This window comes from Chlamydotis macqueenii, chromosome 3 (genome assembly GCF_036417535.1).
Source record: "Chlamydotis macqueenii isolate bChlMac1 chromosome 3, bChlMac1.mat, whole genome shotgun sequence".
NCBI classification, from domain to species: domain Eukaryota; kingdom Metazoa; phylum Chordata; class Aves; order Otidiformes; family Otididae; genus Chlamydotis; species Chlamydotis macqueenii.
Genome location: NC_141558.1, coordinates 77,591,310 through 77,816,547, shown reverse-complemented (window position 1 = coordinate 77,816,547; position 225,238 = coordinate 77,591,310). Strand labels below are relative to the sequence as shown.

Below are 225,238 nucleotides of genomic sequence, written 5' to 3'. Positions count from 1 at the left end.
AATGTGGGCATGTGATATTTTCTCCTTTCAAAGAGTACTTGTTTAGTGGAACAACTTGTTTTATGGACCGCCAGGCATAATTTATTTCATCTTAAGCTGATGTCAACCTGGTTAAAAGCCTCAAAGAATAACTGAAACTTAAATTCTTCTATGTTCAACTGCCTTGACGTTATCATGATAAAATCATGATTGCAAAAGCATAGAAGAATTGCTGATACAAATCGTGCATAAAGTGGTTTAAGGTAACCAGTGCTGTCTTTACCTGAGACACTTGCTGAACTAAACATTCAAAGAACTGAGCTCTTGTTTTGAGCCAGCAAGCTATACCTCTGAATTAACTTTCCTTCTAAAGGATTTACAGAAACTCTGTATTCCATGTTTTATAATCAAATTAAGCCTTTTGAGATATTATTCACAAATCCTATGTATATATGTAAATCCCACCTTACATATCTTGCAGGTTTTTTCCATGCAGATGACACTGCTTACTGATGTCTTGTCTCTGTCCTCAGCGTTTACCCTCTAATTGCCAAGAGGGATTTGGGAATGACCATGGCAGTTTGTGATGGTACTATTTCCAGTAGTTGTTACTGCTGCTTTGTTGGAAGTTATGCCCCTCGCTGCTCAGCTATGAGCAATCAGCCAGTTTAATTTAACAGCAGTTTGAGAGTGTCTTGAGCTAACCTGGCTTGGCAAAAGTGCAGAGGCACTCCCAGGATCTGTACAGGCGCATGGTCAGCAAACCTTGGCAAGCATTTCTTCTGGTAGTAGCACTGAGTTAAGAATCCCTTGGGGAAGTAAACTACAAAGAAACCCCAAAATGTAATTGCCTTAGTTCCTTGACTCAGTAGCTAGTTATACTGAAACCATTGAGGAGACAGAAGTGAGGGTATGTGGACAGCCTTGCCACTGAGGGGACCGTTCCGTCAAACTCTTTCTGGATGTGTAGAGTTGGTAGCTTCTTGTCGGTCAGGGAGTGCTGAAGTCTTCCTTTGGCACCATTGTTTCTGCAGCCATTGACCATGGCGAAAATCTCCTGGATGGTCCTTTGAGTGTCCATACCACCCTGTATGCTGACCTACAGAGGTTAATGAAAAGCACACTATTGTGGCACTGAAAAATGTTCTAGGTGCTATCTGTATGTGGCATGTAATTTCTTAACAAGTTTTGTTTAGAAATAGACACTTTCCAGCCTGCAATTTGCAAAAGCATTTCATAGCTGGCTAGAGGTGTCACCACATTCAAGGGATTACATGTAGGCCTTCCAGCCAGAATGCCTCTTAAGGTCAAATATTAAGATTCTTTCGTAGCCAATACTGGTTTGACAGTAAATGGGAAATAGTGCTCATCTTCGGGTCCGTTACAATCAAATTTCATTCTTTCCCTCCTGAAGCTGACCTAAACAGTTTTGCAAGTGAGGGGAAATTATCACCCTCTGTTTCTCTACACTCTGTTGATAAAACAGAACCCAATGGCTTGTATTTTTTCCTCTCTCTCGTTTGTGTATGGCCCAGTCTACAATAAATAAAATACATTCTGCTACTGTACAGTGTCATAGAATCATAGAACGGTTAGGGTTGGAAGGGACCTTCAAAGGTCATCTAGTTCAACCCCCCTGCAAGGAGCAGGGACATCCCTGACTAGGTCAGGTTGCTCAGAGCCTCATCCAGCCTGGCCTTGAACGTTTCCAGAGATGGGGCCTCCACCACCTTTCTGGGCAACCTGTTCCAGTGTTCTATAACTCGCATCGTAAAAATTTTTTTCCTAATATCTAATCTAAATCTACCCCCCTGTATTTTAAAACCATTACCTCTTGTCCTATTGCAACAGGCGCTACTAAACAGCCTATCCCCATCTTTCTTGTAGGCCCCCTTGAGGTACTGGAAGACCGCTATCAGGTCTCCCTGGAGCCTCCTCTTGTCCAGGCTGAACAGCCCCAACTCTCTCAGCCTGTCCTCATAAGAGAGGTGCTCCAGCCCTTTTATCATCTTCGTGGCCCTCCTCTGGACCCTTTCCAACTGGTCCATGTCCTTCTTGTGCTGGGGGCTCCAGAACTGGACACAGTACTCCAGGTGGGGTCTCACCAGGGCAGAGTAGAGGGGGAGAATCACCTCCCTCGACCTGCTGGCCACGCTTCTCTTGATGCAGCCCAGGATGCGGTTGGCCTTCTGGGCCGCAAGGGCGCATTGCCTGCTCATGTTAAGCTTCTCATCCACCAGCACTCCCAAGTCCTTCTCCTCAGGGCTGCTCTCAATCCATTCCCCGCCCAGCCTGTATTTGTGCCTGGGATTGCCATGACCCAGGTGCAGGACCTTGCACTTGGCCTGGTTGAACTTCATGAGGCTGGCACGGGACCACCTCTCCAGCCTGTCAAGGTCCCTCTGGATGGCATCCCTCCCTTCCAGCGTGTCGACGAGGGTGCACTCTATCCCACTGTCCCTGTCGCCGACAAAGATGTTGAACAGGGCCGGGCCCAGCACGGACCCCTGAGGGACGCCACTTGTGACCGGTCTCCACCTGGACATTGAGCCGTTGACCACCACTCTCTGAGTGTGGCCATCCAGCCAACTCCTTATCCACTGAGTGGTCCGTCCATCAAACCCATGTCTCTCTAGTTTAGAGAGAAGGATGTCGTGCGGGACAGTGTCAAAAGCTTTGCACAAGTCCAGGTAGATGATGTCAGTTGCTCGTCCCTTGTCCACCGATGCCGTCACCCCGTCATAGAAGGCCACCAAATTGGTCAGGCACGATCTGCCCTTGGTGAAGCCATGTTGGCTGTCACCAACCACCTCCTTGCTCTCCATGTGCCTTAGCATTGTTTCCAGGAGAATCTGCTCCATGACCTTGCCAGGCACAGAGGTGAGGCTGACCGGCCTGTAGTTACCTGGGTCTTCCTTATTCCCCTTTTTAAAAATTGGGGTCCACGTGTCATCTTTCAGAGAACAGTTTTGACCATAACAAAGTGCTCTATCTGCACTGCACAAAATGCCAAATAAGATGGAAGGCAAGGAAGAGGAGAAAGCAAACATGAAGGAGCCCATATGAAATTTCTTTTAAAATAACTTAAGAAGAAACATCTTATGTCAATTTTTTCATAGAAATGCACACTATGATCCTAGGACAATGTGAACCGAGAACAGCAGAAGCAAAATTATAGTCAAGGATTACCTTTCATTTTAAGCCTCTAACTGTATTTTTTTTAATCAGAATAAGTAACTTTCCATCTTAATTTGAGCATCATGGAAAAATTCCAGGGACTAAAAGTACAGCTAGATCACAACAGGAAGACACATTACTCAAGGCTTGTTCAACTAGACATAGACTTAAAGACCAGAAAGGATTACGTATAATGAAGTCCAAATACCCTGTCTTAATAATTTCAAGATGGTTTCTTTAACTCTGTTCAAGCTACAGCAGTTCATCTTTTTGAAGTTGTTCAGTCTTGATTTAAGGGCTTCAAGTGGTAACAGGTCCGTTACAGTTGTACATAAATTATTCTAGAGGTGAAACACAGTGAAAAGATTCTGACTGAATTACATTTTGCATTTGTTTAGCTTTGCCTTTCACCTGTTAGCTCAGATTATTCACTTTTTGATCTGGGCTAAAGATATTTCTACTACTCTAGATCTTTTATCCAATATGTAGGAAGTCCAGAAATGAGACTGAACCACCTCTTGATCTCTTTCATGAGCTAAATAGATTGCCTGTACAAAATACAAAATATTTCTCGGGCATGAGTAAAACAGCTAGGGAAGTGTTTAATTCCTTCACATTAAGGTGCCACAGTAGTAGCACCACTCATATTAACACAAAACCACTCTGTGTCTTTCAGTCACCTCAAGGACTCAGCTTTATAATTTACTTCTCCCCTCTTTTCTAAAGAAGAATTGTTAGTTAACGAATGTGTCATCAACCATCCACTTCTATACCATGTCTGGAATTTTTTATTTGGGCCATAAATTATGTAATTCCCTGGTTGCCTCGTAAGTGTGCTCTCACATTGTATTGTGAGCACGACAGAGGAGGAGACGGACACAAACCCAAAAAGCAAAGACTAAGCTGACCTAGTAGAGCCAATCATTCTTACATCGACTTACCCATCCATAACTGTGACAAAGTGTCAGTATACTCTTATTTGGTTGGGATTTTATCCTTCTAGTTGTAACATCATTGTGATAAAAATCTCAGCTTATTGTTCTATTCCTGTCCTTGCAAAAGGTGTTAGCGTATCCAAAAAACAAACTAATAATAGTCCGTGGGGCTGTAAAGCCAGTTACTCTGTGTGCTACAGGGACAGCAAAGTAGGCTGTGTTGACAGGAGTTTAGCAGATATTGTCGGAGTGTATTACTGAATTATTCAGTGTCACCGTTATTTTTGTTCTGCTAATTTTCGTGGATTTACTGATGGAGGAAGTGACTGTGTGTACTGTGAGATCAAGAGATCCATTGGATTCTTGAAACAACATGACTGACATAAGTGCAATGAGCCCTGGTTTGCTTGAATAGGCTCTGATTTGCTGTGGGTAGTTGACAGCAAGGTGGTTATGCGAAAATTGGAAACGTTACATCATAAGAAATCAGGTGTTTGTACACAGGCAATTATTTTAAGAAGCAGGACTGGAGAGATATAGAGGAAACTGACATTTGCAGAAGTAAGCAGGGGAAAAATAATCAACATAAGAATAAAACAAAAAGAACAAGGTATACATTGCATAAGAGATGCAACCGACAGGAGAAACTGAACCTCACACACTTGTTATGTACTTAGAAGAAAGAGTAGGCTTAGGAGGCCCACATTGTGCCTTTGTATCAATATACTTTAGTTTTTTTCCCTCTGTGCAATGCTTGCCAATTCACTCTGATGAAGAGAGGATGTGAGTTTGACCGCTGTTCCTGCTCCCTCTGTGTGCGGGCACTCTTCTTCCAGAATAGGGAGCACCTGGTCTGATCGAATCTAATCTGCTCTGGGAAAGGAGTCAGTTTTGACAGAGCATTGAGATCAGCCAGAAGAAATTCAGAATAAGTCTGTTTTTGCGGAGGGTTATTCAGAAATGGCTACTCTGAAGTAACAGCTCTGCAGTAACTCCACCGTGTAGGCGATCCTTCAAGAAAGTGATGCGAGACTGCTGGGTGAGTGGTATTACATAAAACCAAGGATACCCTCAAGCATGAAGGCAGCAGAAAAACTTTTCTACATGAAAATTAATTTCTTAGTTTTCTTGTCTCGGCACCCCCAGCCATGTCAAGCAGAAAAGAGTGACACTGAGAACAGCTCCAGCGGTGCGTAACACAGCCTGTGGTTTGGCTGTTGACATGCTGCTGCCCGTCCATGGCTGAAGGAGCTGCTGCTGCTGCTGCCTGGTGGCAGAGCCCTCACCTTCCTGTCGGGTGAGAAAAACTTTTTTTTTGTAAAAAAATTGTGCTGCTCCGCTTTCCCACTGTAGGCAGGCCCACAGTGACAGGGGGTATTTCCCGCAGTCACCGCATCCCTGGCCTCAGCGAGTCTCTCCAGCTGTGCCTGCGTCCACGTGGCTCCGCTGGTGTCACCGTGGCCCCGCATCGCCCATGCCATCTCCCACCACCTTCTGTCCCCGTCGCCGCACCACAGCCCCTCAGGAAGAGCCTGTGGGTCCCCTGCTGAGCCCACGCAGTCAAAGTGCTCAGAAAAGCCTGTTCTGGTTGCGTTTTCATCTGTACCCAGCAGGGACACCACCTTGGGGCGACCCCTACCAAACAACATGTGTGCAGCCTCCTCTGTCATTTTCTCCCTGGGAGGCGGAGAAGAGTGAGTTTTAAATACAATGCTGCGAGTTCAACGCTGCTAAGCAGAGCTCGTCTGATTGCAGATGCAGCTGGAGCTCCCAGCTTAGTCCCAGCACAAGCGAGTAAAGGACAAAAGGTCTTCATTGCTCTTACGCAAAGAGACAATTTCTATGGCAGCTGAGGGCAGCATTAGTATTCATGCCTTGGCTGCTCTGGCAGCAAGGCGGCTAACTTGATATGAACTGTGGCCCAATGGCTGGTTTTTATGGCGCTTTTCTTAATATATATCACAGGTAGCCAACCAAGTGGCTCTTTATCCTAATTTCCTTGGGGTACTCGCTCTCCTACCTGCTCAAGCAATGGGGCTTGAGTTTTTCTTGCCATGGTGATGGTTTTATTAAGAGCTGCGGGCAGGTTCTCTGCCTGGCTCGTGTGTTGTCATGTTGTAATCTTGTATTGGTTTATTTTTCAGCTGACCAAAGTTCCTCTTAAACCCAAGACATCTGTGTTTACAAATACTTTATTGTGTAATACACTAAGGCTTTTGCCCAGTGTTTGAGTGGGACCATAGATTTGCAGCTGAGACATTTCCACATTATATGCATTAGAAATGTGTTACCCTAAATGACTAATGGAAATTATTTCTGCTCCAGGAAGCAAAATGATGCTGAGTAAAAGAGAGAAGAGGGTTTATGTGGAAACAAGAGTATATTCCCCTTTGCCTGGGCCCGCCGAAATGCTCCCTCCCCTTCCCTCTCATAGTGTGTCTCACCACAGCACGAGGGTGTGCCAGAACATGTTCCCACAACCTTTCAACCCATTCAGCACAGCCTGCAACTTTCCTGGCTATTTTTGTGTATTCCACTCAATGATTAAGTGCCAAGTACTGTGATAATACATCCTTTCACCAACAGCGCCCAGCAGAACGCAGTCTCAGCTGCTCACAGACTGCTTTTCCAGTTACTCTTCCTAAAAACTGGATTATCCATAGACTATCCTTCCGATCATATGGGCGTAAACTTCAGGATGTGTTGTTCCTGGAGCCAGGAGTCCAGCTCTTAGTAATCAAGTATTCTTGTTGACAATATGATTTCTGCACCTAACCAAAGCCCTTTGCAGACTGCCTTTGCCTATTATAAAAAAAGCGCCTCATCTGCTGCTGAAGATTAACCACCGCTGAGTTGAGACAGAGCAGCGATTTAATTATACGAAGCTGGAGCGCACAGTGGTTTCCTGAGCACCTCTGGTTGTACAGGAGTATCTTAGGTTAGCTTCGACTTCTTAGTCTATTTACCAAATATGCTATAACACTGCTAATTATTTATCCTTTGTAGCAAACCTCTTTCTGCTCTGACATCTGCCAGTTTTTCCACTGCTCAGCAACACTTGTGTGCTGCAAACCCCACTATCATAGCAAGATTAATTCAATCTCGCATTGACCAGGTGTAAGAGTTACCATCAAAACACTGTGGCTCACCAAACTTTCCAACACCAGAACAATCTCCCATTTTAGGTGGAGGCACTGTGATACAGCACAAATAAACCACCACAATTGTTCCTGCGATGTCAACTGACAACGACCAGGGCACAACACACCCATCGTGACTGACGGGCAGCTCACTGACAGCTCACAACCCAGATCGCCTCTGTTTCACACTGCATCCTGGTGAACTAAAAAAAGCCCCCAAAAAACCCCAAATGATAGCGTTCCCATTGAACAGAGTAGGGGAGCATCAGCCACAGCAATGTGGACAAGATGTGACAGGATCAGAAATCAGCGCTTTTGGTTCCCACCTTCCCACTGTTCTTCAGGAGTGCTTGAATCCTTGAGGAGCCTTCATCCCCTGCAGTTCCAAGCAGGCTCCGCAGTGACCTTTGAAAGCAGGAGATTGCCTTCCAAGGACCTTTGGCACCAGTGAACATTTCAACATTAAGGCCTACGTCACTAAATAGAGCAGGGGTAATTGTAGGGAGCCAAAATTGGGATCTGGCCCTGCACAGACCTGTGGAGACAAGTGATTTTTCATGCCAAAGTAAGTGACCTGATAGGAACAGGGTCACCCTGATGGGGCAGCTCTGGGTCTGGGAGACGTATCTGCTGGGTCCCACAGGGCACTCAGGGGGAAGTCTCTATCCAGGAGCAGAAAATGAGACTGTTTGGGGACCATCTATGGCTTATGTGAGTTGCACAGACGAAGGGCCAGACTCCTGCAAATATAAATAAGCCAGGCTCCACCAACACTGCAGCTCTGCTTGTTTACACTAATGGAAGGTGTTGTGAACCATATTTCAGGTGTTAGATTCTAATTTATATTTGCTCTCTATCCCACTGTAATGTAAATCACAGTCATTGGCAGGCTCTTGGCTGAAGAGGGCATTGCGTTATGATGTCTCTGATATAGTTTTAAAAAGTAAAAGCAAAACTTTAACTTAGTCCTTCCAAATTGTGGTATGAAAATGCATGCCAAAACTGTGCTGTAAAAATATTTGGAATGCTAAAAATAGATTGGCATTTGAATAGCTGTTGAAAGGGGAAGCACTCTAACCAAACCTGGCACGACTAAAGCTGTTTATTTTCTATACACTTATTTCCAAACAGGTTCAGCACACGGAGCGTTCATTTCCTCACAAGGGCTTTGTACCACTGATGGCAGTTCCTAGTGTCACTGTAGCTGGGTTTCCACTGCTGTCACCTGCCTTCCTGCCCCTTCCTGGGCATTGTCGTCATCAAACTGGAAACTTTTTTCACCAAACTATGGAAACTATGAAAGTTGAGTTAATAAGAACAAAAATCTCAACTGAGAAAAGACTAATATCTTCAAATTGAAGCCTCTGATACTCCTCTGTATTATTTTAAAAGCAGACCTTACTGATTTATTGAATCGTCAGGCAGATCAATGCATGAATTTTCTGCTCTCTCGGTGCCTTGTGCTGATGCACTCACACATTGCTCATTTTTCACCACTGAAGTTATGCTGTGGTAAATCAAACACTAATATGTAAGTCTCTGCAGCATCCTATCATGGCAAAATAATGATACCTTAGAAGCATTTTTTCCCAGCTCAACTGTAAGTACCAATGTATTTTTTTATACCTCTACAATACAATTATAAAATCATAGAATCATAGAATAGTTTGGGTTGGAAGGGACCTTTAAAGGTCATCTAGTCCAACCTCCCTCCCTGCAAGGACCAGGGACGTCTTCAACTAAATCAGGTTGCTCAGACCCCATCCAACCTGGCCTTGAATGTTTCCAGGGATGAGGCACCCACCACCTCTCTGGGCAACCTGTTCCAGTGTTCCACCACCCTCAGTGTAAAACATTTTTTCCTTATGTCCAGTTTGAATCCACCTCCCTCTATTTTGAAACCATTACCCTTTGTCCTGTCACTACCTGCCCTTGTCAAAAGTCCCTCTCCATCTTTCCTGTAGGCCCCCTTGAGGTACTGGAAGGCTGCTATGAGGTCTCCCAAGAGCCTTCTCTTCTCTGGGCTGAATGGCCCCAACTCTCTGAGAGAGACCTACAGCACTTCTCATGAAAGCATTTCAAAAGGCCAGAGCGTAGGGGAAGCAGAAGGCTCATGTTATGGAGGGGAACTGATGCCAAGAGGAGTGATGAAGACAGTGTTGTGTGAACCCAATGGAAAGGCAGAAAAGCACTAGATAAATTTTCTTATATTATTCTTGTCTGATTTAAGCCTCAAGCCATTTGTGGCACATCATTAGCAAGAAAGAGATCTGCTGCCAGTACAGTTTGAATGTCTTCTGTGGTATTTTACATGGCCATGTTTGTGTGCGTGTTTCTAAATAAAATCTTTGTGGCAAACTGCAACAGTCGGCTTCCCACTTTTCCAAGGCAAAAAACTTCACCTTTGTTCTTTCTTGCCAGTATGCCTCACTTAAATTGAGCCTGGCTTTTTGATGACTGCCCGAGGTGATTTCTCCATGTGCTAGGAGAATCATTTCAAAAGGCTTACTTGTTCTAAAGTGCACCAGAGGAATGTGGGGAAGTGCACTGGCAAGGGAAAAGATAAACAGCGCAAACAAAAAGAGCAGTTTAATCTTGCTCAGCTGTATCTCAGCTGCAATTCTACTTTCTCTGGGCAGCTTTGACAAAATCACGATGCAAGCAGCCAGCTAGAAAGTGCAGTTTGCAGTAGCACCCCGCCCCATCTTAAAACAGAAAGAGTGAAACACCCACAGAAAAAGAAAAGATTGGCTCACTGGGCCATAGTATATAACAAATTTTTCCCCTACCATGGTTGCAATTTGTTGGTAGCCTCTTACATTTTTCTATTTATCCTGTATAGCAGGAAGCTATGGTCTGTGTTCAGACTTATCACAGACAAATTATTTTTGCTTAGCAAGCCTGCAGATGAGTCACTAGATCCACCAGCTCGAGCATTGTGTGCTGCTTCATGCCAGGCACACCCCGAGGAGCCAAGGCAGCAGGGTGACCTGCAGATGCCCACAGGACAAGAGGCTTGAGATAAACCCTGTTCTTGCTGGTGCTGCGGAGGTTATTTTACGTTTTCGTCCTTCTTTCTCCTCCTTTGTAATGAGGCTATTCCTGTCATTGTCACCTAATGCTGGTGGCATCTGCCACTTCCAAAACAGTTTAAAATCATTACATAGAGGGCCATCTATGGAGATAAACTTCACAGCTTCAGGGTAACTGGTGGAATGAGGAGAAAGCATATTGCCCCCCAAATCCAAAGGGCTAATGTAACCACAGGCTTCCTGTCTTAGCTAGGGATGCCAAAAAAAAAAAAAAAAAATTATTCACAGTGAACTCTCCTTCTTTCTGGCATCTCACTGTGGGTGAGGGGAGGGGAAACCCAGGGAAGGATCACTACAGTAGCGCCTTTAAATAATATTTCATCCAATCAACATCTTAAGGCGATAAAAAGGAGTTTGCTTCACAGTTTGGTTTCTTTATGGTAGACATTTTATCATACTGGTTCAGGTTTGCTGAAGCTACCCAGAAAAAGTTATATCATCCAAATAAACAGGTGCTTAATCAGTAAAAAACCCTTCTGCTCTTTGGATGTTCTTGCGGTGCTGCCACAAGTCACCCAAAAAAAGCAGGCTTGGGCCAGAGAATCCCAGCCCTCGTCCACAGCGAATCCTGCCCCGGCATTCCAAGGAGGCCGTCTAGCTCCGATGGGGTCCCTGCAGGTTGCTGAGCAGAGGTGGGAGCACTGCTGTGGCTGCGCTTTGGCCTTTGCTTTTATTCTCACTGCTATTGCCAGAACCTACACTTTGACCAAAATAGGGGGTTTCCTTCCTCCAGCGCAGCGGCTTGGAGAAGCACAGACTTATTTCAGATAAAGCCCAGGGAGGTGGGTGATTGGAGGTGCGTCACAGCTGATTAACAAAAATCCTTAAGTAAGAATCAGCTTCCCCTTCGAGCTGCTTTGAAAAAACCTTCAGCACAAATGTCTCTCAAGGCTCAGGATATCCAAATGCAAAGCAGACGGGTCCCAAGGGCTCACTCCCCTGCTCTCTTACACCTCCTCTGCATCTTTTTATCGTGATGCATTTGCATTTAAAACTAAGAAAGGGAGAAAAATTACACCTTGTGGGAAGTTTAGCTCTGTTCACACGAGCTGCTTTCTTTTTTTAGCGTGGTGCTTCTTGTATGCTCGGGGAGGTCAGTTGGTCTTTCTGGTAAAGTACATTCCCAGCGGAGAGAGGCACGCAGGAGAGAAGGGAGTGCAGGAATGGGCAGTTTCTGTACAAGTTGCTAAGCAGCCCCTGCCAGCACAAGAGGAGACATGGATTCAAAGGGAAGATTTTTTTTCATGCAGAAATCCTCCTTCCTTCTCGCCCCCTGAGAAGCTGGCAGAGCAAGCACATCTCTCACCGCAAAACCCTGTCTCAGAGATGCAGCTGTTGATTTCAAGCATAAGGGTGAAGGGAAGGTTGCAGCCTCCTTGGCCTGCCACCTTCACCTGTAATGGCTTTGCTGGAGAAAGCAGCACTTTGGGCCAGCTCTCCCCACCCTTTTTTGGAGGCCCAGAGCAGGTAGTGCCCTGCTGGACCCAGAGGCACCCAGGGGATGGGGGAAAAGAAACACTGGGGAGCAACAGATCCCTGCTTCGTGCCCCGTGTGCTGTTTGGGTTTGGTAGCCTTTTGTGACAACTCTGGATTCAGATGGAAGAGCAGAGGATGTCCCTCCTCCTTCCTTCCCCCAGCACCACTGGGTGCATTTCAGCTCCTCGGTGTGCAGATCGGGCTGGGAGCTGCTCTTGCTGAGGAGGCCTCCTGCCCATGCTGCCGGCAGCGGCCGCGGTCATTCTTTCCGTGTGATAAATATGGTAACAGAGTTTGCACAAGGTCAGAGCTGGGAATAAATTCCATTGCTCAAATAGGAGAGAGCTAAGTTTCATTCACTCGCCGCTGTTCCAGCTCCGTGTCAACACCGTTTGTTAAGAGTGACCTATTACGGGTGGCCTAGAGGCTGTCCTGGAAACTAAATTCTCTTACTATCTCTCCTGCAAGCTTGCAAAAGCACTTTGGGTACAGCCAGTGCCTGAGCATGCCGGCCATGTTTGCTCCTGGACGGGCTCGTGGTACTTGCACAGGCTACACACGTTCAGGCAGCAACGAGGGCAGAAAGCAGGAGACCGGGCACAGCACGCTTAGGAGCTATAGGAGAGCTGCCTGCAGGCGGTGGCATGGACCCCACCGAGGTGGCATGGCGCTAGACTCAGCTGCCTTTTCTGCATCCAGAGGTCTACCGCTTGCCGCCGGCACTGCTCTCCCAGGCGGAGCGAAGCCGGGAGCCCGGCACCGTCACGCAGTGGTGGTGAAGCCCCAGCAGCACGTGCCCCATTGCCACAAGGCTCTTCTTGGCTTGAGTGGGAAAATCCCTTTCCATGCACCTGGAAGTTGCAAATAGGTCCAACTGCTTGCCAAAAACTAGCAGTTGAAAACTGTGCTAATAGATGCACAAAGAGACAGAATTATGCATTACAGGCAGGTTTTTAAAAATCTGGCATTTCAACAGCCCTGAGCCTTTGTGACTTAAAAAAAAGAGAGTAAAAGGACATTAAATACTCTATGTGTGGTGTATGGTAAATATGGCAATAGCAGATTGAAGACCATTAATCTCTCTCCTCTATGCATTTTTCCAAGATCACACAGAAAAGACTTATCTTGGAATATGTTAAATATGCAAGTGTTGTCCAGGTTAATAAATTAAGGGCAAATCAACTGCCCATATGTATAACAACTGTTTGGTGAACACGGGAGAGGAAAAAATCTCATCTGACCATAGCTGATGGCCTTTACACAGTTCTGAGTTGGAGGTTACCTAACAAATGCACATTTTATTTGAATGATGAATTTGCCTCACATCCGTGCACCAGTGCTTGAGATCTGCTCAGATTCACCCTGCACTTGAAGTTAAATTAGTATTTATAGACACTTATCTCTGGTTGAACAGCCAAGAGTGTCATTTCAGGTAACGATGTTTTGACTAGGGTGAATACACCGTGGAATAATAAAACAGCTTTCTGTGCTGTTGGGCAATAGATCACATTGGATTATGTGAATTCAAAATCTTAAAGCTGTATCAAGTGAAGGTGAATTAGGCTGCTTCATCCTCGTGCTGGTTTGGATACTCAAGAAAGCCATTATCCGTCTTTGCTGCCAAGAAGCTGGACTAAGTGAAACTTAGGTCGCTCCTTCCTAAACCATTCCTATTCATCACTTTAATTTTGAGAATTCAGAGAATAATGTCATTCTTATGCGTTGATATATGGACGCGGAGGGAGAATGTGTTTTCAGGATGGAAGATGGTGTAATTTACATGAGGAAACTCTAACACTGAAAACTGACCTCTGAAATCTTATAGCTTGCCACTGTACAAACATAGAGCTACTGTAGTCCAAGTCTGCAGAAGCAAGTTTTAAGACCCTTCAGAAAAACAAATTACAGTCATTTCCAGTTCTCCTCACATACATTACTACATTTTAAATTGTTTTCCATAGATGCACCACAACCAAAGATAATTCCTGCCCTAAGGAATTGTCAAATCTAGTTCAAGACTGATGAAAGTATAATATAAGTAAGCCACTTTCATATTTTAAAAGTATCCAATTAGACTTGAAAACATACCTCCAGAATCATCTGGTACCTTGTATTTATACAGATATGACTTCTATAATTGAGTTAGGCAAGAATATGTATGCCCAGTGCACATCAGCGATGCTTGCTAATAGTTTTGCACTGTATTCCTTCAGTATCTCTCTGGGGGCCCTAAGGCCAATTTGAAATCTGTACACTGTTTATTTTCATTTTAGGCTCCCTCAGCGACCACATCATTTGTTCACTGACAGCGCACTTGAGAGGCTCTGTCGTTCCCGTTTGCTTTTACTTACAGGCTATCCAAGATCTTTTTGGACACCAAGATGATAAACATCACAGCAGGCTTGTAAAGCAGGCTAGCAGGGCTCACCTCTGATGAAGGTGGTGAGAGAGGAGGTGGTAAGGCTAGCTTGGGAGAGCATAAACGATGTTTTCTTCACAAGGAGTAAAGGTCCATCTCCTGACATGGAAGAAGGGTGGGAATTATGGTTGAACTAACTTGCTCTGTTTGCATCGCTACAGACTTAATGTGTTTGTAGAATGAGTTTAAAGAGACATTCGGATGTTTACAAAGATCTTTCTGCTGTTTTCTGTTCCAAATACATTCTCCTTTGAAATACTGAGCCTTGAGCCAAACGCTTAAGTCTTTAATGAGAATTTTGCCCAAGTAATAAAATGAATAATGACTTCAGGTTTTGGCCCTGGATAAAAACAAACGTTCTTCCTGTGACAGAGAAAAATAATCCATTGATATGAAGTATCTAAGTGGTCACTGATGCAATAAATCATTTCATAAATCCCCAACCACTGATCTTTCAAATGCTTTGTAGTCTGAAATGGATATAACGCATGCTTTAGAAAGTCCTTAATTATGTCATTTTTTCCAATACAAATATTCTAACCTCTCACGCGACTAACACTTGCTTTTAAGACAAAGCCTTGAGAGGAGATGAGGTTAGCTGGTCTACAGCGTGGTGGCTGTCTCCAGGCAAATGTGCTGGAAGAGCAAAGGGCACTTCTGACATGTCCGTCCACAGGCAGCAACAGCTTGACTCTCCTCTTTGGGTAACAGCACAAAAATATTCCTGTCGCATCGTTTACTTCAATAAATCATGCTCTCCCTCATGACATATTGGGTGATATTACTGTGTTTATATAATGACTAATCGATGCTGCTGACTCAAACAGTTCCCAGTTTGCTGCAGCAGAAGGATATCCTTACAGTTATCAGGCCTTGGCCCATGCACGTTATTGAAAGTTAAATACCAAGATGCTAGAGAAGTACTACATTGCAACTTCTGTCAGTGGCTGCTCCTAGTGAATTATCATGCCAATGTTCTCTTTCAGAAACCTCTTCGGTTTTTTTCTCCTCCTGGATGCTGTATACCTACACAAATACAAGTGATCAGCAGAAGAAATCCCAGAGTAAAAAAAAAACCCAGAATCATCTACTGAATTTGATTGCTTTGAGTTTGATATTTCCACTTCCAACTTGCTTTAGCATCTCTGTATAATACCAGAATTGCTTCCTCTGCGTGGGTGACATAGAACAAGTACCTAAACATTTCCTAAAGTATATGGGGCAAGATGCGTCCTCAAGCTGCACAGTAAGAGACAAGTCCATGAATCTCCTGGATATTTTTGTGTTTGGCAGCTCAGTGGTGCATCATCTGGCCAGGAGTGTGTGCGCTCTTTCAGGAACATGTATGAACTGATGGGAAACACAAACAGGACAATGCATCAGGACTGGCCAAGTTATGCAATACACTTCCCTCACTCAGATATTCAGACAGAGTCCAGTGGGTGTTGTCAAGGAAGACAATAAAACATTTAAAAAATCTAAAATCTACTCTTTTTTTTTTCCACATTATTGAAGGAGAAGACAGATCAGAGCATACTTCCCTAGAGCTAGGCTTGGGTCAGTAAACTTGATGTATTCTTAAGGATGAGCTTTTAAAAGATCAGTACCTCCTGTCTCTGTGCAAGGTCTAGAATTTCAGTAACAAGGCATTGTTCTGACCAGGAAAACCAAGCTGATTTTTAAAGAGAACTGAAATAATTTTTTTCTTAAATACACTGGAGGAAAAAAAAAAAGGTGGGTAGTTATATTTGTGTAAAGTTTGGAAAACTAATTATTTTTAATTGCCCCATTTGTTCACACAGATGTTTCTCTCTCCCCCATGTATTTTGTAGAGGAACAAAGCTCTTATCTTAGATGTTTAAAATCTCACAAACCCAGCAACAATGCAGTGCTCGGCCTTGTGACGTCTAAATTTCCTGCATGGCTCAAACTCCTCATTAGTGAGATATCCTTTATTACAGAGCAGACACTTTTGAAGTCACAAGAAATCCCTGTAAGCTGATGGGATACTTTTTTACATCACTACTGAAATCTGTCATTCTAACCTCCATCCCAAGGCAAACTGTGAGACATATGTATGGGACTGGCTATATCTCTGCTTGTGAGGTGCAGCACTAGTGTCCCTGCAACCATGAGGGTTTCTGCAGCAGAACTGAAGCATGATTTTGTTGCGTCAAGGAAGAAGCCTGATAAAGCCGTTAAAAAGAAGGACCAAAAAAGTATGCATTATTTTTCCTTTTATGCTGGTGACCGCAGCTTTGTGCAAGAGCGTAAGGAAGGAAGTGAAGAAAGTGGGTCATTGTGCTCTCTCACAGCAACAACTTTCTGCAGCTCCTCAGGGCAGTGAGAAGGGGATCTTCTGAAATGTGCTATGGTAGGTAAGCACAACCCTGGGTGTATCAAGGATATTGAGGACAATATTAACCATAACCCAGGGTATCTCTTTGTCTTTCTAGTTCAGACCCTATATGCAAACATCAGACATATCAACAAATAAATACGTTTCATATCAGTGCCATGACTATGCTTGCAAATGGGACAAAGTAGGATAGGGCTTTGCTGAGTAGCTGCCCAAAGTTATGTTTGTTTTATGAACTAGATTTAGCTGCACACAACTCACACTGATATAAGACTTACCTACTGTGTGCCACAGCTAAATTCATCGCTCATACTTACCAACTAAGTAGTTTGCAGTTCTTTTTCTCCTGACTTAACACACAATTATAGTCAGAGAGGAGCTGATGCACGGATGGCATTTTCTTCATCAGTGTTTCTGTTCCTCGAAGGAAAAGTAGTCTGTGGATTTTTTAAAAAGAAATCCTACTGTTACCTGGTTTTCCCCAGTAATGGAGTACATCTCTCTGCAGCCTTTCCACACACTTTTATGTCTCTGGGACAGGTGTCTCTTCATCAGACGTTGCACAGCTAAACCCTTCCTGCAGGCAAGTGCCTCCCTTTCCGTAAAGAGATTAAATTCCATCCTAAAAATTAATCATGCACGGGCTTCCAATTAAACATTCAAGCTTCTGTCTTGAAAAGTTTTCACCTTGCGCTGCAAATCCCACTTTTCCACGCTGCCAGCGCTGCTAGTCCCAGTTCAGCGCCTGCCAGCTTCCTGGTGGTCCTGACAGGGAAGAAAGAAATGGGGAGAGGGTTGTGAGTGTCCCCCCAGCACTGGGTGCATTTTGGCTGTTCCCATTTTAAGTTCAAAGCCTTCTACATGGCAGCTGAATGGGAGGCTTTCCAAAATCCACAGGAGGCTGGGAAGGAATCCAGCATCACAAGGAGTATCCTGATGGAAACAGAAGAACTGGCAAATAAGCATATGTGAAACGTACTCCTTTTTGTCACAACCAGAGGCACTGTTTTCCCAACAAACACCCTACCCATTTGGAAAAGAACGGTTGCTACCTGTCTCTGTGGATATAAGCCTTACTGCCCAGCCAAAGAGAGCTTAGAGCAAGCAAGCCCTCCTCACTATGCGTTACACTGCTCCTACCTTTTGTTCCCTTTGCAGTGCTGCTACCCCTTTTTTAACAGATGGTATTTTTCTAACATCCCAGGCCTACAAACTATAGTAGTGTCATGCAAATGGGTTTATTTGCAGGGATAAAGGCTCGTCACAAGCATGAGTTTTATAGAATTGGGCCTTATAGTTCTCCTTGAAGTCCTTGCAACAATTTCTCTCCTGCCAAATCCCTTTCTGTCTAGATCCTGCTCTTACATTCAGACTCTATTTCCTGTGGCTTTGGTTTGGCTGGGGTTTGCGCTCTTTTTTCCTTCTTAATCCCTCAACTTTCTTTTGCTGTATTTTTTTTGCCTCTCAAGCTCGTAATAGCATTTCTGTAATCAGACTTCTACTGCACAGCACTGAAATGGCAACACGTCAGGTCTGTTTCAGAGCTTTAGTTTGCAAGCATGGGAAGAGGCAGAGAAAAACGCTCTGTGTCTAAACCCTACCATTTAAATGATTAGAATGGGCTGTGTTTGCACAAAGTCCTTTAAATTTATTATTTTTTTTTAGAATTATGATATCTCAAATGTCATATACATTGCAGGCGCAGACTTCTCAAGTCACAGATTCTCACTAAAATCAGCACCTCCTGAACCGTCTTCATACGCAGAGAGCCTAACTCTTTCCTGGTCTGCCCTTCCCTTTCTCCAGTGGCTGCAATCATACCAGAAGTGATTCAGACAAGTAAGAGGCTCCTGCTTTGTATATATCAGTGAAAAGCCCAAGGACAGAGGGAGCCAGTGTTTCTGGCAGCACAGCCACACGATAATTAAACAGCCCTGGTTACATATCCGTCGGTGCAGGAATGGCATACTTTCCTGGTGAGTTGGCAGGGGCAGGTAATAAAGCTTGCATGCTTGCACGTCCATTATGAACAGACCTATTAAGAGCCTCTCCTCCCAAAGGAATGCTGTAGTATACATGGAAATGAGTCTGTGGTCACCCAGCATTTCACAGGTATCCAGCTGCACGCTCAGCAGACACCGAGCGTGCAAAGCCGTATCGCACCTCCCGGGCAGAATCCAAATATTCTTGCTTACAGAAGCAAGATCCTTCTCGTGTGAGCAAACAGAGGGTCCATTTGCTTTTAGCAGTATTTGGGCCACGGAACAAAGCCATTTCTCACTCTCTTCAAAAAAAGATGGTTGTACATATATGTACAACCCCCAAGGTTTTTTTTCTCTGTCTAAAATCCTCCCGATTACTTCACAAGTTTCTTAGCCAATATCTCATTGATTACTGCTGCTGCAACTCCTCCTAAACAGATAAAGTATTTCAAGTGCTCCAGAGAAAACTATGTCCCTTCTCTGCACTGACGTGTGTAGAAATACCTCTCATACTTTCTGGATCTAGCTTATCTTTCCCAAGGGCTGAGGCATGACAATCCTTCGCTATTCTTTTCCCTAGTATTCAGGACAGTGCTTCTGCCTTTCTCAAAGGGTGAGGGAGGTCAGGATCTTCCCCCATGCATTTTGCTGAAGTTACAGTATTTCAGACAGGTTATTAATGTTACATTTATTAATTGTTTTGGAACATATTTTTACTGCCTTATAATATTTATGGACTTTATTGTGAATCATCTAACTACTCCCTTCAGGCATACATCCTTTGAAGTAAGGGGTACAATGTAAATGCTTGAAATCTCAGGAGCTGCTAGGGTTTAGGATGCATATGATGATGATCAGTATTTCCTTCAGGAACTTCATGCTTCTGGGATATTCTTAACACTGAACTCTCGCATCCCCCGGACAATCAAAACTCCCAGGGGATCTAGGCAAGTTACAGTCCAGCCAAGTCCACTTATTCCCACAGTTCGCTTTCCACACCTCATTAAAAAAGTGATCTAGGATTTCTCTTAAAAGCTTCAGCAGCCCTGCACATTAAGAAGAAACCTTTCAGAAACAAACCAGCATACACTGTTAAGTGCATACAGTACTCTGAGAGGGAATATGTGGCAATAAGGAAATACTTCTGTGCAAAAACCAAAACAGAAAAATATTTTTTAAAAGTAATGCAATACAAATGAGACGAGTAGCTCTGCCTGACTCCAAACAAGGTTCCAAGGCCTTCAAAGATTCATCTGTGCTTACAAGTTCTGCTACTTTAATTATGCTAACACAAAGCAGCATAATGTGTTTCTGGCATAGAAGCAATTATACTGGTATGGCTTAGCCCAGTTACACACAGCAAAACAGAGTGTACTAGCACACATTTTTTTATAGCTCTGTATGCAGAGTGCAGTTTTTACTGGCAATATATACATCAACAGAAAATTCATATTCTTGTTAATAAAACCTCAGTGTCAACTAGGTATAAGTCACCTTTACTTGAACCTGCTTATTTCACTATCACTTCCCCCAGGATTTTTATTTCCGGATCTTTTTATCACAAACCTTCTTTGCCTTCTCTCCTGTGCTTCTGTGTGTGGTTCCACAGCTTCCCCATGTCTTTCCAGGTTTGATTCCTGGCTGGATTCCTCCGAATCCTCCTGCAACACTTTCAGATCAAACTGATGGGTTTGATGATCTAAATACCGGTTTCCCTTCCAACAGTGGCTTCCTCTTCTTTTCTAGGAGATGGGTTAACAAACCAGCTGCAGCAGAAGTTCAACACAAGCCAAGTTATTCCAGCAGGACAAGTGGGTGTTTAGCAATACTGTTACCTGCTTATTCCTGCATTTTCCTTTAGGAAGATAGGGAATGAATACAATTTGAGAGAGGTATAATTTTTGTTCTTACCATCAGAGTGCCTCACCAGCCTATTTTCCATTGCAAAGAGGTTTCCCTAAGTACAGACCTTATTTTTCCCCACACAATTTTTGTCTGAGGCTCTGGCACATTTAGATTTATCAGATATTTTAATTAGAAATTAACAGCCACACCACAAAACTGGATAAGGTACCTACATGTGTACACCTATCTTCTCTGCTGCTTCTCTAGTAGGAGCAACATAATTACTCCCAAGCACAGCAGATCACTACTGGAACATCTCCTCTGCGCTTCCTGAACGGCGTCACCACCCCCTCAGCCCCCGTACGCACATTAACACGTCCTTCTCTGAGGCAATCACAAGCTGGAGGCAAAAAGGAAGAGAATTTTCCATCTGAAGTGAAGACTGCCATCACCTCTGAGTGTATGTCTTCATTCCACAGTTGGCACCAGTGGTTTGAAGCGAGGTCTGAGCGCCCAGGCTCGCCTACTAAAAATGAGTATGAAGAACTGTCTGTTTATGTTACTACAGTCTGACCGTGCAGGGAGATCTCCTGCAACTCTTTAGACTGGCAAACTTGAGGATTATTTCTCCGCTGGCTGTGTCAGCTGCGGGAGCAGCTGGATTTTCAGAGAGGAGGTGTGAAAAGGGTATTGGGGAGCTGCCTGCACTTCACTGATGTCCTCCCTGCAGATGAGGTAGGTACCAGGCTGCTGTACATCACTCAGGGAACTAATCTGCAACTCCAGCCAAGAAAACTCACTTTTGCATGAAAGACTTTCAAGCTTTTATCTCTGGGAGCTCGTGAAACAAAGGGCTGCACAGTGCTGAGCACAGCGGGATTTTGATCCCCAATTACTTCACGCCTCTCATTTAAACAACCTAGCGACAAACCAAGGAAAGAACCTAACTGGCATGACTATTAAAGAAAAAAAAAAGCCAAGATTCAAAATCTGACTGCCTTCATATTTTCTCGACTCGAGTGAGAACAGACAGACTGCAAAGCACACAGCGGTAGGAGCAGGAAACTGAAGCCCTGTATTGACTCAAACATTAGCCCGAATCCTGCGATGACCCAGATCACAAAGATTAAAAGCACCACAATCCCTGAACTAATGAGGTAGGTAAGTGGCTAGGACTTAATGATGGTGTGATACTTGGGTTACAGTTTGTGTACATATTGCAATAAAGACAAACTCTTTGACTAGCTGATGAATTTATTTTTCCCCCTTGTCTCAGCCTGTCTGGAACCAGCACTTACACTCTCGTAGCATCTTGATCCTGCCAACAATTCTGAGAGGGACGCTAAATGCTAGTAGCGTCAGAAATGTAGTAGTACAGAAATGGCTTAACTTTCTCCCATTTACACTGTAAGCTGTTTAACTAGGGCAGGGACAACTTATTTTTATGGATTTGCATGCTGGATTCAAACCACAGCTCCTCTATTTCACTGGGACCATTAGCTGTTGCTATTAAAAAAAAAAGTAAAATAAAAAATCATACAGGCATGTGCAGTGAGAAAGTCTAATGGTTACTGAAAAAACCCACACATAGAAAAGGCAGTAGTCCAATGATAAGTGACATCTACTACAGTTATGTGACAGTGACAGAGACAGCAAACAAGGCACTAACAGCACTTGTTATCGAAGGAACAATTACAGCACTAGCAGTTGTGGGTGAATGTGAAATCTCTGTAGAAAAGCCTGTACCTCTACCACGCTGCTTTGATAGCAAAGGCAAACAAGACACTGAGCTACTAAACTGCTGCATAAAGAAGGAAGATGATACAAGCAAGTCAAGCATTGTTGCAAGTCACTTCAAAATTCAGATAGCCCCAAAATACACCACATTTTCTAAACTTGGCAAGCGTGAGCAGTTAGAGCTTGTGGCAATAATTTTGTGAGGTATTCAGATATCACAGTGATGGCTGCCACAGACATACGCATGCTTAGAAAATATTTCATAGATGGTTGCCACTGTGAAACTCTTTTTCAATTTTCAGATGAATGGGACTACACTGCAAGGGACATCATGCAGTGGGACAGACTGCTTGTCAAAAATAGAGACCATTAAAGGAACAGGAAAGGGGATGGCGGGTTTTTTAACTTTTGTTTAGGAAGAGATAAATCATGGAATATGATGCATTACAGCAGGGCTGTCCAACCCCTGGGAGACAGGATGGCAGTTTTGGAGCACTTCTGTGGGCCAGCTCTGACTCCTCCTGAGACCTGTGAGGGCAGAAGCCGGCAGGGCTCAGGGTCCATCCATGCACAGGGATGGACCTAGGAGGCCTTGGGCAACAGCTTCATGGTTGGATATCCCTGTATTACTAACTGCATCTCTTCTAACTCTTCTTATAGACTAAAGACTTGGAGGATCCCTCTAAACACTGCAGGAAGGTACATCATCCTAGGCATTAATATGCCTGCTGGCCTTGTACCTACTGGTGTTTTGTAATCAAAGGAGTGAAGACTGCAATTAGTCGCTCATCTTTCAAGCATTTATTTTGAAGAAGGTAACACTCCCAGCTACAACTGAAATGATTAAGACAGCAGAAACTGCAGAGCAGATGAGTAAATAATAACCATCTGACTCATTTCCTAACTCAGAGATGTCTGGAAACTGAAATTAGCAAGTCACAGAGGAAAAGGCTTAATCTTTCAGCAATTTCACCTTTTTGTTTTATTGTACATGAAGAAATAAAAGTCTGCAGTGAATGGGCCTTGCAATAGTGTCTTGCTAAGGCGATTTAGGGAGGAACCTCCACTTGGTGATATTTACAGACATATCATGCCTTAAGGCATAGTACACGGCCAGGGGGTCTGCAATGCACCTTCATAAGCCGTTTTTACCATGGGGCTCTCTATTTCTGGGCCCTTCTTGCTCTCCAGCCGCAGGTCGACAGTGATTCAGGTTGGGATTTACGATAATGGTCAGACGGCTCAGGACTGATTTTAAAACAAAATGTCCTTGATGCAAGGAAGGCTGAGCTTTGACGAGTAGCTAGAGTCTGAATCAGAAGAAACCACAAACTAAGAGAACTCTGCTTATGTTCATGAGTGAACTTACTGCCCAAAGGTAGCTGGTCTCTACCAGCCACTGCTGACACCAGCCTGCTTTTTGTTGATTGACAACTGGACCTCAAGGACACAGGAACTAAATCCACCACTCTTTGCAAATCCTACCTATCCATTAAGCTGCAAAGAAGCCTAATTTTGAGGGTTTAAGTAGCACATAAGTGCTATATAGGGTTTGTGCTCACCCCTGAGCAACGGAAATTTTATTAGAATATTTCACATAACCTGGCATTCTGCAGGAAAGCCTTACTTTGGATGTACCCACAGATATTCATTACAAGAGTAAATACATGACACAGAAACGATTCACCTCACCTTGACAACTTGCTATCTGGATTTAGAGGTTAAGAGGCAAAATGTTAAGGCAGATATGAAAACTACTTCATCTGAATGTAATTTGAATGTCCAACAGAATGTCACTGTAGTCCCAAGTCATCCAAATAAACGACTGCTCAGAAATGAGACTCAGGGAACATTATGCAGAGTTTCAAATTAAGGAATATAAAAATTGGAGACAGCCTACATTATTCATAAAGGCTGGTTCAGTGAAAGACCCAAAGAGTCTGAGCTTTTAGAAAGTTCAGCCAATGATGATCCCCTGTCTAAATCCATTGGACCCCATAGATCACTCAGCCACAGTGGACTTGAACACCCACAGCAGAGAAGCCGAGGTAAAAGGAGGACATATTTAAGAATACAAAAAATAAATAACAGTCCTGAGTAGCAGAAGATAACTTCCAAATCCATGAATCAGTTGCTTCTTTCTTATGCTTACATAGCACTCATTTGTTCTGAAGAGTTCATTAAAAACAGCATCCTTTCAAATTTGAGTAGAACAAACCGTAACAAAACCATAACTAAAATATATGGTCTATCTACAATTTGGCAATTATCAAGTGTGCTACTTTGAATTAATACAATTATTAGCAAAGGTCTTGCAAACATTTTGGATGCTCCAGTAATTCAAAACAGGCATGATTCATATTTGCTCGTATTTGCAGTAGAAGCAAAGACGTGTTGGCATCCTGCTGGCCTCCATGATAGTGCTCTAGAGCTGCTCACCTGCCCCAGCAACCTCACAGGTGGGCTGAGGTGCAGTGCCTGTACAACAAGCTTTAGCCTCCCCAGCTGCCCCACCAGTCCCAGCACAAGCAGCAATGGGAGGCTTCCTGCCCTCATGTCCTCACCCTCTGGCTTCAGAATTGAGACCTGCTTTTTATCTTTCTATACTGTCCCAAACTGGCCATCCTGTTGGCTCTTCCTCTCTTCTGCTGCCACAGGCTGTCTTCCCATCCCCATTACCCAGCTGCTTTCCACCCATTTTTCAGTTACAACCAGTCAAACCCAGGAGAAAGCAGCCACAAAAAGAGAATTTTTAGCTCAAATGTGACATGAGCTGAACAACCTAGACCACATCTTTGTCTGGTATATAATCTTTTCCTTTGCCTTCATCTCATAATGATTCTAGTGGGCCTCTCATACAATCATGCCCACATTTGTCCTAACTATATTGCTTCTCACCTAGTTTTCCGATGAAATTCCTGGTTGCCATTAGCATGACTGTGCATACACAGCCTGCTCAATGCAAGCACCATAGCCTTTTACCCAAGGTGACACAGTCACCTTTCTCTCTCCCTTTCTACTGCATCTTTCAGAGGTGGAAAATTTAACTCTATTTAACTGCAAACATTTGAGCCTCTTAAGCATCAATGACTCATCATCCCCTGCTCACTGAGAGGCTGCAAGAATGCAACTTCAGGCCATCTATCAACTGCCTCTCTCCGCTGACTGTAGAGGGAGCATAGATCCCTAATTCAGACACCTTACTTATGTGCCCAAGATTAGTTTGCATGAATCCATGCAGTCATGTGTGTTAATCCATATGAGTATGGGGGTCTGATACATATATCTTATTTGGAGTAGTCACTGTGTTTCTGTGGGCTTATCCAGCACCCAGGGGAGTGGGCCTGGAGCTGTTCTGGAATACAGATAAAAACAACCATGTGCAGTTGTATGGCTTGTATAGAAGTGCAGATCCTCAAGCCCTTGTAGAAAACCTGCCCCAGGCAAGGGGTCCTTGGCAGCCTCAGGCAAGTTCTGCATCTCAGAAGCCCACTGTTGGATGCAGGCTCCATGAAAAACAAATATGCCAGGTCTTTAAAATGGGACAATTTGGATCCTAAATTCTACCTGAGCCAACACACAAGTGAGCACTCAGTTAGGAGTGTTTTCTACATGCCATTATCAATAGTGAGATTTCAGCATTCAACATTATGGAACACTACAGGTAGGTACCCAACACTATAGGTAGGTACCTTCATCTGTATTTCACCTGGGTCCTGTAATCACATCTGTTTTTTTTTTCCTGTACAGTTATTGTACACTAAGACAGTGAGCACAGCCCAAGGATTTTGTTCTGTTTATTTAAAATCTGCTTGCAGTCATGAGATTTTGAAATTCATACTTATTTTCAGCTGCTAAAGCAACACTCTGGGATGACATATCACAAAAGCAAGGCCAACTGCTTTCCAGAAGAAGATATATAATGAAATAAAATTAATTTCAAAGAAAAATGGGCCACAGTGAAAGCAAAATGAAAATAGTGGAAGGTGATAAGCATAAGCAATCAAAAAACAAGCAAAAAAAATATGTACAAGAGCTCGCACCACTCTTTCAGTCCATAAAAATACTCAAATAAGGGCAGTAATATTCAGTGGAAACTACACAACAGCACCATTGTCCAGCTGCTTTATTCTTCTCTTATAAAAGTGGATCTAATATTAAACACTGCAGCTCCTTGTTAGAACATGAGGGACTAATGCTTGCCACACACTATGAATCATGGTGAGTTTCTACCTGCATTTAAATTTTCTGGACTTTGAACAAACTGACCTAACAGCTAAAAATACAACCCAGTTCCCATTTCTAAAATCCCATTTCTGCCCATCCTAGCAGTTCATAGCCAGTGATGGTTTGCTGTGAAGGTACCAGAGATATGATGCAAGCTCTTACTGATTGGTGTGGATTGGTATTCAAGCAGACAGTTTCTCTGAGCTATCAGTTCTTAACTTCTGTGTTGCCCATACATGACGACAAGAATCTAAAAGTTAATTACCTTGCAATTTTCCTTGCTTAAAAATATTTTATAAGACTGACTTCTGGCTCCTGTTGTAAGACTGTGGGAACATTACTACTGTGTTTGGTCCTGAATGGCACTGGTAGTAGTAAGGAGCAAAAGATGTATCTTCTCACTGGCCATAGAGATAAACCAGGAAAAAGGAAAAAAAAAAAGAGGTGGATTTTAACATCAAAATTACCACATATATTACAGCTTCTATAAAAATATAAAGATCCACACTGTCCACTCTGACTTAACAAAAGTATCATTCAAAATAAACTGATAATTATGAATAAGTGGCTGCATCAAATTTTGCATAGGTGGCTGTATAACACTATGGAGACGAGGCTGATTAGACTTGAAGATGTTTCTATGGAACATGTAGACCAAGCCCTTACAACAGGGAACTGAGGTTTTCTGTCCTGCATAAAGCATCCATATTCCATAACTCAGTTTGGAATTGGGAATAGTAATGATTCTCATGTAGTCATGTAACTACATAATTTAGAAACTTCACCAGATACTGCTAGTCTCACAACACATTTGGCAATGCTGTATAGTGGAAATAAAGCAATTCCAAAAACCAAGGTTATTTGTGGTATCCAGCATATGTATCTTGCTAAATCAGCTCCATTTATTTAAAATAACTAGCAGGTCTGACCTAAAAGCATACATTCCTTGAAAGCAAAACAAGTCTTCTCTTCAGAGGAGTGGTGGCTCTTTACTTGTGTGAAAGGTATAATCCCATTTAGCTGGCAATTTCATGTTGACAAGAAGCATGTGCAATTATATTTTTACAATTCTTTGACCATGAGAACAAAAGAGCCTTACTAGCTCATTAAAAACAAATCATGCTAGAGAAGATTTCTGTAAAAATCATGGTGATAATAAAATTGTGTTTATTATAAATTGAACACTTTACCTGATAAATAAGAGTCACAGGAATTTGTAACGAGTGAAAGAGCTCCTATGGTAAATTTGAAAAACCTATTTGTTAACTGATAGATTAAATTAACTAATTACTAATGTAAATAAAGCAGCAAGCTTTGTAAGTTTATTTTTCAAACAAAACTTTTTTTTTTCCCCATACAAGATGCATTGTGGGTATGTCATGCTCATTTTCTTCTATCCTCAGACCAGAAACAGCACTACAGGAAAGTAGCCAAATTATGACCCACCATTAGTAATTCCTTTTAATTTTGAAATCCATGACCCTATGCCATCCTGGAGCAGAGAGTCATTGTGCTCCACAGAGTGGGTGACCAAATCTGGGACTACCCCTGAAAGTCAGGGTATCGTTACAGCTGAGAAGTCAGTATCTCTTGGGTACACAGTAAAGATTATCCACATCTGACTAATGACCTCTCCTGGGCCCCATGGAAGAGTTTGAGGGGTAGACAAGGAGTGTTACAGAAGCTGGAAGAACTGGCAGCTGCCCCTTATGTGACCCTGGAGATGCAAGGGAGCCATGGGGGTAGATCCTGTGCAAGCTGAGGGACAGGACCCATGGAGCTCCTTGGCTCAAGGGCAGTCATGGTGGCCTGGTCTTGCACACTTGAAGGACCATGGAGCTCATTGGTTCAAGAGAGGTCATAGTGGCTAGAGCTGGGCATGAGTGAAGTGTAGCTTAGGCCAGGGTTGAGTCCTGTGGGGCTGACTGTGGCAGCGAAGGCCAGCTCTGCTCCAGCCAGTCTCCCAGGCTGCCACCTCCAGCTTCACACTGACTGATGTGCTAGTACGTAAAATGGCGGTCACATTATTACTCCCAGAGAAATCTGATGGCAGCTACATCTTTGCCTGTTTTCTTAAGGAAATGTGACTTACACAATCACACCGTCTGTTAGTATGTCCGTCAGATGTACCCCTACAACAAATACTGGGTCTGTTGGCCAATTTTAACCACATCTGACAGAAAGGCAGGGGTCTTAAAGATAAAAGCTCTTCCAAATGTCATGCAAATCAGTACGTGAGTTGTGGTGGGGAGACCACAGCAGTTACTCCATCATGAGAAGAGATCAGTATGAGGGCTCAACAGTCATGGGGTTTTTGGCCGGTTAACGTGCAGCAGACCTCAGAGCCAGCCATGGCACTGTCTGCATCCTGCCCACAAGAGCACTGGGGCACCAAGGAGGCCATAAGGACTCACAGAGTGATTAGTAAGGTTCTGTAGGACATTGGACACCTGTCATAGGAAACCAGGCTCCATTAGTTCTGCTGCACAGCTTGTTGTTCCTTTCTTTAAATTAACCTACAGAAGAAAGATTCTTGTTAAAGGTCACAACAAAGATCAAGTTTGCAGTAAAGTGTTGTCAAGAAGCCAATACTTTAATGTCTGACATTATAGCATGACAACATTATACAACTCTAAAATAACTCCTGATGCTCACATAATCTGTAGATTACAATTCTGAAGCTCTCGTTAAAAAAAAAATCCTACTGCCTTATTGTTATTTGGAATTTTATGTTGAACTAGACCTTTATAAGCCTCTAACTCACATGCAGCAATGAATGAAAACTGAAGAGTGTAAGTAGTTTTGCAGTGTTTTCTCTTGTGAAGATGAACAAGCATCTTAGGAAGCCATTAATCCTTAGCACTGAAGGAAGCAGTAAGAGAAATCTGGTGGGCATACTAGTACCAGTTTGCAGTCAGTTGACAATGTCATCTTCTAACTCTGAAAGCACCATAATGTGTATTTCCTTGCCTTCCGAATCCCCATCAGCATCTTCTGCAGAGAACTACCCTAATCACCAGGAAAGCAGCATACCTTATGGTACCAACCACAGAAGGAGGTGGCCTGTGTGCTTCGGAAAGCCCAGGCTCACCAATTCCTGCCAGACTGGTTAAGGATGAAGGGAGATGGAAAGTTTCAGAATCTGGATGGCAACCATGAGAATAGCATGCTGCTTCTTTTAACCATTTGCTAACTAGAATTGGGAATGTTTTTTTTTTTATTTTCTGTAGAAGAAGATATTGGGACCAATATTACTTTGTTCAGTTCTGTTTATAAAGAAGGAAAAAAGTCCTGTGTCTTTGAATTGAAAAGGAATCAAGCAGCAGGAGAGACAGGCTTTGCTCACAAACCCAATCCCCTTTATAGCTAGCACTCTTCCTAAAGGTCCTCTTATTAAAAAAAAAAAAAAAAAAATTAACATTGTCAGACTATTGGTACTTCGGTGGCTGGGGCCACCACTTCTTACAGCCCCGTCTCAGTTTCTCTGTTTTTTCTGCCCTTCCTCCCACAAACCTTTACCAAATAGCGCTCAGTAAAACCTCTTTACCTGCATATGCCTGTGCATTGGAAAATGGCTTCCTACTGTTTCAGTTATCTGATCCATAAAAGGTCCCTTTTCTTACCAAATTATTACAAGTTACCTAAACTTATTAAAGCTACTTACTCCTCTGAAGGTGTAATTAATGTTTAGACACAGTAAAATAATAGCAGCATGCAATCTGATTAAAGACACTCAGCATGATATGACCTACAAAAGTAATACAAAGAATTTAAACTCTGGTCTGCAGAACTAAAAGCAACACTAAATCATATAGTGCTACAATTCCTACAGTGACAGATTGTTTGCAGTTAAAAGGGATCAGCGGTCAGTGAAAACAGCAAAATGTAATACAATAAATATTGGGGGGGGGAGGAGGGAGAAGTAGAAAAAAAGAAACTTATTAAGAAAAGACTGAAGAAATTGCCAGATCGTCAACTAATGTAAATCAGTATATCTACAGTGAAGGTGATGAACTTATTTAACGTAATGGAGCTAAGCAAATGGCCCAAAAAAATTACTAGAAATTAGGATGGTCATAAAAGAACAAAGAGGGAAAACAAATAAATTAATGAAGGCTAGTTTCACTTTGCAGTATCTAGCAAAATAAAAATACTTTAAATAACATGCTTATTATTACTTAGATGAACAGAACATTCTAATTTTCTAGTTATAAACCCAGTAACCACACTCCTCCAAGTGCTGCTGGCAGTCTCCTTTTGTCATCTGTGCAGACTTCTAAGTTTCTTCAGACCCACCATACTACTCGTGGAAAGCATAAAGCAGCTGGGGTGTGGCACCCACTTTCTAAGGTGTGAGAAACAAAGAGCCAGTGCCTGGGAAGCATCCCTTCCTAAAGGGAGAACAGTTGGACAGAGGGAAGAAAAGCACATACAGGTTTTGCAGTTTGGGATAACACAGTGACTTGGCCATGGCGTAACTGCAGGCTGTGCAAACATATAATGCAAATGAGCGTGAGGTGATTTCCAAGCGTTTCAAAGATGAAATACACTTCCATTCTGATGGATTAAACTTTTTTTTATAACAAGATCTTGGCATTAAGAAAACACTCCTAACCTCAAAACCAGGGCTCTGCTTGTGCATGGCATACTGGGACTTGGGAAGGTCAGCCTGGGCCAGGCACTGCTCCAGTAACATAGTGATTGAGAAGGGAGAGTCCTACCATCCCGGAACAGGCCCTGCATTGTTTAATTTACTTGTATAGTCATAGTCTCAGGTTCTCGATGATCTTCATGAATCCTTTTCTATAGCTCCAGCTTTGTAGGTGTTTTGGTCTTTAGAAGTCAAAGGCCTGGTCAAGTCATACCCAGCACCTATATAGGTTGATGGTCATGGTAAGCTACTTCTGTAGGCAGTATAGAGAGACAGGTGGTCTCCAGAGAGCAATTCAGCCCACCTGAGATATTACTTTCCACTACATAGTGTGTAGCTCGCTCCACTGACTAGAGAAGCCTTGGTTAGCAGGCTTAACATTTAGGTGCTGCAGGTAAGTGCCTGCAGCTGGGTAGGATCAGGCTGTGGGTAACCCTCTGGGTGTCTGTGCAAAGCAGAGTTCATAGCCACACAGACTTTGTACTGAAATCTAAAACAAGTGACTTTGCACTTAGCTCACAAAAGAAATACACAATCATGCACAGAATAATAAACTTCAAAAGTATTTTTCAAGCCTTGGTTTCCACAGCATTATTTGGCAATATGTCAGACATTCTCTAGCATATATACAATCTTCTTGCATCTCACTGCTTCTCCTCAAAATCAAGGTTCCTTTCTTTGACGTTGTAGGGTCTCATATTCAAATCACATCTCTTTTCTCCTGCTTCAGAACTTTGCCTTTCTTTTCCATTCAAAGCCTTTGAAGGACTTCATAAATCTTCCCCTTTGTTCACTGTAAGTCCCTCTGGAACCACCATTCTCTGAATTTCTGTTCCCTCTTCCTGTTTGAGAACTTTCCACTTTATCTGGTACAGCCATTAAAGTTAATGGCTCTTCATCTCACTGTGACAAATATGTGGTATAGACCCAGTCAGCAAACCATCTGTTCCACATTAAAAATACAACATTCATAATAACGTTGTCCAAAATTCATAAGATGTGTAGAACATGCTGGCCACCCCATATGCCTGGGATCAAATAGAGTTTAAATGTTGTTTAAAAGGGATGCCTTAGGAGTTTTTCTAAGACAGAGTGCAGGACTGAGCGTACTTTAAACTCATGAAGAGCAGCTGACCAGCCAAGTCAATTAACACAGATATTTAAGTGAGACTTTGGTAACAACAACTTTGAAATTTCACACTTTTTTTTTCCTACAAAAAAAGGCTGTCAACAGTCATAATAAAACTGCAGAAACAAATGTGAGTTCTTGAAATCCCCACTGCCCTGTTGGATAGGGCAAACAAACACTAAAGACATTTAAGTGAAATACATTTTTGTAGTGTTTAGTAATTACATGTATAGACAGTAGTGCATTCAACACTGGACTACAGTGAAGACACTTTGTAAATAAAAAGCCAATAACTTATACATCCTCTGAAACCTCTGTGGTAAAAATTGCGGACGGCAGAAAACAATTTTTGATCTAGGACATATATTCGGAGATACGAATGGGTCATTTCCAACCACAGAAATCAAATATATATATCAATTTGTCTACATTATTTTGGAAATGTAGTGAATATTAAGAGAAGTTGACGTAAGAAGTGAACCCATCTTCTATCCGTTAGAGCAATCTAGAAAAATAGTCCGCTATGCCTGCACTGAATAAAATTGGAAGACTTCTTTTAACTATACTCCCCTCTTTTTCTGCACACCTCAATCTGCACAGTGGAAAAGCAGGCATAGGTTTCACAGCACAACACCTGACACATGGCCCAGTATGGCCATGTTGACACAGACAGAATAAAAACATACTGCACAAGAAATTCAGGGCACAGCAACAGTACTTAAAAAAAACTCTCTTCTCAGCTAGCAAACTTACTAGTGATACTTCTTAACAGCCATAAAAATCCAAGAGTCTATTTTTTGAAGTCTTACTGTTGAAATCCGTAACAGCATTGAGTATTTTGGGATCAGTGAAGATCCTGTTTTACCAAGGCTTACGTTGAAAGAACACCTAACATTTTTCTGCCTTATTTTTCGCATATTGTTTACCAAGTATCAGCTCAGGTGCATTGAGGCTATCTCATGATAGACACATGTTAAATGTCTTTAATCTACAAAGCAGTCCATGTCCAAACTCAATTATGTTTTTCCTTGATTGCATTAATTTATCAGCCATGAAATGCTATCCTACTTCATCAATTTCTAAGCTGCTTCTAAGACATGCCCTCAGTGGTGGCTCCCCAGAAGACAAGCTTCCAGAAGCAGTGAGCAGGCAGTGCATACCGTCACAGCATGATGCATTCTATGGAAAAGGTAATTGCATTTATTTTTCTTCTGAAAGCCCTCTCAATCATTATTATTTTAAGACAAGCAGAGTAGACCCAGGTACAGTGCTACACTTTGTTGCACTGGTTCCCAACTAATGGCTGCCTGTAACACAGGTGAGGTGTGGAGCGGGCTGATAAATTCTGCAGGACTTGTGCCAGCTCTAGGCAGAAAAAGTTCAGGAGAGACTCGTGAATTTTTCAGCTGGGGCCAGAAATCATCCTGGCTGCAGCCAGAGGAAGTGGTGGGAGAGCAAGACACCACCTGAGTGAAAACGGGAGAGGAGACAGCAGCAGCAGCCCCACAGACAAGAAGAAGCACAAAGATACTGAAGGCAATCGGGAGGAAGGATGCAGTGTGTGCGGTCCAGCAAGGCACAGTGTGAGGAGGGAGCATCCACGGGTGCTACAGAAAGGCTGGGAATGGGTGCTTTGTGTGATACTCTGCTCACGGAGGGACAGAATCCTTACAGATAATTTCATTAACTTGCAGAAGGATGCAGCAAATGCGTGTCTCTGCCGGGTATTTTTGGTGTTAAGGATTTCATGGATCTGGGAGACCTGACACCAAACTGTGCAATTATTAGGCAGATAACCCTGTGAAGAGCTGCTGACCTGATACAGCACAGAGAAATATTGTAGGCCCTTTTATTCTGTCAAATCAAGGGACTGTCTTGATCTCAATTTAATCTTAACAGAATAATTGGAATAGAACATACAGTATAAATTAAGTACAAATTTGTCATTTAACATAATACAGTGGTAGGACACCAGAAGCAATCTGACAGGCAGTAGCAATGGAGATGGATGGTAGTCAGCAAGATGTCTAACCCAGACCAACAGAGTACTGAAAGAGATAGAGTTGTCCTGGTCCGAAGTACACATATTTCAGAATATATACATATATATATATATACATACCAAATAGATATAGTTAAGATTGTATATATGTATAGTCTTAGTCCAGTCCTATTCCACTATATATTCAATATTTTTAACTGTGGCAAGGAGATTAGGATCACGAGTTGCCTTTAAAGCAGTCCTCTTAGAGTAGCATTGATCTTTACTTACAGATCAGCTCGTACTTATGCTGCCTACCTGTTCTGTAAGAAAATGGTCTGTTTTATGTTTCAACTTGTTAATCAGTAAGAAATAATCTAGAAAGAAATTACAGCAGGTGCTTGGTTATTCTGTAATTATTCTGCTCCACCTCAGACAGTTCTGAGGTCTTTTAAGACAGAAAATAGTCTGAATTTTTTCTTTCCTTAAAAGCTGGCAGCTTTTAAACGAAGAGGTGGATTGGCGTAGCATGTGTAGCCATTGCAATCTGTTCTGATCAGTACTGGCTAATTAAGGCTTTAGCTAATTTAATTTTGAAAGATGGTTTGAGTTAGAACCTGAAAACTCTTGTTTAGTAACACAAACAAGAACTGAAAACATATGTTACAACTGAGAATGAAACAGCACTTGTATGGCTCATCTTAATGGAGGCTGTAGGTGTCACTGACAGCAGTTCATTTCACAGTAACAATTTTGACTTTAATCTTTTTAAAGTGTGAAATAATCTCCTGCTAAACTCCAATGTTTGAAAATGGACACTAAAAATGAGAAGGTGGAAGTAATAAGTGGTGGTCTTGAGTGCAAAACCTTCAAAAAAGGCTTTATTCTCTGTAAACCATCTTTTCCAAGGATTCAGTTTTGTTTCATTTGAAAAAAAGGCAATGCGAATTTCTATTAGTTTGATTAGCTATGTGGAATATTTTTCCCAACACCTTGAACTGTCTCTCCTAAGACATCAGCAGGACAACAAGTCCTGCCATCGCTTCTTGTCATTTTCCTGGGATAAGCAGGACTGGTAGGACTTGTGCATGGGCAGCTTGTATAGCATGGCTACTCCATGTCGCAGTGTGCTTCGAGCCAGAATAGTACTAGAGATCATTTACATCATCAGTGTTGAATTACCTAAGTGTCGTCCAGTATGCTCGTTCCCCAGTATAGACGAGGTTTTTAAGAAATGCAGTCAGGCTTTGGTAGTAAGACCAGCCTCATCCCCATCCACCTGCTTCACTTCTCCAGGGGAGAGTGGATTAATCATAGAGTAGTTTGGGTTGGAAGGGACCTTTAAAGGCTATCTAGTCCAACCCCCCTGCAAGGAGCAGGGACATCTCCAACCAGATCAGGTTGCTCAGAGCCCACTCCAACCTGGCCTTGAACGTTTCCAGGGATGGGGCATCCACCACCTCTCTGGGCAACCTGTGCCAGTATTCTACCACCCTCATTGTCAAAATTTTTTTCCTAATATCTAACCTGAATCTACCTCCCTCAGTTTTAAAACCATTACCCCTTGGTCCTTCAGGTTTGTGACTTCTGAGGCCGGTTTGCACTGAAGCCAGGGTACCTTGTAATGACATGATAAACCCCAACAACTTCAGAACATATATTTAATGGGATTCAGCATAAAACTGGTATCTTTTTATGCTTTTACAAGACTGGGTAAAGATGTCTACAGCAAAATTTCAGGTTGGAGTCCATTATACTTACTGTGATCAACTCATTTTATACTGTTAAAAATGTTATATATTAAAAAAAATATGGTTGGCTCATCTTTTAAGGATACTCAAACATATTTAATATCCCTGACATTTGGCTACCTGTTTGCGTTCACAAAGCTCTTTCTTGAAAGTGAAAATACAGCACTATTTTCTTAGCAATGATTAACTTTCTGCTTCTTAAATAATAAAGCAATACTGCTATTTAGATTGCAAGAACAGCAAGAAGAACATTTGCTCTGTTTAAATCTTCATTCCTGAAAACATGATTTGTTTATTTATTTATAATATGTGGAAGAGCACTTGAAAAAAAAAAGTAGAAAAAAATAATAAAAGTAACAAACCAGAATTATGAACTGAAACTACTATAACAGTATGAAAAGGCAAATATTCAGAGGTTAAAAACATGCTATGCTGATAATTGGTAATTCAGGATGGAATTCATCTCTTCCAAAAATGGCAAGGTCGCATACTGTCTAATCATATTCATACTACATGAGGTTTTATTTCTCTCAAAATCTTTGTCTTTTTAGTTGGTGTTGATCTAAGATGTTAGAAATGATTGCAGTCTATAGTAACAAGGGGAAAAAAATCAGATGTTAAACATGTCTGACTCTTGGAGATAATTCAAATGGAAAAAAAATCCAGGTCATCGGCCTTTTTAAATAGACCCCCGGCAATATTTACTCCTCCATAAATAGCACAGTCACATGAAATAAAACTGTGTTCAGTAAAGCCTGCAAAACAAAAGAACAATTTACAGACTGAAACGCAAACTGTGGCTCATGTGTTCGCTGGGTAGGATTAAGTGAGCTTGCTGCACGGTCTGTGCTTACTGACTGTGGTGTCAGATCCGCTGGAAGGAGAGCAAGTCAGGTCACCGAAGGTGCTCCATCCTTCAGCACAAGCAGGGAAACACTGCGATCCTGCTCTAGATAGCGACCTATGAGAGACAGCTTTGGTTATAATGTCATGTTTCACTTCAGCAGAAACAAGCGCCGCTGCCTTTACCAATCATGACTAAGAGCACATCTACATAAGGAAAACCACCGGCATTTCTATGCTTCTTTAATTTGACCACTATGGCTCTTTCACTATAGGAAAGGCAGTACATTTCCCCAAGGTAGACAAGCCCTAACATGGAGGTACATACTTCTGAAATCTCAGTTATACCATTTATTTAATCTGCTGGCAAAAAAATAAATATTTTTGGATGTTAGAGACAAAAAGACAAATGACTAAATTACTATAAGCATTATTTACATCCCTCTAAAGCTCACGTCAATCTCTTCTGTGTGCTTACCCATGCTTATCACTTTATCTCAAGTTTTACTTCTTTTTTTTCCTCCCGAAAGATCCAGCCCTGGGAATCATGTTATTACATAAGAACCACAGCTGTCTCTTTTAAGTCTCTTTTGCAGCTCCCAAAACAGTTGAGAAAAACTTGAAAACATGAAACAACTGCACACAAAAGCTGTGTAACCTATATGACAAATTAATAGCATCCACAAGTGCATGTGACTTGATATCATTCATTAACAAGGGAGTGGAAGGATTTATTATAATTAATTAAGACTCCTTCTTACTGGTAGCACTCATTCTGCTTTTGCATAAGTGTAAAAAGTGCCCCTGAAAGGGTATAGTTTGAAATTCAGCATTGTTTGAGAGCGCAGATTTGCCAACGATGGGTACCAGCTCACTTGCTAGCAGGCTGTGGAAAACTGGCTTATTTGGCAGCCTTGGCTCTTTGTTTCCAGTTACTAAATCACAGCAGAGACAGATTAAAATATAAAAATACTTTTCTGCTATTATTCCCCAAGGAAAATAGAATTACAAGGGAATAGAATTACAATTTAAGATGCAAAACTAATTCCTTACAGAAAGTATTCTACACTGTGAAAGTGCTCGGAAACCCTGGTACAGCAAACCCTTTCCACCTTGGATTTACAGAGCGATTTCCCCGTCCTCTTAATTTCTCTCTGCTACAGCCTGGTTTACATCTCTTGGCCACGTTTTGTACTTTTCTGGCTGCCACAGTCATTAAGTTTCCAAGAGCAGCTGATTCTTAGCATGCAGTAATTCTTGTTAGCCTGCTGAGAAGCTGACAGAATAAACCTTGCTGTTTGTTTGTTTAATTCCCTTCACTGAGCATTAGGAATTATTTCTGAAAGAACTCAAGCTTCCAGGTGTTCACTTTTACACGCAAGCATTCCATAACAGAAATCGTTCCCTTTTATTTTCTAAATGTTGTGTTGAACAATCTTTGCAGAAGACACTAAAGCTGAGGACAGTGCTCGCTGGCATTTGCAGAAGTCTGGTTTGCCACAGACAAAAGCATTTAGAAAGTAGTAGTGGAAAGGCTACAGTGTTTGGTGGCGGTGGCGGTTGGGTGTTGGCGGTTTATTTTCGCATTTCAGTAAATACAGGTGCCAGTTATTACGTTTAAAAATACTATGAATCTGCTCTTCTTGCTGAAGATCTTTCCCTATTTTATCTAGAAAATGCAAACAAATCTTCAGCACAGAGAACAGATTAATAAATACATATATCCTTATGTTCTGTAAATTTTTGCTAAGGAAACGTCATTATGGCAAAGATACTAACTGACTTTGAAAGCTTAGTTGTAAACCTATATCCCTGAGGGATGCTTTGCATCTTATTGAGCCAGAAAGACTGCTGCTGAGTTCTCAGACAGCACTATTTCCACCCAAAATGATAGTTCAAGACAGAGGCAGAATTAAGGAGTTAAATTGGGATACATTTGCATTGGACTATCAGTTATGATGAGCAGTGTACGTGTGCGTGTCTGTGTGTACGAACTTCTTAAAATACATTTTTTTATTTGCACTGCAATCACCCTGGATTGTCTGACAGAAGACTTAATTAAAAGGTTTTTAAAATAACAACATGAATCACAGCTAGTTTTAACAATCCATTGCCTGCACATACCCATACACATAGTTTTGCCTGGAAAGATTGTAATGACGTGTTCATAGGTATGCCGAATGAAATCGAACTCAGGGCACTTACAAAAAAGGTCTCGCCAACTAATCTCCAAATTCCAATCCCAGAATTTCAAATCCTGCTCTTGGAGGAAGGTGACAGATGGTCCCTGAGACAATCATTTCTATATTATTTAAAGATTTATCAAGCAGAAGACTTGGGAACGCTCCTGCTAGACAGCGACTAGCCAGTGCAGACCACAGAACATATAAACATACAGTTTAACCCAAAGTATGTGAATAGCTCACTTGGTTTTACTGGGACAGTCCAAGCGCTTAAACTTAATTCCACACATGCTTGAAAGAGCACAGCCTTAGCCCTGGAAGTATTTTAAGTTAGTTGAAATACTCTGATGGAGTAAACATAAACATAAACTGTAGTAAACAGAAGCACAGCTTTTCTGTAAAGATTTTCATTTTTAGAAGGAAATAAAAGTAAGTTTCCATAATCTTTCTCTACAAACCTTCCTGGCTGAGGGTTCACCCACTTAGGGCATCCTCTTTACTAAAATATTCCTCCTACTGTCTCTGAGAAGAGCTAGATTTCTTGTAGCTTGCCTCTAAGCATCTGTACAGAAGAATGGGAGAGCAAAGCTATAGTTAACTCCTCATCTGCTGGCAACCAGACAACTCCCTGTAGCAAAAACTCAAAGCGCTCCCAACCCAAGTTGGTCAGGATTCCAAAAGTCGATACATCACGTTCTCATTCACCTTTCCAAAGGTCTTGCTCCTGAGTAAAGACATGCTATGGAGGAAATAAATCTCCATGATTGAATGAAAAGAACTGCAAATGTACTTCTAGTTAAATCTGTTCCAGAATGTTGCTTCTCTGTTTTGAATAATGATAATGAATGATGATGAGCTTTCTTCCAAGTCAAGTTAGACACATGCGCGGAGTTTTGCAGAATCAATGTTTCAGTGCATATTGAGGGCTCTGATTTAACAGTGGGAAAAGCCTGGCACAAAATTACTATTCACAACATTCTCTGTGGACACCTCAGACTTTTATGAATCGGATTTTGAGCCAGCAGCTTATAACCTGGCATCGTTGCTGTATGCCTTTAAACGCATTCTAAAAACCAGAGGGTTCAGAAGCTGACTCAGAGCAGCTCCGACAGCTGTGTAGGAAGCAGTATGTGCAGAAAGCGGGGAAGGGCAATATTCAGCCTTCTCAAACGCAGCTCGTTCAGATTGCCAGTCAGAGCTCTCGCTTTCCTTTTTTTTTCTCCGAATACCCCAGTCCCACAGGCCTGTATGTTTCACGGATTTCATACATCCATGTAATTCCACTGACTTCAAGGGTACATTAATTCAAACCATTACCATTTCAGTTTGGGAAACTGCAGCTGGTCTGCGGAGCCACTGCTGACTCTTTTCCTAAACAGAAGAGTTATATTAAAAAGACAGAAGGAAACTCAAGACCTAAAAATAATTCTCATTTATTTGAGAGAATAAAACAGTTTCTTCTTGTTCGGCTGACTCAGATTTCAGCAATGTCTCTTTTATAAGTGATACGTGAAGATACGGTCTGAAAATATCTTCCACTGCAATTGATATGAAAATCCCATCATTGCAAGACTACACCTATTATTTACTGAAGTATTTCTGTCATGAATTTCAACTGCCAACAGATTTTTACAACATAGTTTTAAACAGCACGGCAGCCATTCCAAAGTCTAGTAACCACAAAAAAAAAAAAATTTAAATTTCAGAAAAATATTTTATGTCACTTAGAACTTACCTAAGGCTTTTCATTAACAAATTCCAAAATATTTAATTGATAAAAATTTAAGGTAGACTCTTTTACACCGGGAACAGGCAGCAAGGCTTGAGTTGCCAATAAAAAGTATACAGGACACACTGGGCAGTGTCACTTTCTAAAAATGGGTGCAGAAGAAAGTGACAGCTGTTGGAGGGAGGCAGGAACAGAGGAACACACCAGTAGAGGGTCTGGGCCTTAGCGCTCTCTCAATAGGAGCTGAGGGCCATGAAGTGAAATGCACATTAACCAGGTAAGGAATGCAAGTATTTCTCCTCTACTGCAATGAACACGAGTTGACAGTTTAAAGGACAGCTTAAAGACTGCCGTTTTGTCTGTAAAATGAATTTTGTAATATATATTAAAAAATGAAATGAAATGTCTACACACCTACAAGGAAGATAACAGTACGTTACAGTTGCCCCCGATCATTTCTTGATATGCTGTATCCAGAATAGAATCTAAAGTATACAGAAAAGAACGCTCTTAGTGTACTCTCCATCTATTTCCAAACACCAAATATTATTTCACCACCAAAGATTATTTCACCAAAAACAAAAAAGACGGGAAGTACACAAGTAATCATACAATTAAGTTAGCATAGATTGTGCTGACAAAGGAAAACGGAAAGAGTGATAGAAGGAAACACAGACAATAGCTTCTATTGAACATGCTTCCACAGTCTTAGTCATATTTTATGTTTGCATAAAGCTATAATCTACACTTGTTTTTTGATTTATAATTTACACACACAAAGATTAACTCATTAAAGCATTTAACAAATAGGTATGATTACCTTTATGTAATGCATTTACGTCCTACTCCAGCTACTGAAACTTGAGTGTGGATTTAGAATACTACAAATACTCATTAGCTGAATTGGTAGATAAGACTATATAGCAAGAAGAAATGTGCTGATGTGCATAAAACTTATCTCTACGTGAATGACTACAAGCTAAGGCATCCCACGTTTGCAATTCAAAAAGGGGGCTGTGCGTATATGGAAATGGCACTGGGCAAAAGTCAGACTTTAATGCAGCCATGTACTGCACGCACAATCATGATTTTTGTATGCTGCAGCAGCCACAATTCCCATAGCCTAACTTCAGCCTGAACCATACAAATTGTACAAAATAAAAGAACTAGTAACTCCATAAGTATTAGCTCCTTGAAAGTTAGGCACGTGCTTGTTTGAGGCAATTTTGTGCTTTCAGCCTGCAAAATGAGACTGTGACTCAGTGTGAGAAAGTAAACACCATGGTAACATAGACTCCCAAGAGCCAAGTTCATCCCGAGCTGTAAAAAAGACGGAAAACGTTGAGGTGCCAGGAGGGGGGGAGGGGGTCAGAAGCACTTAGAAGATGGCATAAAACGCACTCGCAAGCTGCCGTGACTCCCAGTGCGCGCCGCTCACGGTCAAACTCCCCTTCAGCAGTTTCCCCGGTGAGGGGCACCTCCAGCGTGCAGAAGGCACCGAGCGCGACTGCCGTGTCCTCCGCAGCTCCAGAACTGCCAGGCAAAGCCTGCCCTGCCTCGCAGCCCTCACACCGCTGGGGACACCGGAGCTGGGACCTCCTGCTCGCTCAGCGCGCCCGCAGCCCGGCCCCACGGGCAGGGGCACCCCTCGGGCCGCGGGGGAGGCCCCAGCTGGGATAGGCGCCCTCCCTCCACCCACCCCCTCCTTCTTTCGTGCACTTTATCAGCCAGAGCTGCGCTGAAAGCCTACAGAACCCCCAGCCCAAACCCGGGCGGGGCAGTGCGCCGCGGCGGAAAGAGTGCCAAGCCCAGCTTGCACGTCCTCCCCCCCGGTCCCCGTGACGGCTCGCATCTCCACAGAAGCGACAGCCAGCGGGCTCAGCCTCCGCAAGGATAAAAAGGCCTTCGCCGCCTGCGACGGCTCAGTAACGGCTTCCTCCCGCGCCCAACGGCACCACTCCACCGATTCCCTCTCCCGGCCCCGCAGCCGCCCCCTCAGCACGGATTGGCTAGGATCCACCCCACCCACCTTTTCCCCTTCCCTCGCGTTTTACGTCGGCCAGGAAAACCGCACCCACCTCCCCTCCCCTCCCCTCCCCTCCTCTCCTCTCCTCTCCTCTCGGTTGGAGAAACCTGTCGTCAATCACGCCGTCCCCGAGGCGCGCTCCGGCTCCCGCGTCCTCCCCAGGCCCCTGCGCGAGGAGGGCGGGGAGGTGTTCTGCGATCCTCTCTTTTCATTGGCTGCTCGGCGCCGTCCATCATCCAGCGCCGCCAGCAACGGCCGCTCCTCTCGCCCCTTCGTGCCCCTTTTGGCGGTCGCCCACGCCCCGCCCCCTTCCCCTCCTTCTTCCCCTCAACTCCACTTGCTCTAAGTTGCGCGGACCGGTGGCTCGCCCGCTGGCTCTGGGGCTTTGGCGGCGCGGCTGCGGCGGGCGGAGACACTCGTGGCGGCTCCCGGTGGAGCGGGAGGGGGCAGGATGACGGCGGAGGCGCGGGGAGCAGCCGGCGGCGGTTGAAGACGGAGAAAGGAGCGTGTGGAAGCGAGCGACTGGGGAGCGGGGAGTGGAAGCTGCCTCCCTGGCGAGCTCAGCCCAGGGGCGAGTCTGGCCGATGACAGCGGACTGGGCCCGGGCGAGCCCGGCTGAGGGGGACGCGGAGCGAACGAGGCGGGAGCGGGGCAGCGGCACCGCCGAGCCCGGCCCGCGGCGGCCCGCGTCGCGCCGGTCCTGAGGAGAACGGGAGCCCGGTCGTGTGTCCCCCCTCCGCCCCTCGCCGCGGGAAAGTTTGGCGCCCGCCCACCCCGCCGGGCAAAGTTGTCGCTGGGTTTGTTTGTTTGTTTTTGCCTTTTCTCCTCCCCTCCCCCCACCCCTTTCCGCTCCCCCGCCGGTCGCCGCTCTCCCCCGCCTCCCCGGCAGCCGGCTCCGCGCGGGGAGGAAGCTGCGAGGAAGCAGGAACTGAGGAGCGAGGCGGCAGCCCGGACCCAGGAGCCTCGCCAGCGCCCGGCAGCCAGCACCCCGCGCCGGCACCGCCGCCGCCCCGCTCGCCGTTCGGACGGCAGCCCTCTCCTCCCCTCTTCCCGTCGGTGTGGTGTGCGCGGGCAGGGAGGACTCGTTTTGGTGGATTGTTGTTTTTTTTTTTTTTTTTTTTCTTTTTTTAAGCCCTTTTTTTTGCCCGCCCGCTTCTCCCTCCGCTTTAATATATGCTTCTGGAGAGCGACGTCCCCCCGCGCCGCCTCACCGCCCAGCCATGTCGGCGGCCATCTCTGCCGCGGAGAAAGTGGATGGCTTCACACGGAAATCGGTGCGCAAGGCTCAGAGGCAGAAGCGCTCGCAGGGCTCCTCGCAGTTCCGCAGCCAGAGCAGCCAGGTGGAGCTCTCGCCGCTGCCCCAGCTCAAAGGTACCCGTCCGTCCTTCCCCCCCCCGCGACGCCCTGCCCCAACTGCACACCCCAGCCCTCCGGCTACAGTTCCCGGTGCCCTCGGCCGTCCCGAGGTGCCTCTTCTGACACCGCTTTGCCTGGCCTTGTCGCCGCCTGTCCTGGCTTGTTCCCATTCCCCGCACCCTCTGCCCTTTGGCCGTGACCTCCTCCACTCCCGGTGCTTTCCAGGTAGGGACCCCGCAGGAGTCATCCTGCGTGCGGGTGGGTTCGCTTCCTCCACTCTTATAAAGAAGCGGCGCACAGGTCGGTTCTCGTTTACTGCCCCGGGGACTGACTCGGTTCACTTCTGGGTAATTTAGGAGTAAAGCGTTGGGAGGGCGGGTGTGCTTTTTTGAGGGCTTACTGCGAAAAATGCAGACGGTAAGTTGAGTTTAGGAGTGCAGGGAATTGAGCACTAAAACCGAGGAACGAGTGGTGGCTCCTCCCACGGGGGGATTTTGCAAAGAGGAACTCTGCCTGTGGCATAATATCCTGAGTTACCGGGGAGAGTTTGCGTTTGGCTTACTGGTTCCTTCCCATCAGTTTTGAACGGAGTGTGAATGACGTTTTGCCTGTCTTGTTTTAATGGCCAGGAGTTGCCTCAGAGATCTTCTCCTGTGCTGTATGCGAAGGCTCACAAGTGAATGAAAATTGCAGATGCTGGCATTGCTGACATTAAAATAGATAGTGAAGGTTTTATCTTTTGCACTGAAGACTCAGTTTGCTAGATTGCAAAAATGAAACAAAGGTTAATTGCAACTTTCCACACCTTTGAATGTCGAAATAAACTTCTGTGTATTTCTTCTTTTAAAAATGACAAGAATAGTTATTAGGCAGAGAATATAAACTTATTCTTAAAGTATTTGACAGGAACCTGAAAAATAAGGGGGAGAGATTACTTTGCTATGACCCAGCATATTATTTTTACTTCCAGTAGTGTTGAAGTCTTAGAATTTTGAAGCTGCAACATGTGATGGTGGAAAAAAATCTCTGATTATTTGCAGCAAATATCCAAAATCTGAATGAAATATAGCAAGCTTAACAATATTCCTGAATACTATGTAATTCTATTTCATGTCTGTAGTACTTCAAGACAATTTTTTTCTCCTACTCTTGAGTGACAGATGTGCATGAACCAGAAAACTAGCAGAAATGTTGTTAAATGCAGATAAGCTTGGGGAGGAGAGTAACAAGGGGAGGTAGGGTTTTTTAGCATGTTGTTGCAGCAGCTTTGGATGTTACTTCTGAAAACAGCAGGGGTGTTCTTGCTGCTTGTTTGGGGCTTTCTTTTCTCTGAAATTGTGTCCTCTCCTGGTACGCTAGTTTGATTTGAGAGATTTATAACCAGAATAATTGTTTGAAATAACAATTTAGTTTTGCTATTCATATGCTGTTTAGACAGTATATTTTCCTCAGAGATCGTTTTTATAAAATCACAGTTGAGACCTTGTAAGAGCACTTGGTAAATATCGCACATAGGTGGCAGACTTCAGAAAGTTTGAGTCCTGATCCAGCAAACAGTTAAACATACATACTTTATGCAGGGAGTAGTAATTCCAGCTTAAATCAGCAAAATATCCAAGTTTACATTCTTTGCTGAGTTGGGACTTAATATTGAAATTTTAACTCCGTATTATTCAATCTTGAAGTTTTGTGTGTGTGGTTTTATAGCTTTTTACTTATAACACAGAGAAGTTTTGCATGGCATCAGCAGCTCAGATGTTTGGAAATTTGTGGCCATAAACTATCAGAGGAATTTCTTCAGTTATGCAGAGTTCTGTAGTAGTTTGAGTTGCCTTAAATTCTTAAAGGAAAATAGCATCTGTCTTTATGCTTATGATTTACATTTAAAGACATGCCCTCTACACTTGCTTTGGAAGATAAATTATGGGCAAAATATACTTTTGTGAGTTATAGTATCCCAACTAGCCAGTTAGCAGGAAGTTGGGCAGCACTATTCTGCTTGTTTTCTCCCTTAGGTTTTGATGTTAGGTTTGTCCTGAGTATAGCTAGGATGGTTTCTCTCTGTCTGCTTGAAGCTGCCTCACTCCCTTCCTCTCTTGATCCTCCCTTGCCTCCCAAACTAAAAGAGCATCTAGAAAGAGTTTGCTGTCTGTAAATGTATTGTTTTGTAAAACTTAAAATCATGGAAGAGTTTGGGTTGGAAGGGACCTTTAAAGGCCATCTAGTCCAACCCCCCCTGCAAGGAGCAGGGACATCTCCAACCAGATCAGGTTGCTCAGAGCCTCATCCAACCTGGCCTGGAATGTTTCCAGGGATGGGGCATCCACCACCTCTCTGGGCAACCTGTTCCAGTGTTCCATCACCCTCGGTGTAAAAAAACTTTTTTTCCTTATATCTACTCTGAATCTGCCTCCCTCTGTTTTAAAGCCATTACCCCTCATCCCGTCACAACAGGCCCTGCTAAAGAGTTTCTACCTGTCTTTCTTATAAGTCCCCTTTAAGTACAGGAAGACTGCTATAAGGTCTCCCTGGAGCCTCCTCTTCTCCAGGCTGAACAGCCCCAGCTCTCTCAGCCTGTCCTCACAGGAGAAGTGCTCCAGCCCCTCTGATCATCTTTGTGGCCCTCCTCTGGACCCTCTCCAACAGGTTCACGTCCTTCTTATGCTGGGGGCTCCAGAGCTGGGGTACTCCAAGTGGGGTCTCATGAGAGCAGAGTAAAAGGGCAGAATCACCTCCCTCGTCCTGCTGGCCACACTCTTTTTTTATGCAGCCCAGGATGGCTTTCTGGGCTGCAAAGACACACTGAACTTGTTCTCATTGCATAGGTCTTGGGAAGATGAAACTTTGCTTTAGTCTTTAAAGCCAATACAGAATTCCGTAATAGTTGTGGTGCTGTAGTATCATTTATGGAGTAGTAGCCAGTGTTCCCAGGAAGGGGCTGAAAAAGGAACGACAGTCATACTGATGCCTAAAGATGCTCAGAATACACTTACAAAATTAGATTAAGACTTTTTTGCTTTTCCAGATATCTTCAAATAAGTAGTTAAACATGGGGTGTTTGCAGCCTGTATTGTGAGAAAGGTAGCATTTTGTAGATCAAAAAGCAGTTTGGTATTATACTGCTTTAAAATATTTCATCTTGTTTATAGTTTCTGTCTTGTTTTATCATTTTTAAGAAAAAATATTCCAAACCAAGTATAAACAGTATTCTAAAACTCCCCAATAGGTTTCTCAGATTGTCCTAAAATACTTGCATCTATTTTACTGGAAGGAGATATGTTCCAGAAGAAAGTTAAAATTATCCATCCGCTTTAAAAAGTACCTTCTTGCATAGATAGTGTTGCGGGTTTTTTTCCTATCTAAGGACTGTTGTTTGTTTGCCACTGAAATGGCCAGATCAGATTGTGTAACACACTTTCATAGTTGTGTTGTTTGAAAGCCTGTAGACAGATAATCTTAAAAGTACCTATTTTTGGAGCTAGTTGTACTGCTGCCATCTATTACCAAAATTCCTTAATTTGGCTGCATATTGTATCACTGCTAGGAGAAGAAACAGATCTGTAACTAGTAGGTAACAGTCCCAAATAGTAGGTACTCTTCCCTTTGGAGGTTTTGCTGGGGGAATGAGATTGAGAGGAGGGACAGCAAGATTGTGTATTGCTATTAATGTTCAGTTTATTTTTCTGTGTGGTGATATCTATCACTTTTAGATAAAAGCTCAGCAAAACCTGACTGATATCAGGATACATAAATTAGTAACGTGTTCTTCCGTTAACTTAGCTGGTTTCCTATGTGTTTGTTATCCAAGAGAGTGTCCATTTTACTGTATTATCTAAAAGCTGAATAAGAAATACTGAAGACCCAGTGACTGTATTTAGAAGAAAAAGGAAAAAAAAAAAAGCTTGTAAAATCTGTTGGAAGTTGAAGTTATTTCCCCCCCCATCTCCTTTTCATTTTGTTACTTTATAGTTTACATAATACAAATCCTTTGAAAAATCTGCAGCCAAAATAATGTGCTGGTTAACAGCAGGATTTTATAACTTCATGGACAGTTCTGAGAGTGTTGAGTTTAAAGAAATCTAGCAAAGGAAGTGTTATTTTTAACATCTTAAGAAGTGGTATTTTGTCTCAATAGCAAGTCATTTTAAAAGACTGCAATAGCACACGCAGTTACCTTTATTTTTGAAAGAAGAAACACAACCTGACCTTTGAACCTGTTTTGACTAATTACAGTAAAAGTACATGTACTTGTTTCTGTCATTTTTTGTTGAAGAAGCATGTAAAAATACGGGTGGTAAATGGTGAATAGAAAACACAATTCATTGCTTTTATTTAGCACAGTTAATGTGGTCTGTCAGGTTGTAAAGCAAATACACCTTTTTTTTTTTTTTTTTTTTCCTGTGTACCAAACATGTCAAGTGCAGCTGGAGTGAATAAATGTTTCCTGATGCCTTTCTGTGATCTTTTCAGTAGTGAATATCCTTTTGGGAAGATGCATGTCACTGTAGGCTTATTTTTTAAGTCATGCTCAGAGAAAAAATATATGAAAAGAAACTAATAGTATTCACTTCTAAATTAAACTCTTCCCCACAAGGGGAACTCTGGCCCTTACAGCAGAAGAACTGGAAAGTGGTCCAAAAATCTTTCGGCCATAGGCTAGTGGTGGTTATAACAATCTCTGTGGGGTTGAGAGTTACGGTGGTGAAGTATACCGGAACAAGACATTTTTAAGATGACCTTCCAGTGTGTAGTTTCAGTGGGGTTTAAGATAGGTGTTAATAGTATTTTCTTTACTTAAACCCTTGAGAGAGAGCTTGGATTTGGCTGGAAACCAGGTGCTGTCTTCAAGCTAAGCTTTTGTGTAAGCATTACAGGAAGACCTAATAGGCTGCTTATGGGTAAAAATTTAATGTTGTTAAATCTGTCAGGGTCAGTTCAAACCTTAGACTTTGAATGTTTCGAGTCATATAGTGCTTACTTGGGATTAAAAAAAAAAAGTTGAGTTAAAAACAACTGGGAGGAATTATCTTCTCATATTAAGTTACCTTTGCTCCCCAAAGGAAAATGTCCTTCACAATTTTAGAATGGTTTACTTTTACTACAGCCTTAATAAAGATTTGTAAGTGAAATGACAGTTTTCTGTCTCAGATTTGCACCTTTTTTAGTATCCCTCATGATTCATTGTTATTTCCTCTTCTGTGGTTCCTCATCCTCTGTGTTCAACATCCCTTGCAAGTGCAGTCTTCTTGGGTGAATTCTTCCTTGAGAGATAATATTTATTTCAGATGAAGAATAAGGATATTCTGTGAAGTATTTAGATAATCTCAGCAGGGCATACTATAAAGTAGTCAAAACTTCTGTTTAGTGAAGTTAAATCTTGAGAAACGGAGAACCTAAAATAGCTTAAAAAAGCTTTAAGAATTTTTTAATATTCTAATGTAGTTCCATGAAAAATGGGCTGTTTAGTTTTTCTTTTCTACAGTAAGGAACTGTTCCTAGTTCACGGAGTGGAACATTTAGTCTTTAATTCTTAACAAATTGACCTTTTTTTATCCTTAGACTTGAATTTTTGGTCTTAGAATATACTTCCATCAAGAACAACTCCTAAATATAGAGCCTATTGACAGTCTTCACATGAACTTTTCTATTTAAATCTTTCACATCTTCTGTATGCCAGCTTAGTATCGGATTTCTTTTTCCATATTCGTTGCTTTCTAGTTTAGTCAGATATTAGTTTTGCGGGTACTAAATTTAATGTTAGTTGCTGTTGGAAATACAAATGGAATTACTTATTGTTTCAGTCTATCTGATCAAAAGTAGATTACTATAATCTCCAGGGTTGTTTTTTTTTTTTTTTTTTAAATATCTATCTATCTTAAAATTATTCATTTCTTTTGAAAAGGTGTCATACCAGCAGTTTTGGACAGATTAATATTCTATTTAAGCGTATATACATATATACACACAAACGTTGTGTTCTTATGAAAAAAATAAACTTTCATTGGGAAGAGTATAAAGTGCATCTTCTATGCCATTGTAGTCTCGACTCCTGCTTTAATCTAGCAGGCTAAAATTATATTCATAGTTTCATAACAGCATGTGGATTTTGAAGGTTGGAACCACAGCCGAACTAGATAAATAGGTAGTAAATAATATCTGTTTTGTAAGACTTTTTGGCAAAATGCTCTACTAGAAACTGGACCCACAGTGAGACCTTCTTTCTAATGTCTGAATCCTTGATTTTTATTAGAGATTCACTGAACTAGTTTCTGTTAAGTTTTGCTGAGTTCATGGCCAATGAAGTATGTTGTCTGCATGATGCGTATTTTGTTGTATACTTCTGACTTAAAGGCAGAGCTCATCATAGTTAAGTTTGCCTATAATTTTTCTTCACAAGACCTTATTCTCAGCTGCTTACAGCACTGCTAAACTGTTTGGAGTGAAGTTTTCCATGCCAAGTATGGACAGTTTTACTTGGAACTGTTCCTCAGGCTAATTTTCTTAGTTTCAGCAAAACCAGTTCAAACTGCTTCTAAGACTAGAGGAAAAATAACTTGTATAGTGTCAATATTAAAAAAAAAAAATAAATTAACTGTCTTGAGGTTTAATGTTTGCTGTACTTCGGAGCTTAGCACATAGTTCTTAATGAAAATGGATCTAATTTGGTCTAAATTCTAAGGCATGCTCAGTAGCAAAACTGATGATTCAGTATCTACTGTGCTATTCTGTATAGATACTTCAGCATCTACTATGTTACTCATCTGTTGCACTCTGTGAGGCTACTATGCATGGCTTTTACTTAGTTTTCTTGTCTGTAGTGCTGCTAGCCATGGCAACTAAGCGTATGGAAAACTTGTAATGTTTTTTTTTCTGCAAGCAAGAACCCAGAAGTATATTACAAGTGAGGGGATAGTATGGAAGTGGTGGGCAGATTAGAGAAGCTTAAGTGGGAAGAGAGGACAGAAGCTAGTTCCTCCAGAAGCTGCAGTAAGCTCAGTATTTAGAATCTCAACACTCCTGTTGGCTGTGAAACTTTCCGGAAATGTTTCTTATCATACTCTTTTCTACTTTCTTCATAGTTTTTCATTGCAGCCATTGTTTTTGAACTTCCCATGATTTTTCTGAAACTTTATGGGCTTATGGTTTTTGTTCTGTGTGTCAAGAATTGATTGCAGATGAGTTGGTTCATCAAATGAGTCTTTACCTGAGAATTTTAAAATGAGGAGAACATAACTGCAGTGACCATGATTAGAGCATGAAATTAACTTTGTCACTGTGTTTAGTAGCTCTGCTTCTGGCTACTGTACATTTAGGGCAGTGGGGAGGAAGTGAAGCTGAGGAAGGCTGGTGAAATGTAGATGCAGGATACTAGGCCTTAGTATTTTAAGGGTATGGAGGCTATGGGAAGAGACAGCAGTCTGATCAGAATTGCAGAAGCCTGCTAAAGTAGTAGCATGTATTGCTGCTATGAAGATGGTGAAGGGAAAAGGCTATAGATTAAAAAAAAAAAAAAATCATGCTGTTGTATTGCCTGGCCACCATTGGGAAAATATTTCTATCTTGTTCTCATCTCAAGTTTCTTCTCTTTGCCATTGTTTCTCACTATCTTAGCAAGAAAAGCTTTGGTTAAGTTGGTAGTTTTTGTCAGCTTCGTTGATATGATAGAGTTCAGAAGAGAAATACAAATTTTGCTGTGGACCTGGGAGGTCAAGGTGTGAGTAACAACAAAAATTATATTTGCACTTGTATATTCAAGAATAATGCTGCAAAAGAAAGATGTTCTAGTAAGTGACTTCTAAACCCTCGTGAATTAAAGGCATTAAAGCTACTTGCTCCCGTAACAGGAAAACTTTCAACACATTATACAAGTTTACTTTGTCAAATTACTGATTAAAAATTATATCTGAGACCATCATGTGCTTGGAGAGTTGACAAGCTGTGAATAACAGAGGTGAATGCAGCATGGTAGATTTTCTCAGAGGAACTGAAAGAGGAGTTGGAGTGAATGAGTTTTGAGAACGACAGTATAGGATGGGCTGGGGAGGCTGATCTGAAGAAGAGTGAGAATAAAAGGTCACAGCAATTTTTCTGAATATGAAGAGGCAAACAGTTCTATTTCTGCTGTTGTATTTCAGACTTATCAGGATGCACAAACAGGTGAACTTCTAGAAGTGATTTAACAGGTTGCTGTGTTTCTGTAGATGGTTGGTCCTTTGAAAAATAAAAGCACAGCTTTTACTTTATTAATTTATTCACAAGTAAAATTCTGTAGGAAAGTGTATGGGAATAAACATGAACTTTTTTTAAAAATTAAATTCCAATTTAGTGTAGTTGGGTAAAGCTTTCGAGAAGTGTATGTTTTTTGTTATAAATTCTGTGCTTACTTAAAATATGGCATACGTGTGAGAAGTCTTACTAAGCAGCATAAATTCTGCTTTCACATGCATGTAACAGCAGCATATTATGAGAATTGCCTTTAGGTTTTGAATTATATATGTGAAATAAATCTATGCATTGCAGGATTGTTGGATTCTGTAGGAAAACAGTCATCATTATTTTGAGATGAAAAGTTAAAGTGCAGATGTCAGAAACCCCTGGAGAGGCATCAGCTGGGTCCCACAGTACAGTCAGGAAGGACAAGGTTTGGTAATTCATATTTCTGTGTATTTTCCCTTAAGAGTAGGAAGCAGGAGCAAAATAAACTCAGTACACCAAAATGGTGTAAATTGAGTTTAAAAATAGCCAAGAGACGTTGCCAAATGGGAATATACTTAAGTGTAGGATCCCTCATTACTGAACACTTTACAGTTTTTGATAGAAAGAATGTACTGTTGGACTGTGGTTAAAACTGATGGAAAACGTAGCTCAACCTTTTATTTATGAGGCTAAATGCTTAAGTGAAGTGAGTAAAGAGATCCTGCAAGTGCTTGAAAACTAATCTGCTCAGGATGATATGTTCCCACTGAGGTCAGTGGGAGTTAGTTCACTGAAAGCAGCAGAACCAGGATTTCACCTGTGTTTCCAGTGTAATTTAATCTTAGTTCTTCCTACTGTAACACTTAGTGTTATAATGTGTCTCATTATCTTATTTGTCTGAGAAAACTTTGAAAATTAAGAAATACTGGTTTAGCCAATTTGTTAAGTATATATTTATCCGAGGAATTAATCCAATACCTGTAACTTCCATCGAGATTTACACAGGGATTCAAGGGAAGAGGAGGTTTTTCCTTGGCTTTTGAAAAGCTAGACTGCATTTTTCCTCTGGAACAGTTTTCCTATTAAATTACTCCACTGTACATTCCCTTCACAAATTTAAAATAGCTAAGTGCTAAATGAACTGCAAAATGAGTTGCTGTACTTCTGTGAAGTAATGTTAAACAGCTAACCCTTGGTTTCAAATAAAAGGTATTTTTATATTGCACTCAGCAGGAATTTTATCATGTGAAAACAACGTGAGTGTTTGTTTCATTTCTGGGAAAATATAAACAAACTTGATTTGTAGTGTTGACTTGCATTTTCTAGTGTGATGTCAAACTGAAGCAACTTCAGCATCTTCAAAATTAGTTTTGTACTTAGATAAGGTGGGGAAATGATTGTGGAAGAGTACAAGTTAACAGACTGAAAAAAAACCAACAACAAGAACAACAACAACAAAAAAAAAACCAAAAGACCACCAACAAAAAAAAACCACACCTGATCCACTTATGGCATACTTCATTATCAACTCTTGCTAGTTATAAAATACCGTAATTTCAGTCAGACAGGAGTTTTGCAGTTAACTTGATAAAAAGGGAACTTAAATTGTAAATACAGTTTCTGTTCTTTCAAGCTTAGAAAGTGCAAATCAGCTTGTTCTGGTCTTCGGTCAAGCAAAGCGTTTATGTTCCTATGAATGGGGAATGTTTTTAATGCAGTACTGTATAATGGGTTTTGCTGAAGTTTTTACTGAGTCTTTATGGCACACAAATTTGTCACCTGCTTTTCAGCTGTCTTTGTGCCCTGGTAATCTACGTACAGAGTACTACAGCTGTTGGGGGGATAAAATAGGGAGCAGAGCTGTTCAGATTATTCTTGTGCTTGGGGAAAGTATAATTAACAGTTTGTGTGTCAGGAGCAAGCAGCATCATACTGATTGTCTCTTCTGATCTTTTTGATTCGGCAATTCTGGAAGCTCGGGCTGTAGTCTCTTTCCCTTTCTGTAGAGTCTCTTGGGTCTTGCTGGTGGTTAATTTTCCTGGCACGTGAGTGGGTTACCAGGAGTAACAAGTTGTTGTGTGCCAGCCTCTCTGTGGGTGCTTTCAATTTGTGGTTAACGCAGTGTAACCTGAGTTAGACTTTAAAGAGAGGACCTGCTTATATACCCAGGACTTTACCTTGACCTTTATTTGCCCTCTTATTGGGAGGGCTAATTGAAAGCATGTATGCTTTACATAACAAAAACCTTTGTTGCATTTCAGTATAGCAAAAGCTATTTAGAAGTCATATTTTCTGTTTTGGGAAAGCAGTTTTAGTTCTCAGGCCTTTGTATCCGCGTTTGTAATTTTAAGTTAAAGGTTGTCGTGTATCCCATATTCACATCTTCAGAGGAAAAAATTCCCATTCTATAAATCAATTACTCTCCCCTCTTTCCCTGTTTAATAACCCGGCTGTGCATGTTAATTCTGTGGTAGGATTTGTCACCCTTAAATTTAGCACTGTCTTCCTTAAAGAGGCAGGGTTCCTATTTTAAATTATTTTAAGATCATTGTTACTTAATAATCACGAACTCTTACACCTTCATCAAGCCAGTGAAACCATTATTTGGGCTAGTGTCCTGCACACAGGAGAGAATGTTAACCTCTTAGAGCCTCTGGTTATATTCAAGATAGGGCCAACCTGGTGTATGATCAGTCATTACAACTGTTTGATGGTTTTTAAATGAAGACAGCAAATACAGTAGCAATGTGTGCCAAAACCATAAATGAATGCATTGGGGAACATAATAGTTGGCTGACTGGTGGAAGAAAGCTTGTTTCAAATAGAAGAATAGTAGCATAATTGTTTTTTTTAAAACATACACTTCAGCTGTGTTAAGAAGTGAAACTTCTTTGCATTTTCTAATAAATGTAGTATGATATGTAAATTGCTCAACTTCTCAGTACTTTAAAAAGCAGCATTGATTCAACTGTGTCAGGTCATTGGACAACATTTTATTTTTCTGGGTTTTTTTGTTGTTGTTACATGGAGCTGAATTTCAGTTAAATTCTGAACTGATGGTATGCTCTTGAAGAAACCTTTGTATTGTTCAAGTTGTATATTTTGTTAAGGACTACTTCAGGCTTCAGGGTGTCTTATGTTCACATTCCAGTGGTTGGTATGTTTGAGTTTTTTTCCTTAAAGAATCAATGGTGCTTTAATTTTCCTTTTTGAGAAAGTGTAGTAGAAATGAAGTGAATTGTAGCAGAGTTACTAGAGTCTTACTATTTAACTTTTTGAGGACCAAGAGAATAATTTCTATTACTCTTTACATCTGACTGCATGTTGTCTTCTGTAATTAGACAGTAGGAAATAGGGCTATTAATATGAAAGCACTTCAGCAGGGTACTTTGTTACTGTCTGAAGTGTCTTGGTTGACTCAGATCTTCACTAAAATCAAGGAATTTAGTGTGGTTGTAGCTGGAGACTCTTAACTATATGAATTTACAAGAAAGCTTGGAAGATAGTAGAAACAATCTAGATAAGACACTTGAAAGTTTACCATCACTGCAAGGAGTCTTGTCACAGAATTTGTGACAGGTGTTGTTGGATCAGCATAGGCTTTTCAGATTTTCTGGACTGATTTGTTAAGGTCAACTGCTGGCCACATGGAGTGGCAGATAAGGCTTTGTGAAAAAAACAATATCTGTTACTGGATGGAAGATGGCTTTCCAGGAGTACTCTTAGTAAATGACTTGAAAATTATCTATAGCCTAGACTTTTTAACTAACTTGGGAAACCACAATGCTATGGGTGAATAAAAGTCATTGATTGTTATCCTTGTATAGTTTTACTCCTAATGTGTGCTGGTTTTTGTTGTTTTTTTTTTTTTTTTTTCTTTTCTTCACTGGCACGTATCACAGAATTAATCTTTTAAATCCAGAATATTCAAATGTTCAAAACTTGTGATTTCTTAACTATTTCAAAAAGAAATGGAGATTTACTTGGATGGCGGTATGATTTTTAGCAGGTTGGTTGGTTTTGGCAGTTTTAATTTGACTTTGCACAACTGGTTGGAGAAAGGTGTATATTAGCTTTGGGTAAAACACATGGTTATAGAGACAGTTGAGCAAGAAGAGTGTCACAGTGTATTTTTGAGGTATTGTTCATGTGAATCTGGTACTTATTCCTGAGGGTGGCAAAGTTTTTCTATGGGGAAGACCTGAAAATGCTTATACAAGATTTGTTGAATACTTGAAGTGCTGCATGAGTGCTCATCTGAGTAGCCCCACCAGTTTCAGTTGAGCTGTTAAGCTACCAAAAGCTGAAATTGTGGGAACTTCTCTTACGAATGTACAGAGTTACTGGAGTTATAGAACACTGGAACAGGTTGCTCAGAAAGGTGGTGGAGGCCCCACCCCTGGAAACGTTCAAGGCCAGGCTGGATGAGGCTCTGAGCAACCTGATCTGGTTGGAGATGTCCCTGCTCCTTGCAGGGGGTTTGGACTAGATGACCCTTGAAGGTCCCTTCCAACCCTAACCATTCTATGATTCTATGGAGTATGTTATAGACTACCAGTATAGCCAAGTATAAAGTGAGATTTTATACAGGGGCTACATTTTTATTTAAAAAGGAGCCTAAAGTGATTGAAAAAAACCAAAACAACAACACTCAAAACAAACAGGAAAAAAAACCAAAACAAAACAAAAAACCAAAATGTATTATTCAAAAAAGTAGTTTTTTGTAGGTAGGATTTTTCAGTTATTTCATACCTCATGATATTTTTCCAAATGAGAGAGTGAACAAACTTAACAGCTCATTACAGCTGAAAGAAGAGTTTCTACTCTCATCACTAATTTTGTGCCAGAGCTGATGCACATCAGGCCCTTGCAGAAGCCATTTAACCTCGCTAATACTGCCATGTTATTGAGTTAAAGCAGCTCACAGAAGAGCCTGACAAGTTCCAGAGCCAGTGTTGAGGGATGGATGTGACTGGGAGCAGAGGAGGTGAAGGGAGGAATAAATGGCAGGGGGGTAGTGGGGAGGAAGACCTCTCTCCTTTTCATTGTCAGCCAACTACTTTGCCTGTTGAGCTGTAGATGTAGACTTCTGAGAACCTGGAAGCATACTCTGTCTGTCCCCTGATGCAAAGTTAATTGCATCCAAACTCCATTTCTTAATGAGGCTTTACCATGCCTGTAACATAAACACTGACACTTGGATGCTACAAGAGATCACAACAATAATGCACACAAGAACTCCCCAGGACAAAAGTAAATTTTAAATTGAGGTTAAACAGGACTCCCTATGCTTGATTTATGTAGGCTAGGGCAGAGTTTACCAGACTAATCCCTGTCCAGACTAATGGTATCTCTGAAAAGAGCAGGCTGTACAGCAGTGTTGATAATTTGCAGATGTGAAGAAATAAATAAAAAAGCAAACACAACCAAACACTTGATGTCTCGTAGTGCATGTGCTTCTCTTTCCATGTTAGTATTAGGGCTTGATTCTACTGTAGCAGATTCTTCCAGCGAGTGCAGCTGCATGTAGCACAGAAAATGTAACTGGGCAACAGAGACTAAATGCTAAATGTCACACTGTGGAATATGGCATAACTACGGCACAATCCTTGTCATGAATCAATCTCTGTATTTCTGTTTGTCAGGGAATTATGTAGAAGTGTAGGGTTGCCCACAAAGCTCAACTTGCTGTAAGGAGCGATGCAGTACTTTATTCCCCAATATCACTGTCCTCTAAGTGTTTGAAAGGGCTGTATGTGAACTGCTTTTAAGAAGCTTTCAGAGGAAAACGTCATGGTTGTTTCTCTGGCTTCTGCATCTTCCTGGGCCAACTTTTTCATGAAAAACTAGAAATATTTAGAGATATTAAAAAAAGACTGGAAAATTTTTGCAAATGTTTGAGAGGGTTTATTTTGTATTGACAGGGAAAGTACACTTTTTGAGTTTCCAGTTTGTGTCCTTGAGAGAATTTTTGTGGACTTAGACTTTGGTTCCTGCTACTGAAGCAACAATTATGTTATGTCCTTCTGGCTTTGTACAGAAGGTCTTGGGTAAACAATTCTGTTAGGAAAGGAGAAGTATCTATCTTTGCCTTCCATGAGAAGGGCTTGTAAACATATGAGATAAATATACTGTGGGAAGCCATCCTCCAGCTAGTGATCTGGTGATGTTTATGTATCCAGTTATACACTAGTGAGGTAGCTCTGTGATTGTGAACTCTTTCCCTATCTATATTTTGTTTAGGACCTCCCTGAAAAAGTTAATCTTTTAGCTCAATATTCCATGCTTAGACTTGGATTGATGACCTTATAAATTTGAAAGCATTCGATTTAGAGACAAATCTGTACAATCATGCTGTTTTAATGTTTAAGTTCTGCTCAGGAGGAACTTCCAAGTCAACTTGTTTGTAACTTTTTATCCTTTGATTGTGGCTACTGTATGTAATGATTGTGTTTTTGTTTTTTGGTTTTTTTTTTTTTTTGTAAATAGTAGAAATAGTCTGACCACTTCAGTGTTATGAAGTATGATGATTAAATGAACTATTTTGGTTGGTTACAAACATTTTACCATCTATTGTGGAAATGACCAGAGGCAATGAATATCCTTAGAAAGAGTCGTGGTTGAAGTGGGTCATAATTTACAGTCATTCTTTTGGTGTTGAATGGAAATTTTTATCATTAGGATTCCCTACCATAATACCTGATAAAGAATCATTCTTTTGTTGCTGCGCAAAATCTCATTGCTATGTTCCCAAGGACTTCAGATCAACTTATAACCAACCTTTCAAGGAATGTAACAGTGGATTTAAAGAATTTCCTGAATCGCATTTCTGTTGAGCAGCCTCTAGAAAATGAAGTTTAGGCAATTGCATTTTGATAATGTTGATGAGATGGGGCATAGACTATTTTCTGGGGTATGGTTTAATGTATGTATCTTGACACTCTTCTAAATAAGATTAAATTAAATGCCTTTCCTCCTTTTTTTTTTCCTGCTTTAGGCTTCCTCATGTTTTGTTTCCTTCCCTATTTTTTTTTTTTTTTTTTTTCTCAAATCATATTTTCCAACAACATGCAGCAGTTCAGGGACAGGCTGGTAATAGAATTCAGGTTTCACTTTTTATCCTCCCCCTTCAAAATACAGCCTGTCAACAGGGTCATTTTATTGAGGGATCCACTATCTACTTTGAACCTACATTGTCTTCTGTAGTCCTTATGGTATTCAGGGTGTTTGAAGAAAAGCAATTATCTTGAACTTCAGATGTATGGTGTGATAAATATTAAATTGAAATTGGTTTTAAAAGCATGCCACAGGTTAAGCTGCTAAAGCTAAAAGCTTCAGTGTTGATGCAATTATGGTTGCACAGTTTATTCATAGAACTGGAATGAACAATTGCAATATGATTCTACTGTGGTATAGAGTTGTCTACTTTCTGTTGTACTGGGATACTTAAAGACGGGGCTTAAAAAAGTTAAGAACACTATCGGACAAACAAATTTTCCCGAATCACTTGGTGGTTCCCTTAGTACCTCTCATAACATTCCTAGGATAAATGTGCTGTGTATCAAGCAGGAATCGAGTGCATGAAGACAGGTAGTGCTGATACAACAGAACTGGCTTTCTTGTTACCTTATTTAATACTATGGTTGCACATAACTTTCATCTCTTGCAGTTATCTTTATTTTATGATTCCCCTTATAAGTATGGAAAATGGATGTATGAATAGAAAAAAATCTTCTGGTTTTGCTTTAAATGGTAAGAGTAATAAAACAGATTAATGGGCAGGTTTTTCATTTGCGAAAACATGTCTAATTGAGATAGATCAGATTGCTAATGAAATGGACTGGAGATGCATGGCAGGAAAGATATGATCTCTGTTACTCTAATGTCTAACTAAAAGTGGCTAATGCAGGGATTTTTTTGATGTTCTGGGGAAGGTAATAAGTGATTTGATTATTTTGTCTGAATTCCTGTTACTTGCTTTTAACCTTAGGTCTTTAGTCTGCATTAACCACTGTTAGGAGTATTTAGATGCTGCCTGCTGGTTTTTGAAAGTTCTTTGTAAATTTTGGTTAATGATATTTAGCGTTATTGAACATTAAATACACTGTATTAACTGTGCCTCACTGCTGGGCTTTTGTAGCTTGGAGTATAGTTAAGTTTGTAGTGAGGAAAAATAAGAGTAGGTTTGACTCCTGCTTGAGTCTGGCTATCAGCTTGGAGCTAGCATCAAAAAAAGCTGTCGTCCCTGTGTTGGTTCCTTAAATTAGGCTTTTCGGATTTTATACTCAGCATGTCACTGTTATTGCTTTGTTGCTATGATACAATACTTACTCATGCAATCCGCTGCAGAGTATTAGAAGATGTGAGCTGAAATGTTATGTAACTTACAAATGTTTTTACAGCTGATGTTCATTATTTTGCAGAGTGTAACAATTCATCTCTCTGTAGTTATCAGAGTGAAATAAGCATCTTGCAAGATTTTTATTCAAAAGAAAAATAGCTAAAATTGCAGAATTAACATTCAAAAGTATGAATTGTTCCTTAGGAGGGAGTAGTAATTGCTAGCTTTTTCAAAAGCTCACTGAAGTCATTATGCTCAGTTAATAGGATCATAACTGTCAGATGGGGAAAGGGAATACAATACAATATTCTGGTGTTTGAACTTTCAGAGCAGAGCGAGCAGTTTGGATTACAGTGGAGGCGTTTCAGTCCATTTTAGCAATTACTTTTTGTTTATGGAAACAAAAGAATTCTATCAGATAATTACTGAATATTAAAACCACAGTTGGCTCTTGTTGTTCCAGCCACTAAATGGAAGGTGTCTTGGTAGGAAACGTGAGGAACTGGCATTATCAAATAGTGTTTCAGTTGTTAAACTTACAAACTTAAAATGAAATTTGCTTAATTAGTGTAGTCCTAAAACAATAAAGAGAAGCATGAGATCTTTTCGTGATTTGTTTAAATTTGTCTCATAAGTGAGATTTATGATTTTCAGTACTCAGTGTTACAAGGCAGTTGCCTTTTTCTTGTCTTGATAATTTCCTAATGATGGAACAGTAGTGCTAATATCAATACTGCAGTGAATGAATAAAGCCAAGGGATTAGTAGTCTGGCAGGTCTTGAAAATTCTTCAGAGGAGAGCATTCCTTATTTGCAGATGAAATTGGAAATAAAATTTTTTACTGGGACAAGTGAAATCCCAACTAACTCATAGATGAGGTGATGCTATGTTGCTGGAATGGCTTAGAACCCCAACAAACAATTAAAAACAGGAACAAAAGGCACGTTAAACCAAATTTTCAGTTGAAACCATGACTGCTTTTGTGATTGTGCAGCTTTTGAACAGTTACAATATTTTAAGGATGTGTTAAATTTTTGAAGTGTACCATACTTAATAATCCATCTTTTCTTAGAGCTAAGGGAGGAATTTTGCTTATCAGTTTATAGACAGACTGCAGTTTAAAATGAAAATGCCAAGTTATAGCCAAGCATGTTGTCTTATTAGGCTAAAAAAGCTGGAAAACCTTACTTGACTATTACTGTAATAAATTATTTAGACCAAAGACTGAAAATTCAGGATTAATCCTTTTGAAATATTGGAATTGATTGTTAAGAGAAACATTCATCACATGATGTCAAAAGTATGTGAAGTATTTTGCATTGGGGTAAAAAGACAAAGTTCCTTCAAAGCAGATTTTGGAGCATTTAAGCAGGTTACATAATAAAGGATTAGGGAGCAGAATGAGACAAATCGGATGAATGAAAGGTTAATATGATGCAGTGTTTCTGTATATGACTTTGGTGAGGGAGAGTTGGTACTTATTAATGTAGTTGTATTTCAAATAAAGTTAATTCAGGAACTCATTTTTGTAAATATATTTACTGCTATATATTTACCTGTTATTTCTTGTATGAAACACAAATTGTGAATAACAAGTCTTTCATTCTAACATACTTAAATAGTTATTTTAATTTTTGACAATATTGCTTATTACTTTACTGACTATAGAGCATATTATACCCCATAATAAAAAAAACTGATAGCTATGCAAATTTTAGTCAGCAAAATAGATCTAGAAATCCTGAGTTTGCTTCTACAGACTTAAGTGTTGAATGTTGTTTTTTCTGTTTTGTTTTTGTTTTTTTATAGATGCCACCTTCAATGAACAGCAAGATCTTTTTTGTCAGAAGTTGCAACAGTGTTGTGTACTCTTTGACTTCATGGACTCCGTTTCAGACCTGAAAAGCAAAGAAATTAAGAGAGCAACACTGAATGAACTGGTTGAATATGTTTCAACAAATCGTGGAGTTATTGTTGAATCAGCTTATGCTGACATAGTGAAAATGGTAAGTAGAATGCTCTTGTTATATTTTGAATTTTAATAAAGTGACTTAAATTAATCAGTTTATGACTGATGATATCTAACACAGAATTGCTGTTGGTTATTCTGCTTATACAATATAGTATGTTAATAATAACTTACAAGATTGTTTAGAAAAAGCTTGTAAAAACAAACAACTTGTAACTTTTAATTATTAGCTGAAATATGATGCATTCAGGTTAATTAAAATGAAAGAAATGGTATATTGCGGGTGCTTGCAGTCTGGGTAAGCTTTGAAGTTATTCTCATTCAGAAAATGGCAGTATTGCAGTGCTGCCTGTCTCTGTTTATTTAAGAACGGCAGTGGAATGACAGGCTGGAGTTTTCTGGTAAAGATTCTTGTGAGTACTAGTGTCAACAGAAAGGTTTATCAGTGTAAGAAAGCAACTACTTTGTAAATACTTTATATGGCTGTTTGTTACTGTTTTGGCCTTGGAGAGCTGTGCTAGAGTAGTCTAAGTGGTTTGTTCGAGTTGTAAACCACAGGATGACTTGTACGGTGCAATTTCTACAAATGGCTTGTTGAATAAGAAACAAAATATTTGTGGTTGTTATCTGCTGACTTTCCCAGATTTTTTATATGCCTTTTCAAATTCTGCATAAGTGATATGCCTATACTCCATGTACACGGAACCTAACTGAAGGACATCTGACAAAAATCTGAAATATTTTAAAATTGTTTTGTCTAGAAATTTGAAAGATAAAAAGAATGTGTTTAGTGCCTGTGCATTTAGGCTAATAGTTCTCTAACTTTGGTTAAATTTATGTAGACACAATGCTGGCTTTAAAAGTAGCTATTGGGAATGTAAGCAGACCAGTTCAAACATACGGCCTATGACTTTTGTAGTTTTCTATAGAGTGCAAGCTATTTTTTCTTAAGGTTTTGTTTGGGTTTAGTTTTTTTTTTTTCCTGTGAGCAGCTGATAAGGGAGATCAGAGCTTTAATATAAATAAGTGTAGAAATTCTGCCATTATATTGAAGGGCTAATATTGAAACCCTCTTAATAATTTTGGCTGTTTCACCAGATGCTTATTAAGTTTTTTACAAATGATCTAGGACACTGGGTTGTTTTGTATAGTTCTGTGGTTTTTTGGTTTGGTTTTTTTTTTTTTTTTAAAGAACCTGTGTTTCTATCGGAAATATTTTTTACAGAAGAAAATGAAGGACAGAGTACATTCACCTCTTGGCTTTTTTTCCTCACTGCTGGTGGCAGCAAGCCTGAACCCTTGCAGTATTTTCTTACTCTGTATGCCCTCTACTCCTCTTAGAAGAAAGAGTATACTAACTAGCCTATCATACTTGTTGAAGGGAGCTTTTATTTCATATCAGAGTTGTTTTCTTTTCTTGGAGATAAGGTGTTGTTGAGCTGTTCTTTTGAGGTTATTGTTGTTGTGCAAATGATTGGGCTCTGTGGATGCTTGTTTTTCCTTCCATAACAATTTTCCATCTCCTTTTCTGCTCTAAAATGACAGAAAATGAAGAAGGCCTTAAATACTCAGTGAGAGCTCTTTCAGAGCTTGAGACAAAAGATCCCTCCGAGCCTGAATAGTATTGCTAATCTCCCTGGCAACTGGCAGCAGAAAAGGTCTTTGCTGTGAATTAGGACGAAGTACTAGCTTTCAGAAAGAACTCCTTCCAAACATGTGTGTCAGGCTTGAGGCCCTTCTTTGTCATAAAACTTCTATGAGATTTAAAAGATCTTTTTTTAAAAAAGAATTTTAGACTGTTCAGTGTTACTACTTAAAAATAAAAAACATTTGAGTTTTTTTGCAGAGTTTGAAGGATAGTGTTTTGGGGACAAAAGTGGAAATCAGCCTTAATTAAACCCGACTGTCATCTGACTGGTAGTAAAGGATGAACAGACTACAAAAATTCACTGAAAAAAGCTGGAATGGTATCAATGGCAGAAGCAAAGCCAATTTCTTTCCAAAACCTCTTGTCTTTCCCTAGGCCAGAGACACCTTTCCTCCAGCTTGCAGAGGAAGCAGCTCAGTTTCCTTGGAGTCACCTGAGTCTTGGGGAGGCAAAGTCAACAATCCCTTACAGATATCAACAGACATATCAGACATAGGCTGTAGGTTATCTGTTTAGTGCCCCAGGCAACCTGATTTTCCTGTAATTTCTTTGCCAAAGCCTTTGAATTAAGAACTGAGGAAGACTTTTGCCTACAACTAGTTTTGGAGGGGTAGCACAGTGGTCTGTGCACATCCTTTTGATGTGCGGAAAACGGACTCCACGATCTGTAAGATTGTAAAGTAGGTAGGTTTATTCAGCACTGGGCAGCACGGGGGATCGCTCCTCCAAACGTGCGCAACGTATTAAGCAACAGGTACAGTATTTATTATTATCATAAGTTTCGTCCCACGACAGGTTATTCCCCGGTCTCGGCATCCATCTCCTGTCTGTGCTCAGGAGTTAGTCTCTCTGGTGGTCGTTCTTTCGTCCTTATCACTATGTCCAGCTGCATGCATTCAGACCTTTTTGTCCTGCTTTGTTCTTGCTGCTAGGGTGGTTTCTTGATGACTTATCTTTGCTGGTTCCCAATTTCCTTGGTTATTCCACCCTATCAGTTGGTTCTGAACTTCTTAAGTCCCCTTATCTTGGTCTCAGCCAGTGTGTCTGTACCCCCTCAGGGTGTTCCCATCTAACTTAGCTCTTGCTAGAGCATCCTGAAAGTATCTCCTTATGTTAAGTTTATGACTCTACTGTTCTTTCTCTCAAGGTTAGTAAATCATTGATCACTATTTATCAGCTTGATTCCTTAGTATTAATACCTTCTTTCACTTTCTAGGTCATCTAAAGGTAATGTCTTCTCTGTTTGGAAATTCTCAGTTGACAGTTTTCTGAAGCTAACAGCAAATTAGGGCTTGGCATTGTGAATATTTTCAGTTTTAAAACTTCCTGGGAAGTTAGAAAGCTCTAGCCTGTATCAGGTTTGGCAGCATAACAGAAATGTCCCTTCAGTACACATTACTCTTCCATCTTCTTGTGCTTGCCAACCTCCCCTCATTCCCCAGCAGCATATAAAACCCCAGTGTAGGTGCGCTTGTCCTAGCAGCTTGCACAAGCTGTGAATTCAGAATTTAAAAAACATCAGGTATCCCCATCTGCATGCTCAGAAATTGGAATTGAATCTAGTTTCTCTCCAAATACTTAGCTCCTTAGAAAGTGTACAGACAAAGGACTTTTTTTCCTATTTTTCTTTTTTTTTCTTTTTTGTTTTTATAAAAATCATTGCTGTATCTTAATATATTAACTGGTACATTTTCAGATGTCACTTTCACAAAACTTCGTGAAATTTAGTTTAGAAAGCTGATGCTGGGTTTCTGTGTAAACTTATATAGCTGTAAAAGCCTTTTATGATTTGTATTTCTCAGATCACAGGTTTGGGATAAGACCCCACTTATGAAGGAAAAGGGGTGTTTTAAATAATACGAGAGGATATAGAGAAGAATTTACCCATAGAAAAACAATGAGGGTTTAAACCCAAACCACATTTTTGATCAAAACTATTAGCAAGACATTAGAAAGAAGCAAATGAGACAGGAAACAAAGGTATTTCAAACATAATTAAGTAAATGAACCCTTTCTTTAAGGACACAGGCTGGTGCATAAAAATGGTATACGGTTTATTCCATTTCGTATGTTCTCAGGAGACCAATAATGCTAGTAGAAGTACTGAATGTTCTGAAAATCATAAAATTAGTTTTCTAAAGATCTGGTCGAGAGGCTTGCTATTTGTTTCTGCTGCAGAAGTACATTCAGTAGTTAGTGCCTTTGTTTTGGGCTTGAAAATTTTTCATTCTGTACTCTGAGGTTCTGTGCTAAATGGTTGACTGGTTCAGTTCAGCAAGATGCACCTAGAAATAAAAGAATGCATTTTCAAGAGACATTACCAGGAAACTTGTAAGCGGAGATCAGGAAATCTCTGTAGGGGACTGATTTGTAAGTTAGATGTTTATATTGAAGATCTAGTAAGAGTAGACGATATCAAGTAACAGAACCAGGATTGTAGTCTTGGTTTTCATGCTTGATTAAAATTCACACTCTGACTCCCAGTTCCCCCTTCTCTCCCCTCAGCCAGTTTCTCTTGTGCTCCAGAATCCCAGGTCCCTTGTGTTGTATTAAAGGACAAATGTACTGTTTTGGGTTTTTTTTTTTTCTGCTGTGCAGTAGACTAGGAGACTGCTGTATTGCCCATCCATACAGAACATCATTGCCCTTCTGCTCTAGAGCAGCAGTGTCTGCAGCTTTGCTGGGTGCCAACAGGAGAAAGTGACAGGACATAGAATGAAGCACATAGGAGGAAATGAGAAGTTGGTTTATGCAATAGCTTTATATCTTGTTTAATGAGGCAGCTGATTCCTCTATCCAGAGCCAGCTGAGTGACTTCAGGATCCTTTAAAGTCCTTTTGCAAGATTCTTCAAACACCTTGGAGACTCCATGGAAGCTGTGCAGTAGCATTTGCTGCAAACTGTTGAACATTTTCTTTTGTGTTTAGTAGGCTTGGGTGGTTAGCAGCTATTTGAAAGAGAATTGATTGAAAAGACTAAGGGTTTGAAAGATTACTAGAAAAGCTGGGCTAAACATGTTCCTGAAAAAAACAGGAATGCAGAAATGAAATTAACTTCATGTTCTCTTTCGTTCATGTTAGAGATTTAAAAATCTAATATGTTACATCCAGCAGAAAAGGTGACATTTATTTTTCTTTCAACATCTGAAAGATTGGTCTTCTATCCAGACTTCTATACACTTGAAAAATCCATGCAGAAACCTTTTTAAACTTAACCTTTTGAAATTGGTTTAATGTGATGTGTTGGTTTTGTTTAGTGAGGGGGGCTATGGTGGCAACTTCTGTAAGAAGTTTCTAGAAGTTCTCCTTTGTCCAGCAGACTTGGCCAGGCCTAGGGCTGACCCACTGCTGGCCAGGGCTGAGCCAATTGGTACCAGAGTGTTCCCTGATAATGCCTCTGTGATAACGTATTTAAGAAGGGGAAAAACTAAAAACAAAAAAAGGAAGATGTGAAGGAGCTGAGTGGGGGCAGAGAGGGGGAGGTGCAAGCCTTGTGGGCTTTGCAGGCCAGGTGGCCAGCTAGGCCCAACTTGGCCTGGCCCAGCTTCAGGGAGAGGAGAGGAGATGAGATGGATGGTGTGAAGAGATCCTGAGACGCATCTACCTGCCTGTTGTGAAGAATTTATTGTGAGAGGAACGGCTGCAGATGCCAAGGTCAGTGAAGAAGGATGGGGAGGAGTAATGTGGCTCCTGGCCAAGATTCCCCTGCAGCCTGTGGTGATGACTGTGGTGGAGCAGGTTGTCCCCCTGCAGCCCATGGAGGTCCACAGAGGAGCAGAGATCCACCTGCAGCCTGTGAAGGGCCCCACATCAGGGCAGGTGGATGCCTGAAGGAGGCTGTGGCCCGTGGAGGGCCCGCTGGGGCAGCTGTTCTGGAAGGACTGCACCCCATGGAAAAATGACCCACGCCAGAGCAGTTTCACAAAGGACTGTGGCCCGTGGGAGGGACCCCACACTGGAGCAGGGGAGGAATGTGAGGAGTCCTTCCCTCGAGCAGGAAGGAGTGGCATAAAGCGACGTGTAATGAACTGACTGTAACCCCCATTCACTCTTCTCCCCTGTGCTACTCAGGGTGGGGAAGGAGGTAGAAATAATTGAATATAAAATTAAGCCCAGGAAGAGGGGAGAGGTGGGGGGAATTTATTCTCTTCCACATTATCCTGTTTTAGTTTTAATAATAAACAAATAGTTTTCCCCAAGTTGAGTCTGTTTTGCCTGTAACGGTAGCTTTAAGGATCTCTCCCTGTCCTTATGTCAAACCTTGAACCTTTTTTATTGTATTATCTCTCCCTATTCTCTTGGAGGGTGGACGGAGTGAGCGAGAGGCTGCGTAGTCTGGTCCTGAGAGGGCTAAACTACGGCATGTGACTATATCAATACTTGAGTGTTACTCTGTTAAATCAAAAATTTACAGTTGTTATGTATTTCTGACTTCTCAAAGCCGTGAAACATCTTGAAATGATGAAAGGTGAAAAATTGTAAACAGTTCTTCAGTTCTTACTTGAAAGGGAGAAATACCTTCAAATTAAGAACTCTAAAGTTAGATATATTTTTATGATCATCTGCCTTACATGTGAATAGAGCTCTGTTTAAATCATAAGTGGTTAGTCATAGTGTATTTGTTTTATACAAGACTTTGGATCTCGGTGTCACATAGTTAAAAATTGGTCTTTATAAGGGGAAACTGAAATTTTCTTTTAACTTTGGTGGGTTCAGAGGAACATTTTACATATGACCATGTCTGGCTACAAACTTGTAAAACAGTTGAGACAAAAGTTACTTTGTTATGATTTTCAGACTTTTGGCTGTTTGGATTTAGCAATTTTGAAAAAATAAAGAATAAGCTATTTATTATATTACTTTATTTACAGATGGTTTTGTTTCATGTAATTTTGAGATGAAAGCAGTACCTTGCTGAGTGTGAAAGCATGAGAAATGATGCAATTAAACAATTTTTTTTTCTCTTGCAGATTAGTTCTAATATTTTCAGAACGCTTCCACCTAGTGATAACCCAGATTTTGATCCAGAAGAAGATGAACCAACTCTTGAAGCCTCATGGCCCCACATACAGGTATGAGATTCATGTATTTTCAAGTCTTCTTGTAAGGCAATAACTGTGAATGGATACTGGAGTCATTTTGTGCCTTTGGTAAGAACATCAAAGTTACTTTTATAATACAATTGAATTTCTGTACTTAGGAGTGGAAAAAAGTGGTGCTTTTCTTAACGTGTATAAATATAGCAGAATGTAAATCCTTCCCAATTGCTTAAATACTTTTCTTTTTGTGAGTGACTGTGATGTTGAAGTGTGGTATATGTATGTCTTAAAAATATATGGATATTTTAGATAATTATATTAAGAGGTTTGTTTCCTGCACTTGAGCAACTTTTTTGGTGTGATTTCAATAAAATATAAGTGGATATTAACAGTTTCGTTTCTTGCTACAAAAATGGAGTAGCAGCCTTCATTTGTCTTTCCAGCAAGAAATAGATCTCTTCATCGTTCTCGCCCTCTTCTCTCCTTTCATGCAAAAACTTTACAATATAGGCGTTGTTGTTTGGTAACAGTTGGTTAATTATTCTATTGTTTCATTCCTGTGCCGATCTCGTGATTTTTATAGCACTGCTGTATCAATCACGTGATTGACTTGCAATACTGCTGAATTTTTTTTTTTCAATTAACTCTTAAAAGTTGAACAAACCTAAATCACTTGTAATCATCTGCGTTCATGTCTCAAGTAGTTTGTTGCTGAGTTTATGTAAGTAGTGTCTGTTAAATAGAAGTTGTGTAGCAACTCCTAATAGTGGGTAGAAGATTAATAGTTACTGCACATCTGCATACCAGTCTCTCCTTTTAGAGTTGAAATGCTACTCTGTCCCTATAATATTACAGTTCTAAATGTATCAACAAATGCTCTTATTTAAAAACTGGACTTTTAGTATTTGCTACTAAAAATACATGCTCAGGGTAGTATTTGAGACTTAAACCAAGTAAGAAACAAATTATTACAAAAAATAACTCTGTGGTAGTAATTATCTTTCTTACATATGGCGGATTCCAGTTCATAGGATAAATGGCTATAACTGAACTAGATGAGAGGCTTGATTTTTTTGTAGGGGTGGGAAGGTGCAGGGGCTATGCAAATGTCTCTTATAGTCAGTAGAGGCATCACCTGACTTCAAAATGCCTCTATCTCTCCAGAGTAAAATTTGTAAATATTAGCTTGGTTCACTTTAGGTCATAAGTAAACTATATTTCTTTTTATATATAGAAAAACTGGTTTCTGCCACCAGTTCAATTGTGCTTTAGGCTTGTCTAAGAGAAACTGGAAGAGGTTTGTAGCCTTGGTTATTATTTGAAATTTTATTTTTAGCTTTTTCCTTTGCCTTTCTCAAAATGAGTTCTTGCTAGGCTGCCTGATCACTGATTGTGGATTTGTCTCCTGCATCAGTTGTTCATCCTGTCCTTGGAATAGATTGCTCATTGCAGCACAATGGGAACAGTTTGTATTTTCCTCTCCTTTCTTTTACAGTTCACGTGCTACTGGATGGTAGAAGACTGAGTTTGATAACTTACTAATTACCCTCCAGGAGCACAAAGCTGCTGAAGTGTCAAATTTGGTGTATGGAGGAAAGGGGTGTGCACACCCCTGTTTCCCCTCTCCCCATGCCCTGATATCAAAACCCATAATTACGTTTGGTATAGTCTAAAGAACTGCTGGGGGGGAAGTCTTTGGCTGGGGTGATTTGTGATTGCTCAGTTGCAAACAAATTCAGAACCCTATCCTGATCTGGCAGTCAGGTAGCTAGTTTTCTGTGAGGGAAAAGAAAAAAAAGCTGAATCTCTGCTCTTCTCTGGTTGAATCTGTTCGCATTTCTCTATAAAATAAAATGATAGATAATGGCTTAGTAAGTTGTCAGTGTGTGTAGTCAAAACAAAAGATGCTAGACCTTCAGTAAAATGAGTGCCACTTGAAAGACATTGTTTTAAAGCAACACTCAAAGTGGTTTGGAACAGCAAACTAGATTGAACAGGTTGGCATTAAGGCCACTGTGGATTTTGAAGCTTGGGGAGTTGCAGAGTTGGTGGAATTGGTAGCTTAGAGGTGTAATATTCTAGTGGTCTCTGCAAGAAAGAAGATTTAAATAACAAGAGTAATATTTCATAGCTCTTTGACCCAAGCAGACCGATTTTGAGAACCAAAGAACCAAAGCTACTAAATCCAACAGTTTTCCTGTGATTTATTATTTCCACTGGTAATGCTGGTAATGCTTCAAGAAAGTTGAGCACATTTCCCCCCCCCCCCCCCCCCCCCCACTTCTTAGGAGTAGCTGGTACCTGTTGTGGCTAGAATCCATTCTGTCTCCATAGTTTGTAGTTGCTGTTATGCTTCTAAGCTTGCAAATATTAGCATACAGGAGAAGGGAGAGGCTGACTATCCAGAAATGACCATTGCAGCTTGCTTCCTGAAATGCCTCAGACAAAACTTCACGGATCTCCCAAGGGTTTCCAGTTATTTTATACCTTTTACCAGCTGTACATATTCTAGAAGCAGTGGTACTAATTATCAGGAAGCTAGATGATTCTGTAAGCATCAAAACTGCAGAAATACTCCTTCAGTACACAAAACTTCCCTGATACAGCTCAGAAACTGAATTTGAGTACTGTATTTTGTTTTTTTTTCTGAAAGCTCTTTAAGAACTACAATGACACTCGTGGTTCTGGAATTGCATGTGTTATATGAAACATTCAAATGGTTATTAATGCATATTCTCCCTATATTAGAAATGAGACGTGTAACTGATTAGTCATAATATTTAAAATCTTGCATTAATATTGACTTGTTCTATCTTGTAGATGAGATGGTACCTTGGTTTTGATCCTGACTGATAACCTAAACTTAATCTCTGATAGCTTGTACCAAGGTGTTACAGAACTATGTTTTAATTTAGTTCTTCTGCTTGATGTTTATTGCAATCCCAATATTTCTTTATGGAAAGAAGCTGTAATTGTCCTTCCCCTGTCTTTTAGGGAAAATAAAACATGCCAATTTAGTCTTCACTCGTAAAAAGTGCTCTATCCCATCACAATTCTAGACGCTCCTTTTCTGTATCCTTTCAGGTTTGAATACATTTCCTCAAGCATGTGTAGGACTCTGTATCTCTATCTACTGTCAGTGTCTTCCTGGAATATCCCAGGATTTCATCTGTCACTTCTGTGGCTTCATTGTGTAGATGGATCTTAGTCATCCTATGGTTAACACTTCCTCAGCTTAAAGGCTTGTTGCAAATGCTTAGCAGAGCTTTTTTTTTTTTTTTTTTTTTTTTTTGGATCTCTAGCTGTGGCTTTGCAGTCCTTGAGTTTCATCCTGTTTTGTGTGGGTGTTTTTTTTTTTTTTTTTCCATTATTCTAGGCCTTCAGAGTCAACTTGTCTTTTTTTTAATGATAACTTTTTTCTTCTTATTTGATTAGATTTTTTTTTTGTCCTGGTGCTAGCTTCCGATATTGTATCATCATCTAAACAGTTATCAGATGTGACTATTCTTTGTTGTTGTCACTGACATAAATATTTAGTATGGGAATTTATTACAGAAATATTTAATGAAATTTAATTAAAAAAATAATCCCTGTGAAGCTGTGCTAATAACCTCCCTCCAGCCATATATTTCCCATTTCAATACAAACAACTAATGAATTTATCTAGTTCCTATCTTAAAAAAGATTAGTAGAATCATAGAATGATTTGGGTTGGAAGGGACCTTTAAAGGTCATCTAGTCCAGCCCCTCTGTGAGGAACGAACAGGGTCATCTCCAACCAGATCAGGTTGCTCAGAGCCCCATCCAACCTGGCCTTGAAGGTTTCCAGGGATGGGGCATCCACCACCTCTCTGGGCAACCTGTTCCAGTGTTCCACCACCCTCATTGTCAAAAATTTCTTCCTTATATCTAACTAGAATCTAGCCTCTTTTAGTTTAAAACCATTACCCCTTTTCCTATTACAACAGGCCCTGCTAAAAAGTTTGGTCTCCATCTCTCTTATAAGCCCCCTTTAGGTACTGAAAGGCAGCTATAAGGTCTCCCTGGAGCCTCCTCTTCTCCAGGCTGAACAGCCCCAATTCTCTCAGCCTGTCCTCACAAGAGAAGTGCTCCAGCCCTCTGATCATCTTCGAGGCCCTCCTCTGTACCCTCTCCAACAGGTCCATGTCCTTCTTATGTTGGGGGCTCCAGAACTGGACACAGTACTCCAGGTGGGGTCTCACGAGAGTGGAATAGAGGGGCAGAATCACCTCCCTCAACCTGCTGGCCGTGCTGCTTCTGATGTAGCCAAGGATGCGATTGGCTTTCTGGGCTGTGAGTGCACACCGCCAGCTATGTTCAGCTTTTCATTGACCAGTACCCCCAAGTCCTTCTCAGCTGGGCTGCACTCAATGCCTTCATTCCCCAGCCTGTATTGATACTGGGGGTTGCCCCAACGGGTGTGCAGGATCTTACACTTGGCCTTGCTGAACCTCAGGAGGTTCACATGGGGCCCATTGATGAAGACTTTAAATAGCCGTGGTTGATCTCTTTAAGACAGAGGATGAAGTATGGCAAGACTTAAATTATATTCTTGCATTGTGTATTACCAGGCTTTCAAAAATTCTGTCCTATGTTGTCTATTGTGCAGCTATGTGCTATTGTGTTTATGCACAAGAAGACAAATCAAAGCTATACAGGGAAGCTTGGGTTTTAATGCAGTTTTTTTACATTAAATTCATATACATTTAAACTGCTCATTTGAAAAGCTCTTGTTACAATCTGTCAGAGGGGAAGAAACTGAAGGGGAATTTGTGTTTCTGAGCTTCTGCATCGCAGATACAGCATACCCTCCTTGAGGCTGTGCATGAGTAACTGTCATCTCAAATGTTCTAGATAAGAAGTACTTATTGTCAAGCACTTCTCTCAAATGAACTTAATTATAATTGAGTTACTCAGGTGTTGGCTATCAATTTAGTAAGTACTCATAGTGGTAACAGTTGAAATACATGCCTGTGAGTAGGACTACAGCTCTGTGTGGGTTTTATTTAGCAGTACAGTCAGTGATGTCTTTGTGTATCTAAATTTCAGTATTACTACTAATCAGTTGCTTAACTACCATGGAGTTAAGAAATAGATGTTGAAAACATAAGCAGCCCTGAATGTATCTAAACATAAGAGGTCTTTCCTCTCAATTCTGTCTTGGTTAAGAGATGCCTTATGTGTATTCTGTAAATCTGCCACTGTTATGGAAGTATAGTATTTTGTATCTTGGACTTCTAATGAACCCTTGAATATGAGACTTGTGCTCTGGCTTCTTCATGCCTCTCTGCTACCTCAGGCCCTCACTATCTCTATCTCCTGTCTGGTTTTTCACCTGTGGGCATTGTGGGATTGTAGCGCATCGGGACTTAAACTCAATAGAAATAACATGCTAGAAAATATAAAGCATCTTGAAGATAAATCTGCAGAGTGTCCTGTTTGAACTGAGTGTCCAGGATACAGAAACCTAATGTGAAGCCAAACTCTTAAGTTTATGTATACTCATTCAGCTTTTAAATGTAACTTTCATTTTCAGAGTTTGCAGCTGAAACTTAATTTCAGGAACACTTATTTAGCAGATTTTTCTTCATCTCTTTAAGGAATTATGTGATGTTGGTCACTTAATTTTACCCTCAGTGTTGATAAGTGTTCGGTAACTTATTTCTACATAATAAATTCTTAATATAGTGGAAAGTGTGAATGTATGTCATATGTTTTAATCTAATAGTGATATTTTCACTAGATTATTTATTAAGCTTTGACTCTTCTGGGAATTAAAATGTTCTTGATACTTACTGTAATTCTTACAGTGAATTCCAGTAGTGGCTGTGATTTAAGCAGTAGTGTCTTAGGTTTTGGTTTCCTTTTGTAGCTTTTAAGCATGTGAATAGTCCCACTGACTTGGTGGTGGGGCAGGGTTGAGATCTGTGTTATAGTGTACGTACTAACTTCAAAATTTTCATTTCAATGTTTGTAGTTGGTGTATGAATTTTTCCTGAGGTTTTTGGAGAGCCCGGATTTTCAGCCTAGCATTGCAAAGCGATATATTGACCAGAAGTTTGTACAGCAGGTATGTAGAGTTTTCCCACCCCCAGATTTAAAGATCACCTCTCAAGCTTAATTTACCAGATGACTGTACAGCTAAGGAGAATATTAAAGGTTTCATGTTGACACAGGGTTGAATTTTAGTTGTTCCAACAGTGGTTTCTGACAAAGATTAAATAAACAGCACATCATACCACACAGGCTACATGTAATTAGTAACTTCAGAAACACTTTGTTTTCAGATATCAACCTTGCATTTTGCAATGCAAGTTATTTGTAATTTGTAAATATAACTTGTGTTTTTAATGACTTGTAACTTCCAGTCAAATCAACAATGTGCTAATTAAATTTTTGTAGTACTCTTTGTTTTTTCATAAGTTTATAATAGGGAAACTTAACAGCAGACTTCTTTCTTGTAAAAAAGTTAGTGTACTTATTGTATATGAAATGTGTTTCAGCACCTGCTAACTTGTGATTAGATGTGTGTTATTTAGAGTGTCGGTCTCTTTACTGTTGTGTGCTAACCACAGAAGGAAAATCAAGTAAGAAAGTGCATAGGAAAATGTAACTTCTCAAAGAATTAGGCTGTAGAACACCCTAACAACTTTTGTCCAAGGTTAACTCAGTGGGTTTTTTTCTTTTACCCTGCCAAAATACATGTTTGTCAAGGAAAAGCTCAGTGTCTGAAGAGTGAGTGCTGGCAGGCCATCACAGTACAGCAGTGAAAAGTGAAAACATAGATGGATGCTTTCCCTCCCCGCCTTCAGTGACTGCATTTAATTTCCACTTGTTTTGTTTTACTGTTCTTGTTTGTAGGTTTTTTCTTCTTGTCTGTTTTATTCAACTTTCCCCACAAAATTTAGGCCTGCTGCTGATAGCCCATTGGCTGTGGGTATCCAATTTACTAATTGACCTGTGGCTCTTAAGAGCCATGTTGCAGAATTTCAATTCCTGACGTTTCACTTGATCTTTCTCTAGAGTACAAGAAAGACAATGCAATGAACAGCTAGCTATATATGGAGAAAAAGTGGAGTAGTGACCCTGAGAAATTCCTTCTAAATATAAAAATGAAATGAGCCCGAACAAGGCTGTTTCCAGTCGCTTATACTGCCTAGTGTAGACATACCTAAGCTCACAGACCTGGACTGAGCAGGAGACTTTAGTGACTGCTTGAGCTGAGTTACTGACTTGTTGAGTGCATTAGCATTTCTGAATATGCTCTTACTTGGACATGCAGGAAAAAAAATAACTAAAATAATGGTCTGTAATGGGATTCAAATATCTTTCGATGTCTTCAACTGAGTATGGTCTTTTCTGTATCCTTGGGAAAATTTCTAGAAGAAAAAAAGTGTGGAAAATCTTGCTAGCTTATTGCAGCATCTAGTCTGTTAGCAGAGGATCAGTTACTAATTACGTATCTTTTGTTTATTTTATGACCCATTCCATATTAAATCACTAATTGTGACATTTCTTGTGTAGGAATGCCTTTGTTTAACCTTCAAGACACGGTAGCTTTTCGAACTAAGCAGTACAGGATTTTAATTAAGAAATTGTAAATATCTGACACAGATATAATTCATTCTGATTTCTTAAAGACCAAAGGTAAACTGCTTACCTACGGTTTGATAATCTCATTCTTACAATTGCTTTTTTTTTTTGGTAGTGTAATAGTTGTTGGAATGACTTTGTCTGTTTTATACAGACTTTTGAAAGGAATGAAGCTGCTGTGTTTATTTAAAAAAATAATCAGCTTTATTAGAAGTCTAATTTTGAAAATATAATATTGACATCTAAACAAAATTTTTTGTTAAATTGATTCTAATTTTTCTAATGTAAACTTGTAAATTAAAGATAAAACTCAAGTCGGTAACATAACAAAATTTAAGTCTTTCAAAAGTAATAAGTTTCAGTTTAATTTTCAAAGTTGTTGGAGCTCTTTGACAGTGAAGACCCACGAGAACGTGATTTCCTAAAGACAGTTCTTCATCGAATTTATGGAAAATTCCTCGGTTTAAGAGCATTCATCAGGAAACAAATTAACAACATTTTCCTCAGGTATGCTGTATATGTGTGTGTGTGTGACTAGGTTGAGGAATATTTTTATCTTGCCTTCATGGTCTGGGTCTGCAGTGATTTATTCTTGAAATGAAAGACCTGGTTGTGGTCTGTGATCTGGCTTTCATATTTCAAGCTTATTAAAGGTTGTTTCTTTGGGCACTCTGATGCCGTTTTGATTTTTGATGGTTGTCTTTTTTTGTAACAGGTTTATATATGAAACGGAGCACTTCAATGGTGTTGCTGAACTTCTTGAGATATTAGGAAGGTAAGTTTGGTTTGATCTGACACAGAAAAAATATAAAGTGTTATTGTGGGTGTTTGCTTCAGCTTTCTTGCTTTGGGAATGGAGAGAGGGGAAGAGAATTATTACAGTAGCAGGTGATGAAGTGCAGTCACTGATATAATCTAATACTGTCTGGGTTACCGTGTGAATATCAAATTAGGATATAGAGTATAATTTATTCTTTTTCAGTGCAAATTTTAAAGATGACTGGCAAAATATTTCTCAAGGGCCCTTGTTTGTCAGGAATATCTACTCTTGCTTATCTTGTATCTGATAGATGACTTGTTCTTTGATTCAGAAAATGAATGTTAACTTTTGCCCTGATGCTGAACGAAATACTTTAAAGAAAACCAGCCTGCTGAAGATTAAATTCTATTCAGGAAAGCCTTATAGGGTTTTTTAGTTATCTCTTTGACATTATTTCACTAGTTTAATTTTTAACTTTGAAGGTTTTTTACGGTAGTATTCTACCGCTTTTCCAAAACTGTCACATATATTTCACAGTATAAAATTTTATAAATATTACTGGTCTAACTGAAAATCCAAATATTGTGAAACTGTTGTAGAACAAATTTTCATTAAAATCAACTAAAAGGGATACCATTATTTTCTCGACATATCTAAAATATAGGTTGGTGAAAGAAAAACCCCAGCCTCTTTCTGAAGGACTCTTGTCTGTGCTGTGACTCATCAACTCTTAAAAATAAGGTTACTGAATCCATGAGACAATTTTTAACTTTGTTTTGGAGGGAAACAATCTCAAATGCTCAAACTGCAGTGTTAAAATAGTTCAAAATTATGTGCCATATATATATATATTTTTTTTTTTTTCTTCTCTGCAAGTTGCTAGTGGGTGAAATGGATCAGCTTCCTGATGCATCTGCCTAAGCTTTACAGTTAGACAGCAAGACTTACTATAGATTGTTTTACTTAATGGGCCTCACGGTAAAAAATATTTTACAGTACTGTGGTTCTCTGGTATTCCTACCAAGAGTCTAAACTTGCATGATACCAACGCTTTAAAGGTTGTGCATCTGTAGAGCTATTTTATGGCTTCAGAATAATCAGGTTTAGAAATTGAATCAGAAATGGAGTGTCTCTTGAGAAATTCTTGTCTTGCTAGGAAGAAATTATTTTTTAATAAAAATAAATCCTGCTTATTCATGTTTTCAGTATTATCAATGGTTTTGCACTGCCACTGAAAGCAGAACACAAACAGTTCCTTATGAAGGTTCTGATTCCCATGCATACTGCAAAGGGATTAGCTTTGTTTCATGCACAGGTAAGCTTTTGCCTATTTTTAAGAATGGTGGGGTTTTTTGTATTTGCATTTGAAACTAAGGAGATTTAAAGCAGTACATGCTATCATAACAATATATCAAAATATTTGCAAATTCAGTCACTGTTTTCTTAAAAGGTCTTACAGATCTTATGTCTAAATGTTAATTTTGAGATAATATTTTGCATATATTAAAAGTGAAAGAGTATAACAGCAAGTTAGTCATGTCAACTGAAGTGGGAAGCTTTTTTGCTTGCTAGTCTTGTCATTTAATCCCAGGACCTTGTTCTGTTATCACTTCCTTTGTTACATATGAATGCTGTATATAAAGGAATGGCCAGGTACTTGTTTCAGAAATGCTTTTTTATTTCTAAAACCATTCTAGTGATGGGGAGAGGAGAATGTTGGATATAAATTACAGAAATGTATAGTGGCTCTCTGGATCACCTAGAAATTACGTAGATCCATGGCATGCTGTCAGGATGCTTTAGTTCTTCATTTGACTTCCATTCTTATACTTTGCCCAGATAGTCGGCACTTTATTTGAGGAATAACGTATATCCTTTCCAGACATACGGCACTTGACTATTTAATACATTTGATGCAAACTTGCAAGTAATTCTGCTATGGCTAATTAAAAACTTGCTTTGTTGACTTAGTCAGCGCACTAATACAGGTCCTTATAGACTGAAGAGACAAGGAAGTGAGTTTGTAATTAAAGTGAAATCATTGTGATTATATAGCCTACAAACTCTTGACTCTCAAGTCAAGAGCTCAGTTAATTCCTAATTCTCAGATAAAGTTTTAATTTAATTAAATCACTTTGTAGTTTATTGCTATGCAATAGGCTGCTCTGTGGAGTAAGTCAGTGATATGAAAGGGGCCAGTCACTTAACAAAGGCGTTCCCACTGAGAGATCAGTACAGCAAGCTCTCCTTTTTTCTAGGATATGTTTAATCCCGTTCATCAGGACCTGAAAAGGTCCTATTAATTCAGCTGTACCGTGTACCTGGAAGTAGCATTTGGTTTGCTGACCAGGCTACTCAGTCTGTCCCTTCCTAAACCACTGGTGCCATGTGTAATTTCAGCACTGTGCATTTCCTGTTATGCTGAAGGTGTAAACCAGTATTAAATCCGCTTTGCAATCAGGAGCGGCCTAGTTGCTTTCTTGCTACAGTACGTGTTTAGCCTGTTCTTAAAAGTTAAAGCTGTAAAGCTGAACTAAATTTGAGTCTTTGTGTCTTTGAACAATAAAGCGTTACTGTACAATATATGTAATGGGATTTTGAGATTAATATGTGACACTTATTCTTTTTTAAATCTACATATATGCATCCTTAGCCTAAGGGTAAAAGAAATAAATTAGACCTGTTGTAATTACAGCATTGTAATTATCTGCTTTGGGATAACTTTTTTTTTTTTTAAAGAATTGAAAGGTAATGCTTGAATTCAAGCATCCTAAGTGTTGAAACGTATGTGTAATGAAGTAAATAATTTTTGTCTTTGCTTTATATTGTGAGATGAAAAATACTGTGACTTCTTAAAATCAATCTTAGTGGGTTAGACTTAGGATTGTAACTACTTCAGTAATAGGATTATTGTGTGGTGTCTGTACTGGGCAGAGGTACAGTTGTTTAGTTACTTAACTATGTGCTGAGTAACTAAACAATAAATAATTATATAACATACAATATCATGCTTGGCCTGAAGAGACCCCTGGACAAAAATCACTAGAGGCTGGGAGAGCACAGTGGTGACTTAATCATGTCATGCTTCCCCGCTTCATACACTCTTCCACAGGTGGTGGTTGTTGGCCATTGCTGGGGACAGGATACTCAGCTGGACAGATGCTGCCTGATCTCTTGTGACCCTGTAATCTTATCACTGAGTGTTGCGTGCTGTAGATGTCTAGCACTTGAGCTATATGTGCTCAGTCAAACCTTTTTCTAAAGCATTTTTTTCTGACTGAAAGTATTGCCTTTTATGCCATACAATTTTTTGAAAAGTATAGCTTTTTAATGTTAATACATGAATTGATGTTGAGAAAAATCTGTCTGGATACTGGATCTGAGTTAGGGAAATATCTGTTCAACTTAAAAGTAATTTTCTTCTAGGATGGGAAAAAAAAAGTGTTTTTTTTTTTTTTTTTATATGCAGGAAGTTTTTGTAAGATAGAGAGGCCTGTATATCTTGCTGCTGTAATTGCTGTTCAGTTTGGAAGAATTTAAAATGGCTGTATATAGGGGTGTTTTAGGTTGGGTCCCCCGCCCCACCAATCTGAAGCGCTTCCATTATAAGTTGTGATATTTAGTTATACTGCAATGTCTAAACAGTGTCTGCTTAAACTAAATAATCATATGACTTACATTCTAGCTCGCCTATTGTGTTGTACAGTTCCTGGAAAAAGATACAACTTTAACAGAGCCTGTAAGTATTCTTCAGTTGAATGTTTTTCTGTCTTTAACTAAATATTTCAGTGTAACTTGTTAGAATTGTATAGCAGTGCTGTCTGTGCTATCTTAATGATCCATATGTGTGTTTGAGTTTGTTTTTTTTAAAAGAAAAAAAAATTAAATCTAGAACAGTTGTCAAGAAAACTCTGGGTTTGAAAGGGCAGTTATCTCTTAGCCTATGACCAAGAGAGAGCACAAACTTAAACAAGTTTGAACCACTGATATGCAAACTACCTCATAGGAGAAAACATCCAACAACTGTATTCCCTCCTGGTAAGAACCAAAATTTCAATATTTTTGGTGCTGATGGCTTGTGCCTAGCCACTGCATAAAGTTGAAATACTTTAGAGAATAAACAATCCCAAAATAAAAGTTGGAAAGAATAACAATACTTTATTTAGACAGAAAGGACTCTGAAATTCCAAAGGCAATATTTCTGTTCAGTCTCTTTAGTTACTGGGGTGCCTCTTGGCAGTTACAATACAGGTGCTTCCGGCATCAGTGGCTTTTGCCAGACTGAATCTCCCATGATACATCTTGACAGCTCAGCTAAAAAGGGGTTTGCAGCGCTTCATGCAATGTCCATAAAGAAGAATTCAGGCTCAGGGCAGTGCAGCAGCCCATGGGGACACAGACTGATGTCAGACCCGCTAGGACAGAAACTGGTTTTAGTTGGACAATCAGAAGTCTTTCTGGTAGGGATATGTTGATATTTAAATACTTTATCTCTTTTTGTGACAGAGAAATGAAGAGCTTATGCAGAATCTATTTTTTTTTTTCTATAAAGAAAAAAATATAAACAGCCTTGTGGAAACAATATAGCTCTTAACCAGTCTTTTGGTGGAAGCTTGTTTTCTGCACAGCCACTTAAGTATTGATGTTCTCATCAGAAGACAAGTTATTCTGTAGGTGGTGGAAGGTGGTAGACCTGACTGTCTATAAACTTGCCTTGTCTGCTTGAAGCATCTTCTTTCCCCCTGTACTGCAGTGTTGCCAGCTATATTTGTCAATAAGCTTGTTTTGATGGATAAGATGGGGAGCAAGGAATTGTAGAAGCCTTATTCCTTAGCCAAGCAATGAAACAATCCAGTCATTTTGACAGTTACAGCTGAGATGTGAGCATCAGATGTGTAGTATATAAAAACCTGCAAGATTGAATGAAGTGACAATGTGACCAAGTCAGAACTGCCTGATATGAATTTACAAAAGTGTCATGCAGGATCCAGGCCCAAACTTTGAAGCGAGAAGGCAGGGCTTTTTGGAGTAGGAGTGCCATAGTGCAATTCTGAGACTTCATCTGGACTATAGAGTTTACAAGTCTAGTTGCATCTCCATCAGTAAAGATGAATTCAGAATGGAGAAGATACAAGAACTCATTTCAGAGTCTTTCTGAAATGTTTGAAAAGCAGATGTTAAAATTTGGGGCAACCAATAAGATAGCATTTGGAATTTCTTTGCTTTAGGTCAAGTAATATTTTGAGAACTCCATCAGAAGGCTGTCTTCACAAGTACCTTACTGTTATTTTTCTGGCAGGAATTGTCACTCAGGGTCAATTTAGAGGACATTGAATCCGAGCTCTTGTAACTATGGTAGTCTGCCTTAGGTCAGTCCTGATGTTTGCAAAGCTGACAAGAAGAGTTTGTTACCTAACCCTGCTAAATGCAATGGCCTTTACATTGAAGAAATCGGCTAAACATGCAGTCCTTGTACATAAGATAAGTTTTCTAGTAGGTGCCTAGTGTTCTTAGTCACTTTATGGGAATTTTGTCGTTCAAAGAGAATTATTAATCTTAAGAATTTTGTGTAGTAAGAGCAGCAGGATTTCAGATCTGCATTCATGCTGGATATTTATTTGAATAAAATCTTTGAACATAAATATGCATATATCAGCTTTTTAATATGAAAGCATAGTTGAGCTGGAAACTGACCCTCTGAGGAGCAAGGCATAGGTATCTTGTTGAGGTCTGCACTGTTAGACTCAGAACAAACATGTTATTTCTTTATCAAGTTGAGAATATCAGTCTGTGTAGTGAAGTGTATTTAACACTTTTACAATAACAAGTGCTGGAAACTGAACTCTTCCAGCAAACTCAATTTTACACTTTCAAGACAAGTAAATTAATGTTCCAATTAGGGGTGTATGGTAGGTTCTCACAGCTTTTCTTTGGCAGATGTCCTTGTCTGAAATTTTTTGGCTTACTTGAATTGTTCTGGGGTAAGGGAAGGTGTTGGCAGAATGAGCTATTATACCTGTAAATGTTCAGGTTTGTTCTTTAAAGATACAGAATCTGAATAGTATATAATAGTCATTCAGTTACAAGCTAATTAACAGAAAATGGCCCTAGATTTTAAGTGTATTTACATAACTGCTTTAAATTGTGAATCTAGAGAAACAAGTGTAATTAATTTATGCACGTCTGACTCCTTGAGGGTGGAGAAGTGGGTGAGTGGAGAATTGCCAGATCAGGTAATTGCACTGAAATGGAAGAGCTTCAAATTTCTCCTCACCCACTCACTGTGCTGTCTGTCCCAGCTCTCCTGCTCTGTCTGTGGGGGACAGCAAGGAGGCCGGGTCTGTACTGGCAGGTCAGGGAGGGAGCTCTGCCTGTGGGGGCACAGCAGCGAAGTGGTCACCTGTGTGGGCTGATGGAGTGGTGGAGGCCATGACTCCTCTGTGTAGCCCGGTTTGTGCATTCAGCGTACACCATCTGCACTCGGGCTTCAAACCTTGGTGCCAAGGCAGGTGCTCTCCAAGGTATGGATGAGTAGGAGACCAAAAAATAAGTCTGGGAAATCTAGCCACAGGGGAGTTAACTTCATTTTGTGATGCTTTGATGCATCCTATCAATTAATGTATGTTCTGGGATGGGAGCAGAGTGTGAAGGCATAATCAAAGACTTGTGAAGTGATAAGTGTCTAAATTATTCTGATAAGCTAAAGAAGATAAATATTTAAAGGACACAACACAGTATTTATTTTCAGTGGAACTACATTTAGCTGTATTCAAATTTCACTGGACCTCTGGATAAGGAAAAGCAAATTAGTACCTTTTTTTTTAAATCTTATCAAATATGTAACAGAAACTTGTTCTGCTTTAACTTTTTTTTTTGTATTTTTAATTTAGGTAATCAGAGGATTACTCAAATTTTGGCCCAAAACTTGCAGTCAGAAAGAGGTTGGTTTTGTGTCTTGATTCTGGTGTCTGCTGTGATGTACAGTGTAATGTGGCAGGTTCACATGCCTCACCTCTGCTCTGCTTTTCAAGAGATCTTGCAGAAAACTTGCAGTTCTTGAAGCTTCTTGAGGCACTCATCTCTGTCCTGCAACTCGGTGCAATTGTTTTGTATGTTGGTTCTCACTATGGTGTTACTATGTTAAAACTATATTAAAAGTTGCATTCTCATTAAGATACTGTATAGAGAAACAATTTTCAGAGGTGAGAAGTATTTTAGTAGATACAGACCAGGCTGGAGGTAGTAATCTGCAATGTGCCAGACTTAGCATTTGAGATGCTGAGTAAGTGTCTAGTAAAGCATACATAGATTCTTTTTCTGTAGTATAAAAATAACTTTAAATGGTCTTGGGAAATTAATTTTTTTTTCTGGTTTCTTCTATGTAGTTAAAATGAGTTTAAAAATCAGGAGTCTTATCTATGCTACCAGATCCCACCTCCCGACAGCTCTTTAGAAGTGGGGTTCTTAATGCTGTTGTCCTTGTTTGAGTGAGTGGTGTTAAATTTTTCTGTGCCACCTAACTCGTGTTCTGCTGGTTGTAATTTAAAACAGGAATTAACTATTTATCACTTCAGAAGCTTCTTTGGAGATCTCAGATAATGGTAACCTCTGCAGCCATTCTCGAAGAAATATAATGTTCTGGCATGGTTGTTTTAACTGTGAAAAACATATTCTGCAGAAGCAGTTCTGTGAAGTGTTTAGAGCAATTACACAAAAGAAGCAATGCAAGATGCGAGCTGTAACCTGGTAGCTGCAACTGGTGATTGACTGCTTTCAGGCTGCAAAAAACCTGTGGATGTCAAATGCATTGTAATTATATACAGTGTTCATTGCAGGATTCATGACTAATGTATAAAGGGTATTTTGTTTCTGTTTAGAATGGAGATAGAAAACATTCTCATACTTCTTGATCTATTTCTTTTATACAAACAGGTCATGTTTTTAGGTGAAATTGAAGAAATCTTAGATGTAATAGAACCAACGCAATTCAAAAAAATAGAAGAGCCTTTATTTAAGCAAATATCCAAGTGTGTATCAAGTTCACATTTTCAGGTAAAAAAAAAAAATGTTAAAAAAAAAAAATCACTTGTAGTAATTTATTTTGTGGTTGTTGACCCCTGAACTTTGTGTTTCAGGTTGCAGAAAGAGCTTTGTACTTCTGGAATAATGAATATATTCTTAGCCTGATTGAGGAGAACATTGATAAAATTCTACCAATTATGTTTGGCAGTTTATACAAGATCTCCAAAGAACACTGGAATCCGTATGTAATGTTTACCTTTACCTTTATTTAACTCTATATTTATAATACCATAAATAAATTGTCCACTATTTCAAGTTCAGATCATAAGCCTGTAAATATTATTTCATTTTAATTTAAATTAGATGAAATGAGATTACGGGTGCTAAAATGTACATCATTTTCAGCTGTATCATGTTTTCAATGTTCTGCATTCTTATGATGGGAGAACTAGAATTTATTGAAAAAGTATGAGGGAATTTGATGACAGTCTTGATACTGTACTCACCTTTGATCTTATGCATTAGTTACAAATGCAAATTAATAGTACTTAGACCAAAACAATTGTTAAGGGATGCTTCTGCTGTAATTATGACTTGCTGTCCTTTCCCACTTCAGAGGAACAGAATTCTGTCAGTGTCTTCATAAGTAGTTACTGCTGCCCAGTGAGGTAAGAGGGAGAAAGATACTATTGGAGAAGAGCAGTTGCCTCCCACTACAAAGTATGGTAGGAATAAGAAATGAGTGACTGCTTCATTTTACAGTTAATGCCACAGGTTAAATGTCAGTATTTTTATATCACGTTTGAAAGAAGCAGTAATTACAGTGAAATACTCAAAAGCAAAGTTTGCTTGTGTCCAGCATCCTGAATTGAGTTGCAAGTCAATTTGTAGAGTGTAAAGCTCGTACAGGTAAAAGCCAGGGTAGGCAGGAGCCTCCCACAACTTTGAAGTTACATCAGAGCTGTTTTAAGCCCTTAGAGGCTCTGAAATCATGCGTGTCTAATTGCAAATGTACCAGTTGAGACTGAACATAAATTTTGGAGAACTAGTTCTTGGAGCATTAATAGTACTTAGGACCTCAACGAAGGTCTCCTTACTTAGTACTTAGGACCTCTTTCCATAGCTGCAGAGAGAAGTTGCTCTTTATGAAGGAAATGAAAGACACAGGATAACTGTATACCTTGAGTATGAGGAAGTTTGAGGAAGAAAGACTGACCTTTTCATTTTAATCTGTTTTGGAGGGCAGAGTAACGTGCTTACATCCATCTAACTGCCTGATAGGGGCTTAACTACTTTGCTCAAAATCATGCTTTTCCTCTCAGAAAATCAAAACCCTGAATAAGCTTTTGTCTTCAAACCACATGAAAGCCAGTGCTAAAAAAAAAAAAAGGCATGTAGACAGGCTAAGTATACTGTGTGTTTTGAATGAGCATAGGGCCTCTGAAGAATAGCTGGGAGATCTCCTTGTGCCACAATGGACAGAGTGTACTGAAAAGGCAAACCTGGTCCTTTTGACCAGGTCACAAGACTTTTTCAGGGTCACAAGACTGCACGGCCCCCCTGCTCTACAACCTTACAATCCATACTGCTGTGTGAAGGTGAACTGCTAGCAAGGGGAAAGATGGAGAAGGCAGCTTACCTACTTTTTTGATTAGTGGTAAGCTTAATGATAGGCACCTCCTTAATGTTTAATTTCACTGCTATTTTTGCATTTCTGTATGTAATTAAGAGTGGGTTTAAAGGAGGTAAACACCACAATATTTAAGGTAACTTAATGAAATATCAATGCCTTCAAAAAAAAGGAGTAATGCCTAACATGGAAATATGGACAGCCATGTAAAGGCACAGCCACTATTGCTCAAGCTGGTTAGTTTCTTAAAGAAGCTAAGGTACCAGAAACCATTATCTGATGTTTTCAATTCCGTTCTCTAATGGGGCATACGCAGCAAAACCATCTGCGCCCAGAAACGCTTCTGGTAGAGCTTTTAGTAGCTGTATTAAACCATGTGCCTGTGGCTCCTCTGCTGCATTCTTTTGCCCAGTCTTGAAGCCATTAGCCAGAAGTTTATTTTTCTAGACTCTCCTATTTCCTTACTTAAATATTACAAAATTGTTGTAAAAATTATTAAATGTTAACGTAATCAAATGGCTTTATAGTAGAGCCACAGTACCAGTAATTATCTCCTGTGCAATTGCAGGAGTCAGGAATTTGAGGTTAAACAGCCATTTCAAAAAAGTTTAAATATGCATTTTATTAATTTACAAAGGAAATTATAGTAAAGGATTTTGTTTCAGAAACTCACTGACCTTACAGTAGTATCTTAAATAAGAAGCTGAGAGCCCAAAAAAGAAATTGAACACTTGTTTACTGAAGTTAACTTTGTGTTGAGTAAATCTAATGGTTGTGTTCCTTCTGTTCTAGAACTATTGTGGCACTGGTATATAATGTGCTGAAAACCCTGATGGAAATGAATGGCAAGCTTTTTGATGAACTTACAAGCTCATATAAAGCAGAGAGGCAAAGGTACTCATTTTTCTTCTAAATGCACGTTGATTAATACCTATCTAGAATTAAGAGTGGGTTTAAAGGAGGTAAAGAACACAATATTTAAGATAACTAATGCCTTAATAAAAAGAAGAGTAAAACCAGCTGAAAAGAAACAAAACCTAACTGTTGTGGCTACGGGGTTCTGTAGTGGACCTGCTCATCAAATACTTGCTGCTGAGTGTCACTTGAGTAAGAAGCACCCACTTCCCCACTTTCTCTGTGGGGAAACTGGGCTCAGCTGCTGCTGTGAGGGCACACTGGCTGCTGGCTCTTGGTGCTTCAGGGTGGGTTGTGTGAACAAAGCTGAGCTGGAGAATACTTCATAGCTCAGCGAAAACCTCTCTCTTATCCTACTAACCTACTCAGCAGTACTGCTGGAATTAGGGGAGACAGGGCGTACGTCATCCCGGGCCAGCTGAGACCACATGCTAAGTCTCCTTTCAACAGTTGTGCTTTTCTCCCCCTAAGACGCTTACTCTTTTAATTTGTTTGCATGTGATAAAGAACCTCCTTAGAATTGCAGTCATCTGTACAAAATCACACTGCAGCAGTTGTCTGAGTTTGCTGGAACAAAGTTACAGTTTTACCATTAACTGTTTACCAATTTGTACACTGGCTTTTCAATAGAGGAAACTGTAATTGCCTCTAAAAATAGCTTTGGAGAAAAACTTTCAAGAGGAATTGCTAGATGTAAATCTCAGTTGTTAAGTAACTGCATCTCCACATTGCACTTAAAGCATATCTGAAACTGATGTTTCACTCTTTTCTACAGAGAGAAAAAGAAAGAATTGGAACGTGAAGAGTTGTGGAGAAAGCTAGAGGAGTTAAAGCTTAAGAAGGCGATGGCAGAGAAGCAGAACAGCACTCACAATGTGCTCAATGCACACAATACAAGTGCCAAATAAAAGAAATGACCACCTTGACTCGGCAGACATACTTTTTTGTACCCTTTTGAAATATATAAGGATTTGCAAAAGAAACCTCATCAGTATAATAGACACAGCCAACTTTTTTCTCTGGCAAATGTAAAGAATTGAATTTAAATACAGCAGTTAAGTGATGTCATTACCACAGCATATTGTAAATTTGTCTAATTATTGATATACTGTCACTTCCAACGTTTCATAGAACTGAATTATCATCCTTAATGAGTGAAATAATTATGGGAGTGGTGAGAATTATGACTTGAATTTTTGATTGTGTTGCACATAGGTGGTATAGTTTGCTATGTACATTTTTCCTTGTTTTATATGTGCTTTTCACATTGCTGCATACTTTGGTTAAGGTTATAGAAAAGGCTTCTAGTTGTGCTGTATTTTCTCAAATAAAACCAAGGTACGTTACCAGTAACTTGAGATATTCAGTATCTGCCCCTTACAGCACTAAAAAGTATGGTGCTGTCCTTGAATTCCTGATTGGATTCAGATTTAGATTTATATAAAGCTCACACTAGAACGAGGCAAAGTAGGGTGAGAAAGTCACCTTGAACAGGTTAGGGTGGTCCATGTGTGTGACTGAGCCCTTGGTGAGTGCTGCCACCCCATTCTCACTGCCTCTTGGTCCTGTGCTACTTAGATATTTCCTCCTGCTACAGCTGAGGATGGAGCTTCCTCTAGAGAGCCCATCAATGATGCTCCTTGTCAGCCCAAGGGCTCCCTGCAAGTAGTGCAGGTCTCCTAGAGACCATCTGGGATGTTTTGGCATTAGTTTTAGCATCTCATAGACTGAAGAATGAGACCAAAATCGGGATTACTTTTCTTTTTTAGTAAGAAGAGAAGGATGTCAATAGTTCCTTGTTTTATTTAAAGAAAATGCAGTCTGTTTCTTAAAGGTGGAAATTTGACAATAGAAGTCTTGTCTGTTTACTTGATCAAGTATTTTTCACATCTTTTATCAGAGTACCATTCCAATCTCTTAAATTGCAGTTGTGTGGAAAACTTTTGTAATGAAAGATCTCTGGGGAACTGAGCAGCATTCAATAAAGTCTTTATGTTTGTATTTAGTACTGTATATCACATCTTTGTGTTTATAAAGACCAGGAGAATTAGAATGGCTTTTACAAACAACCTTTTAACTGCATGTGTCTGAATAACCTGTGGCTTTTCATCGAGTGGCAAAAATGTTGGAGGTGCAGGGTGCTGCTGGGGTTTCATTGTTAGGAGTAGGGTTGAAGGCTTTGTTCTGCTCTGTTTAGTACAGAGCAGGTGGTGGTCAGGGCTTGTTCTACCTATTGCTTGGCTGCTTTACTGACTTAAATCAAGCAGTTTCCAGGGGGGAAGTCTCTACTACACTGTTTGAGTTGACTTTATTACACTTTTATTGTTACTTTGTCTCTAAGTAGTTGTGTTTCACAGAGGAAACAGGAATAAGACTGCCAGAAGTGACTTATGCTTCCAGTAGCTCCATCTGATCACAACCAATTAGTTGCTACTCTGTACATGTCAGTTTTATATAAAAAGACTCTATAATCAGCTGACCAAAGTAGACTACCATGGTAAGTGGCTGCTCAAAATTTGGGGGGAGGAAAAATCCTTTCCTTTTCATTGTGTTTCTTGAAGTCCTGAAACCAGGTCTTAAGCACTGAGGCCTGCATGTGTGCACTGTGCCAGCTCAGGAGGAAGATGACAGTCATGCAGACACAGTTAACCTCAGTTTAGTACTTTAGTGCCTTTTTTTTTCCATAGAATAAGCCCCTCCATTTGAGGTATAAAATAGAAATATACAGACATTGGGGAATCTTAACACTTACCTTAGAATGGTACAAAGAACAAATTACTGGCATTTGTAGTTGTTAGGACTTGTTCAAAAATTTACAAATACAGACATCAAGAGTAAGTAATGGAAAAACAACACTGTAGCTACAAGAGGCCATTCCAAGTAAACTGTGCAATGCTTGCTATTAGAATCACTCCTGTAAATAAGTACAGAAGAGAGGTTTCTTGCCTGGAATCAGCTGGCCTGCTCTAGTAACAGCATTTCCTTAGGAAACAAAGTATCTTGAGAGCTGAGATGTGACTGAAGCTGACTACTATGGGATTTTTTTTTTTTTAATAAAATACATTAAGTGCTGCAGAAAGGAGTGCATTGTTTATTTAGCCACACCTCCTACATACCCAGAGCTGGGGCTAAATTGTCTTCCAGCTTACCTTTTCTGACCTCATTAGCAAAAAAAAAAACAAACCCAAAAATGCAGCAGCATGCATGCATTAGTACCTGATCAAATTGTTATTTCTAAATATTTTTGTAAAATCCAAGAAATAGCTGCTGTAATATCACTTGCTAAAGGAACACTTGGGTGTTTGACAGCCCTGCCTCTCTGGACATAGGAGAACTCAGATGCTGCCTACATTGGCTGCTCTTTCATTGTTCTTATTACAGTGACTCATTGCTCCCTTGTTTAAGGCTGTGTTTGGTTAATACAATGCCTTGGTTTGCTCTGGAAATCAGCTGAAAGTAGTTAAGTATTGTTCCAAAATACTTTTGATATGCTTACTACTATATTAATACTCTTAGTAGAGGGTGGAAGCAGCAAAATAGTACTTGAAATGCTCCTTTCCTTGCAACAAAAAAACTTCAGTGCAAACACAGTGGTGCACTACTGCCCTGTAGCCTCCACCAGTCTGAGTGAGTTAGGCATCTAGACTAATAAAGGACATAAGGAAGAAAAAGGTAACACCACCACAGTGCAGTTCATCAGTGCACATTCTCTGTCTAACAGAGAATCACATGTAAAAGCCAGGCTGATTAAAGACTATTTTTTACTTCCTTAGCAAAGAGTGGGGGAAGAGGGAAGAGCAACAGCCTGAGACAGACTTTGACCTCTACCATCAGCTCAGGTGCCCAGGTACTGAGTTGCTTGAGTTTACTTTGAGTTGGGCTGATCAGGAATAGAGTTTTGGTTTTCACTTTATCTTCTTGCCATAATACTCCTGCCTGGACTACCTCCTGTAAAGCTCCAGCTGAATCTGAGAGCAGGGAGTTTCAAAGAATGTACACAATATTTTATTTGAAGGATTTTTTAATATTAAAGTCAAAGTCACTGTACTTTTAATCAAAAATGACACATAATAGAATTCCAGTGTATTTTGTCTGAACACATATTTTGGAGAGGGGAGGCCAGACTGTTCTGGTGAGTGCTTTACCTTCCACTAAATGCAGTCAAGGAAGTAACTGCATGATGGTAGCAGATACAGGTCAGCTCATGCAGAAGTTAAATAGTCTCTCATTCGAAGGAGCATTCAAACGCTCTCCCTTTCTTTAGAACTTCTTAGAACCGCTACAGTGTTGACTTTCTGAGCATTAGTGAATTCTCTCCTTCTCCCCTGGTCCCCTCACTTATTGAGGAAAGTGTTAAATTTGGAATAGAAAAACATGAGTGTGTGTTAGACCTGTCCTAGAGTTAGCTCCTTTCTGAAATTTGATGGTCAGTTCAGTTGGCTGTTCCTCAGCCATCATTTTTCTTGAAGAAAACATACCTGTTTTGCATCTTTAATTGCTGTATTGCTGATCGAAGTTTATTCCAGTTATTTTCTATCCCTTCTGCTATGAATAGTTAAAAGGCAGTCTTAGTCTCAGCTTATGTGGTTCATTACTTGACTTCTCCTCTTCAGATGTCTCTTTCGAATTTTGATCATCCACTTAACACTCAGCTTAGCAAAGTCTGCTGCCTTAAACAGAGCCAAGAAGATACCACAAAGAAGAGCAATCGTGTTCCAGGGATTTGCTGTGATAATCTGAAAGAGATAAAAAATATTATTCCCCTTGTCTGACTCAGCATATATTACACCTGTTCAGTAACAAACAACTGATTTTTTTCAAACAGAGTGTTTTGCAGCATATTCCTTTGTGCTCCAGAGGTGGCCTGTAGTGCCTTCACACATCTGCCTCATATCATGGTTTTTCTGACTCCTTCCACCAGGAAGAAAACACACTGTACTAGCTGCTGAATTCCTTTTATACTATTTCAGGTTATTGAATTGTTTAAAACGTTAGAGATACAGTTAAACTGATCATTTTAAGATTACAGATTTACTGTATTATTTAAAGAGTACAAAAATAAGCAGACACATTAAAGATGGCTCTTCCAGAAGACAAAGCTAAAAAGCAATTACTGGAAAGCTTTAACAAGACAGCACTGTAATGCTAAACCAGGCTTTAACAGCAGCAAATAGTTCTGCAGATCTACAGCAAGTATTTTATGTTTCTATTTTTTAACTATGTTTCCTTCAAGAGTAGTTAAGTTTATTTATAGTTTGCAATATTTGTCACACCTCTAGGCACAAGGATGACTTCTAGGATCTCAGATGAAGCAAGCAGAGCTAGGCCTAGGCAGCAATAAACTAGCACACAGTTTTGGGACTCACCCTGGAGTCCGCAACTCTGATGGTCGGTGTAGCATGAGTAGGTCACCACCAGAGCCAGAAGGGCTTAAACAGGCTTTCCGCATTTGTAAATCCTCCTAAAAGCAGCCGCGTTGGCTGCCAGTGCTTGTGAACTGTGGCTGCTTCAGCAACAGGCAACAAGCACCCCAATCCACCGGATCAAGGGCAGCTTTCAGCTCAAAGACAGCAGAGCTGTGAACCCCATCTGGCAGAGAGGAGCACGAGCTGCTGGGAACAGGACTGGGCTCTTGCAGCTGGGGACGTGCCTGCACTGAGAAGCGTGCCCAGCCCCAGCACAGACACAACAGCAGGAGTGCAAAGGACCAGCTACCACCTCCTGACCCACAGGGTCTGCATTCATACTCTGGTTTTAGGCAAGAAAACAAGAATCCTCTGGATTTTGCTGGTGATGGACTGACTTTGTTGAATTTTAAATGTAAAATTTTAAACATATTGTCTTTGCATACTTTGCTGTTCTACATTTTTCTGGGGAAGGTGTTTTTCTGTAGCTGACCTTCTCCCTGTGAACACCAAGTAAACAAGGTGTAGCTCATATGCTTAAAGCACACGCACCCACAGCGCACACCTGCACCCTTTTTAAGCACTCCAGTGAGTGACAGTGGTCTTATCTGGAATATCACACACCTCTTAAATTCAGCTCAAAATGCTGCAGTCAAGGTGCTGCTTCTGCATTTTAATGACACTACCAAATGATGTTCAAATAAGAGATTAAAAACACACTTTTTTTTAAATTCTGATTTAAGCCTCAATTTCTTACTTGTCAATTAATAAAAAAAAGGTCATTAACCCAAGCACGCTTATTTAAGGAGAAAGTTCAGACTTGACCCGAAGGTACGCTTTGCTAGAGCAAAGGAGACATCCTTTTTCTCGGCTGCATGTACCTCCAGCTGCAACAGAATGCTGAGCATCACCAAGCCAAGGAAAGGCACCAGTTGGCCTTGACCTCCACAGAACATGCATTACTGGATATAAGGAAGTGCCTAGACTGAAATTTCAGAAGTAACCTCACTCCTCCTCTGACTTTCTGCTTGGAGTGAGGTAAGAGAGGCATGTGCATACACACACAAGAACCATGACCATGTACAGTCAGACAATGATTCAAAAAGGGCTTAGGTTACTCACATCTTGAACAGTCTGTATAAAAGGATCTTTCCATTCGAATACCACAAAAAACAGCTGGTCACTTCTTGGTTTAGTTCTCTGGTCAATATAGTTAACCACACTAGTCTGGAGAGAGGGGGGGGGGGAAAGGAGAAGAAAAAAAAAAAAAAAAAAAAAAAAAAGCAATGTGCAGGTTACTTTCTTCAGTGGTATAATGAATCTTCTGTGCAACAGAAAAGGCTCATAAGAAGGTAAAAATAGCAGACTGTGTAGGGATCTCCAGTTCAGCCTTCCTCTCTACCTGGAACAATAGGCTCCCAAAATATGGCAAGGGCAGTTTCCCCCATCTGTCTCACGTTCATATTCTTTTCCTGTTTCTCACTTAGTAAAACACTGCACTACCATTTTTACAGTAGTAGCCAGGGGCTTTATTTTATTACGTAGTTTTTCCCTTTCAAGGGGGGAAATTTCATTTACAAAATTCATTTACTTACAGTAATATAGCATTTCAGAAGTTCTCATGAATGAATGCTAAATTACTTTTACTTACCAGGGAACTACATGATGGTGGAAGGAAGAGTCTTTTTTTGAAAAATGAGTTGTAGAAGAAGCCAGGAAGTGCAGAATGAAAAATGGAAGGGAAAGAAGCCTAGATGTTAACAGTTAAAACCATACTTCCCCATACTGCCCGTTAACTAGGCTACCATTTGAAACTAGCACTGACTGGCAGAGAGGTTTAGCTCAATTCCACAGAGCTGGGATAAGCAGGGTACAGTTTAGGATACCAGATCGATGTTACAGCCACATGAAACCACAGTCTTAAGAACAACAATTAGGAAAGTAATAAGACATCAGGCCTCAGAAAAACATTTGTCTTGTCTTGTAACACATCCCCCAGCCCAGAGGGGAACTACAGTGCACACAGGCAGTAACAAGACAGTTTGCACTAACCCCTGCACTGCTAGGAGACAATATGAACCGCTCAAGAGCCAGGCGGTTACCTAACAGGCAAGCACACTGCAGCTACAGCTGAACAAATGATGGAAGCACCGCTCCCATTTCCAACCCTCAAAGGAGTATTTGTACCTTGGTGTGTGCACAAGGGAATACTGCTGCTCTCCTACAGGAGTTTAATGCTACACTGGAAGTAACAAATCCAGCAGTGCTGTAACTTCATTTCAAGGTTGTGACAGGAACTATAGATACAAAACCAGTGATTCAGCAGACACTGTATGAGGGATGATCTACTACAAAACCCACCTGTCTTCCATGGCTTAGTTTCCTTTAAAACTACTTCAAGATTTCCGTCAGTCTTCTCCACACACCCTGTCCTGACCAGATTTTAAGCTGCAAACACATAGGAGCAGGAGCTAGAACACTGTATGCGTCCATTCAGAGCACATGGGAGCTTCACCATCTCATGTTTTCTGGTCAAACACCTTTGCTGCAGACTTACTCCACACCTCTACGCTGCAATGATTAAATGAGCTCTACCATCACCACAACTACACTCATTCAAGAAACTGCACACCAGGAAACAAACAGTACACAAAGCTAAATGAAGGCAATGGAAAAGGAAGAAGAGACAAATGACTACTGGGTGAGTGAGCAGACTGACTGTGCTATTTGACCCAGTATTTGTACCCATCTTTCTGGTATGCCATCTCCCAGTTTCAGATTTGAAAGGCTAACGGACTTCCTTATGTAATTTGAGCAGATGTTGTACTGTCAAGCAAAGCAAGTGCAATTTATGTCTGAGCTATTTCAAATTCTAACGTATTATTAAGAGGGATCTGAAACGCAACATTCCCATTTGTACCGATTCCTATTTCCTACTTTTTATTTAAAACAACAACAAAAAAATCCCTACACAGCGTTCACCTACCCAGATGATCAGAGAGTCCATAACAGCTGGACTAAATGGATGTTTATGGTTACAAAAAGCACAGCTTTTTCTGAGTTTGAGTCAGCCTTTTGTTTCCACTTTGTGACACACTGGACTTGGGCACACAAAGGAGGACTTTTAAAAATCCTACACTAAGCAGGTACCACATGGCAAGTGATACAGAGCTGTAGGTGATGAAGAACAGACAGACAACTGCTGTTAGTGCTTACATGGCAGCAGCTGACTGATGCATGCTTTCCTCTCCAAACTAAGGCTTTAGTTTGAGACTTGCACATCTTTGGGATTTGCCTATGGCCCGCCTCCAGCGGATCAGGAGGGTATCCACCTCCCAGTCATAGCTCTGCTCTTGCTTTAAGGCTTTCCTACGTAAGGCCCTAACTGTGAGAACTAAAGATACAAGAACTGAAGATTCTGCTTCATTTTGCTCCCCAAGTACTTTTTCCTAGAGTATGATGGACTAAGAGAAAGTGTAGTCTCTGAAAGATACATTCTTTGGAAAGGACTGCTCTTAAAATTATCACTTCTCACCACCGATGAGACACTTCCTCTCCAACCAACACTGCGAGCAAAGTAACAAACTCAAAGCACTATTATTTTCCTGTCCATTAGCATGAACAGGACAGGAATGAAAATCAAACTCATTTCATCTCTTTGCATCTTCCACCTGCATATTTTCTAGTTTTAAATGATGCAAGAAGTTTCTAAGAATACCCAACAGCTAAAAATCCCAAACCTGATCATAAAGCAGATACCAGAATGCTACAAAGGATACAAGGCTTATGTTTAACTCTTCAACCTCAGCCTAAACAATACCTTGTTCCAATACCAGCTATTATTTAGACAATTCCTTTGGCAATTGTTCCCCACCATAAACTGAAGTTAGCTGTGTTAATAGTTCTATCAGTCTCTTCAGACCCTTACCTCAGACTACAGGTGTCATGAATAACACATTCAAGGCCTGGATTTTCTGGCCTTCCCATTAGGAGATGTTTCCCTGAGATGTGTCACTAGGCCATACCAACAGCCACGCGCAGCAAGACATCTACACTTTTACAGAACCTCTCTATGTTAAGAAAAAAAATGCAAATAACTGTACAGACAAAACTGTTCAGCAGCAGGTGGCATAATGCATACAATGAAGCAAAAAACAAGCTCCTCATGTTTAACTCACTTAACCAACCAACTCACCCGCTCTTCTCCCAACTCGTATTGCTATTTTCCCCAAGAACTGGTTCTGTTGGCCAGTTATCATTGAAACCATAGCAGTAACTAGTTTTTAATAAACTAAGAGGTCCCAAAAAAACCTCTTGCCTAGTTTGTTTGTTTGGTTTTTTTACCTCTTGCTTGAATTCAACCGTCTCACTACCATCTTCTTCTTTTGTTTTCACCAAGGACATCTTGACCCAAGTTCGAAAGCCTCCGGAAAACTTCCAGCTGGAGTATGAACTTTCACAGTCCTTCATGAATTCTGCTTTTTCTGGACTAAAGGAAAAAGACCGTTACTTTACTGACCAAGCTCAGAGTGGTATCTGACCGCTGTAAGCAGGAGAATGTGCTCACAATTCCTTTTATGTTTCAACTGCTAAAAGTCAGCATATCTAAAACATTGTTAGTAGTGACGTTTTGATTAATAGTAGCACTTGCACTCATGTGTTCTTAACTGCAGAAGACCTACCTGGTGCCGTAGCACCCTAGAGTTCTGCCTGCCCCTAGGGATTGTTCTGCCTTACAGGAGAGCTTTGTTCTGCTTGTCTGGTACCTCTGGGAGAGAAAGGAACAGAGCCAGGACCCCAGGAAACACTGTGCCACAATGCTCAGAAGCAAGAGATGGAAGGAACAGCCTAGAGGCAGGGCAGGCTGCTTCACCCCATTTCTGCAATGCAAATAAACTGGTTGCAATGCAGACAAACTTAAAATGCTTTGAAGTTTACATGTAGTGTATTCCTATTATTTTGGGAACCCTATACCTTTGGTATAAGACTCCCATCTGCAATAACATGGCTGTTTTCCCAATATGCAATCTCAGATACTTGTAGCCCCAGAACAGCAGGATTGCTTTGTGTCTTTTTTTTATTATCATTATTTTTTAATACTGTGACTGTAAGCCGTTTTAAGGCTTCCAATACCCCTCACACTGCAAGCAGTAAAGAGGCAGCTCTAAGCATACCTGCCTCCGTCCTGTCTCTACCAACTGCCCAGGACACAGTGTATTAACCACACCATTTACTTGGAGCTCCTCAGTACGGTGATTTTAGCCACTTTCATGTCATCTCTATGAAATAAGCCTGGCCTTGCAGCTGCTTTTTCAACAAGGTTTCATTTGAGTGAACGAGTAAACCACTGTGATGAGTCATGAACCATTAAAGCACAGACTGCTGATTTTTACTAAAGATAGATTTCAGGTTGCAGAGATATGTCAGGGTATGCTGGTCCTTGAGAAAAGGGAAAGGGGTTTGACTCAGATTAAATCCATCTTCCCAGCTGAAGGGAAAGAGTATACTTTGCTCCTATGGCAGAGGGCGTGCACGGCTAGGTCTGTTGGGAGATTAAGGTATTTTGGTCTTTCAAAGAAAGATGCAAAGAAGTGAGGAAGAAAAGCAGAGCTGAAGAAGCAAGTTCTTGTCCCAAAGAACACACCAATCAGGAAGATTTGTCCTGTACCAGCACTGAGCGGGGATTTGCACTTTTCCTGTCTTTTTCCTTAGTTTTCAGAACTGAGGCTCCTTCCTGCAAACCAAGATGTCTTGTCTACAAGGCAGCAAGAGCACAGACTGATAAAAAGAGTATCATACTGATGGCTACTCTACTACACTGCCTGCTCAGGCTTAATAGGCAAATATGCACACATTCATAGGAAGGCAAAACCTAGCAAAGCCATTGCTCTCCAGCCAGGGCTTTAGGTGATGGGCTCAAACACAGAATTCCATTGTGCATACAACTAGAAAGGAAAAACATTTCTGGAAAGAAAAACTAATACACTGTGCTACCCATCAAGACAGATGACATTTCAGGAGCGTTTTAGCAGGTTTGGAATACCTTTATGGATTTGTGACATCAAGTGCTTGTTTAGCGATCCCAACAGGATGGCAGTGCATCTCTCTAACCCTCATAAAGAAGACATGAGCCAAGCATCAGAACAAAGCCCACTGCCTGACTGCTCCTCACCATATAAACCAATGACACAGGGAGACCTAATCTGACAATGATTTCTTCCCCCTTCAGCGTGCGGGTACAGCAGGAGCTGATGGGACAGTAGGGAAGAGCACGGTGCTTTGCCGCTCAGAGAAGCATACATAATTAGCACTCTGCCAGCCAGTCATATGCCTAATGCATGACTCAATACAGCATCCCAGAAAAGCTTTCCAAACCAACATGGAAAATTGAGGCAGGAAGCTATGACACAGAGCTGAACATTACAGCCACAACTTACATGGTAAGCAGACAGCAGTAGTATACTTTGCCTTCAACAGTAATTGTGGGCTTGAAAAGGAAAGATTAATAATATCTTAGGAGAAGCTGTGGAGAAGTGATCTGAGAAGGCATCTCCTTGCCTATGCCCATAATCCAGACCACTGCCACAGAGTCAGGGGAAGAAAAAAAAAAAAAAAAAAGCAGGGAGGGAGGGAGGAGCAGAGCAGAGAGGCACAAGCTTTGCACAAATCATAGCAGAGGACAAATAACACAGCTTAAAAACCATGCACAACTAAGTGAACACAAGACAGGCAAAAAGTTTTAATCTGAAGAACAATTCTTCAGGCAGTTTCTTCTAATTCCCTCTTCACCCCAAAGATAGACAACCTGCAAAGGTGGCACCTTTTTTTTTTCTGTTCAGTAACTTCTTCTACCTATTACATTGTCCTTTAGATGTATGGCAAGATTCCTGGAATACTCTGCACCAAGCTCTCCCAAGATATTAATGGTGCCTCAAGACCATGCAAAAATTCCTATGTCACAGGAGAGAAAGAGAAGTGTTAAGAGACCATGTCTCACTCAGGCAAACTACAAAGCCCTGGCCTCCCCTCAGGCAATGCTCTCTGGAAACCACTGACAGTTCAAATGACTAACAGGGAGCCCACTGCCCTAGCACAGACTGATCAACGTCAGACCAGGAGAGATTGCATTTGTCCCAAATGTGGGAGCTGCTAACCTAATCCTGGACTGGGGTTTAGCTCTGCAGTGGATCCTTCTAACACCAGTCTCTACAGACCAACCCACAAGAGCCAGAGGCAGCTCAGGACATCCCACCAGCACATTCCAACAGAACAGCAAGACACAAAATCAAAGATGGGTCATACCCAATTTTTGTTTATTGCTTTTGCTTTCCCCTAGACTGGGAAGCTCTCAAACAGCCATGGGATCTAATAAAGGGTCAGATGGCACAGTACCAAAAGTATCAACACTTCTATGTTATAATTTATTTCTCTGCACACAGCAATCCAGAGCAGAGACGTGAACATGGAGCTCTGTTTAGACCCTTAAATTATCTCTGACCTGTTCAGACTGGTATTCATCATCTCGCATGACTGTAAGTTATTTTATATGCTGTGTTAACAATAGTTTGTCAGCAATATGTTCAGAGGATTTTCTTCTTAAACACATGTATTATACTAATGACAGTTCAGGAAAGGAACTTGTATTGTTAGCTACACTTTTTTGGTAATTTGCAAGGGTTTCATTATTTCCTTCCCTCCAATTAATATGGTACAGACAGCAGCTGCCACTGTCTTAAAGAAAAAAAAAAAAGAAAGAAAGAAAGAAGAAAAAAAGCCAGTGGCAGTATTTACAGGCCAACAATAGCACACAGTTCAGCAGTGTTCTGCGAAGGCCAGAGCAAAACTAGCAAGCAGTGCCAGTTTCATGTAGTCTGTCGATCCAATTTTAACAGAAGAGCTGCAGAGAATAAAATCCTTGACAGAAACAACTGGACCTTACTTGAGTCCTCACCACTTGCTATGCCTCAAAAAACCCTTGAAGACAAGTCTCTAGATGCCATTTTTATTATTGCTTACGGCTGATGCTTGCAGCAGCCTTCAGTGATACGATTATTGCTATTTAAAGCAAGAGTGAACTGCGCATAATACTGTCTACGCAGAAACTGCAGTGTAAATACAGCAGGACTCTTCTCACCAATTTCCAGGTGTTTTGGATTGTGATTTAAGATGATGGAATACCCTACAGGCGTATTTTACAGCAGTCTGCCTGCCCAGCCCAACCTAAGCTGTTTGCAGCCATGGCAAAAAACTGTAAAGGTAATTATGATATCTCATTAGTTTTAGCATGTATCTCAGCATCTTTGACAGCATTTTACATGAATTGCTGGAGACAGTGATAATATGCTCTCATAACCAGTAAGTGAGACATTTTGTCAGGAAAAGTAGTTAGCAGCAGCCAGTAATTGAAGCTTTTGGAGGCTGTATGGAAGGATACACAACAGTTTCTACAAATATATTGGTCCACACTTCCCATCAACTAAGTTTAGCATCTGCTGATGAACCATAAATCATTTCTATTTTCTCTTCTGCTGGAATTTGGACAGAACAAGTACATTCCACATATGCATGCGGTTTCACACACACTTCATAGTCAGGAGAAAACAAACTTTCAACCTGCCCTGAGCCTGTCCAGTTCACACCCCAGGATGCCAGGACAGAAACACACAGTAATGAGCAAGACAAGCCATACAACTTGTACCAAGCTTTGGAGAACGCTCTAAGAGAGACACTACTGGCCTCTTGTGCACACCTGGCTCTCTTGCTGTATTTCACCAGGACATGCAGATCATTTACTACTAAGTTTAAAGGCCTACATACCTTTGCCAATTTTACCCCAAACAGACACCACCTTTTCCTACCTTTTCACTTTGCTCCAAACATAACCCAGGCTCAGCCTTCATTCTCACCACTTCAGTTCCGGTCCCTTCCAACATGGAGACAAGGTTCCTCTGGGAACAAAGGGACACTTCCCTATCTCTGCAGGGATCAATTCTGCCATCTAACTGGTTTGACCTGGCAAACCTGGAGGCGGGAGGTTGCAATCCAGGATTCTCCCAGGCAACTTACAGGTGATTCTTATAGATTCTCCTACACTGGCACAATTGCAGCCCTGAAGCTAGGACCTTTGCAACGCTGCTTATTACTGTTTGGTATATCTAACCTGCCTTTGCATAACATGTGGCACAAGCATTTGGGACAGCAGCATGCAGACTTACAGCTCGCTTGCAGAAATACTGCCAGGTTAAGCAGGACATACATGTTTTAACTTGGGAAAAAATAGCTCCTTAAAATGGCTTATCTGCAACTTGAAACAATGAGCACAGAAATGTGGCTTCCAAGATTTGAGTATGCATAGATCTCTTGTGTCTTGGCAAGCTGGCTCATTCTGCAAAGAGCCAAGAACTAGATGTAACACAACCAGGCCTTCTGCTCTGTGTTTCACAAGGGGTGCTCTCAGACACTGCTTGTATCTTGCAGTATAGGAACAGCTGTACACCTTGCTGGAATCAGTCCCACTGTGCATACTGCTAACTATGGCACAAGCCCAAAAACTGAGAAAAAAACAACACAGAAGGAACAAGTAGCATCTTCTACATCACTACTCTTAACTGGTATTTTCTCACCCTAAAATATCAATGCCTAAAATACTCAGAACACTAGCATTTTATGAGGTGTTTTAGTACAGTTACAGAAAGTACTTAATGGCTTAAGATCTGTCCTTGACATGAAGAAATGCTTTGTAAAAAAGCAAATTCAGGCAATTGGTCTTTGGCCACCCAGAGATATTGTGACTGAACACTTCCAGTCTTTGCTCCATCTGAAAAGCACCAGTATGATCACGTAACAAAGCGTTCCTGGAGGCTTGGATGATAAAATTTGTTACTGCTTTTCCCCTCTCTCGCCATATGCAGATCAAAATTAGGTCTTTATCCCCTGTCCCTTTTTCATTCAGCACCTGACTATTACCAAATTAAGGCTTTCCTATTAGGGCTCATGGTGACTAATATCTCTTGTCTAGCTTTTAATCTGGACCATAGAGAGAAGAGCAAGAACAGAACTTGAATTTAAATGGAAGCAAAAATTAAACAGTTAAGTACGGAATTTATTCTCACAAGGTGGGGAAAAGGGTGAGGCTTTCAAGAAAGTTCAAGACAGGATTAATTCCACTCCTGCTAAAATTAGAAGAAGGTTGATCAGTCATTCCGATGGCACCAATGTCAAACCAATAAGAAGACATTTTGAAAACTCCATTTATGAAATTACATAATTCTGTAGAATCTTACATAAAGCTAGTAATACAAAGAAATATAATTAATTTTTGAATGAAGTCACAACAAATCAATCTAGGGATCTGATCTTTACAGTAACTGGGTTTGCTTTTTTTTTTTTTGTTTTGTTTCTCAGTGCCCTTCCTAAGCACACTACCCACAGCAGTAGACAGCAGTAAGCCAGCACAATCTTCAAACTTTTAGAAAGTGCAGCAACAAATGGCTGAAGCATAGCTGAACAGTAGCTTTTGTCATTGAAAAAGTCCTCAATTCATTTTCTAAAAACTAAGATTAGTAACCTAGACATGAAAGAGCATCAATGTATGCCAAACATAGAAAAAGAAAAAAAAAAAGAAAGAAAAAAAAAAAGAAAAAGAAAGAAAAAAAAAAAGAAAAAGAAAGAAAAAAAAAAAAGAAAAAGAAAAAAAAGAAAGAAAGAGAAAAAAAAGAAAGAGAAAAAAAAGAAAGAAAAAAAAGAAAGAGAAAAAAAAGAAAGAGAAAAAAAAGAAAGAGAAAAAAAAGAAAGAGAAAAAAAAGAAAGAGAAAAAAAGAAAGAAAAAGAAAAAAAAAGAAAGAAAAAGAAAAAAAAAGAAAGAAAAAGAAAAAAAAAGAAAGAAAAAGAAAAAAAAAAGAAAGAAAAAGAAAAAAAAAAGAAAGAAAAAGAAAAAAAAAAGAAAGAAAAAGAAAAAAAAGAAAGAAAAAGAAAAAAAAAAGAAAGAAAAAGAAAAAAAAAAGAAAGAAAAAGAAAAAAAAAAAGAAAGAAAAAGAAAAAAAAAAAGAAAGAAAAAGAAAAAAAAAAGAAGCCTGACTGAGTTTTACTAAAAAAGCCCTGCTTTCACTAGTATTGTTGTAGGAAGTCCAATGCAGTTACAGGCTCATCCCTTTACATACCTGTTGATGAACTCTTGGAAAGAAGAAAACAGAAGGTAGTCAATGGCACTAAAATCTTGGTCTGTTCCATTTAAATGAAACTGCAAAAACACTAGTTCCTTTTTCTTCACATCACGAGGGCCTTGAACAACCAAAGCATACTTCTGTAGGCAAACATAGAGATGGTGAGAGTAGCAAAGGATCCTCATTTCCTGTTCATGAATTTGCCATCTGTCACTAATACTCTATAGAAATCTAATACACACTGAGATTTTCTTGGCCACTACTAAGTATATGTCTATTAAAATATCTAATGAGAATGCCAATTGTATCCCTCCTTTCAGTTTAAAAGTGAAGTCTTTACATCAAGATTTAGTGTTTTTCTAAGAAATCTCCTTTAGTTCTATCACAGTTCTATCATAGCCAGTCAAGACCCTGCAACCTGCATTCTGCAGGACAATTGAAACTGTTTTGAGCATTGAAGTCTACTAGGAACTTTCAGCTCTTGACATGAAACGAGTTAATGTGGAGTCTGATGTGGAGAACATTAAGCTTCTCCTTGAGAAAGAGGAACAGTTTCACAGCCCCCAGCACCTCAAGTAAGCTGCTGAAAGTAAAGAAAAAAAAACAAACCCCACAACAAAAAGTGCTAGCAGGCAGAACACAACTTAAAATAGTGCAGGCACTTCAGAGATGTCTGCCTCAGTGCCTCTCTGTTCCACTGCATGACTAGAGCTTATTGGATCAGCAAGCTTCTAAATCAGTCTCCCATGCAGCATAAAATGCAGGTTCTTACTTTGTTAAAACATGGAAAAGAGAGCATATTAGTGGCAGAAATTATATTAGACTTGCACCTAGAATATTCCTTTCAAACATACTAAGGAGCTGCTTCCCAGAAAGAAATGGTGACTAGAGAAAAGGCAAAACATGAAGAGACAAAAAGTTGACCAAAGTGGTACCTAGATTGTTTGTTCGTTCATGTTTAGTTTCCTTAAAAACAATGTGACAATCACTTTAGATAAAAGTGACCACATTTAATACTTTAGTTTTTGAACATTTATTTATACAGGAGCTAGACTCCTTGGGTTTTAAAGGCAATTTAAGACAGGTATACTGAGTGATAGTCTATCTTGTCGGCTCACAGCACTTCAGTGTAATAAAACTCTTGGTGCCCAGTTAAGATGTCTCCAAGTGTGACAAAAATAGTATGTAATTCCCAGCAAAAATACAAAAAGAGACAAGCCATCCTGCTTTAACGGAATAACCGCTACTGCTTTCAATCAAAGCTAGATTTACTATACTAAGGAGTATGCTTGCCAGTTCATTTAGGAGAGGAATGAAGTGACAGTTTCATTGTGAGAAATGACTTCTGTCCCATTCAGGTTTTCATACTGCACACACCCACATGACAGCTGATCATTGATAACACATATACATACTGAAGGGGGCCTTTTACATTTCTAAAAACAAAAGGACAGATGGCTTGAAAAAAAAACTAGAAGCAAGAATTTTTTGCAGCACTATGTAAATATTTTTACTTTCAAATATCATTACAAGCAGAAAACCCCCACGGAATAAGCTTTGTCCTATAATATTATTATTATTACCATAGTTTGATTAGTAAAAGGATCCGTGTAGTTGATTCTCCGAGTGGTGCATTCAATGTCTCCTGGCTGACCTGGATTTATCAGAGGCGGAATGTGATCATAGTAATGATGCTTGCAGCTAAGCAGCCGAGCCTTGCCTGGGTAAAAGGCAATACCTGTTTTCAGAGAAAAAAAAAAACATTGAAGAGAGCCGACTTCTTTCCCAAGTACACAGATTTTCATTCTGGGATTTAATCCCACACGATACCAAGCCATTCTCAAGATCCAGCAAAACAATCAAGTTCAACCATGTGCTTCAGCATTTTGCTGGAGCAGGACAACAGTGCCAGCAGAACAGAAACCCCATGATGCGTTGGAGGGGAAAAAAAAAAACCAAAACCAAACCAAACAAAAAAAACCCCAGGGTTCACGTTCTGTTATGACGATTCAAGGTTCACAGAAGCTACTAAGTTTCCCTAGTCTTCCCACAAGTCAGCAGCTAATATATCAGTCCCTCTGGCCCCAAATGAGAAGCATGTGTAAAGTTAAGAGACTACTGAAGTCAAATGGGATACGCAGTGGTTCAGCAACTACATGTTTTCACATATTATCATTTAACATGTCAAATTTTAATTGGAAATAATGTATGTCCTATACATGGTAGATCAAAGATCACTGGCTGATCTAATAAAAGTGAAAAGATACTCTTCAGAACATCTAGCATCTTCTGTTCACTGAATACAATGTCATGACAAAAAAAATCAAAGCCACCAAGTATTAACTGTTACCATCTCTTATTACTTATATCACTAGGTAAGTAAGCTACTACTTCACCCACATGGAAATTTCATATAAACCATAAATCTATTATTTCAGACCAACAGCATGCATTAAAAAACCCCTCAGTCATGTCAGTTGTAGGTGGCTACCAAAATAAAAGGCCCAAACCCCAAATCCTCTTAACCCACATCTAGTCCTGGAAACAAGCTTGCTTGAAGATAATCTACACCAACTACCAAAAAAAGTATGATTTGAGTTATTAGATATGATTAACTCACACAACTGAGATGACCTGTCTGCCAAAATGCAAGACGTCAAAGCAGTCAGCATGTATCAGTCTAAAAATGCTTTATCCCTTTCTTCAGTGCTCCATGCTTGCAACTTGCCATCTCATCACTTTTACAAAGCAATGAAGTAAAGGGCTACATTAATTCAGGTTCTCTGATCCGGCAGGGATCCCTGTGAATACTTTTGAATTTATATGTATATTGGTCTGCTTCTTTAAATGACATTTTCTTTTTGTTGCTGTATGAAAAGCTCACATGGAAGGAAAAAAAAAAAAAAAAGAAAATCTGGCCTTACAGTCAGATCTATATGGTCCAAATGCAAGGACCAACTTCCAGACCTGAGTCTAACTGACCATACAGAAAAACGATGGCAGGAATACGGCAACAACTCGAAACACTCATCTTTCAGCCACAATTACTGGAGTGGTTATTTGTAAAATGTGGTAACACTTCAAACAAAAGTGTTATTTTTAAATTGGAAACTGACCTATAACTGACTGAGTTGCATTTGCTACCGCAGTTCTATTTATGAATGGTTACTGGTTGATTTTAAAAAATAGTAACGACAGAACTGACTACTCAAAAAAATGCTTCTGTGGCGTAATCCCTCCTGCAAACTGCAACAGAGTTTTCTGATGCCACACTGTGTTTTTATGCCAACATTGTTCCCTGCAGTCACATCACATTTTTCTTGCCTCCTGATGTAACATCAAGCTGTAAACAATACAAAACAAAAGCAGAAAGTGGCACTGTGGTTATTTTGTGGTTAGTTTGAGAAATTCACCTTCTTTACTGTCAACAGCATCTCACTGCACAGTGCAGCACTGAGGCCCTGATACACATCCTAGGTGCTACCCTGTTTGAACAATACAGTTCTGGGAATATTTCCATAAGGAATTACCATTTTTCTCTTTAAGGGGACTCATTCTAGAGTCTGCAAACACTTCTCATCTACCAAATGTTGCGTGGTGCTCTACAGCTACTGTCATTCATGCCATTGGTATGAAAACACCCAAAACGTCCCCAAAATTTGTCCTACAATATTAACATTCCCATGCAAAGTAAACACAACATACATTAGAGTAGTGAAAGACCTGAGTCAAAGCATTACATGCACTCTGGGTGCTCGAGAAAATGTAAAAGAATCCTAGATAAATGCGAACAGCAATTTAACCCATTTTGTCTGTTACCAGTCTTACCAGGTGCATCGTACAAGGACACTTCCTTGTAAGAGACAGACATCACTGGGTGCTTGAGCTTCTCCCTGAAGTCACTGATGGTTTGGTAGACAAGGAACACAGCTACAGCCATGAGCAGCAGATAAATAAACAGGAGAATTACTGAAAAAACATTCTTTAGGCAGGTCTTGCTGAAACGCAAAGAGGGGGCAGTGGTACCCAGTTCACTATCTGGAACCAAACAGAATATGGATTAGGACTTTAAAATACAAGTATGTGGGCTGAATTTATGCAGTGTTCATTCAAAGATCAATCACTCGAGAGGCAAGTAAGCCTCAAACTCAGCTTGAGTTAAAAAAAAACCAGCAAAAACACACACAACTATTGCTGGTTTTGATGATCAATCAGACAGCTGCTTCCTTCTCAAGCATGATGCATAATAATCCAAAGATTGTGCCTCTTTTTCACATGTTGAATTTGAACTCTGCTTAAGGACACAGCAGGCAGGAAACAAGGTTTATATTCAAGAAGGACAACTCAGAAACAAAGTTCAAAAGTCTGCTGAAGGTCAATTTTTCCTGCTGGAAAAAAAACAACTCTTTTCCCTCCCTTCCAATCTGAAGTGATTCTTACACACTCAGCATATGCATCAGCAGAGATGTAATATTCTAATGCTCTTACACAGCTATCTGCATTGCACCTCCACCACAGTAGAAGTTATTAGGTATTTGTTACCCTCTCATTTTTGGACTCTAGTTTCTAACTCCTTGTGCATACTGCACAAAAGTTTCACAAGAGGATTCTTCCAATTGCAACTAGAAAAAGACTGAGTCAATTCTCTCAGTTTTCTTGCCTTCTAAGCTTATTCTCTGAAGATTTTCACACTTGCCTCACTTGTGCTTCCCCATACTCACACTGCCTTCCCCATACTCCTTGCATTCACCATTTCTTTTGGCAATACTTGTAAGAAAAAAGTTACACATCATGTTTTGATCGTGAGTGATATACACTGAACATGCAAACAAGCATTAAAACTCAACATCTGAAAGGCGATAAGTAGGCATATTTTGTGCTGATTTTTCTGTGTGGTGTAATCTAATGAGTCAGGCCCTCTCAGGCCATGCCACAGTCTTGCCCTTCAACTGTAACAGCGCAGTTTGGTGTTTGTTCCTTACCACAGCAAACGCTAGCCTTTTAGTAAATCCTATTGAACAAAAAACCTCTTACAAAAGTTCACAGTTACACATGTGTTCCCAAGTTCATTGCCAGGAGATGGCAGCCAAGGAAATTAGGACATTAATATGCATAAAATTGCACTATTGAAACAAGTATGTCTTGAACAGCTACAAAGCATTCAGGGGATACTCATTTTAGCTTGGCTTACCTTAATGCCTACATCTGAGCTGTAATAAGACCATTTAACACTGCCCTGCATCCTCCAAAGGCAGGTCCGAACAGTACAACTAAAATCTGTTAAAAGCACAGCTGTTCAATATTGCACCTTACTCATGTAAACCTGGCACAGACCTTGCTTGCAATCCACTGCCATCACAGACACCACAACTCTGTACGATACAACATAAAGGAAGATGACTTACTAAGCTATCTCTGAACCAGATGTGCCAAATCTTCTTTGAGCACACTTTATGACAAAGAAATGTTCTCATCTCAATCTTTGGAAAAAATCCTTGGCTGTGCATCAGCACTTATTCCCCAAAATAAGTAATCTAGTGTTTTGTTTGCTTTCAGAAGTGCAATTAAAAAAAAACCCAACCAAAACCATACACAGAAGCAGCTTATCAGGCACTTAAAATTGGTAATTCCTGGGTCAATAGTTCTCACCTGGTAAAATAACAGAGCTGGCATCTTCATGAACCTCCATCTCTCCTTCTCTCTCATCTGCTGGGTTTTCAGATACTCGCTCCACATCTTCACTCAGCTGTGTAGTTAAAACAGTGGTTCAATTTCCAAACATGCTCTCAACTTGCAATTGCTGGAATTTCTATGGTACAAATAAAAGAGGCTCCAACTAACCAAACACAGAAACATGCCCCCAGTCCAAGAGCAGCCAACATCTGTTCCATTTGTTCACAAGACAAGTGCCACATTTCCATAAACCTACAGCTAAAAATTAAGTGACTTGCATGCTGCAAAAAGAGAAAGACTGCACATTAAATTTAACCTACTTCAACTCTGCTACTTCAATAATAACATCACCTTTTTTTTTTTAAAGATCAAAGTAATTGTTTCCCTACAGCTTCAGCTCACTTTAAACCCCCAATTAGGACAATGCCATCTGAAACAAGCAGCAACTTCGATCTGTCACTCAAGAACGTATTTTTAGGCATAAAAAAACCACAGCACATACCAACAAACAGAGCATTAGCATCTCTTAATAAAGAGGTACATAAAGAGCAAGTTGCATTTTGACAGGTATTAGAGCAAGTAACTCAAATGCAACCTCAGCCACTCAGGCAGGTGGGTCATTACAAGACAACAGTCAAACATCCCTACATTTCTGGTACTTATTTGAGCTCACTGTACATATTATTATATATTAGTAGTTATGCAACTAATTAGTCTTACAGTGTTTCTAAAACAGCAACAGAGACCAGATGTTTTCCTGTTTTGCTATTGAGAGCTCTGGGCTCAAACTGCCAAGACATTTCCGTCAAAATCAGAAGCTTGTCACATCAGATAGGCATCACAAGAGATCATGAAGCATTAGACTTTTTTATAGATATATCTCTCCTGTATGTTTTCCAAATTTATTTCATGGCTGGAATGACATACAAGTTATAGCAGGGCAAACTGGGGCATAAGCTTCCAGCATATGATGTGCTGCACAGTACCTGCCCAAGCTAAACACTCAGCATCACCTACCTGATTAAGTAAGGGAGATTAACTTTGTTCCTATTTCAAGGAAAATGGGTGCACAGTTAATGCAGCAGCCAAACTGAATGCTATTAAACTTTACACCCCTAACTTAGTCAACAGTAATATGCATGTATCCATAAGGAAGTGCTTTTCTTTCACCCAACTTTAATTCAGTATTAGAAATCATCATCATTATACCATTAACAAATCATCATTTGCACTTATTAGGAAAGAGTCCACTCATTTTACATCCTCAAAGTCTGACGTAAAGTCTCTATCACCTCCTGCCATATTTCTGTATTCATTTCCACCATGCAAAGCAAGATGAAAGCAGTTACCCAGTTGTTTTTAAATGCTTTGCACATAAATAAAGCATGATTTCTGATGGTGTGAGGCATGGAGTGAACAGGTAACTAATAGGCTAAATTCAGCTCATTTGCAGGAGACTTACTAGGGTGCAACCAAAGATACTTTTTTCCAATTATCTTCATAAAATAAGGGAAAATTAAGATTCTGCTCCTTTTTGTAGAACTACACCACTTCTATTTGTTTACCTGACCCAAAATACACTATTCTGACACAGGAAGAGTATTCACTGAACCTCTTGTACTGGTTAAGCTAAATCAGCCAAGAAGCCAGTTCAAATTCTACCCATGCAAATTCCTTATACCAGAGCTGATCCAAAAAGTTTAACCTAAGTTACAAAGTCACTGCAGTTTCTCAGCTGACTCACATGTCTCTCTCGTTCAGTCACAGTTCCTTAAGTATAGGCATTGATTGAGGTTACATAGAGGGTTAGCAAATTCTCTTCCCGATTGCAAGGAAATCCCAATACAAGTTTAAACAAGAAGACAATATGCAACATTTCTTATCCTCTCAAAAGGACCTACAATGATTCTTCAAAACACAGGAGAAGAAAAACTCAGGAAATGTGACCTTGCAGCATTTCTTAGAAACAAAACAAAAACTCAGACAATATGCAACTATGTTTCCTTATCTCTGCTCACAAGGCAGGCACAGTTTCATAAGCTTTTCACACATAAAACCAGTGAAGGACAGTTAGTCAAAAGCAGGAGTGCTGACATTGCCTCAGGTACAGCAAGTAGGTTGAGCTGATGTGTAAGACCCCCTAAAACCGACTAATTTCACTGCAAATCTTGAACACTTGACAAGAGATGAAGCTGCATAAATGCACTGAAGCCATCAAGAGCATAGCACTGTTCATGGCTCAGCCACCGTGTTCTGAGCATACAGCACACTGACTCTACAAAGCATGGCAGCACAGACCTGCAAACCCAACCACTCACAGACACATTGAGCTACAGTCTCCTAACGACTGGGAAGCCAGCACAGCATTACCACGTGACAGTTGATTCGAGTTTCTCCACACTTGACAGAATCCCCAAATCAAGGCAAATTACAACAGTGAGCCTGGCATATACCAAAGGTGTTCACCCTCATAGGCCAGCTCTTCCTACATCTTATTTTTGATAAAGCAGTGAAGTGTGGTGTGAATGCAGAAGGAGCACAAATTTGCAGGGTAGTTAAGCTTCAAATAGGATGCAGAGACAGGATAGGATGTCAAGAGCAGGAAGAGCATGAAACAGACCTTTGTTCAACATTGCTCTGGGCTCTGCATGTGCAGCTGAGTGAGAAACAACTGCAGGAGCCTGCTCATGACCAGACAGCTCCTTTTCAGTCCTGCACACAGAAACACACTGAACAAAGAGAAGCCAAAAAAAGGCAATTTCAGACATTTCAGCATCCCTGCTAGGGGCAGGAGCACCACAGACTGCCACAGGTGCTGGAGAAGGGGTGGAAACACAGCCACTGCACTTCCACACCACCTAGACTTGCACCACGGAGTTTGGGACAATCCCAAACATACGGAGCAGTGTCAGCTGTGGCTGACACACAAGGAGGAAATGTAACATGCATAGTCCAGTCCATACTTAAGGTATCAATGCAACTTCATGAATTCTCTCAAGTACCTCCCCTAAATACAAGCTCTTAGACAAGTCAATATCTTCCTGATAATCACAGGATAAAACCTTCCTACTGGATAAAATCCTCTTAAACAAAAGAACCTGTCCATACAGGCATTTTGCTGGTTCACTGATTCATCACCTTCCAATGCCTTCTAGCCTGGCACAAAAACCAGAAGCTGAAAGTAAAGAGCCAGTACTAAACTAAATTAGGACATATCAGAGCCCCAGACTACCCACCACATGCAGAGGAAGGCAAACAACTGCATTCCTTTCGCCTGCAAGATGCAAACAAAAGCGACCTGCTGCAAGTCGCCGCCGCTGCTGAACTCGGCACAAATAGCTTGTATCTCTAGTACAGAGATAGGAACGAGCAAGGAATTCCGGTCGCTGGAGCCTGCACATTGATATGCAAACCAGGCGCTGCCTCGGGTTCTTGGCAGGACGATAACGTGGCCTTCAGCTCAATACGCGACAGCTCCGGTACCAAAGTCGCCGCTCACGCCCGACACCACCTCCCTGTTACGAAAGCCCCCGTTACAGAGCACACCGGCCAGCTGGACCTAGCCCATACAATTAAAAAGAACTGCTGACGACTATTTTAACCATTTTTAAAAAGTAAAACATGAAACTAAGCGCACCCAAACGACCCCTTTCCTTCTGGGGAGTGCAGGTGCAGCCGGACATCCCAGTGACACGGCAGTGAAAGGGAGGGCGAGGGGCAGCACCAAGAAGATGAAGCCACCCAACCCCACGGCGAGGCCCACCCCCCGGCTCGGCCGCTGTTCGGCAGGTGCAGACGGGGCCCAGTTAAGCCGCGGAGGGCTCCGTACGGCAGGAGAGCCGCCTGGCCAGGGCTCCCCCCGCCCCGAGCCGAAGACCGGAGCAGAACTGAGCTCACCGCTTGGCAACCGGCAAGTCCAGCTGTCCCGGCCCCTCCCGGCGACCTAGGGCCCGCCGCCCAGTAGCCCAGCCCAGTCCCGTCCCCCCCTCCCCGTACCTCCTGGTAGGATGCGGAGAGCTCTGGTCTTAGCATGGGGACAGCAAGGAACGGGGGACGGCCGGCAGCCCAGCCGCACCGAACCGCACGGGACGGGACGGGACGGGACGGCGACGGTGACACACCGAGCCGCCCTGCCCGGGCAGGGCCACGCAGGCGCCGGGACCCCCCACTCGCCCGCCCGGTTCCTTCCCGCCCCGGCGCCGCCGCCTCGCCACAGCGGCGCAGGGGCTGCTGGGAGGCGTAGTCCGGCGCGAGCGACCGTAACGGGCTCCGGGCGACCGTTGGCACGGGGCGACGAGAACGGGGCCGGGAGCTCGCCTCAGCTGCCGTGGCGGTCGCTCCCCTCGTTTTCCGCGTCCGGGCTGTAAGGGATGGAGCTTTAAAACGCACCAGAGGCTACAGGGCTCGCAACACCATCAAGGAGTTGGGCCTTGCCTCAGCTTCCAGAGCCTGCTTAGCTATTTCTGCCGAGCTCCCTTGCTGAAAGCAGCATGAAGCCGTCCAGTACAGCACGGTTGCTCGTTGCACGTGCAAGGTTTTTGGTAAGGTTTATAGGAAAGTTTCACTCTACTGAAAACACAGCAGTGTGCTGTGTAGGGACAGGGAAACTAGTCTTCTGCAAACACAAACTCCCCTACCTGAGACTGAACTAGATTGGAAAAGCAATTTAAAACACTTTTGACAGCTCTCCCCAAGCTGCATGCAATATTACTTTCTTTTTTTTTAAATTATTTTTAATTTTTGCTGCTCAAGGTTTTTAGCAGAACACCAAAACAACAGACTCACTGGGCAACCAGAGAGATCTTCTGGAGGGCTCCTAGGAAGACCTATCCATGCTGTGCTGGCAGAGGAGCAGTAGCAATGGAGCGCCCTGGGAAGATAAAAGCCAAAACCACGCAAGAGCTGACTCATGAGCCATCCGTCCACAAACACCTACACAGCTGTTTTTATTCGACCAGCATGGGAGTAATTCTTAATGTTTCATCATCAAGAAAAAGCATGCACAACATTTCTTGCATCAAGATGCAATGCTGTAGTGGAGTCCCTGCTCAGTAGATCATTTCCCTGTGCCTAAGACCCACACCTAGTAAGTTAATAACCAAGGTTTGAAGTCTTTTGACAACAACAATCCTAAGATGCAGCTTCTCCTTCCAGAAAGAAAATATTTTAGTTCTTGTTATCATTTTTCAGATATCTGTGGTTCAAACCCAGGTCCTAACTAACCCTCAAATCAATAATGCTTCAGACAGATGTTGGCTAGCATTCAGCACTTGCAGCCCTCCCCTGGGGAGACACCAATAAATAATTATTTCAGAATAAAAGGTAAATCTATAATGTGACTTGAACCAAACTGACAAATTTAGACTTTTGCATATTTCCCAGCAGCGTGGGTCTCAGCGGCAAGCCATGCAGGGTATTTGCAGGCAGAACAACCAGGCAAATGCCAGAACTCTTTCTCATGCGTAACCGGAGCGTTCAGGAGCTGTTTTGTCCAAAGCCTTACTAAAGGTCTCTTTTCTGCTTGACATTTTATCTGTCTTGTGGCATGTGGAGTCAGCAAATGGATGTGACAGACAGCCAGGGTGGGAAGCCCGTTCTGAAGCCCAGCTATTGTTCAGGCAGTGTAGGCAAACTTCACTGCTTAAGGAGAATCACAGTAACAACCTTGTTAACCGTCACCCTAACAGCACCAATACTTAGCTTGTCCCACCAGGTAACAGCCTGCAGCAAGCTGTCAGCTCCCAGATGGCCACAGCAACTCACCTTCCCCGTGCCCTGGCTCTGTAGGCTTGGCCCAGCTCCTCACACGGGGATGTGGCTCACTGATTGTCACCCCCATACTGTGGTGACCTGCCCTCGCTCCCCTGTGCTTCTCATCTTGTGCTGCTTTTGTCACTGAGAAGAGGACTATGGAAATGTTGCTTTATCTGAGCTACTTTACCTCTGCTTACACCCTTGTACAGAACGGCCTTTGGACAGCCTGTGGAAACGGGTGTTACCTCAGGCAACACGGAACGGGTGTCCCCTGAGGTGGACTCATGGATTTTAGGCAAGAGTTTCTAAGCAATCCTTAAAGTAAAGATCAAACCACTTTCCATCTCTGATTTTCTGTCCAGATTCTTCTCTGAACTGTTCAGTTTTCACAATGCACTGTACAAGGAGCAGAGATACCGGACAGGGATTTAAATTACAGCATGGTAGTTAGGAGGATTGTGTGCTGCAGCATCAAACATCTGGGCTTTAAATCTTTCAAGTCCTCATTTGCCAGCACTACAGTGAAGAATGGGATACATGTATCTAAATTGCAAAAAGTTTCTAATTTTCTTAATTCCATATAGAATTACAAACATCAAAGTGCTTATGCTTCTGCTAGCCCAGACTGTTTCCCCATGCTATATTTATAGCACAGGGAAATGGCGTCATTTGAAAATTTCCTGTTTATTCTCTCCTTCCTTAGGCTAAAAATGTCAATTTGCTGGTTTAAGTCACAAAGACGAAGCCTGCCCTAACGTGTGCTGATTTTGTGAGTAAACATGTAAAACAGCCAGCAGAGAGACATCAGAGGGGAAGAAGGATGGCATCGGAGGGATCTTTTTTTTGCCAGATGTCCCCAGCTGCCGCCCTGAGCCTCTGCCTACTCCTCCTCGGAACAGCGCCGGGCACTTTCACAAGTCGTTATTTAATTTCGGTGCATGTGCGCCGCGGCTTAAACTCTTCCCCCGTATTTTCATTTAACCAAACCACCAAGGCGCCGGGGCAGAGATCCGACAAGCGGGGCCTGGAGGCGGGGCCGGGCCCTGTTCGTCGCGACATGGCGGGCGGCGCGGGGCCGGTGCTGCTGGCCGCCTTACTCGGGGCTCTGCCGGCCTCGGCGGAGAGGGAGCTGCGGTTCAAGCCGCCGACCGAGGCCCCCGTCCGGCTCTTCACCGAGCCTGAGCTGGCCAGATACGACGGGCAGCAGGTAGGGCCGGGCGGGAGGGAGGCCGGTTGTTTAAAGCCGGGGATGGAGGCCGGGGACGGGGGCCAGTGTCCCTCGGAACGCCCCGCACAGCCCCCGGCGTCGCCTCCTTCCGCGGTGCCCCGAAACCACGTTAAAACTTGGTTTTCTCGTGCTCTGCTGCTGTGCTGTTCCCTCCCTCCCAGTAATGACGGGGTAGCTTGCTTTTTAGGCATTCGTGAGAAGTTTGTGGGCATTCGTACGGTGCTAGCCTGCTATTCATTTGTCCCGCTGGCAGCTGCCGATTTTGGTCCATTGAAGTTGTGCACTGACAATTAGATGGCACGTTCCTATTCTATTCCTTGTCTGTTTGACAAGGTACTCATGCCAGTGAACTTCAGATGACCGTAAGTTGGAGTCAAAGTAATTTTCTCTGAATAATTCATTAAACAACATAAATTTGACCCTTTTTTTTTCTTACAAGAGTATAGAAATAACAAAGCATTTCAAATTAAAAAGAGTTTTTCGCTTTCTGTGACATAGAAATCTCAGCAAAACTCCACATTCAAAATGATCAAGTCCTATATTGATAGACAATATTTTTTTTAGAAACTTGCTGGCCGACCTCAAGGTCTTTTCTAGGTACTTTCAAGAAACTAACCAGCATCTGACTAAAAATACATCTTATGTATAAAAGACAAAGCAGAAGCACTGGCTTATTAAGTAAAACAGATGTCAGCAGATCAGATTTGTGTGTGTTCATGTATTTATCTCTTGTTCTCTTAATCAAATAAGGAAAGCTGTTGGCCATACATCCTTTTATCTTGGGCAATATCCATCTGCATTAGGAATAGAAAGATGCAGTTGATCATCTTCAAGTAGACAAGAGGTGACTTCTCTTCTATGATTGTGACATTTAGATTAAAAAGATTCTCTCATTCCATATGCTTAAATCCTCAAAAAAAAAAAAATCTCAGGGACAGTTTAAAGCAAAAGCAAGAAATTTCAAGAGAGATAAAGTGTACACTTGTATACATACACAAACAAGAAAACATACAACAGAGAATTTCATTGTCTTCTTTGTGTTCCAAGTGCTTATGGATTTCATAGCTAAAACTAATTGCCTTTTTGCCTGTGCTTAACTGTTGAGGATATATTCATTGGTTTCTTTCCAGGAAGGAGAGCCCATTTACCTGGCAGTGAAGGGAGTAGTATTTGATGTCACTTCTGGAAAAGGTGAGTTTGCTGCTTCTCTGCTCTTTGCTTTGTTTTCGTGCTATTATTCAGTCATTTGCTTTTAAATGTTCCCAATGTATTAGAAGCCTGCAATTCAATTGCAACAAAAAGAATATACTTTTTCCTTTATTTAGAAAAACTCAATTTTCCTCCTCTGACACCTCCTCTACTAAGTTTCTGTCTAGACCTTACATGGGTTTGAGATTACAGTACACATTGACAGTGTAGTCCAGTTACCCTGGGCACCGAGGACAGAAATGCTGAAGACATCTCCCCAGGCCCCCGAGTCCACCCCAGATGTGGGGTCAGGCCACATGAAAGCTGGTGCTACAGCATTTTATTGCACTGGGTACATGAACTGACCAGATCAAAGCTAACTTGCATGTATCCTTATTGTACTGCACAATATCAGCATTGCTGCAGCTTCATACCTCCTTTTGTGTTGGTGCTGGCCTACCCATGCTGTCAGTGGCCTGGTCAAAACTCTTGGAAGAGTTGACTGTGATTTTGAGGGAGAGAGGAGGGATAAGTCATTTTTTTCTCCTTTAAAATGTGCGTACAGCTAAATAATTTACTGCTGTATTTGCTGTTGTGCCTTCCTTAAGAAATATAGATGTTTTCATTTGAACTTCTTTTGCTTAATCCAATTTGCTGTTCTAATGATGAAAAGACAGTAATGTTTTTAACTATGAGCTAGCCAAAATAATCTTTATGAATTGTACCTTGGGATTGCACTGAATTTGGAAAAATTTTTTTTTAATGGAAATTGGGAAAGGTAGCACACTTGCTGTAAAATGTCTGAAGGGACCAAAGGGGTCCTTCCTGGTCACTCACCTTAATGTCGTAACAGGGAAACTAATGGCTTGCTGCCTTTTTCATACTAAGCTTGTTAATGCAGCTTGTCTGGACATACACGTTGGCTGATCCTCAAATCCTAAATGAGATGAGGCTTGCCACCACAAATTCTGGAGTCTGCAGACCTCTCATGAGAATGTAAAGCACAGCTCCCTAAAAAGTAAGTAATTTTTAAGACTGCAGTATAGGAGTTCAACAGTTTTACAGCTCCACCCTCTGTTTTTTTCAGACTGGGATATATTGTCAAAAAAGTAGCAAATCAAAAGTCAGCTTTGGAGAGAAGAGCCTTAGACTTGACTTGTTCCTTTCAGTCCACTGCTGAATGTTACAGGCTGGTGAAAAGTAGAGGCTAAACACACCTTGAACTTTGTCAGATCATCACTGGATTATTATTTTTTTTTAATCTGGTAGAATTTTATGGAAAAGGAGCCCCATACAATGCTTTGGTTGGAAAAGACTCAACAAGAGGAGTTGCAAAGATGTCTCTGGATCCAGCAGATCTTACTCATGACATAGTAAGAAACCAGACTATTAGTTGAATTTCATTTTGCAAAGTTCTATTCTTTTGCGACATGATTTGTTTATAATATTAAATGAATTTGTATTGATTTAAGTTGATCCATATCTTTTAATTTAAAAGCAAAATGCATTAGTATTCTGTAAGGACATAAAATGGATATGTTTTTACTGCTCATGAAAGCTGCAGGGCTAACAGAGAGGAAAGTTTAATTTAATCTGTGGAACCAATACAGTTTACGTAAGCATGTAAAGGGGAAATTACCTGCTGTTTAAAAAGATGCTTCCAAAGAGAGTAGATCACTTTGTTAATTGATTTAGTTTAGTTTGTGTCACTGACATGGCAGTGGACGCTACCTCTGGCAGGGGCTTGTTGCTTGTTGGAGGTGTGATGTATGAAGAGAGATTAACCGTTTATTTGACCTGAGTACGTTAAAGTTTTGTGAAGGCTGAATTTGAATGAAAAAAAATAAAACCACAGGTTATACTATCAATTTTTTAAATTATGCTCTGCAAAGTAAACCTTGACCCTAAGTCATCAATAAAAAAGAAAAATGCACGTAAATATCTGTATTTTTATTTCTTTGAGACAGGACTTCAATTTCCATATTTCATTTAGACAGGACTCACAGAAGAGGAACTGAAGTCCCTGGATGACATCTTCAATAATGTTTATAAGGCCAAATATCCAATTGTTGGCTATACTTCTCGACGAATTCTGAATGAGGATGGCAGCCCTAATCTAGATTTTAAACCTGAAGATCAGCCACATTTCAACATTAAAGATGAGTTTTGACAAACACTTGTACATAGAGAATGCCTGGGGAAGGCATGATATTAGATTGACTATTAGGGAATATTAGATTGATTCCCTGTTTTCTGGAGTTCGTTACAACAGTTATCTATGGTGAGTCAGTTTTCTGTTTAGAAAATATAGATGTGTGTATGCACATAGTTTACATAGCATTCTTCCTTCCAGGAAACACACTGATCTGTATTACTGTCATACACTTGGGCTATGTGCTCTGAATTATGAGAATTACTTCATATGAAAGTTCTTTCTGCATGGGTTTCTCTGTTTACAAGTGTGTAATGTAAAATTACATTCCTTAGAAGAGATAAGGAAGTTTTTAATAGTTAAAACATGACTAGTCTTTTTGTAAATCCCAAATTGTTTCCCACACCTTGGAAAGGTATGGACGCATTATCTGGACGAGCTAACATCCGTTCTCTGTGCTTCAAGTGAGTGTAAGTATCACATGTACAAACAAGTGTAGTAGATGCTGACATTTTAAAAAGCATTGTGGAATGGAATATTTGATAGGTTTAAGAATAGCAGATATAAAACCACTCAGTCTCTTAAAATGCAGTTACTGTTGAATATTTATGCAAAGCCTACAGCTGTAAACCAAGAAAAGTAAATATTTTTTCCCAATGAGAACTACTGTGGCATTTTAACTAAGATTATTACTATGTTAGTTTTGAATAAATGACACTTTAATTTTTTAAAATAATTATCAAAGATGTAATCTATATTAGATTATGATGATTTCCTTCTAGCTTCCTCCACTCTTTCTCTGACAAAAGAAAGGAAATGATAGCTTACTGTTTACCACATACTCTTACAGCACAAGTTTATTATAGTAGTTTAGTATCCTGTGGATATTGTTAATATATTGACAATTTCAGCTCTCATCTTTATTTCTGTTAGTTTTTCTTTGTTCTTACTCTGGCTTCATCATTGCTGTTGCAATGAAGTATGCATTCATATGTTCCTCTTCCTTTTAACCTAATATAAAACTGCAGATCCTGTATGGTGAAAGCAGACCCCCTTTATCGGGTTTCTCTGGCAGTCCTTCAGCAACAAGAGGACTGTAAAAGCATGTCCTGTATAAATCGCTGCTAACCACTGACATTCACTGACTTAAGTAGAATGTAAATTGTCATGTATGTGGATTTATCTGCCACTGTGACAGGTTGAATTGACATGGAAAGACTGAGCAGCTGCTATCTATTAATAATAAAAGATATAATTAAAATACAATTTTGTATTTTGTTCTATTTCTTTAGCATTTTGGCTATTTTATATGAAGGAAAGACTATAAGATGATTCTCCACTTTATGGTTTGCAGGGGACAGCTGCCTGTCAGTTGAGTAACTAGAAAAGCTATTTATTTATTCTTTCTTTCACAATGTTACGGATTTTACTCTAAACTTGTTTTGTGTCCTACCATTAGACCACTTAATTTGCAAGAGGGACTCCATGGAGCTGCCCCTGCTGTTGGATGGTGCCCTGGGCTATAATAAATAATTTAGAATCTAAGAAAATACTGTTGCTTTAGAGAATTATTTTTATATTATTATTACTGCTGACCTTTTATTAGATACCAACAGCAGCTGGGAGTTGGCCCCTTGACTATGCCTGCCCACGGGTACGGGTGTATACCTGCCATCTCTGTGGGAATGCATGCGGGTTGGGTGGTAATGGTGGTTGGTGCTTTTGACAGCATTTCACAAATAATTTTCCAATGCCTACTGTTTTTTTTCCCTTCTCTTTCCTTCCTTGCAAGCTTTCTTATGGGGCAGCTTCAGTAGCTGTGCTACTGTGATTACTGTAATAGTCTTGGCTTCATCTGGGATCAGCATATCCAGCTGCATTTCAAAAATGTTGTAGCTAGATTGTAACTCACCACCACTGAGTGGCTTTAGTGTTACTACTCTCTCCCTGCTCTTTCTATTCACGCTAGGACAGTCACCTTTGCTGATCACAAAGCAGATAACTCATCTATTTGTGCTATATTCCAGGTGCATTTCAGTGAAGAAACCCCTCCTGCTGCAACAGGAAATGGTGATATAAACCCCATTGTTGTAGTGTCAGATCCCTGCAAATCCAACCTGCCCTCACTCATGTCTGTAAACAGAGGGAGACGCTCTAGTCCTTCATTTCTGTTATTAAAGACGCACCCTGACACTCTTTCAATAGTCCCTCACTTTGATCCTAATACACATGACTAACTTTTGTAACAGGATAGATTCTATCATCTGTACTTTCAGAAGGACTTCTCTAATTAACAACTAGAGCAAGAGGACTAATAATACAAGTAACCAAAATTCAGTAAAGGGGTTATGAAATCCAGATCAAAGTATTATCTTTATTTTTGCAGTTGTAGAGACTGGTGTTAAGTGAAATCCTACTAAGAACATGTAAGGTGTGTTAGCAGCTCTGAGTCACAATGATTAGTTATTGCGTCCTAATCTAAACAAGACCACCTGCCAGAATGCAGGGACTCCAAATCCTGCAGATTGAGCAGCTAAGATTTTTCCAAGAATTTGGGATTAGACATAAAAAAAGTTATTTCTTTCCTAACTGTAACGTGTATACAGACACCATTCTTTTTATGACTCTTCAACAAAATCTGACTGTTTAATTGATTTTAGTGAATCAGTTTCTGTATTAGTTTTCTGATGCAGAAAAGGCCTTGTGCTACTTTGAAAACTGCAGCCTAGGCTGATATTCTTTGCGGTCTGATGATATCAGCTGTGAATTAATAATAAGATAGGAATCAGTGTAGGATCATGTTTCAGACTGCACTTGTCAGACCTGCACAGACTTTCACATTTCAGTAAAAATTAAAAGAGGATGCTTATCTGTTTAAGTGCAGTGCTTCGGACTGGGAGAAGCCTCAACACAGTGTGTAAATCACCTCCTTTAACTTTTGTTTCAAAACCACCATCGGACTACATATTCAACAAATGATAGTTTGGAAACGCGTTTAATTGCTGCAGTTTTTCCCTTGCGAGACTCCCAAGAATGTGTAGAACTCACTTGATGGTGCAGAAGAGAAAACAAGAAAAAAAAATTGATTTTGCTGACTTCTACAAATGTATTCTGTCTCTTTTATAGATAAATATACTTAACTGAAATGTGTTCAGTGTAATTTGCATCTGCTCACGAAAAAACAGCAGAGATGTGAAAAGTTTCATATAGGAAGTCCAACACTAATTTTTCAGCTGATCCAGTTAAACTGAGAGGAGAAAAAATAAAAAAAAAAACTTCTGACTACTTTTGTGAGTGAAAAAGCTGCCATTCAGCAGGATTCAGCTGCACATAAGTAAGATGCGCTAAGTAGCTCTGATTAGTTTTTGCATATTTTCAGATGAGCACTGGATATTCTCAGGGATATCTTGAAATCCCCAGAACTGGCGTAAGCAATGACAACCATACACTTTGTTATCCATCACCCATTTATGCTTTTGCTTAATGTTTTTCTGTCCATGCAGGTAACAATATACAAGCCATGCAACATCTTTGACAAATCCATGTACCATGAGTAATATTCAGATAAAGTAAAACACACATGAACCTATAACCTGAAAGCTATTTACATGGTATACAGAATGGTTTTCAAAGAAAATCAGTTCCTGTCTGTGAATGCTTTGATTAAAACAAACAAAAAACCCTGTAACTTTCAGATTTGTAACAATTACTTCACTCAGAGCCCTATCTGAATGCTGCTTCAGATAGTTATAATACAGAATGTATCTGACTGCTTTGACAGAAAAATTAGTGCTATATCAAAAGGTAATTTATTTTTTTCCACTCTATTCAATCGGAGTCTCAAAGAAATAAGTGTGTGATAGGTGGGCATCACTGCTATAAGGACTCTAATAACATAGGCATGATTTTGATCTTGGCATCACCAAAAAAAATCCTAATGCAGAAAACAGAATAGGTGGGAAATGAGAATGTATCTTAGGGTGCTGTTGGGACAATTTATACTGGTAAGGTAGATTTGGCAGAGCAGTACATGCAGGTCTGATAACAGGCAGTGCTTCCTATTTTTGCTTCTGTCGGATGGTCAATGGTAACAATGTAAACTCATACCTGTACCCATCTGTTGGTCTTCACATTTTGCCTTCTGTTTTGGCTTTTTTTTTCTTCCTGTTCAGTAGAAGGTGTAAGTCCTAATTTACTTGTTTACAAAACTTATGCTTACATCTTGTTGGCTTGGGTTATCTGTTGACAAGAAATCCAAAATAACAGATAGAAATGGAGATTAACATTCTGTGAAAAATTGAGCTTGTGCACCTGGATGAACTGCAGAGCCGCAGGAAGGATTCTTGAATAAACAATTCCTATTACTGTTTCCCATAGGTTATTTGTAACTGTTGCAATCAGAAATTCTGCACTATTAATGAACATTTGGATTACTGTGTTCTGCAGTACTTCTTGACATGAGCCTTTATCCTTCTGACATGAGACATTATCCTTCTGAGAAGTGGAAAGTTCAGAAGAATCTGGGTGCAAGCCACCTTGGAGATGAACCAGGCAAGAAAAACTAAAATATGACATAAAGACATTAAAGAAATCTCTCTGAAAAATAAATTGCTGTCCCAATGTCCGTATTTTACCTTGCAGATTTTGCTGAAAATTTTCACATATTTTTAAAGGCAGCAGATAAAGCAGAGACCTGGATATAACCCTCACATTGTGAAAACCTGAGTCCACTTCTTGGCATATCTACTGGGGCCTTAGAGATGATGACAACACAGATAGTAGACCGATGACAGAGTCAAACACATTAACTGAATCCAAACAGGCCTAAACTAGTAGGAATGTTTGAACGTAGAGCTGAACTTAAAGCCTTCCACCCTTCTTTTGTAGACAACAGAATCTTTGAATGAAAAAAACCCAAAACATTATAGATAACATTTGTTTCAGCCAGCAGAGGAAAGGGAATTTTATTTTCTGGCACTTGGACAGATAGAATTAGATGACAACTGAAGTGAAAACTTCCCTGTGCCTATTCCTATGCTCCTTTGCAGAGATACTAAAGTCAGTTGTGTTGGATACGCACAGCTTAGTTACCAAGCAATTAACTGCCTGGAGGATACTTTATAGATTAAACTGATAGCTGGTTCAAAATAGCTGTGGGAGATCAAGAGCATCCTAGGAGGCTACTCTTCTCGTTGTAGGCTGCAGCTATGTACCCTTTATTTCACATTGCAGCGCTGTTTTGGTAATGATAAAGGCCAGGTGCTCAAACTTCTTCACTACATTTAACCCTTTATTAATTTTTATGTTTGAGCAAAGCCCCTAAAAACATAGTCTCATTAAAAAGAATAAATATTGCTCCACAAAAAGGAAGATGTTACTTCTGAACTGCAGCATTGTGCAGCCATGCATCAGACCTAAGTATACTTATGGCAAAAGTGTTAATTGAAGGGATTAAACATTTAAATTGAGATTATATTGTTAGGTAACACATCTGTATCCTACATTATGCTTGGAAGTGTCTCAAGAATATTACTGATTTTTCCTTATTTATCATTTAACCATGCTCTGTACTTTAAAATAGTCAGGTGATCCTTTTTAAGAATAGGACAGTAGGCCTTTGGAGCATTTGTGATGTGATTTCACATGTATGTCTGAGATACAGAACAGACAGATCTAGCAATTTAGACAAAGGCAACAGTCTTATAGTCTTTCTAAAACATGTTCTATTCCATGTATTTCTTAAACTGAACAGGTCAGAAATAATGCCCTGCAGTTTTGATCTCTGACACAAAAAAAAAGGTAGATAGAAATGAAATGATCATGGCAGCTTACAGGGATATCTGAGAAGCTCTCAGTATTAGTGTACAAAAGACCAGTGTATCAATTTTAGTGAACTTGAAAGGACTTTAAGAACGCATGCTTAGCAGGGATGTTTGAGCGTGCGCTGAGCCTCTACGATTCTACATATTCAATATTACATATGTCCCTAAGTTACCGCTGCCAAGGGTACATACTTCCTTCCCATTTCTCTGAATAGTCTCCTTTGAGTTATTATGTCTTGAAGCTGGAAGAAAACAGGCTGCTGAAAAGTTTATATGCAAAGCAGCAGCATATCAGAGGAATATAACTATCCAAGGCAGATAGAAGGAAGGTGAGTGAAATTCTACTTACAGGAAGGAGCAGGAGATCATAAATAACTCACGGGAGAGTACAGTTTCAGAAGAGGTGAAACTTGCTGAGGCACTCAGAGAAAAGGTTGAACTTGAGAATGGAAAAGTGTGACATCCCGCACGGATACAGTTCTGGGAAAATCAGCATGAATTAAACAGTTCATGACTGCTAGCTCCTTGCTTGACGTCCTCCATCTCATTTTCCAAAAATACTGATGCCTTTGGCTTTGATGCCTTGCAGGTGCCTGGATTCACAGAAAGTCATGCTGCTGCTATTCAGTCCATAACTTATCGATTTTTCTCATTTTGTCTTTAAGTGATGCCCACTCTAGTTTAAGAAAGAAGGCTGGAGTTTTGCTGCTGAAGAGGTGAGCAGGGGCACAGAGGTGAAAGTGCAATTCTCAGCTTCACTACAACTTTGCAATCCTTAATGCTAGATGTCCTGGCTGTTAAATGAGCTGATCCTTCCCTTGAGTCCCCTTTGTCTTTCATCCCTATTGGGACTTCCAGCCATTGGAAGAAGGTAATTGTTGGTTGGACATATGGCCTGGTGGGACCCTAGGATGGCTGTAATATCAAGAATGCTACTGTCTGAAGCTCTAGCTTTAATTTCCTTACTCCAAAAAGGTATTGCTTTGTGGTGCTTCATCTTTCAGCTGAAATGAGTATATTTCACCCATGTTCATCCGTGTCCATCATCACTGGGAATTTGCCTATTATGTCCATTGGTCATTTTTTTCTTGAAATAGTGGTAGAAACCAGTGATGACTCCAACAATATTTCTGGCTCAGCCACTTAAAGACATTGTATAAAAGGTGTTTCACAACATTGCCAAGAGTTTTAATGATACATTAAAAATGTGCGAAATGAAGATGCAGCTGGAAACTAGAGGTAAACTTTTCACCCTCTAGGCTTAGCTAGTTTATGATAAAATAGACCAGATATTTCAAATAAGTAAGAAATGAGCTTCTAATCCCAAAACAACTGTTTGTAGTCCTTGCAGACCAAGATACATGAACCTGAACTTCCCTAAGTACCTAAGGGAGCTTTTCAGCTTGAAAAAAAAGTAAAATCTTAAGCAAGATTTTATCTGAATAATTATGTTAGCTGTATCTGCTTCATAAAGTAATATATATTTATGGGAAACTTTAACACACAGGAAAATAGTTACAAACTATTATTTCATGATACTGTAGCTCTCCTTATTGCAAGCCCTATCCAAGAGTACGGGTGTAAATTCCTCATGGCTCTGTGAAAACACAAATATAATAACTAAGTCTTTTAAATGTATCTGGTTTATGTTACTCTTGAAAAAAAAAACAACACTCCAATTCCACTAGGCCGTTTCATTTAACAGCAACAGAAATAAATCAGGGGTTGTCCTGATACTAGCTGAAAAATCCTCTCACTGAGTGTGTTTTCTTCACAGCTGGGAACCTGCTGGCCACTTCTGTTTCTGATTGCACGCTGTTCACAGTCATGTAATATCACTAGAATAACCAGGCCAATTATTTACATAAATACTTTAAAAATTCTAGTTTTAAAAATACATTCTGTTTTTAATGCAATTGAATTGAAAACAAAGACAGCTAGCACCATATGACTACAGAGGTCTCCACAAGCCACTGCAAAGCACATCCTGATCTGCAGACAAGGCTTGGAAAACCAAATGAATTCTGCAGAATGTTTATATAAAAGCATTACTCTCCATAACTTCCTCTAACTGGACTGTCCTTTCATTTATATCTTTTTCCATCAACTCATTTAGACTGACTCATCGTACCTAAAAATAGTTTAGATTTACTTTATCTTTTTTATACTCAGAATAACATCACAAAATGGATCGTGCCTACACACAGTTATCTGAGAAAACCTACTCTGTTATTTCAACTCATTCCTTTTGGTGTCTGAAAAACACTGAACCACATATTAAGTTGGTATAAATTTACACAGCCATAAAAGTCAAGGAAGTTATGTGCAAGAATCTGACCCCAACTTATAAAATGTAACAAAGATTACTCTCTAGGCCATAGAGAATATTTCACCTTTAGAGATTTTTTTAGAAACAGAGCATGACTGCGGTGCTGTTAATGGAATAATCCAAGATCTATGCTGATGTCACTTCAAATAAACCTGAGCTTTTTGAATTTTAATTTTTTTGCATATGCTGGAGCAATTTTTCCATGTAGCAGGAGCTAGCTTTACACCACTGGAGCTGAAGGAAGAACTCTGCAAACAACAAGCTCTGGTCCTGTCTGGGACAAATCACAATAAAGAAACAAACCAACTGCAGTTTATTATTCTGTGCCCTGCAATGTGTTCTTTATAGAGAGGAAAAAGACCAAAGAAGGGATTAGATGAACTTCAGAGGATGAAGTGGAACTACAGCTGCACACCAGAGAGTTGGTAGGAAATTTAACAGTAAAGCTTACCCCTTATACACATTTTTAGTGAGCACAAAGCTCAAAAATATTTTGAAACACTTAATACAAGTGAGAATAGCACAGATATAATTTACCTGTTATTTATCTAGTTCAGAAAACAGATTTATGCTTCAAGCTATAAATCATTCAGCTCTCTAACTTTCAAACAGTGCATCACAAATTGGCTTTCTGGTTTATAAAAATCATCCTAACATGCCTCAGCACTGTTTTCTTTCAGGAAAGTCTACAGACAGCCAGCTGTCTGAGCTGGTTGTGTGGCTATGTAAGATTCGTGCGTAAGTGTCTCTCTGGGAGTTTTGATTTGGTTCTATCATTTAATATTCATGACAATCATCATTAACCTGCCAGCTAAGCCATTTAGCATCCCGCTTCCAGACAAAATCAAAAGTTTATTCCTAGCCCACACAGCTCCTGGAAGCCTACATTTCCATATTGCAGACTATTTTGGCTTGGAATTCTTACGTTTAAACTAACAGGATGAGTTAAAAAAAAAAAAACAACAACAAACAAACAGAAGAACTGCTAGGGAAAAGATAAAGCATGAACAAGAGGGTGTTCAGTACTCCTAGTTAGCAATGGCATGGTTAAGCAATTAAATTAATGTGATCATTCCAGCCTGTACACCATGGCTTTGGGAAAGCTGACAATTCAAATGTGTCCATTAATAATAAAATGTGATGGGACAAAAGGGGAGGGGGAAAGTCCTTGCTTTTAAGCTGCATGGAGTAAACTGTGCCTCCTTAGAATTACTCATAGCCCACTGCATATCTGTCAAAATAATATATAAATATTGGGAGTACTAAATAATTTCAGTGTCACTGAGAAGAAATATATTCATGCTAAAAGCAAATTCTGTAATTACATTATGATTTTAATGTACATATTTTTTCATCAATAATGTCAGAATAATCAAATGATGATTAACGCTCTAGACAATTTGATTACACAACACCCAGAGAAATCCCAAGGGATTGCGAAGTTTCAGCCCCAGTCAGACAGAACAAAATATACATAGGTCCAGTCCTGCTGATGCAGAGCAAACCTAAAAGCTGTCAGAGAATCCAGAAAAGGAAAGAGTGAGACGAGGAGGAGGGAGTGATCAGTAGAAGAAGGAGAATAAGAGCAGAGAAAGAACCCAAAATTAAGCGAGAGAGAGGTAATAGAAATTTTGATGCTGACAGCCACAACAGAGTAAGAGAAGACCAGAGCCAGCTTAACTGCATGGTTGGTTCCTACCTCATTATTTCAGACTAATGCAGTGGGGAAAGAAGATATGCACATTTTAAAGAGAGAACTGTTGGGGATTAAGTTTTATTTTATATTGTACCTAGTGATTAGAAGAAATTTATATTGAATTCTATTTCTCCCTCTAAGTTTCTATGATGGTTTCTGTTCAACTGCAGTTGAACAGAGGGAAAGGGGGAGAGGCTTACTTGTTGCCTGAAGGAGAAAAAAATTGTTTTCCATACCGTACACTACACCCTGCAACAGAGCACTGGGATGGATCTGTCTAAAAACAGCAGCTGAGGGATTTAAGAGCTCACTCTTAAGTCAAGACTATGACATCTCACCATCTTTTCTAAGCAGGCACACATTTTCCAGAGGGAACCAGTATCCCAGCGGTGTTACTAATAGTAATGTACTTCTAGAATTACCTTTCAAATATAAAGATTTTTATAAAAACGCCTATGTAAAACTTTAGATAACAGATTTCTAAAACTTTCCAGTGGATAAACAACTTTTCAAATGTTTCTTCCCCACTGACAAAGAATTTAGGAGACTTGAGGAATGTGAAATACAAATATCTACTATGATGAACAGCTCTCTACGCATAAAATTAAATTACCAAACCCAGGAACAGTAAAGAAGAGTAGGGCAAGGGCCTCTTAGTTTCTATCTAATGGGCACCCAAAATGGGCATGCAGATATCCCAAACGGAATCACAGTTCACCCACACTTCCTGGAAGTGGAACCAGCTTAGTTGTGATGGGGAGAGTAACAGCAGCTTTCACCAGACTGTTCCCATGCCATAAACCAGCATTGCTCAGTCTTGTTTCAGACTCCCGCTGCTTTCTGTAAAATCAACTCTACTGCATTTAGAATGGTTGGAGACTTTAGCAGCAGAAAGTCCACCAGGACTCAAAGCTTGTTATAAAATCCTAACAGGAAGACCCAATTTTCTAGCATGTCTTTTCATACTTTGCATGTCCTTTCATAAGCCTGATCCTAGGAGCTGTTTAATAATGATAAGCCCCCCAAGTACAACACAAGTATTAAGTGGAAGAAAAGCAAAGCACAACATAAGTTAATTTGCCAGCAGCTGAGTTTTCGTGCACCTCTAAAGGGAGCAAAGAGCACTTGTTTTCTCTAAGCATGACCATTATGAGGCTTATACACATTACCAAGTCTATGCAGAAAATAATTATTTTACATCTTTAGTAAAAGCTGTTCATCAAGACTCTTGGGTGCCTTAACACCATTAAAATTTAAAGCAAGGAAAAAAAGGTAGCAAAAATAATGGAGAAGCAGCTCCTACTACATACCAAACAGCAACTCAATACAAGAAAACAATCATTTTTTTCTCAGACTCTGTTCTGGAAGCCACTTATTGAAAGATTTTATGTTTTTTTTTTTTCAAAGTTAACCATAAGTATGGCTTTATTATGATGTGGCATAGCTGTTGCATTTTCAGAAAAAAAAAACCATGTCCCCATTAGACTGTTTCTAATCTCCTTATAGTCACAAGCTATGCTTAATATTGTTTATATTCTATAATTTGTTAGATCATGTTTTAGCCTCAAGTACATTTCATTTAAGCATTGCTCTACCCACAGTTGATTCAAAGCAGCTAAAGGAAGTAGGAACAGGACAGCAAAGTATGCAGTAATAGGTAACAGGCCTAGAGAGAAAGTTTAGAGAAAGTTTCAGTTCAGAGAGCAGCTATTTCTGTATAAGCAGAAATCACCTACAAGCAATTTTCCTTGGCTTTAGGAGCCTATTAACTTTGATATTTATGAAACTATTAAGCTGTTCCTCTGGAAGCAAACAGAGCAAATGCTTCTTAAGGTGGTTATGAAGAATAGGTATTTTTCTCTACAAAGCTTCTTTAGAAGTAATGAAAGAAAACAAGAAATTTAGTTCTTGTCAACATATCGTCAAGGCAGCTAAAAGAGCAATCAAAGTTTGCTTCACATGTCAGTCCACATTTTCCAGGAACTCCCCACTAGGAAACTTTATTAAATTTAATAGTAAATTTAATTTAGAAAGAGTTCTGTTTTCACTGTATTTTTCTTTCCCCAATGTTTTCCTAGATGGATGCTTTCATAACGGTTTCTTTGGTTTGCTTTGTTTCTATGCAACTTGAAGTCATAAACCAATTTTCAGCTAGTGTACATCAATAAAGAGCTCCAACTGAGCTATGCTGATTTTCACTGTTTTAGAATCCAGTCTCCCTTTCTTTCCCTGAACCACAATAACCTCCTAGATTATCAGCTTTGATGTTTTCTACGGTGCTCAGAAACCTACATATTTTACATTATTTAGATTAAGCACCAAAAAAGGACCTCTCTAATTATGAACATAATTACAGATCCACTTTTCTTCCATAATTCTTGAATTAGATAGACATTTGCTTTTAACTAAAAATACACTGGAACTTCAGAGCTCTGTACAGCAATCATCTGTGTCCTTTATTATCCCTTTCCCTTCATGTGTCCTTTTACAGAGTTTTAATAAATCCACACTACAGGGAACTCTGACAACACTAGGGCAAATATTATTGCAAGACACAGTATAGGATAATTAATTATGAACTCTGAAGCAACTGGTAAATCTAGCTGAAAGCTATAGAAAGAAACCATACATTATGATGATGCTTATTCGTGATTTTGCTGGGGAAAAAAAACCCAAACATGACCCCAAAAACTCAAAGCAAAACTCCTTTTCTAATTGCATGCTAATTTACAAAATTAAATAACTCTCCAGGGGTTTCACTGCCGGTCTAAGATAACAACCATGCAATCTGGCTCTTGGCACTAAATAACTACTTCTGATTATTGTTTTGATGCACAGTCAAGATTAGGCAAAGATCTTTCCCAACACTAACCTGGAAAAGCTAAAATCCAGAAGGAGTAGAGGCCTTAAAATATTCAGTATAGTAAAATGCAGCTTTGTCTGCCCTAGACTTTAAAAACATGGCAATGAGCATATCCTCTGTTTAAGGCTTAGTCTAAACTAAGCCTTAAACAACATTTCTGATATTCTTTAAATTTCACTGCCCAAGATAAGAGAGACCAAAATTTCTTGGACGACAAAATGCCATTTAGGTCCTTTAAAAAGAAGTGAAGCTCAAAAGAACCGATTACAGCACATTTCAAAATACAGTCATAAACCCACCATAGTCCATAAACCCACCTTTTACAAAGAAGTGGGAGGCACACTTTCCCTGCCTGTTTTCCTTAATGGCTACAGAGAAAACCGACAGGCAACAGAGTTGAATGAAACTGGTTTGTTGTCCTAGAGAGGAAAATGGTTTCAAAATGTAACTGTGGGCAAGCAGAAGATGCAGACAAATAGGTATCACCTCCCAAGCACCAACCACAAGACAGGCAAAAAAAAAAAAAAAAAAAAAAAAAATCTGAGCCATGTGGATGTGAACACAAAGATGTGCATATAATTTTAGCAAAATGGTGTGACCCAGTCAGAAATGTTACATATGCAGGCAAAAAAAAAAAAAACAAAACAGTCAAGCAGTTTGTAGAATGATCCTGACTTCCCACAAGGAGAGAAAAAGAGGGAGCGAGAGTTTTCTGAGTGCAGCGCTGACTGAAAAAAGAGACTTGGGTTACTGCCAGAGGAGCTGTTTCCTATTGTCTTTTTTTCCTGCAACATTCAGGGAAACAGGACCTCAGTTTAATCCCACTTTGATTACAAAGAATGTACACAAAGATATATCACTTTATATCAACACTTTTGACAGAAATAAACTAGAGGAGCTCAAATATTGGCTAACCATTAAAGTAAAAAGTTATGTAACTTCTTTCATGTATACTGAGAGATACAGAAAAGAAATCTAGCAAAATTCTGAAAGATATCAGACTTTCAGTATTCAGAATTTGTAATCTAAATTGGTTTTTAACTTAAAGTATTAAAAAAATTAGTATGAATATAAGAAAATATACTATCTCACAATATACAGATGAAACTCTTTCTGAAAACAGCGTGGAAAACTGAAGAATGGAAAAAATTACCTAGTCATTGCATTACCTTGAATCTTAAAACCCTAACCCCAAACTCCTGTGTTATTCTGCCTAAATAACCAAAACCCTAAATTCTCAGCACTCACCTTCATAGGTTCTTCTGAAACCACTGTCTGAGGCTTCACTCTGTTCTTCCCTGTGTTTCACATCACTGCAAGCTATGTGCTACAAAGCAGTACAAAACACTTCGATTCTACACAAGTCAGAGACCTTGAAGTCCTTAACTTCAAAAGGATTTCTTAAGCATTTTCCTGCATTCACTGATTTTTGACGCCTCAGATAAGAGTTGATAACGCACATGCAGAAAGATTTCCATTGCCTAAGCAATGCAGCTTAGCAAAGCAAAGACTTAGTCCTTACCCTCGACACACAGGTAACCAAAAGTCTCTCTTTATGTTTACTTTTCCAGAACAAGATTTCATGCAAAGATCTGAGTGCGTCCCTCTCAGTTCTGTTTCAGAATACAGAAATAAATAGAAGGTGCAGACTTTTCCAGAAAAAGGAAACCTGGTTCTTGTCTAGCTGAAGTTACTACCAACTTCAGCTGACCTGAGCCAGAACCCCCTGGTAGGAACAAAGAAAACATACCTGGTGCATTTCCACTATCCAGCCTAACATAGTATTTGCTTACATATTGTAACTATCTAGAAAGGCACTACTGATTTTAACTTACTTTCTCAAATAATATTCAGTTATTGGCAGCATGTTATTTAACACAGTTGTGCCGAGCACAACTGAGAAGAATGGGGCTGCTCCTAAGAAGTGCTCTTGTAATGGAAGAAAAATGCATTTATCAACTGTTAATCTTGATTATACCTCTTACTTATAGTCTATCATGTTGAGAGTTGGCAAGTCCATGACTGCTGTCATATCATTTCAGCCAGCTGGGCAGCACCAGACAGCTGGCTTTCCATTAGTGACCCATTTATCTTTCTGAGATGTACCCTTTTCACTCTGAAAGGCCAGTCCTCATTCATGTAAGCAGAACAAGAGAGACATCCAGCGGCTGGACCATTTAAGTGTATTTTTTAACCTAACGAGACAAACTCAACTGTGTTCTCACCTAGTCTATGTTCTTGCATGTATAAGAAACCACTTATGAGCCAGCCACCAGACATACAGAACCAGAGAAAAAATTATTCCAGTGGCTGAAGCACTGCTGTTATCTCCGCTGTGTATTTTTCCTGCGACCTACAGACTTGCTCACTCCAACTTCTATCCGTAGTTCTCCCTTTTTCTCCTAAGCTTAAATTCATTTTTTTGATTCTTAACTCAAGTGAATTGGTATAGGTCTATTAACTTCTATGGAGCTATAATAGTTTGTGTCAACTCAGAATCTCATTCTAATTGTTTGCCATTCAGCTATGTACTTTTCACATCTACTATCTTCTATGCAAATATTTTCCTTAACCTTAACTCTATTTGTACTACTTATTTTTATCTGCATAGTAAACAGACTTCCCAGTTATTACTGATATAAAATTCCAGAGAATTGGTGGTAAATCCTGGTATTAAGTGGTTTGATCTTCATGTGAGAGCACAGACAAAAAGATTATTAAATATACTAATATAAATTAGTAGTGTCTATGGAATTTGTTATTAAAAAATTCCACATCTTTACTGTCACATCTGAACTATTTCTTGTGTATTAAGAGACAGCTTATTTGGAAACATAAATCAGCACAAAAGGGCTTATAAACTCAAAAATCTGAAGATGGGATCAATAAATAGAGGAGAAACATAGGGAGAAACTTTTGGACAAAGTATTAGCAACTCTAATTTAGAAGTAAAATTGATTCGCAAAAATCAACTTTGTCACTGCTACATGTTAAAAAATTCCTTCTTTAAAGGGCTTGACCCTTACAAATTTGAAAGATCTGTATGAAAAGTTCTGGTAAGAGTGTAAGGAACGGGTTAATTCTTCCATATTTAGTGAAGAATTGAAGGCAGGCAATTGATCAGACAATAATGGCTGAAGGTAAACACTATCCCAAATTCATTTATGCAGGTGGAGGTCGATGGCACTGATCTGCAATGTACAGCTTCATCTCAAGCCTCATTAGCAGTAGCAAACCAGTTGTCAGCAAGCCTCACTCCTTAACCAGTCTGGGGAGGGCTGTTGAGTTGAACTGATGTTGATAGCTAACTCCAAGGCCTCATGTGGTGGTGGACCACACACGTGGTGATCTATACCTGTATTAAAGTCTGAGCAACACTTCAGTGTCTTAAAAAGCCATATGTTGCAAAGCTATTACATAAAAAGCAAGCCACCCAAGCAAACATCAATTTAGTACAGGGCACACACACAGAAGAATGTGGTTTGACAGATCACAGAACTTGCGTTACTTTTACCTCCATAGCAAAGTCTTCACAACAATACTTTGTAACACATTGAGCTACAGTCCACCTAGCATATATCTGCCACCTTGCAAATCAGCTTTGATCAGTGTTAAACTAACTGCCCAGTTGCCTCACTCAAATGACCTAAGTTGAGGATTTGTCCATCTGCCATGTCCTGAACAGTGGCCTCAGGAAACAGAGACAAAACCACTTCGGATTCAAAGCGTTTAAAGGCAAATTTTTGCCCATTCACAAAAGAAAGCTGCATCATCTACACAGGCAGTAGAAGACAACAAATCCAGCACATGTTTTAACATCCAGTCTATTATATGCCAGAATAACACTGTAGCAATGATTTGGGTCTTGTCAGGTAACAATTTGGTAATGAAACACAAGAGTCATTGCACATTCCAACCCTGGCACTAGCGTTTCACGTCAAGGTCATGCAGTTCAGCAAGATATTCAGGATACGTCTTCCATGAGGCAGCTTTGTCTACAGGCAGATTTTAGGTACTCATTAAGTGATGGGCAAATGAAAACTGAATTCCTAGCGATCTCTCCCAATGGCCACCAGACAATTAGTGTTCACTGTGAAACAAACAAAACTGGACTGCTCTGAGCTGTAATTACGAGGCAGAAGTGGCTCCTCCTGGAACGTATAAAGATGACAACTTTTCCAAGAGTTAACAGCAACCTGAATGTTGATTTTTCTTTTGTACAATGACACCTTTTCATCAGTCTGGACTCATGAAAATCATGAAGTCTTACCTAATTGCTGTACTCTGGAGATCTAAAGTCCCTTAGATTATTGCTCCACTCGGGGGAAAAAAAGTGACACTGGCGGGAGGTGATGCTCAGTTTCTTATTAACTTCTTCCTTCCTTCCTATACTTACTCCTGTGGAAGAGTGCAGAAAAATCCATGTTAATTTTCTTATATTAGAAGAGTTATTACTCATTAACAGGGTAACTGGTGGAACTTTCACCCGTATATCATTAGTTAGATGGATACCAGACAGTAACTTGAAATTATTATTACTTTCTAGTTTCCTCAAAAAAAATCTTTTTTTTTTAATGTAAAGGTTATATCAACAACTGATTAACACTAATTAATAAATGATTTAATAATTCAAGTCTCAACATATTAACAAAATATATTCTAATATATCTACATGAAAAGTAAAGAAAGGAAAACAAACACTTGAAATATGTTGGTTTTTTTTTTCCTTAAGCCTCCTGCTTAAGGAGTCTGTGATACTGGGTAAGAATTAACTGGAAAACAAATAACTTAAAACCAGTGATCTACATATGGCAAGAGTTCATTCTGATTTTTTGCAAACATCTAAAAAAATACCACTCCTGAGACATGATTCTCTCAAGGAGTTTGGTCCTATTGTAACAGGCAATGTATTACTGGGGTTTTTTCATCACATATTGTTTGCACAGAGGAGACTTTGTTTCCATCAACAGCCCTCAAACACTGTGACAAAGCAGCTATTATTGTCACTCCACTCTCCATAGAGAAAATGGTACGGAAAAATGATATCCAAAGTTTTGACAACACTTCACAGTTGAAACACAGCAATAACTCAAATCCCTTGACTTGATGTTTCGTACTGCTCCAACAAATATTCTTCCACTTGTAAGTTCAAGGAACAACTCAGAAGAATGGCTGAGGCAGCCAACCAAAACTTAAAACAAAATCTGATAATGAATTATGTCAGGAAAGCATCACTATCAGTTCACATCAACTTTGTTACGAAGTTTCTCTGTTAAGAACTTCTTCCTAAGTGTTTTTGTTATTATTAGGCAACCTTTTCAAAACAAGATGGTTCTTCAAGAAGAAGGTTAACGTGTGAATAACATGGAGAAGGAAGTGCCTGAAAGCACCTTGCTTTTGAAGTAAGGTTGCAAAAGAATATTTTACCACTAGAGGACAGTATGATGTAACTTCCTGGAGATACTGCATTTGGCAGAGAATGGCTTCAACCACGTTCAGAAATGTGACAACCTGAAGATAGAGGACTCTGTGTAGTAAAGTGACGAGAAAACACATGGCACATTACTGATTTACTGGGACATAGATAGGACCATCATTGCCACAGCAATGATAACCTTGGGTGAGAGCACACTTGAGAGTGCCAGGCAGAGCTGATCTGCTGTCTTTGCTTGTCTGTTGGGCTGGGGGTTAAGGAGAAGCCTTAAAGACCCTTAACACAGCTATGTGGCACAAATTCTAAGATGCTCTCTCCTTTTTACTGGTCCTCTTCCCCAAGCAAAATGCATGAACTTTGACGAGAAAGCTGACCAACTGAGAACGGAGTAAAAACTGGAGAAAGGCTTCAAGTAGTTGACTCGTTAACAAACTATGCACAGAATTGAAGAGATCAACAAGTTTTTATAATAAAATTGTTAATGAAATTAATAAAGAAAATGTCAAGTGATAATTATTGCTCTTTAATATTGTCACCTTCTCATTGTGTCATATGACACAACTCTGATTGTACTTAGGTTTCTGAATCAAGTCACTGACTTCAATGTGCAGGCTCCTCTCAATTTCTGACTCTGAGATGAGCATCTTTGCTTAGGGCCCAGGTGAAGTGAGCTTCACGATATCAAAGGGGTTTAGCAGGTATCTATCTACATTGTACAAGGACAGCAACGTGTATTTTGGCAATAACAGCACCAGAAGAACTTAAGACTGGAATAAGAGAAGTGATACAGGTGAGCACGGTCTCAGGTATGCAGTGAGAGATGTATGCAGACACAGAGCAGAATTTGGTTGTCATTAACTTTATTTAATGACCCAATTAACCCAAATTAATTAAAAATACGTACCACAGAAACATAACATGCATATACAAAAATAAGCAAATCAAATCACCAGAAGGAGTGGTCCCTTGTTAAGATGCAGATAACTTGGGCAGTGGCCTGAAGTGAGGAGAGCTATTCCACGTTCTGAGGTAGACCAAGCTGTGATCTTCATCAAGCTGCTACAATCGCCTATATCTATTTTTCAGTGTAAGAAAAGAGAAGGTACTTACCTAGCACCTAGAGCTCCAAGTAGAAAGCACTGGATAAAGAGCAAAATCTTACTATATTACACCTGGGAAAAGGAAGACAAGGAATCTCTGTACCTGAAGGAACTACAGCTCAGGGAAAGTAATGAGATACACAGGAAAGGAGTGAATGGGCTGTCTGTGCAGCCACTGGAGTCCAGGAGGGCTGATTTACAGCACAAGGAATGGCAGATGTGAGTCGAACACCTGGAAGTGAGTTGAATACCTGAATACATCTGTGCAGCATGATGGGCCATTTGCAGCATCTCCTGTGGCAGCAGTGCCCAGGGAACAACGGAGAACAGGACAATGAGATGACTGCACCAAAGAATAACAGTATCATACAGAAAATTTCAGGTTGGTTGGTCTTTTTTCTATCAATGAATTTACATCCGTTCCAGTCTAGCAGAGAACACTCTTCTAGTGTTTAGGAGCAATGAGATTTCTGTTCAGCTTGCTACAGAAAAGAGGAATTTGAATGGGGGTCTACAGGCACTCAGATCTAGGTCTCTGTTCTGAGCAAAATGACCACGTATAACCCAGCAATTCCCAGAAGAGTTAGTTACACCTTTTTTTCCTGCTGCTCTGTACCAAACCAAGGTGTATTTTCACAAACACCTCTTTCAGCAACAGTGCTGGCTTTAACACCTTGTTCCCTCCAGCTTATTCCCACCTTACACCACAACCTTATTTGTGCCAGGACAACTACTGGTAAGGGCACAAGTTGAATTGTAGTGAGGAAAATAATCCTCTCCCATCACCCCTCAAAAAAGATTTTTTAAAAAATTGAATTAGTTTCCTGATGTAATTCACTGTGCAGTCACACAGAAACTGTTAACACGGACATAAGCAAATATGTGGCTAAAGGTGGGCAGCAAGCAAGAACGAACAGTGAGTGGATGGCACTGCAGTGAGGAAGAAATGTTTGTGAAAGCACAGGCCCAGTGGAGGCTGAACCTGATCATTAATCCCTGCTGAAGCACATTTAAGTTTGGCACCATCTGAAGTATTCAGCTCTTAACATTTAACCTCAGCACTCAGACAAAACTCAGGTGGTCTTTCCAGTTAGAAGATACTGATATAGAATTTAACTCTCAAATAGTAACTAGTTTAATTATTATCAAGTTCACAAATAATAATTAGTTTTAACTGTTAGTTTTAATAACAATAATTTCAAGGCATTCCCCCATCCTCTCATGCCTGTTACCCACTTCCACCTCGCTCACTGGACTTTCCACCCCATCAGTCACAGCACAGCTGCCAAGGGAGCTGGATCAGCCTTTGCCACAGCCAGAGGACTGGAGCGAGCAGCCAGGGCAGGCCTGGGGCTTCACTGTAGCAACTCTGCTGCTGAGAGCACAGAAACTTTTATCATCAATGCCAGATATTTTTAGGAGACTTTTGAGACTGTTTCCAGGCTGTGCTCCTCACCACAGTTTCAGTTTCCCCGCTGTGCCAAACACAGGTACTCAACCTGTTCGAGTGCTCGCTCTCTAGCAGAAGGGGTAGAAACCTCCCACAGACAGGAGGCAGAAACAGGAACTGACTTTACTCTTTGTTTGTTTTTCTCCCCCCTCCCCAATTTATTTTTCAGCTATACTTTCAAGATCAAACTAACAAGCCCTTTTACAGGGTCAGATCTTTTCCAGCTGTGCAAAAACCAAACAAATGAGACAGCTAAAAGTGCCCCCAGCTGGTAAAACAGGATGCTGCCCCAAGAGCTCTTCCTCAGCTTTACTCTTATGCAAGATATGCTTCCTACTCGCTCTGTGGTTTTTCTGTTTTAGTTTCCAAACTCAGTTCTTTATTCTGCATACGTGCTTCCCCCACCTCAAGACTACTTAGTACTGCCCATTAGTCCAAATTGTTCAAATAGCCAAGAAGCCTGAGCTTAATTCTTTTCCAGAATTGCTGATGTGCTTGACTATCTTTTAAAATACAATACAATTTCTTTAACATAAAATTACACAAAATAAAGGGCATCAGTAAAACCTCCTGATCGCAGGAAATCACCTCACCAGTTAGTAATGAAACATTCAAATACACACACAAACACTTATCTTCAACTGAGCTGCATTTCCCCCTTGGATACAATTACATATGAAACAAACAGCTTACATTGGTCATAGGAGAAGAGAATGTACACAAATAATTGTAAAAACAAATTTAAGGGGAATCAGTAGTCCTGATTTTTCCCCTTGAATATTGTGAATTTTGATCTCAAAAAGATATAAGCTCTGTGCCTATCAAAAGGGGATGAAATCTTTTTTAAGAACCTATATTGTGTAACGCCTGCATATTTGAAGATAAGTAATTACAGATATTTTACACAGACATTCTCTTTCTTCCCATTTTTGACAGTTCATATTCCAAATCAGGTTTTAAAACCTTCTTTTAGCTGCAGAAAACACAGTGTCTGCTAGAATGAAGCAACAGACAATAAATACATTGTAGAGTAATTCCAAAGACACGCACAATCAAAATTAACAAAATTTGTTCAATTTCATATACATTAACCCTATATCATCTGAAAAGGAAAGGCTGAAAAAAATACATTTATTTAGATTTATTTCTACTTAAAAAAAAAAAAAATCTTCAAGATGGCATTATAAGAATGAAGTTATGGTGCCCAAGTTACACTGAACCCTTGTGTCCAACACAGCTTCTACTTGTTCTGCTCAGTGTTTATTTTCATTTCTGAGCACATCAGACTGGCATTCCACTTGTAGGTGTAGTAAGAGAAAACCAAACTCGAACTCCCTTTGTACAATGTACAACTTTCAAGCCTGAATGCCTACATTAAGCCACCTAAAGGTCAGAGCAGAACAATTATACTTGTCGTTAGAAGAAACTCGAGGCCTCAGTCTAGAAATGTATCAATGAAATTGCTTAGCTTTCATTTGCTGAATATCATACAGAAGTTCAGTGGCACTCTCCTAGATAGGATCCTAAATACGGGTTGAGCTTCCAAGTACTTTACAGTAGATTTACCAGTATTGCAAGTAGGACTGTCTCTCTCTTTACTTTACTCCATATAGCAGTACCCAGTCACGTGATGGCTTAAGGCACATGCAGTCCCCGTCCTATATCACAGCTGTGCCTGGGGCTCTACTACCCAGATTTAAAGTTTTGGACTATATGATTTATGAGAAGGATATTGGTTGTTTCAAGTAAAAGATAGTACCTCTTAACAATGGGGCTTCACATTTGCATCAGTATTGATAACCTGGGCTCTCATCTGCTCTGGCTGAAGTTATAGGTAATTATCCACTTTAAAGTTTTGCTAGTCTTAGCAAGAAGGTGTAATAACAATGGGCTAAACACCTGACCTGCTTTTTCAGCCCTAAAGGTCGCATTTCCATGTGAGAATGAAGATGCTGTAACGCTGGCAAGAGGAAAGCCTGCAGTGTAACCACACGTATTGTATCTGTTCAGGGCATAAAGAAAAAATGCCGCTTCCCAGAACTGCTAGCACGATACTTTCCCTCAAGCATGAAAATGTCTATTTTGAGGGGGGAGAAAAAGAAGAAAGACAAGATTCCCTAATTACCATATTATGTTCCTCATACTGTCAAGTGATGTACCACACTGTGGGGAAGCATGTGAGGCTAGCTAAATCCCGTCACGTTATAGAATTCGGTGGTAACAGAGAACAGGCACGTTAGCCAGATGACTGAGCAGATGTGGCATTTAAAAATGTGTCAGCTTTGCCCTGGACAATCTTAAAGAAAAAACAAGCAAAACTAACCAGACTCTTCCATCATCCTGATTACAATTTTTGGTGATTATTTCAGTCCAAACCTCCTCAAACCTTCCTCAAACAGGAGAGCAAGAGTGACACTGCTGCTCTGGGAGACACAAGCTGTCACAGAGATCCTGTCCCCAACCCTAACTTCACTGTATGTATCTTAACATGAATCCAGGGAGGCAACATATCCTTAATCAATAACACTTGCATACCATCACAAAAGTCAGTGAAGGAAGCACATTCTTCATCTCATCACCAAAGCAATGGGCACGGCTCCCTGCATTCTACTTTTGTCAAACAAATAGCTGTTCATCTAAATTATATCTCAAAGATTTTGGGGATGCAATCTAAATTCATAGAATCATAGAACAGTTTGGGTTAGAAGGGACCTTTAACGGTCATCTAGTCCAACTCCCCTGCAAGAAGGAGGAACATATCCAACCAGATCAGGTTGCAGAGCCCCATCCAACCTGGCCTTGAATATTTCCAAGGATGAGGCATCCACCACCTCTCTGGGCAACCTGTGCCAGTGTTCCACCACCCTCACTGTAAAAAAAAATATTTTCCTAATGTCTAATCTGAATCTACCTCCCTCGATTTTAAAACCATTACCCCTCATCCTATCGCAACAGGCCCTGCTGTTGCGATAGGAGTTTCTCCCCATCTTTCTTGTAGGCCCCCTTTAGGTACTGGAAGGCCACTATGAGGTCTCCCTGAAGCCTTCTCTTCTCCAGGCTGAACAGCCCCAGCTCTCTCAGCCTGTCCTCATAACAGAGGTGCTCCGGCTCTCTGATCATCTTTGTGGCCCTCTGGATTCACTCCAACTGGTCCAGGTCTTTCTGATGCTGGGGGCTCCAGAGCTGAGTGTGCAATTCGTGCTGAGTGTGCAATTTAAATGAACCAGATAATTTCCCATTCGAATCCAGAAAGCTATATTGCAACACCATTTCTATTTAACTGAAGTTTGGTTCCCACAGTAGAATGGACGGCGAACTAATAAAGGAATGCACAGTCCAAATACATTGAGCATACGCTGCCTGTACACAGTGATATGATTCACCCACTGTCATAAAGCAGTTGCGACCTTTCATCTGACTACTTCCTCAAACATAATACAGAGAAATATAAATAACATACAGAAATCAGGAACTAACAAATTGGGCAAGTAATAATAGCTCATCTCATGATTTTTTGCTGTTGCGCTAATCCTTACTACATGCTCTATCAGACAATTGTGTCATCTCTTGCTATCCTTTGACTAATTAACCAGATCAACTAAGGCATAGGTTGTTCTCTGTTTTGAAATGAGTGAAGGCAGAGAATACTTAGACTTTTGAAGTATCAGGCTCTGGAGGCCTCTCAAAGGGATAATTCAAAAAAAATGAAAAGAAACAATGTTATATTAATAAATAATATACCAATCTGCAGATAGAGAATCTAGTTCTGTATTTTTAAAGTGACATTTATTTGTCCAACTAACTTTCCTTTCTGCCACTTACAATGTAAAGTTGATAACAAGTAACCCTGAGCACAAACATTAAATATTGACTACAAACACATTCTCTTAGAATTAGGGAGGGTAAGGTTAACATGCTACAGCATTTCACCACAGATCTTTTCACCACAATGTGTGAAAAATTGCACGCATAAAATTAAACACTAGACCAAAATCCTCTCAAGCATCTACTTGCAATATCTCACTCTATCAAGCATTTTGAAACAATTAATTAAATGTCAGAGAAAAACCCTACTTGGTCTCTAGAAACATAAGGTGATACACATCAAAAGGAAAACATACTTTAAATGTATTATAAAGCTTTGGCAGGAGGACTGAAGCAGCACCATTACAACCGCAAACCAAAGCCAGAAGTTTTGAGATAAAGGAGAAAGATCAGAGCTACAATGGATTCTAACGGGACATCATGCATATAAAAGAAACATACAGTAAATCTGAGAAGCAAAGGCTGAATATATTTTCAAAGGACACTATCCTGCAGATATTTTACAAATGGTGAAGAACAGTGCATTTTTCCCACAATATATAAAACTTTGTAAACTAATGCTTCAGTGCTTTTTTTTTTTTTTTTTTTTTTCCTAAATCAAATCAATTATTTCTTAGTAGCTTACTCTGGTCAGGGATCATAGTATTCTGGGGACCATGTAATCGGAGCTGGTTTCTTGGAATGTCATGGAGCTACCAGGTTGCGCTGAGTTCATATCTGGGAGACACAGCAGAGCCCACGGTGTGTTAGAAAATCTCCAGGGAGTGGCAGAAATCTGAAAAAGTTTTGACTACTAACCAGGTGAACGGCTAGTGACTGTGATGCCTGGCAATCATTAGTGATCCAGATTTCCAGCCATGTAGCCAGAGCGTTGATTTTGCAACCCTCCGAGGGATCACTTCAAAGCCGCAGTACAGCATCTCTCTTTTCCTGTGAGCAGGTGGTGACAGTTTGCATGACCCACCGCCTAACACTTCTATGTATTAGACAATGCAGTGGGTCAAAACGAGTTAACCAACAAACAATGAGTTGAAATCACAGGTTTACATTACAAAAAAAAGTCTTATGGACTCCATAAGAATTGGGTCCTATTATCCCTGGCACTGTACCAGTAAGTAACAAAGAGCTCCTATCCCAAACAACTCACCATCTCAATCGCTGACAAGATGCCACAGGAGGAGGAAATGCAGCAACAAGATGGGGATGGATAGCATAAAAATAGCTTGAAGAAAAGCAGAAGTCCAAGCTTCCCCTTTACCTAACCATTTATTTATGTCCTTTGGCAGTGTGGCACATATGCAGATAACTTAAAGCTACTATATTCACCATTAAAGAGAAATTTTATTCTTTGCTGCACTTGGGACTCTGTTTCCCCCTTGCTTTATCAGAATAAAATTAGCACAGTTCAAGCAGCTCAGAGATTCAAATGCTGATGGAAAATCTGAAAGACTGGGAACCCTTGGCAGTTATGCGAACGCTGCAACAGGCAGACACCCACAGGTACAGATGCAACGGTGAAATACTCAGGTCTGCAGTAAAGCTTAATCACACTATCAAACACAGCTGTAGCAGTCACATGCTGGGGATTTCCCAGCTGCAGGCTCTATCTCCCAAAGCACACGTAGTTTGAAACAATTCAGTCACTATGTAATCAGCAGCCATGTGACAATTTCATTTTCTCTTTCAAAACATCCAAACAAGTCTGGATTCAGAAAGACTGCGTGGCTCAGGCACTGTGACTCTTTCTTAGTACTTTTTCTGCATTCATCATGTCAAATATAACACTGCTACTACAGTAGGACTGTACTGGCTTATACAGAAAGTACTTCTATAATCTTCATTCAGGAAGGAAATAAATGTTCTTATGTACTTATGAGATCTTTAGCAACATGATCTGGACAAATCATATCAAGATCACAGGTTAAAGCTGTGACACTCAGGCATCATTAGGTTTTGAGTCTCTATCACTGGAAAGTATCAGACAAAATCTGTATAAGATGACGACCATTTTAACAGAGTACAAAACAGCTAGGAAGCAGGAAAAGTTTGTACGTTCTAATTCCACTTGTTTATTGTTCCTCTCCTTCCTCAGTTATAAATCAGACTGCAAGCCCATGAAGGAATAGGTGCAGTGGAATTTTGTCAGCTTTCTTTTCCTCTCTGCTCATCATCTATCAACACTTCTGTTCTCAGAGAGGAAAATCTAGGAAAGAAATAACTCTTTACCTTCCAGTTTCCTCTCTAGTCTGTGCTAATTGGCAGGTTTTAGCAGGAACATTATTAAATTTTTTTTAAAAGCTTAATTGCAACATACATGCATTAAGGAAACAGTTTTTCCTGGGAGTACCTGCTGCAGACAGGAGAGTTTGCAGGGATGATTATTTTATTTCAGGAAGGAAAGAAGAAGTCAGAGGGGAGAACTGCACTAAGGGCCTGTGCTGGTTTCGGCCCTTTGAAGGCATCTAATTTAAAATACTAAAGTAAGGAGGTATGCCCAAGACATTTTTTTTTAAATCGCTCCAACTGGCTATTGTTTCTGGATGCTGACCGAATTTGAACACTCACTGCAAAATGCGCAGTGTGCTCTACTCCTGGAGAGCAGCCTTTAACATCACTAGCAAATCAGCTGGATGCTATAGTTCCTCAACACTCTTATATCATCCCATTGGATTTATTATGCACTATTCTAAAACAAGAAAGAAAAACATACGCTAGTTTGGAATCAAAAGCTGACACATCCTCCAAATATGCAAGAGTGAGTCAGAGAGGCAAAATGCACCAAATTAAAATGAGAGTCTGCTATATCAGACCATTAAAAAAAAAAATTACTTTTTGCTTCTGCTGGTATACCCCTGTGGAAGATATGCTAGTGAATATTTTGCGTAGAGAACATAATGTTGTGATTAAATATATCTGAAATCTCCTTTTTGCAGCACCACTTCTAGAACAGATGGCATTATCCTCAAAGTATGGTCAGACAGATAACAGAAAACGAGTGCATGACTTGGGAAGACTACATTAACAGGGCTTTTATGCAAATCCACTTGCTGTGGCAATCTTACCTCAAAAAAAAAAACTCTAAAAGAGGACTGTGCAAGTGCTACCTCTTTCTGATCTGCAGATAAGCCAGAGTAGGTAGGAGAATGTTAAAGTAGCAACACCTGAGGAAGCTGGTAAGAAGGCAAATACAGTACATGCTCAAACAGTCTCTGAAGAAATGGAATTAGTGTAGCATAGACTATTAAGAGATGACATTTTTCAGGTCTTTATGTATGGAGACTGGAAGAGGCAATAAGCCAGAGAACACGAAATTATCACCAATGCAAAAGAATTATGCCACTATTATTAGTGAACATTGTGCAACAATTAACCCGATTTAAATGAAAAAAAAACCAAACCAACCCAAACAACCCACACTAAGAGGGCAGAATGAGTAGGAGAGATGAGGGAGAAACTGATGCACAAAGCCAGGAATGTGGTACACGTGTTACAGTTGTCAATAACCTGCAACTTCAGTATCCTAGCAGAGTAATTGAAATGATGATTGAAATAGAGGTGGGAAATTCAAAAGTGAGAGGTTCCTTTAACAACAATCTTAGGATAGTAAAAAATTTGTAATTCCACAGTCAATGAGATGATAATTTTGGCTAAAAATGGTGTCTTCTTTCACTACTCAAGCATGAGCAGTAGTTCAAAATCAAAAGTAGTATATAATAAATGAAGATAAAGACAAACAGAAATAATACATATGAATTAGGAGTTACAAAGGGAAAAAAGATCGATAAGGCAAGCTAGAAATATTAGCGGAAAGTCCACAGCTGACAACCAATATAACATGAAGAATTTAAAAAAAAAAAAAAAAAGTATCAAGACTACAATAGTCCTAGCAGTTATACAAAGCCTTTGTCAGATGGAAAGGATAAATTTTTTTAATAGCGATGCAGGAGAGACAGACATTTTTAGCAATATGTCTATCCTATATTTGGACAGATGTTTTTACGTCACATGATGATGTTGAACTATCTTCCAGTCCCTTAGTAACCAGGCAAAATGTTATACAACAGGTACTAGAAATAAATATTTTAAAATCAGCCAATCCATCCACCTCACACCTAAGAACTAAGACTGAGAAGGCCTAAGAACTAATCATGTTTATTTTAATAAATTAAGGCATTCCAGGGAAATTCCATTTGACTGGAAAAGTGCTAATGCTGTGCCAATAATAACAAAGGCCAGTAGGATGACTCAGAGAGCTAACCCATAGTTAGTCTGACGTTACTTCCAGGTAATAAAGCTGTTATTAAATGAATAAAGAATTAAAGTACCAGAATATAATTAATATTAGTCAACCCAGTTTTGCAGCAAATATGCCTTGTAAAATGAAGTTATTGCATTGTTTGATAAGACAGATGTTTGGCTGATGAAAGAAACTGTATATCTGCAATATATTTGTGGACAGCAGTTGACTTATAGTCTATGACATTCTCATTATGAAAATTAGCACAACCTAGTATCCAAGAAATGTGTTAAATGGACTGAAAACTGAAAGATCTAACAAAGTAATAATGATTGGAGACTTGTAACATAAACTTCAGGGCTTTTGTGATTTGGAAATAAATATATACATCCATGATAGTAAGATTTGTGAGCTTAATAAAGTCGTGAGGATGAAAGCTGAAGATAGTAACATGTAACAATTTAATAAACTAAGCCAGTTCTAATTAAACATGTCTTAATACAGCCAAATGCAAACGAATTAGAACTAAAAGCTCCACCAGCAGCCAAGTTTCCTCCCTGGTAAACACATGGTCTGAAAGGTACCAAGGATTACAGGTGACAAACAGCTGACATTGTAGCAAAAAATCTCTCCTAATCTATCGTATTAATAGATACAAAAGCAAAACAGCTTTATACAACTATGTGCAACACTGGTGAAACCTGCAGTGAAACACCACACCAGATTTAACATTTTAGAAAGAATGTTTTAAAAACAGAATACAAAAAAGCAGACAAAATTATTTGAAGAGGAAAATGTCTTACAGTGACATGTTTGAACGAAAGACTTAAAGTTCACTTGTTAACATTATTAACTAGCTTGACTTAATATATCACAGAAAATACTGGCTCCCAAAGGGTTCTTCAGCATAAATACAAAGTTCAGGTAGGAAACATGACATATTAAACAAGTTATTTATAACTCAAATTACCATGGGAATTCGCAATGGCATCTTTAGTTCTTGAGATCTTCAAGTTTGGATACCTTTTTGAGTGTTGTAGCTCAGCATGTATTGGATTCTTAATAGTGCAGTTGAACACAAAATATTCTATACAGAGGTAACTGGGTAATAATGATCTATGATATCGAGAGCGAATTAACCGACTTAGTAGTTCCTTCTAGCTTTTCTTCTCCCCTGCGGATATAATACATATATTTTACTCTCCCTTCTGAAGAAGTGAGATGACACCACTTCACTAATTTTGGAATGCTCTGTGTTGAGTGAGATCTGCCAGAAATCACTAAAGATTGTTAGATCCTCAGGCTTATTGTCAGAACAAGCATTCCCTGTAGAAAAGGATTTTGTTTGAAGAAAAGGTTGGGGGGCGGGGAGGGAAGTGAAAATCCTAAGCCTGATCCCATTGGCATTAATATGTGATCTGTCACTGATTTGCAGAGGCAAGATCTAGAGCAAAAAGTTCATAACACCATGGAAATAGTTCTAATTTTGGCATTCTTAATTCCACTCACAATTTCTTCAGGAGCAACTGCTTTGCTCTGTACATAGTGTAACAATAACAGTCAGACCTTCCGTTTTTCCAGAAATAACCATGTCATAAGCTGCTGCTTCCTTGTTTTATGTATTTACAGACATCAACAAGCCTATATAAAGCCTCTCCATAATTTGCTCATATACAGTAATTTTCCTTTTGATATATTTTTAGATCAATTGCACTTAAACAATATTTCCTCAACCTACTGAACTTTGCTCTGGGACAGATGATCAAGAGAAATGCAAATACTGTATTGTTTAAAGGATGACAGCCAACACTTTCCACAGTACTGGTTGAAAGGGTAGGGTACTATGAAGTGCAAAGAGTTTAGCATGACTCCAAAGTGGTGCAGCACTCATGCTTACAAACTCTGCATTTGCCCTTTGAATTGCCTCCAAAGCAAGACAAGCGTAGATTTATCAATGTGCAAGAAGCAGAAGCTAAGTCACGATCTTTGAGTTTCCTAATAAACAGTGTCACTTTGAAGAAAACAGCTTTAAGCCTCTTTGCAAAAAAAAAAATTATCAAAGGGAGAATTGTAAGGAATAAGATGACTCATGAAGGAAAAGCTGTGTCCGTGTGCTCCTTTCCTTCTTTGGTACAAGGTACAAAAAAAGCTGTAAACATTTGAAGAGTTTATTTTCCTAAGGCTAGGTTGTTGCGTGCCTTCAAGCATATTACCTTAGAATATCAAGAATGTCAAACCTACCCTTTTCTGAATTTTCCAGTCTAGAGGATATAAACAGGCCCAACTTCTGGTTACTGGCTCTAGTACAAGAAACCTTTCTATCATTCTGCCATTCCCTTCAGACAAAGAGGTGTGGCTAAGCACAGCCATGCCTTCAAGATTTTTCATGGTCTGAAGAGCTTGACTGCTAAAGCAGCAGAGTGGATAAAAGTCACAAAAGACTGTGGAAACATAAGGATTTTTTTTTACATGGTTAAAGTACAAGCTAAATCAGTCCCAATTACAGTACTAGGCACTGTTGCATGAATAGATCTCCCCTCACAGGGTGTAAAGTACACCACAAAAAATTCATAGCGGTTTTGAAAAAAACAATTTTCAGCTACGTTGTGTGCTGCGAAAACTCTCCTGTTCTGATTCTGTTTCAATCCCAGGCAGCTAATGCATGTCTTACTCTGCAGAGCACTTGTGTAGGGAGAAAACCTGTTAGCGTGCCCCCACGGGACAAACAAGACTCTCTAGGTGCAAATTTTGTTTTACAATGCTGATTAGCCACATAATTAACAACCAGAATACTGAGAAAAGCACTTTGAACATCTGTAGTTTGCAATGATTATACCTGAGTTGAGAATCCACTGTGCATAAGAATACACACATGCACATCTTGCTACATCTTAGTGAGGAAAAACTGCAGCGATTTAATCAGATACCAGATGATATCCCAGCAGGTAAATAAAAACCTTACAACGTCGAAAAAACATTACAATGTTAATTTTTGTGCCTTCTAACTGGAAATTCTTGAGGTATTGTACTTAACAACTATTTAATTTATTTTCAACATAGTCTTAAATTAAGAAACCATTCTGAGTGGTGATTTTTAAAAGATGTTCACAAACTAAACACAGTTACAGAATCAAATACCTTGGACAGGAGATCCCTGAAGAACTAAGATACTCCTATTAGTGGTTCAAATGGATACCCCTTTTCCCTATGACTCAGTACTGGGCTAATTTACCCCATATTGCACCACACCATGTAGGAGGTCACAAATCTGATAGCATTTTCAATAGGAAAAAGAGTGATAGAGGCCATGATAAATATCACCTGGGGTAAGTGTTCTACTCATTTCCATTTCCCTCTGAAGACTCAACTAAAGGTGCTGTTCTTCACTTGCAGATATACAGTGTTTCTAAATGCCCACCACAGGTAGAGATATCTCATGGCAGCTGAATACCATCCCTTCTATGTGACTACCTGGGCAGACTCAGATTATCTGTGTGGTCAACAAAGAAAACCAAAGTGTATACATCAGTGCAAAACACAGTAAAGTTACGTCTGCTTTGCAGGAACAAGACATTCTTGTATATTGCAACCCCTGTTCTGCTGGCAGAACTAGAGATACATGCAGGTGGCATATTCCACAGCCGGTAATCAAAAGGAGACTACTGAGAAAGAAGCAGGCGCTAAAAAAATAACACTGAGAATGAAGACAGACAGAAACAAACTTTGAGATGGAGAGTGGCACACAATATGAAAGGAGATGGAAAATGACTGACACAGGGACACACAGGACAGGCACATAAACAGCAAAATAAAAGGCACGGAAGCCCGGCAAGGGTGGAAACATATGGCTATATCATGTGCAACTGAAGTCAGCGAAAGCTGACTCAAACTGGCAAAAAGTGGAGGATAGACACAAAGGTAAAAGAATGGTGATGCATAGGGTGTGTGCTGCTGGTGATTTTGCAGGAATCTGAAACTACGTAGTCAAGCCTTACAGTCTGAACTTGATGGAAAATGGAACAGCTGGTCCAGGCAACCTTTTCTCAGCAGTTAAACTTGAATTAGGTGAAATACACTCCATCGTAACTGAAACACATGCCTACTGTGAACGCCTCAAGCCACCACAAATTAACTTTCAGGATCCTGCAGAGCCTTGCCATAATATGGTCCGGACCTTAAAAGAAACCATTTTAAGAGGGTCTTGTTCTTCAAACCTCCAGCAACTAATTCAGTAAAAAATGTCCTGAACTTTCATCAGGAAAAAATGCCCCTTTCCCAATTGTTATCTATCCTGGCTGCCCCTTCAGGACCTTTGCAAATAAATGGAGCAGTTTTGTCATGCCTACTCACAATGAATAGTTCCCATCACATGGCAGCCTGCTGGAACCTAGTGACACGAATCACAATTACAGAATCAAACCTATGGAGACTAATGGATAAGCTGTTCCTAAATCCTGCAACCTAAAACTATTCGCTGGCCTCCAAACTCAGTTTTTATGTTCTGTCCTGACTCATGCTACCTTTCAGCCCTCGATCCTAATGAATCTGACTTAATCCACCCCTCGGCGCTGCTGATCACTACTAAGTCTTCCCTATCACTGATGTCACTGCCATGCTTTAAGAAGAGCGAAGAATGCAGCCTTTGTGGCAGCACAGAGCAAACAGCACTTTTAAAGAGAATGTCCCAAATCTCATTAAAAAGAGATAAAGCCATCTGGATCCTAAGGCAGTCAGTTTTAAAAAAAACCCCATAAAACTATTTTGAAACCAATTTCCTAAGAAAAATAAAAAGGAAAACAAGTTTTCTGCCAACACACGTTGTAGCCCCTGTCATCTATTACCACATGAACAAAGCACTCAGTGACCGACTCCCATACCATTGCCAATTATTATGACAACATACAGCATAATCATATTATGTTTACAATATAATACATGTGAGTATTCAATAGAGCCTGGCAGGACTTCAGTCACTGCCTCTTTTATGCTTTAAAAATCAATTTTTCAAACAGAGTTTTCTGTATAAAATGCTCTCTAATTACACATATAGAGAACAAGAAAGGATATTGAAAGTGATTTCAGGCAAACCTTTTAACATTTAGTGAGATAAACCATTTTTTATTCACATACGTTGCACCACTACCAGCCAACATAATGTCTTTATTCTAGAAACATGCTCCACATTGTTCCCACTGACATTAGTGGCAAGTTTTTCAGAAGTTCCAACCAAAGCAAAATCAAGACCAAAATGTTCAGGGCCTATTTCTAAAGAGGTTCTTGCCTCACCATTTCTTCTACAACGGCAAGTAACTATGAAGGTAAACAGGATCACTTAAGCATTTGCTTAATTTGTGAATGACATGAGATAACAAGCTTACCAAATGACTCAATTTATATTTGCCAACTCATGTGCAAATTACAGCAGAAAGTTGCCTTGGAAAATATGAACTAAAGACATATGCTCAGACTCAACCACCTAGTTACCAAGAGACCCCATTGGCAGCCCATAGCAAGTAACTCAGTCAAATGTCTGGGTGGACTATCTACCTTGCAGATAAATCAGGACACAGGATCAGAGCTACTTAAAACAGCAACGTGCATGCCAGATTAAGTGTATCAGCCCTAAGCAAGAGCACACAAATACGACTAAAACGATTCTCAGGCAAGCCTGAGTTCGGAAGTAACATGGTCCGCATAGCTCTTTAGCTGAATTAATGAACCCTACTAGATGCAAGATACCATTATAAATGATCATAACGCACCAGCTTGGATGCCTCTACACTGCAGTCCACTGAGCATCCACTTTCAGAGACTGCTTAGCTCAGGATCAGCTAAGAATACATGAAATCAATTTAGGTTTAAAAGTTTAGATTTAAAAGCAGTAGTAGTATCCACAGCTTTCTTTTCTCCAGACTATCCTCACTATAATGACTTAAATGTATTTCTACAATAAAATGTTACTTAATGTAATAACAGAATTAGCAAAAATAAATTTTAAAAGAGAGCTACATTGATTAATCGATGTAATGGGTAAAAAACTGGTTGGATAGTTGGTTTCAGAAGGTTGTGCGTAATGGGTTATCCTCAGCCTGGAGGCTTGTAACAAGTGGAGTACTGCACAGGTCTGTACTGGAACCTGTTCTGTTTTACATCTATCAGTGACCTGGAGGAGGCAATGAAGTGTGCCTCCAGGTAACAAGTTTCCAGGTGACACCAAACTGGGCAGACCAGTCAAATATGCTCAAGAGCAGGGCCACCAGTCAAAGGGATCTAGATAGGCTAGAGGGTTGGGCTGATACAAAATTATGAAATTCAACAAGAACAAATAAAAGTCTTGCACTTGGAAAGGAAAAAACTCATGCAGCAGTACAGGCTGAAGACCAACGGACTGGGCAGCTGGGGACATCAGCAGCAGACTGAATATGAGCCAGCAGCATGCCCTGGCAGCAAAGAAGGGTGACAAGATCCTGGGCTGAGTCACCAGGCACATAGCAAGTAGACCATGAGAAGTGATTATCCCCCTTCACTCAGCAGGCTTCAGACTGCATTGAGAATACTGCATCCAGTTTTGGGCCTCCCAGGAAGAGAAAGATGTTGATAAATCAGAGTGAGTTCACTGAAGGCCACCAAGATAGTCAGGGTGCTAGAGCACAGGCTGGGTGAGGAGATGCCAAGGGAAGTGGGCTTGTTCAGCCTGGAGAAGAGGTGGCTTTAAGAGGATGTAATGATAGCTTTTTTTATATCTGTGAGGAGGTTACTAAGAAGATGGAGCCAGCACTCCAAATTTGAGCAGTTTGTCCAAAGAGGCTGCGTAGTCTCCATCCTTGATAGTGTTCAAGACCTGACTGAATAAAGCTCTGAGCATGTGTGTATGGATGCCACAACTTGAACTCCAGTTAGTGACAAACACTGGCTTATTCTGCTACTGAAAGGTGTTCAGAAACACATGCCACCACTGGGAATTCCAAAGCACACCCCTGGTTACTTGAGGGTAGAGTCAGAGCAAGTAACAACTGCAGGGGTGCCTTCTTAAATACGATGCTCGGCTTGGAAATTTTAGTACTGGCAAAGTGGTTTCAGCAGAGCTGCTTTGCAAATACCTGAAGCATGTCTGGAACCTCTTAGAGACTTCTCTGATCACTGTTGGGGGATCCATTTTAACACTTCAGTATGGTTCATACAATCTTAAGATCTACATATAAACTTAAGAGGAAAAGTTTGAATATATGTCCTTGTATTTCTATAGCACTGGCTAAAGAGAAAACAATTGAAAGGATCAGGCTGGAGACAAACTGTTAGGGTAATTCCTCAAGTATCTGTCTTGGGACATACTTAATATTTTCCCTTGTGACCTTGACACAGAAATTAGGTCTGTGATAAGCTGTTAGTACAAAGGAAGACTGTATTCCACACCAAAGAAGAAAGGCTAACTCTGCAATAACAGAAATAGAATGAAATTAGATAAAATAAAGTGCATGGTCATACACATAGGAGTAAGAACTCTTGTGACAAGCTGGAAATAACAAATGAAGAGAAAGAAGAGGGTGTATTAGTCCATCAGAGGATGACTATGAGCAATCACTGTGATGTGGCACAGATAATACTAAGATATTCTGGGTGAGATGTTGCCAGGAAAGATAGTGAAGCATTAATGTCAGGATACAAAGTGCTAATCAGAAACGTATTACATGTAAGGTCTTGTCACTCATATTCAAGAAAAAATAAATCAAAACAGAGCAATTATGGAAAAGTCTGACAGGCTCCCAGGCAACACTAATCATAGAATCATAGAATAGTTTGGGTGGAAGGGACCTTTAAAGGTCATCTAGTCCAACTCCCCTTCTTGCAAGGAGCAGGGGCATATCCAACCAGATCAGGATGTTCAGAGCCCCGCCCAGCCTGGCCCTGAATGTTTCCAGGGACGGGGCATCCACCACCTCTCTGGGCAACCTGTGCCAGTATTCCACCACCCTCATTGTCAAATGTCTTTTTCTTTGTATCAAGTCTGAATCTGCTTCCTTCTATTTTAAAACCATTACCCCTCATCCTATCACAACAGGCCCTGCTGAAGAGTTTCTCCCCATCTTTCCTGTAGGCCCCCTTTAGGCACTGGAAGGCTACTATGAGGTCTCCCTGGAGCCTTCTCTTCTCCAGGCTGAACAGCCCCAACTCTCTCAGCCTGTCCTCATATGAGAGGTGCTCCAGCCCTCTGATCATCTTCGTGGCCCTCCTCTGGACTCGCTCCAACAGGTCCATGTCCTTCTTGTGTTGGGGGCCCCAGAACTGGACACAGTACTAATAAAAATAAGATAAATGCTAAAGATGTAGATAAAATGTCTGTTAGGAAAGAAAAGAAAAAGTCTGATCAAACTATTAACAAGTTCAGTATTTTGAATAATTGCTTTATAATATCTTTCATATATAAATAATTACAATTTAAAATGACCAGCATTATGTACTACTTTGTTTCTCTAGACATCAGTTTTAGTATATTTGTCTTCTGAAGATCTCTCCTTCCCATCTTCTGTTCCAGAACTATGGAGAGCAACAACTCTGAAATTTATTTCAACATGAATCATCACAAATATAGATAAACTTCTGTTATTCTCCAGGAGTTACAGGAAATTTTAGCAGAAATATCAGTTCCCAAGGGGAAAGAGAAACGGCAGAGTTTGATTTCATCATTAAAAGAAAGTCTGTGCAATTATGAAGTCATTTTGCTGGAATCAGGAATCTTATTATTATTCTTCAGGCAAGATCACTGAAAAAACCACAATTTTCCTGACTAACCTCACAGACTTTATATTCAAGGCTGGCAGTAAAGGTACAGTATTCTTGAAGTCAGACATAATGTTAAGTATTATGGCACTTTGCCTGTTCAATTAATCCTTGTGGTTCTCCCAATATGTAGTTTAAAAAACCTGTCTAAGGACACAAAGTAAATCAACTAGGATAAGAATACAGCAGTATCCATCTCCCATGTGTGTGTTTGAGCATTAGACCATGCCCCTCTTCTAGGAAGGGATCCAGGCAAATTCCAAGCTTTATGGGAAAGAGGTTCTATTTAAACATTTACAACTTTAAAGCACTTACTGGAATAGAAAAAAAGGAAATGGAAATAGAAAAGATGAGAAATTCAAGTTAATCCAAGAAACCCAATAGCAGTGCAATCTGGAAGGAAAATGCAATCAATACAGAGGGGAAGAAATCAAATTTTAAAAATACTGCTTCAGCAATTGAAGCAAAGATCCTCAAATTGCAGCTAGGGGTGATTAATTTGTTCTCACTCCTACTGTACGATGAAAACTAAAAAGCTAAACATTAAGAAATCTAAACACAATATACATACTTCTTACCACTGTGTAAAAGTGGCAAAATATGACTTTGAAATTGCTATTAGAATTGCTGTTCAGTACTTTAGAAGTGGCTTACTCACCAAACAGACTGCTTACTCACTGCAAGGGAGTGTTTTGGTGCACCTGTGCTCCTAGAAAATGATGTTAGCATAAAAATTCTCCTGGCTTTTAATGTCTTTTCTAGATCTGGTATTGATATTTTGATGACAAATATTTGATATTTTTGGTAACAATTTCAATTTGTTCCAGATACTACGAATATAACATTGTTAATGAAAATAATGCTAACTTTTACACAGTTTATTATGCTACTGATCTAGACAGAAAGAACCACACAGGCAAGTATCCTAAACACTAATCAAATACTATTTTCATTTAGGAAATAAATTTTCATGATTTTTTGAAATATTACTTTGTACCTAAGAAGTAACTGGAGACAGGTCAGTATGGTCCTATACATATCTAGAGGTTAGCGATGCTATTTTGCTATGAAAATTAGAATCTTTCACTTTTTTTTTTTAAGAGAAAAGTAGGAAGTTCCCACCCTGCAGCTCGGAAAACTGAAGTGTCATGATCAAGAGCTCAAAAGTCAAGCTCCATTATTCCTATTTTTACAGTATCTTATTCCATGTATAGCTACAGTAACTCACTGCCAATAATTTCACAGCACAATATTATTTAGATAGAAGCAAGAATGCAAAATTCAGCTCAAAGGTTTTAGCAAGAAATTCAGAAGAAAATCTTGCCTTTGTGTTTCCTCATACTACCTTCTAATTCTCAGATTGTTCAGTCTCTCACAGGATCATCTCTGAGGGAAATACTTGAATACACGCCTTCCTCTCTGTTCTGTACTTGCTTTCTGGAATTAATATAGCTAGTATAATTAAAAAAAAAAACCACACACATGAGAGACTCATATAGGTTAATCAGAAGCTTATTTGTCCCTCTGTTATTACAAGAACAGGAGAATGATGATTCAACTTCTTTCCTTCTGTCTTCAGATGGGTCAATATGACATAGGTGGGAACTTGACCCTCTGTCTTTCATAGGCAAGTGAGTGACTCCTAAGTTTAAGAACACAGACATTAATGTACATCTGATCCTTAAACCCCAAGGTTAAATCAAACTCTCTTTTCTCTTTCAGATGCTATTAACTCAGAGAATATGAGTTTCTTTTTCCCTTTATGTTTCATTGAGTTTTAATTCAAATTTATTTTTAATTTAAGGATTCCCTTAGTTCAATTTTCTTGAGTTTCTTTTTTTTTTTTAGAGTTTTCTTAATATTTTCCCTTAAAATTTAAACTCTTCTTTCTTTCCAAGGTTTAGATGACATTATAAAATGAATACTGTTTCTTTAAAGCTGACACAGTAAGAAAAGCCAGGCTGTCTTAGATTGCAGGCCATTTCATTTCTCATAAGCATGCTATCATTAGCTACCTTTAGGAGAATGAATTATATTGATTGGTTCAAATCAAACTTGTGACCTGGTGGCAGTATTAGATGTTTGTTACAAAGCATCACCTCCTCATTAATCTTTCATTAGACAGCGTGATCCGAGAAGCCAGCAGCAGTCACACCACGCTTACTCTCTCGAGTGATGCCACCACAGAGGGCTCCCTTATTGGATCAGAGCAATTACTGGCCTTACAATGCAGATTCTGAAAGCCTTATCAAATTTCCTCCTAGACATGGCAAGCTTACAAATAATCATGTGCTGTTTTTTGGATGAGGACATCACGGAATTACACCAAAATGCAGTAAGCTCAAGTAATTTGCAATTAAACATGTGACTCTTGATTCTGAGATGATACATCTTCATTTACAGCGTATGAAGTATTTTACAGAAAACTGAAATACATGAAATTAAGCTGTCTTTAAAAGTTCCAGTCAAAGAATAGAAAACTGCCAAACTATATTTATGGCAGAAATGAAGCAGAACCCCTGGTATCTGGATTGCTGGCATCTTAGTGCCGTGATATAATGGAACTGAGTAACAACTGCAAGTAAACAGCAGGCAGGATGAGAAAGAAGCATCTGTTCCTGAGTATCAAAGCACTGCTGGAATAGAGCCTAAGAGGGGCACATAGGTTCTTGTTTTCAGCTCAATAGCACATCATAACAAGTCTTGTGGGGAAAGCTGGGAATTGCGCAACTCCAACAACGCATGGTTATTTGCATGCAAACATAACAAAGATTAAAATTTTAGTGGCTCTGAGTGAAGAAGAGCCTTAATATACTGCAACTGACCTATACTTCCAGGCATCCTCCGGCCTACAAGTATAAGGATTGTATCACTAAGCTATTTGCTGCAGCCACATAAAGGTAGCATTAAAATCCAAACAGAAGACTTCCCATTAACCTCCGCAACAATTAAAATTAAAAGGCCTAGCAAAGGACACAATAACTCTCTATTAGAAGAGAACTTAAAAATGCACACTGCAGAAATGTTCTTACTTATGCAGCTTAAAAATTATTCTGGCTAAATTACTATTTTTTGATTAGGGATATGGAAAAGTGATATGCACAGTGCACCTTGACGTAACGTAACCACCTCACTATTGCCTCAGGCAAGATGGTGAACGCCTTCCAGTTCTACAGCTGTCAGAAAACATCACCCATGGCCACACTCATGGCAAACCCGATAGAGTTGTCCACTATCAATAAGAATGTGAAAGGACAGGTAGGTTTAGATAAACACAGGACAGGTAGACGTAGCTAATGCTGTAAGTTGTGGGTTCATCTCATTATGGGCAGTACAAAAAGTCAGTGTGACACTTACTACACAAACTCCAGTGCTTCAGAGTTTGGAATGTGCTCTTAAAAAGATAATTTGAGCTTTAGAAAACCGAAGTGCCACCTTTTTAATTATACTATTGGCTTGGGCACTTAGTTAAGTACTTATCTCCTCCTGTGTTCAACAGGAAACTTCTGTCATTGCTCTCTCAAGTCCCTCCACCAAAGCACATATATTTGGAGAAGCAAAATGATAACTACCCTAATTCATACTCCATCATATCTTGCATGATAAATATCAGTCCTTAGTCTCTTATGCCTTGAGTTGTGACAACAGCAAAAAGACAGACGATGAGCTGACCCAGATTTCTATGAGAGGCAGATTCGCTGCTCAAATTTGGACCTGGTATTTGCCAGGAAAATCAGCCTTCAAGTTTCACAATTACCTCAAAACCATCATGACGTGGTTCCTCAGTGGAGAACATGGACTTTGGAAAGATTTAAACTGTACCGTGCTGTCTTAGCTCACATGCTAGTGTTCTCTGGAGCTGCCAGACAATTTTCTGCAAAAAAGATGCAAGTCTCTGGTGAAAAACTTTTCAAATGTGAACACACCGTTCTGATGCAGAAACTGAGATTGGTAAGAGAGAAAGAAGATGTATAAATACTGTCAAAAGAAAATGAAATAAAACAAGGTATTATTATATGTATCTTCAGTTGCATATAACATGCATTCATTTTAAAAAAGAGGTTGAAATTTAAGTATTTATAATAGAAAATCATGCATTTATCATAGCCTTCCAGTGCATTTACATTACAGAATTAAAAATTTTAGCAACAATAGGTGAATACAATGAGTACATTCCCAATTCTAACAAAACAGTTGTCAAGCTAACATGTCTTAGGCAAGACTGTAAGAGAACAAATAGACTTTCTGTATGACACTCTTGTGTCTTCACAAAACGCAGTAATAATAATGTTAATAAGCCTAACAACCTAACTAATATTCAAACACATGCACATGAAAAATTTTAACCAGTGCAACTGTCTTAGAAGTTACCTGGAGATTACTTCAGCCATAACTGAAAGGTAGGCATCTATGGGACAAAAGGTAACAGCTGTGTTACACAATTGTTTGGGGTGGGGAATATATTCCAACTGAAACTGTAGAAATCATTCAGGCAGCTAAATACAATTTAAGGATACAGAAGTTAACAACCTTGAAAAGAATCTTTACTGACCACAAATGGCTTCTTTCCAAAAGACACCTCTGTATCACAGCATTCCCCTACATCTTCCTAGAAGCATGAATCCCAAATACTGGATATTTAATACCAATTCCTAGAAAACAGCCATGGTTCATGGACATTTCTAATCCAAGTTTTTATTGAAGCTAATGGACTCTGACACACAAAACGAGATAAAAATTAAAGCACAGTGATAAAAACTGTGTGAGCCATATCAGTTAATCATATGCAGCATGCACCTATTTTAAGCATAAGGCTGATAGACTATTTGTTCTTTTTAACTCCAGAAAACATATACATCAGGAATAATTGTACTGTTAACTCACTGTAAGTTTTCCATCAATTGTTTTTATATTACTACCATACTGTGAAATGTTGAAACAGGAAGGAATTATAAAATGCTTTGACGTTTAAACTCCATATAATTAATAAGCCATCCTTAAGAAGTAGTAGATGTGTGAAAAACAAACTGATTACTTCTAGAAGGACCAGGAAAGGCATAATTTAGTTTTCTAATTAATCTTGCTCAAGTTGCTGGAGATCAATATTAAACTGCGGGTGTCATCATGATCATGGTCGTACAAGCCTAGTATAATGAAGCCAGAGGCAGTTTACATTTTTCAACAATGCTACTCATTTCATCCAAGATCATTTCCAATAGTAAACAATAATGTGACATATGAAACATGTCTGATGTAACTGACACTTAACTGGTAAACCAGTCCACATAAAGCTGTTTGTGTGAGGGAAAAAAAAAAAACAAAAACAAAAAAAAGCCACCACAACAACAAAAAACTGTAATAGAAGAGCGCTGATTGACAAGGTACACAGCTCCACAACTCTTGATTAAACTGCAAGCAGCTAGATGGAGCATGGAGCAATGTGTAAATTGGTTCCAAGCATTTTACTGCAAGACGTTACAAGACTTCATGGGTGGAATACTTTTCAGTTTGGGACACGCGAAGCAATGAATGTTGATCTTCAGATCTGGAAGCTTCCTGCACAAGGAAGTCTTCAAAATAAAGAAGTAATAGCTGAATTTTAGTAAATGAAGTAACTGTATATCTCCATGCTTCCCTCAGGCTCTTGCTTGCTTGGCTGGAAAACAGATATAAAATGGACCAGTTCATCTGTTTCTTAACAAGAGTACAAAAATTCTTTTCATTCTAAGAAAATATTTTGCATTTGAAAAAAACTATTTTTTGACCACAAAAAAAAATCCTACCAGAATCCTTAGTTGACCAACCCTAATTCCATCCATTTCAGCAACTATAACTTCCCTTGCCTTTCATCATTCCTTCCCCATAACTACAAGCCCCTATTTTTCTGTTCTAAGTGTTCTGACTCTCTTTGCTTGACTATGTAGAAATGATCCAGGGGGATAAGATACATGAAGTAGAATCAAATAAACTTAACAGAAACTAGATCTTTCATATATCACCACAATCAGTTGGGAATTTCAAAACAACACTGAGGACATTCCTTGAAGTTTTGGAATAAACAGTATGGCTTCATTAAAAATTAAAGCACTGTAGTCAGAGAAATGTTAATGTTTTGAGTGTTAGACTTTACTTTGCTCAGCCAATATCACTGATATCATACTACTGAATTAATAAATATGGCTGAATACATTTCCTGAATTTTGTCAGAGGCCTAGCAGCAAGCTCATTGCAACATGGAAATCTTTTGGAAAAACCATGTAACAATAACCTTCCTGATATATATATTCAAGAAGTGTGATACTTAGAGAAAGAATCTAGTCTTATATAAGGATGACAGATCCCCGCATGCAGCAGACTGTAATTTGTTTCTTATTTGATTATTTGAGTGAATTTAATCTCATAATTGTAATACAAAACTCTAACAAATATTCTAATAAAATTCTTGTATTTGATTCTATGCAGAACTTTTATTTACAGACTTTGATCCTGCCTTCTTCAAGTACTTCAGAGAATAACTCCTGTTTTCAGAAAAATCCAAATGCTCAAAGGCTCAAACCAGAAACGAAACAAGGAGGAAAAAATAACTTGTCTGAGAGGACAACCATTAATTCACAGTTCTCACCAGATTTATATAGAAATGGGGTTCCTAGCATTATCCAGGCTGGTCACTGTCTTTTTTTATCTTGTATATGTGCTGTAATACTTAAGAGTAGTACAGGATTAATTCCTTAAACCCTGATGGAGCAGAGCATTTAAGCAAGTAAGCCCAATGAAGTAAGCAACTAAATACGAGGTGTGACTTCCATGAAGAAAGTCACACTATAAGAAGTTCAGCAAAGGTTTCTACAGCCAACTTTCAAATACATACAATTATAGGAGGAGAAGGAATGAGCCAGATAAGGCAAAAACACAGCAAATTTTAGAAAAGGTTAAATCAGGTAAAGTAGCACATTCACCTATGAAAAATCAAAAATATTTCTGTAAAGAGCAATAGCAACTTCAAACACTATTAACAGAGCAAGGCCTGGTTTAAAATAATACCCACATTGAATCTTACATGGTGAAGAACTGTGCTGAAGTCAGAGTAACTGTGTATAATGGGACCTGATTAATTAATAGATGGACAATTTTTCCATAGACAACTTAAGAGTTGAACAGAGGAAATAAGTAACCAGTACTAAAAGATGATAAAACAGATGTTTGTACTGTAGACATCAACATTCATCTGGAATCTGACTGTTCAGTTTAGAACATATGGTATGAGAATGATTGGTAGTGAGAGGAAATACTGTGAACAAGTTTACAAAATCTAACATTATGTCATTCCAAGAAAAGACTTTCTGCTTCACAAAACAAAATTAACTTCAAGTTTTATGCCAAAAAACAACCAAAATCATTCACTCTGCCTCTGAGTGAATTGCTGCAAAATCACGCAATTTCATTAACTCTGTACTACTTCATCATCAGAAATACGTGCTCTGCATGTTTCTCTATGTTAGTTAGCATATATTTGCTAGACATCCACATCAGTGGTAACAGTAGTATCTTTTTTAAAGACTCGCAAGCATAGTGAGCATTGTTCACATACAGAGTATGTAACAAAACGTGAAACTAGATGTATTTTGTGGTGGTTTTGGATTTTACTAAGAGCTTCTGGCACAGCGTAACTCCCTCCTATGCTGCCATTCCAGACCACAGATTTGAGAAAAACAAAACTTTTAAGTCTGTAGTATATTGTATCTAGTATGGAATTTCTCTGTAAGCAGAATTCACTTAGGTGAAGCATTATTTACTAATGAAGTGTTCGGTAGTATATTAAGCAATTCAAATACCTCCTATACAATCAGCAGTGTACTTTCCAAGGACTGCAGATTGCATATTATTCAGAGATTAAGAATTACCTACCACAGTGAGTCACACCACATCCCAATACTTGGTTTCTGTCCAAACAGTCTTACTAGAACACAAGACTGAAAATTAAAGAAAACTAAAGACTTACTGTAAATGACTGTTCTTTTTGCAATATGCTCTGCAATTCTAATAATCATTAGTTATAAAAAGGTTTCATTTGCACATGACAATATGAGGCAACACCCACTACAAGGAAATCTAAATACATTATCTGTGCCAAGTAGGTTTTGATAACTTCCCTTAGTTTCTTTTTCTACATGATACAATTCTTGATTAGAAAGTCATACAGGAAATATTAAACTGGAGAAATTAATCTAATTTACAACCAATAAAATAGTTAAAAATATAAAATCCACTGGAATAGCAGTAAGTTATATTTAGATATAAATTGTATTTTTATATGTATTCATACATATGCATAAAATAAATTACTTGTTACCAAACTGTATGATCAGTGCTCACCTAGAACACCAGCTTGGCAAAGAATATATATGTATACAGTGGTTTGTATACCATGGTATACTAATACATATGTACATTGAAATGTAGAGATTAGAACCTGGAATTTGTACCCAACCTATTTTAAATACAGATATTGTATCTACCATAGAGGACAGAGCATCTGATCCTATTCTAACAACAGCACTCCCGCAGATACCCCCCCGAGATATGGAGAGTTACCCCCATATATAGATTAAAATGATGACAGACACATTTTATGCATTAAAAAACCCAAATAACTTGTTAAACAAAATACAGTGAGGGCGACATTACTTTGTGAAAAACTTGGCAGAAGAGATAAAGTTACAGATTAGTATAGGCACACATGATGTGTTACTGGATGGTTATCCTGAGCAGTTCTGTATGTATTTTGAAATGTACTTGATTAATTAACTATACTTTATAATTATGAATAACATATAGGGAATTGTATTAAGAAAAATATTTACATTTTAAACTGATAACATCAAACAGAATTGCCTGATTTCATGTGAAAAATTCACATTATCGGCTAAAAGAGACGGCCATTTCAACAGTAACTGTAAATGGAAATGCAGAACTGTACCGAGCCCTTCCATGAACAGTCCTGCTGACCTAGGAGGAAGAGTTATCTATGCAGGATTAATATTTGAGCGCAATGTCTGCTCAGCATTCAGAGCAATGAAAGAACAGGCACTGCACATCTAGTACAGGGAACAAACAAGAATCCTATATTTTTCCGGGGCATAGTTATATTCCGCTTCTGCCAGCGCACGTCCCAGTGCATGCAGGCAAGACGTAAACTAAAATTCATGAAGATGACAGTGGATATAGATGTGCAACTATGAAGGGAAGAGAAAGTTCACTTTAACACGGGAAACTAATGGAAATTCAGCGTACTGCTAGCTCCCACAAGAGCATTCTTATAAAGCAGAACTGCTGTCCTCATTAAACAATTGTTTTGGTGGTTGTTCATACTGGTCTTAAATTGGCTATTCACTAAGCACACTGTATCTCAGTCAAGTGATTTTTGACTCTGCAGTTTTATTTAACATAAAACTTTTTTTGAGCCACTAAGTATATTTATGTTAAACGATATTTAGACCAGAAAACTTCAGATCATGTTGTATTCTAGCAACACATTTTTTTGCTACTATAAACAGCAATGTTCTAATTCTTATCTGTTGAGAATGAGTGAATTTAAGGATTTAACTAAATCCTTCACGAATTTTAGTCAAGCACTGAAGATTAATTCAACGTGGCCCATTCCAGTTTTACATTCTATACTGCTTGCTCTGTCACTTCTCTACCATAAAACATCTACATAGCTATCGATAGTTGATCTACGTATGACTAAATCTGCATATGTGTAAAATAATTCTATAATATAATATTTCCTTTTAGAAAATCCAGAATTAACGAAGATGTATGCATCGTAAGGTCCTGTCTAAAGTTGCTTTAAAACCTCTTGTGTACATCACGGCTTAGAATTTTTAAAGTGTGAAGTGCAACTGACAAACATGTAAGATGTGTTCACACTGGCATATTTTTCTTTTCATATGAAAAAGAACTTCTGTACTCCTTTAGTCTGAGTGTCTTTCATCTTAGACCAATAGAAACAATAAAATCAAAGAAAAAGAGAAGTGTCTCCAGGAGTTGTCCTCATAAAGGAAAAAATTACATTAACTCACAGTAATTAAAAATGCAGTCATAACATTGGCTGCAGCATAACCTAGACATGCCTGCTCTAGCTTTAGAATAATTTGCTGGGATACTTGTAGCGATCTAGGTTGGGCAGCACAGAGCTCAGCTAGCAAAATGGTCTACTGCAGGCAGTCAGAAGCTCAATGGAACTGAAAGCTTTATAATAGCAATACAGTTTGTAATTCTCATACAAGATTTGCTCATCAAATTTACAACTATGCCTCCTTGTAGTCTTTAATTCAGACTACATGCTTAGATGATAAGTGCCCTCACTTCCCTAGGTTTTGCCTTTATGTTCATAGGAACTAATGCTTCCATTCTTCAAAAGGCCCATACATGAATGAGACTGGCATGTCAAATCAACTATTACTTTTTGATCTAAGAGCCACTCCTGCAGGCTTCTTTGAAATTTGATATTAGATTCAGTTCTGCTGTAATCTTAGTTCAAGTTGCAAGCTAAATATTGACCTTAGGTCCTATCTATACATTAAAAAAAAAACCAAAAAACACAACAACCAAAAAACAACCTAGCTTGATAGGGCACTGGAAAATTAAAGGATAGGCAAAGCCAATTTACAAAATTCATCAATTGTTCACACCACCACTTCATAGCATGAATACTTGCTTACAACACTTATATGCTACTAGCGTTTCACAGGTGTTCACAATTGCTTCCATGTCTCCAGAAGATACAATCCACTAATAATTTGGAGAGTAGCAAAATCCACTGTAAGAAAAGAATCCAAGAAATATGCACCTGAATTCACCCTAGCACGTAAAATGAGTGGAGTTCTTGTACGGACACATTATCTCGTGCATCATTTTGCACTGTGGTTCCTATTTGGGCTAACTTGAGGACATGAGTTACACAGCAGAAAAAAAAAAAAAAGCCCATTGTCTGGAGACAACAAATTCTCAGTGGCTATCCTTACTGTGTGGTTTCTCTCAATACCCACACATTGTCCACATCAACTCAGATTCATCCCTGTTCTTACACCAGCAGTGGTACAAGGATGTAAGCGAGGTGGCTTGCACCTTCCTTGGTGAGGGTCAGGGTCATGTACAACCATTAGCACAACTTAGGGCAGTTCTCCAGATTCCCCAATTTGGGCTCCTCATGTAGTCCTTATAAACTATTACAAGAAAGCTGCCTATCTCTACACAAAAACATTCTGAATGCTCCCTCCCCTCAAATTACTTCTGTGCTCAAACTGTGTACAGGGGCCAGGAACACAGAGGCAGGATGCTACAGTGGCTACAAGAAGAGACAGAGAACCAGCATACAGGGAGGAAGGCAAGACCTTTTTGCTTTCTTGTCCTTTGATATCTGTACATGGGGTAAGGCAAACCAAAAAATGGCTCCTAACTGTAGTATCAGTGCACAATCATGCTGACATCTTAGTAACAAAATACTTTTTTTTTTCCTCTGTTACAGTTATTACCCATTTCTTCTTTCTTAGGTAGGAAATGAGACTTTAAACAAGAAAAACACTAATACCTTAGAAGATTAAAGAAGTTCCATCAGAAAAGTTTCCTTCTAAAAACTTAATCTGTGAGTAGAGATATCACTACAATATTCTAAGACGTGCTTTGCTCTCTAATTGCCTCTTATAAAGAAATAAAGAAACATTACGACACAGAACAAAAATATGCTCTACAATCTACCTCAATACATTTCTTTTCTTAGACTTGAAGATACCAGCACCTTTAAAGAAAGAGCTAATAAGTATTGCTACTACAGAAAAAGTAGCCCATCCCCCCCAAACAGATGCCAACTTATATTTAAAAAGTAATGTAATGGTTCCTTATACTGACTTTTATCTCAAATCTCAAAGACAGCAACAGACATTTCCATTGTGAGGAACACTACATGGCCAGGGCTGTCTACTATGTAGAAGGGAAAAATGGTTACTAACCTAACCTTTTGATATCTTGTTCTCGGAGCAGATGCTTCTGTTCCACTCTCGGTTGAGGCATCTCCTGGGCACCAGAGCCAGACTTTTCTTGGCACTGAGCGGGATGAGCACTCTTTTGTGCTTTTGATCAGAGTAGATACCACTCTGACCTGTTTTCCATTCCATCATGTGAAATTACTGATAGATACACATGTAGAAATGAAAGAAAAGGCAGAACACACCTCACAGAGCAAGCAATTTTAAAAAAAGGAAAACTGATACTTTGCTTGTGTTTATAATTCTTCTTTATATGACTTTAAAAATGTACTTTGTAGATCCCGAGAATCACAGTCTACTTGGAAGACATGAACAACATTACCAAGCCTGCATCAGCCCTCAAAGTGACAAAATACTTTGTAATGATACAAATGGGTGACCAAGTAACTAGTTAGCAGAAGAAAAAAAAAAAAAAAAGAAAAAACAAAACAAACAACAACAACAACAAAACTTCCCTACTATACTGCATATGATATTTAGAAATCATAAGGTAATCTAGGTAATGTAACAGTAAGGTAACCTAGAAACCTCACAAGCTGAAACTTTAGCTTATAACTTTAGAGAATACTACCCAGCAAATACCTGTTAGAAATTATCTATGGAGAGGCAGGTAGATATTTTATTCTTTCTACACGTGGAATAAAAAGGAGAATGCCAAGGCTTCAGTTCAGAGTAACACAGAAGGTTAGATAAACAGTTGAGGCTGTAAACCTTCCCTCTCCCCTATACCTATCGAGCTCAGGAATGAAACTGGAAGATAAATAATACTAATGAAACAAAAGTCTATACTTCTTTTTGTAAAAATCATCCTTCTGTCCTACATCATCTCAAGTAGGAAAAGACTATTTCAGGATTTCATCCTGCCGTGATGACAAAATACTACAAGTAGAGTACATGATGGTAAATTTTCTAAACTCTACCTTGTAAGACACCTGCTGACACATAGAAGATAAACCTTCACAACTGAGAGACAGAGCTCACTACAGCCCTTGGAGATGATGGAAGAGATGACCCATATTGCAAAAAATTTGTAGAGCAGGACCATCTATAGAAAGGAATAGGTACAACCCAGACCAGGCCATGGCAAAGAGACTACTGCTACAAGTTCCAGGGACCCATCTCTGCCTCTATGTATTCTCTGCTGTGGAAATAAATTTATTGGACATAATCTGGACCAGCAGTGTAGACCAGCAGTTCACAAACTGGAAATCATGCATCTAGGAGGAAAAAAAAGGGGCAGCAAGCCTCAGTCTCCAGCAGAAGCTTCTCAAAGCAGCAGTTCTTCTGCTTTCTGAGTTGCTTTGGGCTCAGCTCAGCAAGTTGACTGCAATGCTGAGCTTCTGTGAGGCAGTTAATATGTACTGGAGAGAGCTGCTGAAAGTGTTGCTGGGATGAGAAGAGCATGAAGCTTCCCTATGAAACAGCAGTGAAGGATGTGATCTTTTTCATTGATGCAGAGTAAAGAATGGTGGCCCAAAGCCACCATTTTGGCATCTTCCTTTCCCTGGAGATATGAACACAGTGTGTACTGTGGGGCCGGAGTGGCAGAACTGCAGCCCCCTGCAGGCACCCTTATCTTGTAGCAAGGAGAGGTATTTGTGATGGCAATTCTCCAGAGTACAATCTAGAATAATCTTCAACCTGTTATCTTATCTTGTTCTTTTCCCCCTACCTCAAAACATGTCTCCAGCTGAAAGCAAGGGTAGAGAACATTTGAGAAAACATGTGAGAACTGCTCTGGGATCTACTTCATGCAGCGTTTACAGCAGATCTGGAATTTAGCTGTGGGCGTTAAGTTTATTGGCATGGGTGAGGCTATATCAACAGCAGTAAAAATATGCTGGTGTTGCCAGTCTGATGTTGCTTCTAAAATCAGTAGAGATTGCAATGCCAGCGTGGGCACCTGCCTCAAAGAAAAATGACGTTAGAGCTTTCTAGCCTACACTTCAATCTGTAGTGGCATTGGAATCAAAGGATGCTAAAGCTCTCAGTAGTGGGAAGAATACTTTGATGCGTAACAAGGGAGACAACGGAAGTAAGAAAAAAAAAATTTTCCTCCACAGATCAAATGCTGTCACATAAATCTCTAGCAGAAGCAGCACCAGAAAGGCACTAGAGATTAACAAAAGGGGAGGTGGATGGGTGGATGTGTAGAGTTTCAAGCAGTTTTGTTATGTCATTGTCTCTGGCTGTAGTGACAGACAACAGGATCAGTCTTGTGGCCTTGGCTCTTTTTTCTTATTCTCTGTTGTAAAGGTCAGATACTTTTATCTGAGATATCCCAATATATTTTCCTGTCTCGAGGCTTTTTAGCTACCCTTCAGCTACTGCTCTGAGACGCTTCAAAAATGCCTTGAAGACAGAACAAACCTTCTCTTGTCCAAAGATAAGATGTGCACCTTCAGAAACAATGGTCCACAGTAATATAAAGACAATAGAGACAAACTTAATGAAGAAGAGTACTCCCACAAACCTACCTACTTAACATTATGCTATTTAGATTACAGAGTTGTTCAAGGAATGCAAGAGCATCAGCTCTCATCCACATGAAAGAAAGGTCGGAAAGCTCTGCACGAGAAGCGTGCCCATCCTGGCCTGATGCTACTAATTTTTCCATCTCTGATGTCCGAGACACACACATACCAAGCATGGAAAACACACGTGCTATCAGTGGAAGAACTTCTCTTAGGTCTTCCCAAAACACTTGTGCTACTACTGTAGTCCAATATCCTTATAGCAAAGCTGAATTGTATCAACAGGTATCCTATAAGGAATTTTGCACCTTTCTCCAATGTTTTACAACATCTATGTATAAGAAATGATAGACGTTTGCTCCTAAAATTAGACATAGCACTGTAGCATGAGTACTTCCCACAAATTTCACAGCTAAGAAAGGAACACTGCTAGTTACTGCTTTACTTATTTCACTATTTCTAGTAAGTTTTGAGAGTATTCTTTAAATGGGCAGTGTTCCCTTACTGCAGTGCTGAAGGGCACTTCTTGATAATCAGGAGGAAGTAGGAGAAATGAAATGAGTGTTACTTTCAGCAAAAGCTGAGTCACAGTTACATCTCGCTACGCAACACCCTGCCCTTTGTGCCCTTCTGCTTACAGGCTGCAGCAACCTTCAGCTGCCTACAAGTTGAAAGTCATTGTCAAAAACCAAACAATGAAATCAGCAACTTTTGTAACATGTCACATGGATCTGTGAGCATGATTATGGGAAAGATGCAAGTTTAGAAAATGTTGCTCCTACTCTTCCAATTAGGTGGCAAGAACTTTTTCTTTACATGGTTTATTTGTAATACTGTATAGGATCGGGGGATTCATCCTGAAAATAAAAATATGATATTACTGGAAACTGAGTAACAGTGACAATGGCCACTAATGGTCCTCCATTATATGTGGGTGCATGTTAGGAACTGCAGAGAATTAATCAACACGTTTATTATGTCATATGGTGATCAACTAACCAAAGTCAATGGAGAGACTTACGCTGTTTTCAATAGCATTTGGATCAAACAAGCCATGGTGCAAAAACAACCCAACCCCAAACCAGTCGATACCAAACCCTTGTGAACATGCTAAATAAGGATGACTGAAGCTCCCAAACTGACATATTGCCTGTGAATAGTCAGATTCCCAGACTTCTGTGCACTCACAATGTCAACTGCCAGTAAATCTGGCAGCTGTTTCAGCTTCATGATGGTTAGAGTTCCTATACCCAGGCTTTGCAAACAATGCTAGAAACCCTTGTCACTGTTGGAGACATGTATATGTTAGTCCATCTGCTAATGCCTATGGCTTATTCACCAACAAATCGATGTTATTTAAGATGCTCTTGCCCTTCTGCAAGGGGTTAACGTCACCAAGCAGAGGGAAAAATGTAGAAGCAAACCTAAACAAAAAGCAGCCTCAACCATTTGCTAAATGAACGTATCTTTTGTGTAGCCAAACTACATTGACAAAGCTATAGAAGCACGTAAATGCCTAACTGCATTTTTATATTACATCTTACATATCTATAGTTCAGTGTATAGGGTCACGTTATTATTACACTTTTATGGACAGGTTTTGTTCTTACCAAATTTATCTTAACGGAATAGTGTAAGAATATTGTACAACATGTTTTTTTGCCTCTATCCTCTTCTAAACTAGGACTTACCAGTTTCAGAAATGTTAAAGATAAGTTTATAATATGCAATATGAGTTTGTATATTGTCTCAGCTGTACTTCTAACATGAACTCAACTAATCACAGCAGCACTATGCCACATCAAAGACCCAAACTAGACACTGTGCCATGACATACGTCTACCACAAACGTGTTCAGAACTTGGGTATCTCTGCCTGTGCACAACTAGATGGTATAGACATCCATAGCGTATTTCAGAAAACGACCCATCTGATCTCCGTAAAGTTGGTTTCAATCTGCACCCATCTGTACACAGTGAAACACTGTGTACAACTCACACCCTGTATTATCAGAATGCCAGTTATCAGAAAGTGAACTAATATTCAACATCCTAAAAGGGAAGTTCTCAGAAAGCAGATATAAGCAGAAAGGACATACTGTTGTATTTGAATGTTACACAATACTTCACTAACACAATTGTCAGGGTAACTTGCAAAACCTCAGGTCAGTGTCAGATGTTATAAGACTTCTTCGTAAACCATTAAGTTTTGGAGAAAAGGTATCTGAAGATACCCAAAAAAGGAAACAAGTGGCTTTCAGCATGTTCTCTACATATTGCATCATACAAGGAAAACAAAAGGAGAATGTGAAGAAAGGGTGGCAAATATTTCTTCCTCTGGTGTGACTGCTCTCCTTTAATTTACTACCTTCTGTTATAAACTTGAAATCCACTTCTGTGAGAAATAAGTGGGTTTTTTATGGATCTAAGTACTTGACAAAACCAGGCAAAGATCATTAGAGAGTCATCTTCCTGATCATATCAACAGCAAAACTCCTGTGATTGAATGAATCAAGAGTTAACTCTACAACACATTAAAGGGACAGTTTATAGCAATTAATTGTCCAAACTGTAGGTCTTATTTTTAATAAGAGTATCATCACAATAAAATATTTGTTATAAATGCTAGAGCACTATAATAAACCAGACAATGTCAAGCTCATCTTTGAGAAATATTAAATGAGAGGGAAAAAAAGTAAAAACAACTCCATGTAACTTCCTTTACTCCTGTTACTACAAATAATATAAGTCAACATCTCCAGCACTAATGCATCCCAATACCAAGATGATCCTCCTCCAAATCTATGGCTATGGGTGCAGCTAACCCACTCTTCAAAACAGCACTGTCCCCCCTCTTCCTTGGCCTCATGCAGCACATTAATGAAGGAGAATAGACTGTATGTTTGAGTACGTACGTTACAGGACTGGTGCCACAGCCAGGGGGTTCGGCTACTTAGACCATGGGACTCGCTTTGAAAAACCTGATCTACTGAGGGCTGATGGTGTCGATCTGTCAGAAAAGGGGAAGAATATATTTGGTCACAGTCTTGCCAAGCTGGTGAAGAGGGCTTTAAACTAAAGTTGTAGGGTGAGGGGAACCTCAATTCATCCCACTCCTACCAGTTTGATGCCAGTGCCAGCAACAGATGCCCAGAGCCTGGAGAAGGATTACAAGTCAGCAGGAGAGCATCTGAGGAACAGCACAAAGGAATTCCAGCTGCTCCAGCCAACAAGTCACCTTCATCAGCGGCCCACCTTAAATGCCTCTATGCAAATACACGTAGCATGGGCAATAAACAGAAGGAGTTAGAGACGTGTACATGCCTGCAGGGCAATGACCTTATTGGCATCATGGAGACGTGATGGGATGGCTCCTATGACTGAAGTGCTGGAATGGAGGGATACAGGCTCTTTAGGAAGGACAGGCAGGGGAGAGAAGGAGGGGGTGTCATCCTCTATGTCAATGACCAGCTGGAAGCCATGGAGCTCTGCCTGGGGATGGATGAGGAGCCAACCAAGAGCTTATGGGTCAGAATTAAATGGAGGACAGGCACAGGTAACATTATAGTGGGGGTCTGCTACAGACCACGTGACAGGGAAGACTGAGCAGATGCGGCTCTCAATAGACAAATAGGAACAGCCTCACATTCACAAGCCTTGGTCATCATGGGGGACTGGTGATTCTGCCCCTCTGCTCCGCTCTTGTGAGACCCCACCTGGAGTTCTGCATCCAGCTCTGGAGCCCCCAACATAAGAAGGAGGTGGACCTGTTGGAGTGAGTCCAGAGGAGGGCCACAAAGATTATAAGAGGGCTGAAGCACCTCTGTTATGAGGACACACCAAGAGAGTTGGGGTTGGTAGGCCTGGAGAAGAGAAGGCTCCAGGAAGACCTAATTGAGGCCTTCCAGTACCTAAAGGAGACCCTACAAGAAAAGTGAGGGACCTTTGACAAGGGCATGTAGTGATACAACACAGGATAACAGCTTTAAACCGGAAGAAGGCAGGTTTAGATTAGACATAAGGAAAACTTTTTCCTGTGAGGGTGATGAGGCACTGGAACAGGTTGCCAGGAGAAGCTCTGGATGCCCCATTCCTGGAAGTGTTCAAGGCCAGGTTGGATGGGGCTTTGAGCGACCTGGTCCAGTGGAAGGTGTCCCCACTCAGGGCACGGGGGTTGGAACTAGATGATCTTTAAGGTCCCTTCCCAGCCAAACCATGCTATGATTCTATGATTATCTCCACTGCCACTCTTGGAGGGCTTAGAGGAAGAGAATGAACACCACAATGGAAGATTTATAACAATAAGGTACCTACACATCAATACAACTATCAGTTGTAAATACAGTTAAACAATACAGAAGTGTTTTTCAATACTAGATTTTTTGTTAAACGTTGGCAGCTACTTGCTGCTAGCCTCTCACAGGCTCCGTGAGAAGGGATATAGAAACTGAGATTTCAGCTGGCCTTTAAAATAATTGCTGAAAATTATTTTAAAATAGTACTTATTTGTTTTATATCAACATGATTTATTTTCTTTTATAAAGACAGTAATGGTATTTTGTATCAAGATTTTCATTGCAGCACTTAATGTCGTACAAGATTGCTATCTGTAACTGGACAAGAATGTGCAAACTAAAACTTAAAACATCATATCTTCGAACATACGTTTCCTCAATGCAAAATCTGAAATACTGATTAAAAGAATGTGTCATCTTGTTTTATGGTTCAAATGTACTATAAAAAAAATGTTCCCAAGAAACATCTGGTTTGTATTTACACCAGTTTGGTTTAAATACATATGTCAACAGATAATCCTCATATTCCAAGTCTGAGTGAAAACAGACCTTTTCAGCAAATTCAGCCTCACCCTAGTTCCTTTGAAAATAAGTGACAATTTCTACTTTATTGGGTGCAGAATGTTATGCACTAGTGATAAAACTCTCAATGAACTCAAAAATCTTACCTTTAATAATCAATTCTTGCCTCATCCCATTATCACTGATCTAAGTGACAAAGGAATATACTTCAAGGGATCATTACATAAACAAGTACATGCCTTTTTAGATTTGAAATTATATTTTTCAAAGAACTGACAACAAGCATCAAAATGAATCATAATAACCTTTATTACAGACGCAGTCTTATTTTCAAAAGCTGAAGACTGTTTCTTTTCAGTGCTAAATAACTTGGCATTTAAGTAGAATAGCAATCATAAAACAACAAAACTCTACAGTAGTTATGAAGCAGCAAAAGAATAAAACCTGGATTTCTTTACCTGCAATTTCAAGCCCTTACAAAGACCGCACTAACTGCCTAGGAGGCGGGCAGGATACTACACTGTAATCACAGTTATTAAAAGCAATTCACATTACAGAAGTTAAAGCAAAACCAGACTTATTTTTAAGTACTGTGTTTAGTATAGCACAAAAATTAAAAATAATTATTTTTCTAGATTATAAAGGGCTTTTTGGACATAAGCTACTGTGACAAATTACTGCAATTCATTTTTCTAAAATGTGAGTAAAATAAAATGAAATAAAAACAAGTTTTCAGTAGAGTCTTGAATAACATTCAAGCAGCATACAACGCAATCCTTAAAAAAACATTTCATTATTTATAACATAAATCCAATTTAAAAGCCTAAAAAGAATCAACTTATAATTAGGCATGTTGTATCACTAAAAGGCATTTTCAAAAGTTAGTGATTTTAACAAGAGAAGGGAGGAACTAAGCTTTTGTGGGAAATCTCTCAGTTCCAGAAAGTATGCAAAATTCACGAGAGCTAATTAGAAAGCCTTAGAAGACTCTGCCTACAACAACATAGACACGAGAAGTTATTCGAGTTCAGATACAAATCAATGACCAAAAATACAATTTACATACCTGGTACTAGGGGGGAAAGCAGTAGACTACAACAAAATCAGTACATTGAAATAATCTTAAAAGTAGTTACTGAAAGGGAATCAAACAAATTTTAAAACGATCACTTTTAACATTGTGCAAGTTGTGTGTTTTAGCAGCCAAACCTGTGGCTTTTGGTTACACATCAATCCATATGAAGAAAGGAATAAGAAATATTTTGAGATTTAAACATGCACAAAAGACAATGAAATGAAAGATTAAATTCTCACAAAGCAACAATTCTCTCCTCCAGTTTAAGTCGTGTGACGCATTTCTGCTGATAATGTTAAATATATTGCCTTGACACATGTTCATGCATGGTTTTGCTTCTGCTTTGCATTCAACTGAATGAGTAACAAAGGATTTCTTCTAAGCATTACGCTTACTTCAGATAAATGTTCCACAGTACACAGTGCCATGTCCTTTGTGGAAGTTTTAAAATGGTAGTCATCATCTATTGAGTCCTTTTTCAACTTCTCACATTTAGTAAGACATTCCAAAGCAACAGGCAAGTTCCAAAGAATGTATGAATCTTAACAGTTATAAAAACATTTAATGCAAACTTTCAAGTTGTACCATTGGTAAACAGTGGTAGCGACATGAAAAAGCTCACTGATTCTGTAATTCATTCTATCATGATAAACACTACCAGGTAGCAATCCTGCACTGACCTTGTGAATCTACTAGTTGACAAAACATCAGTTAGAAATGAAGAGACTTATGAAATAGTTTAATGTTAAATTAGAAGCTATGATAACGTTATGATATGACTCAAAATTTAATTAATTCACAGGTAATTATAACAAAATTTGTTAAAGCTGAATGCTTTAAGGTCTTACCAAGATTTGAGGACAGAAATAAAAAAGGTTTGGTTTTTTTTCAACTTATTCAGATTTTCAATAATGTAACAAATGTCACAAATGGAATAAATTGATTTGTGACGCTATTAGACTACAGCAGATTCTATGAACAGCTGTATTGTTTCAGTTCACACAGATGCTGCAGTATCTGTTCTGCAGAAAGCAGTAAAAGGTCAAAAGAAACAGGCCAAGTCTTTTATGTGCAATTTCTATTTATCTTAGCTATTTACATGATAACAGTTTTAACGTTATGCTCAGCACATTGCTATGAGGTACAAACCATACTGTCTCTCTTTGTCAGAAAGCATTAAACGACTTACCTAAGACACCCTTGTGGTAGACTGCACATTTCTTAAGTTTCTTGCTCAGGTCTTAACTACACTTTTCTACCTGAAAAGAAAAATGCTTAGGATCACTGATAGTTCTGCTTAGACTTGCGAAGAGAACAGAAGTTATCACCTAAGGAATAAGATAAAATAATTTCTTAATGCCTCAAAAAGCCACAAATTCTTGACTTTGGTGCTGCTAGAAAAACAGGAGACTCCTGTGAAGAAGAAAACTACAGGATTCTGACTTAGTGCCTACGCTTGATCACGGGCTGTTCATAAGTAACTGCAGAACCGTACACACAGAGATTTGTAAACTTTTTTTTAAACATTCATTTTCTCATATACCTTCATCATCCAGACTATACCCACTTCCACAAACCTTTTATCATGTCCCTTCTTGAATCCCATCTTCCCTCATTAGATTCACAACCACAGTGTAATAAATAGCTTTAAGGGTAACTGCCATCCTCCACCTTGCATAACCTAACGATCTAATGAGAAAGTGATCTTTCGAATACATTTCAAATGCATCATGTTTTCTCTAGAACAAAAAAAAAAAAGCCAGACTGCAAGAACTGACTTGACATTCAGCTCTGGTTCATAACAAAGGGAAATTCTTATGATTGTGAAGGAGAGAAAGTAGTACGTTTAAGTCACAGATATAACTCCCATTTACCTTTTTGGAGAGCTCCCACAGAAAAAGGAAGACAACCACAAATCAGAAGCATAACACAGCCAAAGCTCCTCTATAGCCACAGGAAAGGTACAGTTATAATTTAGCAACAAAACAGCAACTCCTCCAGGCAGAACTAGATCACAAACATCATATTGAGAAAAATCACTCCTCCTTTCCCCCTACCCTCAGGCTTATAATTAAAGGAAAGTCAAAAGAGATCCTCTTTATTTCTATTGCTTGAAAACAAAGAGTGCTGTTGAGTCATGGAATACATATCTCTTTCTTAACTTTCACCAGAAACTCCTTCTAGTCTGCCCTGAAAATGGATTCCAGACACAGAAGGCAATAGAAAATACATCCTTTAAAAAAACCAAACCAAACCAAAACAAAAAAATCAGATCAATAGATTTAAGTTGTTAAAAGTATGTGGACCTTCCTAAGTCTCATAAGAATTAAAATACTCTGATTACATTTAAAAGCTATATGTTTTTAGAGAAAAGGATAATTAGCACTTAGAAGCGAGGAGGGGCCTTAATCATCATGGAACTTAAAAACAGTTGTTAATTATTGCCTGTGGAAAAGCAAAGGGCTGACAGAAAGAACAATGACAAAATTAAGTACCAAATTTACATTTCTGTTGAAACCACAGACTTTAAGTGTCCACACAAGTTTAAAAAGTTAAGCTCTGGGTTTGTTTTGGAGGCACTCTATTGGTCCACTTGGATTGCTTTGAGAAAATATTCTCCAGCTGCGCACTGACCATTTCTGTCCTTCAGCCTGTGAGAGCCACTCTAATGCCTGGTAGCTGCTCGGGTTGAACACAGTAACTTCCAAGAGGACACTCAGTATATTGAGCAAGTATGTCACATTCTGGGATGGGAATGAGTAGGATCCATAGATAGTGGCAGTTCTGCTGTAGAGGGCATTTATTATGCAAGGCTCACACATAGTCTGATTCTGCTCAGTACTCACCGACAGCCAGAAGGGCTGTTTCTGACTGGGCACCACCTGAAAGCTAGGAAGAGCAAACAGAAAATTCTGGGAAAGCTTCATTTCAAAGCACAGTACTTTTTCCAAGATAAGGGGGATTATTTAACTATTTTCCGAAGATGTTCTAGTATAGGATAGTACATCACAGACAGAGATGTACAATTGGTACAGATTTTCTTTTAGAGTTACAGTAAGCTTTGCAATGATATTCTGGTAGCTCATTCAAAAGACTCTTTCCTTGTCAGCATACAGTCATCCTTATAATGGTGAGGTAAGTACTGTAAATGCCCCCTTTAGAGGGGATACAGTGTTATCTCCAGAACTGACAATATATCCTAGGGCTGTTTTGTTGCACTTAGAGCAATTAATTGTGCAACTACATGGATACTGGTCCAAACACGATTCTGTTTGACAGGTGTGTTCATAATAGCATGCAACCAGAAACAGCTTAATGTAAAAGTAGCAGCTATTAAATTTCCAGAAGCTAATGAAGTCATCCAGGTTTCTGATAGAGAACAGCTTTATCATCTATGATTCTATCCTGATTTTACGAACAGCACAGATTTGTTTATACTGGTTTCCAGAATTTCTTGTTTTAAGCAGCTGAAGGAGAAAGGCTTGTATTCCTGAAAGTTTGTCCACTTCTGTCCTTTCTTCCTCTGTAGGACTCAATCTAATAAAAGATACAGCCACTCTTTACTAACCATACCACGTTCCCTTGGAACCCTCTGTAAGAGCAGTATTTAGCTGAAGTTTGCACTGCACCATGCTATCATCACACTGCCTAACAAAGCCCTTCAAATTGGATATGCAACCCTGCGAACACATGCCATGTTTACCACAATGAAAGACTGAAAGAGAAGGATTGCCAACAACTATTCAACTACCTTTTCTAGTGCACTGCCACACATGAAGGGCTGAATCTCTACTTTTTCCAATTTTCAAGTCAAGACTTCGGCTAAGCCTATCCAAAACCACTTGGAAATAATCTCAAATTAACTACTTGGTTAAACTGTGGAATGAAAACATTCCCATGTTGTGGTCTAGATTTAGTTCAACCCTTTTATCTTTCAAATACAAAAAAGATTAGTTTAAGAACTTGTGCATGCTGATGGAGACACATCAGCCATATAGGGACGGAAGTTAGCACACTCATTTTGCCTTTAGACAATTTTAACCTACTTTACAGCTCTTTTAGAGACCTTTATTTGGTGCTTATTGCATAACTCTTAGTGAATTTTTCTAGGTCTTTTACCTGCTCACAGTCACTAGCAGACCAGAAGCTACTTGCTGGCGATGTAGCTTGCATACATGGCCCAATACCCTATCAAACATACAATTATTAAAATACTTTTTTGGTTTTTTTTAAAACTTAGGATGATCTGATTCTTGGGAAAAAAAAAAGTCAAGAGAGCCAAGGCCAACTCTGGCAGGGGAGCGTAAACACTCCTAGGCTTTGGTCTTTCACAGAAAGGGTACAGGGCCACAAAGGCTACAGAACATCCTCAGGCTGTTCTTGACAGAAACGGACTTGGCAACTGGAAGAGAAATGAAACAGCATCCTTATAATATTCTAGAAATAAGCTACTGCTGTCATTGCTGTAGTTAAGAGAAAGACTGTAACATAAATGGCATCCATGACGTGATATTTATGTAATAATTAATTGCAGGGAATGTCATGTTCCAGCGGGCGTAGAAACTATCCCCCAGGTAGCACATTGCTTTTCTCTACTGGGAGAGCGCGGTACTGGAACAAGAGCACCATGAATTGCCTCTTGCCCTCAGAGAGTTAGTCCTTCACACAGCAGCCCACAAAGGGAGGTTAAGCAACGTCGCAGGCTCCCTTGCCGATGCCAAATAAAGGAAAACCGACGGCACGGCACAAAGAAGCCTCTCTCTGTTTCAAGAGCTATAAATTGAGCCGGAGCTCTTGACCCCCGTGACTCAGAGGCATGACTACCCGCAGAAATCACCACCCCAGCCTGGGCTGTACCGGGCCCGGGCTCTCTGCCCGCCTCTCAGCCGGGGCGGTGAGCGGCCCCCTTCCCGGGGGGCGCGGACTCCTCACCTCTGCCGGCCTGGCCCCAGCCCTGAGGCCGGAGGACGAGGGGAGCCCCGGCCGGGGAGGGCGAAGCCGCCTCTGCCATGGCGGGAGCCCGGGCCCAGGCCCCGTCGCCAGGCAACCACCGGCGGCCGCTGTAAACACCGCCACGCACGTGACGTGACGCAGTACGCACAGCTCCGACAACAACGCACGACGCGGCAGGCCCCCGCATTACATCACTCTCTCTCTCTCTTTTTTTTTTTTTTTTTTTTTTCCCTCTCAACGCGGGAAGCGCCTATAAATAGCCCGGGGGGCTGCGCAGGCGCGTTCCCGGCGCGGGGAGACGGGGCGGTGCTCGGGACGGAGCCCATCGGGGCCGTCACCACCGACGCGGCCGTGGCCACGCCTGCCGGCCACCGTAGTCCCCGCCCTCAGCTTCTATTTTTATTCCTTTGTTTCAAGTTCCCGCCCCTCCGCCGGCAGGACGGGATGACGCCATCCGCTTCCCGGAACGATGACGCGCTGGGTGGCGGGGGGGAAAGGCGGCTGGAATGTGCGCGGGGCTCCGCTGCCTTAAAGGGGCAGCGTCCCCCCCCAACCCCGCCCCCGAGCGGCCCTGATGGACGGGCGCAGCTGGCGGGGGCGGGGGGCGCGGAGGCACCGCAGTCTGCCCCCCTCCAGCGCCTGGTGCTGCCGCGGGGCTCGGACCCCTGCCCGCAGCGCTCGCGCGGGGTCCGGGACCGGGAGCGGAGCCGGCCCCGAGGGAAGCGGGGCGCGGGCGGGTGGCAGCTGCCGCCTTTCCGTCGTGGCCCGGGTGTCGCCCCCTGAGGGAAGGCAGGCTGGTGGTGAATGTGACCCCTCCGAGGGGTTCCCCGCTTTCCCCGGTTGCGGGATCAGGCCCGAGGTCGTGGGGCTGGCGGGGGGGTTGTCGGAGGTCGTCCTCCCGCGTCTCTCCTGGGCCTCGCCGGACGCTGCTGGGGTTTCGTATTTAGCGGTTCTCCCGGTCGCCGCTTACCCTTCCGATTCTTCCCGTAGAGCCGCTCCCCGAGGCCTGGCTCCGCCGCCGGGGTCCCCTGCCGCCCTGCGTGGCCGGTGCGGGGAGAAGTGAAGTGCCGGCTCCTGCCCGACCCGGCGGCATCGCACGGGCGGCGTCGGTAGCGCGAACCACAAAGACACATCATTAATAAAACGACGCTAATTGACAAAGGAAGAAGTCTTGATGTGTTCCCTGTGTATTTCTACCTGAAGCACAGAAGCAGCAAAGGCTTTCCACCGATACGATACATTAAACGCGAACGTGTTTGACATAATCAAACGCAAGCAATTTTAACCGGGTGGAAAGCTGAGGGCTTCCAAGTGCAGGTGTTGTCCGTAGCAGGTTATCCCCGGATCGGGGGTGTGCTCTGAAATAAAGCCCCTCACTCAGTATAAGGTCGAGATGATGCTGCGGCAGCATATTTAGATCATGGCTCGTAGAGAAATCTAGGGTGTACTTAGTCACCTATGGCATGACCTTATATTCACACTCAATTTAGTAACAACAGTTGGTTTCTTATGGGGCATGTGAGATTTAATTTATTAACCGAGTTTCTAGGGTAAGTAGAGAGAAAGTCAGGAAAGGCATGAGATGAGAAGTCAGCAGATGAAGGGGAATGCTCAGAGAGATGGAGCTCCCTGAGAAATGTAAGTCTTGTCTCCTAAGTTTCTCGAATAGGACATTAATGTAAATATAGTTACTTATCAACAAATATTTTAGGTACAGTGCCCTACTGATTCTTTTCCTGACTTTTAAACTCTCTGGTTATGGTTTTCATTTCAGCTTTTGCCTTTTGTTTAGTTTTCAGTCTTTTTATTGAATAACCGAGTGGGATCTGTCAGAATACTAAAACTCTTGTGTTCTGAGAATGATGTTTCAGCCATCTGAAAAAAAAACCCAAAACCTCCGTTTACATTCAGATGGTGTATCTTATGCATCAGGCTGGCATATGGGAATATTGATATATGTTTGAGCATGTAAAATCCTGGTAGGCAAATACCAGAGTGACTTGCTTGTGTATATTCTAGGGGGAAAAAAAAATGCCGCAGCTTAGCCCTGAGACAGCCAGTGTGTTACAGATGCATGTCCCCATATCTTTTAACTCTGGAACAAATTCTGCTCTTACTGTCCCTTTGGCTGCTTGAAGTTAGGACAAGATATGTTGCAAGAACTTTTAGCTTGTTGAAGAGCTTCTGGCTTTTCACATTATGATCCAAAAGTAAGCTAAAGATTTTTTTTTTTCCTAAATGGTCACTTGAATTAACTAACCAAGAAAGAGGCAGAATTGATAAAACATCGAAGATGATTGACTCTGTAATGTAATCTAATTAAGATGTCAATTTAAATAAATCATTTACTGCCGTTGGAACTAAATAATGAATGTCAAAAACTGTTTATGTGCAAAAGATACCTGTGAAGTTTTCCTGGGAAAGTAGTTCTTTAAAAATTCAGTATTTTTCATTCTCACTCTTATAAATAATCAGGGAGGCTATTCTCTTACCAATTTTATGTTTCCGTGAATCTGAATTTGATTGCCACGCAAGCTTCCTTATGAGTCATTATCGTAATTTCACATCACTCGTTAAATGAAAGTTGTTTTTCCCCCTAAATCCCCTAACCTACTTCTACTGTGCCAACAGGAGCATTCAGAAACTGGCACTAAGGTGCAGCTCTGATACAAGTTTTCTGTTTCCCTGTGACTCATTTGACATTAACATAATTATGTTACAGGAGTCAAAGTGATTTTCCAACTATGAGTAATGCACAATACTAGAGCGAATGTTTATAAGACACCAAGGCATATCAGCTAGCTGAAGTAACCAGCTGCTGATAACAGCTGAAGTAAGTTGGGGAATTAAAAAGTCTTATAATACAATTATCCTTCTTTGGCACTCGGTGTCATGTACAGCCGTGAGGAGGGTCGTGTGCTCTGTGAAGAAGGATCCAGAAGCAGCACTGTGCCGTAACCGGGAGAAGACCGAGCCCGTGGGTAGTTCACACAAGAAGTCTTCATAGTTTTCTTCCCACTTGCATATTTATGGCAAAGTCGTGCTCAAATGAGAGCAGTGATCTTTTCAAGAAGCGGCTGTATTTACCAGAGTTCATTTCAAAATGCAAGTGACACGCATCCTCTCAGCCAGGAAAACAAGATCAAAATAAACAACAAAAAAAAATGAGGTCATCTCACAAATATTTTGAACCACCTGTATGTGAATAACACACAAGAAGAAAACTGATAAGGATAAGGCAAAACTGAGAGTTGTTACCACCATGAGATATCTTTTCTCTGTAATAAAAATATCTATCTGCAGGCTAGTGATAATGGTACAGGGAAGAATTACAATGTATATTTTCTGAATAAATAACATAAAAAGTAACTAGAAAATGTGTGAGCCATAAGAAAAAAAATTATAAAAATAAAACAAAATCTTAGTGGTGATTACTTGTTCCAAGTGTTCCATGGAATTTTTAGAAATGACTGACTGCTCAGGATTTTTGTAAGTAGTTTGAGAAATAGGTTCATTTTTTCCCTGCCTTTTTAGTTTACAAGTAGCTTTTGAATGAAACTGGGACATTTTGTATTTAGAAGTCTCTCAGCTTCATATGGATATTCTTCCAATGAGGCCTTATTTCAGTAATTCACCCAGAACATAACTGGTTTCAGAAGAGCTGAGGACACTTAGTTTCTCCTAGGATTAGCCTGTGAAGGTAGAAATCTGATTTTGAAATACCAACACAAACTAACTACAATTTGCTAGAGTCCTGGAACTGAAAATAACCAGTTAGCAACTTTCCTATAAAATACTAGGGTAATACAAGTGGGAAAGAGAGTCAAATGCAGAAAATACATGCTGATAGCAGAACTGTAAGCAGAAAGCACATTTTCCAGGGGACGTATTCAAAGAATTCAGAAAAAAAATTCCACGTCACACCCCGTTCTTTATTTCATGAGAAAATCTGCTGAGGCCAGGCATTTGGCATGCTGAATTATCGTCACTGAATCTCAGAGCTGGATGAGGACCAGAACTGGTAAAAAAGTTATTCATGGCAGAGGAGGGCTGGAGGAGGAAAGGTTTGCCACGGTACCTTGCGTTGACAACACTCCCCATTTGCCAGGAGAGTCAAGACTTGGAGGTTTTCTGTTTTCTCTGCTATGGTTTTCATGCTGCATGACCATGGGCGGGCAAACTTCAGTTCTGTTTCCTTCAGTTTGCGCACCTCTCACTTATTAGGAGATGTAGTAATGTACCTGCTGTGCGGGGATGGCTTTGAATGGCAACTGCTACTACAACCACCAGCATGAACGTGTTTAACACATGTTGCTAAAATCATGCAGCAGAACCCAAACCAAAAATAAACAAAACAATCCAAGCCCGATCAGCAGAAATAAATTCCCACAGCACAATTTAGTAGTCTTAAATTTAATCTGATTTGCTTTAAGCTCATCCAGGACTGTAGTTTTATAACTGCAAATATCCACCTCCGTAGCTTGCTGTGGCACTGTGTTTACCTCTGTTTTCACTGGTTTTAATTACCGATATTCCTACCTGCCAAAGCTCAGCCCTCAACTCAAGCTGCTAAAATGTTCTCCAGTAGCACGAGAGCACATTCCTGTACGACAGGTGTATATTGTGTTATTCCTCATAGTAATACATAACAGGAGATGTTTGTAAAATAGTTCTACTCAGCTCCATAGCTACCTGGAGTCCCCTAATGAAGCAGTCTTGAAAGCAGCACCTCGGCAATGCTCTGCCTTTCCATCACATGCTTTCCCACTTGGTTCCAGAGGAATGGTCTCCTTACAATGATTTTCAGCACAGCTGTACCCCGTGCTCCCCTCTGACTTTTTTCTTCTTGGAGAAACTACCATTTATTTGTAACATTTGTTTAGCATTCTGTGGTGACATACAACCTGTGCAAATTCCAAGTATTTAACCTTTGTTCCTTGCCGAAGCTTTGCGAATTAACTTAAAATAGCAGAGTGAAGTAGGCACCGAGGGGCGTTTGCTGGAAGTAACTGATAAAATCTTGCGCGTACTGCTTGCCCTTAGTGGTTGGTTGGGTTTTGTTGTTGTTAGCTTGTTTTTCTAGCTGAGCTCCCAAAACAAAATGTTCACAGACAACCATTCAGTCTTGAAAATCATTATGATTTTAGAAAGCAAATAAAAATAAACAGATCTATCAAGATTTAGCTGATTTTCTGAATTAGAGAAAAATTAGTTAATACTAGTTTTTTGAGTTTTCAGAGTATATATATCTTGTAACAAGGCCTAATGTTTCTATAATAAAAATGGCTATCTTGTTGATAATCGATAATGTGTTACTCTGAATTAGCAGCTGAAAACAGAATTAGGAGTGCATGCCCATGCCAACAGCAAGGAAAATAATTTTGTCCCATTCCTTACCCGGATGAGGCCGCATTGTCTTCCCTCGGTCTGGACGGAGCAGCACAGGCTGCTGCCGTATCCCACCGCAGGGCAGCCAGGAGACCACAAGCAAGCTCCTCCACAGCTGCTGAGGGATTTGGGAGCATGGCTGTTCCCATCAGACCACCACCATGGTAAATGTGAGCAGATCTGCCAGGAACATAAGCTCTGCGAGGAAGTACTTGGGGAAACTCTGAGATGAACAGCAAATGTTGTTGTTTGGGATGGCAATGGCTCCCCAGCACATGATTAGGGGCTGAGAAAGGCTGAGTTAGAGTGAAAGCAGACAGGCAGCTTCAGCGTGGGGTGACCCATCCGTTTCGTGTCTGCAGGCTGGAAAGGAAAGAGCTGGTTGGGGAAGGCTCCTAGGTTTTCCCCACAGGGCAGCGCAGAGAGGTTAAATGCCTCCACAGAGAGATTTGCTGTGCAAGAAACTCACCAAAGTCAACAAATACTGAAGCTGAGACTTTGTTCTGCTACGTGAGGGGAAGCTCCTGCACCAGGGGAGTTGCTGACAGAAAACAGTGTTTTCCAAGTTTTTCCTCCCTCAGTAGCCTACTTTCAAAGGGTTTCTTCCATGAGATTGGGTCTCAGTTCCCTTGTCAGAGTACTTTTTAGAAATGTTATATACTGTAATACATGTATATTCTATATTGTAATACATATATCAGTTAAAATATTTGTTAGATTCATTTTTATAATTTGTTTCATATAGTGACTTAGAAACATAGAATCATAGAATGGTTAAGGTTGGAGGGGACATTCAAAGGTCACCTAGTCCAGCCCCCCTGCAAGGAGCAGGGACATTTCTTAGAAAACTGAATTTAACAAGGTATTAATTTTAACGCTGAAAAACTAGGCATTAAATATTGTGCTATATTAAAGCCCAGTCCTGCTAACACCCATGTATGTGCTTAAATTTAAACATATGAGTAGTACTGGACTCACTGGGATTACGTGCACAATTAAAATTAAGCATGTGTGAAACTCTTTCAAGGTTAGGATTTCCAAATTCTTTAACTTGTTTAGAGTAAAAAAAAAAAAAAGGCAAAACAAATGAGTAACTGCTCATTCACGTAATAAAATTGCAGTGATGTGTTTATGCTAAGGGACTTACCATCATTTGATACGCAAAGTATCTGATAAAACAAGTTAATATAAAACTTAACAAAATGTAACACCGCGATGTTGTGATTACCTGCCCGAGTGGCTGTATTTTCTAGTAGGAAAGAGAAATCCTTACTTTAACATTTTGAGTATCAGCTGGGATGAATATTCCTATTTTAGAATAAGGTGGCATGTTTCAAAGAAGAGGTGAATTATTTTTTTTATCGTATTCATTTCATTTTCCTATCAACATGAGTTTAATGTTTCCAGAAAAAAAAATTCAAAACTAAACAGTGTCTTACTTTGGGATGGAAATATGCTTTTTGTGTACAAGATGCACTGAACTTTGCTAAATCACTCATTAAAAAGTTCAGGAGATAGTTCTGTCAAATTACAAGTCCAAATTAGACGGTTATAGAGGCGTTGAGACTTTCTCCTGTCTAAATATTTTCCGACTGCTTTCTCAAAGAGCGTTGTCCCTGTTGGAGGTGCACATGGATCATCACAGGAGAAAACAAAGTGGTTTCTCTGCATTGTTAATAACTGCTGTCCTTACTGTAAAATGTAATCTTATTGAGGAGGCTCAGGAGCCAACGGAGTTCCCATAAAACCTCAGCTACCCAAAATCTAGTCACAGCAGTACCTGACTTCTAGGTCCTCTGTCTTACATGTCTTTGTCCTCAGCTGGAAGACTTCAGCCCCTTGAAGTGGCTCCCAAATCAGCCACCAACATGTGCAGGGAGCAGCTCAGTCTCCCCAGTGCGGGGGCTGTAGGGAGGCACCTCTCTCCTGAGAGCCACAAACCTGAGATGTCTGCCTCTGCTTTGGCTTCTTACTTTCAGTTCAGCAAGGTGTCCCTCCTTACAAACACTGATGGGAGGATGAGGTAGTGCTTCTTCCTTTAAGCGTTCAATAGGGAATCTGTAACGGTCAGGTTCAGTTCCACTGGTTGTCTAACAAGGTTTAATCTCATATTTCTTTTGATCTAGGGCGTTTCTCCAAGCTATCAGGCTACAGATGGGGAGAGAAGCACTCCGTGTTCCTTGCTGAGGCCATGCAGAAAATAGAGAGAGGATAGCTGGCTTGAGGGGAGACTCCATTTCTGGTCCTTGCTCCCAGGGCTGCTCGAAGATCTTACACAAGCATTTTTTAGATTTTTTTAGCCCAGAAATGGAGCCCTATTCTCACTTCTTTGAAGCAAGTGCCATAAAAGGCACCCAATCTTTGAAAGAAAGGAATGACTACCCTGCACAGGCACTCACTCCTACTGCGTAGGATAGGCATGATCAGGAAATGCGTACCTTGGAGGATCTAGAGTAAGACTTTGTATCAGGAATGTAGTCCTGAGGACGGCCCCTAGCTAGGTAGCAGGGGTATTTGAGCACCTGTGCAGAAATAAAACTTTGAGGTGCACAGGCACAGAAAGGTTGCAGCACGTACAGGATCTGGGTGCCAGGGTGTTTATAGTCCTGGGCGGGGGTTTTCTGCAAAGGAGAATGGGATTGGCTTGCTTTAGGTTAGTACAGCTTGTCCACTTTAAAATTGTCATACTAATCCATCACAGGAGGATTAGAAAAAGAGGAGGATCCATATTCTCCAGTGGCTGATGGCTGCCAGATGCAGCTGAGGTTCTGCACACCATCTTTGTCCCAAGTGTCTCTCAGGAGAAACTCACAGAAAGGATATTTCCAGTTTAAAAGAAACAAACTATAAATATTCCAGTAAAAGGAAAGGATGCATATGAAGTGAACTTTGAGATGCACTCCAAAAATATGTTGCTGACCTCCCACTTGACATAATCGGTTTCCCTATTAAACTGAAATATAATTAGGGCCTGCTCTAACCCTGTCGCTGGTTTAATGCTTACATCGATGGAAATATGGCCTCGCAGACTGCAGTGAGAATTAGGTATGCATGTAAAGTCTAAAATAATCCATGCCGTAGTAGAAGGAAGGATAGCCAAAAGAGAATGCTTATCCTCCTGCCTTGCAAGATATTTGGGTGTCTTATCACATAAGTGTAAATGGATGCTAGGCCAAAGGTCTTTGAGAACTAGGACTCAAAGCTCAACTCTCTTTTCATTAGTGCAAATTAAGTGCTGCCAAACTGGAGTCAGTAAGTCACACAGGGAAGTGAAAGGAGAATTGGGACCAAAATGAACTGAGATCAAGAGTTAAAGGCGAAGACTCTTGTATCAACAAAAGAGGGGATTTGGAAAATAGGTGATGACTATACCAGTAGGCAATCATGGTGCTGACAGTCACCATGATGATAATAGTTAATGACTGTTAGCTAATTTCATCTCATTTCTTGTGTCCCCTGTGTTTCACCCAATAACCCTTCTGTTGAGCTCTGGGAGATACACAGCAGGTGCCATGAGAGACAGGGACTGAGTCTTGGACTCAGATAACAGAAGAAGGGTGATTATAACCCCTCCAGATTTTGTAAGCAGTCCATTTGGGGCAGACACATTCACAAGTAAGTAAGATTCAATGAATAGATTATGTCAGGAAGCCAAAGGATGCTGAAGTTTCCCGATTACACAGTTTACACGAAAGAGTTTAGAGAGGAGGCCCACAGCTCTGTCCTACCAATACCCTGTGGCAGGAACACCCATGACGGGGGACAAGCTGCACGAGTGTGCTTGTGACCTCCCGAGGAGCTGGGCTGCTTTTACAACGTCTCTTGAAAAAATATGTATAATGGGCTAAAAAAAGGGGAAAAGGATAGTGTTTAAACATACATTCAAGTTGGTGATAAAACCTACAAATACTTAGACATATGCATGGATATCTAAAGGATATAGAGCATTCATGGAAAAATGAATTATATTATATTTTATTATTTATTATTATTTTAAATAAAAATTATAATGACCCGTAATAATCATAAACCAAACCGAGTATGTGTTTAGCGCCCAGGCTCTGCAAAGAAAACAGTGTGCACGTTGCACTTGCTGCGAGAGCCTTTTTTCACCACAAGCACTCTCAGCCTAACCCATGGCTCATTTACAGCCTGAGTTCAAGAGATTGTACAGACCAGTAAGGAAATTGTTAAGAAAACTTTGGAGCCTAAACACTCACTTTCGCACAAAGCTCAAATCACCTGTAAAAAAAGACCCGCCAAATTTAAATGTTGCCTGCTAGGTTAGATATTCTCTGTGCTTGGTACAGATGCTTTTAACACAAAACAAATCATCAACAAAAAAATATCAAGCTAAACCATCCCAAGCTAAATCCTCGGGTGATGAAATGAAAGCACTTATGCCAATTTGCATCTGGGGGGAGTTCATGGCTTGTTTTGGGTACTCTGTCGTATCTGTAGCTCCTGCTCCAGCCACGAAGCTGATGATTTATCTGACTGATTAAAGTGAAATAATGTATAAATGGTACTAACAGATGCAGCCTTGCTAAAGCCAGGAAGCATAGCATTGAGCCTAATTTATGGTTTCCAAACACGTCGTAGGACTGATCCTGCAATCCCAACTCAAGCTAACCTCCTTCTGAAACGCTGGGCACAGCTATAAATTAACAATGGAGTGCCAGGCTAGGCCTGATACCTGTGCCACAACACAGTAGTGGATTTGGAAGTAGATTTAACTAAACATTTCACAATTTTTCTGATACAATGTGGAACATCTTGGCTTATGGAAGGGCAAGAAATACTTCTGCATTAGCAAGGAAACTACTTTCCCCTCTGAAACATTACAGGCATCTGTCTGTCTAAAATGGGATGGTAAAGCAAGTTTTACTTTGATCAGCTTTAATTTATGGGAAAAAATGATAAATTTAAATAGACTTGAAGTACACCTTCCCTTTATGGGAAACAGCCTTTAAAAATGGTAAATCGCTCCCTTAATGTGGAGCAATACAGTATTGAATTCCTGTACAGAACACCATGAAGTCACAGTGAAATCTGCTGAATACTCCTAACAGACCTTTACAGGAGTATTTTATTTTTATACCTTTACTTTCTCTCTCATGCTGACTGATGGCTGATTGCATATCACAATCTGTTTTCTGTATAGAAGGGGAGAATAGTGTCTTCAGTTAAGTGGATCCATACAGTTTTAAAGTATTGTGTGTGTCCATGTGTGAAGTATCACTAAAAATCCTTCCATGTTTATCTGTAAAAGCAAGCAGACTCTTGAAATGATAGCCAGCAATGCTGGAGAAGCAGTCCTCTCTCATTATGGGTGCAACACTGCAAAATTAATTGGGGCTGACCTTTCATTGAACTTGACAGGAGTGGCATCAAAGGAGAAACTCCCACATTGGTTCTTAAATGTCTTGGTACATCCTGACAATATGAAAGTGCCTGCTCTAACTAGCTCTATCTGTACCTGCTAGAGATTTCTTGCACAGGACAGTTTTCTCTCTCCAGTAACAACCACTAAGATGCCCTCTTATGCACTAACTAGTATTCTGCTTCACCTTGCTGATCTCCTCTATTCGACAGGATTTTCTCTGAGTTTCCTGGTCCTGGAAGCCAAAGCATAAGCAAGATCTTCTTACATCTGCTTGTACAAATTATAATTTGAATAGTCCCAGGAAGCAGTGACGAAAAAGTATAGGGAAGTTATAAGACATAGGTTTCCTAGTTTAAAAGAATATATAACTTGGAAAACCATCCACTTCATCTTGTTTCTTTAGATTAGTTTAATAACTCCATCGTATTTCTAAGTCTGCCTTACTCTTACATTTGCTCATATGCTGTAAGGTGCCTGAGATGGTTCTGTAGAACGTGGGATAAAATAACCCGTTAATACCAGATAGCAATGTGTACAAAACTGATTAGTACCAACCAACCAAAAAGTCTTTTTAACCTGCAGCTGCCCTGATGAAGTTTCTTGCTTCTCTCCTCCTTTTCTTTAGCTTGCAAAATCTCTGTATATATAACAAGTCTCCTACCTCCCAGTTCTGGTCCTTGTAGTCCCCAGGACAGGACCTTGGGTCCAGTCTTATTTCTGCTTTTGCTACCATTTCTCATTTGCTGCATTTGGAGTTTCATTTTTACTAGTAAAGCAGAATGGGTCCTTTTTTCTTCGTTCTATTTTACATTTTCGTTAAAAAAATGCCTGATGGGAAAGGCTTTTCCTGTCAGTAAATGACAAGCTGAGCACAGATACAGGGATGAAAACTCTTCCAACTGATCGTTAAACTCCCAGAAAATGCTTTTCTTCCCAGTCATCATTGCTTGCTCACGACACACATTAGCTATTCCCACTGCTGCAGGGAGACTCACTTCAGAGTGGAAGGCTTCCAAGAACGCTTCAGCCGGCAAAGCCTGTGGCCTCAAATGCACGGGAGTTCATCTGGGCGTGTGGGACGGTGCGTGCGAATGGCCAGATATTAATCCTGTGCATTCCTAGTTTAGTGCAGGAAATGTTTACCTCTAAATAACTTTCTGAAAAAGTAGGCTTACGTGATTTGATACATCCCAAACATTAGAATTGAAGTGAAAAAGAATAATAAAAAGACAATTTACCTTAGAGATGGTTATAAGATACAGTGTAACTTATTTTTTCCTAACTAAGCACTGCTCTGAAGGCCACTAATAATGCAGGATTTAGTGTAACAGGTGGAAAAAACACTCTGCTTTTTTTCTCTATGTCAGACATTGCTTTTGTGCTCTATGCCTCTTTAAAGTTCTTAGGTTTTTGTTTCTCCTAATAATTCAGCATCTACTCAAATTCTAAACCTTTGTTGTATTAGAAAAATACACTTTCGCACAAAGCTCAAATCACCTGTAAAAAAAGACCCACCAAATAATAGTAATTACTATACTTCAAAGGTCTGTAACAAATTAATTGATCAGCCCATACTTTTAAGAAAACTGCCAAAGTAATGACCTTGACAGAAGACCACAGTATTATACTTTGTCAGGTGTTCTCATTGCAAATGAGTTAGAATAAATATAATCCCACATGAATAACTTAAAAAAAAAAATTCTAGAGACTATTTCAGCTCTTAGTTAACAGCAAGTCTTAAGTTCGGCAAAGCTTTTTGTGAGGGCCTGTTCAGATGTGCTGAATCTGGACTTCTGTTTGACAGTTGAAAGATTGTCATCGTTTTTAGAGCTCAACATAAAATTCTTGCATATAAGAAAAATACACCCAGAATCCTTGTTGAGGCTGCTAAATACTACTGCAACACACACATTGATTAGTGAGGACAGATAATAATGCATCTAGAGAGCATCCAGCAACGAAAAGCCCAGGTCTGATGACACATTAGAGTGCTAATTAAAATCAGATATAAAAATAAAATACACCAGCTGTATCAGTGATTTCCATTTGGGAATCTCAGATACTTCATCCTAGAAGGTAAAATAGCATTATCTGTTTCAATAGACTGAGAAACAGAACCAAAGGAAGCCCATCAGGTTATCCGAAATCAAGACAGTGAGTAAGGAGCCCTTTCATTTCCTGATTCCCAGTCCAGTGAGCAGCACTGTCCTCATCTGCCTCCTTCATCATTATTGCCAGTATAGAAGGACTAAAGCCCAGCTCTGCAGAAGGAAGCTGGGCATGTTGAAAATGAATGTCCCCATCTCTCCCACTTACCATCTAACCTGCCATGCAGAGGTAGGCATCACTGTGATTGGGACATTCATGGCCCCAACTCCCCTTCTAAACTTAGACTATGCAAAACACTGCTCAGAGATTGAGCTGGTCTTTTAATAAAACTCCATCAGTGAGACCACTTGATCTGGATAGAAAAACCGGAGTTGGGTTCTCACCTCCGGCTGAGAGTGATGAAGCTCATGCGCCTTCTTTCTGTGGAGAAATGATCTAACCACAAACTGATCAGCCCTGCTTTTTGGAGAATCTTACTCTTGACAACTCCTGCTCAAGCTGTCCTATTAGGAAATTACGAGCCAGTTAGACAGTGAACCGGATGGCGCCTGGCTTTGCAGCCTCGCGGTGAGAACATGCCCCTGGACAAGGGGCATCCTGGACAAAGCTTTTCTCTCTGTAACCATTTTGCTTCCAAGAGTCGCTGGACAAAAGGTGGACCCTACCCCACAGGGAGTGGCATTCCCCACTGGACTGACAGCCACGAGGGGACCCTGGGTGGGTGCAGTGACACCCTGCGTCTTCCCCCTTGCTAAGGTGGCCTTATCAGCAGCCTCCCATGCCCACAGAGCCATCAGGATTTGGGCTCAGGGAATGCCTCTGGGATTGCAATTAAGGCAGTCTAATTTTAAAACTGCATGCAGCTCTGTTGGTTTCATTTTACTTACACTTTGTTGTTATTATCTAGGCAAGTTACTATGCAGTTCAAGCCAAAAACATAAACCAGGAAAGATAAGAGGCTGCGAGTTAAGATCATTCATGTGTTTCTTTTGTGGCAAGGCATATGGGAAGTAGGTGAGAAGACAAATGATAAGCAGAGTGAAAGCTGCCATGGCAGCCTTGGTTTTGAATCTTCTGTAGATTGCAGATCTGTGTCATGCATTGTTGGTATTTGAAATGGTATATATGTAGAAATCCATGTTTAATAATCAGAAATGTGCAACTGTAATTGTTATGGCAAATTGTAATGTACATATTTACCAGGCAGATGAGAAGAGCTGTTTAAAATATCATTAATGATACCAAGTCCCAGAGTATACTTTATACACGCACAGTTCCAAGGGCAATCAATGGAAAGAGTTAATTTTTATAGGGGGTGCTTGTGTGTGTGTGTGTATTTGTGTGTAGCAGGATGATGATTCCATAATGTATCCAAAATATTTGTACTGAGCACAGTAAAAATAGACATATTCTCTCACTCTGTTCCTCTCACCCTCTGTGTTTACCTGGCATACAAACCGTTACTGCGTTAGTCCACCTAAGGGAAACATACACCTCCAGCAAATACTTTCTAGCATTTCTTTCAAGTCATTTCAAGAGGAGAGTTTTGAACGTTGAGAACCAGCGTGACTAAATGCTGATTTTTCATAATGCCTGGGTGCTAAATTTGTCACTTATTGAAGTCAATGGGAATCCTTCTGTTGACTTCAGTAACAGTTGGATCAAGTCTGAGTACCAACTTTAATCGGTCATCATTCTTTTATACATAAAGATGTTGATGAAGTTCAGTATGAATCTCTAACTGCTCTCAGACGAATTTGTCATGCTTTTACAAGGTGGAAAGGATGGGGAGGGGGAAATGAAGGGAAGGATCTGTGAAGACAGAGCTTTTCTTGCCATTAAATGGATGGGACTATAAAGGCACCATAAAGGAGATATAATTTACGCTTGCCTGGAGAGCAATTCATGTATCTGGGCTATCATTTTGCTTGTTCAGTGCAACCAGTGAGCTTGCTTTATTCAATCTAGTTTAAGATGTGATTCTTTCATATGTGGATATCTTTTCCTTGTTGGTTACTACCTGGATGGCTATTGTGTGTAGCCAGTCCCTACGCCAGTGCACAAAGTCCATCTGATAAAAAAACCTCAATCTTAAAAGGCTTCAGCAAGAGGGAACTAAAGATATACTCGACTGGGCCAGCTTTAAGGCTGTCTCTTAACTAGAGAGAAGGGATATTTGTGTAATTCGCCCCACTCCTCCATGCTCCCAAAGCACCACATATAATAACGACTGACAACCTTGTGGAACATTGAATTTAGTAAAGTTCCATTCAAGTTTGTGGTAATTTTGGACACTGGAATCTGGTCCTGAAATGTGTGTCTTGTTGCACCCCTTGGTTATCAGTGTCTCCATCTTATTAGCGGAGAAACAAAAAGTAAAATGACAGAAAGCGAAAGAGAAAATTAAAATGACTCATTTAAACTTAGGAAGCTGCCAGGGTGGGAGCAGAAGGACCGATGGGAGAAAAATTGCTGGAAAAAGGGAACAGAAAGGGGGATGATGGAATTCAAGGATACAGGGAGGGAAAAGAGAGAAGTGAGAGGAAGAGAAACAGGGAAATGGCAAAAGAAAAAGAGAAGCTACTGTTTTAAGGAAATGGGAAAGGGGGCTATTACTGAAACAAAGCAAGGGACAGTAGGAAATGGGAGCATCCAAAAAGGAGATAATAAACAGAGAAGAAATGGATTTAGAGGGGTTATCAGGTAGTGATGGAAAGGAGCAGTACGGAAAGAAACGTAAGCTGAGGAGAGAAAAGCAGGGAGCAAACAAATTTTGTCTTCAGTGTTAAAGAAGTTTAAATAGTGCACTTATTTTCCCATACAAGGAAATACCACTTGAGTGGTATTGAATGTAAGACAGTAGCAGTATTTGCCATGCAGCCTCAGTGAGAGTCTGTCCTCTGACTCCATGAGTTTTAACTCCCTTCAATTTTTGGACCTCTTAGCCCAATACAGATCTAAACCTTCCAGAGTAAATTTGAGGCCACCTCAGTACTGTAGGCTTGGGGGGGTTTTAGTCACTTTTTGGAGGAACTCTTGGAAGCAGCCCAAGATGCCCAAGGGGTCCCCAGACGGCAGCTGAAAAGCCCTGGGCTGGATGGGGATGGCTGATGCTACTTCTCTTGCAGATTACTCCTGTAGTTCCAGCAGTAGCAATCTAAACCTTGGAAAAGATAGTCCAGAGTTTCAGCTTGGGTGTTCGTCCAGTCAGATGGGAAAATCGTCTCAAAACTAGCACGTGTTTTGGGGAACAGAGTCAGACCTGAATGTACCGCATAGCAAAAATCACGGTGAAGGTTAATTGCCATCACAGGAATAGAGAAAAAAATTTTGGGGCAGTCAAAAAAACTGATTCTGTGCTGATTTTACAACATGATAACTCTGGGTTCTGGATACCTCTTTCTCGTATATGTGCTATGCAGGGAAAAATTGGACCCATCAGGGTTATAGCAATTTCAAAACTTAATACAATTAAAACCGCAACGCACACAGAGAGACTGGTTTTACTCAAGATATCACTACACATTTTATTTATTTACATCTCATTATATTTTCACCAGACCAAATAGACTTAATGGAACTGCATGGCCATAAACCAACATAAGATCTGGATGGGACATGAGGATTTTTATTGTGTTTCTCTGACTGACATCCTACAATTGCATTAATGTTAAGACAGGAGACAGCAGAAAACTTTTGCTGTAAGGATGTGAGTCTTCAAGGACTACACCGCGGGGTGGTATTCAGCCTAATGTCTCTGCAAGACCAAATATGTGTCCATCTTCTCGTGATGAGTTGCTGTACCTGGCTTAAGGGAAAGGAGAAATAATGAACGTAATTTCACCTCTGTGAAATGACTGCTGTCCCAGGGGGACTGTCCCCTAAAATTCGTGAGGAGAAAGAGAAATGAAATGAAATGGAAAAGGACCAGTAAATCTTCAGAGGAAGGCAAATGAAAGATATTTTGTGAGGTGGAAAATGAAACTGGCAAAGAACATCACAGCATCTGGTGGCTATACTGGGCTTTACTTTAGCTTCCTGATAGTGTTAATTATTAATATTATATTTCTTTTTTTTTTTAACTGGAGTGTGATCCTACGTCTTTACTGTGATCAAGTTAGCTTTGGTTTCAAAGGGGAGCAGGATAAAACCTACGTTACGCAGAGGAACTGGGTTTACTTTTCGCTGTGGTTTCATTTTCTTTTTTCGCTGAAGAATTTCAAGCCAGGACATGTTTCAGTGGCCTAATCTTAAATGCGCACAGGAACGGTCTCTCTGTTTGCTTTGCAGGGAGGAGCTGGTTCACTTCAGGAGCCATTCAAGAAGGAACATAACTGGTTTGCTGTCAGTTTTTAGTACCGAGTGTAGCTCACAGGCAATAATGGTACCAGCAGTGGTGAAGCAGTGTCGTGTACCAAACACATCTCTTAGCTTTAGTTTTCTACACCACAGTATGACTTCAAAACACAATAATCATCTGCCTACGTGGTAAAGTGTTGTGACTGTTGAGTAGATGTCAGTGACCCTTAAACAACACTTGGATTTCTGACGTACTTCTACCCACATTGAATGAGGGAGCTGCTTTTTTCCCCCTTCCTTATTCTGTGACATTGCTCTGCCTAGCTGAGAATATTCTAAATAAATTCCCAGTTCTGGTACAGCTAGCTAAAGAAGAACGTACAGTTGCTAAGTCTCTGTCAGAATTACAGGAGGCACCTGGTCATGGCCCCTAAAGCTGATGTTGCTAACACGTTTCCACAATAATTTCATGCTGAGAACTTTCCGACCAATTATCTGTTGGGAAGAAATTTTCCACATTTGGCCTCTGCTTAGAGGGACTTTATTTTTTTTTTTCTTCTAGGCTTGAGGAAAGTGATGCCAGCTGTTCTTGAAAACAGCATGAATTAGAAAATTACGCCTCTGAAGTGAAAATAAATAAAAATACTTCACAAGCTGCAATGAGCTGAAATGTAAAGCTTGCTCTAGACCGTTCTGAAGAGCAGAGGTTTTGCCTGGCATTGTAGCTGAAATTGATTTACCTCGATTCATACAGATCAGGCAATAAGTGTGTCTTGAAAGCGCGGAGAGTGATTTATATAGGTGAGAGAGAAAGAAAAAGCCGGAGCTGCCAGGTAGGGGAGGGGAGCTCACCCCTGCCCTCCGCAAAGTTCATTTACGTTGTTTGAGGAGAGCGGGGAGCAACCGCGGCAGCAAAGCCAGCCTCGCTACACCAGGCTCCATCCCCGGCAGAGTTGTGGTTTTTTGTGTTTTTTTTTTTTTTTTCCCCAAAGCAGAAAATTAAACGTAAAATAGGAGCGGTAGGTTGGCAAAGTTGAGCGCGCTGGCACCCGGGGCGTTTAAAAAGCTGAGTCTTGGTCACTATAGACATCACCCTATAGGGACCCAACTCCCTGGGAGGGGTGCGATGCCCCCCACCACCCTCGCCCGGCACGGTTCGGCACGGCGCGGCACGGCGCGTATCGCGCCGTGCCGCGCCGTGCCGAGCCGTGCCGGGCGGGGAAAACCTTGCATCACCGCCCCGGGCTTCGTTTCCCTCCTCCCTCTCTTTTCGGGGAGGCTATTAATAGCATGACATCAGCCCGGGACTCGCCGCCAGAGTAAATACCAGCGCTCCCCGCTCGGCTATATAAGGGAGGAGGGGGAGTGATGCAACCCAAGCGGAGAAGGCAGAGGAGCGGCGGGAGCTGCTCTTCTCCCCGGAGGAGAAGGAGGCAAAAAGGGACGGCGGAGCTGAGAAAAGAGAGGGGGAGTGGGTACGGGACCCCCTTCCCCTCCGGCTGGGAAAACAGCAAGGAAGGTAGGTAGAAACGGGAGGGGAAACGCCTAGGCTTTTCCGTAGCGGGGTTGAGCTCCGGTTGGGAGAGAGATGCCCGCCGTGGTGGTTTGGGGAAGGGGGGTCGGGGGGCGTGTGTTCCCGAGGAAAAGTTTCGCCGCCGGAGGGAAAAGTGGAGCGAGGCGGTGCCGCCGCCTCCCGTTAGCCCACCGCCCGCCCTCCGGTTCCCCCCTCCCGGCGCTCACATCTGGGGGAAACCCCCCACGCACGCCCCTTTCTCCGGGCTGCCGCCAGATGTGAGCGCCGGGAGGGAGGGAGCCCGCCGAGCCCCGGCTCCCCCCGGGGCGGCACCGCCGCTCGGCACCGCGGTGGAGGGACCAGACCCGGCACCGGTACCGGCACCGGTCGGGATGGGGCGCGGGGGGGTGCGGCCGGGCGGCGGGGGTTCCGCAGGGGCCCGCGAGGCGATGAGTAACCCCGCACTGCCGTGTACGGAGATCCGTATAAAAATACCTTATATATATCTTAGAAAAAAAAAAAAGAAGAAGAAAAAAATCAGTGGGAGCTCTGTGTGCCAGCCGGGGACATTCACTTTTCTTCCTGTCCCCCTGCCCTGACACGAAGAAGATCAGTTGCTAAACCGTTGCCTAACCAAGTGAGGCGTGACACAACAGAGAACTTGTTTCAGAGAGCGGGTTTCCCCTTGGAAGTGGGTTTTCCTTTTCGGAAGAGCGTTGGGGGAGCTGGAAGGCGGGAGAAAGGGGCTGGGGAACGATGCGGGATGTCAGAAAGCCTAAGGTCAAGCAGCGTGCGCAGAGGTTGTGAACTGTAATTGCTCTTAATGCCGTTTAAGATTAACCTCAATGGTTATCGGGGTTTATTGCATCAGCACCGGAGGAAAAGGAATTCATATGAAGAAATAAAACCGAGAGGCAGAGGCAGCCATCTGCAGTTAAGGAAAAAAAAAAAAAAGACTGAAAGTAGTAGTCACTTTTAATATGAATGTTAAACAAGAATACCCTTAAATAATAGAAATGCACAGCAAGGAAGTATGTGCTGAAATTAAAATATTGGCAGATGAGATGCAAAAAGTTCACTGTGGTGGAAAGAACCGCCAGCAAAAGAACAAACAAAAAGGAGGGGGAGAATGAATGAATAAAAGTTGTTTGGATCTACCTGAATTGGGAGGGTACATTAATAGAAAAGCTGTTCTCTTTGGAGCATTCCAGAACTAAGGATAAAGTAATGAAGCATTAACTCACACTGGGAAAAAGCTGTGTCTTTCCCATGCAGGTCTGTGAAATGTTCAGCATCTTCAATGTCAGTAACTTCAGAAGGACTCAAGCCAGCCTGGAGCCAAGGTCCATGTGCACAGTCTAACAAAATAAACAGAGATCATATCAGAAAGGCCCAGACCTAATCATGCTCTAAGGCTTGATATTCTTATTCCTACCATTTCCCCAGCCTTTACAAACCCAGAGAGAGTGAGATACTGTTCTTGAGGGTTGATAAACAGAGCTACAATTTGTACAAAAAGTGGGGAAAGGAAGGGCAACCTGTTGAATTTTTTTTTCAATACTAGAATCTAATTTTAATTCCTGTAAAACCTTTCTAAAAGCAGATTTGCTTCTCAGAAATAGGAAAAAAATCTACCTTGTTGTTATGAAACTTTAGCTTACAGTGTTCATTTGACATAAGGCTGATTATTTTCGTTATTTGTTTCATGGTGGCTCCGAACGATCTCAGTGGTAGACTGGAACTCTTCCTTCTTAGGCACTGTCCAGAAGCCCTGCCCGAGAAGGAGCCCCAGGAAAGCAAATCAGCAGCAAACAGCTCTGCAAAATGGGAGCTGGCTCACAGCAGAAATCCTTACACAAGCCTCAGCCCCCTGGTAGGCCCTCCCTTCCCTAAAGTCTGAATAAATAGAGATGCCTTTCAGGATGTCTGGAAGGTCAGCGAGCTGTTCAGGCAGGAGAGCAGCAAGTTTCTGCGGTCAAGGGCACTTCCCCCTCTGTGCTTCCCCTCCCTTTGGGCACCCTCCCGTTCCTTTTTCTACATTACTATAATGTACCTGAGGACATTATAGTAGGGTTTGGTTGATGCTTGTGGTACTCTTAGCACCAGCTAGCAGAAATCCACCATTAACACAATTTCTCAGACACGTTACTAAAACAAGAAAATTCTTGTTTTCCTCTGGTGCTGCTGCTGACCTTAATTAAAAGTTCACCTAAACTGAAAAATAACTGAATAAACCACCAGTGCTGGAAAATTATTAGCCTGATTTTTTTTTTTTTTGTAGGCTGGAGATATGGTTTTACTGTTAATTTAAGACTCCAGGTTTAATTGATTTATACAAGAATTAACTTTGCTGAATGAAGCCATCACTGAGAGCCGAGACTGACATTAGTGAAAACACATAAAATTTCGGCTAGCAATGAGGGGTTTGGTGTCCCCTGGAATTTGCCTGTTTAAATGAGCTGAAAGGTTGAATGTTGATAAATTATTAATGCTGGGAGGACTTTAGCTGGAAATTATAGGGCTGTTTCTGACTTGTTGGAAAAGAGTAACTGCTAGCTTTCTGAGATTATAGGATTAAACCGTATCAGTACTTCAAATGTGACTCATGAGCAGGGGCTTTCTGAAGAGAATTACATAAATTTCCCAAGGTCTTTCTGAATAACAAATTGTTCCAAATAATTTCCTCATCTTTAATAACTGTGGGTGAAATCCTGGCCCCATTGAGGTCAAGAGAAAAAGTCCTTTTGATTTCACTGGGTTCAGGATTTCACCCCCAGACTCTGGGAAATCTTCAGCTCTTCTGTGGTGACTGGGTGAGGAAGAAGTGAGGAAGTCTCTGCAGCTGGACATGGCATTTTCTACCAACCAGCAATTCGCTGTCCTCACATTTTTATATTTGCCTCACTTAGCGATGAACCAGATTCTACTCTCACTCGCACCCGTGTGGATTTACAGTGTATTTTTAGATGTCTCTGAGCAAAATCTATCTTCTTGTCAAGGCACGTGACTCTAAACATTTCTTGCTGGGTTACGGAAGTAGCGTATGGGGAACTATGCAATTCTGGGTTGACCGTGTGGAAATGTAACTTACCCACATTGCTACCCTGAGGCAAGTATTTGCTTACCTGCACAAAGTTAATTACAATTGGCTTTGCTATAATTATTACAGTTCTAATCAAGAGTAGATAACACATACTGTAACTACCTGTACAGCTATTAAAAAAACCCCAAAACCTACACACCAAAGAAAGCTGGAAAACCAACATGATAAAATCCGATTTAGCACAAGTTGCTCTATGAATAAGGGAGGTAATACAATCTGTTTTGCTATGAATTTGACCCTTTGGCCACCCACAAAAAATGCTCAGCTTTCTGCCAGACCTCTCATCTCACCTCTTCTGGGCACGAGATGGTTGGTGTCTTGCAGAGCTGTGTGCATCAGCTGTTGCCCACGACGTTAGGATGGCTGACTGCTGAGTTTTGCCTCTTTCTTCTTCAGTGGGGTTGCCAATTTTCACAAAGCACTTAGGAGGCCTCTCTCCCTCTGAAACTGGCTGAAAGATTAATAAGAATGAGTAAGAAGAGGAAAGTAGAGAGCACTATGGGCTAGGTTAATTTTCTTAGGAAAACTACTAGAAATGAGGTTCCTCCATGGGCGTCCATTTGCATAATTCCCCTGAAGTCTCTTCAGTCACACTGTTTTGTATCAGCAGGAGATCTTACCATAAATATTTAAGAATTTCAGACCTCTCATTGAGGGCACATGAGGACAGTTTCAGATTTTACAAGAGCAAAGGAATGAAACAAACGGCTTCAGGTTTTTCATGACTCAATCCCTCCAACTCAGCCTGTGCTTTGAAGCCCCGGAGCATGTATAGACTTTCACGTTTGTGCCAGCTCTTATTGTTAACTGTTTTTCAAGAGTTTATAACCAGATCTACAACTCTGTGTAAAACTGAGCATGATAATTTTGTAGACAGATTTTTTTTTTCTTGGTTAGCAAACACCAGCTTCTAGGAGAACTCTTTGAGCTGTGCCTAAATGTAGCTGAGATCAAGATACACTCTGTCCCTTTGAAGCTGGAATCTGCGGTGGTATAGCTCTGAGGATGGAGACATTCTTAAACTCCTTCTGAGCTTTAAATAATATTTCTTTGCTTTCTGATTTTTGTTCTTTTCTTCTCTTCCTATTAACTTGATTCTCATTTGCCACACATATACCAGAAGTATACATACATATACACAAATTTTTTTCCATGTTAAGTTTCAGAAAGACCTAGATGTTGTGTGATGCACTAATACTATTGTTATTTTTAAGTACCAGCTTCAAGTTAACCTAATGTAGAAGATTTGCTTGTCGCCAAATTCTTAACTGCTTGACCTTAGTGAGAGATTGGGGTAGATGGAGAATGGGGACTGAAGCAATCAATGCAAGAAATACAGTATTATTTCACATTATGAAATATACCCCTAGGAGATATTTATTTGCCTTTCTAAAGTTGTTGAAAGACTATTATCTCTTTTTACCTTTCAGCAAAATGATGGTCCAACACTCAGGCCAGGTATCTGCATTAGAAGTCAGCGCCTCCGCAATTGTTCCCACTTTGTCCCCCGCAGGGTCACTGGGGTTTGATGATTTCACAAATTTAACCCCACTGGTGAAAGAGGAACTGAGGTTCGCCATTCAGAATAAGCGTCAGTCCCACAGGATGTCTTCTGCATTGGACACGGTGACAGTTTCTGAAAGGCCAATTGAAACGTCAATCACAAAAACAGAGGTACGGCTCTTTAAATAGCATTTCAGTGTGAATGATTAATTCTCTCATAAAGTTTCACTGCAAAACCAGTAATTATATCAATTACAGGCAACCCTCTTCACCATATTTGGTCCTTTTAAGCCTGCTGCTTGGCTTTCTGTTAGGTGCCACTGGGAAACCTTCTGGTATTTCTCCCTTCCATTGAGGCCTATAGTTGGGTATTTTATTTTTGATTATCAACGGAGGACAGTGTTTGATGGAGATTAGAGCAAGCCCTAATCTGGTTTCCCTGCCTACTTGTGGTTGTACTTGGAACCAGTCACTCCAGCTTTACTTCAGTGAGGACAGTGCAGTAGGACCCACGTGGGCTGCAGTGAGGTAGACAGGGCCGTGCTACGTCCACGCTATCTTTACTTTAAGATAATAGTCTCCGTGAAAAACATTTCTCTTATAAAGCGGAGAAGTAGCATAAGTTAGGGAAATAGCTACACCTTGGTCTAAGCCTCCACAGTAAACAAAACAAAGCTTGAAGGAGTGTGTTAATATCCCCTCTTCAGCGCTGCCTTTAGTTCACTGCGCTCTCAATGCCTTGCTTGTGCCACATCCTCTGCTCTGCTTCCCGTGCCCCTTGCTCCTTTTCCTCCTTGGGAAGTGGAGAAGAGGTGGAGATGGGGGAGTCAGCCTGGGGAGACGTTTGGCAAGTTTTTTGAGTGTCATTGATTTTAAATAAGCCATCCCATGGATTACATCCGTCTGAACACTGGTCAGGTTTTTATCGACAATTCTAATGGAGTTACTACCATTTTACTGTATGGCAAGCAAGGTCAGAACCCAATCCTTATGTAACTCATGATGTGAGCACTGACACTATCCATGTTGCTTTTAAAAATGCAGAAGTTATCAAAATACAGGTTGAGTATTTGCGGCATCTTACAGATTGTGTGTATCTGTTTTTATGGGATAGTTTTCTCCTGAAGAGGATGAAAGAAAAAAGCGAAGAAGGGAAAGGAACAAAATTGCTGCTGCAAAGTGTCGAAACAAAAAGAAGGAAAAAACAGAATGTTTGCAAAAAGTAAGTGACTGGCTTGAATTGTTCTTCATCTATCATCCTACCACGATCTGAAGAGACGGCACACGTGGCACTGTCATAGTAGGAAATACAGAAAGCTGTCACACAAAACTCTGTAAACCCATCAAAACACTAGTTATTACAAAATGAACATGCTATATATTAAATCAAACCTGGTTAAAACTGGAAAAAAGTGAAAGCATGGTAGCAGTGAAAAGAGATTACTGTGACTCATCTTGTCCATGGGGATAATATGAATTTGAATGTGTAGACTGAACACAAAAAGAATCAGAATAGTTAGAGTAGGAAGGGACTTTTAAAGGTCATCTAGTCCATCCCCCCTTCAGTGAGTAGGGACATCATCAACCAGATCAGGTTGCTCAGAGCCCCGTCCAACCTGACCTTGAACGTTTCCAGGAATGGGGCATCTACCACCCCTCTGGACAACCTGCTCCCGTGTTTCATTGTGGAAGCCAAGAGCCTGCAAATGCTGACAAGTAATCTCTGACTTCTTTGTGAAATGAGTGGCATAGTACCTTAGCCCTGAAGTCTCTGTCAGTAGTGTCTTCACCTGTTCTGCTGTGATATACAACTATATTGCAGCAGCATCGGGTCTGTCTTTGTCCCTATATCCAGGGGTGGGGCGGGAAAAAGTTATGTCCTCACTTTGTTAACTTAACATGGGTTTACAGGTATGTGACGTGATGTTCCAGTGAGTTAATAAGAAGCATAGATAATTTTGGGTCAACTTTTGACCCAAGAAGTTGAATAATTTTGCAGAAGATAGCAATAATGCTTTGGATACTTGTCATCGTAAGTGAATAAAAGTCTGAATTTGGCTTTTCAACTTCTGTTACACTTCTCTAAGGGCCAAAGAATGTAACTGTCAGTCTGTTTTTTAGACTATTATCAACTGGGAGATGTATAGTTTCATCATTACAAGACACTAAGAACATGCAATTTCTTTCTCTGCTAGCCATATGCTTTCCCACCAATAAAAGACTGCAACTATGACATAATCATTGCAATTAACTATTTGAACCACTCAGTCTAATAGTTGTGTCTGCCCTTTGTGACTAGGAATCAGAAAAGCTGGAAACTATCAACGCAGAATTAAAAGCCCAGATCGAAGAGCTAAAGAATGAGAAGCAGCATTTGATATACATGCTAAATCTTCACAGGCCCACTTGCATAGTTCGGGCACAAAATGGAAGGACACCTGAAGATGAAAGGAATCTTTTTATTCAACAGATCAAAGAAGGCACATTGCAAGGTTAAGTGATATGGCAAACATGGAAATATTTAGAGTGGTTTTAACATCTACCAGAATCCATGAAGGATCTGTCATAATGTGTAGGATTCTATTAGTCAAGAGGCTTTAGGAAGGGCAGATTGCTTTCTTAAGTGGAAAGAATCATTTTGGCTTGACAGCGATTCTTCCCCTTGGAAGATCTGGTCTCAATCAAATTGAAGAGTCTTCTGCCTCAAATATAGGTTTTGCACCTGTCATACTTGCTGTTCCTAGGAGCTACAGACGACAGCTTCAGAAGTTTTAGCTCTCTGCTAGTATACAGTATCTGCACTCACAACGTTTGTGCTAGAACACTATGACTTCCGACGATGCACATGGTACAGACAGCTGTGCTGGATGGACACTACTTTTCCTTGTTGCTGGTAGGGAAAGCAGACTGAGAGTATTTTCAAAGTTTTGAAGTTTCCAGGAGGATGGTTTCTGGCAGAATGTACTGATATGTAGTGTTGCATTCTAGCCTAACACACACATACACGAACACACAAAAAGCCTTTAGTTCCAACTAAGCTTTGTCATTTTTTTTTCACAACACTTGTGTGGGTTTTTTCAATGACTCATCTCAGAGACTGAATTTGAAAAGCCTAGTAGGTGTGACAAAGAAATGTTTCTTGAAAAATGTCCATGTAGCAAAGTTTGTGTTTTATGAGCTGGAACCCCATCTACTATCCTTTGGAGACTACTACAATTTTTCCTTGAATTGCTGAAGAACAGCTTTTACCACCACTTGATGAGTCTGTGAATTGTACCCACTGGAAAGAGGAAACTAACTACGGAGGGATATTGATACAGGTTTTGCACGAGTAAAGAACTGCAGAGCCGAATCCCAGGCTCATGAATCATGTAAAGTTTTTTTTAAAAAAACCTAGGATCTAATCCTACGAGCCTTAATTCATGCTATTAACCTTCACTCACAGAAGAGGTTTCATGGACTTCAGTGGGTCTGCTTATGCTGATAGCTCTTATAAGCATAAGAGCTTGACAAAGCTTTTTCCATCCTGGTCGGGATTACTTCCTTTTGCCAGGTGATTCAGAGGGAAAACTTACGATTGCAGCTACTTTTATTTGATGTTTGAGTGGCAACTACAGTCAATCAAAAGTGTTACTTAGAATCTAAAGGAGGCAAGAGTTTTAATGTCGTGGATAATTGTTTTTATTTTTTATTAAATACTAACCGTAGATGTCTTTGAACTGGTAGAAGAGCTGCTGGACAAAACAGTTGGAGCTATGAGTGTTGAAATTCTGATGTTTCTGTGAAATTCTCAGATTGTTTAATCCTATAAAATATATCCTTACAATTTTTTGTAAAAGAAAATATTATCCTTATTTATCACTAATATCATAATGAGTAAAGTTAATAAATACTACGAGCAAGATAAAACTGAAAACACAAGTGTTGCACTGTCTTTTTGCTTTTATCTCTTGGTGTTTAATATTATATATTCCTAAACTTCACCAGTTGTATTTGAGACAGCACTATTGAGAACACTTATCCTTCATCTTTTCCACAGATGAGGCACTGAGTATCTTCAATGATTGGGTGCAGAGATTATACCTTCCAAAATTCTGTACCTCCATCAGTGGTGTCTAGCTGCTCAATGTCACAATTTAAGTGAAGCAGACAATAAGAATGGAGCTCACAGTACATAATATTTTACACCAGTTATGCAGTGTTGGAATTGTGTTTTTGTTTTAAAGGCAAGAGTTAAAAGATACCTCAGCCATAAGCTTCTTACCCTACAAGTCCCGGATGAGTCTATCAGCTATCATACTTGATCCTTATATGATCGTTATATTCTGCAACAGAACTTCTTAGTGTATTTTCCTAAGATCTGGATATATTGTAATGTCCTATATCACGTTTTAAAGATATGTACTTCATGTATCTGAAAAGTGAATGTATTACAAAGACAAGGTCCGATTCTGTCCTGAGAATCTGTTGCCTTTCTGTGTGTTGGAAGAAGCTTCCATTGACTTCAATGAGAGCTTTATTCATGGCCTGTAGGCAGAATTTGGAGCCTCTGCTGCGACTTCCCTGGCTTAGAGGGCAAGTTCCGCAGGCAGTTGAGCCAGCTGTTTATCAGAGAATGGATATACATGAGGTGTGTTGCAATAAACTTGTCAAACGATGGTCACTGGTATTTTACTTCTCTAATGTGGAAATACAGAACCAAGGCATCGTCTCGGTATCGTACATCTTGGCTTTGCCTCTTGTGCATCAAATACTAGCAGACAAAACTGCCTCCTATACTGTTATAAAGTGTTACCACAGAGACTAGAATATAATGACAGAATTCATGTGTCTCCCTTAGGGAATTTGTACAGTTGCTTTTAACTGTATCACTGGTGACGCAGGCGTCATGCTTTTGTTGCTTGATGTTATTTACTTAGCATGCCAAATGTTAATATGGTACCACTACTATTGTCTGAAGATAGTCTATTTTTATTTCTTTGTATGTGCAGTCAGAGCTGCTTTCTACTGCTTGTATGTGTGTGTGTGCATGCGTGCTCCTGCACGCTGCTCTCGAAGTGATGGTACTCCCGTTCCTTTGACTGTGCCCAGGAAAAGAGTGTTTAAACAGCTGGACAGGAGCAGTATGTTGCATGAGTTTTCTAAAAGTATGCTTTATTCAGGAGAACCTTTAAAATGCATTTAAAGCAGTTTGTTTTCTATTCTCAAGTTTGTTTTGATACTTTAATAAAAAAGAATTAATATATATTTATTCATGTGTCATTTAATTCATTCTAAGTTTCAAGGTCCAGGAGCAACTTCATTTTCTTAAAACAATGCTGAGATATGAAAAAGCAAACACCTTGTACAGGTTTGCAACAATAAGCCTCTTAAAAAGTGAAAATGGTACTGTTCACTGCTTGTTATTGTATAAACAAAGTTGTGTTATTGCATGGTTGATCATGAATTCCAGGCTAGTTTCTTATTTGCGGCCTAGGGCTTAAATTAAAGGGCTGGAAATTAGAACACCTGAACCTTTCCTAACCTTGCAACTAACCAGCTGAGCGTTACTTCAGCTTTCAGATTACCTAATGGGTTTAACGCTTTTGCTGTGGTGAAGCTTTAATATTTATAGATTGCTTTCTATGGTTATATGGAAGACACTAAAGAAGTACAACATGGTTGGGCCTTGGTTTGTTTCTGTGGTGGGGTGTGCGTGTGTGTATGTGTGGAGAAGCCTGAGGAAAGACGAACAAAATGTTCTATCCTGCCTTTCCAAAACTAAGTATCTACACGCAGACAGAAGTCCCTGTGTTTTGACAGCTGGTGACGTGGATGAAAACTTTTGGCTTCAATCTTTTGCAAGCAGTCATAACTTGTAATACAGAGGTCAGAGAGAAGGTCAGGAGCTCCAGGGACCAGGAAATCCATTGCACTGTTGCAAAATCTAGTTAAAAATATCGGCTGGAGGGAAGATCCAGGCTACTATGAGCCTGGCAATGTGGAATGCTTACTTTCCTTATCGATACATCCGTATACAGATGCGCAGTCCCAATACGTATAGTCACCTTTTCATGCATTCTCGTACTGCTGCTATCAAATTTTACTTTTGAATACTCAATTCCCTTCTAATTTGGTAAATTTATAAATCATCTGCCTGCCTTGTTTTAGAAAACCTTGTCAACAAAATTAGGACTATGAATTCCTGAACTGATACTTTAGAATATTTTCTTTAAGTAGTATGAGTTGAAACCATGAAACCACCATTGGTCTCTATGATATATTCCTAATAGCATAACTGATATTCCTTGAACAAAATAATACATCATATCTTCTCCTTACGTCTTGTTTTAGATGCTAAATCTGCACATGTACAGGCCCATGCAGACCTTAAAGCATAATAAGGAGCATCTTCTACTTTTTTCTAGCTCTTCTCTTGATGTAAATGAATAAATAGCGATTTTGAAGGTAGGTAGAGGCAACGATTTATGCTAGGCTGGAAACACTTAAGGAGACTGAATGGAAACAAACTTAAATTTACAATAACTTTTCTACCTGGGCCCATCAGAATTTTAAGTTATTGATTAAGGGGGTGGTTTTAAAATCACTAATTCTTAATTTTGCAACATAAACCGGATTATTTATGGGTAATGAAAATAAAACAGTACAAGTGTTTGTTAGTAGCAAGAAAGTTTTGAAAATGAAATCTACTTAATCTTAAAAAATTCCTAAATCTAGAATGACAGCTGTATCTCACATCCATTTTTCTTGGAGTTTTGTGTTGGTTTTTTTTTTTTTCCTTCAGCAGAATACTAAATTAGGTAAGTCTCATTCATGCTGGCCATTGCCATGTTTGTATGTTTGCCCAGTGCCCCCAACTGGAGACCCTGAGAATCACATGATTAAAATATGCACTAATATTAATTTACATAAGTACTTAGTAACATTCTTCATTAGTTTGTAATGAAACCAATGTCATATTTGTATTTCTATAATAGACATCACTCCTTTTTAAAGTACATTTAAGATAAAGAGTGACAATATTTTTAAAAAAAAATCTTGTTACTCAAAGTTCATTTCCTTAGTGGAAACTGAGTCAGAACTGCTGACTTTCCTGATAAAAATAGTTATTTGCTAATTTTCAGTTCTATCAAGTCTTCAAAGCCATCACAGTTAAAAGAGACACTGGAGTCTATTCTTGATACAGCGTCAGTTCTGGCTGCATATCTTTACTATTGCTGACAGTGATGCATGAACCAAAAAAAACCCAATGGCTTTCAGACCCCAACCTAAGTGTACTAGAGCTGATACAGACAAAATTTATTAGACCTGTGAAATTAACGAATAGAAAATGGGAACAAAGCGAGAGTTGAAGCTGGAATCCTTTTTTCTGCTTTTGAGAATTTAGCAACTTCATATTTGTAGACTCTGCCAAAATAATTGATGCACCACCACACCACTTAGACAGTGGGTATGCCCACACAGCAAATAGTAGTGTAGCACAGCAAATGCTTTTCTATAAACTAACTTAGTACTGGGAACATCCCAGTGATGACAGCAAGAAACCCGGCACAGGCTAATTGATGCCATGCAGAGGATGAGCTCTCCATGCAGCCAGAGGACAGGCTGCTAATGGCATCTGAGGTAGCTCATTTAAAGCCATCTCAAGTATCGTTCGGCTCCTCAGGTTAGCACATGTCATGTCGCTGCCTGTTGAGTAGCTGCCTGCATTCCCAACTAAATGGCTCCACCAGTTCAGACCAAAGGTCCACTCAGCCCAGATTTCTTTCTACAGCAGTGATCAAAAGCAGCTGTCCAAGAAAGAATAAGAACAGGGCAAGTATGCTTCCTCTGGGTGCTTTCCCACACACCAACTATTTTCAGCTCATGAGTCACACAAGCTTGACATGATTCCTTTAGGTAGTAGCCTTCCATAAATCTTTCTCTCAAGTATTTAACCAGTTTCTCATCCACAGTGCCAGCATCTGCAGTAACTTTAGGTGGCAAGTTCCATAGGGCTATCACCAGTTAGAAGAAGAAAAGTGTTCCTTTTCTTTTGACACTGTTCTCCATAACTCTACTTGACAACCCCTCATTCCTGTATTGGAAGAGTGAACACCTATCCATCCTCTCCATTTTTATACTTTGCTGTGTTGTTTCTTTTTCCAGATAAAGAGTTCGCTATTCAGTCACTTTTTTTTTTTCTTGTTTGGTTTTTTTATGGTAGCCATTTTACATCCTTGATCATTTTTGTTAACCAGTTTTTCTGGGAAACCTGTGCTTTTCCAGTAGTTTAAGATAAAGGGACCATAACTACACACAGTATTGAAGGTGCAGTCAAGCCATGGGTTAATACAGTGCGATCTTGATGTTAACTATCCCTTTCCTAATAATTCCAGAAATTAGGTTTTCATTTTTGATGACTGCCAAACACTAAGACTGGTGCAATGGAACTATCTATGATAGCCCCCAAATCTCCCTCCTGAATAGTAATGGTAAACTCAAGCCCAACATTTTCTATATGATGCAAGGATCGATTTTGCCCATATGCATTACCTTGTGTTTACTTGCATTGAATTTTGTCTGCCATTTCACTTTCCAAGCTGTAAATATAAAGTCTTCCTGCAAATCTTCTTAAATTGCCCTTCTCCTTCCTATCCTGAGTAATTTTGTACCATCATCAGCTTTCTTGCCACGCTACTCACCCTCTTACCAAATCATTCTGCTGGTTTACTTCCCTTTGCCCCATCCTGAAGGGGGTTCTGGCTGGGGAATGATCTCTGTTTCTTCATTTCTCAGCTGATCCAAGTGTTCCCTTTGTACCCTGATCATCAGTTTGCACTAGACAGTGCCAGACTGGACTCTAACAGGCTAATTACTAGTAATTAATCTGAAGGATGACTTAGTATTTATTTCAGTTCCTCTGGCCTCTCTGTTCCCTCAGCTTGCCTCTAATGGGCTTCTTCTGCCTTAAGTGCCATCTCCTGGATGTTCCCTACAACACAGTGTCTGGCATTCTCAATCACACTTGGAACTTTTATAGTCTGTCAGCCACTCCAAGCTGTTTTGTGGCATTAAGGAGTCTTAACATGAGTACACATCTAATTGCCATATTTTAATCCCTGCCATGCTGTGCAACATAAACACACAAATCACCCAATGCCTCAATTTCTCCATCTGAAAGACAGGGATAACAACTGTTATCTTCCTTTCTAAGCATTTTGACATGAAAGGAAAAGTGCCATGATTTTTTCCTTAAAGTAGTGCAGTATTAAAAATCATCTAACAATAGCCTCCTTTTCAGAGTTTATGTCAATTAACAAGCTATAGCAGTGCCATTCTTTCATCCCAAGGAAAATAAAATCTCTTCCTTTTGAAGACTGAGTCTTTGTGGATCTTCACAGGACTCATTCAAATCTGTGCTGAGACATCAGAAAGGTACTGAACAGACAGGCAAATTGTATTGCCATGTGATTACCTTTTCCATTCAAGTAGAATCATCCAAAACATCTGTAATAAATGGCACTCCACTTAAACCCAAGAATACATTTAGGTTTGGTTTTTAGGTGTTTCGTGAGGTTTTTTGTTTGTTTGTTTGAGTTTAGGGTTTAGCATGGTTTCGTTTTGTTGGGTTTTCTGTTTGTTTGTTTGTTTTATACTTTTTGCCTTTAACAGCAATGGTGACACCATGGGTGTAAACAATCCATGAGTTAAATATACATTAAAAGATTAAATATGTTCTGAAGAAAACAAATACAACTTAAGTTACCTAGGTTACAGCAGAGTTACAGGATATTTTGGAACATAAGCGGAAAAGATTGCATTTGGCAAGTTTACCCAACTCCAAAGGATTTATTTATATGCAGCATTACCCACATGTAGAACTAGAATAGCTCAGTCAGAGTTTTCTTGGACACCCAGAAGACAAACTTTTATGGGACGAAAGAGCACGTGTGCCTTGGACTCCTTTATCCAAACAGCTACTGCAGCCAAAATTCTCAGCCCATTGACAATTGCTTGGTTAAGAGTTGAGATCAGAACAAATTAGTTAGGAAAAATAGAGTATATGGCAGTCCCTCTGCTGAATGGAGTGCAGCTACCTTTCATTGGCTAAAACAAGGATCCTTTCTCTCCTGACTTGCATAAGCATAGCCCTCTGATGCTGGCATGGTGAGAACTTCCCCTCTTGTTTTAATCCACTACAACCATTGAAGCTGAAATACACAGGGCTTGTAACTCCCACATTTGTAGCAAATCCCTGTGGGTTTAGATCACATTCTTGAAGCCCCAGATCTGAAATACATGTGATGGGGTGAGATCCTCATTCCTCACGACTGTAGGGAAAACCTTAGAAATATTACTTCTGTACACTAAGTTCAGAAACCAAGAGAAAACAAATTAAATGTAATGCTTTAGACTGTTAACATTTCATGTTTAGAAACACATGTTCTGGTTTGTTTCTTTGTGCATGGGGGGATATTATTTAAATAGGATTTTTGAACGTCTAGGTTTGGCCATGCCACATTCCCCTGCTGACAGCAAAACTATCCATGGGCAGAGGAAAGGGTGACTAGAGAAATCAGTTAACAGTGCTAATTCAGAAGAGTTAGCAATGTTAGGTTCAAAGAAAAAAAAAATCCTTAAAATTAATAGCAAGAGAAAGGAGAGATTCATTAAAAAAATAAACAATCTGCCTTTCAAGTAATAGCATGCCCCTCTGCATCTAGCAAAAAGCAGCAAGAAGCACTCTGGTTTACATTTATCTGTTATTACTTTTATCTGAGTTTCTTCAAAACATTTTTGACCCTCCTACCCTCTGTGCAGTGACTCTTCCCTTCCCATCTGTCTAGAAGCCATTACTCAACTGAACAGAATGTTACAAAGCTGGTTTATAGCACACAGCGTAATAGTTCCCTTGAAGAGAGGAGAAACTATTCTACAGGACGCTAAAGCAAATATTAAATTGTTTTCAAAAGCAGGAAATGCCATTGTTGAGAATGCAAGCAGAAGTTCAACTCTGCTATCTTACACATGAATGATGAAATATCTTCTAATTGTGTGACTGAGTATTTCCAGATAAGATATCACATTTGTCCTGCTCTGCGTGTGCAGTAACTTGCACAGTTCTGTGCGTAACACAAACGGAACCTTTTAAGAAAATGTCTACACACAATGCACAACACATAGACTTAGGATTCTTACTGTCATGCACATAAGTTCACAGATAGTCTCATTTAGGAGCTATTTACTGAAGAAAACCACAGTTACAAACTCAAATGAACAGGTATCAACACATCTAGGGTTCAAAAAAAATTTGCAAGGAACTGCAATAAACCTAGAAGTCTGTGCAGCACAAAGGCATAACATAATCGATAATTATATTGTAAATAAATGTCTAAATTACAGAAGGTGCTGTGGATACCTTTGGGGAAATGAATGCTTTAACAGGTAATGATTTCAATCAGTGTGAGAGCTAATGTCTTTTTTTGCAAGATATGTCCAAGTCCTCTTCAGCACAGGCAAGAACCCCGTAGAAATGTTTGAGATGGGATATAATAATCTTGCTTAGGCCAGAGTAGGTCACAGTGGCAGAAATCACAAGTGAGAAAAACATAACAATAAACTAAATGAAGAACTGTATTTTGTTTCCAAAGAAGCAGTTCCAGCTCCTCAGGTCCTCCTAGACACTGTCACCACAGCAGCAAAAGCAACTAGCACAAATTAAGATGATGACTACTTCTAGCACCATCTCTAATATGAGACAGAAAACTACTACTAGGCAGTGTCTGCTCTTAACTTCAAGTATCTATGTGCAGGAGACCTTCACATGCAGTCAATCAGCCCGTCACCCTTCCACCCTGAAGTAGGAACAGCAGGGTCCTTTTACCACGTCTCTGAATCCGGGGCTCTACGAGCTGCAGGCACCCGTTCACAGTGTGCGCCTGGGAACCGAAGGCGTTCATTTCAGACGGATGAGTATTAAGCCTCACAAAGCCCACTTGGAGGAAGAACTGACTCAAGGGACAAGCATTTTCTGAGACAGAGGGACATGGGAGACAGTAGGTACAATCTTACGTTTGCCTTAAGGCATCAATATACCCAAGGCCATGTCTGAGCAGCAGAAGCACCTCTGCCATGAAAAAAAAGCGTGTAAGAGATTGGCATGATGCTAAGGAAATGGTAAGGGGCTAGGCAGTGGGATAGATTTGAATCAACCTTTTGTTTGGTTTCTCATCTTTTGCTCCCCTAGAAACTCCAGCCTAATGACTATGGCAGATATGACACATATTTAAATTCCAGACTAACAACAATACTTTCCACAGACAGCAATAAGTGCATCAGAGAAGAAGGACATCGAATGCGGTCAGAGAAGCATTTTCTATCTCTTCCCAAAAATACAGTGCCATCATTTAAAGACATTCAGAGTATTTATTTTTTTTCTCAGGCACTTCAAGATGCTTTTAATTGTCTCATTATCCAAATTGCTTGCACAGTGCCCTACCAGCATTCATGATTATTGGAGCAGTTGTTCAGCAGCAATTTTCTAAAGCACAGAGAAGCTCATTCTGGACACTGCTAGCTCAGAAACAGCAATGCAATTATTATATCCTTGAAAATAAATTCCCTCTAAAAGCTGACCTGTCACAAGCAAAAGTAGAAAAAATGAAATTCTTTCATAACTGACCCCTTCACTCTGAATGTTCATGGACAGCGAATGCACTAGTGGATCTTATTCTCTTTGCCAAGCCTCTAGTTCTGCTGCTCACAGACATATAATCAATGTCCTGCTGCTGAGAGGCTACGCAGGTATGTCTGGCATTTCAGGCTGCTCCTCAAGTAGTAAAGCATTAGTGTACCACTCCTGTGCATGCGAATGAAAAAAGGATATGAACTTCACAAGGACTGGACAAGACATCCTACCAAAAAAAAACCCCTGCTAGTATTGATGAAGAACCTTGTGGTTTTAAAGAGAGATTTCAACATCCACAGCCCAGCCTCTGCCATTTGCCATCTACATAGTCATTGTGGAAAACCTATTTGAGTGTAAATTCCTTAATCGAGCCTTCTAAATACACACATAGCTCCCATGGCATAGCTCCATGCCCCTTCCTGGAAGTGTTCAAGGCCAGGCTGGATGGGGCTTTGAGCAACCTGATCTAGTGGAAGGTGCCCCTGCCCATGGCAGGGGGGCTGGAACTGCTCCTAACGGTCAGACAGGCAGGCAAATTCCCACTCAGAGGATACTGGTAGAGCTATGGGTCTGTGCAACCACACAGAATGAAGATACAGATGATGAATCCTGATGTTTGTGCAGCTGGACACAAATTTAGGGTTAGGCAGCAGAAAGCTGGAATTATGGTGACCTTAATGGTGCTTAAATCCTTTTGGGGATTTAAGCACCATTAAGGTGCTTTAGTTCTTGAACAAAAATTCAAGCACTACAGAGTATTTCTAAGTATGGATAAGCATATGCATTAGTAAGGGAACAGAAGGTAATGCCCAGTTTCCTTTAAAATGTGTAAAACACTCAGTTAATATTTTTAGGTCACCCTAGTAACATGACCAATATTACCATAGTAGCATCTTATATGGAAAGATAGATCACTCCAACCTCAGGAAAAGGTAATTCTACTTCTCTGACTCATGGCAATAAATCCACAGTTGTGGAGCAAAATGGACAACCATCCTCAGCTCCCAATGATGTCAGGTTAGTTGACTGTTCAGTATGTGTAAATTAAAAAAAAAAAAAAAAAAAAAAGCACAGTAAATGTCATACTTAAATTTATAATCCCCCAAAGTTCAGCCTGTTTTGAGCAATTAGCACAAAATTACTGCCAGAGCCGTGATGTACTAGAATGAATAACACTTTAAAAAGATACAGATGTTAAATGTGTATGTGCCTTCCAGAGTCATGTTAAACATCTAAAAATAACCTCAGTGATTATTGGTGCATGCAGATTTTATAAGATCTAGGACTGGCAGAGGACTCTGTGGTTCTTGTTCTGTACTGTACCACATGTGTGATCTGGATTAAATATCAGAGGGAGGTCTCTCTTTTTGTCCCTTCCAGATTTTTACTTGGTAAGAGTGCAGAGAGCTAAATTCAGAAGCAGAGTAGGCATATGCATCTCCAAAAACTGTATGGGTCAAATATAACACTGACTAAATAGCAGTGCAAACGATAATCCTGGTGTCGAAGAGAAGCAAATCATTGGCATCAGTGGTTGTTCTTCAGAGTATGTAAGATGAGAATCAAATTACAGGTAACATAAACCGTTGACAGATAGGTGCTGGGCAACGTGACCTGCACAAATTTAACATGTACTGGGTTGTAAAATGAATATAATGTTATCTGCCTGATGGCAGAAAGCAACAATATAGATGGCAGGAGCAGTGTCAGTAACAAGCATTGCGACAGTGGGTTATTAGCTTTTCCCTCTGAGCTCTCAATTGTATGTATCTGCCCTCCTCAGCAGGTAAGCTACAGTTTTAAACTGAAAACCAAATACTCTCTCATTCCAAGACTGTCACAAAAACTGTTCTGGCAGAGAAAGCTGAAGGCCAAGAGGGAAATAAAAGCATTTCTCTTGTATTCTGTCTTTCTGGATGAGCAGAACTTGGAAGTGCTACAGTAAAGGGAAGGAGAAGTTAGAAAACTACAGTTTTTCCCTCTCTGGCTCTTTTCCAGTCCTAGCCTCCCCTCCTGCTTTGGGCCCCCACCTCCCCACTCAAAACACAAACTACCAGCACATCTATCTGCTGATTCTCCTTCCCGCAGCTCCCAAGACTCCCAGCTCAACCCAGTACTTAACCAGTTCCTTCAAACTCAGCCACACTTCCCAGTGCTGCCACACTCAGTGCGCGCTCCATGGCTTTTGCGGAGAGGCCAAGGGAATTGCTAATGGCAATTATTCCAAAAGCACCTGATGCCCAGCCTGTGGTGACATGAATAACTAACAGGAGAGTTTAAGATTAAACAGTTCTCCCCAAATACATAGGTTATCTTCCCACACTTCCTCCTCTTCAGCATCTCCATTACACTTGTTTTGCATACTTGCTGAGAGCTGAATTAGCTCAAGTTACTGCATTGTATCACATACTCCTCTTTTAGGAATAATTTACATGCAATGAGAAACTTACACCATGGTTTAAGCCATTGTTAAACTTGTCTCTGTATGCATCGGAATAAACACTGCCTAGAAACCACACATGAATTTGTGGCTTTCTTATGCCACCAAACAGCAGACAAATACAAAGTAATGGACCATTCTTTAAAGTGCTAAAATCCTGCCTAGAAGAAGACAGGCAGGATACAAAGAGTTGTTTATGACTGGGGACCAGGGAGGTTTGATCACAAAGTGGTTTTCTTCTTTTAAATGGATGGGAAGCCCAGCCCAAGAAACTTGCTGTAAGATCTACAGCATTCCACACGTTCTCATGAAGTGGAATATTTAATTACTAAGAGTGAAAACTGTTTTGTTTTTAAATAGAAAAAAAAAATATCCCTTAATAAAAAAACCAGTCATGAGCAAATGAGTCCGTTTCAAATTTTCGGCACTAAAAACCTTTTGCTACTGTTTTACAGCACCAGTTTTAATTTTCAGTAAACTCTGACCACTACAGAACTGTTCCCACAGGCCGTGGGCAAACAAACCCCTCCAATGTAAGGCTAGGCAAGGAGCAAGCAGCACATTGAGCTCGAGGTCAGCTTCTTAAGCCCTGGAACAGCTGGGAAGCTTCCTGTTACCTCCTCTTTCATCAATCTGCTAAGAAACAAACCAAGAAAAAGTTGTGCTCGTCAGCCTTTCAAACAAATTCTGACCAATCCAGACTTTAATCTGGAGAATGTGTTCATCTCCCAGAGGCAGGTGTCATTTTCTCACTAATATAGATGAGAAACTTTCTCCTGCCTGTTAAGTTTTCAGATGGTTACACAGACAGCTAGAGAGCCAAAATCATAGACTGAAAGTGAACAGTCCATTTAGAAAATCTGGATTCATTTTCCATAAAAAGCTCAGAGGTAGACATTTCTTCATAAAGAGAGGTAAGAGGATTCTCTTTGGCTCTACCATCATGAATCTCCATCTACTTAATAGAATAAAACATAGAACGTGATTTTACCAGAGTTAATAACAGGGCAAATGATTGCAAACATCCCCTGCAGGGAGGTGCCAGCAATACTTATTGGATGGAATGATACAAGAAACTGAAGTTTGGCTCCATGTTTTATATCCTACAATCCTGAGTTGGTAAAGATGAGAAATCGTGCCAAAAAGCTATGAGGCTATTTACGGCAGAATGAAAGACATTCATCTGCTTTTTAAATAGGAATAGAGATAAACAGCAGCATAATCAACAAGAAAAAAATATTAAAAGAGAGAAAAATTATTTCAGGGCCCTCTCAGAAATTAACATTCCCAGAAGATGATCCTGAAAGAGGATTTCCCTGAAATACCCTCTCTTCTGATAAATCATAAATCAGCATACGCAGCCTGTCTAAGAAGACAGTTTCTTGCATCTCTCTTGACTTCTGTGAGAAGAAGACATGGTGGACATGATGGAGTTCAAGATCCACGGGGCAGCAAGGAAAATACACGGCAAGCTCTCTGCCCTAGACTTCAGGAAGGCGGACTTCGGCCTCTTCAGGGACCTGATGGGCCAAGTGCCATGGGAGGCGGCCCTGGAGGGAAGAGGGGCCCAGGAAAGTTGGTCCATATTCAAGGAGCACCTCCTCCAAGCTCAGCAGAGGTGCATCCCGATGAAAAACAAGTCGGGCAGAAAGGCCAGGAGGCCGGCGTGGATGAGCAAGGAGCTCCTGGACCAACTGAAAGTGAGAAAGGAAGCCTGTAGAGGGTGGAAGTGGGGACAGGTAGCCTGGGAGGACTACAAAGAGGCTGCGCGAGTGGCCAGGGATAAGGTAAGGAAGGCTAAAGCCCTGGCAGAACTGAATCTGGCCAGGGATATAAAATGTAACAGGAAGAGCTTTTATAGGTATGTAGGGGACAAAAGAAAGTCCAGGGTAAATGTAGGCCCCCTCCAGAAGGGAACTGGTGTCCTGGTTACCCAGGACATGGAGAAGGCTGAGGTTCTCAATGACTTTTTTGCCTCAGTCTTCACCAACAAGAGCTCCTGTCCCACCGCCCAAGCTGTAGAAGGTGCAAGCAGGGACTGCAAGAATGAAGAACTGCCCATTGTACTTGAAGAGCAGGTTCGGGATCATCTAAGGAACCTGAAGGTGCACAAGTCCATGGGTCCTGATGAGATCCATCCTCGGGTCCTGAGGGAACTGGCGGATGAAGTTGCCAAGCCACTGGCCATCGTATTTGAGAAGTCGTGGCGGTCTGGTGAGGTCCCCGATGACTGGAAGAGAGGGAACATAACCCCAATTTTTAAAAAGGGGAATAAGGAAGACCCAGGTAACTACAGGCCGGTCAGCCTCACCTCTGTGCCTGGCAAGGTCATGGAGCAGATTCTCCTGGAAACCATGCTAAGGCACATGGAGAGCAAGGAGGTGGTTGGTGACAGCCAACATGGCTTCACCAAGGGCAGATCGTGCCTGACCAATTTGGTGGCCTTCTATGACGGGGTGACGGCATCGGTGGACAAGGGACGAGCAACTGACATCATCTACCTGGACTTGTGCAAAGTTTTTGACACTGTCCCGCACGACATCCTTCTCCCTAAACTAGAGAGACATGGGTTTGATGGACGGACCACTCGGTGGATAAGGAGTTGGCTGGATGGCCGCACTCAGAGAGTGGTGGTCAACGGCTCAATGTCCAGGTGGAGACCGGTCACGAGTGGCATCCCTCAGGGGTCCGTGCTGGGCCCGGCCCTGTTCAACATCTTTGTCGGCGATATGGACAGTGGGATAGAGTGCACCCTCAGCAAGTTCGCCGACGACACCAAGTTGTGTGGTGCCGTCGACACGCTGGAAGGGAGGGATGCCATCCAGAGGGACCTTGACAAGCTGGAGAGGTGGGCCCATGCCAGCCTCATGAAGTTCAACCAGGCCAAGTGCAAGGTCCTGCACCTGGGTCACGGCAATCCCAGGCACAAATACAGGCTGGGTGGGGAATGGATTGAGAGCAGCCCTGAGGAGAAGGACTTGGGAGTGCTGGTGGATGAGAAGCTTAACATGAACAGGCAATGCGCCCTTGCGGCCCAGAAGGCCAACCACATCCTGGGCTGCATCAAGAGGAGTGTGGTCAGCAGGTCGAGGGAGGTGATTCTCCCCCTCTACTCTGCCCTGGTGAGGCCCCACCTGGAGTACTGTGTCCAGTTCTGGGGCCCCCAGCACAAGAAGGACATGGACCAGTTGGAGAAGGTCCAGAGGAGGGCCACG

At 40.2% G+C, this 225,238-nt stretch overlaps 4 protein-coding genes across 18 annotated transcripts; 3 read left to right on the top strand and 1 right to left on the bottom strand.

Annotated features, from left to right (window-relative positions):
- The first annotated feature begins 43,611 nt into the window (after positions 1-43,611).
- Positions 43,612-90,152, top strand: PPP2R5A (protein phosphatase 2 regulatory subunit B'alpha). 2 transcript variants are annotated; one of them, XM_086744876.1, is made up of 14 exons: positions 43,761-44,033; positions 62,365-62,561; positions 69,142-69,243; positions 75,209-75,301; positions 77,201-77,331; positions 77,540-77,599; positions 78,791-78,899; positions 80,697-80,768; positions 81,270-81,323; positions 84,475-84,525; positions 85,517-85,636; positions 85,720-85,847; positions 88,029-88,130; positions 88,927-90,152. In XM_086744876.1, the coding sequence occupies exons 1-14, from the start codon at positions 43,883-43,885 to the stop codon at positions 89,057-89,059; spliced, it is 1,503 nt and encodes a 500-aa protein (XP_086601002.1). In that variant the 5' UTR covers positions 43,761-43,882; the 3' UTR covers positions 89,060-90,152. The 2 variants fall into 2 exon arrangements, with proteins under 2 accessions (XP_010124692.2, XP_086601002.1); XM_010126390.2 differs by lacking the exon at positions 80,697-80,768 and having other exon boundaries at positions 43,612-44,033.
- PACC1 (proton activated chloride channel 1) lies at positions 81,723-183,718 on the bottom strand. Of its 14 annotated transcripts, XM_086744880.1 has the most exons (12): positions 183,592-183,717; positions 179,849-179,918; positions 137,694-137,821; positions 134,672-134,750; positions 124,821-124,952; positions 110,368-110,527; positions 108,547-108,756; positions 106,302-106,456; positions 104,716-104,858; positions 97,901-98,045; positions 94,679-94,783; positions 92,155-92,887 (listed from the first exon to the last, which is right to left on the bottom strand). In XM_086744880.1, exons 6-12 carry the CDS (start codon positions 110,405-110,407, stop codon positions 92,726-92,728), a joined length of 960 nt encoding a protein of 319 aa, XP_086601006.1. In that variant the 5' UTR covers positions 110,408-110,527; positions 124,821-124,952; positions 134,672-134,750; positions 137,694-137,821; positions 179,849-179,918; positions 183,592-183,717; the 3' UTR covers positions 92,155-92,725. The 14 variants fall into 14 exon arrangements, 12 of the variants coding, with proteins under 12 accessions (XP_086601006.1, XP_086601007.1, XP_086601015.1 ...); XM_086744881.1 differs by lacking the exon at positions 134,672-134,750; XM_086744889.1 differs by lacking the exons at positions 124,821-124,952; positions 134,672-134,750 and having other exon boundaries at positions 108,547-108,648; positions 110,368-110,464; positions 183,592-183,718.
- NENF (neudesin neurotrophic factor) lies at positions 116,864-120,735 on the top strand. Its single transcript, XM_086744891.1, has 4 exons — positions 116,864-117,352; positions 118,504-118,564; positions 119,831-119,934; positions 120,555-120,735. Exons 1-4 carry the CDS (start codon positions 116,966-116,968, stop codon positions 120,729-120,731), a joined length of 729 nt encoding a protein of 242 aa, XP_086601017.1. The 5' UTR covers positions 116,864-116,965; the 3' UTR covers positions 120,732-120,735.
- An 18,441-nt stretch (positions 183,719-202,159) lies between the features above and the next one.
- ATF3 (activating transcription factor 3) lies at positions 202,160-212,164 on the top strand. The gene is made up of 4 exons (XM_086744697.1): positions 202,160-202,313; positions 206,841-207,084; positions 208,028-208,135; positions 209,213-212,164. Exons 2-4 carry the CDS (start codon positions 206,845-206,847, stop codon positions 209,408-209,410), a joined length of 546 nt encoding a protein of 181 aa, XP_086600823.1. The 5' UTR covers positions 202,160-202,313; positions 206,841-206,844; the 3' UTR covers positions 209,411-212,164.
- The last annotated feature ends 13,074 nt before the right edge of the window (positions 212,165-225,238 follow it).

Excerpts from the sequence above, each read along its gene's own strand:
- ATF3 (XM_086744697.1), top strand. The coding sequence starts at position 206,845 with ATGATGGTCCAACACTCAGGCCAGGTATCTGCATTAGAAGTCAGCGCC. Across the intron at positions 207,085-208,027 it reads CGTCAATCACAAAAACAGAG|TTTTCTCCTGAAGAGGATGA; the intron begins GTACGGCTCTTT and ends TTTATGGGATAG. Across the intron at positions 208,136-209,212 it reads AAACAGAATGTTTGCAAAAA|GAATCAGAAAAGCTGGAAAC; the intron begins GTAAGTGACTGG and ends CTTTGTGACTAG.
- NENF (XM_086744891.1), top strand. The coding sequence starts at position 116,966 with ATGGCATCGGAGGGATCTTTTTTTTGCCAGATGTCCCCAGCTGCCGCC. Across the intron at positions 117,353-118,503 it reads CCAGATACGACGGGCAGCAG|GAAGGAGAGCCCATTTACCT; the intron begins GTAGGGCCGGGC and ends GTTTCTTTCCAG. Across the intron at positions 118,565-119,830 it reads TGATGTCACTTCTGGAAAAG|AATTTTATGGAAAAGGAGCC; the intron begins GTGAGTTTGCTG and ends TTAATCTGGTAG.
- PPP2R5A (XM_086744876.1), top strand. The coding sequence starts at position 43,883 with ATGTCGGCGGCCATCTCTGCCGCGGAGAAAGTGGATGGCTTCACACGG. Across the intron at positions 69,244-75,208 it reads CCTCATGGCCCCACATACAG|TTGGTGTATGAATTTTTCCT; the intron begins GTATGAGATTCA and ends CAATGTTTGTAG. Across the intron at positions 81,324-84,474 it reads ATACAACTTTAACAGAGCCT|GTAATCAGAGGATTACTCAA; the intron begins GTAAGTATTCTT and ends TTTTTAATTTAG.
- PACC1 (XM_086744877.1), bottom strand. The coding sequence starts at position 114,423 with ATGCTAAGACCAGAGCTCTCCGCATCCTACCAGGAG. Across the intron at positions 98,046-104,715 it reads TTCCAAGAGTTCATCAACAG|TCCAGAAAAAGCAGAATTCA; the intron begins GTATGTAAAGGG and ends TTTTTCCTTTAG. Across the intron at positions 92,888-94,678 it reads TTATACAGACTGTTCAAGAT|ATTATCACAGCAAATCCCTG; the intron begins GTGAGTAACCTA and ends TATCTCTTTCAG.